This window comes from Leptidea sinapis, chromosome 1 (genome assembly GCF_905404315.1).
Source record: "Leptidea sinapis chromosome 1, ilLepSina1.1, whole genome shotgun sequence".
Taxonomy (NCBI): Eukaryota; Metazoa; Arthropoda; class Insecta; order Lepidoptera; family Pieridae; genus Leptidea; species Leptidea sinapis.
In genome coordinates, this window is record NC_066265.1 from 1,772,950 (window position 1) to 2,061,307 (window position 288,358).

A 288,358-nucleotide genomic window follows, 5' to 3' on the forward strand; every position below is an offset into this window, starting at 1 on the left:
TTGACATCGTCTGTGACAGATCAGTTTGCGTCGCAATAAAATATTTTAAAAATGCCGTCGTGCGATGTGAAAAAGTGTAAAAACAATAACATAAAAGTATTTGTGGATATATAATTATTTAAGGGAGAAAAAAATGTGTAACTGGTATACCTCGTAACCGCACACACACTAGCATAAAGGTGCTTCACTTGCTAATATCACGGCGCGGAGTCCTTCTTTTTTTACTAGTCCGTGTTTACGACAAATACATTTGCTATTTGTTTATATTTTCTAATGCCTCTACCAACTGAATCAACATAAAAGACCTATGTACCATCTTCCATCGTAGTAGTATTTGTATGTAACGGCAGCTTTGAATGTGATTTTCATCTACTTTAAAATGTCGGATTAATTTGAAACTCATCAAGGACCGATGACAATTCAATGATAAATAAACGATAAAAATAAAAGTATAAAATGTCGTTTAGAGATATAAATTATCTTTAGCATCATCATCTCAGTATAAAGGCGTCCACTGTTGGATATAGGCCTCCCCCAAAGATCTTCACGACGATCGGTCCTGCGCTGCCCTTATCGAATTTTACCAGTGGGAGGCTCCATTATCTAGCGATTATGTGTACCACAACGGCGCCTATCTCTGCCGTGGAGCAGTGATGTGTAAACATTACTGTGTTTCGGTCTGAAGGGCGCCGTAGTTAGTGAAATTACTGGGCAAATGAGATTTAACATCTTATGTTTCAAGGTGACGAGCGCAATTGTAGTGACGCTCAGAATTTTTGGTGTTTTTCAAGAATCTTGAGCGGCACTGAATTGTAATTGATAGGGCGTATCAATTACCATCAGTCCATATGTCCCATATTTTCATAAAAAAATCTATTCCAGCGATCTTCACCAGATCATCGGTCTATCTTGTAGGAGCCTTCCCAATGGACCAACCCACCAACACTGCGTCCTCGGGTACATGATCGCCATTCCCGGACTTTCCTGCAACTATGTGCCCTGCTCACTACCACTTCTGTTTTGCAATTATCCGGTAGGTGATTTTGGTTCTCCTACAGATCTCCTAATTTCTGATTCAAGCTCGCAAGGAAACTCCAAAAATAGCCTCTAATTTTGCCTGTTCAATTTGAGAAGTTCCCTCATTTTCTAATAATGTAATTCATTACTATTGTTATTTCAACGGGACCAAACTGTAAATTACCTTTCCAATATAAAAATACGGTAACAAATACACGATCTGCTAACCTCTTCCTCCGTGAGATCGGTTCAAAATAACACATACACTAATTCCTTTCCTACCTTTGCAAAGAGTGCCCTATCCAAAGTGCATATGTCCATGGCTGAATACTTAACAGTGTTCATTTCTATTACACAAGCCAATAATCTTAACTCATTGGTTACCATTTTGTCCTGTGGACACTTTTTCTTTAAGTCGCTTACCAATTCCTTAATTTCATCAAACTGGAATAATGAATATCAATTATTTAATAATGTATTCCAATATTAATTAAATAAATAATTTCAGATATTAAAGAAGTGGTATTTTATCAGCTTAGTTTAATTGATCTTCGAATTTTATTTTATTATATTATACGTATGAGTAAGGGCGTGCATTCCATATATGCCAATAGGCTTAGCCTACCTACCATATTTAGAGTCTAAGTAATATACATACACTAGATTCCAAGTTAATTCAGATAAATTTAGTTCTTTTATTCTATAATCGAACTTCTATTGAACACCCAACCAGTAAGTTTTTCGTTACGCGATATACTAAATACCTATAGTAGGCAATTCCGATAATGCCTACTCAAGGCTAGTAGAATACGTTCAATTTCTATAGCAAAATTTATTTTCAAGGTTATACGACCATAGCAAAAATATACAATGACTATGTATATCGTTCTTAAATATGACCATCGCAATTTGACATCTTTGGCACGTCTTGGGTAGGCTAGATAGTCAAGCTTATGACAGTTAGAACAGACAACTGCAGCTGTCACCAACCGTGCAGATTAAACCAACGAAAGAAATTATACCTACATTAAGATTTATGAGTAATTATTATGACGTATCTCGTTCGCTTAGTGTCCGAGTTTCAACCTAATTGCGCTCCCATAAGAGTTTTGACATCGCACATGACGTGATTCATGATTGTGACATATAAAATATGACATTTCCGGAAATAAAAATATATTGTTCAGTAATCAACAATGACAGCGCCATTTTTTAGCTGTTGTGTTTTCGTGTACGTTATCACGGACGTGAATTATTAATGTAATTACATTAGTTATTTGTTTTGTGTTAATTTATTTATTGTTAATTATATTAAGTGGTTGTATTGTAACAAAAAGAAGTTGCTGTGTGTTTTGTGTTTAAAATAGGTAACTAGTAAGGAATTAAAATAAAATGGAGAAATTCCAGTGTCGCGATTATGACAAAAATACGATATGTTTACAGAATTAGGAACGCATCCTTTTGCACAATTTTCTTTCGTAGATAAAATAAAAATTGTTTCTCTTAATGGACCAATACACAAATATTAGTTCAACTCAACAAAAAGGTAAAACTATGAGATATTTCAATACCCTTGTATTACGAAAAATACACTTGGCTAGCTGGATGCCGCCATTCCAATTTATTGTTCTGCTTTCCTTGCTGTTTATTTTCTAGAACGAATGCTGTGTGGAATGATATTGGTTTCGGTGACTTGAATAATTTGACAAATCTTGCTAAAAATCACAATCAATCTGACAGAACGGCAGAAAACTGTTGGTAAGTTAATTTATATTTATCCTTACAACAGGAACAAAATTTTTAAATATTAATTGCAACTACGACTAGTTAGGCGTCCAGTGCCTATCGCACTGGAATACCAATGCACGCCCCTGCGTTTGAGTGACTTCCAAAATGAATGGTGCTTTCTTCCACAGAGCAGTTAAACTGTTCTGAACTGCTCTGTGGTTTCTTCAGTATTAAAAGTCAGTATCGTGGATAATATAACTCAATAAAATACCGACATCAAATACATTTACAAAGAAACATTTTTAGCTACTTACCTTATTTTAATTAATTATAATGTGTTTGAAGTAGGATATATTTTATTGTAAACAGTTTATTTACACATAGATACAAAGGGTAATTGTGTAATTCAATAAAAGTTAACTATTTTAAAAACCACAACCTGAGAGTTGAATAAGACTACCTAGATTTACGGTCGCTACAGCGCTCGGACGCAACCCAAGAGATACGGGTTCGACTCCCGCGTCATCCGTAAAATGGTACAAATTAAATTTGTATATTTTATTCAAAAAAGCGCGAACTTAAAGGCCGGCTACACTCCTGTGATTCATCTGGTGTTGCAAGAGAATGTGGGCGGCGGTGATCACTTAACACCAGGTGACCCTTGCGCTCGTTTGTCCTCCTTTACCATAAAATAATATAATATATAATGTACAATTATCAAATTTTTATATTATACCTACTTTCTGATACGTGTAGCAACATGGTTCAATCAAAGATAATAGCATCACAATTAAATTCGCATGATATATAAATTGCGATATGACACTATATAAATTATTCTTCCAAACTGAAAGTTGAACAAAAGTTTTGTAACATTATGCACTTTTCATTTAGTAGAAATGCAGATATTTCATTGTTTACTTACTTTATTATTCAAACAAAACAAATCTTATAACTATATTTACAATACTAAGACTACATAAAACTAAAACTATCATTACGTGGAAGCGTACCAAGAATACTGGCACCATTACCGCAAGATAGCAAGGCTGATCCGTTGACCGAAATAGCTGCCAGCGCTTGGGTTTTATTTATTTCATTGTTTTAATCCTTAATTACTAGGTTATACTTTTGGCTGAAAGACGGCTTAAAGTAACTTGTGATGTGACTGAGTGCATCATTACAAAATCTTTAAGAAGTGTGCATTTACGTAGTTATACTCATAGGATCACACACATACTGTTAGGTTATATAAAATTAAATACAACTCTAAAGTAAGTAAAGATTTCGACCACCCATATAGCTGAATGGTTAGTGACCCTGACTACGAAGTAGAGGTCCCGGGTTCGAATCCCGGTAGGCGCAATCATTTTTATGATGAATATGGATATTTGTTTCCGATTCATGGATGTTTATATGTATTTGTGTATGTGTAAGTAAGTATATTATTATTTTGTTCATATTCACCTACACCTATCTAACTATAGCTATACACTGTTTTAAAAAACCCTGTAAGATAATTGACTCGGAAAAGAAGAAGAATGCGGAGACACCACTCAAACCACCATAATAATAAAAAATCAAAACCCTGTAAGATGAAGTACTACAGTAATAAGAACATGGTTTCAAAAATCTAAAAAGACCCCTGACTGATTTATTCTGCCAGTAAGCCCTGACCCCGGGGTCCAATAACTTAGATCTAGCGTCAGCTGAGCGGCCGTCTCAGACGAAAATGGAGGCGACTAAGGGCCTTTTAAAAGTGGGAGAGTCACACTGCCGTCTTATGACGTCAGCACAGTCGGGCTAAACTCGACCGGGTTACTTATCACACTCGCACAGAATACCGGCGTGAAATAGCGGCCTAGTGCCGCTATGTTTCGCATAGGTTAGTGTCGAGGATCGGACCGGCCATAATATATTTATATATATAACTGAAATGATTTGTGAGTGAGTGATTGTAACAATGAGTTTCTTGCCAGGTCTTCTTAACCCTCAACGGCGGTGGGAATATAAAAAGAAAAGTTATTTCCTTGACCTGCATGAATGGAGTGATTTTGATTTGATTACCCTAAAGGATTACTGTTAGTAAATATATAATATTAATTTATAATATTAATTACAAGTTTAAGCAGAATTGTGAAATTGTAAGTAGAGGTATTTGGTGAGTATTGCGTGATATGTAGATTAGGATTATTTTATTGTTGTTTGCTGAGTTCTCGTAACAGGTTGGGTCATGCTCGCTTAAATGTCACTGCTTGTGGCGGCGACATGGGACGGATCGTCCCCTTCCCTAAAATATGGTTGAGGGAAGCGATGGCTGGCTCATGCGTCATGCTCGTGAACGGGCGCTGCTTGTAGTGGCAGGATGATCCTGTTACCGGAGACTCGGTTTCAGATTCTTAAAAGTTATTATATATATAATCGCTTATAAGATGCTCACAGAATACCTTTATTTATTGACAGTGTGTGTGGATGATGCAGCTACTGTACTCAATAACTTTTGTATTAATTTACATTTACTTTCTTGACTTACTCGTGTAAGGCATTGACTATTTGACGTTTGAGTGTGTTTGTTGCATCATTTTAGATATTATATTGTAATTGAAATGATTTGTAAATCGATGGAAATGTAAATATTGATATAAAAGTGTGGCAATGAGTTTCTTGCTACTTCTTCTCATAAGCTCAAGAAAAATATTTTTTTGACATTCATAAGTGTCATTTCCGTGGCCTACAAAATCATGGAGGGCATAATTAACCACCAGCTCTTGGTATACCTAGAACGTCACCAGTTGCTCAACGACCGTCAGTACGGCTTTCGCCATGGTTGGTCGGCAGGCGATCTTCTGGTATACCTAACACATAGATGGGCGGCGGCTATTGAAAGCAAGGGGGAAAGCCTGGCAGTTAGCCTGGATATAGCGAAGGCCTTTGATCGTGTATGGCACAAGGCGCTCCTCTCAAATCTTCCATCATTTGGTCTTCCCGAGAGCTTATGCAAGTGGACCTCCCTCTTCCTCACTGCGCGCAGCATACAGGTCGTTGTCGACGGTTATTGCTCGAACTCGAAGCCCGTGAACGCTGGAGTGGACCAAGGCTGTGTGCTATATCCCACGCTGTTTCTTCTGCATATCAATGATATGTTGAACACCTCTAACATACATTTTTAATATATAATATTGAAAAAAAATTAATATATATAATTGAGTCTTGTTCAATTAAGTTTTGCGCGTTTGCGCGATCCGGCGAGGTGGTGTCGGCTGGCCGCCGCGGTCTTCCGACCTCAAGCCGCTCGACTTTTAATCTTTGGGAATAAGTGAAAGAATACGTGTTCCGAAAAATTTGTGACACTTAGGAGGAAATTAGAGCCCAGATCGCTACAATATTTGACTTATCGATTAAGACACGACGGTGTTACAACAATGTCATGAAACGTTGCATTTAATGCATGTATCGGAGTCAGTGACGGTCACGTCAAGCAGAACCTGCAATTGGGAGACGCTGAGCAAGGGGATATAATAAAAAATTAAGTATTTAATAATACAACATTTTCATTGCTTGTCGCCCCTCGTCCGCAACGCGCGTCCCCTTCGCAGGTAGCATGAATGAAATGGGTGTGTGGGTGTGAAAAATTAAAATGGCCGCAGGCAGAGGTGTCCATATTTTTATAATTGTGTACGTTGTTACCCTTTTTTTTAATTTGATTATTTCCTGAAAATGGATATTTATAACTTATTATTACAGTACAGGTTTTTTTGACAACTGTATAATTCGTTATTTCACCTAATAAACATGATATCGAATTGTTAAAATAATTGATTTTTACCAAATATAAGCATTTAAAGAGATTGTGGTACCATATTTGATATCATTAGAAACAATATATTACAAAAACATACAATCAAGATACAATTCCTGTTCGCCGCCGCCCCCATTCTCTAGCAATCACATTGCCAGTATTTGAGCCGCTTTTTATAGGTATAACTACTTCCCTATTTTGGTTATATGTCGAAGAAAGTTCCTTACAGTTGTTGAGGTTACACTGTTAAGGAATGCCAGATATCCAGATGATGCTAATGCTAGTTGTTGACGTGTCGCGTGAAGATGGAATTCTGCGGTAGTATCAAATACTGCTTCCGAACTTGCCGTATAATAATATTACAAATTTATCCTAGGTTCTATGCTTGAATCAAAATAGTTTACTAATGTCTGTACATTGTAATGTCATCCATGTAGAAGGTAATAAAATAACTTACTTTTTGCAAACTTCACTATCATGATCGAATAGTACATTAATTGGTTTGTAATTAAACATATTATTCCAAATAATATGGGCCCATCGCTCTTGTTGATTGTTCTTATCGAGTCACACACAGCTACGTACGACAAAGTTATACTGAGTATCTTGTGGGCCAATCCTGTTGCGTCAACTTGAGAATCATCTAGAAATGAGATTTTTTCTGTTTCACTTCCCTTCAAGTTCTATGATAGATGATGTGTCATCTTAGAGGAACTCGGTTCTAGAACTTTTTGTTGTTCAAGTAAAACTTCTTTAGGCGCGACTTGGGGGTTACTCAGAATTTTTTCTGACCGAAGTAACGCTCAGAACAAAAGTCAATTGAAAGAATTTTTTTAAGCCGTTATAATTTAATGATTTTAAAAAATATTTCAAATTTCTTAGTAATATTTTTTTTAAATCTCCAAGTGTTTTTATTGTTTATTTATTACTACTATTGCAATAAATAATATATAAGTTTTCAGAAATTTTCTGACATTCGTTAGTTTGTTCTTGGTTTTTGTTTTTCGTTTCTATTATTAGGATAGGCAAAGGGGTCAAGCCCATACAGCCATATATAATAATAAAATAGAATATATAATGAAAATAATAATCAGTCAAATATAATGGTGGAATCCCAGGAACATTTTACTCTTTCATCAATAAATAAGAATTAAAGAGAAAATCAAGAACCTGATAATGACCTGACCTATAAAAAGTGTTAGTGTTTATATTCTGATTAATAATAATATCAAAATATAACATTATATCATTCTTTGTAAAATATATAAAATCTCACTTGATAAAGTAATATTAATTATATTATATATTAAGGCATTTTTTTATTTTAGGTAGAGAAAATGCCAACTTATTATTACAAAATATGAAGTTATTAGAAAAAAAGTACAAAATCTAACAATGCTCCTAGCTCTTTAGTAATACGTGGGTGCTTAGTTGGTAACACGGCTTTATTTAATGGAAATTTAATGTAATATATTAATGCGTCTGTTAATTATTCCTAAAGTTAATTATTATTAAGTTTTACTTCAATCGCGTGTAAAAATTACACGCACATACTTTTTTTTGTTTATTTTTTTTAATACAGCATTTTGTTGGAATTTTATGAAAATTTCCAGGACATATACGTTCATAGTATGGTATATAATAAAGATTATTAATAACAAATGTATAGAACTATTTAATTTAATAATATGTCTAGCTTGTAACAAATTAATTTACTAAAATTTCTTATTAACAACTATTGTTATAATTTAATAAATTATCTAACGATTAATTATTGAATATAATAAAAGTTTAAAAGATCTTCTCAGACATCAATCGTATCATAAAATATTTTACCTGTGTATAAGTGCTCAATGTCTTTATATATAACATCAAGTGCTGAATATATACGCAGTGTTAGAAGTACATACTGGCATACAATTATGTCTATCATCATAATTCCATATAGCCCAACGCTAATATAAAAATAGAGGAAGCACCCTGAAAAAACTTTACAGTGAGTATATTGAAAAATAACTGGATTAAACTGGGTCACCTCTAAAAACGAAAGGGTTAATACAAGGTTAATATAATATAATAATAGCAGAGAATGTTACTACCATGCGTCACTTCATTACGTGAATATTTTTTACGCATCCCAACAGCTAACTGCTCTTGGGTTTCGCAAGCGTGCAATGCAAGAAATTTCTGGTACAGCGATTATGTTAATACTGATGACCCATAGATCTTGTATAGTATACGTTTTATAAAGGGAGAATTCTTTTAAATACCACATTTGATACACATACCTTATATAAATCCATCGCCACTAACGATTGTTTACGATGTGTTCTGATTTTTTCCTGACCAATCACGATTGATGTTTCGATCATTACTCAACCAATGATCATTCAGTCCCCCGAGCCCGCTAAATGATGCCTACATTATGTTTTCAAATACTTATAATATTAAGTCTATCAGATCCCACTGGCACGCAATGGCCTGCATTACTGCATTTTTTTGGATGGAAATAAGGGACGAGACGAGCAGGACGTTCAGCATATGGCAATTGATACGCCCTACCCATTACAATGTAGTGCCGCTCAGGATTCTTGAAAAACCCAAAAATGCTGAGCAACACCACAATTGCGCTCGTCACCGTCAGACATAAGGTGTCAAGTCTCATTTGCCCAGTAATTTCACTAGCTGTGGCGCCCTCCAGACCGAAACACAGTCATATTTACACATTACTGCTTCACGGCAGAAAAAGGCGCCGTTGTGGTACCCATGATCTATCCGGCTTCCTGTGCAAAGGTGCCTCCCACTGGTAAATTTATCGCGATCCTGTGCCACCTCCGACCAGGTCCATAAGCATCCAGATTGTCACGCCATCGGCCTATAAGTGACTGATCGATACAAAACACCCGTACAGTACACATTATTGTTATTGTATAGGCATGCTCTAAAATTAATTTAAAATTATTTAAAATCACTTACATATCGAACAGCAATATGGTTTCGTTAGATCACAGGAAGCAATATCTATTGTTAAAAATATTAATAGTATAAGAAGGTAGATTGAAATGATTGCTGTGTTCCTTTTTTGTTTGTTCGTATACTCTTTTTCTCTATCTTTAGTTACCTGAAACAAAGTATCATTTTGCCCATGGACAGATGTTGTACACACGTCCCTTTTACATCAAGATTTAATGAATAGCTCACCTTTGCCATATTATCGATGCATTTCAACCAACATCGCATACGTCGAGGTGCAGTAATAATGCATATGCAATTGAAGATATATGTTGGTACTGGAAATATCGGCCCCAGCAGAAAGAAAGAAATATAAATGCAACCTAAAATTTAACAAGAATGAGTTGTCGCCCTTGACGAAAACAAACGAACGAAATGTCGGAAGAAATGAATTAATAATTAAAACTTTCGTGAGGCATCATTAACTTTATTTATTTAAATCGGCTTTACTGTTCATTGGTGTTGAAACCGGGGACATGAAAAGAGCCTCCCCGCGTGGTGCTTAGTTTTATACCGATCACAAGCACCCGGCGTCCCTGTAAGCAGCACTACACAAACAAAATCAGTAAGCTGACTAATCTTTTCACCACGATGGCCACCTCGAAGCCCGTATTTGAGGTGACCTTCGACTCGATAAGAAGAAGGTGTTGAAACCGATTTATTTCGGATCATTCGAAGATCCTTCATCATGGTGAGTGTTGTGGGTTCGTGTTAACGTCTCATACTGCAGATTTGCGCTCAGTGTACCAATTACTTGGAAAACGGTATAGTTAAAGGCATCTCATAATAAGAACCAAAGTGCCAATAGTTACATACTGTGAGTACATTTTGTGCAAGAACCCTAGAGTCATACAAAAGTTCTAGTGATACCGTGCTCGTCATTATTGCCGGCGCACCCAGCCCTGTCAAGTTGCGCACTCCGAGCGCAAATCTGTAGTGTGAGATGGGACATTATCGCGAACTCACTACACTCACCCTGATCTGTCTGTAATAACATTTTCTTGTGAAATTTTGTGATAAATTTACGATACGTGATAAAATTTACGACTCACTGACACCAATTCTACAAATTTGAAATTTTAGTCTGTGTATGCTTAACGGTTCGAACGATCTTGATGAAAATTTGTATGCAAAAATATAATGGATTGGGTACATGTTGGGATGACTATAATATGGTTGCGACTTTGTTCACGTTTAATTCGTAATTGCCCATCTTCGGCTTTCCTTAAAAATTTGGGATTAAAGCATAACATAATAATTTCAGGATTTGCTGTGTAGTTGTGGTGTAAAACTGTAACGAGCTCACGTAAAGTGGCGTCTTGATCGTCTTCTCACTGATTCTCAAAAAAAACGTTAGAGAGTTCTGTTTTTCACAGAATCCTTTGTACGTTTATAACAACCAGGCAAGACTGAAATATAACTGTGCCCGCTATTTATCCTTATAGATATATGTTCCTTACAACATTATTTTATTTTGTATTTAAATTCTTATTCACTATCCATGAGCTTTGCCCACAATACATGGTGTTTTTTACTTATTGAGGTTTTAACTTATTTTCTATGAATAATTAAATTTAAGTCTAGCGATAGCGGAGTCGATGTTTACCGTGGCTTGCTGATGCCTTTCGCAATATTAAAAGGGGTCTAGGTTTGGGGGATAATCTGGGCTGGTTGGAAGAAGTAAATAGGAGACGAACGGACTCGCACAAAGGCCAAATCAAGAGGTTAAGAGCATAAACATCCCCGTCAAACTAACTTACCAACTAATAGTCATTTGTTTTCATCATTTTCTTTATCCCTTTTGTGTGGATTTGTGTGTTCTAATATTGTCGTAGTTTTCCCCGTTCCAGATGATTAAGCGTGAATTTTACCAACACATGTCTTTCTATCAACTAAATGCGAAAAAATGGGTTTTTGATACGAAAAATTCTAAATGTTTCTTAAAAGTGAAAAAAACTTTGAAATCTGCGAACTGTCTATTAAATAAAAGCTTAAAAATTTCGTTTATATAGAACGAACTTACTTTCAGTAGAGTTAGGATGGCCACAGTCAAAAGGAACAGAGATTTTTGACAGATTACACAGTGCATAGTGTTAACTCGAATTTATCTAATTCGTATCTCGTTCAGTTTTAGACGTGTAAAATTTTCCGTGAGTTTATCTTATGTAGTTACTGTAATATAAATGCACAAGGACAAAGTCTTTCCATAGCCGGTATAGATTTGAGTGCACAAAAACCTTCTACGTGCACATTACTGGAAATTTGACTCCTATTTTGATGTTCAGAGAGGTGTTATTGGATAAACGTACTTAGCGTAGGCTGCGGCTACCTACTATTACTACATTATTGAATCCAGTCGAAAAAATCCCAAATCACACAAAAAATGAGGTAAATTGTCATAGTATGGTGTAAAAGTAACGGGTTCAGCTATTATTGACACAAATGGAGGGATGGAGTCCTTTCTAGATTTTTTTATAACAATAAGGGACGAGACGAGCAGGTAATTAATACGCCCTGTCCATTACAATGCATTACCGCTCAGGATTCTTGAAAAACCCATAAGTTATGAGCGGCACTACAATTGCGCTCGTTAACTTGAGACATAAGATGTTGTCTCATTTGCCCAGAAATTTCACTAGCTACGGCACCCTTCAGACCGAAACACAATAATGCTTACATATTACTGCTTCACGGCAGGAAAAGAAGCTATTGTGGTCCCCATAATCTGGAATTTCGTTTCTAGAATGTCGGAGCTGCCTGTTGGCGCATGGCGAATGAATTAATGACGAAGCTGAGGGGGCGGGAGAAGCTAATTTAGGTTGGTTAGTAACAAAAATGGAAAATAACATTACATATCATAATAATCATGACAATTATGCCGTAATATGTGAGGATCCTTGACAATCGAACCGGCTGCCTTATGGTGACGGGATTGAAGCCAAAGATCGATCCAACAAACATGAACATCCTTAATCCGGTGAAACTTGCTTACTTAGTGTTGCTGTCGCTCATTGTTTATTCTAAAAAGATATATTGCAACATGTTATTATATTTCTCAAAGGCTTTGGTTTTGGTTTAAACCGAACAGATAGAACCTTAAAACAAGCCGCCTATGGACATCCACAGTGAGAGATACCTTACGACCATTGAAAGTAGCAGTATCGTCTAAGCTTAAAGTTTCCTTAGTCATATCGGTTTGGAAATACTACGGCAGATGTTTCCAAGTGGATGTGTGAGACAAATACTTTCTTGCAAAACGCGTGGGTGTATGTCAGGCATCGACGTAATTTGGATGAAATTTTGCATTTTTCCTTCTTGTTAGGTGGTGAAATTCATTTGGTATTGACTGACCAATTTCTTCGAACATGTCTCGTGACATATGCGGTACAAGATGCAAAAAGATTTAACATCTTTACGCAACCCCAAAGAAAGAAGATTAATCGTTGATGATTCGCGCCGAACTTCGTTGTAAGTGGACGATATTGAAAGATTCCTGGATTATAATAACTTAAAAAACAATGACGGTATATGAAAACGGAACACTCCAGAGTAGGTTACATCATCGTTTGTGTAACTGTCATTTTTTCTTACATTGTGGCATCGTTTTGGAAATTGTGTGGCGGCAGTCCATTGAATAACTCCAGAAAATATTTGCGTCATTATTTTTTATGATTTTCGCTGAGGATTTAGTCAACAAGAGACTTGCCAGATACTTTTGTCGGTATTTAGTGATAAAGCTCCATCTGGTGTCTCTTTGTGTTCCCGGCAGTGAATTCATACGTGAACGTGACTGTGACGATTTTCATGAAGGTCGTACAGTGACTGTTGAAACTAATATTGATACCATAAGACGACGGATTGAAACTGATAAAACAGGTATGCAAATTCGTACTGTATAAGAGTATTGGTATAAGCCAAGTGCAAAAGATTTTGAATGAACACCTGAAGGCTTAGAAGCTTTTTACTAGAACGATACCGCATGAGCTAACGTTGAATTTTCTGAAGAGCTATTCCTTCGGATTATAAGCCTGATTCCTGCCGCCGGGTTCGACTGTCGGACGGTATGCCACAAACTTGTATTTCATCCTAACCAAATGTATGTATGGCGCTCTATCACAGTGCCGATCAAGGATCTTTCTGCTACGTACAACCAAACTGTAGAACAAGCTTCCTTACACAATATTCCCAGGACAATATGACATGGGCACCTTCAAAGAAGCACATATACCTTCTTAATAGGCGGGAAACAAAGCTCCTGTGGATCCTTTGATCATTTAGCATCATATGCCCCACAGACTGGTTTGTCTCTTGTATAAAAAAATACCTTACGTGTTTTTACCTGTCCACTTCGATCGCCCTTTGATTCTTCACAATATTATGCGTGACCGCAGTAATAAAAACTTTATCCTAAGCTTAAGCTTGCCTTTATTTAGAAGGTCCTAGCAGTGAAACTTAAAGTGTAGCGGTTCCACACATTGAAGCGCATATTATTTTAACCACACAGTAAACCATTAAGTATCTTTTATCTACTCATGTAGCGGAGTTCCATTCGTAAAGCTTATAATTTGGGTTATCTACCTTATCGATGATTTATTACGACTGAGTACACGTGTTTGTGCTGTGGTTTTAATTATATTTCAACTATAATCTTGATAAATCTGTTTTCTTTAGTATTTTAGTAAAGCTTATGTTTGATTTGTGAATAACAACACTACAGTTAATAATATACTGTGAGACACAATTATTGATTTGTATCAGTCGAGTCCACAATAGTTATTAGTGTTTTAGGTCGGTATATTCGTCCATTAAATAACAACATACTTCAACATCTATATATATAAAAATGAATTGCTGTTCGTTAGTCTCGCTAAAACTTGAGAACGGCTGGACCGATTTGGCAAATTTTGGTCTTGAATTATTTGTGGAAGTCCAGAGAAGGTTTAAAAGGTTGAATAAATATGAAAATACTCGGAATTAAATAAAAACAACAATATCGATTTTCCTTTGATGTGTCCCCGTCGTTCAGATACCAAATAAAAATAAAAGTTTAAAATGAATAACTAATTAGAATTTTTAAATATTTCTAACTTTCTAAGGAGGTAAAAATAAACTGTCTAATAACACGGGTAACAACACTTAAAAAAATGATTCCTTTTGTTTGTTTTAAGTTTATTTTATACAAAAGTTTAGGTATTTTATTTATCGATTGAGGGAGTACGAAGTCTGCCGGGTCTGCTAGTAATATATAAAAATATTCTGTACATTTCAGCCGAAAGACGTTCACTGCTGGGCAAAGACCTCTCCCAAAGAATTACGATTTTTGACCCTTCTTATACAACTGTTGCAAATACTATTATAAATGCTTAATTGAATAGTAGAAGACAATGAAATTGTAAAAGACTACAAAACATCAGAGCTGTTCATGAGAATGAGAATTCATTTATGTACATAAGGAATTAAATTTTAAAGTGATAAGTGATAACCTTCACTTTTAGGTTTGATTACATAAATAAAACTGAAAACAAAACTTTCCAAGTCCCGCATCGTTCTTAAAATTTTGTTTTCAGTTTTATTTGTGTAATTAAAATTATTGCTTACTCCTTTTCTTGAATTTCTTTCATCAATGTTAAGGGAAATTCAAGAATCATCCTAGTATTCAATAAAACTTTCGAGAACATTATTAAATTAAAATTAAAACATCTTTCCATTTTTATGACTTTATTTTCATACAATTTGAGAGCGCTTTAAGACTGCACCGTAAGAAATATAACTTTAACAAAACTTGAAAGGCGATCAAGTGATCCTTTCCTTGCTCGTAGCTTGTACTTGATACAAATTGTGGTTTCATGTTATCAGTACTACTTCAACAACAGTGAATATAAACAAGGTATACATAAAAAGATCTGTTAAATATTTTAATCAAATTTTCATAACAAAATTCTGTTAAGTCAGTTCTATATGAACACACAAAGGCGTAAGAGTGTGAGACCAAAGACGTGTGAAAGAGAAAAAGAACTTCGCTGGATTAAGTTCGCCATTGCTTTCTTTTGTTGATAGGGCACGGCAAGCAGTCACAAAAAACTACAAGTAAAGAGTCATCTCGTCTATAATTGCTGATAGCTCTGAATTACCGCCGAAATTATTTATCTGAAATCAGTTAAGTTACTTTTTATAGGATTTAAAGATGAACAAATCTATTTTAAGCAAGTGCTGACCCGGCAAACAGCCGTGTTGATGTTTTGCCTTTCATAGCTTCTATGTAGAAATTACAATACACAATGTGATCGTTACAATTGTGTATCCCCAATAATATGTGAAATTACGGTTCTGGCACTCACTGCCGCGGCACGCTACGCTCGGCTAGTGCGTTGTGATTTGTTTTTGGGACCTACTAGTGAACAAGGGACGATTTGGTTCTATAATGACTAGTTTAATAAGACAGCTAATAATAATAATAATAATAAACTTTATTGGCAACATAATTACACTGCTAAAAATAGGTCATAAATTATAATTTAATAAATACCTAAATAAAACCTTTAAGAAACAAGTAATTTTAACATAATATATTAAACTAAAATTATAAGTTAAGCAAACTAAATTTAAGGTATAAAAACAACTAAAAATAATTAAAACAGACCTAGTAAAATTCAAATAAATAAAACAATTAGATTGAGGAGCAGTGCAATCACTTTAGTATTGACAATCGGAGGCCCACTCAGTATACGTCGAGCCTTAATAATAATAATAATAAGACTTTAAATCTTATATCTCAAAGTGATGCGTCATTATAATACCGTTCAGAATTTTCGGTTTTTCATTCTAGTTTCTTTAGTATTTTAGTAAAGCTAATTTTTTTGTTTGACTTGTAAATAACAACACTATAGTTAATATTATACTATGAGACACAAGCTTCTTCAGATTCTGCTCGGCGGCAAACTTAGGAATGAAAAAATAAAATGGGAATATTGTATCTATGTTTATTAACGAGTATTTAATACACTATATTGTGTAATTAAAACGTTTAATATACTCTACCTCGTTCCGTAGCCATTTTTCTAGCTCAATAATCTGATCTCTGGTGTACTTGATACTACCAAGGCTCTCTAGCACTGACACGCAAAACTTCTTTCGGTCCGGATCCCTTGTACGCTGCCTGAGAATATCTTAACCAAAAGTTAAGGAATAATTGAACTACAATTAATTTATGACCCTATTTTACGAGCAGTATGAGTTTTTAACGTGTTTTTCCCTGTGTCAATTACAGTTCATTCTTGTCAAAATCATTAAGGTGGTAAACGCGTGTTTTATCATCAACAGCCGAAAGACGTCCACTGCTGGACAAAGGCCGCCCCAAAAGATTTCCACTACGATCGGGCCTGCGCTGCCCTCATCCAACATATTCCGGCGATCTTGACCCGATCGTCGGTCCATCTTGTGGGGGGCCTACCAACACTGCGTCTTCCGGTACGTGGTCGCCATTCGAAGACTTTACAACCCCAACGGCCATTTGTATCACACGCCCAATTCTGGACAATCTTGTTGCTATGTTTTCTTCCCAACCGTATCTGAACTCTGATAATGAACTAAATGAAGCAACTCCGTAGATAATTCCCGGCTAATATTTATAACTAATCAATTATTGGATTTCACTTGTATAAAGGATACTCAGAACAACCTCGCCACCTTCCTGTTGAGCAGCGTGAATAATTGGCAAAGTGAATTTGCCCTCTGTCAGATCTTCACAGAAATATCGAGTCTCCGCTTTCTTAAAAAAGAATATAATAAGTTGCAGTTATATAAGCTCAAACGAACAAGGACACCACGAAACATGGCTGGTTTATTTTTGCAAGGCACAGCGCAAATGTGGCGAGTGCTCAGCTGCTGGGCCCCTTTGCTCATTTATAGGTACAATACTAGTTGACCCGTTGTTCTGTTCATAATAAAATAAAAACTCTTGCGGGTGGAATTCCGTAAATTCCGTTCTATGCTGACCTCTACTCGAATATTTCTACCAAATTTCAAGTGTTATGTGGTCCTTATGGTTCCAGAGATATCGTGATGAGTCGAGTCCCACGTAGGTGGAAATATCTTATATATAATATATAGATTTCAACTTTCTGAACGGGTTTGCATAGCACAATTTAATAAATATTTATAGCTTGTACTACTTTTTATGTTAGGTTAGACATATTGAAAAATTAGCCCTTGCAAAACATAATATTCAAATTTAACATAAAAAATTCTAAAATGGACACCTATCTGAAAGGCCGGCAACGCTCCTATGATTCCTCTGGTGTTGCAAGAGAATATAGGCGGCGGTAATCACTTAACATCAGGTGACCCGTACGATAATTGTCATGGAATGGGATAAAATGAACCTTGTTTAGTTTAACCCTCAAAGGATTCATGTTTGCGCGTTAACCACTAAACAATCTACAGTCATCTGGATGGTGAAGCCAAAAAAGTATCCAGTTGGAGAGGATGATATCCTCCGGTAGTGGCATACGTCACAAAAAAAAGCGCAAGTAAACGAAGTTTATAAACTGAGGTCCGGAACTATGGTATTCTAGAAGACGTCTCAATACGTTGATCAAGTGAGTGTGTTTTATCTCTGTCTACATAGTTGTGCATAAAAGAGACAAAATATAGTTTATCACGGATTTAGTATTGAGACACCTTATGGAATACATGCATAATCCTTTTTGATACATTTGCAAAAGCGTCCTTAATATAACTTACCGCACCATTTGTTTTCACAACATCCTTTGTGTTATTTTTGTAACTTTTATTGCGTATATTTGCATCGGGCAATTCTTCTAACGCCTGCAATTCAATAAATTGTTAATATAAATTAGTCTAAAAAATAAGTTCTGTATCCAGAAGAGGATAAATGGTACATTATATCCTGAGGTTTTTAAGCGTTCCCGGGCAAATGCTATCCAAATTTTAGACTAGGTCAACAAGAGAAACGAAGTAAAAAAATCATTTGTAAAATTCTCGAAATGGTGGAGAAAGAATTTATAAATTCCAAAATGGCCGTTAAACAGAACTACCATTGCAACAATTTGTATAAATATCTTTCATTCCAAGTTTCTCAGGTAATTGAGAACGAATTGACAAATAAGGCGGTGGTATTTATGATTAGATATATTATAAATACCAAATAAATCTAAGATGGTCGCCCCGTAAATTTATACTTACCCATTAAGGATATCGTTGCCGGGGTTCTAATAGCCAAAACACACGGTCGGATTTGTTACGGACGGACCATCGGACGGTCCGGTGGGCGCCTCGCACCAATTTACGGTAATAATAATAATTTTGTGCGATGGACAATGCGGCATACAATCGAATATGGTCCGTTACCAGATCGCGTCCGTACCAACACACACATTCCTATATTCTTATATGTGGTGGTTCTTATGTGTTCTTGTATGTGTGAGTGTGTAATTGATACACCCTGCACATTACAATGCACAGCCGCTCAGGATTCTTGAAAAACCCAAAAATTCTGAGAGGCACTACAATTGCGCTCGTCACCTTGAGATATTATAAAATGTTAAGTCTCATTTGCCCAGTAACTAGCTACGGTGCCCTTCAGACCAAAACGCAATAATGCCTTCACACACAGACATAGATCCAAATATATGACGCGAGTGTATGTACTTCGCGTGTCTAAAAGGGGACAAAAGAGGAGCAATGGTCTTCCTTTGACGCTTTTATTTTATTTTTTATTATGATTTATAATACATTGCCGAATTTAGTAATAAGCAATACAGGCTATTGATGTACTGAAAACGTCAACTAATGATGAGGTGGTTAGTTAAACGTTAGGCTCGAAGCACTTGCATTTTTAACGACGTCACAGTAAGTACAAAAAAAGGGCAGGCTTAGTTTTCATACAGATGGAGGGATTTGCGGTATCTACTTGGATCTATGTCTGTGCTTACACATTACTGCTACACGGCGGAATTAGGCTAGGGTTACTGTGGATGCGAGTTCTGATGAAAATTTGTTCTGACGAGTACGTCCGAAATCCTCGTCAGAACGAGGCGTTTACACTGTGCGCGTTTTCTGTTATTCTGATAATCAGTTCGTTTCTGCCGTCCAGCGAAGATGGACGAATTTGATAAATATGATTTGACATCGATAAAGAAGGTCTTACTTCTTCTTCGTTGATATTCCCGAGGTGGACTTTGAGTCCATACAGAATGTGCCAGTTTCACGCAGATATAATCACTACGGATGAAGCGCGAATGAGACTATAGAAATCTTGAAAAATTATTTTTTTAATCCAGCAGGTGAAATTCCGTTTCAATATAAACTACTGTAATAATATATAGCTCTACAAGTCATGTTCTTGATAGATAAAATGTAAAGATTAATTCTTATTGCTCATGTACCTAATTAATGTAAACCCCACATCAAAATAAAAAATTGTACTTACTGCTAGTGTTGAGTTCTGTAGCAACTTTCTCCCACTTTTACCGAGAAATATCTCTCTTGTGATAATTTTTGTCTCTCATATCCCACAAACACCTGTTCTCGTACACGAGACTGATGAATTTATCGTTATCCATGGTGGAAACCAAATCACTCGAAATTCGCAGACGCAGGTCGTGCGAAAAAATCAAACTCATTTGAACGCTCGAGTTGTTCTGACGACGTCGTGCATGTTCTGACGCGTTCGTCGGTGCCAGTGTAAACACTGTCATTGGATACCAGGCGTTTGTATCTTCTCACCAATCCGTCAGAACACGTCAGAACAAATTTTCGTCAGAACTCGCATCCATAGTAACCCTAGCCTAAGGCGCCGTTGTGGTACCCATAAGATTACGGCTAGATAGCCGGCATCCTGTGCAAAAAAGCCTCCCACTCGTATTATAGATATGCGTCTGTTTCTTTAAAATCTCAAAGGATTTGTTATAACAAAAATAAAATAAATTATATTTTTTCCTACCTCAATATTCACTAAGTTCCAGTAATCATCACATAGCTGAAAATATAATCCAAGATTTTTGACTAATTTCGTGAAGTCCCTTTTATCGTTGCTAAATAACTGCATGACTTTATAGGCAAGATTGAACATGTTGCCAGTCTCTGAAACAAACACTTTTTAGTATGTTCCGTGGAAAGAGTGTTAAGAACAATTGCTTTTATGGGTATGTTCCGATATGCACTGCGAGCACTGCACAGTGCTATCACTGTAGAAAAATTCATTCCGTTATGGACTGCCAGTATACTGCCGCAGTACCCTAGGGAAATATATGACGTCATAAATCGCCGCCATATTCTACTGTGAGCACTGGCGTTTTCGAGGTAAGGTACTCGCAGTACTTTGATCACGTGATCAGTCAAAACCACTCGAGTGCCTAAAATATTAATTAATATATTTTTAATTTGACAGTACTCTAACAAAAGTTTTTTTAATGAACTAGAAAACTTTAATACACTCATTTGAATGCTGCGTCAAAAAATGCGGCTGACAGTATACGGGATCGCATTCCGTTATAAATAGTAACCATTATAACTGGTTATAAAACAACGGCTTGACAGTATACTAAATTGTCGTCACACTGTACAGTGGTCGTATATAATACTTACTTTGCATACACATATATTTATACTGTTTTTCACTTGGACATTGGAAACGTTCTCTCCAATAAATTTCCTTTCCTTGTCCTCGAATATTTTCCAAGAAATTTTCACAATACAATTTTCCGATCTAAAAATGGAATGATGAAAATAATCATAGTCCATTACATTACTGGCAAAAATACAGATTTTGGAATTACATAACATTAAACAAATGTGTTACGACTTTAAAAAGGAATAGTTGAATACACGTTCTTGTAGTAAAGGTTATTAACACAAATACCTATAACATAAATGATTTTCTTAATGATGCCACAGACTAGGAATGGAGCGAACACCCTCAGGCTGAAAAATTTGCCCGTTGAGTTTCATGCGCCCGTTCTTCTCCGTTTTTTTCATGAATAGCATTTTAGTGCTTAAATCTATTGTGGGGTCCAAAGCGTTTTTAGAATCCTGCTCCCACACCTTGGAGATGTAGTATTAGAGTTATTAAGCTAATCAGTTCATTTATTTTACCTATTGCGCTGCCTCAAGGCGGAGCATGTGCTCTTGCAATGGCGTACCTGCGTGGCTAAACTACAGGTATACCTACCTGTGTTCTTTTGCCTTCGGGTACCGTGCGATTGAACCATATGCCAAATTCTCAAATGTGTCCCGAAAATGTTAAAAAAAGGAAGCAGCTACAATGGATGGAATTCAATTAGGTTTGGTAACTAATTGGTTTAATCTGTTATTTGCTTTCATCATTCATTGGAAGCGAACCTGTCACAAAATAGCAAAGATATTTCCGCAAAGACCACTAATACAAAGAAATAGACTGTCCATAGGTGGTTGTAAGTCTACAATCGTCAAAATCATTACTTGATTGATGAACGCTTCTAGTGACAAAGGGTTTCGATTCATATAGCTAATAAAATTAAGGACCAAGACTCCCTGTCTTTTGTTTTTTGATTGATAGCGTTGACACGAAATACACTCCCAGACCAAATGCCCTTTTAAAAAGCAACTGTTTAATATAGATGTCACCGGCAGTCCACGGTGCAGGGCCTGCTTGGAGGCAGAAGAGACGGTCGCGCAGAACAGTCTGGAGTTTGGCCACATACCGGGCCAAACACCTGGGGTCACCGAGGACTCTCCCCGAGGTCATAAACTACCTTGAGAAGTTGGGATTGCAGGATTAGCCACCCGTGATTACCTATTATCTATTACTCTCAGATCGCTGCTGTCAGTTCGGCCTCAGCTCCATCACCATAAAAGATGACAGACTTAGGTATATCTTTATTTATGGAAGGGGATGTCGATCGAGCGTACTTAATGTTAAGTGATCATAACCGCCCACATTCTCTTGCAACACCAGAGGATCACAGAATCACTTCCGGTACTTAAGAAAGCTGTACGCGCTTTCTTGAATACCTTCAAGAAAGTCACAAGTCGTATCGTCCTGGAAACACCGCATAAGGATGCGCATTCTACAGCTTGGTTGTACGTGGGGAAAATACCTGAAAACCGCACTGATCCAGGCATCCAGATGGTGGGGAATGATATCATAATTTGTGGCGTGTCGTTCGAATGTGGCATTCGGCGGCAGTAATCAGGCCATCATGCAAGCACTTTTAGTGAAATAGCTCATTTTTAATTGCCTATACTAATATACGCACCATTGGATGTCCAAGACTTAGAAGCTTCTCCAGGCAAAGTGTCATGACGTGCATTGACGCGTTGCTTGTAAGTGGCTCTCCATATATCAGGTGAGCTGCCGGGACAGACCGGCGAACTAGAGTATTATCCTGGATATCATCGATCCTTTCAATAAAAAAAATACTGTAATATTTATATTTTCTTTGAAATTATTTCTTTCTGCAATCTCTGAAGCCCGCTTAATCAGAGTGACCGGGTACTCCCAGATTTTTTTTATAAAATGGAAATAAGGGACGAGACGAGCAGGATGTTCAGCTGATGTTAATTGATACGCCCTGCCCATTACAATGCAGTGCCGCTCAGGATTCTTGAAACACCCCAAAAATACTGAGCACTACAACTGCGCTCGTCACTTTGAGACATAAGATGCCCACTAATTTCAAAAAAACTCACACATACGATTAAAGATAGAGGTCTTTGATTATTGAAGTACTTCTGATGCTTTTTTTTGATACTAACAATATAGTTATCAAAAATAATATATGATTGACAGGCAACAGATATCTTTAATTTTTTTTTGTTAATGATGCTCTAAAGTTAATTTGGAAATAGATTTTGTGCAGCCTTAAGATACTATTAATCTTAGATCATTTATACGTCTTGAAAACAGAAGTAAAGAAAAAGATAATATATCCTCTTTTGAATTAAGATAATATATTTGAATTTGAATATCAATTTTGCCATTTGGTTGATTTTCCACTCAACACGCAAGAGTTGTTTATTGGATTCGTTTTATTTAAAATAATTTTTTTAATTAACATTAAAAAAAAACTTATTAGTCCAAAGTACAGCTAAAAGAAGAAATATACATTTACTGCAATGATTATCCAAACACACACACGACCTTACATACACGCACACACACTCCGATAACCTTATTTTCTTAAGTTTATAAAGTCAAAGTCAAAAATATTTTATTGGCATAAAATCAAAAGATTGCTCGTCAACGTCAATCACAAAAAATACAATTCAGATACATACATATTAATTACACTAAAGATTAAATCATATTTTTTAAAATATTGCATATCCAGTAAAACAACACAAGGCTGAACCATAAAATCATAAAAATAACAACTATAATACTATTTAATTCCATATTGTAATATCGTTTACGTAATCTTCAATACTGTAAGCCTTCGACATAAGTCTGCGTTTAATAAAAGATTTAAATTAATTTATTCATAATTCAGATACACCTTTTGGTAATTCATTGTAAAATTTAATACTATCGCATGCAAAAGAATTGTTTATTTTACAGAGCCTAGTAGGGGGCACTATAAGTTTGTAGTTATTTCTAGTGTTCAAATTATGTTTGTCGCTTATTTTACTGTATAAATTATAATGTTTATGTACGTGCAGGATATTGCTTTAAATATATTCTAAGTAGCTTATTACAGTAATTGTAAATAAACTTACAGCAATGAACCTGTATGTAACGACTGAATCGTTTCAACAATGAATTGATATTTTTCCTTTGGCAAACCCAGCCAGTAGTTCAAGGACTTTGCAATTCTTAGACGTTTTTCTTTGGAAGGCAGTTTAAGTAAATATTCATGCGGAGCAAGCAGTTCCTGAAAATGTAATTATATTGATAAACTGGCTGACCCAGCAAACGTTGTTGAGTTTCTTGAACATTGCAAAATGTTTTCTAAAATAAGCGTAGCGTAATTGAAAGGTAAATTATTTGAGTATTCACTACCAAAATATTAAAAATGTATATTTCATAGTTCCATGTGTTTTGATAATTAAAACGAAACAAGGGATTTATGGCTAAGGTACAACATACCCTATGGACCTAGGCTTAGGACTATGTTGTACCTATGACACAATGAGTAATTGGGGGTAATTTATGGAAAATATAACTATTCTTAACTTAAACCGATTAATTCGTTTAAATAACATATTGAACAAAAAATAAAATTTATTGAAGTAGGCGTTACTTTGCGAAAATCCATAATTATACAAATGATTTAAGTTTTTTTTAGTGTTAATTCCGCCAATATTTGTTTTTAAACAATTCGACACGTGTCTCGCCTCTACACGAGGCATCCTCAGGACGCGTTATCTCGCCAAAATCCGCCACGAGACTCAAGCTCTTGAGTCTAATGCCGTATTGGCGGAATTAACACTAAAGAAAACTTAAATCATTTGTAGAACAAAAAATAACTCACAAATTCTGAACAAAATCAAAATAATATTCAAAGTTTCTTTTTTCTAATGAAACGAAATCTTTTATATTTTATTAGGAATATTATGTAACGTGAATGTGAAATATTTTAAGAAAATATTCTCCTGGCCAAAGTACAACTAAATGTACCTTGGCCACAGACCAATGTACAATTGATTGACAGTGACCGAGGTACAACACTACTCCAACTTCAACAAAACGGTGGATTTAAAATAAATTGGGGTTAATTATAACTTTATGATTGTTTTATTACTAGTTAAAGAAAAGAACCAATTGCATATAAAAGTTTAGTGACTATTATAACACGTTTAAAAATATCAGACTTCAAAGCATATTAAAAATACTTACTATTTTCCCCAAAAAACTTTTTAACGTCGATAACACCAAACGCCGGCTTAATGGCGATAAGTGACTATTTACAAGTTGAATAGTCAGTAGTGACGTACAGAATACACTAGACAATAGAATTTAAAATCGCGGGAATTTTTTAAACCAGCCTAATGGCCTAGGTACACATGCCAAGGTTCAACAGGTTCCCTTATATTGTCAAAGCCGTGATATATATTATAATAAAACGGTAGATTGTTAATCGACTTCATTTCTTACAATTTAAGTGCCTGGTTTAAGGCCGTTCCCAATATTCAGTATATCTCTTACTTGAGATAAAAATCGTAACTATCATTGACTTTGAGTAAGCATTGGAGCGCCGATTCAGTTCAGGCACTCGTTGGCCGATGCCCCGGCATGCTACGCTCGGCTCGTGCGTTGTGATTAACAGTATTAATTTGTTTTTGGGACCTACTAGTTAACAAAGGCCGATTTGCTTAGATTACAATTAGTTTATTACAGTGAGTCGTTCACAGAGCGCTGGGTCCTCGACAATTCAAGCAGCTTTGCATTGCACGCGGTTAGATGGATCAAGCTGATACTGGGGTGCGCCAGTCCAGAGATGACAGCAATTCTCCATATGTGGCCGGACCTGCACTTTGTATCTACAAAGTGTCGCTAGAACGTGGGCTGGCTTGAAGTATTGCCGTGCTCTATTTATGACGCCCAGCTTATTCGAAGCCAATTTGGCTTTGTCCTCCAAATGGCCACGGAATTGGCCATCGCTCGAGATTTCGAGACCCACTATTCCGATACTAGGCGAGGCTTTAAGGGAAGTGTTGTCGAAGAGTGGTGTTACAAGAAACACACCAATGAAATAATCACCAGTAAAATTGTCAAAACATCATTGCCTTACTATATCACAATAGTGTACCCGTGAAATTACAATGTCACGAAAACCCAGGCGGTTAAATTAAATATAATATCATTAGTGAAATTGTGATATCACGGCTTTGACCACAGAACAGTCTTTTACCTGTTCTTTGACTTTGACAATATACCTACCTGCGACATCCATACAATGATTGAATTTACTATAGTATAATTATGAACCAAGTTGGATGGGTGAATCTGAGGTATAATTTCTGGAAAATCGAATATGTAGGTATCGGCAGTATAAGTTGGTACACATAATCCAATCTTGGATAGAAGTAATGGCCACTCTAATTGATTGTTTAGTGGGTAATTTATATAACAATAAAAATAATATTATAATACGCGCCTCAATAGGGCTATTTCGGTCAACGGATCAACCTATCTATCTAACGCGGAAATGCTGCCAGTATTCTTGGTACACTTCCCCGTAATGTTAGTTTTAATTTAATGTTAAAATAATAAAAAAAATAAAGAAAAATTGTAATGTATTTCTTCGCAATTCTAAGGTTTTTATATTGAATAATTTTACGGCCGTTCACAATATACTATCTACAGATAGAGATCAATTACTACCTTCTACTGTCAGTAATTAGCTGTCAATAATCTGAAGCTGTCCCAATATACCCTTTAAGTCATTCTTATCGCCTTATATTGGGACGCGTGAATTGCAATATCCATACAAACTTCTATCGCTGGTAAGGTATACGTCGTCCCATTGACAGACAGTGTGTACGTATAAGGTGAGTTACCGTCGATAAGTTTATTGAGACAGGTAAGTCAACGATAGTTACGATTTTTATCTTTAGTAAGGGATAGACTGAATATTGGGAACGGCCGTTAATCTATCTTAGTAACTTATATTAGTGTAACTTATCACAGCTTACCTTTTCCAGATAAAGTTTACATTCCTCTTCGTCTTGTATCATTTTTAAATAAATTTAACTTATCTTTTAAGTAAATTGAATTAAATAAAAAATTAATTTTGTACAAATAATTATGCCTCATACATCCCACTTGCAAAAACCTTAATCAAACAACTGGCCGTATTCAAATTACTAGCTTTATATATCCTTTATTGTTGAAGGTTAAATGCATACAATGTACACACATCAAAAAAGTCTAAGCAACATGCATGATATTACAAATTTACCATTTATATTAATTAATTTCTAAGTCTTTATTCACTCAAAGTGTATAGGTATGTAAACTTTTTTGTTATTGATGACATACTGGCTGGATGTAAAAAAAAATTCGATTATGTTTTGTTTTTTCATAAAATTAAATGAAAGGGAATTTGTTTGAATTTAAGTGCGTTTTTATTGCTACGTTTAGTCTTGTTTTTATAATTTTACCAACCATTTAAATAAAATTAGCGAAAAAATTGAAATAGTAGATATTCTTTACGTCATGGAGCGACGTCATTTGACTGCAAGTGAAATGCAAATAGGTGTAGGGATGTTGCAAGCGGGAAGTAATCAATGTCAGGTATCTCGGCATTTTGGAATTCATAGAAGTCTTATTTGTCGTATTTGGCAACGCTACAATAATACAAGGGAACCCGCTGAACATCATTCAGGCCGTAAAAGGAGTCCAACCACTCGGCAAGACCGGTACATACAACGGACTGCAAGACGCCAGCCGATGTAAACCGCTCGAGAGATAAGTTTGAGGCTACAAAATTTAAGTGGTGATGATGTAAGTCCCTAAACTGCGAAATCCACTGCATGAGTACGGCCTACGAGCTCGACGCCCAATTAGGTGCCCACCGATACGTCACGGGAATCGCGCTCATCGAAATGTATGTAGTGTGTAGAGGACGCAGAACATGGACCCAGGAACAATGGGATAAAATTATGTTTTCCGATGAGTCGCGATTCGGGTTTAGGTCTGATACAAGAAGGGTGCGAGTGTAACGTCGGCACGGAAATACTGAAAGGCTCAGGTGCACTCAGGAAGTTCATCCATACAGCGGCTCAACAGTTATGGTATGGGCGGGTATTATGAAGAACAGGCGAACTGAGCTTGTTTTTGTAAATGGAAACATGAACGCTGAAAATTACGTTGAGGATATTCTCAGACCTTATGTCCATTTGCACAAACCTTTGGCTCCGATTTTACGTTAATGCATGACAATGCGCATTCAAATACAGCTCGGCGAACCAGTCAATACTTGGCAACGGAGAACGTCCACGTATTGCCCTGGCCTACACAATCGCCAGACCTCAACTCCATCGAGCACGCATGGGACATGCTCCAGAGACGTGTTTTGAAGGACTTGGCAACAACCCAACAGTTGAAGGATCTGCTACAATTCCATTGGGAGCGAATACCGCAAGATGACATAGACAGTCTCATTAATTCAATGAATAATCGTTGCCGACAAGTTCTGAATAGCAGAGGAGGCCATACTTTTTACTAAATTATCCTATTCTTTCACAATTAAATCATTTTCTTTAGAAATTTCATTTTGTTAAAAAATGTTTAGTTTCTTATGTACCTTAGTTTCTGCAGTATATTCTAATATTGTTAATTTCTGTTAATAAAAGAACCTATAAAGACAACAGCTGTTATTTTGACATCATAATATGAGAAACCATAATGTAATACACCATATAATGTGAAAAACCATCCTAAAATTTATATTAGTACATGTTGCTTAGACTTTTTTGATGTGTGTTAATTCCAATTACCAATACCTTCGAACGAGCTTAATTCGGTATTTTTAGGTAAATCATGTTTTTTTTTTAATTATATATAGATAAGCATTACATACTGATGAAATATGAATAAATACTTTTCATAATAATAAAAAAATATGAACTGGTTATTAAAAATAAAAAAACACGGGGGAACTTTTTATTAGATTCAAAGATAATTTATTGTAGGTACCCGTAGTACACCCGTGCCACCTGGTTAAGTCAATAACAAACAAAATCGAAACTTATATCTAATGAATTTATCTATTGCAGTCCATAGCAAAACTTTTTTTTTTTATGAAAATAAGTGACGAGACGAGCAGGGCGTTCAGCTGATGGTAATTGATACGCCCTGCCCATTACAATGCAGTGCCGCTCAGGATTCTTGAAAAACCCCAAAAATTCTGAGCAGCACTACAACTGCGCTCGTCACCTTTAGACATAAGATGTTAAGTCCCATTTTCCCAGTAATTTAAAAAGCTACGGCGACCTTCAGACCGAAACACAGTAATACTTACACATTACTGCTTCACGGCAGAAATAGGCGCCGTTGTGGTACCCATAGTATAATGGGAAAAGAACTGTAAAGAAAAACCAAACACAACATTATACAATTTTATTTTACAGGCTATCATTACAAGCATTACAATTTTTGTTGGGCTGAGCAGATTCCTTACATGCTAGTTCATCATTGACAAAGTCATGAATTTATCTTTATAGTCAACTTACACTTGTTCAAAGACAGTTCCTGAATAGCTACAGGTATCCTGTTGGAAAAGCGTAAACCTCGCCCCACAAACCACTGGGAGGCTCCTTTGCACAGGATGCCGGCTAGTGTACGTGTACGACAACGGCGCCTATTTCTGCCGCGAAGCAGTAATGTGTAAGCATTATATGTTTAGGTCTGAAGGGCGTCGTAGGTAGTGAAATTGCTGGGCAAATGAGACTTCACATCTTATGTCACAACGTGACGAGCCCAGTTGTAGTGCCATTCAGGATTTTTTTTTTTAAGAATTTTATTATGAGCGGCACTGCATTGTAAAGGGCAGGGCGTATCAATTACCATCAGCTGATGATCATCAGATCTAATGAAGAATCATTCGATTAAAACAATAATACCTAGTCAGATGGGATAATTAAAACAGATAAAACAAGGATTTATATACAATAGTTATGTTCGGTCTTTGCATTGTATATTATTTAGTAAGGTGCCAGTTAATTTCAACTGTGGACATCGAACTTGCTAAGGTGCCATCTATCGATACTGTAAATGAAATGAAATGAAATGATTTATTTGTATGAATGGTGGTAACATAGTTGTTAACAATTAATTGGCGTACAGCACAATTCGCCAATATATCGGCATACAAATATTTGATTGTCAATATTGGAATTTTTATATTTATACGTCACTAATTCGTTAACATTACATAGTTTTAATTATAATAAAATATTAAATAAACATTAGTTTGTAGGTACCTCTCAAAAAATTACATTTAATACTATTATTTTTGGCTAAAGAATTCATTTAAACTATAAAAGCATTTATCTATTAGCCATAATTTTAATTTTTTATGCATTAATGTTTTAGGCATCTCTCTAATATTCTTTGGAAGGTGGTTAAATACCCTAATACACATAACATTTGCGTTATTTTGATGAAGCGCTGTTCTACAGTATGGCATCAGAAGGCGAGTTGGATCCTTTAATCCTAATATGGAATAGTCCTTTGCTGGTTTAAAAAGTTCACCATGTTTTTAATGAACATACAAATTTCTAATATATATAGACCAGTAAGCGTTAACAGATGGTGCTTTTTGAATAATGGTCTACACGATTCTAGAGGCCTGACATTGCATAAAGCTCTTATAATTTTTTTTTGTGCCAGAAAAACATTTGAAATATTAGTGGAGTTTCCCCATAGTATTACCACGTACCGTAAAACTGACGCAATATAACCGTGGTATGCAGTAAGTGCAGCATTAAAGGATACAGTTTGTCTGAACCTTCTTAGAGCGAAGACGAACTTATTTATTTTGCCTGCCACTGTATCACATTGAGCTTTCCAGTTACAATTGCAATCTAATATAATGCCTAAAAATTTTATTGTATTTGTTTCTTTAATCGTTTGGTCACTGTGTGTTATATTTAGAGATTTATGTATTGTTTTATAATTAGAAAATTGTATATATTTAGTTTTTGTCATATTAGCGAATAAATTATTCTCATTGAACCATGTCAATATAGTTTCTAAATTTTTATTAATGGTCATATTATAATTATTTATCGCTTTATGCTCGTCAGGAATAATTATGGATATGTCATCTGCAAATAACAGTACCACATCGGGTAAATCATTCAAATAAATTAAAAATAGTAAGGGTCTCATAAGACTTCCTTGAGGAACTCCAAATTTACTAATTAAATAGGGTGACTTGTATGTAGTCATGTCCAGTTTCTCATTTATTTTAATTATTTCTACAATTTGTTTCTATCGGCTAAATAACTTTCAATCCATTTTAGAGCAGGGCCTCTTATACCATATTTTTCACATTTATATATTAAGATATGATGATCAACAAAATCGAATGCTTTTGACATATCAAAAAAGGTTGATATAACAGGTACTTTCTTGTTAATACATGTAGTTATTTCTTCTATTAAGTAATAAGCAGCCAAAGTAGTTGATTTATTGGCTTGAAATCCAGTTTGTTCTTTTTTTATAATATTATGTTTATTTAGAAAATGCATTATTCTTACATACATTGCTTTTTCCATTATCTTTGAGAAAATAGATATTAGAGTAATTGGGCGATAATTATTGATATCGGTTTTAGTACCCTTTTTGAGTAAAGGCTTAATAACAGATAACTTTAAGCTTTCTGGAAAGACCCTGTGAAAAGGATATATTAATTAAGTGAGTCAATATATGAGAGATATTGTGCTTGCAGTGTTTGAGTATATGTGTAGATATCGAATCATAACCTGTTGCCTTTGTATTTTTAAGAGAATTTATTATCTTTATTACTTCGTTTTCGGAACATGGAGAGAGAAATATACTATTATTGATTGAATTTAATATGTATTTATACTGATTATTCCAATTATGATTACAATTTTTAGTCAAATCAATAAAGGAATTATTAAATGTTTTTGCAATGTCTAATTGATTTGTTATATCAACGTCGTTATAATGAATTAGGTCAATACAATTTTTAGCTGTCATATTATTGTGACTACTTTTTTTTCTTTATTATATCCCATGTAGCTTTAATTTTATTTTTTTGAGTTTTGTATATATTGATTATTTAGGTGTCTCTTAGAGCAGTCAAGACCGTAATATTTTGCTATATTTTTTTAACTTTATCTTACTTTCACGAGACTTTGATTTATAGTGAGTAAATCTCAACTCTCTTTTCTTAATACAAGCTACCTTAATACCTCTTGTTATCCATTTATTATTGCCAACATAATTGGACATTTTCTTATTATATATGGGAAAGCAAAGATCGTATAACAGGCAGAAGAAATCATGAAAATTTTTGAAGGCTGTATTGGCATTTGACTCATTTATTACATCGATCCAATTTAGAGATTGTAAGTACATATTAAATTTATGTATATTCTCTTGACAATAATCCCTAATTTTTATAGACCAATTTTTCGGTTTATTTATAAATATTTTCGGTAAACTTACTAGTTGGCATGATTCATGATCCGATAAAAAAAGTTTAATTACTTTGCCTTCTGCTGTAGGAATATTTGTCGCTATTAAATCTAGGCATGCTTGTTGTCGAGTTGGTTCCGTTATATTTATATTTATATTGAAATTACTTAGTAGATTTTGAAATAATTCTGATATCTGATTTTCTTTTAATATATCAATGTTAAAGTCTCCGGCTAATATAATTATTTTTATTATTATTTATGGTTAATTTATGGAGAAGTAGTTCTAATTTTTCAAAAAATAAAGTAACATTTGAGTTTGGTGTCCTGTATATACAAACAATGTAGCAATTTATCGCTCTTACCTCAACACCACAACATTCAAATATTTTTTCTGCTGAGTATTCAGTACACTGATCTTGAATGTTATAGTCTAGAGATTTCTCCAATAAAATACAACTACCGCCTCGTCTTTCATTCAATCTACAAAACGTCGAAACGACTTTATAATTTTGCAGTATGAGATTAGATTCTTCTCCCCTTTTTATAAAAGTTTCAGTAAGACAAATGATACTTATATCTACTTCTATTTCAGACAACGCTAGCTCAATCCATTCTAGATTATTTAAAACACCAGCAATGTTTTGGTGTAAGAGAAACTTTTCCTTACATGGTTTATGGTCGAAAAAAATTAGCTTGTGTATTATTTTCTAGATTAATTGTTTGAGTCGCTTTATTACAATAGTTTTTAACTGACAATATCGTTTTATCAACTTGTGTAGACATTTCTTTTTGGTTTCTAACGCTTCTATTTTTGTATTTTAGTATATTTAACCAATCCTTGCATACCAGAAATTCCTTCATATAATTCGTTGCTGATTTTGTTGCAAACTTTATTAATATAATTATTTTTAGCATTATAATATGCAGTATTATTTACATTTGATTTCAAAAATTTACAATTTGGATATTGTTGACATATTTGTTTTAAATAGTTATTAATAAGAATTTTGTTAAGATGAGGATTTTTCACAATATTCAATATTATAATATCAGTACCTTTTAGGTAGCGTACGAGGGCAGCAGTCTCAGACATAAATACGAACGGATATCTATCGTGTTCGCCTAAACTAAGAATGAATTGGTCCGTTTGGCATGTTTTTATTTTGTAACACGATTCGATTATATTTTCTGTACTGGCAAAAGGTTTTGTTTCTGCTGATATTTCATATTTTGAAGTCAAATTAAATGTGGAGGCAGAGAGTCGAGAAGCCATGCCCACACATTGTTTACCTCGAAAGATAAATAAACGTTTTTTCTTTTTGGGTTTATTTTCCTCATGTTGCATGGATGTAGACACACTTTTTTTAGGCTTGAGATGATTATCATAGGGATTTACAATATCAAAATCAATCCTACGTTTAGCTTTTAAAGTTAAGTGATGAGGACTTTTTGAATTTCTTATTAGTGCTATTTTGGTTGGTGTTTATATTCAAAGTAGTTATTTTTCTTTCCGGTTCACTAATTGTCTTCTTTAAGGAATTGTTTTCTAAAATTAATTCTTCTATTTCTTTATTTGCCTTGTCTAATAACCATTACAATGTAAGAATTTTTTCTTTGAAATCATCTAATTCGCAATTAATTGTAGACAAGTCCGGTAAGCTTTTTATGTCTTCACTAGTGCTAGGTGATGTTTCTAAGTAAAGGTCATCCATACTCTGATTCTGTTTCCGTTTGCGTAAAGTGACGTATTGATTTTCCATAATTACTTAGTATTTAGCACATTCAATTTAGATAACAACAACCACCTTATTGTTTATAATACAATAGATTATTAAATAACAAATATTTGTTAAACCACGGAGCTATTCTTTATTTTGGAAACAGAATTTCATAATGTACGACTTTATCAGTATCTTGATGTGTTTACTGTTTATCCAATTTATAACTACCTTCATGAATTCAATTTATTTCTTATCACAAAACCAAAGCTAAATTTAGTTAATTATTAAACCTCGCGAGTGTTTGTTCCGTACTAAAGTGGCTTATGCAAAATACATATAACGTTTATTGTTGAAGCACGGAGTACTTTTAATAAATCAAGGTAATACAGATTTATTTCATTTAAAATTTTACAAACTTTTCTTATCTCGGAGATCGGAGACACCAACACGATAGGAGTGTTTATATGTTTATTCACTGATTTTAAAGCTTTGCCCACAATATATGTTGTTAGTCGCTTATGTATTATTTCACTGCACTTGTTTTTAATTGAGAAATTTATGTTATTTGATTTTTAGTATACAATAAATACGGAGCCAATGTTTACAGTGGCTCGCTGGCGCCATCTTCAACCCTAAGTTGAAACCGGTAGCAAACGGTGGCGCTAGTCGCGACAATCGCGTGACGTATGCGTGTGTGGGCGCAACTCATAAGCCTACACAAGCTCTCTTCCGCTTCGACCGCCGTACGAGAAGGTGCCGTCCGAGACGTTCTGGGCTGCTCCTCGAGTGTTGAACCACGTGGGTTCCTGTAGTGCCGTGCACCGGTGGATGCTGTGTGGCGAGGAGCAGTAAAGGTACCACCTGTACATGCATTGTTCCTTTTTTCACGGTTGCTTTATTGCGCCTACCAAATAATCTACAGTCCATTCTTAATATCGAACAAGTTATTAATGCAACTGTTGTGTAATAAGGGGTATGAAAACATGAATTTGGCTTATATCACATGAGTGTTTAATACCTAATTATCAACAGTTGCATACAAGACTTTATCTACACCCATATTAAGAATCCTCTAAAAGATTCTGAAACAGTAAGCTATAATAAGTATCAGTAATAACATTAAAACAGCCAGTCCTCGTAGTAACCTAATATCATCAATTACTGATTATAGAAAAATAAACTAAGTATTAATGAAAGAATTATTTATTTTAGTAGTAATTTACATTGCAGTGCTTAAAATATCTGGCAGTATGCTGTCAAAACTTGAAATCATTTTTCTAAGCAAAACAATAAAAATATCGAAGAAAAATGGCGGGGATTCTAGGAATGATCTATTTTAAAATATTGATTTAGTTACAAACAGGTTTGGTGTATAATTTTGCCTTTTTGTGGGATGAATCTGCGGTGGATTTTGTTTTCGGTGATATTTACTTTTTTTTTTTCTTCTTTCCTATATAAAAATTGTGTACTTGCGAGTCTTACTCATTTTACGTTATTTGTAATTTATATTTCCACAAGACAGGAGTAATAAAGATTTATGGATAAAAGTTGTTCAATTGGTTGTTGATTTTTATTCCTTTAAACCTCCATGAATTTTTTTTTTTTATTAATAAATAAATGAAAAAAATAGGTTTAAAGATCATATTTCATTCTTATTAAAAACATACAAATATAAATGAGAAAAATATTTATAAATAATAACGTATGAATCGTCCATATGTTGACCATAGGGATAAAACTAATAGAAGTGTGTGCACTAGACAAAGGAAGTGTCATCTTTTTTTTTATGGAATAGGAGGACAAACGAGAGTACGGGTCACCTGGTGTTAAGTGATAACCGCCGCCCACATTCTCTTGCAACACCAGAGGAATCACAAAGCGTTGCCGGCCTTTATGGAAGGTGTACTCGCTTTTTTTGAAGTTACCCACGTCGTTTCGTATCGGAAACACAAGGGAGCTCATTCTACAGCTTTGTAGTACGAGGAAGAAAGCTCCTTGAAAACCGCACTGTGGAGGACCGCCACACATCCAGATGGTAGGGATGATATCCTAACTTGTGGCGTGTCATGCGAAGGTGGAATTCGGCGGCCGGAATTAGGTTTAACACTCCCCGTGGAAATGCGGTAGAAGACACACAATGAAGCGACGTCTCTACGCAACGCCAAGTGATCCAGTCGTTCACAGAGCACTGGGTCAGCGACAATTCAAGCTGCTCTGCATTGCACGCGGTCAACTGGATCGAGCTGATTCTGGGGTGCGCCAGACCAGAGATGACAGCAATACTCCATGTGTGGCCAGACCTGCGCTTTGTAGAGCGCTAGAATGTGGGCCGGCTTGAAGTATTGCGGTGCTCTATTGATGACGCCCCTGCATGGCCCGTATATACGGCATCACCAGTGCTGTCGTCTGCATTGCAATGTATGTTGGAGGTGTCCAACATATCATTGATATGCAGAAAAAACAGCGTAGGAGATAGCACTCAGCCTTGGGGCACTCCAGCATTCACGGGCTTCGGGTTCGAGCAATATCCATCGGCAGCGACCTCTATGCTGCGCCCAGTGAGGAAGCTGGAGGTCCACTTGCACAAGCTCTCGGGAAGCGCAAATGATGGAAGTTTTGAGAGGAGCGGCTTGTGCTATACACGATCAAAGGCCTTCGCTATATCCAGGCTAACTGCCAGGCCTTCCCCTTTGCTTTCAATAGCCGCCGCCCATCTACGTGTTAGGTATACCAGAAGATCACCTGCTGACCGACCATGGCGAAAGCCGTACTGTCGGTCATTGATCAACTGATGAACCTCTAGGTATACCAAGAGCTGGCGGTTGTTTATGCTCTCCATGATTTTGGAGAGCAGGGAGGTAATAGCAATAGGCCTGTAGTTTGCCGAATCCGAACTGTCTCCTTTTTTTTGGATCGGATGGACAAGGGCTGACTTCCATGAGTCAGGGACTACGTCTTCAGAATAAGAGTGCCGGAATAAACGCGTTAGCACCGGCGTCAACTCAGGGGCACACGTTCTAAGCACGATTGTATAAATGCCTTCCGGCCCGCTCGACTACCTGACGACCAACGAAAACAGAGCTGGCCTAACAGTTTTCTCTCTGAACTGTACCACAGGCATAGAGCTCTGACACCGCGGGATGGTCGGCGGTGTTTTTCTGTTGTTATCAAGAGTCGAGTTAGAGGCAAGAAGAGCGCACAGGAGATCGGCTTTCTCTTTTGCCGCATGGGCCAGGGTGTCATTCCTCATGTTCAACGGCGGCAGGGACGGCTGGTTGAAGTTACCAAGAGCAGCTTTCGACAACGACCAGAACTTGCGTAAATCATCTGCAATACATTTGGCTAAATGGAGCCTGAATAAATTAAAAGTGCCTCCATCTTTGATATCTGAAGATAGTCCTTTAAGTTTAGCACCTTCGGCAAAATTGGTCCTTGGCTTTGGTAGTATGAAGTGGTCATTATCGCGTCTATTTTGTTTTTGTTTCTTTTTTGTAAATGCTAATTCTGAATGTCTGTTGGTCTATAATTTTCCTAACTAGTATGCAGGTTGTGCATTTGTATAACTGTTATATATTCATTAATTTAATTTCTTTATAAACTTTCTCAGTAGGTGTTAGAAACGGAAAATGGAAAAGTGTTTTAATAAGTTTGTTTTGTATTTATTTTAATTCTTTTAACTTAAATTTAGTGGCGCTGCCCCATACTTCTATTAAATATAATAAACGTGATTTTACTATTGCAACGAAGTGAACCAGATAGTGATTTCCAAATCGAGTTACTGTCTATTCTTAAGCCAATATATTTTCTTCTTGTTTCTGGTGCAGTTTTAAATCATTTATGGTAAGTGGAGAATGAGAAGGAACACTCTTGTTTCTGGCTTTAAACATAACATAATATTTTTTTGAGACGTTAATTGTTAGATGTTTGTATTGGAACCACTCACACAGTTGATCGAGATCCTCTTGCGCATGTGAGGTAATGTCTTGAATCGAGGATCCAAAACAAAATAGACATGTGTCGTCTGCGTATTGGGTGACCTGCGGGCCTACCAAGAACTCTTATTGCGATTCAATTGACAACCTAAAATGAACTGCTTTGCTATTTCGTACCACGGCGTGATTAGAGCTATCTAATTTATGTTGATGTCAAATCAACTGATTAAATCCCAATGATGTCAATTGAATGTCAAAAATGATATCAATTGAATAGTAAACTGATTTAGTTTGTTCATTCATTCGTACCATGAGGTAAAAAATCGTCTAAAGAACTATATTTATGTATATTACTACTATTTAATAAGTACAAAAAAGGGCTTAATGGTTTAATAATTTGACGCTATAAAGCGCAATTTCAAAATGTATTTTTAGTATTTTCTACGCAAAAAAAGGGCTCAAATGACATCATTTTAGGTTTCGAAACGCAACGCATATAGCTCGAATAAGAGAGACAAACTTATGCAACGACTGTAGAGCGTTATCTCTTTTTCACACCGCGGGCCATAGACAAATTTATTTCGCTCATTCTTCATAAGCGATCCAAACGCCATTCAGTAAAAGGCACTTTATGGTACGAATTTTAGTGATTCAGTTTAGGTACCTATAGTTTATTTTTACTAATTGAGATCTATTAATTAAGCAAGATATATTTAGTGCTGTACCAGTGACCCTAATACCCCAATTAGTGACAGGAAAATGATTGGATATCTGATGAGTAGTTCAAATCATTTTAAAAATGAAGATTTATCTGTTTCCCAAGAAGAAATTCACGATGCTTTTTAAAAGGCTGTACCAATTTATACCATGAGTATTTATTTGGCTCGAAGACAGTACGATTTTGGTCAATGACATACTCACATTGCTTTTTTCTTTAATGATCTAACGCTACTTAACAACTAAATACACTTACGATTTTTCGCGGAACATACATGATGCTCGTAATAAAGTGCGTCATATAAATATTTCCAACATAAAGTTATATTCAGTGTTGTAACAATAAGGTTCTCTACATTTTTCTTTTAAACCATATCGATTTTGTTTGTAAGTGTTATGTGAATTCTTTTTGTCATTTTTAATTATTAATATTCTGGTAAAAATCATTTATTATTTTAAAAAAATATAACAATTATTTTAACTTACAATTCATTATTTTCGTGTTTTATTCAGTAAGTACCCTTGGCTATCCAAGCACTTTTTGGAAGTGAAAAGTTCTTTAGCAGCGTTGAGCACTTTTCTTGGGATAGGTATAAAATGTCAGGACACGTGATCGAAAATTCGTAAGAAAATCAGTTAATATTCAAGTTTTCACCTCTGCCGGCACTCCCGGAGTGCAACCGTTATTTTTTTGAAGATACCCAAGGTATACACTAATCTAGCTAATATTAATTATAGTTTAAAAATCCATTGCTTTTATTATGACTGATTTCCTAATACTTAACGCATACATCATCCACGTATCTTACAACGATTCATAATATTATTGTGTCAAGCGCGCTATCCAATCACCGTAAACATGTCATGTTGAGAACCAATCACGTATATCGGGCGAGCTAGTATGACCGAAAGATCCCTCTGAGTTTGTAACCGAATTATTTACAAAACCGCGTAACTGTCACAGCTCATCCTTATATCGACATACCGCTAGTTGCAGAAAGCTTCCTTAAATTTAATGTTTTATGATAATAGGCCGTTTTGAATAGTTACTAGTTAGGCAATAGTTAGTTTTATTAGTTATTTCCCTAGTTACGGATAAATTGCTGTCACCGTTTAATGACAAGATCTTATCTGTCCATAGTTGTGTCCAATATAGTTATAGTCCAATGCTGTGAATGTCGATAGGTCATTGAAATGTAAGTAATCGTAAAAGGCTAGATTTGTCTACCTCTAGTTAGTTAAACTAAGGATAGATAGATTATTGAAAACGGCCGTATATTACACTGTCAAAATGAAAAACGAAGTGACGGTATTATATTGAATGAAACATTAAAGATGCTTTCTGTAATTAGCTGTTTATCACTTTTTTATGCATTAATTGTTTACTTTTTTTATGTTGTATATAATTAATTATATGTTTTTGTGTGACTTTTTGTTCTAATAATTAAAGGTAGAATAGAATTACAAGTCTGCTTCATATTTTACCATACCCTCACTGGCTATATGTAATTATTTAATTATAAAGCCGCGGTTCTTGACAGCTGTTAACTGCCACGGCTATACCATCGTGTTCGCAATAAAATTCTCTTTATTTCCATATTAGTGGTTGTACAGATGGGCGTAATTTACTATTTAGATTTACCTGTTTACATCAGCTAACCCTTGACATGAGAAAGTTATCCAAGCAAATGTTTGTATGTTCTTTAGGATTTATGCTCTCGATTTGTACCTATTTCATTTGGTTGGCAAGTAAGCAAAATAAATAAAAAAAATATTTCTCTAATTTTTACCCATTCGCAATGTTTTCTCTAACATAGTTTATTGCATACCAAAAAATAACTGTTAAAGGTGCCATACCTGGTATGGAGAATACATTGGAAACACTAAAAGTTTTGCACTTCTAGCTAATCTTAACTATTTGAATTTCGAATTTTGTTTGTATTTTTGAAACGTTGCAATCTTCTTAGTAATAAAAAAACAATTGGCGGGAAATGATTTGTCAATTGTTTTTTATCACACATCAAAGTTCTAGGTACGCAACGAAAATTTAATTAAGTCGAAAAGATTTTAGAGCGATGTTTTTTATGAGTTCTCTCTCTCCGCAAGACTGTGCCGCTCGTCTTCAAAATGCTTTTGGGAGAGAAGCACCTTGATTGAGTACCGTGAGGCGATGGTTTGCTGAATTTGAGAGAGGTCGGGTTTCTTTACATGACGAATTTCGTGACGGGCGGCCTTCAACTGCCGTCAACGTAAATAATGTGGCTACTGTTAAGCGGCTAATTGAAGAAAACCCGTGGTATACCTATGAGACAATTCGAGGACTATTGGGGATTGGTATGAGCCAAATTCAGAAATTTTTACACGAAGAATTGAAAGTTCGGAAACTTTGTTGTCGTTGGATCCCTCATGAACTGACAGCGGAGCCGAAGCGGGCTCGCGTTTAATGGTGCTCAGAGATGCTAATGAAGTAGGACCACGGACATTCTAATGCTGTTTATGACATTGTCACTGGAGACGAAACGTGGATTTATTGTTTTCAACCCGAAAAAAAACAGCAATTTTGTGAATGGGTGTTTGAAAATAAGAAGAGGCCAACAAATGTGAGGCAGGTGATAAACGTTGGTAAAAAAAACTATCGCATTTTTTTTCTCAGCTACGGGTCCTTACTGCACAATTCCACTTGAAGATCAAAAGAGTGTTAAGGCCGAGTGGTATTCTACCATTTGTTTACCCAGGGTGTTAAAAAAAAGTTCGCGAAAGACGACCAAAAAGCCGCGTTCTCCTACATCATGACAACGCTTCTTCACACACCAACAAAACAAAGTAATTTTTAGCTTCCGAAAAAGTACAACTCGTTACCCAGCCTGCACAAAGCCCCGACCTAGCACCCTGTGATTTCTGTATTTTCCCCAAAATCAAAGATTTGATGAGAGGCTTCACTTTTACCTATTCCGAAGAGGCAGTGATATTGTTCAATCAGCACGTAGAAAACATGCCTTCAGATCTGTGGTCCTCCTGTTTAAAAAAATGGTTCGATCGCATGAAACAATGTTGAAAATTTTACATTTTTTGAGAGAGAGAGTATATTGAAAAGCAATAAACATAATATTTTGGTTATAACAATTTTATTTAATTTTCGCAAAACTTTTAGTGTGACCTACGTAGGCGTGATTATAAGTCATTAGATTTAACACCGTTTAATTTATTCCTTTGTTTAATCATTAATATTAAAATTTTCAATTTATAACAATACCTCATTTACAAATACAATTAATACCAGTTTTAACACAGATAACATAAAATATAATATTTTTAGTAAGCATAATTATTATATTCAACAACTAATTATTATTAATGTACTTAGACTCTGCGTCATTTTCCTTATAATATTTATATTTTTTGTGTTACTAAGCAGTGTCATGATTTGGTTCGTTTGAAATTGTTCCTAAATTAAAGTACCCAGGTAACTAAGTATATTAAAGAAGGTGATGTAACAAGGAGTTCTTATTCGCACATAAGAACTCATTGTTATACGGTTGGCCGTTAAGATTAAAAATATAGGTAATTTAAAAAGAAATGAGTGAATGAGAAAACATTTGAGAAGAGATACAGATCCAAAGAGGATATAAATACTACGAAATAAGAGGCGGACTGCCTAAGTAAAAATTGAAACTTAGTTTAGTATGAAACATGCATACATGTGACATGACTTAAGTTTGAAGTAGTAATTACACTAATATGGCGACGAAGTATTGTCCGGCTAAAAGCGAACAGTTGCTTTGAACGTAGTGTGGATTACGGCTATCTACATTTTTCACAAGATTATAGCCGTCATCTCTCAATCTATTCAGAATTTCTTTTGATGTCATTTCTAATACACTAGATACTACTACCGCTTCAGAAACAAATGGCGCTTTGAGAGAGAAGAAGCGGCGCAAGAAACTCTCCCATCATTCTTTTTTTGCGCTCTTTTCAATTAAAATATACAATATTATGCAGTCATTTCTATCGCTATAAAATAACCATAATCTAGTCACAGTCTGTCCGATCACTTAGATATTCAGCTGGGGAGTAATAGGATTTACGACAGAGCCATTTTTTTATTAAACATTTAAATTTATTTATAGATAATGCCTGAACTGTGGCTGGGACTTTATTATAAAAGTGTATACATCTACCCTTAAAGCTATTATGTATCTTATGAAGCCTGCTAGAATTAGTTACAAGCAATCCCTTATGTGTGTTAAAATAATGAAAATCGTATATAATATTTTCATAAAAGTACTGACAATGAACAGTCATAATATTTATTTCTTTAAATTTTTCTTTGAGAGACTGTCTATTACCAAGCTGATATAGCTCTTTTGCAGAGCAAACACTAGGTATATCAATGTCAGCAGCATGACCCCACAGTAAAATACCGTACGTCATGACGCTGTAAAAATAACTGAAGTACACTACCTACTCTAGCGGTCGCAAAATTCGTGTACTCTCTCTAATCTTTCTAACGGCATATGCCGCAGAGCTCTGCTAGTTGGGCAATATGTGGACCCCACTGAAGTTTTTTATCTAACGTGATACCCAAGAAGATATATTCAAAATATAATTTGTTGCTTACTAGGAGTAGCCATATAAAGTATATATACGGTTTCAGATGGCCTTTTTCCCTCCTGTGTTGCGTACGATTTTAAACCACACCTGTAATAGAAAATTCTCGGTTTTCCGGAAGGAATGCATGCGTCATAACTATACGTCGACGAGGTGCGGTAAGAATGATGTTTTGCATCTTTGGAAATAGAATAATTATCTAATACTAAAGCTATAACAATAATTTACGACACAACGTATGCATTTGATCAGTTCCAATTTATTTTTTTTACGTTTAGCTTAGTGTAAGTACATAAGTTTAAAATAATAACCATTATTATACATTGCTGCCATCTAATAGGAAGGCCGTTTAGGCCTTTGTGATAGAACTGTGGTGATCTAGATTCAACAAACTGTGTGAAAGCATTTTGTATTGCAGAAACATGTGAGAAGAAAACTTTTTATCACGTAGAAAATTATCCAAATCACGAAAAAATTGTAGTCCGTTGGAGCAAGGTCTGGCGAATACGGAGGGTGACGAATGGTTTCTAATTGCAGTACCTGTAGAGTTAAAATGGTTTCTCGTGCTGTATCAGGTCTCGCGTTATCATAGAGCATATAGCAATAATGGTGAAAATCAATTCATGAGTCGGGGCTGTTACACTGCTAGTTTTGCTATCATTGTTCGGAGTTCGGCACAGTAGACATCTGCCGTTTTTGCTTGACCAGAAAGATATCTATATATATCTCGGAGATTTATTTGGATTTAAAATCGGGCGTCACGGTGTTGGTATCCACCATGTTGTTTTAAGTCGATCAGTGCGCACAACCGGCGCGGGCGCTAGCTTGAAGACGACTGCGACTTCAGAATGAGCGCTCTACTGATGGACAATAATAACTAACTTCAATCACGTCACCGACAGTGACGTACACAGTGACAACTTTAAACATACTTTGAAAGATGACGTTCACCATCAGTTCAGCCCAATACACAGAGTAGAATATAATCATACAGGCCATATTACTTTTATATTCTAATTCTCCGACACATATAAAAGAGAATGTATGTTTGAATGTTCCCTAATAACTCCTAAACTATTCGACCGATCTCAATGAAATCTTTTGTAATAGATTCGTTGAAGCTCAAGGACGCACTCACCCACGCATTTACCATATCTCTCGAACTGTTTATTGACAGAACAAGGTGCGTCGGGTCAGCTAGTAGTGAATATCACCATGCTGAGACCACCAAACAGTTACCATTACCTTTTTATTTTTTAGCTGCTACAATGTCCCGCTTTTAATATCAACTCGATTTGGGTTCCCGAGATGAAGGATCTTGACAGATAAACGAACGGACGGACAACAAAGTGGTCCAAAAGGGTTCCCTTTTTTTTGTTTTGAGGAACGGAACCCTAAAATTTGATTATATTCTCTATATTGTGATATACCTGTACTTACTACTACAATGTGTGGGCGCAGGGTATTTTCTCATAACCAGCCTAGCGTAACTCTCTAAGAAAAAAGCGATTCACTCGATTGTATGAAACGTGCAGTCATTGACAGATGACGGCTATAATCACTACGTTATATGCAACTGTTTGTTTTCAAACTTAGCCGGATTATACTACGTCGCCAATCGCGATACTGTAATTACTAATATTTCAAACTTATGTCAAATGACTGCACGTTTCATACTTAACTAAATTTCAATTTTTACTTGGCAGTCCCGTCTCTTATTACGTAGTATTTACATCCTCTTTTCTTATAATTTACATGTCAAAATAACGTTTGCCAGGTCAGCTAGTATTACTATATATTATAAGCTATTGCTTATATCTTTAAACGAGCAATTCTTGTAGGGGAGAGGCGTACAAAATGACACACTAGTTATAAAATCAGTCATAATCATATTTATTTATTTATAATATTCAACACTTTAAGTAATTATGTATTCTTTGGTTCATTACCTACTTATAAGTATGGAGATCAATCATCTGAGTTCAAAAACAATAATATTAAAAAATATTTTTAAAGAACTTAGAAAAAATCCGTTTTGTCCGCCCTCGGCGGATAAAATGACACACGTGCTGTGGACAAAATGACATACTAAATTAGGAACAAAAATCAGTCGATTGCATGCATCGACTCGACATGCAGAGTTCACACGTGTAACGCTTTGTCTTTTTCGGAACATCTGCACAAGATGCATGAGCCCATCTTTTACAGCTCAAGCACCGGAGCCAGACCTCTTTTGGCTTGGATCTTGAGAAGAGGTCATTACAATAAATACACGGACAACCTTCGTCATCGTCTATGGTTACTGTGTAAGCATTTAAAGAAGAAAAATCATTTTCGCTATCAGAACTAAAGTCTAAAACTTTTGTAACCTTTCTTATCTTTTTGTTTGGAGGAGGTAGAGGAGCGGATTTTGCTTTTGTTTCTTCTATATTTGGCATTGAAGTTAGTAACAATACTGAGGGTTTCTTGCGTGGTTTTCTTTTGCCTTGTACAGTCACATATATTCCTTTAGGTACTGGAGATAGCACGCTAACAGGAACATTGATATTCACGTCTTGGAGTATCCTAGATGACGTAGGTATCATAGGTCCTGCAGTAACTGAGCCTGTAGACTCGGCAACTGAGACTGGACTTGGGTTGTATGCAGCTGATGTACTTGCAATTACCAGGGACGTAGAACTGCCTGCTACTACCTGAGATGGACCTGCTTATGGTATGCATAGATTATCAGCTGCCATTGAATCTTCTTCGGGCTTCATTATTATTTATAGCCTGAATAGCCTTTTCCATGGAGATTGTATCCCAACGCTGTCTGTCTGTTTTTCTAGAATAGTTGCGAGGCATGATTCCTAGAAATATAAAAAGGTGGGTGCCCGAACAAGGTGTATGCCATTTTGTCCACTTCATAACCTCCAATTTTAGAAATCAACGAATAAAAATGTAACAAGAATTTTGAGATTTCAAAACATTCTGGAACTTATTAAGTAATATTAAAATATTTTAAAGCTACAAACAAATAAACGTCAAAAAATACTCACTTCTACGACTTGCAAAATCCAACAAAACAAAACTCGTGACTGCAAAAATCATAAAAACACGCGTGCGCACCACACGGTCTAACGGACGCTACTGGAGCTGCCACAGGTTACGACCTGTCACCAAGCAACCCTCTACAGGCCATTGCATGAACGAATATTTGTTTCATTTAAGAAATAAGTAGGTGTGCCATATTACCCGCCTATGCCATTTTGTACGCCTCTCCCCTATATATATATTCTGAATCTCGGAAGAATACGATCTAGCTAGGTTTCAATTTAAAAACAATGTAGTTTTATCCGTGTTTTAATGAGAAACAGCTATCAAACAATAACATTACAATACAAAGGTAAATTTCGCCACTATATATGAGACTATAATAGCTCAGATGCGACATTGGGTGATCCGGAAAGCAAAAGACCCCGAATCGAATCTAGATGTCCTATTAGTTTTTGTTCAAATTATGTACATTCTTAAAAATCCGAGCAAGGTTCGATAGTCCAGATATTATAAAATGTAAGCACAACATTTTTACTAACTTATTTAGATTTCTATGGTAAATTATCATTCGGTATTGAGATGTAAATGAAACAACAAAATGAATGTTTATGTACTTTATTTGTCACAAACTACATAACTGCAGACTCTACATATACAAGTGTTCGTTGGACTAAAATGCTCCCGAATAATGTTAATTATAAATAATACATTTAATCATAATTTTTGTTAAAAGATAAAATCATAATTCTATTACGTAAAAACTAATTCATTTAACCATAAAATACGCCGCTGTACACAACAATGAAAAATATATGAAAATTCATTTTTAACATACTTTATGTTGCGATTACATTAATAATTAAGTGCCTTACTCACGAACCGTCCGAACGCGTTGTTAATGTCGCAAAGACCCAAATTGTGTTATCCTAATTCTTTCAAAATTAAGGTGATATATAGGACATATCTCACATCACACAACTTGTTTGGCTGTCGCTAAGCCATAAAAATAAAACCGTTAATAAATAAATTTTGTGTTCAAAGGTCTCTAGTACGTTTGGCGAACTATTCATATGCAATATTATAACGAAATATGTTGGCAACAAATATATCAACCAATGGTTATACGACGCAAACATATCCCCCGTCTTGATTATTCATCAATAAAATTTTATAATAACTGTGAAATCGTCGCTATAATTAAAGTAAACGCAGGACAGAGCGTGAATAAGTACCTTTAAATTGTAGTCGCAACGTACATTCGAAGTATACATTGAAAGAATAGAAAAAAAGCAACATTAAATGAAAATCATTGACACATCATAACGACGGGGCACGATGTAGATTCACTAAATATACAAGTTATTAGCGAACTCGCATTGAAAGCAGGAGAGGTTATTAAGAAGCCGATAACGTTCAAAGCTTATCAAAAATACATCTGTACAAAATTCTAGACACGGTAATAAGCGATTATAAAATCTAGTGATTTTTTTGTAAGAATTAAAATTATTTTTCGTCAATAAACTAAACATAGTGTTTTTTAAAACAGGCGAATCAGTCGAAATTGATTCGTAACAACAAAGTAAACATTATTTACCATATTTTTACACAAAAATAGAATTTGTACCAAAGAGTTAAACCGCCGTGACACATATTTTTCTTAGATCTGTTTCGTGGAAGGCAAAGGCACAGCGCCATACAGCCTGGTCTATTGTAAATATTACTATTATTCTAAATCATTCTGAAGTTAAAACGTATTGCAATTGTATTGTATTTTAAAATCCGTTTGAATTCTAATAGGTTTGTACTGTGTTCATTCCAAGACGACATTGTGTCAAAGATTAGAAATAAATGATTTTTAACATCGTCATCATTAAATGTTTAATATCGTCAAATATTACCAAACTAACATTTACATTACAAATTTATATGATAATATTAATACGACTTCTAACACACTAATAGTAAAATATTAATAAACATGCACCATTCGTTCATAGACAAAAATTGTGACTTTTCGTTACCATAGATCATAAACTAGCGATGGACCGGCCATCAATTAGTACTTTTTTAAATCACAATTTTTGTTTGCACACAAATATCCTGTTCAAGCAAACATTTCAGTGTCAAACAATCTTTGTTCATGTGTAGTCAAAAATTAAACTTATATTTTAAAATCAAATTGTTAATGTAAAATAAATCCAAAAACATAAATTATATAAAATATTTATTTCATTTAAACACCTGATATAAGTTGGTTTTTGGTCGACATACATTTTATAGTCCACAAAAAGTTATACAATTACCAACCTTAGTGGTTGCCACACTCAGAAACGTATATCACGAAATTATCAACAATCGACGAATTTCTATTTCAATTTAGAAAGATGCTTCAAAACATTACACATGAAATATAGGCTGGGTTGCAGCACTACCTAACTTTAGCAATAAAAAACATGTTAAAGTACTGGTTAAGCAAATCTTTAGTTGCACCATTTGACAATTTTTAGGTGACGTCATAACTGTTAACCGTAACCGTCCAATCTTCTCCGGTTAATGCTATTGTTAATGTTAAATAACTAAATAGCGACCTGTCAAAAGTTGCAAATAAATATTCGATATTGACTTGTCATTTCACTTTTTAATTTTAACTATACAAAGGCATAGGATGATGCAACACATTCCGCAGTCTATGTTAAAGTCAGCGTTACTGTTAACGTTAAATTTGACTTAAGCCTTAACTATAACAGGTAATATGATGCCACCCAGCCTAATTCTGTTAAAATATTACACAGGGACTGAAAAAACGCCAACGTCATATGGGCAACTAACGGAAGTTATTTACAAACATTTGATATTATAAATATTTACTGTTGCATTGATTAACATTTAACTTATTACTTTCTAGATTATATGTAGCTTTATGCACTCTAGGCGAACAAATAAGCCATAGCTGTGACTCTGAGTGGCTACGTCGCTACATGTTTTTTTGTTTGCTAATAGCCTGTACACATGATCGGATTTGGTGCGGCCGAACCATAGGACGCGTCCGGACCGATTGATGCCAGGCGCCCACCGGACCCGCTATGTGTTTAGGCTATAAGAAACGCGGATCTATGAAATGCCCAATCAAATGATAATTGTTATAATGTACTTACAGAACTCACCCAAGCACTTGTTGCTATAATTTCCTGTTTTAACCTTGGTTTACTAAACAACGATTAAAAAATAAAAATGAATCGCTGAAAACGGGCAGTACTTATCACATTCAGTCATTGTTATCAACTACACAGTTACAAAGTGTTTGGACAGCGCGGCGGCAGCGAGCGCAGGACTGGTGGCTGTATGTCTGTGTGTGTGTGTGTCTACGGGAACCATCCCACGACGTAGCTACGGCTGCGTGTGAAACGAGACAAGCGGCGCAGCCTTCCAGCTGTCAACAATAATCAAAAATATTTTAAAAAAGACGAAATGGATAAAATCTGAAATGACACTTATGAATGTCAAATATTTTTTTTTCATTGTTGAATTTACAACTTAGTTATTTAGGGTTGAAAAGCTAATTCAAGCTAGTTCAAAGAAGAAGTGGAAAGAAACTCTTTGCCACTATTTTAAATCAACATTTACATTTTCATCGTTTCACAAATCATTTCAACTACCAATATATGTAAAATGACGCATCAAAAATGAAAGCCCTTTAGGCTAAGTTGTTATATATGATATAAAAGATGGGCTGGGAGTTTCTTATCGGCTCTTCTCCCCATGCGGAACACCACACATCCAGATGGTGAGGATGATATCCCAATATGTGGCGAATCAGGTGAAACAGCTCTCCCCGTGACATGCGGTAGAAGACACACTTTGAAGCGACGTCTCTACGCAACGCCAAGTGATCGAGCCGTTCGCAGAGCACTGGGTCCCCGACATTAAAACATAGAGGAACCTAAGGCAATTATTATAATCATACCGAAGCTATAAAAATTGCAGTTTGCAATTGGCCGACGACTATAAGCAAATACCATTATATATGTAAATATTCAAACACGACACATAAATTATTTTAATTGAGTTAATAATTTTAATATACATCTATTATTATTTTTACTTCACTAAAAGCAATTATGAAGAAGCAGTGTAAAAAATAGTTCTAAATAATATATATAATGATAGTCATCTAAAATAATTATTTAATCTTACTACTAGTTTTTGCACCTTGCGCAAAACCATAGGCGTAATAACTCTATAAAATTATAAATTATTTAAAACTTCTTTATTTTCCGAGTCATGGATGTTTATATGTATTTATGTATATTTAAGTAAGTATATTGTATTAAATATATCGTTGTATTGTACCCATAGTACAGGCATACTAGTTTGGGGTAAGATAATTTGTGTAAGAGTGTGTCAATATTATTATTTTAATAAGCCTGTTTGATACAGAAAAAAGAATAACAAGAAATTTAATACAGTAAAAGTCGACGACGGGCATTGGTCGTGTTAACTGAAATACCAAATGACGACCTGTATAGCCGAGTGGTTAGCGATCCTACCTACTAGGTGCAAGCATTTCATCATATGATGAATATGGATGTTTATATGTATTTATGTATGTTTAAGTATTAAATATATCGTTGTATTGCAACCCATAACACAGGCTATATGCCTTATTTGGGGCAAGTTAATTTGTGTAAAAGTATGTCAATATATAATAAAAATATTAAAAAATGATAGTGAATGAAGTCACGGCTAAGTAACCAGCATCGTGTACTTGTTATATTGACCGTTTAGTGAACGGCCACCCTGACACTTAGGGCTTTATTTCACCGGCGACACCATGGCGGCGCAACCAGTCGCGCCACCACGGTGAGCGCAAGCTACCAAACTAGACACCATACATACACCATCACGACACCACACTGAGACAGTATCAAAATGGACCAAGAGATAGCACTACTTCTGTTAGTAAGTAGGAAAAGAAAGTTAAAGAAAAAAAAAGCTGTGGCGGCTTCATCGCTATTTAGCTTAAGCATATCATATTTAATAGTAATAATCTGATGAGGAATTATCCTAAATTGATGGTCTACTTTGAATTTCGAAAATAAACCTTTCTGTATCGAAATTATCCATTGAATGCAAATAAAAATCAAAACAACCGTGCACGCGTGTTGCAAGAGGTGGGAGCATCACTGGCGGCCGGACTAGCGGCCGAGTGAGTGAGACACCATAAAACTCTATAGTTATTGTACGTAATTCCAGAAAAACGTTCCAAACCACAATCATGCCGGAATTGAGTTAAGAATACAAAACTGGGCACGTTATTCATATTAACGGACTGACAAAAAATGGCAGCCCTACTGTCACTCTTTAAATGACATCATGACTTAGCAGCCCAACCCACATATATGGAATACACTAATATTTAATTCAACTTTAAACACGAATTATCGAATTCTCTGAAATGTAATGCTTGTGGCTTGGAACGTTTTTCAGGAACTACGTCCAATTAGTGGTTACGCACAACCAGCGGATGGCCCGACCAGATCGGACGCGTGGACAGAATGTACGACCAATAAGCCAAATTGGTTACGCACCCAGACGGACACCAGGTGAGTAACTATATCTACAGAGTTGTATATATATATGTTGGTAGTAGGCTGGTTGCGCCGCCATGGTGTCGTTTTCGCACATAATTCAGTCGATTGATAAGAATACAATAATTTGTGTAATTTTATTGCTGAAAGGATTTTATCCTATCACTGAACAGGAAATACTTATTGTATACTTATCCGGATGCTATATTTTTTTCTGTGAAACTAAGGGACGAGACAAGCAGGACGTTCAGCTGATGGTAATTGATACACACTATCCATTAAAATGTAGTGCCACTCAAGATTCTTGAAATACCCAAAAATTCTGAGCGGCACTACAATTGCGTTCCGTCACCTTGAGACATAAGATCTTAAGTCTCGTTTGCCCAGTAATTTCAATAGCTACGGCACCCTTCACACATTAATGTTTACACAAATTTCTGCTTCACGGTAGAATATAAAGTTTGTATGGAAATTGCAATTCACGCGTCCCAATATAAGGCGATAAGAATGACTTATCGGGTATATTGGGACAGCTTCAGATTATTGACAGTAGAAGGTAGTTATTTATCTCTATCTGTAGATAGTATATTGGGAACGGCCGTTAGAATATGCTAGCATAGCACGAACTGACGAACGCCTGATAATGCATGAAAAATTTTGATTAGTCAATGTGTTAACGCACGCGTATATGGTGTGTGTTAATCAGCTCAATCTGTCTAAATATGTTGTCCGCCTCAAATAAAAAAACACCAAATAGTGCAATGGGATAGTTTTATTAAACACTTTGACGACTACTATAGCCCAGAGGTTAGTGACCCTGCCTACTCAGCTATAGGTCCCGGGTTCGAATATTAATGTTTGTTACCGAGACATGGATGTTTATTATGTATTTATGTAAGTTTATGCAAGTATATTGTATTAAATACTAGCTGACCCGGCAAACGTTGTTTTGCCATATAAAGTATAGCGGCCCGTCCCGGCTTCGCACGGGCATTAAACATTACATTTAGATTTGTTAATTTTAACACATTCATAATAATAATAATAATATGACACATATTCATCCCTTTTTGCATCGAGCTCCTAAAAAAGAGTAAATAAAAAAAAAATAAGAATAATTAAATTCAGATATTATTTAATGATTTTTTTGTATTTATGTGTTTTTTTTTTGTATATTTTTGGGGTTTTTTTTCTTTTTTTTGATATATTTTTTTAATTTTTTTGTTTTTTTTTCAATTATTGAGGTCATAACCCTAAAAGAAAATACATTTATTTTGTTAGAGCTTCTCTGTAAACAATATTTGATGTTGTTTTATTTTGTGGCAGCAAAATAAATTGATTTTCAGGGGCTCCGACTCGCGATAGACCAACATACAGTTGACCATGAGTAAAACATTTCTTTCGCAGATCGATCCCTACTAATTCGAAGGTTTGGCCTTGGGACTTGTTAATTGTTAATGCGAAAGATGTTTTTACCGGAAATTGAAGCCGTTTAAATGGGATTGGCAGATCAGTTGGGATCATCGGTATCCTCGGTATATGAGCTAGTTGACCACCTGCTGGGCCAGTGATAATAGTTGCTACTATTAAATTGTCCTTTAACTCCTTAATAAGCAGCCTCGTCCCATTACACATGCTCGGAGGGTTTAAATTTCTTAAAAGCATGATTGGGATTCCGATTTTTAACGTCAATTCATGGGGTGGCAGTCCAGAAGGGTTCAACGAATTTAAAAATTCCTGTGGATAATGGACTGCATCTTCAATATTCGTTACAGTGTAGATCGATTTGTATGTTTTTGTTTGGCCGGGGACTTTTTGAACAATCAGATTGTTTATTTCATTGACAGTATCATTCTTAGGTGATACTATAGCCCGAGAACACAGCCAATGGAAGTCTCTTTCGTGCAAATTCTCGATATCAGGGTATACAGAATCTATTAAATTTTCCAAATTATGGAGTATTTGGCCTAGAGACTCATCCAGAAGAATGTCACAATGACCGCTTAAATTTGGAGTTGGAAAAATTCCTTCCCCAAGTTTTAGCAGTTGCTGGGGGAAATCGCTATCAGTGATTCCATGAAGATGAGCTCTCATATTTGTCCTTAATTTTAATGTTTCAATCGTAGTCCATAAGGGAGACGATTTCAAGCATGCCTTGACGATATCTGCTCGCGTGCCTCTGTTAATAACGGGGAGAGTCTGTCGAAAATCTCCAGAAAATACAAAAGTAATCCCGCCCATGACTGCAGAGGAGTTCCTTAGATCCTGTAAGGTTCTGTTCACGGCCTCTATATGTGCTCTATGGCTCATCGTGCATTCGTCCCACATAATCAATGAGGCGTCTTGTAGTAATTTACCAATAGGTCCATTTTTGCGGATGGAACATGTAGATTGTTGTTCAAGATTGACGGATAGTGGAAGTTTAAAAGTAGAATGAGCAGTTTTGCCATCCTTCAAGAGAGTTGCAGCAATTCCTGAGGAAGCAACTGCTATTGCTATCTTCCCTGATTGTCTTATCTTAGCAAGTATCAAATTTGCAAGAAACGTCTTTCCCGTTCCACCAGGTGCATCCAAAAAGAAAACTTTTCTTTTGTCATGAATGACGCTATCGACTATATTTTCAAAAGCATGTCTTTGATCTGGGACTAACTTTGGCAGGTTTTCATTGACAAAAGCGGTCAAATTATTTGTATCATAGCGATGAGTCATAGTCTCTGCTGCATTGCTTTCTGTACGAACTGATGATGGTAATCCGAAATCACTTAGGCTTTTGTCATTTAATTGCAACAGTTTATTTTCTATTTGTATCAAACCTTCGTTATAAATGTCCTCATTGTATGGTAAGGTGATGTCTTGATTTTGCTGTCTGATTCTGTGTCTAATATCTTCACATAAATCGTCTTTGAAAATGTTCCATAATTTTAATGGTTCCGATGGCTGACAAAATAAAAGTATGACCACAAACAATTCTCTCAATTGTAATGGACATTGAGAAAGCCAAGCTTCTCTGAGAGTATTTTCCCAATGGTCATCGTTTTCTAGCAAACCTCTAGCACGGCAAGCAGCTTGATACGTTTCTTTCAGAACTCCGTCAACGGTTTTCAAGTACTGGAATGAAGTTGGACCGCGTACGTGGTGCAGCAACATCCTAAGATAGAAACACTCGGATTGAGAAGGATGGACACCGTAGACTCTACCTAAAGCGGAATCTTTTTTTATGCCTGGATAGCCAACTACATTCTCACCACGCTTCCTTCTGGTGAACTTATTATTAGCCCATGTGTAGTATTGCGGGACTTCGTGGTAAAGAAGTGTTTTTGCGAATTCATCTTCATTACAGAGCTCAAAAAAAGCCAGCAATGTTGTTTTACGTGGATTTTGGGCCACTTGTACAGCCGTTTCTGTGGTAAAATACACCCTTTGGCCATTTTCTAAGTGGACAGCTAACTGCAAAACTGTAGGATGCCGCTCATGGATCGGGAATTCGAATATTCGCCAAGCAGCTTCGGAAGTACTTATGTAACGGCCATTTACGTAGTTTTCCACTTCATCATTTGGGTTTCTGACGCCAAATGTAGCTTGGTCCGATCCTTTATTTATGTATTTACAAATGTATTTGATTGCTTGAACTGAGTGACAGTACTCTACATTTATGTGAGCATTAAACGTCCTGCACAAAAGTGGAGAATATGGGACAATCCAACTATTATCTATAGTGAAATTTCTGCCTCTGATATTTAGCGAAGCGCTCAGTCCTCCATTTGCGGCATCACGACGACGATAAACTGGATATCCGTCCTCTCCAGTCTGAGTTTCGTTGACTAAACGTCGTGGGTATTTTTTTGTGCAAATACCGTTTTTCATACATGGTGCTGATAAGTTATGTTCTCCGCATGGTCCGTGCACCATATTTTTTGTTACGATATCGTACAATATCGGATCGTTTTGTTGGTTGGGCAGTTCCGCAACTATGACGCTATCAATTTCGTCTGGTTGGATTTTTGTTTCTAGCCAAAACAGCAAATGACAGTGTGGTAAACCTCGCTTCTGCCATTCTACACTTGCCATGTAACATTTCACTTTGCCGAATATTTCATTTTTAACGAATAAATTTAAGAATTTCTTCATTTTCAAATGAAACACCCTTGAAATGATGTCATGACGATCGAAAGATCGCTGATCAGGTAGTAGTTCCGCTTTAATTTCAGGCCATTCGGGGTTGCACGTAAATGTGACAAATAAGTCTGGTCTCCCGTAATTTCGGACATAAGTCATCGCGTCTTGGGTTTTTTCATGCAGGTAACGCGGAGAACCTGTAAATGAAGATGGCAAGATTACGCGTTGACCGATATTTGATGGGTCAACATTTCCGTCTTGATTTAAAGCATCTCTGAGATGAATGTATTCTTCAGCCCTTAGTCTCTGTTGGTTACGACATATGTAATTCAATCGTTCCGATATCATTTTTGCCATCATATCGACAATATATTGACTAAATAAGTCCCTGTAATAATGTAATGCATTAAAACAGTTAGCTCTAACCATCAACCTAAATTCATAAAATTGCATGCACGTCACAGTTTTGTTACGCGCTGTACCTTCCTGCGGAATGGTTAAATAATAACCGTCTTCTCCTTTCACGAACATTAAGGGATACTGTAGTGGATCATACGATCGGTGTAACTCAGAGACCCTTTTAAGTTGGCCGTCTCTTCCGTGGAGCACTATATCTCTGGGGCCTTTTTCTTCGTCAACCAAGAGAACGGCTACCTCGTTTACAGCTGGAGCATTGTATCTACCCGGGTGTGCTGTCTGTGGTGGGCGGTCGGAATGAATAATTAATTTTAAATTATCCGAAGAATTGCGTTCTATGTTTTGTTTAAAGCTTCGTATATATACATTGTGGCTATTCAGTGCGGTCTGTAGTTCGTTAATTAAATCTATTTTCAGCGTTGGAGCTATGTTTGACCTCAATGATAGCTGATCTGCGTCTGAAATGAAATATACCTGCAAGTATTGTGGATTTTGGCCTGGTGGTGGTAAAAGGCTACCAATAAGATGATATACCTGTCCTCTATTTTAAAAGTTGGCATAAAATTACCCTCTCTTATTTCTTTGGCGCCAAACGAAGTCATTTGAAATAGGCTATTGTACTTACGGATGTTGGTTATGAAATGTCTAGATAGCGAATGATTATTTGTCAAAAGATTTTTTATTGGCTGTGGTGGTTCCTGAATACTGGGGAGACTAACTTTTCCAGAAGCACAGCACATGCCATTAGTTTCACCGACCCATTTTTTGGCTGAACACTTAGGGCAGATCTTATTCATGTCGCCGATTTGGACGGAAGACTGTTGAGCATAATCAATCTGTGGATCGTATCTAAAAGCCGATCTTTTACTGTGGGCTAAAATTTGATTGCGACTTCTCGCTCTTGACGTCTGTTGTCGTTCTCTCTGATCTTGAAGGCGTTGGAAACGCTCAGAGCTTGATTCCCTAGTGCGAGATTGAATATTTCTGATATTTTGCTCTTCAAGCCGCTGCAAACGCTGAGTACTTGACTCTCGCGCATGCACATGAGAGGTTCTTAGATTTTGTTCAGTAAGGCGCTGCGAACGCTCAAGACTGGACTCTCGCGCGCGTACCTGAGAGGTTCTCAAATTTTGTTGAGCTAGACGCTGTAAACGCTCAAGACTCGATTCTCGCGCGCGTGCTTGAGAGGTTCTCAAATTTTGATCAGCTAGTCGCTCTGAACGCTCAAGACTGGACTCTCGCGCGCGGACTCGAGAAGTCCTCACATTTTGTTCAGCGAGCCGTTGAGAACGCTGCAAACTGGATTCTCGCGCGCGTATTTGAGCGGTTCTCATATTTTGTTCAGCGAGCCGTTGCGAACGCTCGGTACTCGACTCTCTAGCACGCGATTGTGCCACATATTGTCTATGAATTGAAAGACGATTTTCAGTTTCTGATGAAGATTCTTCATTTCGACGTATTTTTGATGCCCTGGCCTGGGAACTATTTCTAGAAAGTTGAGATCTTGATCTTTTAGGCATTTCAAAATGACAAAAGAAAAAATGCCTTTGAACTAAATTAGCACAACTGTAAGCTATATATGCTACTATATTACAACGTACACAACTACCTACTATTTATTAAAATTAAATTGAAAATCATGAAAAATATTCAAGTAATTTATTAGGTTAATAACTAAGTGAACAATATTTTATATAAATGGGTTTAGTTCTGAAAAGAACTTTTTAAATCGGTTTAGTTACTTACTAAACGAATTATTATCAAGCGTAAATTCCGCACACGTCCATCACGTAGGGAGCCGACCGCGCGAGTAAGCCGCGCGGCAAGTTTATTTCGTGATCTTAACCCCCCTCCCGTACCCCTGCCCGAGTGACGCCTACAACGCATAGCTAGCCGAATACAGTTTATTTTTTAATTTTTTTTTAACTCGTGATATCTTTTGAATGGATTGTCAGAATCGAATAATTCAAAAAGTAATATAAAGATATTGAAGCAGTCTTAAATAATACATCATTTATTTTGATAAGGGTTAATACCAAGGTACAAATAAAGAGCTTTTTGTAGCGGTGGTATTTTAATTTCTTTTTTTCAATAAAAAAACGCTTATTGTGACATGACTGTAATAGTTAGAGATATGCTGCCGCTGATTTTTTGTAGATAATGGTGTGTTCTAAAAAAATGTAGTATATCATTTTGTTCTATCATCAATAGTTTTCGCAGCGCACGCGATGTAAGGTAGTTTTTTGATATTTTTTTCACACCTTGGATTACGTTATCGTAATTTTAGTAAGGATGCCTATTTTTTTTGAAAATGAAATATAGCCTATGTCACTCAGAAATGATGTAGCTTTCCAACAGTGAAAGAATTTTTCAAATCTGCCAAGTAGTTTCGGAGCCTATTCAATTCATACAAACAAACAAACAAACAAAAAATCAAACCTTTCCTCTTTATAATATTTGTATAGATATCGTTGTGTTGTACCCATAGTACAGGCTATGCCTAGTTTGGGACAAGATTTGTGTAAGAGTGTGTCAATATTATTATTATTATTTGAGTTTTGCTTGACTCTTCTGGGATAGAATCATGACTTAGATTATACTTTCGTGTAACCACCTGACAGCCTTAATGCATGACCAATATTTATAGATTTGTCAATGTGTTAGCTTGTGGTAATAATTAATTTATTAATATTCAAAATGCTAAGGAGCTAACGCCAAGCGTGGCTGTCTGTTTACGACTATCAATCAAAATCGATTTACAGTTACAATGTGAAAATAAACTTTATTCAATTAGTATTTCCTTTAAATAACTGGATTTACCCATATGTACGTAAAAAGTTGAGCTCGTGAGAGGAACATACAAGAAATTCAACGGCCACTCTTTCCAATCAATAGAGTATTTTACAATGCCTGTAATATATATAGCAAGTTAGTTTGTAAGGTCTTACTTTAATATAAATTATTTCATAAAAAGTAAGTAATAAAGAATTGACTGTATTAATATAAATTATCGTATAATGGATGCATCAACCTTTAGAACTTGAACTCATTGTTTGTGTGTTTCGTGAACATGATAAATATTACAATAGATTCGCTTTCCTTTTCGGCTGTATCTCGGCTAGAGATATTCTTCTCTCTCGCAGGCTTCGTTTGTCTATGCGCTAGTATTACGTATATCTTTCGTTTAGCTCGATCGTAATCTGTCAGCCCGAGACAAGATTTAATACCTCATGGGCCAGCTTGGGAAAAAATGTGGTCTTTTATACGTAAGAGGCGTGAATAGATACGTGGTTTGTGTAAAGTGTTATATTTTGTATCTAAATTGACTGTTATATTTAAGTGATATCCCTTATTTCTGGGATTAAATATACAAACTGTACCAAATGTACCAAAAATATTATCAGTTTTGGTTCAACTGATAAGATTTGGAAGAGCGACATCTCAAGACAATTTCCTAATATTGGGGTTGAGCGGGTTATCAACAGTTAAGTTGATGGAGCCACAAAAATTCTCATTCAATTTTTTTTTTAAATAGGATATCTCACTTATTGAAAGTCAAAAATTAGCACCCATTCGAAAAAAATATGCTTCAGACCTAAAAAGAACGGGCGCAAGATACTCGGCTTCTTTTTTTCTCTCAAGAATTATGGTTACAATGTAAAATTGTGCAATAAAACTTTTTATCTAATAGCCTGAGGGCGGTCGCTCCATTCACAATCTGTGGTATCATTAATAAAGTCTTTCATCTTATAGCAACCTGCAAGATGAACAAGACATACAAAGATTTACGGTCGATACGTCACTCGGACGGTTGGCTCAGTTAATTAGAGCGCTCGGACGGAACCGGAGAGTCACAGAACCCGTCCACAATTTTTGGTACAAAGTAAATTCGTATGTTATTTGTATGTGAATGTAAACTTACCACACAGCACGATTGGTCAGCCTCTAAGCGCTATTCTGGCTCCGACGCTGCTGGCGTACTGAAATACATACCACACACACATCGTAAGGGCCTTATATACAGGGCCTTCAGTTTCGTGCTCTCAATGATCGCTTCTCCGCGAAAAAATAGCCACAAACCACAGAATAGCGTGTATTATGACGTAATAAAGTGATCCATAGACAATAGTCGGGACTAGTAGTAAAAGAGTCTTTATTTAACTTATTACAAGCAGTTTCTATGATCATTGACAGCACAATTCAAAGGGTGATAAACAAAAACAAACAACACACGAGTCATATTGAAACTTTCAGTAGTAAAGTGGACATGCTTCATTCGTTACTTTGTTTAGTTCCAACATTTTATGCACACAATTAGTAAATCATGCGTTATGTTAGAACATAAAAATTTCAGAAATATTTCATGTTAAAACGCGATTCCATCGTTTAGAAGAGAAGTTCGAATCCTCCCACAAACATTTATTTTATTTATTTATTTCATTAAATCTACAGCACATTATATCTCTTATTAGCTAGGTTATAAAAAACAGATCAGTAATTTTATATTATATGAAAACAACATTTCATATTAATTAATGAATTATTAGGTATATTAAAGTATATTTACGCAATACCCCTATTACTATTGTGTAAGTAAATCATATTATCCGAATCCTCCCATTACTATGAATGCATCAATTCATATTTATGCATTATTGGGTATATTAAAGTATAGTTACGCAAAACCCCTATTACTATTGTGTAAGTAGATCATATTATCCGAATCCTCCCTATGAATGCATCATTTCATATTAATGCATTATTGGGTATATTAAAGTATAGTTACGCAAAACCCCTATTACTATTGTGTAAGTAGATCATATTATCCGAATCCTCCCTATGAATGCATCATTTCATATTACTGCATTATTGGGTATATTAAAATATAGTTACGCAAAACCCCTATTACTATTGTGTAAGTAGATCATATTATCCGAATCCTCCCACTACTATGAAAACAACATTTCATATTAATTAATTCATTATTGGGTATATTCAAGTATAGTTACGCAAAACCCCTATTACTATTGTGTAAGTAGATCATATTATCCGAATCCTCCCTATGAATGCATCATTTCATATTAATGCATTATTGGGTATATTAAAATATAGTTACGCAAAACCCCTATTACTATTGTGTAAGTAGATCATATTATCCGAATCCTCCCACAACTATGAAAACAACATTTCATATTAATTAATTCATTATTGGGTATATTCAAGTATAGTAACGCAATACCCCTATTACTATTGTGTAAGTAGATCATATTATCCGAATCCTCCCACTAATATGAAAACAACATTTCATATTAATTAATTCGTAAATAGGTATATTAAAATATAGTGACGCAATACCCCTATTACTATTGTGTAAGTAGATCATATTATCCGAATCCTCCCACAACTATGAAACCATTCAGTCATTCAGTCAGTTCATATTAATGCAATATTGGGTATACTTAAACGTATAACCCCTATTACTATTAAAATTATAGTTTATATTTACGCAAAATGTTTCTATCACTATCTAAATATCTCTTTTAGAACGACTGTTACAATTTAAGATATTCACAGCAATAACTTCATCACTACCAGACAGATGACCTATATTTTGCAATAGTATACCCACTAATGCAATGTCTAATAATATACACACTCGCTGCCCGCAGTTAGTTGAAGAAATCGATAAGTCATGCGTTTCATAACCTACGGCACCTGGGGGTTTGACATTAGTCTAATCTATTCTATTCCATAGATAAAAAATATATATTCCATAGACAAGAAATTATATTATTAAAAAATCCCAATCCACAGATAAAAAATCTACAAGAAACACTTTTTAGAAAGAAAAAAAAAGAGACGGAGAGATATCGTTGACCACAATAAAACGCCGCAGTTGTAATCTAATTAACCACGTTAGTTCTTGAAACATTTTATTATTTAATTAAATTAACTCACTTCACTACAACTCAATTAACATTAGATAAATATAATAACGATTATAATAATTATTATTTGTTAGACTGAAATACTAACACAATTAACATATAAATACGAAATTTTCAAAAGCATTAGAAGTATCTCAAGGCGTGTTAAAGAAAATATTACGCATTCGATTGTATGCGGCTTCACAATATGCGGCCATATTGTTGCGAAAAGATTTGAAAAGCTGAAAAACGAAGCAGAGAATGTTATACGCGCTCGTGCGAACATCGTGTGCCTTTTGGGCCTGACCTTACACAACTATTTGATACGCGCCCCCTTTTGCAGGTTGTTAAAGAACCTATACTGGAGTCGCAGCGTTAGGTCTTTTCTTACTGTAATGGAATAAAACACTGTAGTGCAACAATCAACGCAACCAGTCGCTCACAGACAGATAGTTTGAAATTGATCAATATACTACACGGCCACATTATCTTTAGACCTTGCTGGAACGTGAAACCCCCTTCCTTTCCCCTTTCCCCCCTCACGCTCGTCTTGTACAGTCAGTACGGTTTGCAGTTTCCGTTAGGTACATGTTGTGTTCCCTTAGTGCTATCACTGCTATGTCTTTCGAGTTTTCATTGTCACGTTACTTAACCCAGGTTCTTTCATTGATTTAACATCATAATAATAATCAGCATCACAACACAACACCTTTACATCAATCTATAACACTGACAAAATAAATCCTTTTTTATTTATTAATAATAATATCCTAGTGAAGCATGTTTTGCACACCGTACCAAAGCGACGATGTGACGTCATCGACGCGGACGTCGGGTCCAGAGATAATATAACCGGGTAGTACATACATGCCCGTGTCCATACAAACGTGTGCCTTAGACTACCTATGTCGTAGTTGGAGTATTGTCTGTGACGGAAAACAACATGGCGGACATCTAAAGACAGTAAAAAATATAAAATATAGCAAAATGAATTGCTTATTGCTTTGCAATTATATGATACAAAACAGACGTCTTATTTTGATATAAATATATGCGTACGCGCTAAAACTATTACTAGATTTAAAGTATGGTTTACATTTGAAAATTCTCCATCTAGACAATGCAGAATAATTCAACAGACAAAAACCTTCGCAGACAAACAAATGCATTCACTGACCGGTTTCACAAACAAACACATAATGATGTGGGGCATTCTCGATGTGTCCACTCGCGATGATTACTCACGAGTTCAGAATAGATTCGAGCGGCGTTTGCCGCTCCATTGATATAACACTTCCGTTCAGAATACGCGCGTCAGCATCCAAATTCTCACTCGCTGGTATTACGATCGATTTCTCAACACTCTCGGTTACGACCGAGTTTTCTGTTACCATCGCTTCGGTGGTCGGTGTTGGCGTCTCGGCACTCGGCGGAGTCAGGTTGAAGAGGCTAGTATTGATTCCAACAGCAGACGGACGTGCGCGCGGCAAACGCAACCGCAGTGAGACGTTAGTGCGTTTATGCACGCGGCAATCTGACAATATCGATATAAATTATCGATTCCAAAATCGATATAAATTATCGATTCCAATATCGATATAAATTATCGATTCCAATATCGATATAAATTATCGATTCCAATATCGATATAAATTATCGATTCCAATATCGATATAAATTATCGATTCCAACTCGATTGTCCGATACATGCATTGCAAATCGAATTGTTATTTACAATGTGTGATCTGTGTCGTATTGATGCCTCGATTATTGATTCTGTGTTCGACATGAGATGTAGGTGTTTCGGATTACGATTGAATTAGTAGGTTTGTCACCTATTGTGCTACAAGGGCAGGCAAAGGGTGGCGCTATGGGGGCAACAATCATATAATTACGTCCACTCTTGAAGTCCGCAATTAGGCCTCTTTGCTGCATCTGTATATATTATGATCATGTTTCATACAATGTGTTGTTATAATGAAGTCATCCATGTGATAATTATAATGTAAAATTGTGCAATTTTATATGTATTCGAAGTTGATAAAACGATATAAATGGCGAAGGATACAACATAAAAATGCTACAAAATATGTCTAATTAAGATGACATAATGCTTATATTGCAGATAGAAATAACCATTTAGTGAAGTATTAATTAATTCACAGTTTTCAAGTTATTTATAATGGTTACTCGTTTTGATTTTGATATATTATACTTCATGTGAAATGGATATAAGAAAATCTGATTTTCATAACAATGCAATGTAATGAATTAGGTCACTTCAGTTTATGTTCTAGTATATTACTTTAAGACTACAATATCGCGTAGTAGTCAAATAAATTTGTAAACTTAATTTGGTAAATCGTTTTTCTTTTCATTTTGTGAGGATTTGATGTTGAGGGGTGTCTGTCATCTGCCTATAACAGTGGTAATATCATCAGTTAATAATAATTATAAGGCATCACAAAATACCTAAGAAAAACCGTGGCTTATTAACTAAGACTTACAATTTTTTTTTATTGTAGAGCATTTACGTGATGAAAAGTGAGCACCACCGCAGATACTCTGTTGCAAAACCAGAAGAATCACAGGAACGGCTTTTGGGAAGAAGAACGCGCTTTTTGAAACCATTTGGTTTGGTTGAAACATTGTGCAAGAAAGCCAGTTCATCTCAAACTTTGGCAGTGTGTGGTAGAAGGTTCCTTAAAAACCGTACTGTGAACAATCGCCACATATCCAGATGGTGAGGACGATAAACCATTGGGAACAATCCCCGTGAAAAACGTAGTATAAGACGATGAAATGACGTCTCTATACAACGCAAAGTGATCTAGCCGTTCACAGAGCACGGGGAACTAGTGATCAGATGAACCAGATGACTACTCGAGCAGCTCTGCGGTGCACGCGGTGAAATGTTTTGAACTGATATGGGGTTTCCGGTCACCAGAACAAAAATAAGAACAATACTCCATATGTGGCCTATATTACTATTTTCTAATAGTAATTATTCGAAATTTTATATTAATCTTCCATTCTGTATATAATAATATGGAAATGACTACATGCCAACAGGAGATGCCTTTTCAAACGTCCCGGTTCTCGGTAAGTGGTGAATTCTGTCCGGCAGACTCCTGGCTTATGATGTACCAAACTGAGTCTTCGGTGCGACTCCGGCGATCGTTTGTTATGTAATTCATGATGGTACATGGATATGAAAATTAACGAATTGTTTCCGCCACGTAAAACCGCACTGGCTATGTATCTGTTTATAAATGATTTGCCAAAATAATTGCGTTATAGGGGGTGCGGAGGGCGGGCGCTGCATATGAGTAGAACTGTGGTAGTAATATTTTCCATCAAAACTTTCGTGGGTGTACATATGCACAGACCTCATTTCCTTCCGAAACATGTCAATAACTACACATCTCCGATCGTTCGTTTGTAAATGTTGAAGCAGAATCTCAACTGGTTTATTTAAGAAAACCTCTATAATTAACTGAAATAAAGCAAGCTTAATATTATAGTTAACCATTAACCGGTTAGAATTATTTGCTTAGCACTGTGCTATGAGAAACCGAGACATGTGAAAGGCACCTACACTATAGACCTGGAGAATAAAGATAGATGGAGAAAAAAGAGAAAAAATTAATAAAATAAATGCACGTTGTGAAAATGAAGAGGGCTATGCTCGGAGTTTCACTGCGAGATCGAATCAGAAATGAGGACATCACTAGGAGAACCAAAGTTACCGAGATAGCCCAGTTGGTTGCGAAACTGGAGTGGCAGTGGGCAGGGCACATAGCTCGACGGACAGATGGCCTTTGAGGCAGTAAAGTCCTCGAAAGGCGACCACGTACCGGAAGACGTAGTGTTGGTAGGCCTCCCACAATGGACTGACGATCTGGCCAAGATCGCCGGATAGGATGAAGGCAGCGCAGGACCGTTCGTCGTGGCAATTTTTGGGGGAGGCCTTTATCCAGCAGTAGACGTCTTCCGGCTGAAGTCATGATGATCATGAATCCGCGTTGTGCTGGCGACTCACTTCTGTCGATGTTCCGCTGCAGATGGCTGGCGACACGGTGGCGCGCGTCGCTGTACTCCAGGTGAAGTCCCAGCCGCAGGAGACTCGGGTTCTCCTCCACCAGCTTCGTTATCTCCATCTCTATCTTGTTGCCCAGCACTTGCGACCGCTGTATATAACACAATCAATAGAGATTATTATTTTCTATGCGACATATTTATATTAATAAAAATTTCATGTCATGGTGTTTCTCTGCAATGGACTCCTAAACTACTGAAATCCTAAAAAATAAACTTTTTTCAAATGTATATATTGGATATCAATTAGAATAATAAACAGATTTCCTCAAGCTCATACCAAGCACAACAACTTAAAAATTTAAAAAAATTTGCAGTTGTAGAGACTGCTGATAAAAAATTAACTCAACTCTTAGTATTAAAATTAGAAATTTCATAGTAATTAAAAACAATTAAATTATTAATTTCAATTTATTTTTTAAATTTATTTTCAATTATTTATTAATGAAACACAAAAAACTATATCAACAGTAGACATCTAAGATCTACACACCAGTACCAGTGGGAGGCTCCATTGCACAGGATGCCGGCTAGATTATGGGTACCACAAATGGATTTCGGTCTGAAGGGCGCCGTACCTAGTGAAATTACTGGGCAAATGAGACTTAACATCATGTCTCCATGTAACGAGCGCAGTTGTAGTGCCACTCATAATTTTTGGGGTTTTTCAAAAATCTTGGCACTGCATTGTAATGGGCAGGACGCATTAATTACCATCAGCTGAACGTCCTGACAGTTATGAGTATGTCGGTGACACGAACCCATAAGATTTTCCCCTACTAAAAAGCACCCAAAGCGGCTAAAGAAGTTTAACTTTATGATTGTGTGACCTGGTTGGAAGCTCTGAACTCCTCGACGCTGGTGGTAGTAAGCAGCGCTTTGACGAGCTGCACAACCCCAGGGGGGCTGATGAAGTTGGTCTCCACGTTGACGACCCGTAGTGTGGAGTTCTCTTGGAGCGCGTCTGCCAGGATTTGAGCCGTGCGATCGTTCAGTCCCACATTTACAAGAGACAGCACCTCCAAGTGTGTGTTGGTCTTCAACGCTTCGAATAGCTTCTCGAATTTCTCGTCGCTTATGTTCTGAAAATAATATCCATGTATAACATTGACATCCATATAGCCCAGTGGTTAATACGCCTTACTGGTCTAAAAAGGCATTTATTTTTTCTCAAAATTGAGTCCTTTATTTTTTTTTTATAGAATAGGAGGACAAACGAGCGTACGGGTCACCTGTTGTTAAGTGATCACCGCCGCCCACAATCTCTTGCAACACCAGAGGAATCACAGGAGTGTTGCCGGCCTTTAAGGAAGGTGTACGCGCTTTTTTTGAAGGTACCCATGTCGTATCGTCCCTGAAACGCCGCAGAAGGAAGCTCATTCCACAGCTTTGTAGTACGTGGAAGAAAGCTCCTTGAAAACCGCACTGTGGAGGACCCGCCACACATCCAGATGGTGAGGATGATATCCTAGCTTGTGGCGTGTCGTGCGAAGGTGGAATTCGGCGGCAGGAATCAGGTTAAACAGCTCTTCGGAACACTCCCCGTGATAAATGCGGTAGAAGACACACAATGAAGCGACGTCTCTACGCAACGCCAAGTGATCCAGCCGTTCACAGAGCACTGGGTCCCCGACAATTCGAGCTGCTCTGCGTTGCACGCGGTCAAATGGATCGAGCTGATACTGGGGTGCGCCAGACCAGAGATGACAGCAATACTCCATGTGTGGCCGGACCTGCGCTTTGTAGAGCGCTAGTATGTGGGCCGGCTTGAAGTATTGCCGTGCTCTATTAATGGCGCCCAGTTTCTTTGAAGCCAATTTGGCTTTGCCTTCCAGATGACCACGAAATTGGCAATCGCTCGAGATTTCGAGACCCAGTATTCCGATACTAGGCGAGGCTTTGAGGGAAGTGTTGTCGAAGAGCGGTGATACGACAAATGGGGTTTTTTTTAGTGGTAAACGCGCAAACTTGAGTCTTCTGCGAGTTAAATTTTCCCCATTCCGCGACCTTCTCAAGAGAGGACTCGATAGAAGACACAAGTTTCTCCCGGCACTGGTCGACGATTTCCCGAGAGAGACCTGCATGGCCCGTGTATATGGCATCACCAGTGCTGTCGTCTGCATAGCAATGAATGTTGGAGGTGTCCAACATATCATTGATATGCAGAAGAAACAGCGTGGGAGACAGCACACAGCCTTGGGGCACTCCAGCATTCACGGGCTTCGGGTTCAAGCAATGTCCGTCGACAACGACCTGTATGCTGCGCCCAGTGAGGAAGCTGGAGGTCCACTTGCACAAGCTCTCGGGAAGCCCAAATGAGGGAAGTTTGGAGAGGAGCGCCTTGTGCCATACACGATCAAAGGCCTTCGCTATATCCAGGCTAACTGCCAGGCCTTCCCCCTTGCTTTCAATAGCCGCAGCCCATCTATGTGTCAGGTATACCAGAAGATCACCTGCCGACCGACCATGGCGAAACCCGTATTGTCGGTCGTTGATCAACTGGTGACCCTCTAGGTATACCAAGAGCTGACGGCTAATTATGCTCTCCGTGATTTTGGAGAGCAGGGAGATAATAGCAATAGGCCTGTAGTTTGCCGGATCTGAACTGTCTCCTTTTTTTTGGATCGGATGGACAAGGGCAGACTTCCATGTGTCGGCGGTGTTTTTCCGTTGTCGTCAAGAGTCGAGTGTGAGGCGAAAAGAGTGCACAAGAGATCGGCTTTCTCTTTTGCCGTATGGGCCAGGGTGTCATTCCTCATGTGCAACGGCGGCATGGACGGCTGGCTGAAGTTACCAAGAGCAGCTTTCGACAACGACCAGAACTTGCGTGTTCCGGTCGGGTAACTGGAAAGCTGCTCGCCGATCTTGACGACGTGTTTTGACTTCGCACTTCCCAAGGGTAGGATGCAAAAAAGGAACGCATCCTATCCCAATCTGCTGACTTGTAATGCCAAACGCGGCGGGTCACTGGTGGTCTGCGACGTTGGCGTCGGATAGGCACTACACTCCTGACCAGGCAATGGTCGGACGTTCCGAGAGGGGCGTCGACAAAGACCTGGTAACCATCGGGATGTGTAGTCAGCAGAAGATCCAGTAAGGACGGCATGTGGCTATCCACATCCGGGAGCCGCGTTGGCGACTCAACCAATTGGGACAGACCATACGCCAATGCAAAATTATGCACAGATCGCCCTGCGTAGTCTGTGGTACGTGATCCAAGCCATTCGGCATTGTGCCCGTTGAAATCACCCAAGACTACGATTTCAGCGGAGGGGATCTGTGCAAGTACGTCGTCAATTGCCGCTTGAACGCAGCCCATGAGATGATCGGTTTCTGCGTTACCACTATGGGACCTGTAGACACACGCATAGATGCGGACGCGGTCCTCTAAATCTACGCGGAGCCAGAGAGTGGACAGGTCCCTACCCTCAAAATTGCCGAGACGGCGACACCAGATATCCTCCCTAACGTACACACATACCCCGGCATGAGGCAAAAAATTGTGCTCAATTTTGTACCCGGGGTACGTTAAATATGACGTATCGCTAGGTCGAGATATCTGCGTCTCAGTAAGGAAACACAAGGCCGGCTACGCCGTCTCAAGGTGGTGGTGGACGGCGTTTAAATTGGAGTGAATTCCCCTGATATTGCAAAAGTCCACGTTGAGTGTGGAGCGGGGTGCCGTGATACTGCCGCATTTGTCCTTGGTCATGCGCGGTTCTGATTCCTTTAGAATTCTTTTTGATGTCATTTCTAATATCTCTCGCTCTGAAACTCTCCCAGCATTCTTTTTTTTGCGCTCTTTTCAATAAAAATACACAATATTGTACGGTCATTTCTATCGCTATAAAACAATCATAATATCTGGGACTAGCCCAGGCCGTCCGATCATTTAGATATTATTCAGCTGTGGAGTAGTAGGATTTACGACAGCCATTTTTTAATAAAACCGGGTACCGGGTTCGAATACCGGTAGATGCAAACGATATGATAAATATGGATGTTTATTTCCGAGTAATGGATGTTCATATGTAAATTATGTATATTAAAGTTTGTATGTTTAATGTATTAAATGTATTGTTGTCTTATACCCATAATAGAGGTTATGCCTAGTTTGGGGCAATATAATGTGTAAAAGTGTGTCAATATTATAATAATTTTACTATTTTTACAAAGACAAAGTATATGAGGGTTTTGATTTATACGTTTTTTTATTCGTTAGGAAAAAATTATCAGAGTGTATTTTTACCATGCACACCGTCACGCAAATTCGACACCCTGACGATAATTAGTAAACTAGTCTAGAACATTTGTATCATACTTCAGACTAAATTATAATAATATTTTGAGAAATAACAAACAGGTGAAGTGTTATTTTGTTTGTGTAATGTTATTTTATTATTTACTATCAGAGCTCATAACAATCAACTATGATTGGATTATTTTTTATGGAAAAGGGGACAAACAAGCGTACGGGTCACCTGGTGTTAAGTGATCACCGCCGGCCACATCCTCTTGCAATACTAGAAGAATCACAGGAGTGTTGCCTGCCTTTAAGGTACACCTACGAAGGTTTTTGAAGGTACCTGTTTCGTATTGTCCCGGAAACACCACAAAAGGAAGCTCATTCCATAGCTTTGTAGTATGTGGAAGAATGTTCCTTGAAGACCGCACTGTGAGGGACCAGCACATATCCAGATGGTTTGCATCATCCATGTGACATATTTTAGCTTGGAAGGGTATGTTAAATAATAAGTTGAAGAGTCAACTTACCTTAATATTATTCCAGTTGAGATCTGTTAGATTCTGGTCATTCTCGTGCACCCTCTTAATTGTTTCATCGGGATCCGTGTCATTTGGTGGGTCCATAGGATATACCTGCAATATACAATTATTAAAGTAATAACTAAACAATATGATATGTTTTTAAAATGATAACCCTCACTTCTAGGATTAATACACAAATAAAATTTGAAATCAAAATTTTATGAACGATGCGGGTTTCGAACCCACGACACGACGTTATCAACTGTAAAGTAGATCCTGTAGATGAAGCCACAACCTGAGAGTTGAACAAAGCAAACGGAATTTTATAACGAGGCGGTACTCGAACGGTTAGCTCAGTTGGTTAGAGCACCGGCACGGAACGCTGGAGGTCGTGGGTTTGAATCCCGCATCGTTCATAAAATTTTATTTTTCAAATTTTATTTGTGAAAGTATTAACTATTTGCCCTGTGCATCCCCGGGGCATAAAAAAAATGGGGAAGTCCCATGCCCAAAGTTAGTTCTGGTAAGAGGCGACTATGGGGCATTTACCTGTGCAAGGTTCCTTTGCACAGGGTGCCAGCTAGATTATCACTAGGTGGGGTACCACTACGGCGTCTTTCTCTTCTGAAGCAGTTCTGTGTAAGCATGCATTATTGTGTTTCGGTATGAAGGGCGCCGGGCTAGAGAAATTACTGGGCAAATGAGTTGTAGTGTCGCTCAAAATTTTTGGGTATTAAAAGAATCCTGAGCGGCACTTCATTCTATTAGGCAGGGTGTATCAATTACCATCAGCGAACTTCCTGCTCGTCTTCGTCCCTTATTGTCGTAAAAAGAATATCCACAACACAGATCCATATAAAAAAGACAATATGGAACTGAGTAACATATTAACATGCAATTAATATAGCTGTAACATACGTGTTCATCACATTTGCTGACGATTTACAAAAACAAAATGACCGAATTCGGTGTATCAGTTATGTCAAAAGTACAATTGACCAGAGACACTGTATAAGTAGTACACATTATATGAGAGTAAATTGGAATTTGATTGGAAATATTGGAAAAGCGACGTTGCCACGCAGTGCAATCTGTCAGGACGGTGTTACGAAGGTACTCTAATTATTTGCCTATAATTCGCTTGCGTTCATCGTTGCCGCTCTTCCAGGGGCCGTAGGGGGCATACCCCCTACCCAGAGTTTGTTTGAAAATTTGAAAACATTAAATTTACGGTTTAAATTTAATAATAAATTTAACAGTACTCTGTATTTAAGTGAACTTACATTACACTAGAAATGTGGTGTTTGCGAGTAAAAACAGTTAATAATTAAAACATCGAAATCGACTTTCCGTATCTGGGGCTCTCTACCATTTTTATTTCTCATATTATTGCAAAAAAAAATCACTTGGCAATATCTAATTGTCTTTAGATTATAGTAAATTAATGGTTAAATATTAATAATTAAGTACTTAATAATAATTTAATTTATTTAAGGCTTATTAGTACTTTAGGGTTTAGACACTTATTAGATGTTTGGTACTTTAAGGTGAACATACTTACTTTAGGTTTGGTAGCTTTTGTGATGCCATCCCATCCGAGACCCACCGGCTGGCCCTTGTTGAGTAGAGACGCGTGGTATTGGTCCTGGTTCATCATTGAATGGAAACCAAGGATAGCTGGAATCATAATATACTTTTTTTTATATATAGGGAAAAAGTCACGAGACGTATTACACCCAGCCCATTTCCATGCGATGCCGCTCAGGATAGTAATTGATTGAACCCAAATTTCTGTGCGGCATGAGATTTAAGATGTTAATTCTCACTTGTTAAAGTTAAAACATAATTTCACTAGCTAAAGCACATATCAAACCGAAACAGAAATATTGATTACACATTACTGCTTCATAGTAGAAAAAGCCACCTAGTGGGCATACTGTGCAGGAAGCCTAACCAATTTAACTCCAGAATGTGTCTCTATATGAAATCAAGTGCGTTTTGTGACTATCATGATAAACAGTTTGATATTTTTTAAGTGATATCCCTCACAATTCGGATGGATGCGTTCGGGAAGCTCCATAGAATCTTCTCGTCCAAAATACCACAGTGTCTGAAGACGAAGGTTTTTAACCAGTGTGCGTTGCCAGTGATGACTTACGGTACGAAAACGTGGTCGCTAACTTTGGGCCTTATGAGACAGCTCATTGTCGCTCAGAGGGCAATAGAGAGGGCTATGGAGGGCTCGGAGTTTCCATACGAGATCGATCAGAAATGAGGAGATCCGTAGGAGAGCCAAAGTTACCGACATAGCGACATATATGGTTGCAAATTTGAAGTAGCAGCTTGGCTCGACGGACAAATGGCCGTTGAGGCCGTTAAGTTCTCGAATGTGACCGCGAATCGGATGACGTAGTGTTGGTAGAGCCCCCCACAAGATGGACCGACGATTTGATCATGATCGCCGGAGTAGGTTGGATGAGGCCAGCACAGGACCGAACGTCATGCCAATCTTTGGCTTGGTCAAGTCAAATACTTTTTGAAAGAGCGACATCTCAAGTCAATTTCCTAATATGCAATTATTGGGGTTGAGCAGGTTATCAAATGTAAAGTGAATCCTATAGATGGAGCCACCACCCGAGAGTTGAACAACCATACCAAGATTTACGGGTGATGCTGAATGCGGACGGGTGGCTTAGTTGGTAAGAGCGCTGGAATGTAACCCGAGAGGGAGATTCGAATTCCTCATCGCCCATAAATTTTGGTTACAAATTTAATTTATATCATTATAATTAATAACCATTACAAATCTTTTATGTTGTAATGTTTAGTTTCCACTTCAAAGTATCAATAACATATTGTGTTTAATTAATAGCACCTTACTTCAATTTAATTGATTTGAAGTAGGTATGTTAATTAATCTCTTATCACAAAACTAACTAGCCATTATCAACAGTGTTCTAATAAACAATGATGATTCATCTGACCTATATATAACTATTAAAACTTGTTGATTGTACTAAACAAAGACAATTTTGAAAGTAGCTCAATGAAGGATAGTTTAACTTATTTTAATCTTTTTTGCACGCTTTTTATTAGCTTCATCTGTATGTATGTTTGTTTGTAACCGACTCATTTGAGCGCGATTTCGACCCACTTTAAACGGCCTGATTTCGTTCTACTTCGAAGATATACATATCGAGGACCGATTACAATTCATTTTTCAATTTCCAAATTAGATTTTGGTTAATTTATATAATTGGCATAAAGCATATATTATAAATGTATGGTTTTATTGAACTCATCGTAAACAGCTAGATAGTTTTTGACGTTGTTTTTTTATATTTGAATGGTTTAGAATTACAATTGGTTAAGATTAGTAGGTATATAATATTAGTGTAGAAATAAACTTTTTATCTTTCTTAGCCTCATATTTAAACAAAATAAGTAATTTCCGCCGGGCTATATATATTCTATGCTACATTGATACTTTTATTGAAAATATGTCTTTTTTATTAACATTATCTGTTGTCGATCATCATCATCAACACTCGCAGACGTCCACTGGTAGACAAAAAATTCTCTCTATTGTCCTCTGAGTGAACATGAGCTTTCTCATCAGTCCCATAGTTAGCGACCACGTCTGCGTACCGTAAGTCAACACTGGCAACACACACTGGTTGAAAACCTTCATCTGCAGACACTGCGGTATTTATTATGACGAGAAAATTTTACGGAGCTCCCTGAACACTGCCCATCCGAGTCGGATTCGACAAGTGACGTCTTTCAACCTAGATACCCTCCAGCAATGGCTAAGGAGTTAAAAACATGTTTTTGTTCTCTATATACGTACAACTAAATGGATAGTAGTGACATAAATGTTCCGTAGTTTAAACATGCCCCAAAGAAAATAAATTTAGATGAAAGCTACATTAATCTCCAAAGTCATACTCAAACTCTACGTATAAGTTATATCATCGATATTAATCTGACTTCTCTTCATACAGTTAGGAAATAATTTGTATGTAAGTTTAGCGAATATAATGTAATAATAATTATATCTCTTAGTCTTATATAATAACAGCTTCATATAAAAAGTAATTAAGGCTTAAGCATATTTTGTTTTTTACTCATATAATTTAATTGTCTTTTTTTCGCTGAGGTACTAGCTAATATTTACTATGTGAAAATAATTGAAACATATTGTGTTAGATGCCTGTAATTGTTTGTTACATTTAGTATAAATATACAAAACTTGAACAAAAAAAAACTAATAGGACTTCTGGATTAGAAGCGGGGTCTTCTACGTTCCGGATAACCTTTGTCCCATCTGAGCTATAATAGTCTTGTATATAGTGGCGAAATTTACCTTTGTATTCTAATGTTATTGTAGCTGTTTCACATTAAAACACGGATAAAACTACATTTTATAAAAAATTTAAACATAGCTAGATCGATTACTCGCCCCCAAAACTACCTGTATAAAAAATTTCATTAAAATCGTTGGAGCCGTTTCCGAGATTCAGATTATATATATACTGTGTCGTAATATATAATGCATCAATGTAAATAAATGTTGGTATTTCTAAATACTAAATTAATTATTTGTAACCATGTAATGAGCATAATATTGTTGTTCCAAATTATATTACATATTTCCTTAATACTCATAATATTTCAAGGTCACTCACCAGCCAGGTCTATTATTTCCTCCTGGGACGCTGTGCCGAGGGCCTGCTCATATTCATCACCTAAATCTATTGTTATCTGTTCTTCAGCCTCACGCATTTTCTCTGGTGCTGGCGGCGGGATCCACTGGAAAATTAAAAGGTATCTTAATCAATATTAATAGTATACAATTATTCTATGTTGTGAGTTCCACTTGTTGGTTATTTTGGTTCCATATATGACATTGTACCTAATTACCTTCTAATATTGTAAAAAGGATCAGAGGGCCTACCATCAAGTTTTAATAAGCGATGCGATTCCGATGCAGTTCAGTTTAGGTACCTAAACGGAATCCCTAAAATTCGTACCATGAAATTCCTTTTACTGAATGGCGTTTGGATCGCTTATGGAGATTGAACGAAATAAATTTGTCTGTGGTCCGCGGTGTGAGAAAGAGATGCACTCTACTGTCGTTGCATAAGTTTTTCTCTCCTACTCGAACCATATGCGTTACGTTTCAAAACCTAAAATGACATGATTTTAGCGGTTTTTTTGCGTAGAAAATACTGCAAAATACATTTTAAAATTGCGCTTTATAGCGTCAAATTAGCCCTTTTTTGTACTTATTAAATAATAGTAATATAAATAAATAATGTTCATTGAATTATAAATTAAATGTTTGCTTTGGTGTTTTCGTAAAAATAACGAGTTATGAACGACCCTCCATTGATGTTTGATTTGACAGAAGTACAAAGTACATGTTTTTTAATTCGTTCTTGCGATCTTACTGCCTCTTCTTTAGTATTTTCATTTTCGGTATTTATTTTCAGTGTTTTGTAGGCTTGGTACACAAGAGGTCAATGCATCACATTTAAATAAAATAATTATTAGATTACTTAAATCTTTCGTAAATAGTATTACAGAATTATTAGTGCGAGACTAGGCGCAACTGCAAACACATCTCACTCGACATCGAAAGGCCCCAAACTAACTAGTGACCTACGGACATGAGTTAAACCGTTTTAATCTCTATCTTAATCTATACATATAAATAAAATTAGAGTGTCTGTTTGTAATATTGAAATAATCATTTTGTACTACATGTATATGAATATATATACGGTTCATACGCCACAATAACTTTTTTTACAATTTTTGTCTGTCTGTCTGTTTGTCCCGGCTAATCTCTGAAATGGCTGGACCGATTTTGACGGGACTTTTATTGGCAAGTAGCTGATGTAATAAGAAGTAACTTGGGCTATGTTTATTTTAGAAAAATTCTTTTATTTTAGAAAAATAAAGTAATATTGCAATGTCCAAGCAACGGTGTAACTCTAAAAATAATTTACATGGCAAAACAACGTTTGACGGGTCAACTAGTATAATATATAAATCCAGTGTCCTGATGTTTTCCAGTGAACTTCTTAACTAATGAACGGATTTTAATGGGGATTATTACTTCATGGAGTGCAGTTTAGTCCAACTTGAGATAGGATAATTTTTATTTCGATTTGGGACCCATAATTACTTTTATTTCCAATATTTGTTTTGTATAGACATATTTTCTATGAGTGAATTTATTGACACACCGTTTGACAGTTGTACTGTGAAACAATTTCATTATAACAATAGGCAGCATATTTTACAAAATTATTCTTGATGTAATGAAATATTATTGACAAATTCATAAAAACCATTTTTTTATTTATTTGTTTGTCCGCGATGAACTCACAAACTACTGATTCGATTGAAATCAAATTCTGCACACTATATGCAGTTTGTTCCAACCTGATAGATAGGATAGTTGTAATTTTGAATCGTGATTCTTAGTTTTTTAATTTCAATTTTTATTCCTATATGAATATTTCTATAATAATTATTGTAATTTTGAACTTCCACAAATTACGTAATAAACAAAAAATATTGTAAATTTAATATGAAATTTTGTATGTTTAAAGTGTATGCATTTCTTTGGATGAGATCACGAGCTAGTAATTATTAAGTAAACTACTTGAGTTATTAATTCTAACAAATTCAGAATAAATCTACAAAATCACAAAACAAAAAAAAGAAATTTGATGAAATTTAATAAATCACCATGACTTTAAGCAACTTCAAGTTTACATTAGATATTTTATTCATGGTGTCCTGAATTTGAACAGTAAACTCATAGAAAATATATATGTCTAGACAGAGCCTCTTCCTGTTGAAGGCAATGCATGACAAAAGGCCAGGTTTATTACTTTACTGTGCATGACAGCTACGTCTTACACTCGCGATATGTCATTTATTTTAGTGTGCGTGCAATGCTCAAAATACAGGTTAACTGTCAGCCTCAATCTTTTTGTACGTTTCCACAGCTGTCACAGTCAATCTAAGAAAAAAATATATACCGACTGTAGAATAATGAAGCCATTATGTACTTATTATAGTGGCCTTAAAAGATCATTAAATGAACATAGGTAATAAAAAGCTAGGTTCACATGACTCAGATTCACAAGTGAATTAAATGTCAGGGTCAAATTGATTTGAACTCGCTAACAATCATTTTTAGACCTTGTGTTACCAAACACAATCCCGAACATAGACTTTATATTAGATGGTTTTGATTTTTTTATGGCAATATGGGACGAGAAGAGCAGGGCGTTCAGCTGATGGTAATTGATACGCCCTACCAATTACGATGCAGTGCCGTTAAGTAAGGGTCTTATCCCTTAATATAAGGTTATGATAAGGGATAAGAGGGTTAAGCTCAGACTAAAATCGTGAGTATAAAGCTCAAAAATCAATTTACCAGTGGGAGGCTCCTTTGCACAGGATGCCGGCTAGATTATTGGTACCACAACGGCGCCTATTTCTGCCGTGAAGCAGTACTGTGTAAGCATACATTGTCGCGTTTAGTCCTGAAGGGCGCCGTAGCTAGAGATTTTACTGAGACTTGACATCTTATGTGTCAAGGTGACGAGCGCAATTGTAGTGCCGCTTAGAATTTTTGTGGTTTTCAAGAATCCTGAGTGGCACTTCATTTTAAAGAGCAGAGTGTATCAATTATCATCAGTTGAACGTCCTGCTCGTCTCGTCCCTTATTTTCAATTTTAATGACGAGACGTGAAGGACCTCGTCTTGTCATTTAAAAGATTGAGGGTTTCATTCTTGCCAATTTTCTCCTCCAAAAATTTATCAATCCCAAAAAAATTTTGGAAACTGGAAACTGAATGAGAAGGTAATATTCTGTGTCAGACTATTTTGATTTTTGACACAACCTGAGAGTTGAACATATGACGATACGTCACTCGAACGGTTAGCTCAGTTGGAAGAGCACTCGCACGGAACGCGACAGATCGTGCGTGGGTTCGAGTCCCACATCGTTCATAAAATATTGTTTTCAAATTTTATTTAATGGTTGGTCTCCGCTGCGCTCCAACTAGATACTGCACTACCTAAGAACAATAGCTTTATTATTACGGCAACTATTAGATGCTTGTGTGCGTGGCATCTTGATCTTGTAATCCCAAGTCTTTCTTATTTCTTTTAGTATTATTTTTACAAAGTTTTTTTCGTTTCGTTTCAATAATCAGCAAAGTTTAACAGAACATGTGGCACGTCAACGTCACACATTGTTCGAGACTGGCTCGAGTACGCCCACTTATTAGTTGATAGTTGCCGCACTTTGCGACTACGCCTGCGGTGTCTAGTTGGAGCGCAGCGGAGACCAATACAATCTTGGAGTCTCATATTCAACATTCGAATTACACAATACAAGACTCTTCAAATGTTATAATATTATATAATAAAGTAACATTATTATATAATTTTAAGTAATACAAACATAACTTGAGTGTAATTAAATTATTTGCAAACCAAATCATAAAAGTTATAATAATTAGTATCAGCCATAACAACATAATAATATAATGCTTTCTAATTATTGCGTAATGTTAAAAAATTGGTGTAAGAAATAAGTAAACTCTAAACAAAGATTTTTATGTTTTTTAACCGACTTCAAAAAAAAGAGGTTCTCAATTCGTCGTAATTTTTTATGTTTGTTGCCTCAAAACTTTCGACTGGGTGAACAGATTTTGATAATTCTTTTTTTATTTGAAAGTCGGTGTCATCCAAGATAGGTTTGTAACTACATACATAGTTTATAGGTGAGATGTGCTTGAGTCGTGTGGAGGCGAGAGAGAGGACACTGATTCCAAAAATACTAGTTACTAGAAATAGATTAATTAATTAGAATGTATAAAAATACGCAATTATTTTTATACTTTTTAGTGCATAATATTATATCTATTGTTCTGAAATAGTGTTTTTGAAGTCGGTTGTTTTTTTGTCAAAAATTTTTTAAAGTGGGTATGTTGTGATGCAATTTTTATTATAAATATAGTACCTACTTAGCATAAATCTAAACAAGGGTCAGTTAAAAACCTTCACAGCCTTCTCTCTGGGCACTGAAACTTAAAGGTCACTTGGCAAAAATAGGCCTCAGTGATTCGGGATGTGTAAATTTTGCCAAGATTTTGGTAAAGATCCTAAACACATTCTGAAATGTGAGGCCATTGCCACAATGAGGGTAGGATGCCTCAAAGGCCTCAACATATAGCCAGAGGACCTTTTTTAAAGATCATCATAGGCCTGGGGGATGTGCTTTAGATATATATTATAAGAAATTCTATTTTTTAAGGGAAATGATTTCTCTAAATATTACCAAACTCTATTTTAAATATAAGTGATTAACATTTAAGCGCTTCTTTCACATCTACTGTGTGCCTAATTTGCCTAAAAAAACCCATGGGTTCAATCCCACTGACTTACCTTGCCCATAATTTGTTCAAAAGTTTCCGCTAACAATACATACATATTTTTTTTTTCATTTATAAGCTTACTTTCGGTATAATTATTTATAATATGTGGCCCCAGTATAACACACAACCTGTAAATTTCACTATCTGATGCTTTTCGCTTTATTAGGATGTACATAATACAAAATATTACATTTAAATAAAATACTTTTTAAAGGATTAGAATGTGTGTAATGGTAACTGTGTTTATACATTCGTTTTTCCATAAAAGTTACATTTTTATTTTTATTTTAGCTAACACGGCATTTCGTGACCTCTCCACATCATATTTCATTTATTTATTACAAAACAGACTAAATTTATTGTACTATATATAAATATATGTACTATGAATATAAATATGACTACATTTTATTTGATAAATGCTTCACTTTGTATGTAACAAATAATTTACGAACTGTATGGAGAGAAGATGTGAGATTAATATTTTTTTCAATGGAACTGTAGTTGACAGGAGTGGAAATCCTTTAATAAATGTTTTATTTAAATGTGTAAGACTCACGTTAATAAAAGAAAATATTATCAAATATTACTGTATAGCCGAGTGGTTAGTGATCCTTGCTACTAAGCTAGAGGTCCCGGGTTCGAATCCCGGTAGGTGCAAGCATTTATATGATGTATATAGATGTTTGTTTCCGAGTCATGGATGTTTAAATGTATTTATGTATGTTTATATGAATATATGTATGTTTAAGTAAGTATATTGTATTAAATATATCATTGTCTTGTAAACCATAACACAGGCTATATATGCTTAACTTGGGGCAAGATAATTTGTGTAAAAAAGTGTGTCAATATTATTACCTTTTTCCCTCTTATTACACCAGCAACATATGGCTTAACTTCAGGCCGATCAGGTGTCTCGAGTGCCTGCTTGTTAATGTGTTCAATCAATTTCTTCCGGTTCAGTGGGCCTGTGGGATCCTTTTCACATGCATAGTTTGTTCTTTGTGAGGGTGGGAGAAAGTTGTCCTGAAAATATACTTATATTAACAACAATTACTTCACACAGTTACACACAAAAAGTCCTAAATTAAAAGGTTTGCGGAAATGGCTGGTTGGTTAAAAAATTCAATAAATTAACATTTTATGCCTTGATTAATAAGTCACAGTACTAGAAGTAACAGTTATGTGGCACTATGCTCAATATAATTTCAATTCTGTTCATCCTACTGTGGCATTCTGTGGAAGGTATACAACAAGTCAGCCAATATCAAATTAAAATTGACCACAGATAATTTATATGTCTAGATAGACTGTGACAGCTATGCAAAAAAATAGAAAAAAATTGTGATGACAGACACCTCTATTTTGAGTAACACAAAGTGACATACAAATCGCAAGTGTAAAACATAGCTTGTCACACACACTAAAGTAATAAGCCTGGCTTGTTTCAACGGTTGTCTAGCACAATAGGCTCTATCTAGTTGTATAAACTACCTATCTAGGTAGTTGAAAACAAAACACCATAAAAAGCAGCATCTGCCATAACTCATAAAACATTATACAACAGAATGACCAAATGCTTTTAAGGCAAGATGGAGTGTTTTGAATGTAACTAAACTGTCACTGAACACAATAGTGTAAAGGCAATTTTGCAGGTGCTGTGTTTGTCTGGGGCAGCCACTTTGGCTGTTAATAATAGATTAGTTGTTTATGTAGTATTTAACAACACAATAAATATTATAGTTGTTGTAATAAACAAATGCAAGGTCTCACAAACAAACATGGTCACACAGGAGTATTTAAACCAAACAGCTATTTGCCATTTTCTCATTTAATCTGACAAAGTCAAATATATGCGACTGAAGTCAGAATAGCATGAAGGGCTACAGAATTGTTAACTTTAAAATCAAAAAACACTGTTCTTTTCTCTTGTAAAGGTTATTTGAAACAATTAAACTCCAAAGCACAAAAACAAATTTTGCTTTAACAAAACAACTTCGTTTCACTCTATCAAAACTTAAAAGTGACGGTGTTATATTTCAGGTAAGTGCTCTTTTTAATTAACAAAATTGTGTAACAAACATGACAATTCTAATCATCTTGTTAAATAATCACATTTCAATTGCTAAAATTTAATATTCTTGGCTTGTTATCTATTAATTACTCAGGAAAGTTTTAATAATTTAATTCTTTTCTTGTGTTCGCTTCTGATGACTGTATACAATACTTTGAACATTACTTCCACGAAATAAGGTGCTAATTGGAATAAATGTTATCTGTATAAGTTAATGTATATACAACATTGCTTGGACATTTTTGACGATCATTGAACAGGCGAATAAATGTTTATTGTAGGGCCATTCTGGTAAAGGTTAAGTTTGATCTTTATCTAATTTTGAGTTACAGAGGTACAATAGGTAAATAAAATATAATAAATATAACTAATGAAAAGTGAATGACACTAATTGTTAAGTATCCCTGAGTGTTTCATTATCTGAATGGCACACCTAGATATTAAACACAAGATAATTGTTTTTGGCTTTGGTTATCTAAATTACAATAGATATAACATTTACATTTTTAGCTTGAACTGTATTTAATAAAAAATAGAGCAGTATTAAGGTCAATGATTCAGGTAACAGAATTATATGACATCATTTATAATTGTATTTGTTTAGCTAATATTTATTATATAATATTGAACATGCATGCATCTATGTACAACGTTAAATAATAACTATTATTTCAGTCTATTAAAATGAGGAATATTTTTATTCATTTCAATTAGAAACATCCAGTCGCCGTAATTTTATCTTTTGTTGATTTTATGCTAATTTGAAATAAGGTTCGTATGCTCTGTTAGTAATTATGAAGTTACCTATAAAAATGTTAAAGTGAAATATTATATTAAGTATCTATGCTGTCGAAACTTACGTCAGGATCAACTTCTTTGGCAAGCATTGTGAGTTCTTCTTGAGACAACTTAGCCAGTAGTTCGTCGACGTCGATGTCGTCGTACGTCGACAACTCTCTTCCATACAGTTTGGCTGGAGTCGTCATTGTCGTCGTCTTCGTAGTTGACGACTTCTGCAATCACAATCACTTAACTTAATACGCAACCCTTTCAAGTTTTATGAGAATTAACATGTAAGTGGAAACAGTTGTAAAACTTCACCACACCCAAAAAATCGATTATTTATCTTGATACCAAGGTAATAAATATTACAATTCAGCTTTTTGAATATACATTTATAACTCACGACTCACTTTAACTTGTAGAATATATGTTGTAAATGCAAAGTTTATTTCTAATAAGCAGTAGAGGCACACTTCCTAGTACTACTTTTGAGTTACAGTTGTGACAACAACGCCGAACAAGTGGCGGCTTATCACTGAACTTAGAGCTATTCTTTTCTTTGTCACTGAGCCTCGGAGTAACAAACTAGTGTCAAGTCACGTCAATATGACAAATGACACAGCAGTGATGCCATATCGTAAGAGAACTAATCCGCCTACTAGTCCTACAATCAGTTTTTGCTGAACTGGTAAGAGGGAATAATTATAGTTAGGGTCCGTATTCCAGAATAAGTCTCAATATGAAATCTGAGATTCATTAATGTGGATATCATGACCCTTTCAACAGTAATCTCCTTAAAAAACTTATTTGATTACTTTCTCTATTTTATATTATTTGTTTGCTCGCGGATAAATTCGACAACAACTCGATAGAATCGTCTTTGGAGATCCCTAATTAATTAATTGTTATTTGAACACTTTATAATTGTTATTTATTTTGTAATAGTGTTCTATGCTTCTTCTTATGTGTAATCTAAAGCTTCAGTGAGGTTTATAGTATGTATCCTACAACTTAATTTTGAATTGATCTTCTAAACTTATTAAAATACCCTTGAAATTGACTCAAAGATAGCACGCGTTTTTGACCCTATTTTCATAACCCTATACATACGAAAAGATACGAAAAGATGATTTTGTATCAAGGCTTATATTTTTATACTGAACGATAGAAGTATGGAGTATTGCTGTCATCTCTGGTCTGGTGCACCCCAGTATCTGCTCGATCCATTTGACCGCGTGCAACGTAGAGCAGCTCGAATTGTCGGGGACTACGTGCTCTGTGAACGGCTGGATCACTTGGCGTTGCGTAGAGACGTCGCTTCATTGTGTGTCTTCTACCGCATTTATCACGGGGAGTGTTCCGAAGAGCTGTTTAACCTGATTCCTGCCGCCGAATTTCACCTTCGCACGACATGCCACAAGTTAGGATATCATCCCCACCATCTGGATGTGTGGCGGTCCTCCACAGTGCGGTTTTCAAGAAGCTTTCTCCCTCGTACTACAAAGCTGTGGAATGAGCTTCCTTGTGCGGTGTTTCTGGGACGATACGACATGGGTTCCTTCAAAAAAGCGCGTACACCTTTCTTAAAGGCTGGCAATGCTCTTGTGATTCCTCTGGTGTTGCAAGAGAAAGTGGGCGGCGGTGATCACTTAACACCAGGTGACCCGTACGCTCGTTTGTCCTCCTATTCCATAAAAAAAAAGAAAAGTAATCTTGTTCTTATTAAATAATAATACTTTAGATTTATAAAAACAAGTACAAAATTAGGCTTGAAATCGAAAGAGGATCTAGTGTGTGTGTATGTAAAACAATCAAGGTAAGTATTTATTATACCTTGTATTTATTGTGGCCATAGAAAAAACTGTATCATTGATCTCATATATCTTTGAAAAAACTCTTGTAAAAGTTAATTGCTTTTAAGTTTATTTAGAGGATAATGTTATGTTCCTTAATAATTTAGACTGATTCTGCATGTTTGTTCTAAGAATATTGATGATTATTGTTATTTTTGTGCATAATGCCAAAAAAATAATTAAATTGTTGAATCTCAGTTTAAAAGAATTTGATTGTTTTTTTTAACATACCTAAATAAAAATAAAGACATATAATAAAACGTTGTTTTGATTCCTTTTTTGTTTAATATCATAAAAAAAGCTACGTATTCATTGAATTCATATTTAAACTTACGGGTCTTTTTGACCCATGTTTGTTCGAAAATGAGGTGCGAGTCCTCGCGGGTTAAATTTATGATCCTAAAAGCCGTAAATATTTATAATCATTTAAGATTCAATCGGCTTGATATAAAATATTACATAAATAATTTATATCAAACCGACATTTTCCATGTCAGCCCTAAATTTAAACTATATCTAACAAACAACATATAATCGTACATTTCCATTTTTACTGCGATGATTAAAATACCGACTTTTTTACGTTACTCGTACCTGCCATAAAAGACACAAACTAGCTACACGGTTACAGAATTTATGTATCTAAATAACAGTGCCTGTACTTTGTAATGTAGAGAGTAAAGACAGACGCACCAACCATAGACTTACAACGTACGTAGCGTAGACAAATAAAGCGTGCGAGAGAGAAGATATCTCTAACAAAGATATAGCAAGATAGAAAAGTAAAGAGAATATAATAATAAATAATTAATTTCGTTTATTTCAAAGATTACATATACATTTTTAGTGGTTGAGACTTCCCCGTAAGTTGTCTTAGGACACTTGTATTGGGAATATCTCGCAATTCCTTAGCAGATACATTTTATTTAATAAACAATATAGAAATAAACAGAAATGGTTAAAAACCAAATTTTACAATTATCGCACAATGAAAACAAGTCTGAAGACTGTGTGTGTGTATATGTGTGTGTGTGTGAGTGAGTGAGTGTGTGCATGTGGGTTTGAATTATGACCTTTAATTGGGTCCATCTATAGAATGCGTGTGTTTGTCATGTCAGTGTGATCATAAGATTTTCCTCTTCATCATAAGCAAGGCAAGTTAGCCAATAATTTAAAGCTTTTCAGCATAGATGTAATGTCATACGATATATATTTAGATCACGATTTATTTTATTATATAAGTACACTGATTGACAGCTATACTGTCGTTCAGAAAAATTAGAGCGAACAGTAATGGTGGGAGCTACTTTATCATTTCTTCTACTGATCAATTTCGCGTGATCTAGCTGAAGTGACTTGAATAATATTGTTATTGTAAAAGATTTTTGTTGACAGGTCGTAAAGAATCAGCCACGATTGACAATAAGCTCCATAATATTTTGAATACAAAACCACTAGCTAATGTACACAGTGATAAATAAAGTTGGTCACGCAGATTCAGGCTCACTTCAGTCAAGTTCCTCTGGAGTGTCAAGGAAGGGTTATACCACAGAGAAGAGATGAATACTGACGTATTAAATTATACCAAAGTTGACAGTCCACAGACACAAGAACCCATCTAAGAATATTATTTGTTACTTTGCTGTTTAGCCTTGTCTAATCAGAAATCACATTGTTTTCTCGGTAGAGTTTCACTACGTAGTACCTTATGCTGGACACATCATCTAGGTATGGTAAGTTGTAACTATAATTTTAAAAGCCCGCTCTCATAGCCACGTAGATTTTGGTCTATTATTTTAGCTTTCGAAGTGACAAATTCTTGCGCGAAACATTGAATGAGATTGTCATGTTTAGTCGACTCGGGAGCCAAAAATAATTTTACAACGTAATCTTAGCTAAATTAATACGTCTAGATAATGTCTAGATAGACTATGACAGCTGTCATAAAAAAACATCATTAAAAATCTTTATTTTGAGCAATTCACGAACACAAATCGCGAGTGTATGACGTAGCTTCTCACACACACTAAAGTATTATTCGTGGCCTTTTTTCATCGGTTGCCTAACAGCAAGAGGCTCTATCTAGATTTTATACGTATAAATGATCTAAGAACGTAATTAACTTTGATTATATGCATCTAGAATCTACTTAGATTGACTATGTCAGCTATATAAACACGCCAAAAAAGTCTTAACCTCTATTTTCAGCAACGCTACTTGCGTTACACTAAAACCAGTGACTAACGTATTGCGATCGTAAGACGTAGCTTGTCATACATACAGAACTAATAAACATGGCCTGTTGTCATGCATTGCCTAACAGCAAGAGGCTCTATATTGAAATAAACTTTAAATAAAAAAGTTTTAACAAAAAAACAAATGACTTATAAAACACTATTCCAAAACAATAGATATAATGTGCACTAAAAAGTATAAAAATAATTGCGTATTTTTATACAATCTAATTAATTAATCTATTTCTAGTTACGATTATTGTTATTTTTGGAATCGGTGTCCTCCCGCCGCAACCCGCTCTCGCCTCTCGCCTCCTCACAACTCAAGCACATCTCACCTATAAACTATGTATGTAGTTACAAACCTATCTCGGATGACACCGACTTTCAAATAAAAAAGAATAATCAAAATCAGTTGACCCAGTCGAAATTTTCCTTAAATCGTCTTCTCAACTAGCTATTTCAAAACAAATTAGTTGAATATACCCACCGTCAACAAAGCAGTGCGTAGTTGCTGTTAAATTTTCATATTAATTATTTAAATATAATTAAAAAAAAAACGATAATAGGTAGCATCAAATATAAGCTTTCAAATGGTGTTTAAGTCATTTTTGATGAAGAATTATTATGCAAGCTCTGGCGCTGCCACAAAAAAAAAAGACCTTTGAGAAATACAATACATACATTGAGATTAGGTAGGTACTTATGATCGACGCGACGAGCCAAACAATAGGTGTGAAAAATGTTATTGCATAAGTACCGCATCACAATTTGAATAATGTTTCGTGATTTAAACCGAAAGTTGTGAATGTAAAGAACCCTTAAACATAATCTTTATATATATATAAATTACGTGACACGTTGTTTGTCCGCGATGGACTCCTAAACGAATGAACGGATTTTAATGGCTTCATGGAGTGCAGTTTAGTCCAACTTGAGAGATAGGATACTTTTTATTTCGATCTGGGATCATTATTTATTTTGTATGGACATATTTTCTATGAGATAATTTATTGACGCACGGTTTGACAGTTCCGCTGTGAAACAATTTCATTATAACAACAGGGAGCATTTTTTACGAAATAATTCTTGATGTTTTGAAATATTATTGGCGAATTCCTATAAAACAGTATTTTTTTGGTTAATATCTACACAATAACGTCTGTTGAGTCAGCTAGTGTTATATATATATTTATGAATCTCTGGACAAGTTGTTGTGGGATACTTAAGGGGATAATAATTATATACAGTATAACCTATGCAAGACAACCTTCAAGGGAGACATAACAACATTCGAGTTAAAGACTTTTGTAGGAAATTATTGGACTTGTAGATCAAATAATCAATAACAAAAATGCGTACCAAAAATTTATTACAAGGAAATATAACAAACACCAGTGGGAGGCTCCTTTGCACAGGATGCCGGCTTGATTATGGGTACCACAACGGTGCCTATTTCTGCCGTGAAGCAGTAATGTGTAAGCATTACTGTGTTTCGGTCAGAAGGGCGCCGTAGCTAGTGATTACTGGGCAAATGAGACTTAATATCTTGTCTCAAGGTGACAGGCGCAGTTGTAATGCCGCTCAGAATTTTTGGGGGTTTCAAGAATCCTGAGCGGCACTGCATTGTAATGGGCAGGGCGTATCAATTACCATCAGCTGAACGTCCTGCTCGTCTTGTCTCTTATTTTCATTAAAAAAAAAAACACATCACAAGAACTGAACAATATAGGCAGAGATACAAAATATCTAACACATAATTCACAGATACAAAGAAAAAAACCGTGTGGTGTCGTGGGACACCGGATAGGAACGAAGTTCCTTATTATAAAAATTACCTAAAAAAATGGGCAGTTTCCACTGAATTCCACTGTCCAAAAAAAAGTGTTTGTATGCTTATGTATGCACGCAAGAAGTTATACTTCTTTGGCGTAACGAAACAAAAATTATTTATTCGTCGTGATATTCTACGTTTAATAATTAACAACATACTCTGTGTAATGGCGCGAGAAACCCTATGTTTTGTTCTTTGGGATATTAACGTTTAAAAGTATATATAGTTTTCTATCTTGCTGTATATATTCTCCGTTAAAATTTTGATAAAATAAATAATCATAATATTAACTCCAGCTTGTTATGCCTACTACTCCGTTAAGTCGAATAAGTACCTAAGTCTTTTGTTGGGCGATGTATACCTATGCATCTACAATATGATCCCAGAAAATATACAAAGAAATGTGTTATGAAATTCCAAAGAATAATAATGGTTACCACATAAGGTAAAACGTTATTATAACGTAAATGACTTTCTTAATGATAGCACAGATTGGGAAAGGAGCGAACACCCTCAGACAATTTAAATTTTATTTGATATTATATTGTTACTAAATTTTAATAAATAAACAGAATAATCTCGCTGAGTTTCTTCCATTTTATCCATTCTTCTCAGGTCTGAGGCATGAGTAGTAGTTTTTATTTACGTTTAAATAGTCTGGCTAATGAAAGCTGAATCCAGCCATTTATAGCAATAACAAATAAAATATCATTATTGCAATGTCATTCAATCTGATGTGTCTTACTGTCACGTCGGAGTTTGTTTACATTGAGTTTCTTGAATATTTCTTAGCGAACATGGGTAAAACAGGGTAAAACGATAAAAAGTGGCGTGCGGCAAGTGTTATTATAATTAATATGTTAGGTAAATTTAAGCAAGAACCAGAAGGGAAGGTAGCGATGTTTAGACGTCTTGACTGAATTCGCAGGTTAGTACGGTGTAATGAAATTGATACTTGATTGAAGATAGTAATTCAAAATTTTATGTTTCTTGTGTTTCACATAGTTCACGTACTATTTGCACAGTATTGTTTCTGTGTAACGATCATTAGTTTTGTTGGGTTGGATAAAAGAACCAAACGAAGAACCCAAAATCATTTTATGACAGTTTCTAGCCTCCCGCCGCGATGTCAGGCTGTATGCCGGATGTAGTGTTTATTTACGTGATTTATCTGTTTTAGGTTAGAATTTTTTTCGTTATTTTCTCGAAAACGGTGCATTACCTTGTAATAAGAGTGGTATCATTGTAATCGTGGACTAAAGCTCTATCAACTACAATTTTTTTACATCCAAATTCGTGCTAAGGGATACTAAGTTTTAACCGTTTTGTTCACTAGAAAGTATTGAATATTATATTGGATTTGACCAAGAAAACAAATAATAAACCTAGACGAAACATACATTTCAGCAGCTCAAATGGTAACAGAGATATTATGATACAGTCATATTTTGATTAAAATGAATAAAGTCTGTTGATCTTCCTTTATGGCTTTTATTTCTATGCTCACCTCAGGTGTGTAGTGTTTTCATTAAATATTGTTCTTGCAATGTAGGTATTTATTACCCCTTGAATACTGTAAGTTAATTTGATCCCTTGATGTTGAAGTAACAATTTTAAATAATACATTTTACTGCAAAGATAGCATGTCTCAATAATGTGTGTACAATAATTATGTAATAAATGACTGTATAAAATTGAAAAACCAAAACCATTATCTACATAAGAACCGGTAAGGAATTATCAAAATTATTTATTCCTACTTTAGTTGGTAATACCATATGAAGTTTTTTCAATTTGCCGCCTTTTGCTAGGTTTAGCTTTCCTTAGTCAGCCTATATCATTCGCAGTCTGATAGCGGAACGGCAAAAGTCTCCTTAGTCGTGTATCATCTGTGTGTGTCTCTGTACTAATCAAATCTGAACTGAATGAATGTTTTACATTACTGCTTATTGACCAAGAATATTTTAACAATCTGGTAAACATAAGTTTATAGATGAATCAGTAGCAGCTTACGACCTGATATGTAGTAAACGTCGTCCTACTTTGAATAAAAATATTCAAATAAAAAACTTTTAAAGCATTAAAACGCGTGTAATTGTAACGGTTTTACATTCGATTTTTGCGTAAAAGTTACATTTTTATTTTAGTTAACCATCTACATTCTCCCTGAAAACGAGATCTTGAAAGGTCTTGAAACGTCGGGTTATATAAAATAAAAATATAACTTTTACGCAAAATCTAATGTTAAAACAGTTACAATTACACCCGTTTTAATCCTTTAAAAGTGTTTTATTTAAATGTGTAACACTCGCGTTAATCAAAGAAAATACTTAAAAAATATTTAGTTAATGGTATTAACAACTTATTACCAGTAGGTAAAAACTGTGTATTGTCAAGTAGTTAGTTCTTATTTTAATTATTATTGTTCAATATTGTCTTGGTGCTATCATGTAAAAAGTAATTAAAAAAAAAACGAAAAAAATACGTGTTTCATTTCCGCCTGAATCAACATTATCAAGATAACACCTATTGATATACAACAATACATTTTCTTAGTGAGCTGTAAGCTTATATACATGTATTAAATACATGTAAATAAAGAATAAATATGGTCCTGGAAGCGAACCTTGGGAACCCCCATGTTAATAATTTGGACGACTTCTTATAACCCCACCATCATTGGACTCCTTAAATATTACAATGGTGCATAGCATAGTAATTATTATGACGGGTTCTCACGATATATATTTTAATAATTTGATGCCGATATTCCGACCCAACAGCATGATCGTGGTCGTGCCGGAACTGCGGAGGCGGCGAAGAAACTCTTGACACATTGACACTTGACACTTATAGTACATCAATCTGCCCACGAGGAGTGTAATTCATTTTGTTCTTTGATTCCCTAATGCTCGAAACACCCTACTAATGAAGTCCATACTTTCGGGTCTTTTTGTTGCATTAGTACTGCAGAGTGACACCACGGGATTACATTTTTGCGCTAGTTTAAAACCATACTCGCTATTAAAATTCGGGTGAAATGGGTGTAAATGGTGTATAGCGCATTTAAAAATTAAGAATTAAAAAATCTTCCCAACTGGTAAAAAACAATCGACTTCTAAGATCATAAACATAAAAGTACCCCAGAATGGGTGAAGGCCTCCTCCAGTGATGCCCATTTGACTCTGTCTTCAGCTCCTTTTCTCCAGTTTGGACCAGCTATTGCTTTAATATCATCTTCCCATCTTTTAATGGGTCTACCTCTTGTTCTTCTGCCTAGTGGGCCTGTGATCCTTGGTGTTGCAAGAGAATGTGAGCGGCGGTGATCACAATTTTGACATGTAACAATTACGGCGTTCACATAACATAAAATGTTTTTATAATAAGAATACATGGTAGTATACTAGAGGACCCGACAGACGTTGTCCTGTACACACGTCTTAGATTTGAAAAATCGGTCCAGCCGTTAGGAAGAGCTCAGTAACATACATACACACGGGCAGGATATTTATATACGGACATAATTGAAGATCTAAACCTTTCTCATATTCACTGGTACACACAAAAATCTCATCAAAATCGGTCCAGCTGTTTTGGAGGTAGTTCAATTGTGACTCTAAACCATCCTCGAATCCACTTGAACACACACAAAAAATTCATTCAAATCGGTCCAGCCGTTTATGAGGAGTTCACTGTCAACACACGTACAGAAGAATTATATATATAAAGATAAGGGATTTCCATCTATGTATTGACTCATCACGGTATCTTTGGCGTAGAGACTTGAAATTTGGTAAGAATATTCCTTTCACCAAGCAGAGGTTAGCTACATTCCGTACCATCGCACAAAGTTTAAAAATATGCCTTAAGGCCTAATAGCCTTAGTCCTTACTTCTTGTTATAAGTTTTTTTAATTGCTTGGTTTTTTGGCTTAAATAGTATAATGGCTTTTTCCCGAGACTTTGTCCGCGTAAAATTCGTATCGCGTTCTCTGGAATTATTCCAAATAAAAAAAAATTAAGTCGGAGTTGTAATATAAACCATAGTAAACCAGTAGAAATTAGGAGCATAGTTATAAAAATAATATTAAGGCATAAGAGTAAGGCATTGGCCTTACTCTTTGCTATGAGCCTTGATCAAATCAAAATCACTTTATTCATGTAGGTCACGAAAATGACACATTTGAATGTCAAAAGTCTGACGCATTCGTTTTGGAATGGGTGGTAGTTTTTGACTTTCAATAAGTTATGTCACATCCTATTGTGAATGAAAATATTTGAATTTGTGTTTTTCCTTTATAGTCTAACAGCATGTATATTGGTTTCAGGTATAATAAAAACCTTAGACAATTTATACGTCTAGATAGAGTAGCTGTTAGACAATCTATAAAAACAGGCCAGTAATGTTAGTTTAGAATTCGTGACTCGCTACGTCTTACACTTTGTAAGGTCGATTTTTTTGACGTTTTCCTAGCTGTCTTTCTAGACGTATAAATGATCTAACGTTTGATGAACATAAAACTTTGTTCAATATTAGCACCGATAAACCATTAAAAGTAGAAAATACATACTATAAGTTTACTATACGTTAAACCATATCCACAGTAGGAAGAATAGATTAGAGTAGGTACGGATTAACTTTACAATAAAACATAATATGACGAGTCTAGTATAGATTATATGGATGATAATGGTGCGTGGTTCTTGTCTGGTTCTGCGCAGGCCACCTTGTATAATACTATCATAAATAGGTTAAGTTGTAATATGATTAAAAAGATGGGCTGGGAGTTTCTTATCAGTTCTTTCTCCCTGTTTCATAGCCCCTTTACGAACTGATGTAGCTGTAGTGTTTTTGCAATATATCGTGTTATTATCACTCCCTATGGTAAATAAATATATTACTTTTTCTACAATAGTCAATTAAAAATCAATTTCATATCCCTATAATTATCATCGCAACCGACCGTTAAAATGTTTGTTCCTGTTGAGTACTCTGTTACGCCAAGCCAGTGTTAGCTGGCGATTCGCCAGTCCTCTAAAATTGGTGGTCGCTAGTCGCTACACGCTAAACCAGAGACACGGTATTCTTAGCTGCACTCGGCCACTGGCCTTCCGAAAAACATAAACGATTCCGGTACAGAAAAATCTTGCTAATTCTCGTACTTGACCTAGTAAATAGTTGAACCCATGCTGAACCTCGTGTAAATACTCAATTCATCTATAAGTAGTTCAATGAACCATAAACAAGCTCGTGAAAAAAATTCAAATGATGACAATGACGTGTCAACAATTATTTGTCAAACTATAGCACTGTAGAATAAGTTTTAAAGTATCCAAATCTTGCGACAACTCAACAGTTATCTATAATCAAAATTTGTGTTTTAAAACCAATAATTAGCAGTCAAAGCAGTATTGGTCAGCTGCTATGTCGTTTCCGTACGGGCCACCACAAAACGTATCGCCTTTAATAAGGGGCGCTCGCTTCGCATTTTTAGTAGCTGGAATATTTTACGGCTTAGGAAAGCAAACACTCTACAGTGCATTGGAAGCAAACTGGCGTGAAGAAGAGGCGGCGAGAAAAGTAATTCGTGATAAAGAGATGGCCAGGTTGAGAGCAAAAATTGCAGCAGAAGAACGCGAAGTTGTTAGGCAGATGGAGACTGGAGAACTTTTTAAGCCGGGCAGAATTTAATGAAATTTAATACTCGTACTATGGAATTATTGTAAAAATATTTAGATAAAATAATAAACTTCGAACATCCTAGCGTATAGACAACGTGATGACCTCAGCTCGATAATTTGCGACCAATTATATTAATCAATTCACCAAGCTAACGCACAGCTATTTTTTTTTAATGAAAAAAAGGGACAAGACGAGCAGAACGTTCAGCTGATGGTAATTGATACACCCTGCCCATTACAATGCAATGCTGCTCAGCATTCTTGAAAAACCCTAAAAATTCTGAGCGGTACTACAATTGCGCTCGTCACTTTAAGACACAGGATGTAATGTAAATATGTAAGTCTGATTTGCCGAGTAATTACACTAGCTACGGCGCCCTTCAGACCGAAACACAATAATGTTTACATATTACTGTTTCACGGCAGAAATAGGCGCCGTTGTGGTACCCATAATTTAGCTGGCATTCTGTGCAAAGGAGCCTCCTGGTAGTGGTCCAACATTCAAAATACTAAGCTAATGTAAATGTGTATGTAACAGTCACTTTATGGCTTGTCGATCAAAATCATATTATTATGTATTCGCCTAACTTTTCTTGCCTGCTATCGAGATTCGTTAGAGATGCGCTTCTCTTTTGCACCCTTTGTTTGTCTTTACGCTATTACATTGAAATAATAAATACTTCTGATTGTGTGTTATTAATATTATAGTCTTATGTAGTCTAAACAATACATCTACCGTTTGAAGGTAATAATCCTTCTCAATATCTACCCGGTTAAATTTAGGTTACAGAATAAGTTAACTAAAAGTTAATAACCATTTCGCTACAACCAGTGAAATTTTCTCGTTGTAATATTTGTCAAATTGTTGTTCATTCATAATACAAAGTTTTATCGAAATAAGATTATTCGCGTAAAAACAAAGCCGCATGAAATCTTGTTTAAAATGGGATAAAATATTGTATAATAGAACCGAAAATGTTATTGTATCTGCCCTGTGCTTCCCCGCGGCTTAAAAAGAATGCCGAAGTCCTAGAACCAAGACTGTCGACTAAGGGCATTTAACAGTGGGAGGCTCCTTTGCACAGGATGCCGGCTATATTATGGCTACCACAACGGCGCCTTTTTCTGGCGTGAAGGAGTAATGTGTTGGCGCCGTAGCTGGTGAAATTACTGGGCAAATGAGATTTAATATCTTTTATCTCAAGGTGACTAAGGCAACTTTAGTGCCGCTCAGAATTCTGGGTTTTTCAAAGAGTCTTATTGTCATAAAAAAGCAACATTAAATGAAACACTTTTTAAAGAATTAAAACGCGTGTAATTGTTACTGTGAGTTTACATTAGATCAACCGCAGGTCCCCTGAAAACGTGCTCTGGAAAGGTGACGAAATGTCGGATTAACTAAAATAGTAATAAAATTTTACTTTTATGCAAAACATAATTACAATTACACGCGTTTTAATCCTTTAAAAAGGTTTTTATTTAAATGTGTAACACTCGCGTTAATCAAGAATTAGTTCAGGAATTTCACTAGTTACGGCGCTCTTCAAACCATAAAACAACAGTGCTTGCGCCATAGATGTGCCCATCAGCATTCTCACAGTAAAAATCATTCAGATTAATATTTTCTAAGTTCAATTAGATATAACGGCACATCGTTCATGCTTAGGTCCCATTAAGAATTCCTCGTACCTCTTTCATGGATTACATAAAAATGTTTATCATTTAAGTAAGAGTTTCTAAGAGAGCTTTGCGTGAATAGAATACTATTACCACTACATTACCTATACTTTCCATGAACGGGAAAGTTGTCGAAGTCGCAACTTTTTCCTGCGTGTGTGTTTCGCATGTAATTGTTGTGAGAATATCCCACACGCTTGTACCTTTGTCGACCCAACGACACGTCGATCGCGTATAGATTCCCATCTCGTAACTTTCTCTCGTTCTCGCCGTTGTCAATGTTTATAACAATATTTCTTGTGCGGTAAAAGTCATTAATCTCCAAATAATCGCAAAAACAATTTAAGAATTGTGCTTGACGACTTTCTTTTATATTCGATAAACATTTTTGGGGTCGTGGTATCTGGGGCACAAATTAAAAGGCAATATTAGCAAGACTTACTTAACTTAAATTCAGTTTTAGGACAAAAAATACTGGTCCACTTAATGCTGGAAACCCAACTTTATGGAGTGTTAGGTACTTCTAAATCTCACAGGTACCCAGAGGATTTATATTTTGTGTGTTATTATGTGGATTAGTAAATTCATGAACCCAAGTTCATTCTACAGTTTGGTGTAAAGTTATACATGAATTTCGGATGATATTTTGATGTTAAATAGTTGTTGATATTGAATTGTGTACGAGATCTTGAAAAGGCTAGATTGTTAATTGAACAAGTGATTAACTTTGTTATTCTGATAAATACCTTTTTTATTTTTACCGCCTTTATTTGCGAGAAATTTCGTGCTACTAACCAAGCGGAAAATTGTGAGATATAAATTAAAAAACTGACACATTAGGGTAAATATATGCGCATTTTATAATTGAAATAAGAATCATATAATTATACCATAAAACTCCTTACTATAGAATTATATCAACTACATATAGTCAGCGGTGGATTTACAATAGGGGCGGGGAAGTTGGGGCAAGTGCCCAGAGTGGCAAATTTTTTAGGGCGGCAAAATTTTTAAAGTGAAATATTTTTTTTTAGTCTTATCAAGATTGCTCAATATACCTAATTAATTCTTGAGTTAATTAATAATTTTTGGTTAAATTGATAATTCAAGAAATTCAATTTATCCATTATTTATAAATTCATGTTTATAGAATATATAGGTAACATATAATAAAGTTTCTGCAATAAATTAGTTATTTTAGTTTTCAAAAATATAATATATAAACTATAAGTAAAATTCCAGTATTGGGGCGGACTTTTTTCCGGTACCCAGGGGTGCCATTAAGTTTAAATCCGGCCCCGACTATAGTTTTGATAATAATTCTATTATGGGTATTAATTACTTGGAAATTAGCTTCTGATAAATTTCCTAGTAGTAATTAGCCATTGTTCAGAGCGCATGTGAAGTAACAGAATGGTGATAAATGATAGTTTTCAACCGATTCCCTCATCTAGTTGTTTTTATGGACTATGACGTCATTGTTCTTGATCACCAAGCGCGCCAAAATGAAGTGTCCGGGTCGGTTGTGTAAAAATTTGTTTTGAAATACTTTGAACTACTTTTAATATTATTTTTATAAATGAATGTATAGCTATGTAAACTATTATTTCAGCATGTGATAAAATAACTTCTATTTTTGTCAATATAATTTGTGTTTCGCGCGAAAAGGCTCGTTAGGTGAGCGATTATATTGTAGAAATCAATGACAATGCGTAAGTAATAAAACGAAAATTTCAAACGTCATTCATGTTATATATTGAATATTTTGATGTGCTATGAATACCTTTTGTCATCTCAATATTTATATCCTAATTGGGTTATTATTATTTTTTATGAAAATACGGGACGAGACGAGCAGGACGTTCAGCTTATGGTAATTGATAAGCCCTGCCCATTACAATGCAATGCCGTTCCGGATTCTGGAAAAGCCCTAAAATTCCGAGCGGCACTACAACTGCGCTCGTCACCTTGAGACATAAGATATCAAGTCTCCATTACCTAGTAATTTCACTAGCTACGGCGCCGTTCAGACCGAAACACAGTAATGATTACACATTACTGCTTCACGGCAGAAATAGGCGCCGTTAAGGTACCCATAATCTAGACGGTATCCTGTGTAAAGGAGCCTCCCACTAATTATTTAGAAACTTTTTATCACATTGTTTTTCTTAAAACCTTTGATGGTTTAATATTCTCATAACGAAGTAAATGCAGTAGACGTAGTACTAACGGAAATTATAACACTTTGTGAAGTGACGCAATGAAATGCTGATGTATAACTAACACTCTACACACTAACATCCAATCAAAAGAATGAAGAACGGTTCAACATTGGTGTATAATCGAAATATTTTATATATAAAACTAGCTGAGCCGGCAAACGTTGTTTCGCCATATTAAATTATTTTTAGTGTTCCACCGTTTTTCTCAGACTTTTTAAAGCCGACAACCACGACCACGAAAACGTCTTTTCATTTTTCGGGTTAATATAATGCAGCATAAGGCACTCATAAAAAATGTGGCTTTCTATACGTAAGAAAAAATTTAAAAAGCGTTTCAGAAGATTCAGAGATTATTTATAGCTTGCAGATTGTAGATTTCTTTTCTACTTACTTCACAATTCTTTTATATGTTGGATAATTCACGTGACGGTCGGGCGGCGCCTATAGTTCGCAGCAGCTGACCGTGTAGTGTATAGACTATTACTTATCATTTGTGCCAGTGCTCCACGCTATTTTGTTTGTTTTTGTCAGTGTTTAATGTAATCATTTTCAATCAATATTTTAAACCAGGGCTAAGACACATTCAATAAAAATATTAGTTGGAGGCTTAGTCTACTTTTATTATTTCCCATTATCATTCCAATTTCCCAAGTATAAGATTAAGATTGATAAAGCGATTTTTACACCCTTAATGGAATATTATTCCAGAAATATTTAATTAAATGTCTATAATATGAAAAAAAAAATCACTTTTACCGTGGTTTCATAGAACCACACAACCCATTTTTTAATATATACCATACGTTGATATTAATATGAAATCTGCTAATTCAAGTAAATCGTTTTCGGAACCAGTTTCCAAATCGCTTACCTAAATAGCAGTGCATGCAGAACTGACCTAGTATGGGACGAGTTTTTTTTACGTAAGAGTGCTAAATAACACTCCGTTAATAATTCATAGATTTTAGATGAAAAATTTATTCGTATGTAATAATATGATAATATCTTTACATAATTCGCATAATAATACGCATTTATCAATGCAATGATATATAATTTATATAGCTAGTGAAATTACATAACATCTTATGTCTCAAGTTGACGAGTGCAATTGTAGTGACGCTCAGAATTTTGGGTTTCTCAAGAATCAAATACTTTGCGGAAATCCATAATTATACAAATGATTTAAGTTTTTCTTTAGTGTTAATTTCAGTGTTAATCCTCAGGACGTGTTGTCTCGCCAAAATCTGGCACGAGACTCTCATGCCTCGTGTAGAGCAGAAACACGTGTCGAATTGTTTAAAAACAAACATTGGCGGAATTAACACTAAAGAAAAACTTCAATCATTTGTACCTTATTTTCATGAAAAAAAATTGTAAGTTTACGAATATAGTCTGTGAAATACCCGATAACCATATATTGTATCGAATGATACGATTTGATCCGAATAATGTGGAACTAACCAATTCGTAATGTTCGCTAGATTGTATAAGAATCTAGTTATCAACAAGCGGTGTAACCAATTTATTTCGAAACGCTCAATGATTGATTCCCAACTTAGTATAGTGCCCCCTACTAGGCTCTGTAAAATAAACAATTATTTTGCATGCGATGGTATTAAATTTTACAATAAATTACCAAAAAGCAGACTTATGTCGAAGGCTTATTACAGTATCGAAGATAACGTAAGCGATATTACAATATGGATTTAAATAGTATTATAGTTGTTTTTGTTTTGATTTTATTTCAATAAAATATTTTTGAGTTTTGACTTTTTTTTGGTAAGTATCCATATAATATACACTTTAAATATATTGACCTATCTATCAATGTAGCAGAAAATTTCAAGGTAAGTAATTTTCGTCAACTTACCAGTGGTAGGCTCCTTTGCACAGGATGCCGGCTAGATTGCTAAAAATTTTTCATCAGTGTTTAGTAACGTAGTATTACCTGATAGTCTAGAGTCCGCAGCGCATGGTCTGCCATTTTTGAATGTAATAAAATTCAGTGAACGTGAAATTAAACGTGCCATTAAAAATCTAGACAGTTTCAAAGGTGCCGGCCCAGATGAGATCTCTCCCGTATTTGTAAAGCGCTGCGGCCCTACTCTTGCTCTGCCACTGTCACTCCTTTTCAACAAGTCTTTACATGACTGGGTATTTCCTGAATTGTGGAAAAAAGCTAAGATCGTTCCAGTCTACAAAAAAGGTGACAATAAAGACGTCAAAAACTACCGTCCTATATCCATACTTTCCTGTATACCTAAACTGTTTGAATTCCTTGTTTGCCCAATTGTCACGCGCCACTTGGAAAGCCTGAAATCAGATTGTCAACATGGGTTTCGAAAAGGACGTTCTGTCACAACGAACTTGGTGTCATTTATGTCCCATCTCAGTAATGAAATAGATAGTCGTCAGCAAGTAGACTGTGTGTACATGGATTTTTCGAACGCTTTCGATAAGGTGTGTCACTCGCTTCTTGTAGATAAATTGAGAGGGTCTGGTATGGGCGGGACCTTGCTAAAATGGTTTAAGTCATACCTAGCAAAAAGACTTCAGTTTGTGGTGCTAAACGGTCACATATCACATGAGTATGTTGCGTGTTCAGGAGTACCACAAGGATCCCACCTGGGCACTGTTCTCTTCTCGATGTTTATAAATGATATAACCTCTTCTATACATCACTGTAAATACTCACTTTTTGCCAATGACTTAAAAATATTTAAAACTGTTAGTTCGAATAGTGATGTGGAGCTCATCCAAGCTGATCTTGATGCAATAAATATGTGGTGTAAATTAAATGGTATGGTTATTAACACAAAGAAATCTTATCACATTAAGTACAAAGAAAAAAATACAATTTCCATCATCGTATAATTAACAGTCCGATAAGTTACAAGAGGTAACTGAGATTCGAGATTTGGGCGTGACAATGGACTCACAATTGTAATTCAAAGTACACATGGACACGACAGTAAAACAAGCAGCCAGGATGTTAGGTTTCCTTAAAAGAAACACAAAAGGATTTGTTTCTCCTCAAACCAAAATAATTCTTTATAACTCACTGGCTCGCAGCAAATTAGAATTTGCATCAGTAGTGTGGAGTCCCCAATACGCAGCACCTTCTCAACGTTTAGAGAGACTACAAAGATCCTTTACTAGATACTTGGCATATCATAGTTCCGGCATCTTTCATAAGGCCACCTACGACCAGCGGCTGAAACACTTTAAAATGTTGTCACTCTACAATCGCCGCATAATACTAGATCTAACATTCCTCAAAAAGCTGTTATCAGGACAGACAGCGTGCAGTGAATTGCTGGATAAAATAAATTTCAAAATCCCGCACAGATATCCACGAAATCCGATTACTAACATACTTGTGGAACCAGTAAGTAGGACAAATGCCCTTAAACATTCTCCATTATCAAGGATGTGTTCTGAGTACAATCGATTTTCCGCGTCCATAAAAGATTTTGATATTTTTCATGACACAGTGACAAGTCTGAAAAAAAAACTAACCGCACATTTCTATTTGTAAATAATAATAATATGTTAGTTGATATTCATACAAACTATTTCTTCGTTATATTGTATCTATTATTGTTAGTAATCTGCTTAAAATCCTTGTTAAATTTGTAGGTCGAAGTGTATTTTGTATTTAAATTAATGTCTTGCAATGAGAGTGGTGTATGCACCAGTAACTGGCATTCATATCAGATTATAAACCTATAAGACCATAATTATTTTTAATGTTTTGTATGTAATGCTGTTGGTGTGTCAATAAATAAATAGATTATCGGTACCACAACGGCGACTATTTCTGCCGCGAAGCATTGCTCTAAACTGGGGCATTTTTTATGCCAATAAGGGACAAGACGAGCAGGACGTTCAACTGATGGTAATTGATACACCCTGCTCATTACAATGCTGTGCCGCTCAAGATTCTAGCAAAACCCAAAAGCTTTGAGCGGCACTACAATTGCGCTCGTCATCTGGAAATATAAGGTGTTAAGTCTCATTTGCCCAATAATCTCACTAGCTACGGCGCCCTTCAGTTCCAAACACAGTAATGCTTACACATTACTGCTTCACGGCAGAAATAGGCGCCGTTGTGGTAGCCATAATCTAGCCGGCATCCTGTGCAAAGGAGTCTCCCACTAGTAAAATGGGAAGATGGGATTCAGATTATATTCATACGATTGCTCACACTAATTGCGTTACAAGTTATGGTCGAAGGAATAACCTCTATTTAGGTTGCTCGGTTTATCGCTATACAAGCCGAGCGTGCAGGAGAATCATGGTGACGATTTAACTATGACATAAATCAGTAATGGCGATACACTTAAGACCACTAATTTATTATCTGTATGAAAAAGTTATAAATAAATTTTAATGTTAGTCATCACTCATCTATTTTATTTATTTATTAGCCACTTCGAAATAATACATTTACAATCATAAAGGTAATATTATTTACAGCTCTAATAAACTATATAAAAGGCATAAAAGGCATTTATTTTCTCAAAATTGATTCCTTTACAATTCTTTTTGATGTCATTTCTAATATACTTGATACTACTACCGCTTCGGGAACAAATGGCGCTATGAGAGAGAAGAAGCGGCGCAAGAAACTCTCCCAGCATTCTTTTTTTCCGCTCTTTTCAATAAAATTATATATATTGTACAGTCATTTCTATCGCTATAAAATAATCACAATCTAGTTCCAGGCTGTCCGATCATTTAGATATTCAGCTGTGGTATCACATCAGTTACCACATATTATTAAGGGAATATCCGGACGACCGCTCGCCTTGCTCGGATTTTTAAGAATGTACAAAACTTGAACAAAAAAAACTAATATGACACCTCGAACCGTTTTCTGCTTTCCGGGTCACCCAATGTCTGAGCTATTAGTCTTGTATATAGTGGCGAAATTCACCTTTGTATTCTAATGTTATTGTAACTGTTTGTCATTACAACACGGATAAAACTACATTCTTTTTAATTGAAACCTATCTTGATCGATTTATCGTCCCCGGAATCCCCTGTATACTAAATTTTATGAAAATCTTTGGAGCCGTTTCCGAGATTAGAATATATACAGATAAGTATATACAGTGGCGTGCATTGGTTTACTAGCAAGGTAGGCACTTTAGATCGAAATAGTCGTAGTTGAGCTTTGGAATATGAAATCTTGAGATTGCTTACCGTAGGTTTATTACCCCCTTATTCATAAAGGTCCACTAACAGCCGCTAAGGAGTGTTTTTTCTCATTCTGACTTAGGTCAATAGAAAAAGACAGAATGAGAATTAGCAATCCTTTAAGTTAGCAGACTATTATGAATAAGGTGTTAGTATCTAGTGTAAGGAAACATTTTATAAGTAGGTGTTCAAAAGAACTTTGGATATAAAATAACGGAACCAAATTAAACTAAATTAACTTTAACACTATAATCATTTAGCTTCATAAATAGGTAGGCACTGCCTAATTGCCTATATGATATGCATGCCCCTGTATATATATATACTTATATATACAAGGATTGCTCGTTTAAAGATATAAGATACATTAAAAATAGATTGAAACTGTATAATGTAAGTCAATAGGAAGTGTGAAGAATTTTCGAGGAAAAGCCTATGATTTAAATCAAATCAAAATATTTCCTCGATCTAGAGAGATACCTGGAACTAAAGGAACGCTGACTGGATCAACAATTGTCCTTCTTAGGGATTAATTCCTCCCTCTATGAATCAGGTAAGTATTTATGCCAAGAACTCCTCTTCTCTGCTCCTCTGGTATTACGAAAAAGCGTTCACAGACCATAGGCCCAAAGGTAAAATTTGTCGTATCTTATAAGAATTGGTTCTAGGTAATATTAAAGAAATTGTTAATTGTTATCCCCGTAGCTAAAATAGTTTTTGGCACATTTGCAATGAATCAAAAATATGAAATCTTGAAAACTAAAGTTGAACTAAAAGCTTGAATATAACGAGTACCAATTGGATTTTAATGTCAACAGGTAGGTAATTTAGATGTTGTATAAACAGACGAAATAATTTAATTTTACTTCATGAAATATTGATATGAATAAGGAAGACTCGTGGAGACATTCCGCGATTCGCCGCAAGGTCGCGACCGTCCGCCCACAGACAATAAAATATCTGACTCATTCGCTACAATTCAAACCTCGGCGAATTTCTTTTTATTATTATTATTATACTATAGATTCTGTTATGAGGCAAATTCAAAGAAGTATTTGTATGTATTTTATATGATTTTTTACATACCATATTCTTGATTGTTTAATTTCTGTACAATCAGTACTAAGACTATAGCAAATTGGTAAAATATAGCAACGCTACTCTAGTGACTTAATTATTGATACATGGTACGTGGGTAACACTGAAAATGTTTAGAACTGGCCAGTTAGAAACATTGCTTATGAAAACTTTTTTGAATTTCAATTTTAGAACACTTTGGTAGCCTAATGTAGTGTATTGCATTCATTTGTCATTTGTTTTTGTGAATTCGCGGCAAATCTAAAACTCTCGTTACACGTGAAAATGAACCTAATCCGAGAAAATTTTCGGTCAATGATTTATTATGACTTCGTTGTGGGTTTACTCAACAACAAAGCTATGATAGGCTGTGATTAGCATTTCTTAATGAAGCCCCATCTCGTGCCACTATTTACAATTGGTTTGACAAGTTTAAGCGTGGACGTAGCAATGATGATCCGCGTGAGGAACGTCCTTTAACAGCGACTACTGAAGATAACATCAGTGCTGTGTGACGCATGATAGAGGAAGATAAGAGAGACCTATCAGCAGATACGGGCAAGCCTAGGCATTGGTATGAGTCAAGTTCAAAAAATATTACACGAACATTTAGGCGTCAGGAAGCTTTGTACCAGATGGATTCCCCATACTTTAACCGACGACCAGAAACACCTTCGCATGGACTAGTGTCGCAAAATGTTAGATAAGTTCAACGGCGGTGACTCAAATGCTGTATTTGACATCGTCACAGGTGATGAAAGCTGGATATATTGCTACGAACTCCAAAACCAAAAGATAATCAGCTCAGTGGGTGTTTCCTTTCGAGGATAGGCCAACTAAGGTAAAGAAAGGAAGAAGTCAAGGAAAAAAGATGATTGCCTCATTCTTTGGTCGGAAAGGTCATTTCGCGACAGTTGTGCTAGAAGATGGAAGGACAGTTACTGTAGACTGGTATGTCAATCGCTGTTTGCCTGTTGTCTTGGAAAAAATTCGACAGCAGCGCCCTCGAAGCAGGATCCTCATTCACCACGACAATGCACACTCCGCAAAACGGACTGTTGAATATTTGACTATGTCGAGACAATAAGTCATCCGCCATACAGTCCTGACCTGGTACCCTGCGACTTTTATTTATTCCCAAGAACTAAAGATAAAATTCGAGGTATTCGCTTTACGAGCCCTGAAGATGCGGTGAAAGCGTACGAAAATGCCATAGAAGGGACCCCTGAGGAAGAATGAGCCAACTGCTTTTCTCAGTGGCTCCACCGAATGCGACGATGTGTAGAGAGGAATGGAGATTACTTCGAAAAACAATAAAAGTATTTACAACTTTCTACATTAAGCCGTTTTTCATTTTCTAAACATTTTCAGTGTTACCTAGGTATGGTATTAATAAGTCTTTTGTGGGGCGATGTATATGCTTTTACAACAATATCAGAAAATGTTCAAAACAAATGTATTACCAAATTCAAAGAATTGTTAAAAAAACGTTTATGTGGTAAAGGTAACTATAACATAAATGACTTTTCGCCTGAGGCTATGAAATAATTAGTTTGAAATATATTATTAATGAAAAAAAAGAAGCCCGATGAGTTTCTACCGCCCGTTCTTCTCAGGTCTAAGGCATATATTATATTACTCGAATGGGTGGTAGTTTTTGACTTTCAATAAGTGATATCCTATTTTGATAAAAAATATATGAATACTAGCTGACCCAGCAAACGTTGTATTGCCGATGTTAAAACCGTGATACAAAAGTAACTGTTGATCGTAGATGGGTGAAAATTTGAAGTTGTATGTATTTTTAATGCTGACTCATAATCAAACAAATTTAAAAAAAAATGTCAAAAAAATTAAAAATAATAATTTCGTGTTTAACATTTAGGGGGATGAAAAATAGATGTTGTCCGATTCTCAGACCCACCCAATATGCACTCAAAATTTCATGAGAATCGGTCCAGCCGTTTCGGAGGAGTTCAACGTTTAACACCATGACACGAGAATTTTATATATTAGAAGATGGTATATGAACTACTGTTTCAGCAATTGTTTGTGTGTGTGGCCCAGTTACTGTGTTATTATTGACACATCTTCAAATACAATTAATTGTGAGTTATTTAAAAATTCGTATCTAAAACGTAGTTTTCTTTTCGGGCTTCTATATATATATATACTATTTGTAATATAATAATAAGTATCCAGTTTACTGTCAAAGTCAAAGTCAAATAAACGTTATATCTATATGTCATTATAAATATTTCTTTTAACTTAGTAGGTTAGTAGTAACTTTGGAACTTAACGGAAAAAGTAGAGCTCGTGAGAAGAACATACAAGAAACTCAACGGCCCATCTTTTAAATCAATAGAGTATAGTAGTATATATATATATATTATAGTATCAATCAATATATTTTAAATATATTATCAATGGCTGTAATATACACAACAAATTAGTTTGTAAAGTGCTGCATCCAATGTATGAATCGCGTTCAAAATTAATAGCGTTATAAACATCGAATATTTCATAAAAAGTAATAAAGAATAAACTGTATAAATATAAACTATCATATATTGGATTCATCAACTTTTATTTATTTTTTATTTGTAACCTATTAACTGTCAGAAAGTTATATATTGTACAATATGTTCTAAAATTGCATAAAACAATAACATACGATCCTAATATTGAACACAAACGAAGGAAAGACAAAGTTGCCTTTGTTACACCATTTAGGACGGTTCTATAGCATGCAGTATAAATGTCGTGCGGCATTTCTTTATAATAAAATAAACAAACAGTTACATATACATATATAATACAGTTACAGTTACATATAATAATGTAAAATTGCACTGATCGCCTGGATACTACCACAAAATTATGATGATACTGAGTTGCTCTTACGACACATACGCTAAAACACACATACACACATACATACACACACAAACACACACTAACACACACATACACGCACATTTAAAATATCATTAAGTTCTCTAAACATGTTATTTTAAGGCTAAGTAAGAGCGGAGCCTCCTGGCACAAGCATTCTTTGTATGCTTAACAGGAGGTTCTTGCCACTATTTATTATGGAGAATTTGTTAAAACTAATAAAGAATTTTATTATTTACTAGCTGATCCGGCAAACGTCGTTTTGCCATATAAAATATAATTCACGCGACAGTTTTATAAGTAATAAAATATTGCCTATATTATAGCCTGTACATCATTTTGTTCTATTGTCAATAGTTTTTGCAGCGCACGCAAAAATAGATTTTCGATTTTACACCTTGTGTTACAAAATAGAAATTTTATTACGGATCCCTAATTTTGAAAAAAAACATAGCTTATAGCCTTCCTCGATAAATGGACTACCCAACACTGAAAGAATCATTCAAATCGGACCAGTAGTACCAGAGATTAGCGCGTTCAAACAAACAAACAAACACTGCAGCTTTATAATATTGTTATATATATTATATAGTATAGATTATTATTTTATTTATTATTATTTATATGTAAGGATGCTTCGTGAACATGATGGTCGTGATTACTGTCATAATTAGTAGATATGTGCATCAAATAAATACAGTGATTTATTTACTATAACAGGTCGACCACCACAAGTAGTCGTAAGGAGAGCAATTTGTTTGTTTAAATGTAGTTGCTAATGTTAACAAATTTTCATAATCGGTTTTAGGTCAAAGCCGGCCAATTCGTCTTGCAAATGTAAGAGAATTCTTTTTTAATTTCATTGGGTCAAAGGGCAATCGTAACAACTTCTAATCCATTTGTATTCTCCTTTCTGTTATTGATATATTTAGATGTTACAACAAGTCACCAGTGGGAGGCTCCTTTGCACACAGCCGGCTAGATTATGGGTACCACAACTGAGCCTATTTCTGCCGTGAAGCAGTAATGTGTAAACATTACTGTTTTTCGGTCAGAGAGGGCGTCGTAGCTAGTGAAATTACTGGGCAAATGAAACTTAACATGTTATGTCTCAAGGTGACGAGCGCAATTGTAGTGCCGCTCAGTATTTTTGGGTTTTTCAAGAATCCTGAGCGGCACTGCATTGTAATGGGTAGGGCGTACTATTGAACGCCCTGTTAATCTCGTCCCTTATTTTCATTAAAAAAAAGTTGAGATCGGAGTAATACAAAATAATCTTATAAGTACTTTATTAGCTGGTGACGTCACCGTCCAACGTCTCGCGAAAACATAAACATGACCTTTAGCTGCGTCGCGGTCAGAATGACTCAGTGAGATTTCAACATTAATTTCTATTTGTCTAACCTTGTGTATTTTTAGCTCAATCTTTTTATTTGACTTCCAAAAATGTACCTAACCGGCGCGGGGCGATGCGGTCCGATGTTCTATTTTCGAATCAATTTTATACAGCTCAATAATGTTGTATGTCACTTGCATTGTTTAGCGATTTTCAACTTTATCTGGTACGTTAAAAGTTCTATTTAGTTTAACACGCGATTTATGAAATATGCTTCCTATTGTTTTTGAGCAGTCTCCGTCTATAAGATACAAAATGTACAATGTGTGAGGTGATTTATTATGAGCTACGTTTCAACGTAGATACAAATTTTTATCTACCGTTTTTGGGTGAATATGTATGTGCGTTAATAACGCTTCGAATTTTAAATGAAATAGTTTAAGAGTGAACTAAAAATGTATAACCTGTCATAATAATTGCTAGCATAATGTGTTTTTATTTAATTTTTATAATTTAAGTTTTTTTCAGTGAACGTGTTGTCATTTTTATTTTGTAAATGCTCTACATAATATAGGTACTTATATTAGATCTAACACTTAGAATTTATATGTGTCGACTCCAGATATCCTATCGTCGACTGGAATAAAATTTAATTTTATTATTATATCGAGCCATACACCTAAACCTATCAAACAATTACTCTAATATTACTCCATCTACCTACTCTGTCAATCATACTTCATCCTTCATCTATCTGTCAAATACAACATTATTCATTCACTCTTCTACTTCAGCTACTTGCACACGACACCTCAACTACACAAGAACTATTTTATCTAATCCTGTTAAGACAGACGAAATATAAATCTTTAAAAAGATATCAATCTTTCTTTTGTTCATCGCGAACAATATGTATGTTTAAGTAAGAATTGTATTAAGTACTTAAATACACAATGTGGTCTTGTACCCATAGTACCTACAAACTATGTCTCGTTTGGGGCAAGATAGCATCTTATTATTATAGTTAAAGTATATTTTGTATTTTATATTTAAAAAAATGGCTAAGTGCCTGTTGTTGCATTTGTTTTCGAAAGTCATAATGAAGTCTGTAATAAATGAGTTAGAAATTGATTGAAACAGAGCTGTTAATAGGTTAACTCACAAAACGAAGTTACAAAATAAAGTTTTTCGCTTTGCAGATAAATGTTAAATAGATAATCCATAAAAGTGATGTTGGGGTTTGCCAGTTTGGCTTATAAATGTATTTGTTGTAGTTGTTTGTCGAGCAATTAGCACATTCGCGAGCTGTCAACGCGCTCGTCCAATATTTACGAACGAAAATTTGGGAGTACACTGAACTATAAATTGCAACAACATAATATGCCGTATACGTGAAGAAATAAGATTCATAATCTACATATGGTACTAGGTATGCGTAGAACAGGTGTGATAATAGATAATATTTTGACAGATGACGGCTACAATCTTGCAAAAAACGAAGATAGCCGAAATCATTGACATGTATAAACACCACTGGACAGGCTGTTCCATATGTTTGACAGCAAATTTTTGTGCCTATTTGAAGCGCCACTCGTGAGTGTCCAGAGAACTAATTTTGACGTATAATACAAATAGCTGCGAAGGAACGTAAAATACTCTGAACTATTTTGCATTTTAAATTAATTTCGTTCGTTTCCCGTCTTATTTATACTTCGAGAATCAACGTTATAAAGGACACATTTTTTTTGTAAATAGTTTCCAACCATCTGTCAATGTTTGCTGAGGTTGCCATCACTAGTTTTAGTACCGCAGACTCTCGCTACATGGCCAACAGCGCGCCAACATGGCGAATATCAAACAGGCACAAAAGTACTTTGACAGCCGCCAATCCAGTGGTATAGTATAGTAAGGTGAGTGGCCGAAATCCACTAACTACGTGTTGCCTACAATTACCTACCAATTGTTCGCTTTTAAATTTAGGACGAATATTTAAAGGTATATTGTGTATACAAGGTTGGAAAGTTTTGGTGATTAATATAATAAACAACCATTGAAGATATTACATTAAGATTAAATGCCATATTTAACAACTGTTTTAAAAAAAATTCAATATTATAATATTTAAATACGTTTTAAATTTAATTGATATCACCTCAACATATTTTGTCAAAAATCGAATAGGCTGAATAGATAGGTATATACGCGTACGGTGCCGTTGCCTAATTTCGTTGTAAAAATAATCCAGTTGCAAAAAAGTTAAGTAGCAAGGAGTTTTTATACATAGAATAATTTCGTATAGATTTTATACGAGAAAGTTGAATGAATGCCTTCGTATTAGCATTGAATTCTCAAAGTTCTTGGTTGTTTATGGTTATGGTTGTTTATTATTATTAAATACCAGTTTTAATTTAATTATTTTCACATGAAAAATAGAATAGTATACGCGTACGATCCCGTGGACTAGTTTCGTTGTAAACTTGTCACATTGAAAACCCTCACTTTCGGCTCGGGCTTGTTATTGTCAACTCACTTGCAATGTCGTACTTGCCACCCTTGTCTCACAATGTACTGCATGAGATGAAGTTTTTCGTAACTTGCAACTTGTCAAAATAGTAGGACGCGAAGTAGTAGTAAACGCTATAATCTACATTCAAATTATAATACATATTAAGACATTGACAAGACGTCAAATGCTCAAGATATAGGTACTTTTTTTTTCAAGATGTAGAGGTAATAGCTGGTTAAAATATTGCTTTACTAAGGAACTCATACCTTTTTTTACAGTGAAATCTGTAGAAATACTAAACGATGGGAACTCTACTGCCCGAAACACGTAATTTTAGCACATTAACAAATTTAAACGTTAAAAAAAATCACTGCACCAGCACGTGGTTTAGAGTACTAAATGATAAAAATGAAGGTAAAGGCGACATTAAATACAATTTGTCTATATAACATGTTATAAAGCTGGCACTCTGAATATGAAAGAATTACAATATGTAAAGCATTGAACTTTGAACTGAATCCCTTTTTTTTCTAGGTTAAGCAAATGACATTTTTAATAGTGAAAGTAATCTTAATTCGTAATTACATTCAAAATTAAAACGTGAACGCCTACTTAAGACATTACAGTGAAAAAGACAATGCAAAACCACTGACGAGTAAAAAAACAAGGACCGCGCGCCGTGATATTAGCAAGCGTGTGCGGTTACGGGGGATACTAGTTACACAATTTTTTCTCCCTTAAATAATCATATATGGCCACAAATACTTATATAGTATCGTTTTTACACTTTTTCACAACGCACGACGGCATTTTTTAAATATTTTATTGAGACGCAGACTGATCTGTCACAGACGATGACAATTCTCATAATGGCCGCCTATCGGCCTGTAGTATTGTAAGTGTGTGCGTGGGGCTATGTATTTACACGTTAATCGGCTTGTTTATGTGCTACACTGTTATGTAAGGTGACATGGAGTCCTTATTTTTTACTAGTCCATGTCAAAACCAATAAATAGCACCGAACTCTACACTCTAACTTTTGAATAAACCGAGAGGTTGTTATTACAACAAAATTGTTTTGAAAACTGTTATATTTTTAAATATACTAGGGAATACTATTTAAGAATTATTAAGACGGCTTCCCGCATCGTTCATAAGTTTTTGGTTACAAATTAATTCAATTATGCGCTGTTTTGGCGATTTCTAGGTATAGCGGCCATAATCATATTATATCATTTCCTTGCACACATACCAAGTATGGTGCAAAATAATTTGTATAACAATGGTATTAATGTTTATAAAAATAAAATACAATTAGAACAGTATCCGATGAAATGGTTTGTTTGCCACGTAAATGAAAAATATGCAGGCAAAGTAAGATCCATATTCTTTAATGCCCGTGGCATCAAAGAATATGGATCTTATTTTTATCGCTATTGTACTTATAGATTAAAAGAATTCTGAAGTGCCAACTGCTATTATGTCACACAAAAAAAACAAATAACAAAAGTCGAAATCTAAGCTAACTACTATATCAAATAGAACATAAAACATCACTAATTTTATAAGCTGGCATTTCTTCAGATTCTTTATTACAAAGATCGAAAGATTTACTTTGTACACAATATATCGTTTGCATTTTTACGATATTGTATAAATGTCAAATTAACGATAGCATAAGTTTCTGTACGAGTATTTTCTTATAGAAGCTTTGTATGACCTTGCCCGTGTTCAATTTGAATCACCATTAATAAAAAGAAGATGAAGCTGCTGTAATAGATGCTCTACTATCTACTAGTGACTTACTCTGGCTTTGTCCGTGTTCTACGTGGGCAACACTGAAAATGTTTAGAACTGGCCAGTTAGAAACATTGCTAATGAATACTTTTTTGTATTTTAATTTTAGAACTCTTTGGTAACCTAATGTAGTATATTGCATTCATTTGTCATTTGTTTTTGTGAATTGGCGGCAAATCTAAAACTCTTGTTACACGTTAAAATGAACCTAACGTGAGAAAATTTTCGGTCAATGACTTATTATGACTTTCGTTGTGGGCTTACTCAACAATGATAGACTGCGATTAGCATTTCTTAATGAAGCCCCATCTCGTCCCACTATTTACAATTGGTTTAACGAGTTTAGGCTTGGACGTAGCAATCTCAATGATGATCTGCGTGAGGGACGTCCTTTAACAGCGACTACTGAAGATAACATCAGTGCTGTGCGACGAATGACAGAAGAAGATAAGAGAGTGACCTATCAGCAGATACGGGCAAGCCTAGGCATTGGTCAAGAGTCAAGTTCAAAAAATATTACACGAACATTTAGGCGTCAGGAAGCTTTGTACCAGATGGAATTCCCTATACTTTACCTTAACCGACGACCAGAAATACCTTCGCATGGACAATGGCAATGTTAGATAAGTTCAACGGCGGTGACTCAAATGCTACTGTTTGCTACGAACACGAGAACAAAAGACAATCAGCTCAGTGGGTGTTTCCTTTCGAGGATCGGCCAACTAAGGTAAAGAAAGGAAGAAGTCAAGGAAAAAGATGATTGCCTCATTCTTTCGTCGGAAAGGTCATTTCACGACAGTTGTGCTAGAAGATGGAAGGACAGTTACTGCAGACTGGTATGTCAATCGCTGTTTGCCTGTTGTCTTGGAAAAAATCCGTCAGCAGCGCCCTCGAAGCAGGATCCTCCTTCACCACAACAATGCTTCAGCGCACTCCGCAAAACGGACAGTTGAATATTTGACTATGGAAGGTGTCGAGATAATGAGTCATCCGTCATACAGTCCTGACCTGTTGCCCTGCGACTTTTATTTATTCCCAAGAACTAAAGATAAAATTCGAGGTATTCGCTGTACGAGCCCTGAAGATGCGGTGAAAGCGTACGAAAATGCCATAGAAGAGACCCCTAAGGAAGAATGGGCCCACTGCTTTTCTCAGTGGTTCCATCGAATGCGATTAGAGAGGAACGGAGATTACTTCGAAAAACAATAAAAGTATTGGCAAGTTTCTACATTAAGCCGTTTTTCATTTTGTAAACATTTTCAGTGTTACCTAAGTATTTAAGAGTCTTACGGTGAGCTCTACTCAGAACTTTTTTTTAATGAAAATAAGGGACGAGACAAGAAGGCCATTCAGCTGATGGTAATTGTTGCCCTGCCCACTGCCCGAATAAAATGTAAAATATTAATTAAGTAATTACTTAAAAACGTATTAACAAAAATAATTCAAGCAAATTTTGACAACGCAGAGAATGCCGTTTTCGACCTAAATGAATAAATAAATTTGTTTCTCTGTTTTCATTTAATTCGTGTGGATTACCACCACAACTAAACTCTATATGATGATCGATAGTAACAACAATATATAGTTTGTTGCAAGCTTCAAGGCGCGGCTGTTACTACAGCGCTTTTAGAATGTGGGACGAGAGCACTCTATAAATCAATCCACTGTTTTCGCTGGTATTTCTAGGAAAAACCGTTGTTTTGTACCGAAATTAACATCGAGATTGCGCTAATAAATGCACTAAAGGTATTCACAGTATAATTCTTCAGCGTTGTCAAGATTTTAACAGTATATTTATACTCCATAAGACCTTTAAATAAAACACTTTTAAAGGATTAAAACGCGTGTAATTGTAACGGTTTTACATTAGATGTTTGCGTAAAAAGTTACATTTTTATTTTAGTTAACCCGACGTTTCAAGACCTTTCCAGATCTCGTTTTCAGGGGGACTGCAGGTGAAGTGAGTCAAAGTTAGTATTTGTCATAGTTGTCATTATGAAGTTTAGCGCCATTTATTTCAAACGTCGGGTTAACTAAAATAAAAATGTAACTTTTTCCGCAAACATCTAATTAAAAACCGTTACAATTACACGCGTTTTAATCCTTTAAAAGTGTTTTATTTAAATGTGTAACACTCGCGTTAATCAAAGAACATACTATCCATAAGACCTTGTAAATAAGATAAAAATTTTAAACGTTCGAATTGGACATTACATATCAGCCCCTAACATATATATTTTTTAATACTCCAAGCAACTCTTTGCAGAGCATTAGGCCCTCAAATATGACAATTTCACGAGGGTTTTCATCATATTATTTGCAATTTTAAAAAGAACTTTATAAAGTACATTCGAATTTATTTAACAATTCATCTATTTTGTATGCCACTTTATAAAAACGAAGTTTTTTCAATTAATGACGTCATTCTTTAGTCATCAAAGATAAGTGTTAATTATAGGAAAGTAAGTTGTCGTTGTTTAATAGGATATAACATCACTACATATTATAAAACAAGGTCCTCAAATTCAAATTCAAAATCACTTTATTCATGTAGGTCACGGAAATGACACTTATGAATGTCAAAAAAAAAAATTGTTTCTTATTGAATTTACTGCTACTTCGTAAAGGGTTGAGCTAATGAGAAGAAGTAGCAAGAAACTCATCGCCTCTCTTTTAAGTCAAGATTTACATTTTAATTGTTTTACAAATCCTTTCAATTACACTGTATGAAAAGTGACGCGACAAAAATACTCCTCCGCCGCGGCTGTCTGTCTATCTGTTCGCGATAAACTCAAAAACTACTGCAGCGATCTTGTAAAAATAATCATTTTTGAATATCTTTTATGTCGAATATAAACGAAATAATGTCTGTATTATTTGGTTTGTTGCTTTTTTTAATAAGTATCTATTGTCAAATTAATATTAAATGATTATTGTATTGTATTGTACACACAAGCCCCAGGAGTTTATGGATTGCTATTTTCTTTCAAAGGCAATTTAATGAAGGATTGGCGAATAGGCTTAGTTCTGCAGCATATGCGGTTAAGAAAATTAGACGCTTAACTGACATAGATACGGCGAGATTAGTATACTTTAGTTATTTTCATAGTATTATGTCCTATGGTATATTGTTATGGGGCAGTGCGGCCGATATTAATACTATATTTGTGCTGCAGAAGAGGGCTATTCGCGCGATTTATAACCTAGGTCCTAAAGAATCATTAAGAGAAAAATTTAAAGAAATAAACATTTTGACTGTTGCTTCTCAATACATTTTTGATAATGTTTTGTATGTTCATAAGCACATTGAGGAATTTTCTAGAAACTGTGACATTCATAATGTTAACACGAGGAACAAACATAAACTTGTTGTGCCTACTACTCGGTTGGGTCGAGTTAGTAAGTCTTTTGTTGGGCGATGTATATGCTTCTACAATATGATCCCAGAAAATGTACAAAACAAATGTGTTACGAAATTTAAAAGAATTGTTAAAAAACGTTTGTGTGGGAAAGGTTATTATAGCATAAACGATTTTCTAAATGACACCACGGACTGGGAATAAAGCGAACACCCTCAGGCTCTTTAATTATAAATGTTTATTGTACGATATTACATTGTAATCCATATTTTATATTTAAAAAAAAAGCCCGCTGAGTTTCTTGCGCCCATTCTTCTCAGGCTGCCTCAAAGGCAGTCTCTTTTGAATGGGTGGTAGATTTTGACGTTCAATAAGTGATTTTAAATCCTATTTTGAATAAAAATATTTGAATTTGAATTTGAATGGAGTTTTAAAGAAATAAATAAAAGTTATCTAGAAATAAGAATATGATAAACGTTTTTTATAATAATATAATTTAAATGCTCGTTTAAACTTATAAGTATATTCTTAATTTTATCTTAATATTCATTGCCTTAATAATAAATATAACTTTATAACAATAATTGTAATTGTTATTATACATTAAGCATTTAAATTATTATCTATCCATTATTTAATTAGACAAAATATGTTTCATAAGGATGCTAAATTAAGAAGTTGTTTTTTAATTTTTACTCTGCCACAAATCTAAACTTAGAATACTAGTACCCACGGACTAGTAAAAAAATAAGGACTCCGTGTCACCTGACATAACAGTGTAGCACCAAAACAAGCCGATTAACGTGTAAATACACAGACCCACGCAAACACTTAAACTACTACAGGCCGATAGTTGGCCATTATGAGAATTGTCATCGTCTGTGACACATCAGTTTGCGTCTCAATAAAATATTTTAAAAATGCCGTTGTGCGTTGTGAAAAAGTGTAAAAACGATACTTTATAAGTATCTGTAAGGAGAAAAAATTGTGTTATCAGTATCCCCCGTAACCGCACACACACTAGCACAACGGAGCTTCACTTGCTAATATCTCGGCGCGGAGTCCTTCTTTTTTTACTTTACACAATACAGTTTCTAAAACTAGTGAGGAGTGTAGATTGAAATCATTTTGGTCTATGTATTATTACTTCTTTTGTACCTAATTGGATTAGTAACTTTTTTTTTAGGTTAAAAAGTTTAAGCTTAGATTATTTAAACGTCTAGATAGAGCCTTGCTACTAGACAATGGGCCAGGTTTATTACTCTTGTGTGCGTGACAAGCTACGTCTTGCACTTGTGATTTGTATATCACTGTTTGCGTGCATTGCTCAAAATAGAGCGCAGCCTCAATTTTTTTCGACGTTTTCTCAGCTATCGCAGTCTATTGACATAAATAAAGAATCAACAATCAGCAAAAAGTGGTAAAAAAAAATATATTGCTTTCCCACAAATAAACGTTTTTTAATATATAATTTACAGAGAATTAAACATTAATGAACTTTTATGCCTTACGAATTTGAATACGCCTGTGAGCACAAATAACGTATATAGAATGTATTATTTTTATGGAATAGGAGGACAAACGAGCGTACGGGTGATCTGGTGTTAAGTGATCACCGCCGCCCACATTCTCTTGCAACACCAGAGGAATCACAAGAGCGTTGCCGGCCTTGAAGGAAGGTGTACGCGCTTTTTTTGAAGGTACCCTTGTCGTATCGTCCCGAAAACACCGCACAAGTATATATAATATATACTTAGGTACTAACAAAATTATTATTTAATCCTTTTTCTCAGATAAACAATAGAAGTTACAAACATTGTGTGAGCGTTGTTTTACACAATGCAACGACTCAAGCGAAATTTTGAATGACTCTTTTGTGTGGACTCAAACAATGTGCCTCGTTGTCGGAGTTATGTTCTGAAAATGATAGATAATCTATTGTTTGAGCATTGAAAGAAGCAGTCATGCAACTAGATGGAAATAGTACATTGTTCAACATCGGGAGAAAGCAAATGATTCCTAACGCAGTTTGTAGGTACGAGAGAAAGTAAAGAAAAAATACAAAAAAAAACATATGGTGTCGTGGGACACCGGATATTATAAAAATATTAATTTTATTGATTTATTTAAAAAAAAAGAAATGGGCAGTTTCCACTAAATTCCGCCGTTTAAAATAAAAAAGAAGTGTGGGTATACTTATGTATGACGCAAGAACCTATACTTCTTTGGCGTAACAAAACAAATCCTTAAAATTATTTATTCGTCGTGTTATTCTACGTTTGTAGAAAGAACAATATTGTAAAAATCCATCGAATACGGCTGTATTGGCTTGAAACCTTTGCCTGTCCTAATAATGGACACAGAAACCAAAAAAAATAATTAATGTCGCAAACGTCCAATATGTCAGTGTAATTTTGTAGTTATAAACCTATTTAAATATGATTTAAATATTCGTTTATTGTATTTTGGTTTGGTTTGGCCTTGTTTCCAATGCTCTAAATAAATAAAATAAACAATCAATGTAATTTAGAAATGTGTCAAATGTCAATAATTGTTACTTGTCAATTATTTATATAAAAATATAAAGTGTCGTTTAAACTTTTGGTCTAATTTTTTTCCGTCTAGCCCTCTTTCGCAACGCCCGATAAGGAGCTTCGTTCCAAGAATTATGAAAATATATTTAAAGATTTAAAAATTCTATCAGTAACTAACAAAGTAGACTATTTAATAGCAAAAGAAAATTATTATTCTGATAGATTTAAAAATCCTATTACACTGAGGAATAACTTGGGAAACAATATTAGGAAAAGATATGTAATACCAAAAGTCACGGACTAGTTAAAAAAAAAAGGACTCCGTGTCACCTTACATAACAGTGTAGCACCAAAACAAGCCGATTAACGTGTAAATACATAGCCCCACGCACACACTTACACTACTACAGGCCGATAAGCGGCCATTATGAGAATTGTCATCGTCTGTGACAGATCAGTTTGCGTCTCAATAAAATATTTTAAAAATGCCGTCGTGCGTTGTTAAAAAGTGTGAAAACGATACTATATAAGTATTTGTGGCCATATATGATTATTTAAGGGAGAAAAAATTGTGTAACTAGTATCCCCCGTAACCGCACACACACTAGCATAACGGTGCTTCAGTTGCTAATATCACGGCACGGAGTCCTTCTTTTTTTACTGGTCCGTGACCAAAAGTATGTAATTATTACTGAGAAAGATTGAGGGAATATGAAGTGCCTAAACTTTATAACAGTATAGAATGGTTTAAGAGAGGTTAGAAGACTGTAAAGGATTAATTAAGAATAAATTAAAAAAGCCTTTTATTACCGTCTCCATTTAAGACTTAATATTTAAGTAGTATAGTTTTAGATATACTATGTTTACAGGTTAGATTATAACTATGTTATGAATTAATAACTAAGTCATATGTGTGTGTATTAGTAATATTGTAGTGTTACGTACAAATTATAATTTGCACGTAATGCACATAAGTATAGTACCTATAGTATAACGGCCGTTCCCAATATTCAGTATATCTCTTACTTGAGATAAAAATCGTAACTAACGTTGACCTTATCCGTTACACGCTGTCTGTCAATGAGACGACGTATAGTTTACCAGCGATAGAAATCTGTATGGAAATTGCATTTCACGCGTCTCAATATAAGGCGATAAAGGAATGACTTATCGGGTACATTGGGACACCTTCAGATTATTGGCAGCTAATTACTGACAGTAGAAGGTAGGAATGTATCTCTATCAGTAGTTAGTATATTGGGAACGGCCGTAAGAGCGTAAACTCGCCAACAAATTGTTGCAAAAGCTTGGCAAGACGTAAAAATTAAGAACCAATTGTGCATACTTTCATCATTAAATAAATTGGAAAAAAAATTATAGTATACACCCGAGTAGTAATCCCACTGAGACTCACTAATAATCTTTACTACTATTATTAAGTTTGTGAGGTTGTAGGGGGTAAATTCAGGATTTACTGGGCCAAGTTCAAAAATTCTGTTACCAATAGAAAGCCACGTTATTTGTGAGTCATAGGCTATATACAGGGTGGACCAAAAGTCCGTTTACATTTGAATCGGTTGCCGCGTCTAGCAGCGGCGGTGGAGGGGAGTGGAAGGGTTACGCATTGCAAGAGCGGCCAATGGGAATTTAGTAACATGGCGTCGTTAAGCGGTAGTCAACGTGCATTTTGTGTACGCGAGTACTATCGAAATAACGATTCTGCGACCTTAGCTTAACGAAAGTTTTGCAACATTACAAGATACGACACAAAAATCAAGCTCCATCAGGTGTGTTAATTAAAAAATGGGTGCTCAAGTTTGAGAAGACGGGTTCAACAATGGATTTACGTCGATCTGGCCGGCCTAGAACGTCGAGGGACCCCGAAAACGTGGAGCGAGTATAATCGTCTGTTCGTGACCAACCTGGACTATCAACTCGAAAGCGGTCTGCTGTCCTTAACGTGCCAAGATAATGATGTATTAAACCGCATTTTCAAGAAAGATTTAAGTCTACATTCCTATAAAATCCAAATGGTGCAGGAATTAAGGCCTCAGGACCATGCCACTAGGTTGCAGTTTGCGAACGAAATGGTAGAGCGATTCACCAGTTTTACAAACATTTTTTTCTCAACAAGGCACACTTCCACCTAAATGGGCATGTTAATAGACAAAATTGTCGTTATTGGAGTGACACTATGTCATGGTGATCAAAAACCCCTGCATTCCAGCCAACCAACCCAGTAACTCTTGACGAATTAAAGGATCGTATTCGCACAGAAATCCAAAACATCTCAACAGAAACATGTAAATCTGTCATCGAAAATTTCCGCTCTAGATTGCAGCAATGCCAGAATAATGAAGGATTGCATATGGATGATGTGATTTTTAAGAAATAAATTCCCCTTTTGTTTACTATCGAAAACAATAAACAATTTTGATCTACTGTAATTAGTTTTTTTTTAATCATCATTCCAATTATAAACGGACTTTTGGTCCACCCTGTATTAATCCGAGAAATTAAAATACTTTTCGTGGTAGTCGGATTTGCAAAGTAAGTCGGAGGAAAAACGGTACACATAAGTTTTTATGTAAGTAAAGTCCGAGAAAAATCTAAGGCCACGATCTATAGAGCGCACTAAGACTTTGGTGAGACTTTACTAGGAAAACTAAGCTGAGTGTAAGCTTAGCATAATCTTTGATTTCGTTTTATAGTCATTTGACAGCTGAAATATTACTAAGCTTGAGGCGAAGAGTAAGCAGAAAACACACAAACAAGGTGTTTTTAGACAAGTTTTGTGGTGAAAATATAGTATTTGGAGCTATGAACACTACTTTATCCTGTTAAACATACCCTTAAGTCTTACTTGTAGGTTGCTAATGCTTGCTGTTAGTTAAACTTAACACTCCAGGGCTATTATGAACTACCAGTTTTGTTTGCAGTTAAACAAGTTTTTTCTCGGTATGATGCATTTGTTTAGTATACTGTTCTCATAAAAGTTGCTCTTATAGCTTTTACTTTTTTGTGTTGGTACATTGATTAACAGTAATAATCAATAATGAGGATTGTTAGCATTAAAACTGTTTGCACCTGCTAAAATGTTTAATTTTCGACGCAAGAATTTTGAAAATATTGGCTTTGTTACATAGGAGCCGTGAACTCATATCGCTCAAGGTCGCCGGCATTTAGTGTCGCCTTAAGGCTAAGACAGCCCAATGCAAAAGTCAAGTTCGCATTTTATAACACTCAGCTAAATTGTGCGTAAGTAAAGTCTGAGCAAAGTCTTAGTACACTCTATATATCTCAGCCTCTGAGTCCCACTGTCAAACAGTATCTTTAAAAATAAAATATACAATTATCTTATATAAATAAACATCTAACAGTTATTTTTATTTACTACATAATTACAAGAATTATAACTAACAGGTGTACGGAGCATCTATTTGTACTCCCTACCCATTATATTATGATTGTTTCGCGAATGCCAACAGAATAGATTCGAATAAATTACAAGGAAACATATTCATGTGTATTTTTGAATCTGCTAATATTTTGACTTTAGAAAACAATTGCGCATGTATATCGAACACAGGTGAAAGATGAAATAGAAAGTTATGGTTTACAAGAGGAGAATCGTCGACAGATATTTAAAAAAAATAAACATTGTTGTATCTCAATATATTCTTGATAATTTTATGTATGTAATAGCCTACGAAGATTTGATAGTAATCATAATGGTAACACCAGAAAGAAACATAAACATAGAATGCCTACTAATCGGTTAGATCGAGTTAGTAAGTCTTTTGGACATGATCCCACAAAATAAACAAAGAAATGTGTCACGACTTTCAAAAGAATTGTTTAAAAATGTTTATGTGGTTAAAGGTTACTATAACATAAGTGACCACAGATTGTGAATTAAACGACTGCCCTTAGTGTATATAATAAATAAAATTTATACAGAAAAAAATATTACTAAAGAAAAGGAGCGCGCTGTGATTCTTGCAAATTTTATCTATTGACATTCATTAAGTGATTAAAAATGACATCTCGAATAAAAATATTTCAATACCATGTCTAACAGGAAACTGGATAGAACGATATGTATATATGCATATATTAAATAAAATTTAAGGACTGTTAATAACAATTTTGATCGCAGTTCTTTGTTTTGGAAGGAAAGATTATGGCAAGTGTGGCTAGACATAATGCTTTGAGTGAGTGTGTCAAAAGGCTTAGTAAAAACAAAATCATAGGTCGGTGTAATAAATGACCTTAATGCTTTGAGTGAGTATGTCAAAAGGCTTAGTAAAAACAAAATCATATGCCGGCGTAAATTAAGACCATAGTTTTACGTTACTTTCTATGTAAACTACAGTATTTTAGGACAGCACGGGCATATTATGTTATGTATAAACCTACACAACATGATAAAATACTTCTGCAAGAAACACTTTTCTGTGTGATGTGTAAGCATGACATTATTATTTCATATTGCTTTCGTAAATAACTACAAAGCAGTTGGAGAGCTAAAATAAAATGAATATTGTATACTAGCATTCAGAATCCATCTAAATTCTTATTTTTAGAGGTGGAAACCGTTGCGTCACGGGATTTATAAAAGATTTTGTGACACGTTGCCTTCACCTTGCTGTATTCTGGTTTATATAAGACGTTCTCTCAAGCGCAGAGTGACTTACACTTTAAATAAACGTTTTAACAATGACATTAGGCACTAAATTACGAGGCACGGTCGAAGAGAATGCAGGATACGCAGATCAAAGGCAGGTGAAGTGAAAATTATCGCTGAATACCGGAGCGGTGCTAAATAAGCTTCGCTGGCGAAAATACTCCTGATGCAGTCATGATCAAGGACGCTTATACCTCTAAAGCAATGCCAGCGCTTATATAGCGCATTTTATATGAGTCTGAATTGAATATAGAAATAGACACATCATCGAAGTAATTTGTAGACAGCGATTATAAACCCACAAAACTTACTGAAGGCATACTCGTTCGTGTGGTTCTCGTTGTGGTGATGGTTTCCACAGTCTCCACCGACTCGACATCGCCGTCGTGCTGGTCGCTCCAAGAACCAAAGAATTCCGTCATTGTCGAACAAATACACTACACTATATTAGAGACATCAATATCACTGCATTTCCACTTTCAGATTTCGCTTTCGATATGTCCCTTTTTAAGCTCAGCCATTTCTAGACCACTTTTTGCTACATTCACTTTGTATCGTTATAATTGTGCACCGGAGAGACGAGTTCGGCTAATCTTGCTCAGAATCCTACTGGAAAACTGAAATAACCGCCGCCAACAAAAAGCACCAGCCAAAACATTTCACATGCGTGATTATTATTAGTTTAGTTGGACGATCTAGCCGAAAGAGCTAAGTGTTTCGACGGCCTTTACGCATATTAAATCAGTTTAATTTAATTTGCTACAAATACGCGTCTCGGACGGTTTGTTCCACGTCGATTTGATGTATGCGTAGGCGTTGAAATCCATATTGACAATCGTCTGATTGAAACTATTTTGTTTTCCGAATAATGTTACGGGAGCCCTAAAGGCTAAATAGGGATTGGGTCGATCATGTTGGACACATATTGTGAAGGTCAGATGCTAAATAGAAAAATAGTTTATGTGATGTATAATATCCTATGACTGGTGGATCAAGCGTGTACAGGTTTTCAAAAATGTAATAAAATAGTCACAACTAAATAAGTACTCATCGTATTTTTGTGCCGAATTTTATGAACATAACAGTGGATTCCTGTAGCAGTCAATACAGATTTACAAGCCCGAAAAAAAAATAAGTAACTTTATGGACAAAAATAATTTTGCATTTCTTTTAAATATCACAGATAGAGCTCCGTTATTATTCAATAACAGAACGGCTTAGTATCGGAATCTTCATGAACTTTGTGACACTTGTCAATATTTATGCAAATGGTCGTCAGAGACATTTGGAACTTAATATCCTCTCGTTCCTAGTAAGGCCAACAAGCTTCATTTTCTAAGAGAATAATTTTAACCTTCACTTTCTGATTAATATTAAGTATCTCCTCGTTATCAAAACACTACCCTGGCCTGCTATAGCCTCTATCGGCATATTTAGCGTCGGTATATGTAGCGACGTTCAGTTTCGTTGTCGGTTGGAAGACATTGTCACAAAAATCTTGATATGCTAAGTCTGGTGAGACAGTACTTTACTTCAAGCCACAACCAGCAACTACTACTCTTCGGCAACACTCTTCTTAGTACCTCAGCTAGTTTATGCCGAGACTGGGTTTCAAACTAAGTCTTTTCCAAACTTACAAGTGATTATAGCCACAATTCCGCGATCGTAAGGAAGAAAAAATAATTCTTCAGAGAAACTGGTCATCTGTTATATAATATAATAAATACATAAAAATCTCTTTGGGCTGGTTGTGATAGTGGAACCTATGTGAAAAAATTGATGGCTTGGTGTCAAGTCGGGACGTAGCTTCAAAATTCCATTATTCAAAAGGATCAATGAAATCACCGAACCCTCAGGCATTCTCCGCCAGGCCTCGTTATGCGCCATAAACTTTAATGTCATTCTCACCAAATTGATATGAAGCGTTCCTCGACGGTAAGGTTGTAAAAGAAAATTCTTATGCGTACAACCGAACTGTGGAATAAAATTACTTGCGCGATTTTTCCATACGACATATTAAGTACCTTCAATAAAAGTCCGGCAGCACTCCTTTTTCTCTTTTGGTTTTGAAAGAGAGTACAAGCGTTGGTGATCACGGATTGTCAGGTGAACCTTCAAAAATACCTACATAATTACTTGTTTTTTCAATCTTAATGAAGTTATGCTTCTTTTGGCGCGTACGGGTAAAATTATCGGAGTGAACTTTTACGATGTGCGCGCACGCCGACACACAATTTTGACACTCTGACTTTTGTTGATCAACTAGACCATTTGTATCTGTAGTATCTTGCAGCTGATAGATCATTACAAGCAATTTAATAATTTATATTAGTATTAATATTGGTAAGTATAATTTTGAATAGGCTCTGTTATCAAAGTTAGAATTAAACTCAAATGATGACCGTGATTGGCGTTCATCCCTTAATGATTATGTATTTAAGCCTCTTGTAACTCATAATATGTCTAATGAACCGTAATCAATGGACTAGTATTAAATAAACTTCAATTAATTGCAAAATAAAAATTAAAAGTAAATTTTTTTCTAATTCTTTCCTTCTATTTAACGACATTTGAGTTCGTTGACAAAGTATTACAAAAATACGCGAAAGCTCATCGACATACCCCCTTATTCATGGTCCGCTAAGTTTAAACAGCCGCTTAAGAGTGTTTTTTCTCATTCTGACTTAGGTCAATAGAAGAAGACAGAGTGACAATTAGCAATGCTTTAAGTTAGAAGACTATTATGAATAAGGGGGATAGACTTCACCATTACGTGAATGTCGAGGCAATTTAGCTCTTTGGTAACACTGATACATAGTAAGAAGACTTAAACAAACAAAACCTTTTGAGTTAGTGTAGTGCTAGTGAATTGGTGTAATACAATATAAAAATAATGATATTATAAAAGACACATAAACAAAGTGAATTTCCCTTAATAGAGACCTTAAGAAATGTGTTAATCGACAAATTCTTAGTTTAATCTATCTAGCAGTTTAGGTTAGAGTAGAATAACTTATTAGTCTAAGCTAAGGCTAGATTGTAATGCAAGTGGGGCAACTTTATAATGCTTATTAGTTATTATGTTCCTTATGAGGAAAAAAATTCTTTCTAACTGTATAAAAATAATTTAATAATATTTATATAAACGTTATTTAACTGTGGTATAATAATATTTTCATTGGTTGTATTTAATACCTTCTTTACTATAATATTGTTCTTTGTACAAACGTAAAATAGCACGAGGAATATAGTTTTATAAGGATATTTGTTTTTTTTTACGCCAAAGAATTGCTTCTCATCTTGCTTGCATCAGCCGGAAGACGTCCACTGTTAGACAAAGGCCTCCCCCAAAGATTTCCACCACGATCGGTCCTGCGCTGCCCTCGTCCAACGTATTCCGGCGATCTTGACCAGATCATCGGCTGGTCTTGTGGGGGGGCCTACCAACACTGTGTCTTCCGGTACGTGGTTGCCATTCGAGGACTTTTCTGTCCCAACGGCCATCTTTCCGTCGAACTATGTGCCCTGGCTCACTGCCGCTTCAGTATCGCAATCATTTAAATCTAATTAATTATTTAGATTATTAATTATTTATTTAATTATTTCAAATCTTAAACATAATTTAATTTAATTGGTAGATAGATAGATTATTGCATCAAGCCATCCTATGACTGTATCGCGTAGGCGCCGACAGCTTTCCACTTAATATAGGTACTCTGATATAACATTGTATACGTGGCTTTCCCGACACTCATGTTTAACAAGCTCATTAGAAATTCAATTATATGCGCCTGCAAATAAAGTATATTTTGCGGTGTCGTTATTGTGTTACAAGAGATTATTTGAAACAAAATGTAGAGCAGAATGATCAAATTAGCCTCTGGATTCACGAAACATTATCAATTTTAATACTTACGTGATTAGGTATAAATTTAAACAAAATACTTTTTGAAGGATTAATACGCGTGTAATTGTAACAGTTTTCTTACATTAGGTACCTATTTGCGTAAAAGTTCATATTTATTGTTTTACTAGGTGACCCGACGGACGTTGTTCTGTATATAATAAACAAAATAATGTTTTTCATGAATTTGTCAATAATAGAAAATATGTCCATACAAACAAATATTGGAAATAAGAATAATTGCTTTAGATTGTAAATTTTCTCCCACAATGACAACAGCCACTTCGTCAATGGTGGGTGAATTAAACCTTCTTGTGTGTTCACCGGCAGGTGTTTTGTCAGCTCCAATGACAATATTGTGGCTTTTGATTTGCACGAACTCATGAACTCATGTTGCATTCTCAGCCTATGTACTTCATTGTCACTCTCAAACTTATGACTTATCAGTCTAAATAAAAATATTCTGGTAGATAGTTAACAACTGTTGTTAATTTACCAACCATAGTTAGCTAAAATTAAGTTTATTTTTTACCTCCTGAGAAAATTAAAAAGATAATATAAAGATTAGTTATTCATTTTAAACTATTCTTTCAATTTGATTTCTGAACGATGGGGGACACATTAAAGGAAAAAAAAATTGTTGTTTTTATTTAATTCTGAGTATTTTCCTTTTAAACCTTCCCTGGATTTCCACAAATAATTCAAGATCAAAATTAGCCAAATCGGACCAGCCGTTCTCGAGTTTTAGCGAGACTAACGAACAGCAATTCATTTATATATATACAGATTTAACCCGTCTTTTCATTACCTACCTTTGTAGATAGGCATTTCAGGCCCTATAGAAATGTATTTTATTTAAATGTATAACACTCGCGTTAATTAAAGAAGATTATAAAGGTATAAATTAATGTGATCGTTGTTTAAGTTTCATCACAATAGGTATTCAGAATCTTAGGCACCAATCGATTCAAAGGCTTCAAAGAATTCTCATGTTCTTTCAAATAATATTAAAATAACAAAAAAATTATAGTAGTAAAAATTAGTAAACTTCAATAAATACGTAACACGTAAGTATTTAGAAACATAAATCCGAAACAAACATTTATAATAGCGAAGTAGTCAGTAAGCAAGAATTCTTTAAAATATTCAATGTTACTTAAATTTTTACTTTGTTACAATTCATTTCATTCATTCATTTATTTATTTATTATTAATTATAATTAAATACATTGTTCTTCATGCCTAATACAAATTTACAGTCTCAGTCTCAAAAACAGAAACAAAGAGACAACTTTAAATTTAATTCCTCTGGATGGCTCGCTAGGGAACCCTGTGCAGAGCAGACCAGTGAATACCGCCTGCTATGTAATTTTATTTAATGAAATAGAACTACGACTGACACTTAAACAATATTTATCTATCTTAAAGGATACCTATCTTATAATAAGAACTGTATAAAATTAAATAATAATATACAAATGATTTAAGTTTTCTTTAGTGCTAATTCCGCCAATATTTGTTTTTAAACAATTCGCCACGTGTTTCGCCTCTGCACGAGGCATCCTCAGGACATTTTGTCTCGCCAAAATCTGGCACGAGACTCAAGTCAGACAAATATTGGCGGAATTAACACTAAAGAAAACTTAAATCATTTGTATAATTATGGATTTCCGCAAGTAACGCCTAATTCAATAAATTTTCTTAAATAATAATAGATAAAGCAAATAGTTATAAACAAATATTCATAATTAAGTATATAAAGTTATATTAATTTTGAGTTAGTAATTTTCCATCATAGCTGAATTGTAAAAGCAAATTGTTTGTACCTACATAGGTACAAGCTGTGCTCGAAAATTAATTAATTAGTATCTAACTTTAATAATTGAAATCATTTGATTCTGTTGGTAAATATTGATGAAATATACGCTAACGGCCTTACAAATAAACTTGGTATAAATTTATAGCTGATAATAAACCAAGAATATGCAAAATGTTGTCTACATCGCTGACAACACTGTCAATACAATGACAATTTTGAAGTTTTCCGAATGTCAAGCAGCCTTGCAAATAAGCGCGGGAAACGTTATACGTCCGAATAAACCAATCATAAGTTAAATGTCTATTTGTAAACATTTTTCATATTCTTCGATTCGACAATTTAAATTATGTGAAATTAGCTTTAAAAGCTTAGCTTAAGGATTGGTCTCCGCTGCGCTCCAACTAGATACGGCATAGATAGTCGCAAAGTGCGGCAACAAATACTACGCCTTTTTTTTTATGATAATATGGGACGAGACGAGCAAGACGTTCAGCTGATGGTAATTGATACGCCATGCCCATTAGTGCAATGCAGTGCCGCTCAGGATTATCAAAAAACCCAAAAATTCTGAGCGGCACTACAATTGCGCTGGTCACCTTGAGACATAAGATGTTAAGCCTCATTTGCCCAGTAATTTCACTAGCTACGGCGCCCTTCAGACCGAAACACAGTAATGCTTACACATTACTGCTTCCCGGCAGAAATAGGCGCCGTTGTGGTACCCATAATCTAGCCAGCTTCCTGTGCAAAGGAGCCTCCCACTGGTTGGGGTTTAAATGGGCGTACTCGAGGCATTCTCGAACAATGTGTGACGTCGACGTGCCACATGTTCTGTTAAACTTTGATAATAATTGAAACTATAATGCACCCGGCATTTTACGTACGTTTACGTAGTGAAACTTTGTTAAAATAATACTACAATAAATAAGAAAGACACTGGGATAACATATTATCAGTAAGTATTTTGTATTTTATTAATTTCAATGTAAAATAACACGAAGTTCAAGTTACAAAATTCGAAAGATGCCATTGAGTGTCAAGATGCCACGCACACAAGCATCTAAAGGTTGTCGTAATAAAAAAGCGATTGTTCTAAGGTAGTGTAGTATTTTGGTGGAACGCAGCGGAGACCAATCCTTAATCTAATGTTAAAAATTCCGTTACACAGATACTAATAAAAGCATTTCAACAAAAATGTTTGTTCATTTCAACAATACGCCGATATTTGCGAGCATAGTCGCGGGCACCCCAGTCGTATAAAATATATCCATGTCAATTCTTAAAACGTCGTAAATTTGCGTGGTTCACTCACGTGTGCGTGATGTGATTTCCGCGACGACCATCTTCAGCTAACGTCATCACCACCAAGGTGACTTACCTGCAAAACAAAATAAATTAGAGCATCCATTTTATTGAAGTAAATTTTCTTTATAGACTAGTGTCGATAATTTGGAAATGGAAGAGAATACAACAAAAATGAAAGGAAAAATAAATAAGGGGCGATCTGAGGTAGGGAAGTGGAAAAGGGGGGGTTAATAAGGGTAAAAACGGTTTATCTCGATTTCCGGCAAAACTGCAAGTCCTATGGAAATAAGTCAAATGGTAAAGTTGTAGGTAATAAAAAATCGACAACTTTTGTTTTTACAATATTTTGACATAACCACAATTTATGTGAAAAATTCATAAAACCAAGTTCTTTTGGTTTATTATTTTATTCTTTCTCGAAACTAATTTTTTTCACGAAATTTGGTGAAAATTTGCCTTTTTATGTCCCAAAAACACTGTAATTTATTAGAATTGAAGTCCAAATGTTTTAAGTTTAAGTGTTAATTCCGCTAATATTTTACATGCTAGGCAAACTTGAGTCTCTCAGGTTTTGGCGAGTCAACATGTCCTGAGGATGCCCCGTGTAGAGGTAAAACACGTGTCGTTAAACGGTCATTTGTATTCTGTAAGTAAATAAATTGTTTTGGAGCTCTGAGAATTGCTTAAAGATAAAAATATTGGCGGTTGAAGTAACACTCAAGAAAACTTAAAACATTTGGATAATAATTATGGATTTCCGCAAAGTAACGTCTACTTCAATAAATATTCTTAGAATTGAAATATTTATTTTTTCACCTTATTTTGATTCAAATAGCGAAAAAGAACCCTTATTTTCAATCGAAAATTAACCCGTCCAAATATCAGCTTGTTTCAAAATATTGGTCTGTTTTCTGTTCGTGAAAATCTCTACTTTCCGATAGTGTAAAAAAAATATAAATTGCAATGGTAAATGTTCGAAAAATTTAAGCCTATCAAAGGGCGTTTCATAGAGAATTTAATTTAATTTTTTTTTATTTATACTATTAATCATTTACAGAAAGAATCTTATAAGCTAACATAGTCCCGCAAAACTGTTTGGACAGTTTGTCTGCAGGATCAAGTCTCTTATAATACATTAATGCTTATTAGAACATTGATTTTATACAGGCGTAATTAACAAATATAGATAAATTAATTTCTTAAGTATAGTTTTAAATTTTCTTTTACTGGTTTCTAGTCGGATGTCCTCAGGCAAGCTGTTTAATAGATAAGGTGATATTAATGTTAATTGTGATCGGGCGAGTAGTTCGTTTGTGAGATTTCTAGCGTGAGGCTAGCGGTGATTTATAGATTTTTTGAACTAAGAATACTTATTTACGCGTTTGGCTTGGATAGTAAGCTGGAGAATGCGTGACGAGAGACTTCACACATATTTTCTACCTAAAATAAATAGCTCTAGAATTTCGCGGTAAACATATATTATCTCTACAACAATCTAAATCAAGATAGATATATTTTGTTATATTTTTAGTTCTCAATGTCACAGTGAATTTTATGAGCGGATTTATCTTAGGAAGACTATTTCCTACCTTCATAATTACGTAAAGTGTCTGTCCGATTTGAAATACCGTAAAGTATTTTAATTTCGTAATTTTAATCGCGTCCCACACTCAGCTAAGTTTTTTAGGGGTGGATACTTAGGTAGTTTTACTTAAGTAAAGTCTGAGCAAAGTCAAAATTGTACGCTCAATAGATATCAACGTAAGTATACAACCTATACCCAGTATTGCCATAAAAACTGAAAAAAAGAAAAAACAAAATTTCCTATAAAACAAATAACACTTATTACTTTTACAGTGTGTTAGGTTAGGTTAAATACATAAATATAAAACAATTAAAAATATAAAAAGCTTATTCGAAGTGGTCTCCATTGGCTGCAATACAGTCCTTTAAACGTTCAGGCCTGTTATTAATAGAAGCACGCACTTTGTCCATGGGAAAATTCTTAAGGATTGTTTAAGGGAAACCAAATTATCAAGACGTTTAGAGCAAACCGTACTCTCTAGAAATGACCATAAATCATAATCCGGGATTAAGATCGGGACTAGACTACGGCCAGTCTTCAGATCTGATGATGTCCGAAACGTTCATATCCAACCAAGACTGCGTAGACCGAGCTTTATAACCCGGTGCCGAGTCTTGCTGGAAGGGCAATTCTTGGTTATTGAGCATGGTGTTTGTTGTTCAGAGGCTTCTCTACCCTCTCAAGAATGATATCTTGATACACTTGTGCCGATGTTTTGATACCCTTTTTCAACTTTTGATTTCTTTTTACAAAAATATGGCTCAGTCACATCTTCATAGTTAATATCCCACCAAACCATCACTGAAGTCGGATAGTGCCCACGATGCACTCTGTCGACTCTCTTCCTTAGAGATTTGAGCATAATTACGGTCATTTTGATTGTTAAAATGTTGCTCAAATGTAAAAAATTCTCATCCGTAAACAAAAAATTTCTATGACATTCCTTTGCGAACCGCTTCAGTAGTTGTTTCGATTTTACCACCGTATTTTTTTTTTAGATTATCAGTTAAGACATGATGAGTACTTCTCTTATAGGTTGCAAGTCCTAAGTCATCTTTTAAAAACTACACCCAAGTGGCCGTACTCAAGCCAGTCTCGAACAATGTGTCACGTTGACGTGCCACATGTTCTGTTAAACTTTGCCAGTCATTGAAAATTTAAAATGCCGGGATGTGTAGTAAAACTTAGTAAAAATAATACAAGAAATAAGTAAGACACTGGGATCACATATCATCAGTAAGTATTTTGAATATTATTAATTCCAAGGTAAAATAAACGAAGCGTATGTTAATAAATTTGAAAGATGCCATTGGGTGTCAAGATGCCACGCACACAAGCATCTAATAGTAGCCGTAATAAAAAAGCTCTTATTCTCAGGTAGTGTGGAATCTAGTTGGAGCACAGCGGACACCAATCCTTAATCTAAGGTCTGAATATTTTATTTTTTTACTTAATAATTACTTTAATGTAAAATTCGAATAGTGCCTACCAGACTCATTTGTCAAATTTAAAAGTGAACGAAACGTTAATTATTTATGCCCTACTTAACTCAAGTAAAAAAACAAAAAGCAGCCAAGTGCGAGTCGGACTCGCCCATGAAGGGTTCCGTAGCACCAAGACGATTTATGACGAATTAAAAAAAACTACTTACTAGATCTCGTTCAAACCAATTTTCGGTAGAAGTTTGCATGGTTAATGTACAATGTACAATTTGTACATCATATATTTTTTTCACCACTTTGGAAGTGTCTCTCGCGCAAACTATTCAGTTTAGAAAAAAATTATATTAGAAACCTTAATATCATTTCTTAGACCTACCCCACGTATGGATTTAATGAAGAAAAATATTTTTTTGAGTTTCAGTTCTAAGTAAGGGGAACCCCCAAAACTTTTTGCTCATATAAAAACACTAGGTATAAGGGATTGCTTGTTACTAATTCTGGTTGGCTTCACAACATACATAATAGCTTTAAGGGTAAATGTTATACAATTTTATAATAAAGTCCCAGCCACAGTTCAGGCATTATCTATAAAAAAAAATAATGTTTTATCAAGTAATGGCTCTGTCATAAATCCTACTACTCCACAGCTGAATATCTAAGTGACCGGACAGCCTGGGACTAGATTATGCTAATTTCATAGCAACAGCAATGACAGTACAATATTGTATATTTTATTAAAAAGAGCGCAATAAAAGAATGCTGGGAGAGTTTCTTGCACCGCTTATTCTCTCTTAGAGCGCCATTTGTTTCCGAAGCGGTATTAGTATCTAGTATATTAGAAATACATCAAAAAGAATTCTAAAGGAATCAATGTTGAGAAAATAAATGTCTTTTATGCCATTTAACCCACATCGCTATGCAACGCCAAAGGTGAAATGAAATTAAAACAATGTTTAATTACAATCATATTGAAACAGGAATTGTTTCTTCCGAGTGCGGTATTATAGCCACATATTATAATGATGTTATTCATCTGTTTGTACGTGGGAAGTTCGCGTCATAAAGCCTACCGTTATGACTGACGCATGCGCAATGCGCTGTGCAGTGTTCGCGTATCGCGTTAATGATAAAATTTGCGCTTACTAGCGCCATCTAGTTGTTACATGAGAAACTATAATGTTTGAATTTTTTTGTCAGCTAGTGCGTAGTAAGTGGTCATAGTTATTAACAATTCAGTCCGTTATAGGAATACTTTAGATAATTATACGTCTAGATAGAGCCTCTTGCTACTAAACAACCGATGAAAACAGGCCAGGTGTATTACTTCAGTGTGCGTGACAAGCTACGTCTTACACTCGCGATTTGTATGTCACTTTGTGTTAGTGTGCGTGCATTGCTAAAAATAAATTGCATTGCAATTTTTTTCGACGTTTTCACAGCTGTCACAGTCTATCTAGACTTATAAATGATCTTAGAGGAATATAAAAGTACTGGAATTTTACTTTTGTATGTTTCAGGTACTTATAGTAATTGTAGTACAAGTGTTTTTTGTGAGAAAAAGTGACAAAAACGAACTAGAGTCTAGACGTTCACCTTACAATGATATAATGATAACTATCGAACTTGGGCTGTTAGGTAGTTGGTCTATACCCTATTATATTCCAAGTATATGGTACTATCGACAAAATAGAAACGAGGCCTGTTTTATGATTAAATTTTTTTTGTGATAATACGGAAAGAGACGAGCAGGACGTTCAGCTGATGGTAATTGATACGCCCTGCCCATTACAATGCAGTGCCGCTCAGGATTCTTGAAAAGCTCAAAAATTCTGAGCGGCACCATGAGACATTAGATGTTAAGGCTCATTTGCCCAGTAATTTAAGTAGCTACGGCGCTCTTCAGACCGAAATACAGCAAAGTTTACACATTACTGCTTCACGGCAGAAATAGGCGCCGTTGTCCAACCCAAAATCTAGCAGGCATCCTGTGTAAAGGAGCCTCCCACTGGTTACATAACGATCAGCAATGTAGGTCATGAATCAACTTTGTCGATTGTACCTACATGCTAATGAAACTATCACAAAATTATCATAAATCTTGATTGTCATGTCAATGTTCAGACAAAAGGGCGAATCAATAGATGCGATGGTTGGCAGATGCCAACAACCTTTGTCGGCACATCAATCACATATTATGTCACGCCCTCACACTTTCTAACGGTGTGACGAGTTTCCACAATTATTATTCTCGTTCATGGCTGTTACATTATTGACTAATGACGAAGCTACCTCGACATTCAGACAATTCTATTTCTTTCAGACGCGGAACACTATTTTCATATTGCGGCCCTTTTAAAAGTAAGCAGGCGCCATCTATGTTTTTGAAATGAAAACTTCTTTAGCCGCGTTGAGCAGTTTTTGGTAAGGGAAAATCTTATGGTTAAGCGTCACCGACATGTTCATGACTGGCGGGCGCGATAAATAAATAATTAAAAAAATAAAAATTTATATAGTTGGACACTTTTTGAACGGGTGGTATAATTCGATGAAATGCTTATAGTAGTATACCTGTAGCTATACAGCTGATATATTGTGCAACAGTTTTACCAGTGGGAGGCCGCTTTTGCACAGGATGCCGGCTAGGTTATGGGTACCACACCGGCGTCTATTTTTGCCGTGAAACAGTAATGTGTAAGCATTACTGTGTCTCGGTCTGAAGGGCGCCGTAGCTAGTGAAGTTACTGGGCAAATGAGACTTAACATCTTATCTCACATCTAGCAGTTGCGCTCGTCGCCTTGAGACGGGTTTGGGTTTGGAATTGGGTTTTTTGCAATTTTTGGGTTTTGTCAAGCATCCTAAGCGGCACTAAATTGTAATGGGCAGGGCGTATCAATTTCCATCAGCTGAACGTCCTGTTCGTCTCGTCTCGTCATAAAAAAGTGCTGTGTATATCTTATACTGTGCATTGTTAAATTAGTGTTTTGGTTTGATTAATATATTATTGAGAATAAGTTTTAAAAATAAATTGAAATAAATAATTTAATTGTTTTTCAATAAAATGAAATTTCAAATTTTAATACTAAAAGTTCTAAGTATTCACTTCTATCGGCAGTCTCTACATCTGCTATCTTTTTTCTCTTAAAGTTTGAGAGAACTGACTGACAAAATTACAATTAATAAAACATACTCTTCCACAGTCTATATAGCTTTAGTATTTTTTTTATTTATTGGAAAGAATACAGATAATTTGCAAGTAATATACAATCGTAAGTTTTAAGGTCATAACAATTATGTCACGATGAACAAAATAGAGAAATTCAAATATATATTAATTTAAAATTTAAAATTAACGAGATATAGATGGTCACAAATATTTGGAATAATAAAGATATGTGTTACAACTAACACAAAATTTGCAATAATGTAACTAATACTTAACTTCTACACAAATAAAAATTTGAAAAAAAAAAATATGAACGATGCGGGATTCGAACCCACTACGGTACTCTAACCAACTGAGCCGACGTTGAAGTACCAAGTAAGTATAAAATTTTGTTTTTCATATTTTATTTGTGTATTAATCCTTAAAGTGAAAACCCTCACTTCTGGTGAGGGTTTTCACTTTAAAAACATAACATATTTTTAGATTTACAAGAGCGACATCTCAAGTCAATTTCCTGATATGCAAATATTGAGGTTGAGCAGGTTATCAACTGTAAAGTAGATCCTGTAGATGAAGCCACAACACACTGTACACTCTTTGTACTATCCGACTATGTTACTTTTCGCTGCATAGTTTCATTTTTCGTCCGTTATATTTTTAGATTTTTACTAAAAACTACTCTAAAGCCCAACAACTTTCTGTCATGTGACCCAATTGTTACTTATAAAGCAGTAACTCCGATACAGAGAAATCGGATTCTGATTACTTGAATTTTTTATTTATTTCTGTCTAATGCATAATTTTAATTCAATTTTTATTACTGTTTTTATAATAAAATGTGAATAAAGAATTCATATCATAACAGTAATTCATTTAATAATTTAGTATATTAAATTTTTGCTCCTTCAAACATGTCATATTAACCGCACTTAACACAAAAATATTTGTGACCTCTGTTAGTAGGCAAAGAGGTCATTGTACGAAATTCTCCCTGCTCCGCGACTATACCTTACACCAAATTATTAAATAGAAAAAGATATCAAAGCTGGAACATTGTCACAACTGACTTTATAAGAAAAACCAAGCACGAACAAGCCAATTTTTATGTCTGGCTACTCTCTTTTAAAGTTATTTATAAGTTAACAGTAAAAGTGACAATTAAAAAGCCTGTATCGAGGTATTAAAGTGTTATTATGGTAATAATGAAAGTACCGGTTTGTATCAAGTACTTGCAGTTTTTATCACGCTCGAAGTAGAACACTCAGGTTCTGCACGAGTTACTGCATTGATAACTAAGGTAAGTTGTAACTTCAATTGTAAGGCCGAGTTCACGTTGTAACATTGATTGAAATTAATTTCATTAAAATATTTGCGATAACTTTGCAACTTGTTAAAACTGAAGTGAAATGATATTATCATGTGATAAATAAATGGTTATTAATTAGTCTACCTCAAAAAAGATTGAGATTATCAATTTATGTGTTTGCTTATTATCTTTGGTAGTCGTTTTTTATGAAAATACGGGACGAGACGAGCAGGACGTTCAGCTGATGGTAATTGATTCGCCCTGCCCATTACAATGCAGTGTCGCTCCGGATTCTTGAAAAGCACAAAAATTCTGAGCGGTACTACAATTGCGCTCGACACAGTAAGACATAAGACGTTAAGTTTCATTTGTCCAGTAATTTCACTAGCTACGGCGCCCTTCAGACCGAAACACAGTAATGTTTAAACTTAACTGCTTTACGGCAGAAAAAGGCGCCGTTGTGGTACCCATAATCTAGTCGGCATCCTGTGCAAAGGAGCCTCCCACTGGCAAGTGTAAGTAGTCTACGTTTATTGCCATTATAATATTATGCAATTATAATTAGTATTAGTAATTAGTATACCAAAAACTACAAATTTTTGTAGAGGAAAATATTGATTTTTACGTTTACAGTAACTTTGATTTGAAGTATACCTATATGTAGCTTCAAAAACAGTTTTCGTCGGAACAGTGTAATTAATCAGATTTCTAAAAATAACTAAAGACCATATTGACATAAAAACCTAGAATAAGCACAGGTAATAGATGATAGAGAACCTCAATAGAGAATGATTCCACGAACTCGAAGCAAAAGACGATTATGCATCGAAATTAGAAAATATTATTGAATTTTCTGTTATTTTAGTCACACTCATTACCGACATAGCCCAAATGATTGCAAAACTAAAGTGGCTGTGGGCAGGGCACATAGTTCGACGGACAGATAGTCGTTGGGGCAGTAAAGTCCTCAAAAGGCGACCACGTACCAGAAGACGCAGTGTTGGTAGGCCCCCCACAAGATGGACCGACGATCTGGTCAAGATCGCCGGAATACGTTGGATGAGGGCAGCGCAGGACCGATCGTCGTGGAAATCTTTGGGGGGGCATTTGTCCAGCAGTGGACGTCATCCGGCTGATGGTGAGTCACACTCTTCTGATATATTAAAGTTATATTGTCTAGCTAAGGAAAGTTTAATTAAACTGATGCAAATAGATTTGACTTGCAAAAAAGATTGACATTGTTTGACGAGAGTATAACATTTTATATCCATCCCAAGAAAAGTGCTCATCGCCGCTAAAGAAGTTTTTACCTCAAAAATGAAATTATATTTAAAACGAAAGTAATTACTTAAACTTTTATATGATAAGTGCTTATAAATACTAAATTAAACTTATTTATATCATTTAAATCGTTAATTGCATAAAACTAAGCCGGGCCTGTATTTTAAATACTAGTTACTTCCAGATATATAATTTTTTAGTGTTACTTGAAAACTAAAAAAATTAAAGCACGGGTCATCGTTTACGCTAATGTCGGATTTATCGTATAATCTGATATTTTTTGACTATGACAGTGTATGCCAAATTAACTACCAATCGATTTCACCCCTGTGTAGAACGAGCTTTACAATTCTTAAACCAAACACGTAACAAATTGCGAAAATAAATAAAAAATTGCAGCATTGTAATAATAGGCCTTATAGTTATACTACAGGTTTTACTGTAGATGTACACTGTATAGAATATACAGTGTATAGAATAATATAAAAATCTAATTTAGTCCTATTAAATTACCAATCGTAGCGAAATATTATAAAATTAATGGGAAGGAAATATTCTCTGTCGGAATGTTTTGATTTTAGCGCCAATAATTCTTGGATTTCTAGATTAACCCTCTGTTAGCGAAAATTCAAAACGCAATAATCATATTGAAGCTATTTGAAATTAATTTGATCTAGGATACTCACTTCTGACCCGAATAACTATCGCCCTGTTTCAGTGTTGCCGACCCTTAGTAAAATTTTTGAAAAAATTATTGCCAAATGCTTACTCACTTTAACACTTATAAGTTACTTTATATAAAACAATTTAGCTTTACTAGGGGACGCTCGACTACGGATGCAGGTGTTGAACTCATCAGGAATATTTTTGAGGCCTGGAAGGAATCACAGAATGCACTTGGTATCTTCTGTGATTTATCTAAGGCTTTTGATTGTGTTCAACATTCAACGCTGGTCAGGAAGCTATGTCACTATGGTATAAGAGGATCTGCACTCGATCTTCTGATCTCATATTTAAATAATAGGATTCAGAGGGTCGAGGTGAATGGCAGCAGATCTCCTGGGACTCCTCTCGGTAGGGGGGTAGCACAAGGGTCTATTCTTGGACTCTTCTTCATTCTAATTTATATAAATGATCTAACTAACCTTGTAGAAAAAAAACACAAGGTGGTATTGATTGCGGATGACACTTCACTTATATTCAAAGTAAAACGAAGCCAAGTTTTATATGACGAAGTAAACAATGCTCTATCTGACATCGTGTACTGGTTTAGGGCCAATAACTTATTGTTAAATAGTCATAAAACCAAACCGCGCCAAATGTCAAAAATTTGTTGCGAATATTTTATTAAATGGAGAGGTGGTAAAACCGGTGTAATCTGCTGTATTTCTTGGCATTACTCTTGATTCCAAATTGCAGTAGGGGATATTGAAGGATTGGCGCATAGGCTTAGTTCTGCAGCATATGCGGTTAAGAAAATTAGACAGTTAACTGACATAGATACGGCGAGATTAGTATACTTTAGTTATTTTCATAGTATTATCTCCTATGGTATATTGTTATGGGGCAGTGCGGCCGATATTAATACTATCTTTGTGCTGCAGAAGAGGGCTATTCGCGCGATTTATAACCTAGGTCCTAAAGAATCATTAAGAGGGTGAAATTTAAAGAAATAAACATTTTGACTGTTGCTTCTCAATACATTTTTGATAATGTTCTGTGTGTTCATAAGCACATTGAGGAATTTTCTAGAAACTGTGACATTCATAATGTTAACACGAGGAACAAACATAAACTTGTTATGCCTACTACTCGGTTGGGTCGAGTTAGTCTTTTGTTGGGCGATGTATATGCTTCTACAATATGATCCCAGAAAATGTACAAAACAAATGTGTTACGAAATTTAAAAGAATTGTTAAAAAACGTTTGTGTGGGAAAGGTTATTATAGCATAAACGATTTTCTTAATAACACCACGGACTGGGATTAAAGCGAACACCCTCAGGCTCTTTAATTATAAATGTTTATCGTACGATATATTTAAAAAAAAGCCCGCTGAGTTTCTTGCGCCCATTCTTCTCAGGTCTAAGGCAGTCTCTTTTGAATGGGTGGTAGCCAAGGAGAAAAGAGTGGACAACATTTGTATGAAAAAATTACCAGTGATGTCTCATGCTTATGAGATTTGCCAAAGAATCCCACTCACACAAACAGAAAACCATAGATGATGCAAAGAGAAATAATGGACTATTAGTAGGCATTTGTAATATTAGAGAGCAAACGAGCTGTTATATAAAATATATTGCTAACTCAACTAAAATCCTTACTTCTTATTTACTGATATCTTTTCCTTAGTACAACATACTGTTTTTTTCATAAAAACAGTTCATTGCCTTCATTCAGGGCATTTTCTCTTAATCGCTTTCAACGACCTAACCGTAATTCTAGCCTCTAGCTGACCTGCCGATTTGCTTGAGAAAATGAAATAGAAAACTCAGGAATATGAAAAGAATTAGGTATACAGGCTTAAAGCATAGGCCCCATATAATAGGAGACCTTAGTTTTTTGAAATCAAAACAAGTTTCGAGCTATGTACAACAAAAAGAGTTTCTTGTGCTGTTTTTTCTCTCTCAGAGCGCCATTTGTTTCCGAAGCGGTAGTAGTGTCTAGTATATTAGAAATGACATCAAAAACAATTCTAAAGGAATCAATTTTGAAAATATAAATGTTTTTTTATAACTCGATAAGGATAGATACACCCAGCATTGGTTTTCTAGCAAGGTAGGCACTGTAGATTTAACTAGTCGTAGTTGCGCTTTCCTCCAGCAGCACTTGGTTTTGAGGTGTAAATATTGAAGTTGTATATCGAATATGCAATCTGGAGACTGCCTACCGTGGGTATTTAGGATCTAGCGTGAGGAAAAAATTTATGATGGCGTGTTCAATAGTTTGGTAATAAATTACGGAACCAAATTAAACTAAATCAACTTGAACACTATATTTATTTAGGTTTTTAACGAGGTAGGCACTTGTTTGCCCTAAAACTACTAACATTTGTAGGCCTAATTGCCTATATGATATACACGCCCCTGGATACACCATAGACACTGGATCTTTTTTAATATTATGAAGAAATTTAAAAGTGATATTCTCGATGATACGATAAACTGTTGTAATTGATACAGATCTTTCGCAACAGTCACAAAATAAGCAGGTGTGTGGGTGCGAGCGCAATCGTGTAATGATTAGCTAATTGGTCCCACTGTTGTCGTGTTATGCAATATATTTAGAAATAGACTGAGATTATAAATAGGCCTTTGATAGTTCCAACACATCATGTATAAATCTTTCATCAAGATGATTGCGTTCAAATAAAACAGCGGAAGGGAATGTTGCTTTTGTCGTGTATCAGCTATTATCTAATAGTTAAAAATCATGATCTTGTTGGCACGATGGTTAGAGTGTCAATAGCGTTACGGCCTATATTATTATTATACGGCGATACTATCTACAGATACAGATAAATTACTACCTTCTACTGTCAATAATCAGCTGTCCCAATATACGCAATAAGTCATTCTTATCGCCTTATATTGGGACGCGTGAATTACAATTTCCATACAAACTTTTGTCCCTGGTATATACGTCGTCCCATTGACAGACAGCGTGTACGGATAAGGTGAGTAACCGTCGATAAGTTTATTGATAGATAAGTGGACAGAAAAGTCAACAATAGTTACGATTTTTATCTCAAGTAAGAGATAGACTGAATATTGGGAACAGCCTTTATAATGCTTCATTAATAAAAGTATATCGTGTAACAATTTTTGAAGTGAAACTTCTTTTGAATCGTTGTGATTTCAAACCGGATGCAACGGAAAAAACGACAGGTAAGAAACACAAATACAAAAATGTTTAGGATGAAGCCGGCAAAGAATGAGACAGAAATATGCATACTATTGAACTGAAAACTTTTTAATCTTATTATATTTAAAGTCGATGAAACGAAAAAGCGACAGTAAAAAGAGCAGTCACATCAATTCATAATATTTAACATGGGATAATGAGATAGGAAGCATAATACAATGTTTTGGTACCAGGCGATCATAGTTAAAGAAGAGATTGTCTTAAGTATGGTGCGAGTATACCTTAATATATTCTAACTCCAAGCGCACGACGTATTACTAATTAGACACCAGGAGAACATATTATTATATATATTAGTGGTGGTAGGAATGTCATTCATAGCGGTTGAAATCATGTGTCATCCTAGCAATACGTACCAGGAATTCATATGCAGTTTAGAGGTTTCACAACCTGCATGAAGTGATTCTGACATGTGTACTTTGTACGCACGCAATGTTTTTTTTAATTGAACGCGCTTTTTTGAAGTTACCCATGTCGTATCGTCCCGGAAACACCGCACAAGGAAGCTCATTCCACAGCTTTGTAGTACGTGGAAGACAGTTCCTTGAAAACCGCACTGTGGAGGAACGCCACACATCCAGATGCAGGGGATGATATCCTAATTTGTGGAATTCAGTGGCAGGAATCAGGTGGTACAGCTCTTCGGAATACTCCCGTGATAAATGCGGTAGAAGACACACAATGAAGCGACGACGTCCATACGCAACTTAGGATTTCAGGCGAGGGTAAAGTTGCCTTCCTCAACGAAGCAAAGGCTGGTAATTGGAATAATCCGAATGTGCTTGTTTGAATACCTGGAGTCAATCGGAACTAGATAATTTTAGACTAAGAGCGCTTTCGCACACCGTCCGATCCAAATCGGATGACGGAAGCGGAATCTAGTACGTAAACTACCATAGGAATAGTTCTACGACTACCTCGGACCATGTTTTCATGGATACGGTTCGGATTACGAGATTCGGATCGGACGTAGTGCGAATGCGCTCTAATGGCGAAAAAATATGTCAGTTCAGTTGAAAGTTAAAATGACAATTGTTAAGTTTTGAAAGAAACAAGAGATACTTTGACAGTATTTAAAACGGGGCTGCAACTTCATTCCGCATAGACAATAGTCGCATTGGTCTGAAATTGACTAGTTAGGTCAACATGTATTATGTTAAATAGTCATAAAACTATATATATTTAATTTACCGCGCCAAATGTCAAAAATGTAGATCCGAATATTTTATTAAACGGAGAGGTGGTAAAACCAGTGGAATCTGCTATATTTATTGGCATTAACTCTTGATTCCAAATTACAATGAGGGATATTGAAGGATTGGCGAATAGGCTTAGTTCTGCAGCATATGCGGTAAAAAATTAGACTTAACATAAATAGTATAATTTATATATTTGTCATAGTATTATGTCCTATGGTATATTGTTATGGGGCAGTGCAGCCGATATTAAGAGATACCATCTACATATAACTTAGCTCCTAAAGAATCATTAAGAGAAAAATTTATACATTCTGACTGTTGCTTCTCAATACATTCTGATATGATATGATAATGTTCTATATGTTCATAAGAACATTAAGGAATTTGCTAGAAACTGTGACAATCATAATGCTAACACGAGGAACAAACGTAAACTTGTTATGCATACTGCTCGGTTAAGTCGAGTTAATAAGTCTTTTGTTGGGCGATGTATATGCTTTTACAATATGACCCAAGAAAATGTACAAAATAAATGTGTTACGAATAAAAAAAAATGTTAAAAAACGTTTGTGTGGGAAAGGTTATTATAACATAAACGATTTTCTTAATAATACCACTGACCGGGAATGAAGCAAACACCCTCAGGCTCTTTAATTATTAATGTTTATTGTACGATATTACATTGTTATAATTTTATTAAAAAAGGCCCGCTGAGTTTCTTGCGCCCGTTCTTCTCTGGTCTGAGGCAGTCTATTTTGAATGGGTGAAGATTAGAGACGGCGCTAAAGCGTTTTATTAATATGAAAGACGAAAAATTGTCTGACAGAGTTAGATTGACCACACTTAAGAGACTAAACTAAACAAAAGATGCAGGAAGGGGAAGGTTTTTGTCCAGCAGTGGACGTCTTCCACGTTTTTTCATGAATATAATACCTATATTATCATAAAAGTTTTTTTTTTCGGGACGAGACGAGCAGGACGTTCAGCTGATGGTAATTGATACGTCATGCCCATTACAATGCAGTGCCGTTCAGGATTCTCAAAAATTCCCAAAAATTCTGAGCGGCACTACGATTGCGCTCGTCACCTTGAGACATAAGATGTTAAGCCTCATTTGCCCAGTAATTTCACTAGCTACGGCGCCCTTCAGACCGAAACACAGTAATGATTACACATCACTGCTTCACGGCAGAAATAGGCGCCGTTGTGGTACCCATAATCTAGCCGGCTTCCTGTGCAAAGGAGCCTCCCACTGGTAATAGAGAAGTTGATAGAGAATAATAAAATAAGCACATTGTGGTATTCTGAATTAGAAAGCCGGTCGTCCCAAATATTTATGATTTCATTCACATTAAAGCATTCATATTAAGTCTAATTATATTACATTTGCGTAACATAAAGAAATTATACTCAGAACTCGGCAATGTTTTAGTGTGTCCACGGAACAGAATCTTTAGAAGTTTATGATCATTTTTTAAAACCACCAGCTGTTGACACAAATGTCCGCTGTAAGTAGAATTATATGTTTGCGGTTTGTGTTCCCGCAGAATCGTACATTGACACTAAAGCTGACCGAGTAAAGGCCGGCTAACAATTAATAACTTGTCAACGATTTTTCTATTTTTTACTTGATTATTATTCTTTGAACAACAATGTAGAATTTTTTCACGAAAGGAGCTCACGTGATACAACAAAAAATTGAGTGTGCAGAGCCGATTCTTGAAATTGCCCTATTTAATCTTACCTTAGTATAAACTTTATAACAGTGGGAGGCTTCGAGCACAGGATGCCGGCTAGATTATGGGTACCACAAGGGCGCCTATTTCTGCCGTGAAGCAGTAATGTGTAAGCATTACAGTGATTCGGTCTAAAGGGCGCCGTAGCTAGTCAAGTTACTGGGCATATGAAACGACATCTCAAGGTGACGAGCGCAATTGTAGTGCCACTCAGAATTTTTTGGTTTCTCAAGAATCCTGAGCGGCACTGCATTGTAATGGGCAGGGCGTATCAGTTACCATCAGCTGAACGTCCTGCTCGTCTCGTCCCTTACTGTCATAAAAAAAAACTTACCCTACCTTAATCAAAATCACTTTATATAGGTCACGTAAATGACACTTATGAATATCAAAAAAATATTTTTCATTGTTGAATTTACTGCGACTTCGTAAACGGTTGAGCAAATGAGAAGAAGTGGGAAGGAACTCATTGCCACTCTTTTAAAACAACATTTACATTTTCATAGTTATACAAATCATTTCAATTACAATATGCCTTAATAAAGAAATAAATAAATATAATATGTAATGTGATGCAAAAAAATACTCAAAAGTCAAATAGTCAATGCCTTACACGAATGCATCAAAAAAGTAAATATAAATGAATACGTAAAAACAAAAGTTATTGAGTACAGTAGCAGTCCTCGCACCGTAAATATATTAATGTATTTTGCAAGCATTTGATAAGCTATACCTTTCCCGTATACCTTTCTTAAAGGCCGGCAACGCTCCTGTAATTCCTCTGGTGAGGCAAGAGATTGTGGGCGGCGGTGATCACATTACATCAAGCGTACGGGTACGCTCGTTTGTCCACCTCTTATATAAAAAAAAATGTGAATAGCATCGCAAATGCGCAATATTCTGTTAATACTGGTTAGGATGCAAAGTAAATAAAATATTGTATTTGTTAATTTTATATTATCATAAATCCTCTCTTGTGTTCAACTAAATCGTATCTTAGAGTGACTGAAATTACATGCTATGTGCCGAAACTCTACATAATATCGTCATAATCAGCCGAAAGAAGTCCACTGCTGGACAAAGTCCTCCCTCAAAGATCTTCACGACGATCGGTATTGAGCTGCCCTCATCCAACGTATTCCGGCGATCTTGACCAGATCGTCGGTCCATCTTGTGGGGGGCCTACCAACACTGCGACTTCCGGTACGTGGTCGACATTCGAGGTTTTTACTGACTTTATTCTACATATAAGTGAAGCTAATACAAATTAATTGTTACAAAGAAAGTTAAGCGAACAAAAGTACAAATATATTCCCAAATGCAAAATCAATTTTGTAATAATTGTGGAATTTGCCATAACTTCAGCTGTCAAATGATCATACTAAGCTAACACACAGTCAGTTCTCAGTATTATTTAAGTTGAATTCGTGTCTTTTTAAATATTGACGACCCATATAAACTAATTAGTAACACTGCCCTGAGCCAGACATGCCGGGTCGAATCCCGGTAAATGCATATACTTACTTATATGAAAATTAAATTAATGTGCAAATACATACATATATGAAAACTAGCTGACCCGACAGAAGTTGTTCTGAACATATTAAATAAAATATTGTTTTTATGAATTTGTCAATAATAATTTCATAACATCAAGAATTATTTCGTACAATATGCTCCCTGTTCTTGTAATGGAATTGTTTCACAGCAGAACTGTCACGTCGTGCGTCAATAATTATCTCTCATAGAAAATATTATTTCTCTAGAAAACTAATATAAATTTAATTATGAGTCTCAGATCGAAATAAAAATCTATCCTATCTCTCAAGTTGGACTAAACTGCACTCCATGAAGTGATCCTCCATATTAAAATCCGTTCATTAGTTTAGGAGTTCACTGGAAATAAACATCAGGACACTGGGTTTATATATATAACTAGTGGACCCGACAAACGTTGTCCTGTACACACGTCTTAAATTTGAAAAATCGGTCCAGTCGTTAGGATGAGCTCACTAAAAAATACATGAGCAGGAGAATTATATAATATGGATGGAATTGAGAATCTAAAACAATCTCAAATTCACTGGAACATAAAAAAAAATTATCAAAATCGGCCCAGCCGTTTAGGAGGTAGTTCAATTGTGAATCTAAACCATTCTCGAATCCACAAAAGACACACGGAAGGTTTCATTAAAATCGGTCCAGCCGTTTAGGAGGAGTTCAGTTACAACAAACGCACGAAAGAAATATATATATTACTAGCTGACCCAGCAAACGTTGTATTGCCAAACAAATTAATAAAAAAAAAATTAAAAAACATTTGGGCTATAAATAATAGATGTTGGCCGATTCTCAGACCCACCCGATATGCACAAAAAATTTCATACAAATCGGTTCAGCCGTTTCGGAGGAGTTTGGTAACAAACACTGTGACACGAGAATTTTAAATATTAGAAAGATGAATATGGATGTTTGTTTCCGAGTTATGGTTTATATGCATCTATGTATGTTTAAAGTAGTATTATCTAATTAAATATATTAGTATCGTTAAACCCATATACGTACATACATAGTACATCGATAGTTGCTATGCCTAGTTTGGGGAAAGATAATTTGTATAGCGCAAAAAAAGAATGCTGGGAGAGTTTCTTGCGCCGCTTCTTCTCTCTCAGAGCGCCATTTGTTTCCTAAGTGGTAGTAGGACCTAGTATATTAGAAATGACATCAAAAAGAATTCTAAAGGAATCAATTTTGAGACAATAAATGCCTTTTAATAAAAGTAAGTCAATATTATTATCATATTTAAAATTCTATGCAGTAGGTTAAAACGTAGTACTTTGGCCTTTGTCAAAGTAAAAAAAAAAGAAAAAAACTGAATTCAATTTCTAATTATTTTTATTCAAAAATACCCATTCGACATAGTATGCCTCAGATCTGAGAAGAAAGTGCGCAACAAAACTCAACTTTTTTTCTTAATTGAGTTACAAAATATTATTAATATCGTACAGTAAAATTTATAATTAAGTAGCCGTTTACTATAATAATATAAGGTACCTCACAAACGTTTTTTAACCGACTTCAAAAAAGGAGGAGGTTCTCAATTTTTTATCTTTGTTACCTCAAAACTTTCGACTGGGTGAACCGATTTTGATAATTCTTTTTTTATTTGAAAGCTGGTACTTCCCGAGTGGTCCCATTGTAATTTAGTCCAGATCTGACAGTGGAATCCATGGGAAAACCATAAAAGTCTTAAATTTTGCTATACATACGTATAGCAAAGTGGATGCTAAATTTACGAATAACTCAATGTCGCGAGAAGCGATTTCGATGTTTCTTTTTTTTTGGAAAGCATAGACTTTAAAGACAGTTTGGTTAGGTTCTGATTACGGAATCCATGACAAAGTAGCGGAACACTGTCTGTAATCAAATTGCAAAGTACTTACGTTCATTGCTGCATTGAAAAATTTAGTATATTTACACATATTTAGACAAATTGCTACTTAGTGTACTTCAAATTCACAAAAAAATGATAAAATATTTTTTTTTAACAAAAAAACAACCGCCTTCAAAAACACTATTCAAAAAATATATATATAATGTGCACTAAAAAGTATATATTGTTTTGGAATAGTGTCTTTTAAGGCGGTTGTTTTTTTGTTAAAAAAATTTTTAGCAATTCTTTTCAATTTTATAATACATTTTATACATGAACATGTGTTAACATTATGATTGTCTTACCCGTGGGAGACTCATTTGCATAGGATGCCGGCTAGATAGGTACATCAACAGCGCCTATTTTTGCCGTGAAGCAGTAATGTGTAAACATTATTGTGTTTCAGTCTGAAGGGCGCCGTAGCTAGTGAAATTACTGGGCAAATGAGACTTAACATCTTATTTCTCACGGTGACGAGCGCAATTGTAGTGTTGTTAATCATTTTTGGGTTTCCCAAGAATCCTGTGCGGCACTGCATTGTTATGGGAAGGGCGTATAAATTACCATCAGCTGAAAGTCCTGCTCATCGTCTTTCACATAAAAAAAGAACATTATCAAGAATATATTTAGATGTAACAGTTAAATGACTTTCTTTAAATTTTTCACCTAATGATTCTCTAGGTTATAAATAGCCCAATAAAGTGGGACATACTATAATTGTTGTATGAACAAAAAGCAATCGCTGTACTGAAAACATGACTGAAAGTGTAGTATGATTCAAGACTGGCTTGACAAGGCAAGATATTTGTGGCGATTTGTCATTCAGTCAATGTTTTATTATGAAAAAAGTCCGTTGGCCGCGCTAGCCGAGTCACGCGCCTTGTAATTGGGTCGAACGGTTTATAGTCTTTGGACAATCATGATTATTTATCGTGGCTATATCTATAAATAATAATAATAATGATAAATTTTGTTTATTTCAAAAAAAGCATATACATTTTAGTGTGTAAGACTTCCCAGTAAGTTGTCTTAGGATACTAGTATTGGGAATATCTCGCAATTTCCTTAGCGGATACATAATATATGGTAATCAATACAGAATAATTAAATAGTACACTTTTAAAGGATCAAAACGCGTATAATTGTAACTGTTTTTGCGTAAAACTAAATACAATACTGTCTTTGACTCATTTTATCTCCAGTCTCCCTGAAAACGAGATCTGGAAAGGTCGTAAACGTCGGGTTAACTAAAATAATAATAAAAAAGTAACTTTTACGCAAACATCTTATGTAAAAACAGTTACAACTACACGCGTTTTAATCCTTTAAAAGTGTGTTATTTAAATGTGTAACACTCGCGGTAATCAAAGAAAATATTAAATACAGAATTAAACAAAAATGATTTTAAAGTAACATTTTTCAATTAAAACATGTCTGAAAACTGTGTGTGTGTGTATGTGTATAGTATGTGAGTGCGTAAGAGAGTGTGTGTGTATGCATCTGGGTTTGAGTTTGGACCTTAAGGCCACTATCCCAAGAAATCGCCAAAATAGCGCATAATTGCAACCATTTCATGACAGTGGACAGACGATCTTGTCAAGATCGCCGGAATACGTAAGATGAGGGCAGTGCAGGACCGATCGTCGTGGAAATCTTTGGGGGAGGACATTTTCCAGCAGTGGACGTCTTCCGGCTGATGATAATGATAAAAAAAGCTAGTGTGAGAGATACTCCCTTTCTTTGGACATGTATCGAGACGAAGCAGCCAGTCCATAGAACGCCTTATCGTCCAGGGTAAAGTATAAGGTCTAGACCGCGTGTAGGGTCACCTACGCCATGGACTAATCAGATCAAGTCTGCTGTGAGCAGACAGAGACATCTGAACAGAGAGAGATGACGAGATACTGTGAGGCACATTACGTCTGCTCTTTTAAACTTGTTGACAACCACAACCGCTCTATCAAGAGTGTATCGACTAAAAAAGATAGAAAAAGGTAAATATCGGTTAAGGCCACTATCCCAAGAAATCGCCAAAATAGCGCATAATTGCAACCATTTCATGACGGTTTATAAAAAGCTTATATTTTTACAAAAAATAATTATTTATCTACTCAATCTGTGTCGAAAATAGATTTGTTTTACATTTTTATATTTTTATAGACAGTGCAAAAATATCACCAAACTACCCCTAACTTTTACAGTTGGAGCCATGCTAATCATTCAATCTAGATAGAAATTGTACGAAAATTTATTAATTGTACACCAAAACTATTTAACATGACATGGTTTTTTAAACAAAATTGTATTATGCTTGTAATAAAGTAAAAATGCTTCTAATTCTGAATTAAAACTATGGCGAATTGTACGAGAGAGGTACCCTAACTCCGCTCGTTTCCTCAAGGCCGTTGGCTCAGTCTCTAGCCTTAAATTGGGTTCTATTTAGACTGCGTGTGCTTGTCATGTCAGTGTCATCAGAAGATGTTCCACTTCATCATAAGCAAGACAAGTTTGTACATTATTTAAAGCTTTTTTGCAAAGATGTAATATCATAGGATATATTTTAAGTCACGATATATTTATCTATAATAATATAGTAATAACTAAATATAGATGTAATACAAACATACAGATAGAACTATCAAAACTGTACATTTATACTAGCGATAGGATGACAATTTGTAACAAAGAAAAATTTTATGTTTGAGTTATGATTTTCAAATTCAAATATTTTTATTTAAAATAGGAAATGAAATCAATTATTGAGAGTCAAAAACTATCATCCATTCGAAAATGAGAAGAACGGTCGAAAGAAACACAAAATTTCATCACAGTAAAATTAATAGGATAGCTTGAGCCGGAGGTCACTCCATTCCCAATAGAGTTAAAATATATTTATTTAACACATGGAGTGAAAATAACACATCTTAATATTAAATCTTAATATATATAAATTACGTGACACGTTGTTTGTCTGCGATGGACTCCTAAACTAATGAACGGATTTAAATGGGGATTACTTCGTGCAGTTTAGTCCAACTTGAGAGATAGTTTTTATGTCGATTTGGGACACATAATTTTTTTTTTATTTTCAATATTTGTTTTGTATGGAAATATTTTCTATGAGAGAATTTAGTGACGCACGGTTTGACAGTTCCACTGTGAAACAATTTCATTATAACAACAGGGAGCATTTTTAACGAAATTATTCTTAATGTTTTGAAATATTATTGGCAAATTCCTATAAAACAGTATTTAATTTATTATGTTTAGAACAACGTCTGTCGGGTCAGCTAGTAATATATATATAATGCAACAACATTCACGTAAAAAAACTCAAGTAAACTTTATTCAATTAAACTTTAACTAAGCCCTTTTGAATCGTCGTTAAAAATATTTAAGTAATTTTAAAAAAGTACTTAAGAGTAAACAGTATTAATATAAATGATCATATAATAGATGCATCAACCTTTAGAGCTTGAACTCATTGTATATGTAAGGATGCGTCGTGAACACGATGGTCGTGATTACTGTCATAATTAGTAATCGCATCCAACAAATACAATGATTTATTACCTATAACAGGTCGACCAGACAACACAAGCTGCACCCGTTCACTAGTTGACGCATGGACATTTTTTGCGCATTTTTGAGGGATGGAGACGACTCGGCACAGGTCACCGCCGCAAGCAAAGTAAGCAAAGCAAGATCGAAATGGGGCTTTGACATGGGGAGAAGAACTGATAAGAAACTCCCAATTTCATGGTATAACTTAGGAAAGTCATTTATGGTTAGTAACCTTTACCACTCAAATGTTTTTTAACAATTCTTTTGTAAATTTTTTCCTCTTACAGCGGAGTCTTGGTAATATGGATCCCGTTTACTATTATTAGTAACTAACTGTTACCCGCGGCTGGATGAGGGCGCACAGGATGGATTGTCGTGGGGATCTTTGGGGGAAGCCTTTGTCCAGCAGTGGACTTCATCCGGCTGATGATGATATCCTCGACTTCTTTCGCATTTATCAGTGTAATCGTATGAGTTTGTGTTCAGATGCTGTCAAATACATATATACCAAACAGTCATATATCTCATATAGACCAGAGTCGAGAAATTGTGAAACCAAAAAAAAATATTAGGATGACCCATTGGAAGAGAATACTTATAACAAAAATGAAAGGATAAATAGATTAGGGGCGATCTGAGGTCGGGAAGTGGAATGGGGATCCCCCCCTTTGAGGGTAAAAAACGGTTAATATCGATTTCCGACGAAATTACAAAATGTTAAATAGTTAAGTTGTAGGTGTCTATGACACTTACCTAAATAACTATTGGGGCGCCGCAGCTATTGGAATTACTGGGCAAATGTGACTTAACATGTTATGTCTCAAGGTGACGAGCGCAATTGTAGTGCTGTCAGAATTTTTGGGTGTTTCAAGAATCCAGAGAGGGGCACTGCATTGTAATTGGAAGGGCGTATCAATTTCCATCACCTGAACGTCGTACTCGTCTTGTCCCTCAATGTCATAAAAAAAACTCAATACACTTTTGTTTATTCCCAATAAACATGAATCTTATGAAATCTAAACTAGCCGTAAGTTAACTCGCGAATATTTTTATAAATTACATAAATAACTTTCCTGCCGTTGTCCCACTTTTTTGAAGAAATTAAACATGTCATTTATAACAAATTTAAAGATGGTTGTCATGTTCTTGGAACTTTGCAGTTTTTTGTCGGTTACGACCAAGGTATAAGTAATATTCAAAGGCATTTTACTCGGCTAATTAACATTTTTCATGTTAAGCATTCGTGGCCTTACAAATAAAGTTGGCATAAAGTTATACCTGAGAATAAAATGGAAGATGCGTGTTTCGGAGGTTTTTGTATATGTTGGTGATTACTTTTCTCTTATCTTTCTTTTATCTTTTTGCAATTGTATATGTTACTAGCTGACCGAGCAAACGTTGTATTGCCGATATTAAAATCGCGATACAAAAGTAACTGTTGATCGTAGATGGGTGAAAATTTGAAGTTGTATGTATTTTTTAATGCATACAACTTCATAATCTAACAAATTTAAAAAAAAATGTAAAAAAAATTAAAAAAAAATTCGTGTGGACCACCCTTAACATTTAGGGTGATGAAAAATAGATGTTGTCCGATTCCCAGACCTACCCAATATGCACTCAAAATTTCATGACAATCGGTCAAGCCGTTTCGAAGGAGTTCAATGTTTAACACCATGACACGAGAATTTTATATATTAGATATTACATTATATTTTGTAAGAGATTTCCACCTATGGGCTCAACACGATATCACTGCAAAAGTATGGCACTATTTATTACAGGAATATTTCTTTCGTCCAGCAAAGCTCAGCTACTTAAAGGGTTTTTACGAAATTTCGCCCACAAATGGGGTACGGGGGCGTTAATACATCGTATATGGATCATTCAGAAATACCTTTTCAGAAAACTCGTTATTAGCAATGGAGCGACCGCAATTCGTAGTAACTTTTATTCTACGATATTATACTGTGATGAAATTTTATATAAAAAAATAACCCGCTGAGTTTCTTGCACCAGTACTTCTCAGGTTTGAGGCATACCATTTTGACGTTCAATAAGTGATTTTAAATACGATTTAAAAAAAAAACGGGGAAGCGCGCTGATGTGGATTGCGACTTGCGTCACTCTGGCTCCTTCTCATGTCAAAGTTACGTTAGTTGGTGCTGGGACTCCTGCTTCGACTGCCGAAGACGGCAAGCGTCGCAAATATGTCGGTCTCGAGACACTTGGGCCGTGGGGCCCAGAGGCTCGGAGATCGTACAAAGTTAGCTTTAAACGCAACAATGTTGTCAGTATTCTTGGTACGCTTCCCCATAATGATAGTTTTAATTTTATGTAATCATTGTAATGTAAATATTGTTATAAGAATTGTTTTATTTTTAATAAAATATTTGAATGAATTGAATATGAATATTAACGTAAAGAATCTCTTGCACAGAACTTGATTGCATATTATTGCGTTATAAAAAACCTATATATGCCACTCTGTAGAACGCTTAGTAACTATTTAGATTGACTCGTACATATCCAGTTTATAGTACGCTCTTGAATGCAGTATTAGTTTCCAGAAACGATTATTGTAAGTTCTGGAAACATGACTGTACTGGCGTGGATCGACCCCTTACGGTCAATGACACGTGACTAATGAAGCCACATGGCTTCTAACACGAGCTAAAATTACTTTCAAATAAGTAACAATCGTTCAGACTGAAACCTTTTAAAGTGTGTCGTTCGAGGTTCAAGGAAAGGTAAAGACAACGTAAGCTAATATAATATGAGTATTGGGTTTATTCTCACACATTTTATCAGACCGCGGTAAGATTAATATATTTAGTTTTATGACTATTTAACAATAAGTTATTGGCTAAACTAGTACACGATGTCAGATAGAGCATTGTTTACGTCGTCATCAATGATATTATAGTTTTAAAAGAGGTACTTTTAAATATCATTGTTCGTCATATAAAACTTGGGTTCTTCTTTTCACTTTGAATATGAGTGAAGTGTCATCTGCAAACAATTGTGTTTTTTGGAACGAAGTACCTTATGGGACGATGCGGAGTGGAATTATTGAAATTTGACACGTTTCTGGCAAATTACGTCATTGATTGTTTATTTTATTTATTAAGAGCATTGGTAACAAGGCCATACCAAACCAAAATACAATAAACGAATATTTAATAGGTTTATAACTGCAAAATAACATTGATATAAAAGCAAAACATGTACATTATATATACCTTTTAAATGTTATTGAAGATAAATTTCTTTGACTATTATTTTGCGCGCGCACAATGACATCAAAATAAAAAAAACAGAAATTTTCTGACGTTTGCGACATAAATAAATATTTTTGGCTTCTTCGTCCATTATTAGGGCAGGCAAAGAGTTCAAGCCAATACAGCCGTATTCGTTAATATTCAATAATTTATTTCACGATTTTTACAATATTGTTCTTTCTGCAAACGTGGAATAACACGACGAATAAGTAATGTTCAGGATTTGTTTTGTTACGCCAAAGAAGTATAACTTCATGCGTGCATGCTTAAGTATACACACACTTTTTTTTATTTTAGACAGTGGAATTCAATGGAAACTGCCCATTTTTTTTTGTAAATCAGTAAAATTAATATTTATATGATATTAAATAAAATTAATACTTTTATAATATCCAGTGTCTCACGAGACCACACGGTTTTTTTTCTACAAGGTTAGGTAGAACATTTATGTAAATTAGGAAGAGAAACGGTCCAAGAATAGACCCTTGTGGTAACCCCCATACCGAGAGGTGTCCCAGGAGATCTCCTGCCATTCACATCGATCTACTGAATTCTATAATTTAAATATGAGATCAGAAGATCGAGCGTAGATCATTTAATAATATATATGTAAAATAAGATAGTAGTGTTTTCTTTATTGTTATAGAACAAACATTCCATATTTATTATTAAATAATAATTTATATTTATGATAGTCTAGTTTCAAAATAGTATAAAAGTTAACCTACTTCTAATAAATTATTATTTCCCCTTAAATCGTATGTGTATCGATATTTTTATAACGTCCAGCTATATGAGACCAAAGCTTCAATAATTTTTACTTTAGAAATTTTGAAAATGGGATAGAAATGTTTGAAACCAGTAGATATAATATTTATGTAACGTAGACAATAACCGTTAATGAATGTAACAACACAAAGTGATCACCCCGACATTGAGCGGCGCTGGTGTCGCGACAATCTATCTATTTCTGTCGCCGCGTTCCTCGTTTTCCAACTATTCTTGCTCTACGGTAAACTTTAATAAACAAAAGAGTTACGTTTGTTGCATCACAGAGCGTTCATAATCGATAGTTTTACGTTGAACATGCGAGGGAAACTATAAATATAAATATGTTAGTGGCAGTAGAACTAACTGTAGATAAGTCAGTCAATAACGAAGTGAATATGCAACCATGTTAGCTTCAATAGACATGTCGGGATAAGACGAGAAAATGCGTAGAGATAATTATTTAATCGTGGTGCGCATGCTAGCCCGGCTGGTTAATAATGATAATAAAATAATAATAATAAAAAAAGGTAATAAAAAAAAACTGCGTTTCTGTGTAATTTGGAAATGAAAAAACCATAAACAAGAAAGTCGTCATACCCGATCGCACATAACTTTGTAGCCGTCGGGACCCATTCTATAAAGGGGGCTTAGTGAATTGCGAGCACATACCTATATTACATGTAAATTGCAAATTACTCCAATCTGCTAACTTAAGCGCTGTCTTTATAGAATGGGTCTCGACTGCTCTTTGTGTTTGAGTTTTACCCAGTCAAACTGTTACGCCTTCACCGCGTGGAGGCAATCCAATATAACGCACAATATTTTTTTCCAATTCAGTTTCGTAACAATTGGTTGTGTTTTGGAGAAGGAAATTGTCGGTAAGCAAACCCTCATTTTTGAGTTTTTTTCTCTTGATTTTTCGTCGGAGCTGCAGTTGTACTTATCGCACAAATTTTTGTCTCCTCCGAATTAGCGTGATAGAATTAAATATTTAACAATTTTTTAGTCTGAGAAAGGCTACTGTTACCTTCTCTAAGGGTCTAATTACAGGCTCAATTAAAATAATAAATATTGATTTGTTAGTGATTAAGAAACTAGAGGTAAGACACAATAATTCTAACACATTACTGCTTGACGGTAAAAGGCGCCAATGTGGTACCCAAAATCTAGCCAGCATCCTGTGCAAAGAAACCTCCCACTGGTATGTGTGTATGTGTAACCTAACCTAACTCGCTTCTTACGACACCCAAGGGTGTTTCTGGGATTTCCCTATTCTTTTTATGGCCGTAGGAAGCACCGAGCAGACAGATAGGAAATAGTCATCAAATAAAATTAAAAAAAAAAATCTCATCATTCTATGTATAATTCAAAGAAAATTTTCTCCCAACCTATGAGTTATAAACATATCAATTTCAATGTTAATATTTCAAACAAATTATTGATCGCACAATAGACGTATCAAATTGAGAGTAAGCTTTTAAAAGCTCTTGATATTGCTATAATGTGTGTCATCGATCTCAGCTTTAATCGGAGTCAAAAAACCTGTTAACACGTTTTTAAATGTTTACAAAATGTTAAACATTTTTAGGGATTGTGCATGTTTTCATTATAATGTAAAAATAACTGCAGATGAATATTTGGTATTTGATATAGAAAAAGTATAACATAACAATTTAATAGATTTTATATTATTAATAACAATTGGGACCTGTACTCTCGAAATTGTCGACGAGTACCTCTACCTCGGACAAACAATCCGGTTAGGCACGTCTAATTCGCGAAAAAGGTCACTCGTCGAATCCAACTCGGATGGGCAGTGTTCGGGAAGCTCCCTAAAATCGTTCGAAATGCCACAGTGTCGGAAGATGAAGGTTTTCAACCAGTGTATGCTGCCAGTGATGACTTACGGTACGCAGACGTGGTTGCTAACTATGGGCCTTATGAGAAAGCTCATGGTCGCTCAGAGGGCAATGGAGTTCCGTAGGAGAACCAAAGTCACCGACATAGCACAAATGATTGCGAATCTGAAGTGGCAGTAGGCAGGGTACATAGTTCGACGGAGAGGTGGCCGTTGGGGCAGTAAAGTACTCGAATGGCGATCACGTACCGGAAGACGCAGTGTTGGTAGGCCCCCCAAAAGATAGACAGACGATCTGGTCAAGATCGCCGGAATACGTTGGATGAGGGCAGTGCAGGACCGATCGTCGTGGTAATCTTTGGGGGTGGCCTTTGTCTAGTAGTGGACGTCTTCCGGCTGATGATGATGATAGAAAAAGCTAGTGTGAGAGCTAGATAGTGCAATCCCGCATACTTTTTTTTCTTTGGACACGTATCGAGACGAAGCAGCCAGTCCATAGAACGCCTAATCGTCCAGGGTAAAGTAGAAGGTCTAGATCGCGTGGAGGGTCACCTATGCGATGGACTAATCAGATCAAGTCTGCTGTGAGCAGCCCCGTGCATGAGTGTACTCGAATGATCTGAATAGACAGCGATGACGAGAAACTGTGAGGCACATAACGTCTGCTCTTTTAAACTTGTTGACAACCACAACTGCTCTATCAAGAGTGTATCGACTGAGACGAAAAAAGATAGAAAAAAGTAAACATCGGTTAAGGCCGCAATCTCAAGAAATCGCCAAAATAGCGCATAATACTTGACGGTTTATATAAAGCTTATAATATTTTTACAAAAAATTATTGTATATGTACAGACTATGAGAAAAAAATATATTTTTTCTTTTCATTTCTATTTTTTACAGACAGTGCGGAAAAATCACCAAAATACCCCTAACTTTCACAGTTGGAGTCATGCTAAGCATTCATCTTGATAAAAATTGTACGAAAATTTATTGATTGTACACCAATACTATTTACATTAAATAGTTTTGTTAGTTTTGTAAACAAAGAGGTAACCTATCTCAGCTCGATTCCTCAAGGCCGTTGGCTCGGTCCCCAGCCTTAATTTAGATTTAGGAAGATCCTGTTTAATTTTTTATGACAACAGGGCAATAACACTATATGTTAGTAACGGAAATATGCTCATTCAGCGTAACCCGCGCAGCTACCGACCTTGTCCCTATCTTTCAGATCTGGGAACATACCAGGAATGTTAGTTGGCAAATAATATCTCATTGAACACTATTTAACTATGTATTATATTAAGAGCGTGGCAGATTGTTACGGCCATCGCTTCTCATCCGGCAGGCACCGGTTCGATGCCGTTGCAATGTGTTTTCTATTTTCGAATTCATTATGACCTTAAAACATCATGAGGAAACCTACTCCACAGTACAGTAATAGAACAGTATTGAACTTTGTACTAGAGCGCCCGAATACACGCACGGACACATACACACGATTTACACAGCCGCTAAGCAATCTTGGGATCAATGTTCTTACTTCAATCAATCATATCAACTATAGCAATATTCTTATTTCTTGAATTGAATGTAATCAAATCACATTTTTCTTAAATTCAGTAATGCTTTTTCTTACACACAATATTATGTGTATGAATAATAAATAGGATGTTACAAAACTACCCGTAAAGCCGAAAGGAGGTTAAATGGGGCCTTTTGGGTACGGTTACGCGGGTTACGGTTATACGGTTCTTAAGTATTGTGAATGGACTCATTAGTCCATTAACTTGACACATGTTCTGTTAAACTTTGCTAATAATTGAAACTAAAATGCCGGGTTGCGAATTAAAACTTTGTAAAAATAGTACTAGAAGAAATAAGAACGATACTGGGATCACATATCATCAGTAAGTATTTTGTATTTTATACATTTGAATGTAAAATAACACGAAGCGTATATAAGTTACAAACTTTGAAAGATGTCATTGAGTGTCAAGATGCCACGCACACAAGCTTCTTTACAAATAGCCAATACACAGTACAATATAAAGTTGCCGTAATAAAAAAGCTAACGTTCTCAGATAGTACGGTATACAGTTGAAACGCAGCGGAGTCCAATCCTCAAACCATACACTCTCATTATACATTTATGCATACTTGCAGGCAAAAGTCAGAAATCCATCAAATTGTAATAGTAACGCTGGTAGCTGTGAATAACTGTCGTAAACTAATGCTTTCATAATATGATATACGGCGAGCGATATAATTAGAAATGTGTCAATACCAAACATTTCGTTGAAATAAACTTTAATTTATTTCTACGTACGGTTGGAATCCGTTCGTTCTTGTATTTATAATTTACACTTGTTGTTTATATTATGTGGTTACGTTCTTCATATAGACCAGTGGGAGGCTCCTTTGCACTGGCTAGATTATGGGTACCACAACGGCGCCTATTTCTGCCGTGAAGCAGTAATGTGTAAGCATTGCTGTTGCGGTCTGAAGGGCGCCGTAGCTAGTGAAGTTACTGAGCAAATGAGACTTGACATCTTTTGTCTCATGGTGACAAGCGCAATTGTAGTGCCGCTCAGAATTTTTGTGTTTTTCAATAATCCTGAATTTATACGCCCTGCACTTCACAATGTAGTGCATTGTGAAGTGCAGGGCGTATAAATTACAATCAGCTGATCTTCCTGCTCGTCTCGTGCCTTATTTTTGTAAAAAAAAAACATATATAAGATGGAGCAAACGGGCAAGAGGCTTTCGTGATGATGGCTTTGACTCAACCGCCTATGGACATCCGCAACACCAGGGGTAAAGAAATGCGTGGCCTTTAAATCTTTTGTTGAAGATCCCTAAGTCATATCGTGCGGGAAAACAGTAGCCGGTAATTAATTCCAAAACAAAGCCGCGAGGTTGCGGAATGCCAAACGGCAACGTGATGCAGGTGGTATTTAGAACTTTTACGTAATGTCCGGTGGTGGAAGTCGGCCGCTGGTATCAACCCGAACTAGCGTATAGAGGCGTGGTAATCGAGAGAGATTACTGACTTAAAACGTAAGTCCAACGGGCTTTCGATCTATCTAGGTTTCATATATGTAAGTAAATTGGTGTCGAGACACTTGGCCCGTGTGGCCCAGAGGGTCGGAGAATGTACAAAGTACTATCTTCGCGCCTCAATAAGGCTACTGGAAACCCAAGCGCTAGCAGCTTTTTCGGTCAACGGAACAGCCTGGCTATCCAACGCGGAAATGCTGCCAGTATTCTTGGTACGCTTACACGTAATGATAGTTTCATTTTAAAGTAATCATAGTATTGTAAATATAGTTATAAAATTTGTTTTGTTTGAATAAATAACTACGCAAAAGAGCAGTATTTAATTGACATAACAATAACCTTTTTATTTGTACTCACAAATTTCTTATCAAAATAGCAGTAAATCTCATGCATCATTAGTTTGAACAAATGAACAAAATCAATTTTACTAGTCACATAGCGCTGTACTTCAACTTTTAGATAGTAATTATAATATAAGACTCATAAATACACAACTATAAATACAGTATCTTGCCTTACTGCTTTTACGAGTATAACACCGTACCTATAGCATAATATTATCTTAAAGTTTTGCTAATCAGAAGATCAGTAAGCAGCTGCTAATGCGATATAACTAAGTACATATTAATGATCAAAATATCAAGCAAGCAATCGCTAGATTCTAAACCCACTATTCCGATACTAGGCGAGGGCATTAAGGCAAGTGTCTGGAAGAGAGGTGATACGCCATATCGGGTATTTAGTGGTAAGCGCGCATACTTGTCTTCTGGGGGTTAAATTGGACAAGTTTAATTTTACCCAATTCCACGACCTTTTCAAGAGAGGACTCGATAGAAGACACTAGCTTTTTCGGCACTGGTGGAGGAGGATGTAGATGAAACAGTGTAGGAGACAGCACACAGCCATGAGGAACTCCAGCGTTCACGGGATTCGGGTTCGAGGAATAACCGTTGATAACAAACCTGTATCAGCGAGGAAGCTGGAGGAAGATTGCATAAGCACTCGTGAAGCCCTAATGATTGAAGTTTTGAGAGAAGCGCCTTGTGCCATTCACGATCAAAGTTCTTCGCTATATCCAGGCTAACTGCCAGGCCATGCTTTCGATAGCCGCCGCCCATGGGTTAGGTATACTTAGTACTTAGTTCGTTTAAAAATAATGTCTTTTGTCTACTAGATTCACAGCCATCATAATTAATACTTGCTAATTTCAATGGATTTATACATTTACTGCAGATACTTATTGATTGTAAGTTTAATTTCTTACGTGTGTACACTAACTATTACACACACCATTTTTGAAGTGAAAACTTATTTAGCATCGTTGTGATTTAAAAAGTCGATGAAACGAGACAGGACACATATATTCATAAAGTTCAAACGTGGGAGAAAATAATTTTAAACATTATTCAGTGTATTGGTACCAGGCGATCATAGTCGAAGAACAGATTGTCTTATGTATGACGCGAGTATACCTTAATATATTCTGACGTCATTCACACGACGTATTACTACATAGACACCAGAAGAGCATAAATATGGTAGCGGTGATAATAATGTCTTTCATAGCGTTTGAAATCGTGTATCATCCTAAAAACATGTACCAGGACTACATATGCAGTTAAGAGGTTTAATGTAAATTTTGCATCGGATACAGCGATTCCGTTGATTGAGTTTTTGGACGCCAAATTGTATTTGAAAATGTGCAGTCGCACTGTATCAATAACAAGATCAAAAACAGTAGATAACGCAGTATTCCAAAGATATATTGACCATATTAAAACGAAGTATATTTCATAATTTAGTTACCATAAGCCTCTTGTATCATTTATTGAAAAATATGTAAGTTGAGTCTAAATAAATCTATGTAATATATACGAATAAAATGTAAAATTATCATCAAACTTTGTATCACTATGATCATAACTAAAACCTACAATTATTCTCTTCCCGAAATTCTACATTCGTCTCATTATCATGAAGCCACGTGTGTTTGGGCGCGTTATGAAAAAATGATAGGAGTTAAATTTTAAGATGCGCGCGCGTCACTATAACACTAAAGTAACAGGTTATAGTTTGTTCCTAGAATTTTCTGACATTTGCGTCATTCGTTATTTTTGTTTTTTGTATTTTCGTACAATATTAGGACAGGCAAAAGGTTCAAGCCCATACAGCCGTATTCATTATTTAATAATTAATTACCAAAGCCGTCTTTGCAAGATTTTTACAAAATTGTTCTTTCTAAAACGTAGAATAGCACGAGGAGTAAATCTTCTTATCTGATTTTTGCTTCGTTAGGCCGAAGAAGTAGGTATACCTTCTTGCGTGCATACATAAGTGCACACACACTTTTTTTTTTAAAGCACACACAACTTTTTAACCAAAGCAACATAATATAATATATCGGGAACATTCAAATCGCAAGTAACATTAGGTATTCATCAATAATAATTTGTCACAACGCTATTGGTTCGCGATCAATCGAATCGTGTTTGGTCGCGGAAGACGCAACGGTCGGTTGCATGGCGCGCGCGAAAATGGAACGCTGCGGATATAATTAAAACTGAACGGACAAATCGTTGGCGGGACTTAACATGCGAAATCGGTGGACTCGTTAAATTAATCGATTACTATCGATATCGAGATCGAACATTACATATTTTAATGTGTTAGTAACTTAAAAAGTAATATTAATAATAAGTAGTGACGTCATAAATCGCCGCCATATTCTACTGTGACCACTGGCGTTTTCGAGGTAGGTACTTTGATCACGTGATCAGTCAAAACCACTCTAACGCCTAACGTTTTATATACAATATCAACGGTTTAATATCAAATATTTTTAATTTGACAGTACTCCAACAACAGTTTTTTTTAATGAACCAGAAAACTTCAATACACTCATTTGAATGCTGCGTCAAAAAATGCGCCTGACAGTATACGGGATTGCGTTCCCTTTTAAATAGTAACCAATATAACTTTAATAGAACGGCTTTACAGTATTTATTTATTGACGTCACACTGTACAGTGGTCACAGTGCATATCGGAACATACCCTGAGGCACTTATTGCCAATCCATGTGCCTTTGGCCTTCCTGTCTAATTGTTTAAAGACATTTTCCAATACTGTGATGAACAATTCCGGTGAAAAAGGATTTCTTCTCCTCTAGTTTCGAGGCGTAGTGTACTCGTATGTAGAAGCTAGGATAATATGACTTATACATAAACATAGACAAAAGCAGGAATAACTAAACTTGCGGCCTTACAAATAAACTTGGTATAAAGTTATACCTGAGATTGACTATAAACCAAGAATATGCAATCTTTACTAATAGATATTTTTCTTATGATTGGTTTATTCGGACGTATATAACGATTCCCGCTTTTATTTGCAAGACTTCCTGACATTCGGAAAACTTTCAGAATTATCATTTTTTTTAATTTATTTAGTGGCACGGGATGCAAGTCCATAGGCAGAATTATCATTGTATTGACAGTGTTGTCAGCTGTATAGTCAACATTTTGCATAAATAGCAGGTAGGGATGCCAACTTTTATTAGAAGAAATAGAGTAGGTATATCTGATCTTAAAAAAAAAGAGTATCATTTATTTTATATTTTTAAAACGGTATTTTTTTGTTTGTATTGTTTTGTTTGTTAACCCTATACAGGCGATTATTCCATAACTATTACAGATATCAAAAAACTTTTAAAGTACTTTACCTAATCAGTAAAATAACATCAATAACTTTTTAAAAGTCATTCGAGAAGTATCCAAAATTTAGATATTAAACACTCCCATACATATGATACTAGCTGACCTGGCAAACGTTGTTTTGCCATATTAATTAAAATTATATATGTAAACCTTCCTTGAGCTTCAACGAATCTACTACAAAAGATTTCATTGAGATCGGTCGAATAGTTTAGGAGTTAATAGGGAACATACATACATACATTTTCTTTTAAATATATAGATTAGTAGAATTCAGTACCCCGTGATATTCAGTATCCCGTATAAAAAACCAAAAAGAAATAATGAGGTAATGTAATATATTAAGGACCAATACAATTTTGATTTAAATAGGCCGTTATATACTCTAAATCTTAGATTAAGGATTGGTTTCCGCTGCGCTCTAACTAGATAACGCAGGCATAGTCGCAAAGCGCGGCAACGCGACTTTTCTAATATTAATTAAAAAAACTTTGCTAATAATTGAAACTAAAATGCCTGGTTGCATAGTAAAACTTTGTAAAAATAATACTACAAGAAATAAGAAAGACACTGGGATCACATATCATCAGTAGGTATTTTGAATTTTATTAATTTCAATGTAAAAGAACACGAAGCGTATATAAGTTACATAATATGAAAATGCACACAAGCATGTTGACAAATACCTAATACAAACACGGACTAGTAAAAAAAGGAAGGACTCCGCGCCGTGATATTAGCAAGTGAAGCACCGTTATGTTAGTGTGTGTACGGGGTATACCAGTTACACAATTTTTTCTCACTTAAATAATCATATATCCACAAATACTTTTATAGCATTGTTTTTACACTTTTTCACAACGCACGACGGTATTTTTAAAATATTTTATTGCGACGCAAACTGATCTGTCACAGACGATGGCAAATCTCATAATGGCGGCTAATCGGCTTGTAGGTATTAGTGTATGTATGTGTATGCGTGGGGCTATGTATCTACACGTTTGTCGGCTTGTTTTGGTGCCTCACTGTTATGTAAGGTGACACGGAGTCCTTATAGTGAATACAAACTACAATATAAAGTTGACTTAATAAAAAAAGCTATTGTTCTTAGGTAGTGCGGTATCTAGTTGGAGATCAATCCTTAATCTAAGCTCTAAATACTCCACAATCTTTCCAAACACACTTCAATATTGATAAATCACTTATTGTTGAAAGCACATTCTCAATTTTAACTGATACTGAGGTTACTGCATGACGTCACATGCAATCCAACATGGCGGGTTATTGCGGGCATTAAGCGTTAATGGTTACTCTGTTTATCTCAAGATACTGATGGAAAAATATAAATAAGTACGTTTTTATTTAATCAAACTATGTTTAACTCTACATATATGTTGGTTGGGGATATATGTTACATTTTATATAACTACGTAATTATAGTCGACCATATAGGTATGTTGGTTGGAGATATATTATGTTACATTTTATATACCTACCTAATTATAGTTATTTAACCGACTTCAAAAAGGAGGAGGTTATCAATTCGTTCGGTATTTTTGTTTTATGTATGTACACCTATTACTTTTAGATTTATGAACCGAATTACGTCTCATAACAATTTTACATAGTTTGGCCCAGTAGTTTTAATTTTATGAAAATTTTTGTGTACCTTGATGATATTACTGTTTTTTGTGTACGGCTTTTTTTCATTCAGGTTGATTATATATTATAATTATTAACTGACACTAAAATGTAAAAAATAAAAAAACTACGTTTAAAAAAACAGACTTCAAAAACTGAAAAGTACCTATCAAATAACCTTCAATATTCATAAAATACTATTATTTGTATGTGCTACATATTGATAGCTTTGAAGTCGGTGCACAGCCAAATGTAATAGTAAGTACCTACACTCGCCACGCGTGACTTTGAGCGGGATAGCTTCGTCAAGAACAAAACAACCCAAGCGGACAGACACGCGTGGCCAGAGAACCTTAATAATAACAGTAAGTACGCTGTTTATAATATTAAGTTTAATTTTCTTTAGGGCCTGGCATCAACTTAAAACCTATCAATACGCCATGTGATGGAGTATTGAGGCAACCGCCTACAGACATCCGAAAGACCAGGGGTAAAGAGATGCGTTGCCGGCCTTTAAAGTGGGAGTATGCTCTTATCTTTTCCCAAAATCGTATCTGTTCTGGAAAACAGGAGCCGATCAGCGATACAAGAAATTTCATGCAAAATGCGCGTAGACTTAATACCCACTATTAGATTTTCCAATTCACTACATTCGCAATGCTTCAAAAAAAGTAAGAACATCATATCTATCAAGTATCAATAAAATAAAATTCTTCTTCACTTCTCAGTCGTTTCGCTCACTGCTGAGGATCGTGACTCCCTCTGATCATGTCCACTAGCTGTCGACATTGGTTGCGTTCCGTTGCCTGATGTATTGCAACATTCATTGGCACCTCCAGCTCTTTGTAAATTTGGTCAGACCACCGTATGGGACTCCGGCCTCTCTGTCTCTTTCCTTCTACCTTCCCTGTCACTATAAGACGCTCCAAATTATTGGCATTTCTGCGAGCAATGTGGCCAAAGTATCGCACTATTAACAAAAAAAAATAAAAACTAATATAATGTACTGTTTTGTTAAAGCACGCATTTACAGGCCATAACTGTGTAATATCGTTGGAATATGATCAAACGTATGGGATGTTCTGTAAGTCAATTAGGTAAAATAATAATTTGGCAGTGTTCCCGAACAGTTGGTCATGTTGTGGTTTTTGCGCGTTCAGTTCCAGGAACAAGTACCGCCACATGTTCTTTCATGTCTTTATTTGGATACTAATATGCTGTTTATTTACGGATGCATTTATTTACATCGTATATTTGTTTATAAAGATATATTATGTATACTTTTTATCGTGAGAACTCTCCGTATATATTCAATTTATTCCAAGACTTTGTTATCAAGCTGAAAAGTTTTATGCTTTCGAAATAAATTAATTTATATGATATATTTGATATTTGAGACAGTAACTTACAAACTAATTTTTTATGAATATTACAGCTATTGTAAAATAGATAGATATGTACGTAGAGTACTATTAGTAGTTACTGATTTAAAAGAGTGGACGCTGAGTCTTGTATGTACTTCTCACGCGCTCTGTTTCTGATAATACGGTTTTTTTGAGACGAGCAGGAGGTTTAGCTGATGGTTATTGATATGCTCCGTCCATTACAATGCTGTGCCGCTCAGGGTTCAAACCCCAAAAATTCTGAGCGGCACTACAATTGTTTTCGTCACCTTGAGACATAAGATGTTAAGACTAATTTTCCCAATAATTTCACTAGCTACAGCCCCCTTCAGACCGAAACACAGTAATGCTTAGACATTACTGTTTCAGGGCAGAAACAGGCGCCGTTATGGTACCCATAATCTAGCCGGCATCCTGTGCACAGGAGCCCCCTCTGGTAAAACCTCGCTTTATTCTTTTGTACCTAAACAATTTTTTGTTCGTAAACAAGAAACTTTATATTTTTAAAAGTCTGTTTGAAGTGTACATACCTATAGATATACCTAATTGGCAAGTCGTCAATGTGACCCGCTATCGTTTACGATAATGGCCACAAACACAAAAAGTAAATCAGTTCGTGTCCTCGTCGCAAAATGCTTTTGTTGCCCTCAATTGAGTCATTGGGTAGGGCGTTTGAAATATTAGTTTTACTTCGGTAAATATTAACGAAACATGGCAATATCGTACGTATATGTCGTATAATAATAATAATATTGACACACTTTTATAAAAATTACCTTGCCCCAAACTAAGCATAGCCTGTACTATGGGTACATGACAACGATTTATTTAATGGTGTATTACTTAAACACCCATGACTCGGAAATAAACGTTTATAATCATCACATAAATCTTAGTACCTACCGGGATTCGAAATATCTTATCTTTAAACGAGCAATTCTTGTGATATACAGGGCGTTTCGGGGCCGGTAAATCAATCTAGCTAGGTTTCAGTTTTAAAACAATGTAGTTTTATCCGTGTTTTAATGAGAAACAGCTACAATAACATAAGAATACAAAGGTTAATTTCTCCACTATATACAAAACTGTAATAGCTCAGATGAGACATTGGGTGATCCGGAAAGCAGAGGACCCCGGTTCGAATCGAGATGTCCCATTAGTTTTTTTTTGGTCAAGTTTTGTACATTCTCAAAAATCCGAGTAATGCTCGGTCAATCAATCAAAATAATCGTTATTTTTTAATTCATATCTAAAATTTATATAAATACAAGACCGCCAAAACAAGATTAATAAAAAGATGGAGTTTGGCTGTTTGGTATAGTTGCCTTTTATGCCTATTTTGTATGTAGGTACTAAAAAGCTTACTAACTAGACTAAGAGCACTTTCGCACTACGATCCGATCCGAATCCGATAAGTACCAGTGAAAAACGGTCAGGTGTAGTCGTAGAACTATTTCTAAGTGTTGACGGAAAAAAATCGTATGACGGAAGCCGGATCTAGTGCATAAACTACCATAGAAATAGTTCTACGACTAATTCGGACCATTTTTTCACGGATACGGATCGGATTCGGATCGGACGATGCGAAAGCGCTCTTAGAATATCTCTTATAATAGCGTAATTGACTTGATAATTCTATAATACGTGACCAATTTATATTTATCAATGAGTGCGTTAGTTAGTGGTCAAATATTGAAAATACTAAGGAGCTAATTCCAAGTGGCTGACTGTTTACGACTTGTCAATCAAAATCTGTTAGAGATATTTTTCTCTCTTGTACGCTTTGTTCGTCAACACGCTGTAAAGGACTGATCTCTACTATTTACCACTAGACTGGCGGCTGTCAAAGTGCTTTTGTGCCTGTTTGATATTCGCCATTTTGGCGCTGTTGGCCATATAGCGAGGGTCTGCGGTACTAAAACTAGTGATGACAACCTCAGCTAAACAAACATCGATAGGAAACCTATTTACAAAAAAAATTGTGTACTTGATTACGCTGATTCCTGAAGTATAAATAACACGGAAAACGAACGAAATTAATTCAAAATGCAATAATACTTCAGAGTACTATACGCTTCTCTCGTGGCCATTTGTATTATACGTCAAAATTAGTTCTCTGGACGCTCGCGAGGAGCGCTTCAAACAGGTAAAAAAAATTGCTGTCAAACAGCCTGTACAGGGGTATAAAAATATACATTTGTTTAAAAATACTCTTTATAAAAGTGGCTAGTTTACGTTAAATAATCTCATATTTAACTTAAATTTCTTTATTTTGTCATTTCTGTTGTGTCCACTTATTTTTTACAGTATTTGAGGTATGCTGTGTACAATTTTAATTAGATCACGTAAGGTATCCTGTACTTGTTATTAGATGTTAGGTTTTATCCTGTTATTTTTATTGTCCCTAATTGTAAATAAAAAAATACATTGAACAGGTAGAGACTGTCGAGGCTGTGAGACCATAAAACGAATGCTTACCCTATAACACCTAAGTTTGTAATAAAGATGTGATGTGTTTAATAAATATTATGTTAATTCCTCAATATCTTATTTATTTTATATTATACTAGCTTTTACTCGCGACTTCGTCCCGGTGGAATAGTTACTTTGGGCTGCATTTTTATTTTTTTAAGGTTCTTTGCAACTTATACACATACAAACTGCTCTTTCCGCTACTGATGGCGCTCTTCTATGATACAGCGGATATCCCTTGTCACAATGACAGTCTCTTTAATAGTATTTCTTCCAACTTAAATATCCTATTTGATCCCCATGTAGATCAAAGATTCAAACATGCTTGAACAAATGTTTATAAATTACTACTTATCAAGTTCCTATATACAAAGTTTCATGGTTTTATCTCCTTCTATTTCAAACCCTCTATTTCTTTTTTCGCCATTAAGGGTAGCCTATGTCATTTTCCAAGCTCGTCAGAAGAAAGAAAATAATGGAGGTAAAAGAAGAACTGAAGAAATTATCGATAGCGTGTGTTAGTGAGTACAATGGAGAAATTAGATATAAGAAGCCACAACATGCCGCTCAAGTGTGTCTTCTACCGCATTGGGGGAGTGTTCCGAAGAGCTGTTTAACCTGATTCCTGCCGCCGAATTCCAGCTTCGAATTCGCAGCTTCTTGACACGCCACAAGTTAGGATATCATCCTCACCTCCTTGTGCGGTGTTTTCGGGACGATGCGACATGGGTACCGTCAAAAAAAGCGCGTACACCTTCCTTAAAATTCGGCAACGCTCTGGTGATTCCTCTGGTGTTGCAAGAGAATGTGTGTGGCGGTGATCACTTAACACCAGGTGACCCGTACGCTCGTTTGTGGAGGACAATTACGGACAGGACAAGTTAAGGACAATATTCCATAAAAAAAAGTGGAAGGATTGGACAAATAGACTCAAAATATATTTAAGAGCTAATAAGCTAGTGATAGAACCAGACCACTTATATAACACACTCTAGTATATTGTATGTATTTAATATTATTCTATTCCATCCAACAGATACGCAATAGAATTGCAAGATGGCAATCGAATATAATAATTACTGTAGTACGATATATTTGGTAGTTGTGAGAATCAGTTGCATCTATTTTTGTAGCCCAAAAATTTTAATTATTGAATTTTTTTTAATTACTTTATATGGGAATTCAACGTTTCCTGGGTCAGCTAGTCTAATATATAAATTTCTCGATTCGCGGTGTTTGTTAACAAATTCTTCCGAAACGCCTGAATCGATTTGTATGAAATTTTGTGTGCACATGGTCATGGAATCGACCAACGTCTATTTTTATAGACAATTTTTTTTTAATAAATTTGTATGGCAAATCAACGTTTGCTGGGTCAACTAGTAAAGGTATAAAAATCTCATAAGTCTTGTATCTCCGTTAGAGATGTACTTTCTCTTTTTTCCGAATTAATATTACGCACGGTATTAATTATTACTCGACAGACACAAATATATTTTAGGTGTATTTAATAGTGCAGACTTGTAAGACGCATTTGATATATTAAATTTGATGGAGTAGAGCCGGTATAATTATATTTGAGCAACTATCCGTTGGATGTGGGTCGTTGAATTAGAAATAACATGTCTAATAGCAACCGAATGCTAAATATTACACAGGATGTTCCGACCTTGTTGTTGATTAAAACATCCTATGATCCCTACTTTTTTGTATAGAAAATTTATGCAGGGTATTGCAACTTGTCATAAAGTTTATTCGCAAAAAATGTTTTTGGGTGATTCGCTAACTTATTTACCTATTTGAGAGCGTTCTTGCTCTTGTTCTTTTAGTTAAAACTTTTTAATGTGCTCTATAGATTTTTTTTAATTTTTTTAGAATTTACATCTACTACCCGGTAGTTTTATCTTTGGACCTAACGTAGATGACGTCACATAGTCGCTTTGCTACGATGTGCAAAAAAAGCATTACTAGGATATTAGATAAAGGTATCTAGATACCGCAGGCGTAGTCTCAAAGTGCGGCAACTAATACTACGCCCAAGTGGGCGTACTCGAGCCAATCTAGAACAGTGTGTGAAGTTGACGTGCTACATGTTCTGATAAATTTTGTTAATAATTGAAACCAAAATGCCGTGTTGCGTATGTAGTAAGTAAGTAAAAATAATAATACTACAAGAAAAAAGAAAGACACTGGGATCACATATCATCATCAGTTAGTTCTAGGTAGTGCGGTATAGATACCGCAAACTACTAGATACATATATTGGTAGCGCAGCGGAGACCAATACTTAATCTATGACTAGGATATTATTATGAATAAAATATAAATCAACAACGATTTATTTATCTGTATTATTCATTGATGTAAAGGTGTTGTGATCTTAATTATTATTATAATTATGAATAATCCACGAAACAATCTGGGTTAAGTACAAAAAGTAAGTATTTATATTTCTGACAGAACTATTATAGCGTCACAGAACAACGGCAATTACAGAACTATTAACGACTAAAATCAAAACTATACAATGAAGTTTTCAAACTGAAAGCAGCGATAATACAAATTTATCACACATAACAGTAGGTCTACTCTTGTTCAACGAAAAACGAAGTTTCGATCGTAGTTTCGGGAGTTTCCTACTACGGTTCCATTCGTTCCGAAGTATCGTCCCGAACGCCATTGTTTGACATTTCGAATTTCTAAACCTACTCTAATTCATTACGTTGAGAACGAAAATTTGAATATCTGTTTAGCTGTTTGTTTGGAATGGTGAAAGGGGAACGGGAGGGGCTTAACGTTCCAGTGAAGTCCAGAGCTGATAATGTGGTCGTGTGGTACATCCACGTTTAGTGTTTACATCCACAATTATCACCCTTCCATTGTTATGTTAAATTTCTAAGTAGATATCACCGGGTTAGAGGCAAAAATGGAAATTAAAAACAAATAATTCGAAATGTGTCGTGCCTTAATATGATTCGAGATATAACAAAATAAATATTTAAAAAGTATCAATAATTTTTTGGATTTTATTCCTGCAGTGTCAAAAATTAATACATTGTATGTAGAAATGTAGAGAAAAGAAAACATTTCCGTGTCAGATTCGGATTCAGCTCGAAATATTATGTGTTGCATCGAATTCGACTTGGGGCTTTTATGTTTGGAAAAATACTAGACTTTTGTTTACCAAGTGTAATGCTAATTGATAGACACTGAAGAGAAAACTAAAACTGAATAGGAGTATAATCTCCCATTCGTAGAAAAGATGCATGCAAATTGGTATAGCGAGATACAAGGGTTAAAGAAGAAAATCCTTATTTCATATTTCGATTTGCAAGCAATTTTACAATTCCCTAGTGGTGTTGTAGGTTTTTTTTTATTATTGCAGGTTACTTATATCTCCTGTGTCCTGCCCACCGCCACTTCAGTTTCGGAATCATATGGGCTATGTCAGTGATTTTGGTTCTCCTACGGATCTCCTTATATCTGTGGGCCTACTCCTTAAATCGATATTCGATATATCGTGGTATTAGTCGTGTCGAATCCTACTCTTAGTTACATCGTATTCAATGTCGAAACGATGATTGAACATACTTAATAAATAAAATTTAAATAATTATATCTGATTTACTATTCAACAGGATTTATTTACTACCAAGTAATTTAAGTTTATGCGTAGAAAGTAATGCAAATGGCCGCCTGAGAAATAGGAAGTCGACGAGAAGGGTTTAGTTACTTTAAATGCTCATATTATATTCATTACATAATTTTTGAATATTTACATTTTGTGTAAATGATGCAAATTGGTGTTGCAGAGACTGGCATGGTACTAAGCACCTGAGCTATGTTTTGACTTTTGACACTTAGCAGCGACATAGCACAGATTATACATATTTTGCGCATAATTCATAAATCAAAATATTAGTCTATGGTTACGATGTTGTTACGATAAACGATATTGAATACGAACATTTGTTAGAGTAGGGTAGGTGCGATATATTCGTGTAATTATCGTATCGTTCCGAATATATCGATGTCGATTTTGCGAGTAGACCTACTGATTCGATCTCGCAAGGAAACTGTCCATTACCCTCTGGGCGACCATGAGCTTTCTAATCAGGCCCATAGTCAGCGACCACGTCTGTGTACTGTAAGCACGTAAATACTTGATGATTTACGCATATGATGCATTCTGTCAACTTGTTTTTTGTTGGATCGATAATTTTATAGTTTTAGTTTTTTATAATATATGCTTCATAGAACTAAGTTTTTATTTGAAGTTGTAAGAAATATAAAAAAATCGTTAAATGTCGTATTAAGTTCTCTTAAAACATCCAATGCAATATTTGTAGACATTATAATATTCAGTATCTACTTAAACTTATGAAACCTTTTCAGTCGCCATTCCTCAATAAATATTTTAAACAGAAAACATTAATCATCCTTTATCCTATCTATTAACATATTTATAAATTATAAATATATATTTATAAATAATATATGTTTATATAGTTGCAAGGGATATTTCTGAGTAGTGCTAATATTCATTCTCGATGCATTGTTCAATAGATTTTTGAATTCAAAATCAAAAAAGGGAAAGGCATGTTATTTAGTGAGGATAGACTGCACAATTCATAATTTTGACATAGACTAAACTTGTATGAAGCATTTAACTGGTCTTTGTACTAATAAGAAAATAAATTAACGTAAAAGAAACTATTTTTCCACCTATTAATTGATTGGTATTAACATTTGTTCTTTTAACACTTGCAACACTAAACAAAAGTAGACGAATTGATAAGAGTTTTGACAAATAACCTATTTTGTGGATGTTACAGTTCAACAAAGATATTTAACAATGTTGACTTTGTAAAAAATAAGATGCCATTTTTGCTCTTCAAACAACTAAAATTAAAAAATGTTATTTGTCCCTAGATTTATTTTAGCTATCGTGGAAGTATGCTCACTAGTGCAATGGGGTTTGCTGCAGCTGTGGTACCTGTTTTATTGTCTATTCATTTCCATTTTTCTTTTAAATTACTGACACAGTGCACACATTGAAGTAAAGTTACTACATATTAGATATCGTTACTTCATTTTTAAGGGATATGTTTCGATCTACCATTAAATAAATTCTGATTGATTGGCCGAATATTACTAGACTTTAGATTACTAAAAGTAAATAATGCATTGCAACCCAAACCACCAGCGTACATTAAGTTTTATGACTTTATTTACAGCTGGAGACTATGTCTTGTTTCATTTTTACCAGAGGACCTGTTTTATTGTCTATTCATTTCCATTTTTATTTTAAATAACGGACACAGTTCACATATTGAAGTAAAATAACTACATAGTAGATATCGTTACTTCATTTTTAAGGGTATGTTTCGATCTACCATTAATTACCTACTGATTGATTGGCCGAATATTACCAGACTTTCGAATACTAAAAGCAATTAATGCATTGCAATACCCCCCGCGTACATTAAGTTTTATGACTTTATTTACAGCTGGAGACTATGTCTCGTTTCATTTTTACCAGAGGAAAATCTGCCAAGTGTACATATAGCTTGTATAACAGTTTGGCAAAGAATTCGACAGCAGAGATTTTATCAAACTCACTCACTAACATAATTGCAACAAATTATGTGTTATTGAGCGTGTAATTTTTACATTTCTACGATTCATATCTAGGATTATTGTATTCTGAGAAGCGCAGAATTTCTTCGGAACTTACTTTTTGATCACAGATTGCAGTGTTCGAACGTGGAGCATAATCTGTTGAAGCGCGCACTAATGTACGCATTTGTATTGTGAATAAACATCGTAATGAAGCAGATAAACTAGGATGGGAGCCAAGACGAAAATATGCTGCGGCGCGTTTTTCCATTGGATTTTGCGCTTTGGAAACGAGCAATAGTTCCTACTGATATTTATTGTTTTGCCAATGGAATATGATAACGCGCACGATTAACCATTCCAACAACTTTTACTGTATCTTATTGATTTGGTTAATCAACAGTTTCTTATACACAAAGTCATCGTGGAATTGCGTGACTGCACAATACAGAATAATGGGGATAATGCACTGTATAAATGTAAGCATAATGTACCTAGTTGTGCTGCAGTAATCATATGATGGTTGTGTGTTGTCTTTGAAGGTCAGTGCCCGTGTCATGAGCTAGGTCGCACACGCGTCAAGGTGGGTTCTGGAGCCATTCAAACTGGATTCTATTTATGACAATATTCACTGAATATTCACTTATTTTAATCCGGGAATAGGCAAAGCGGAAACCCGTGCTGACGCAATGGCAACCCGTGTGTAACGGGGTGGTGTTTCGTGCGGCAGCGATTGTGTTTACGTCCGAGTCGGCCGGTTGTGTTATCGGTTATGTGACTGGCGAGTGGCGTGTGTCTGTGGCGGGTATTCGCGTCGCGGTAACTTAAAGCGGGCCTCACCTCCTCTATCTTAATGCTCTTGCGGATCACCTTCCGGGTGACCGCCGTCTCGTAAGTTTCCTCAATGGTCTCCGCCATGGTTGTGTTCGCGTGATGCGCGAGCGTCGCGCGCGGGTTAACAGGCGGTACTGATCAATGCGCGGTTATTTTTAGTTTTCAGACGCCGCCGGTCCCTGTGCTTTGTGGGCTGGTTTCGGGATTTGGGGTGAAAGAAACACGGGACAGTTAGTGCGTTACCCCTGTTTTAATCTGTGTTACAGATAATACGTTCGCAGTTCGTGGTAGAGTTGGAAAAAGAATAAACCAAACACAGCATGATTCAGTTCTAGCTCAATTCACCCGGTATCTTTATGAAAGTCATTAAATATCGAAGTAAACAATGTATTATTAATATTATTATTGTAGTAATACTTCGTTGCTGTAGGTATATAGAAGTATTTGTCGAGCAAAAGCAGACGAGACATATAAAGTTGAATATCGTTACCAAGAGGAATATACAGTCATATTTACATGACTTTAAGGTTCAAAATAAGAAACTGCTTTAATTTAAATCACTAACACGTCATAAAGAAATGAACAAGCCATGCACGCAAATGTTCAATCGATTAGCGCCGTAATGAACGCAAGTCGGCGACTTGATGACTTGTCAACAAGACGTGCCGAAATATATTCGTATTATCTCGCCCCAACTGAAGGACATCTTAACCTCCGTTTGGAACAAAGAGTTAATGGATACAGACAATCTTATGCTATACACGCCTTCAAGGTTGAAAGCTTTAAAAGGTCTATTTTAGATATTTGTACGTCAAGAATGGATTACAAGATGCAACGTCATTTGAATGAGCGGATTAATTTTATGAGCGTGGATCTCGCTTGTGGTAAATCTATACTAATATTATAAAGTGGCAAAGTTTCTGAGGTTGTAGGGGGTAATCTCTGGATCTACTGAAACAATTTTGAAAGTTCTGTAACCAAAAGAAGCGCCATAGTTTGTGGATATATATTAATAGGACAAAAGTAAAGACTCTTTCGTATTTGTAAAAGCAACTCAGAGAAAAAGCGGTCGAACTACGTTCTACGTTTCTGACCAATACTGCCTTAACGAAGAGAGATATATGATTGTTTGGTTAATATAATATATGCATGTGGAATTATTGGAACACCAACTTAATCTAATTATCTCATCGATTCGGTTATCTCATGTCTTATTCCAGTTCCGGTTCGCGTTTTCGCTCCCGTTTCAACTTCTATGAATCTTATTTCGAGGAAGATTGCTATGGCAAATTAAACTTACTATTGGTATATATTGTTATAGCTCATCGACGTGAATTTCAATTTTTTCACAAATCCCGCGGGATCCATGGATTTTTCCGTGATTATGTTCCCAAGCTCTAGTCTAACGCTGTACCAAAGGAGACGGGGATTTCTGGGCCAAAATGTAATAAGTTAAGATATGGTTTAAAAAAATTGTCATATTTTTCTATTTCAAGATATAGAAAATTACCCTAATTCACAATCTAGAAAACGAGAAATCTTAAAATTAAGATTTCTTTATTTTAAAATTCACGATTAAAATGGGATATCGATTACTATAATCGATTAATGTGAATGAGTTAATACAATTCAACCCAAAACCACTTGCACCAGATGATTGATTCAATAAAAGTACTTAAAAAAATACATTATAATTAACATAACATAATGTCTTAAGTTAAAAATATTTAAATATCAACTTAATCTTACAAAGAAATCGATCGAAGAAAAAATCGATTCTGAATTACGTTCTGTGCTGACAGTGACACGCACAGAATTGTCTAGAATGTCAATTGTCAATCACTCGTTTCATAGTATCGTTTGTGCGTACGTACGCGATTTGTCATTCGAGTGTTTCCCGTTGTTTTATTGATATTTTCCTTCTTTCTATATTTTGACTACTGATATTGCTAAACTTGTACGATCATTATCGTACAACAAAACAACAATCGCATTTCAAAAATCAGTTGTTTTAATATAGATTGTTGCCCATAACCTCAATTTTACAAAACCTCCTTTAACTCTGCTCTTTCAGATTGCCAAAAATCCTTAAATTCTCAGTGATGTTTTTTTAATTTATAAGCTATTTATTAACACCAATATGAATGGGTATCCGTCTCCTTTCATCAAAAGCAGTAGCTCCGGTGTAAAAGCGTAACAAACGAACTTACATTCACATTTGTAATATTATTAAATAGGGATTATTGAATTATAGCTTTGTAGTGTGTATTCTTCTTCTTCGGCGTTACACTCTTGTCAGAGTGGTCGTGGTAGTCACGTCGAGGTTAGTGGCCTGTTTCACAATGCGACGCCACTCGTCGCGAACTGCCGCTCTTCTCGTGCATTCATGCAGAGTACCGTCGACAGCTTGCCTCACTTGGTCCGTCCACCTCATCGGGGACCTGCCTCTTGGTCTAGTGCCCTCGACTTTACCCTGCACTATTAAGCGTCCTATGGAGTCGCTTCCACGTTGCGATACATGCCCGAAGAAAGTGAGAATGCGAGCTTGTACGGTAGTGGACAGTCTCTGTTCGATGCCGAGCTCCCGAAGAATGGACTCATTGGTTCGGAATTCGGTCCACGATATACCGAGCATTCTTCTCCAGCACCACATCTCAAGAGCATTGATCTTTTTCTTCTCACTTTCTCGTAGGGTCCATGTCTCAGCAGCGTAGAGGAATATGGGGAATATGAGAGCCCTTACAAGTCGTATTTTTGTGGTTTTAGTGATATTGCGATCCTTCCATATTTTCCTCAATTTATCCATAGCCGATCTGGAGATTGCCATGCGTCGTTTGATTTCGTCTATGCAGCCGCCATTATTTGAAATCAGTGCCCCCAGGTATATGTAAGTAGGCACTACCTCGCAATTTGCTACTTTCTTAACCTCTGGCGAGTTGTTCTTAGCACGGTCGACAATCATCACTTTGGTCTTGCTGCGATTAATTCTGAGGCCAAAATCAAGACTAACGTTTTCCAGCCTGTGTAGTAGCTCTTCCATATGAGGGATGCTACTTGCGAAGAGGGTGGTATCATCCGCGTAGCGTAAGTTCGATATGTTTTGTCCTCCAATAGTGATACCGTCTGTCCAACCATCCAAAGCAATTCTCATAATCAGTTCTGTGTAGATGTTAAACAGTAATGGAGAAATTATACATCCTTGTCGGACTCCTGCACTGGGGTGGAAACTGTTAGATAGAACCTCATCGGTTCGTACTGAGGCCGTACCATCTTCGTAAAGGTGCCTAAGAAGTGATACCAAATGTTTTGGGGTACCCATTTCTAGGAGAGTATTCCAGAGTTTCGGCCACTTGACAGAGCCAAACGCCTTGGAGAAATCAACAAAACAGATGTATGTAGGTTTATTGAATTCTGGGGATTTTTCGATTATCTGGCGGATGGACAGTATCTGCTCCCGTGTACCCTTTCCTTTTACGAACCCAGCCTGCTCTGGCGATATTTCTCTAGATAAATAGGATTTCAGACGCTCATTCAAGATGTGAAGAAGGATTTTGCTAGCATGGGGTATCAGAGCAATCAGGCGGTAGTTGCTGCAGGATTTGGTGGAGCCTTTCTTGTGTAGAGGGATTAACACGGTGTGCGCCCAATAGCGAGGCCAAGCGCAGGTCCTCCATATGTTGTTGCACAGCGCGTGGAAGATTTGAACACCATACTCTCCTGACGCCTTGATTGTCTCTATAGGGATAGAATCTCTTCCTATTGCCTTGCCATTTTTGAGATGTTTAATGGCTGCTCTTACTTCATCTTCCAGTATGTCAGGCTCCAGTTCATCGATATTAGGCTCAGTTGAAGGAAAAGAATGCGACTGCGGATCACTAAACAGAAACTGACAGTAGGCCCTCCAGGTCTCGGAAATAACGCCCAGTTCTGTTACCGTTTCTCCCCGGGCATTCTCTATAGCCCACGTTTTGGAAGAGAGGGTTTCCGTGATGGACTTGATCTTGTGGTGGAGGTCTCTGGATGGAGGCTTATCAGCATGAGCTTCTACTTCGGTACATATTTTTTGAAGATGAGTGTTCTTATCTCTCCTGCATGCCTCCTGAATACGTGCTGACTTTGCGTTAAGGTCCCTCACGTTAGCTCCTTAAGCCTTCATCAACCTTCTTTCCTCAACAAGGGTTAAAGTACTGTCACTCATCCAGTGCTGTCGTTTACGTATCCCCGCAGGTGTTTTTGATTCCTTGACAGCTTTGGATATGAGAGCTTTCGCCTGATCCCAAAGTATGTCTGAGCTCTCTGTATGGGGATTCAACTCCGTCCATTGACTCCAGTTTTGCTCTAATACAGCTGAAAATTTTGAGACATTGTCTGCTGTTAATCGCCTTTGATTGGATGTTTTTCGAGCTGCTCTTAGTTTCAGCTTTATTTTGGAGATCAAAAGTTGGTGGTCAGATCCACAGTCGGCTCCAGGAAGCGTGTGGGCGTTCCTGATTGAGGTTTTCCATCGTGACCTGATTAAGATATAATCTATTTGATTGCGATAATTCCCGTCTGGTGAAGTCCAAGTATACAGTCTCCTAGGGTGGTTTTTAAAGAAACTGTTCGCTATAATCAGGTCGTTTTCTGCCGGGAATTGCATCAGGCGTTCTCCTCTCGCATTGCGCTGACCCAGTCCATACTTTCCGGCACAAACGCTTAGTTGATGGGCATTCATACCTAGAGGTAGCCGATTCCAGCTTTGTATAAAAGTTCTCCAGATCTTCTTCAATCGCAGTGCTAGTAGGAGCATAAGCCTGTATTATGTTTAAGTTCACAGGTGAAGCTTTTAGCTTTATGGTTAGGATTCTGTCACAAATGGGTTCATATCCCACTACACAGTCTTTTCGGTCTTTTGGCAGGACAACAGCGACTCCATTCCTGCTGTGCGTGTCGTTACCGGAGAAATAAACGACATGGGTGTCCGTTGTGAAATGGCCATTTCCTTTCCAGTGGGTTTCACTCAGACCACAGATACTGAGTTTGCAGCGAGTAATTTCTCTTTCAAGAATGTCAAGCTTTCCAGGTTGGAGTAATCCGCGCACGTTCCAAGTACCTATCGTTTGGGTGTGGCACATCTTTACTGAGTTTCCAGTAGTCCATTTTCCATGTGTTGCCTGGTTTCCTACATCCACATGGCCAGTAGCCCATTTCCCACCGACTGCCCCGGACGCAGCACGGCGCCGGTTGCTAAGCGGGTCGCATGGCCACTTATTATTCGTTACTTGTACTGACATGACGACTTTCATGGGAAAATAATGCAGTGGTTTCCCGTTGCCTTCCGCATCAGGCATTTCAGGAGTTATTTAAACTCCTAGGCCGCGTCACCTCTTCTGACCGGTTGGCCGATCAGGCCCGTTGTGGTTTAAAATCAGAGTTTTCCTTCTCCTAGACGAGCTGCCTACCATGGCTGACGAGGCCCATCTCCCCGAGCAGTGGTGCTTATATTAAAGGGGCGGCTCCAACTCGCCACTGTCATCTACCTGTCCTGCAATGAATATGAAGGCAAGAAATTGAAGTGACAAGGACTACCACAAGAACATCAACACAAGAGGCAGGACTGCCTAAGTAAAAATTGAAATTTAGTTTAGTAATAAACATGCAGTGATTTACCATAACTTTGAAATAGTAATAATAACAGCATCGCGATTGGCGTTGAATGCGATCCGGGTAAGTTTGAAGGCTAACAGTTTTCATAAAACGTAGTGGATTTCGGCTATATCCATTTTTTACAAGGTTGTGGCCGTCATCTGTCAATCTGTCAATGACTGGACGTTTCATACAATCGAGTGAATCGTATTTTTCTTAGAGTTTCGCTAGGCTGATACGATTGTTGATGCTAGGTCAGCTAGGACTAGTTGGTCTATACTTTTCAGTCAGACGAATTTATTTCCCCTGACAAGATCTTAGCACCGTCATTGTGTGATAACAGAGACATACATTGTAGCCGTAGGTCAAATACAATGTAGTAACCTCTTACAGAATATTAAGCTTGCCGTTCCTAATTCATTGTCAAGGTTCAAAATCAAGAGAATCTTTCCAATTTCTTCTGTGAAAACCAACCTGGGAGTTGAGGCGCCTCTCGCTCAAATTCTTCGTGAATACAATAAGTTGAACAATACTAATTCAATGCTTAGTAATTCGGTAGTGGGCTGGTCAGGTTTAAAGAAAGCGTTGAGTCAAATTAGTATTTTTTTGTTTGTTGCCATAGATTTAGTTTTATTTTTCAAAAGCAATTAGGGAGTATTTTTCTAATTTTTATGTTTTCCATAATTGTCATATATTTTAGAACAATAAAATTTTAACATAAGATATCGTAAATTGTATTGGATATGTTATGTCGTGTATTTTTATAAATAAACTAGTGGACCCAACAGACGTTGTCCTGTCGGAAATTTTGGACACACGTCTTAAATATGAAAAATCGGTCCAGCCGTTAGGAGGAGTTTAACTCCGCCTCCATATCCTTCCCTATATCAAAGGGTTGGTATGGTGCCGGTCCCAAGCCCGGAAAAAGGAGGAGGGAATCCAAGCCAAGTTGTGAGACGTACCGTGACGAGGGCTGCGTGTCTGGGGGAGAGCTCAGACTTTAACGGTGTACCTCCGATACCTGGGCACCTCGGAGTGTTATTTTATGCCCTTCGGCCAGTAAGCGGGGCTCTGCTGGTTCGTGACCTTTATTTCCCTAGCTTCTCGTGGGAACAAAGTGGAGGAAAATAACATTTTAAGTTCTATTTTGTCTAGCATAGGTGCAAACCTATCTATCTCGGAACCCGAGGGTGAGCGGCTAGACGCCCCCAAGGGAACCGAAAACTTACCTCAGGCCGAGAGACTAATCCCAGGCGAGCTGGCAACCGTCAAGGAAACCACAACGCCTACGGAAACAGACTCGAAACTGAGAAATATAAAGACGAAGCCAAAGAAGCTGTCCGGTGCAGCCCGGAAAAGATTCAGAAAGCTTCTCCAAACGGATATGCCTGTAGAGGAAGCTAAGGCGTTAGCCAAAATGCCTTGGAATAACCTACAGAAAGCAGGTCACAACCCTCCACCACCTGAAGCGAAAGCTGAAAAACGTGGCAGGTCAGAGGAGATTTCTCCGAAAACCCAGCCGAAGAAGGTACCCAGGCTAGATGACACTCAGTCAACCTCGGGAAGACCTAGCTTCAAGGAGGTAACCGGGTCCTCACGTGTGGGCATTCGACATACCCATACTATGAGCGAGGACGAAATGCGGAAAGTGCGCCGCGCACTTCTTGCTTTGATCACCGGGGCTGAACAAGGTACCGGGCCGACATTTCTGGGCTTTGCCCACAAGCCTGGCTGGATTCTGGTGACTTGCGAAAATGATTTCAGCCGAGAGTGGCTTGTGGACAAAGTCAAGGATCTGAAGCCGTGGCCGGAGGCAAAGCTCTCATGCATGTCGTAGGAACAACTGCCCAAACCCTCCATAGCCACGACTTTTCTGCCGAATACTGAGGCTGACACAGTCGAAGAGGCACTGAAGCTGATCCGAGCGCAAAATGCGGGACTGAACACCGAACACTGGAAGGTGCTCCACGCGAGGGAGGACAAGGGAGGCCAAGTGGTCACTTTTTCCTTGGACGATCCCTCCGCGGAGACTCTGAAAGAGTCCGAGTGCAGAGCTGCCCTTGGTTTTAGAAAGATCAATTTTAAGATCAAGGGCGTCTCTGAGGGTTCCGCAGCAGCGAGTGGACAGCAACCCACCCAGACCAGCGGGCCTGTGCGACCGGGAACATCCGGGATCTCAAAGACCCCGCTACGGCCGGCTGCCCCCACAACTACGTTCCGGGGCAAAGGGCCGATGTCGAGGAACGTCTCAGGTCCCCTCAGGGGAGGGAAGGATCAGAGTCGGGCTAATTCTGGCCGCGGGCGGAAACACCCATACCAGAAGACAGACCGACCTAAGCCTTCCACCTCCGGTGGGATCCAATGACGCTCCGCAGAAATAGGGCGAGGATACTCCAGGCAAACCTCCACCACGCCAAAGCTGCTACTGCAGTAATGGAGAAATGCCTTGCGAGTGGTGAAATCCTCTTTGCCCTACTACAAGAGCCGTGGGTCAATACCGGCAAAATACTGGGACTGAACACCGCTGGTAAGTTAATCTACAATACCAGCGGATCAAAACCCAGAGCTTGCATAGTCTTCAACAAGAACACTAATTTCTTACCTATTACAGAGGTCTGCACCGACGACCTTGTTGCGGCGTATTTCTGTTTCGAAGGTTGGGAAGGCACCAAAGTGATCGTTTGCTCGGCGTACCTTCCATACGAAGAAAGAGACCCGACAACAGAATTGGCGAGAGTGGTCGAGTATGCACGACGCAACAACGCCGAACTGATTGTCGGGGCCGACGTCAATGCGCACCACACAACTTGGGGAAGCAGCGACGTCAACCACAGAGGTGAGCAACTTCTTAATTTCTTAGACACTAACGGCCTACAGGTACTAAACAGAGGTAATAAGCCAACCTTCGTTACCTCAAACAGGCAGGAAGTTCTAGATATTACTTTCGCTACCGACAACATTGCCAGGCGAATATCAAACTGGCGAGTCAGTGATGAAATTTCGCTATCGGATCACCGACACATAGCATACGACATCTTGACTTGCCTCGAAAAACAACTATATACGTTTAGGGATCCAAAGAAAACAAACTGGACTGTCTATAAAGAGAAACTCAGGAGTAATTTGGAGAATATCCCTAAGCGCATCAGAACCCTGGATGAGCTAGAGTTGGCAGTGAAAGTAACCACGGATGGCATCACTGACGCCTACGAGGCTAGCTGCCCTCTCTCCTTACAACACTCAAACAGGAAAGTGCCTTGGTGGAATTCAAACTTGAACAAACTAAGGCAGAAATCCAGAAGGCTGTTTAACAGGGCTAAAAAAACCCAAGAATGGGAACCCTACAAAGAAGCCCTAACAGATTACAACAGAGAAGTTAGGAAGGCCAAACGAGCATCTTGGAAGAGGTTCTGCGAGGATTTATCTAAAATTCCCCAAGGATCCCGAGTACACAAACTGCTCGCCAAGGACAAACCTAGCCAAATCGGCCTGCTTAAGAGACCAGATGGATCTTTTACAGCCGACGACGTAGAAAACGTAAGAGTACTGATGGCCCACCACTTTCCGGGGGCTACCTATCAACCAACTGTAGCAACGCCTACACAACGGCCTCTTGACGAGGACTGGCGTAGAGCGGCAAAGATAATCAGACCCCGGGATATAAGGTGCGCCATCAAGACTCTGAAACCCTACAAGTCAAGCGGTCTAGACAACATTTTTCCAGCGCTTCTTCAAAAAGGCCTGGATATCCTAGTACCGCTACTAGTCAAGATATACCGGGTAAGCTTTGCCTGGGGCTATCTTCCAGAGCAATGGACTAGGGCTAAAGTACTATTTATACCTAAGGCAGGCAGAAAGGACTACTCCCTGCCAAGCTCCTTCAGACCCATTAGCCTAACCTCCTTTCTCCTAAAGGTTATTGAGAAAGTCTTGGACAGACACATAAGAGAGCATGCTCTAAGCCTAAAGCCCATTCATAGTTCTCAACACGCCTACTGTAGAGGCAGGTCTACAGAAACGGCCCTTCTACAACTTGTGGATAGAGTCGAGAAGGCGTTACAAGACAAACAGATTGCACTTTGTGCGTTTCTAGACATTGAGGGCGCCTTTGACAATACCCCGACAGACACGCTAGTGAAGGGACTAATTAACAAAACTGTAGACTCCACCACTGTCAAATGGGTAAGGTCAATGCTCTCAAATCGCAAAGCTCTAATCTCCCTCCATGGGACATCACTGGAGCTATACACTACGCGAGGTTGCCCACAAGGTGGCGTTCTTTCGCCACTTCTATGGACACTAGCAGTAGACGAACTACTTAGTAAGCTGGCAGAACTCAGAATTGATGCACTAGGGTACGCAGACGACCTAGTTATTATCGTCAGAGGTTTCTGCCAAAGCTTACTAAGCTCTATACTGCAAAAGGCGCTAAACACCATCTCACAGTGGTGTACAGCCAACAAGCTGTCAGTCAACGCAGGAAAGACTGTTATTGTGCCATTCACGAGGAAACGGACACTTAACAAACTGAAGTCTCCCACCTTGAACGGCTCTACTTTGGAATTCTCAGCTGAGGTTAAGTATCTGGGAGTCACATTCGACCAGAAACTCACATGGAATTCTCACATCGACAAAGCCGTGAAAAAGGCTAAAACCACCTTGGGTGTATGTCGACGTCTGGTAGGGAGACATTGGGGAATGCGCCCCAAGATCCTCCTATAGCTATTCAAAGTGAGACCAACAATTACATACGCCTCCATTGTGTGGTGGAACAAAGCCAACCAGAAAACAACTGCAGACAGACTAAATAGCCTGCAGAGACTTGCCTGTATGTTGGTAACCGGAGCCATGACGTCTTCTCCTGTTGCGGCCATTGAAGCAATGCTAAACCTACCGCCTCTTCCACTGTTCATACAGCAAGAGGCAAGCATGCTGAGGGCAATCGCCCAGGGGGTTCATGTAACTGGATGTCGCAAACGCTTAGGACCTTAGAGGACTCAGTTCTGCGAGACCACATATTAGGCATGTTACCTGATCAGATGATTCCACAATTAATCTCTGTTAAACACTATATCGTGGAACTACCTTCCAGGGACGACTGGATGAACAACAAAGTCACGTGGAAGGACGGGAGCCTCATGTGGTTCACCGATGGGTCCAAAATGGAAAATGAAGTCGGCTGTGGGGTCTATGGAGAACGCCCCAGGTTTAAATCCAGCACAAACCTGGGAAGCTTTACCTCCATATTTCAAGCAGAGGTGTACGCCATCCTGGAATGTGCGGAAACCAATATCGAAAAAGGCTACTTCAATCATAACATATACATTCACTCTGATAGTCAGGCAGCATTGTTGGCTTTAGACGCTGACTTGACGTCGTCTAAGTTAGTCAATAATTGCGTCGAATGCCTGAATTCATTAGGCATGAAAAACAGAGTGATTCTCAGATGGGTCCCAGGGCACGCCGGAATCATAGGCAATGAAATGGCCGATGAGCTCGCAAGAGCTGGGGCTAAAGCAGTCCGATATGGTCCGGAACCCATTTGTGGACTGCCAAAGAGCGCCATCCGACACACCCTGAGTAACCAATGTAAACAAGAAGCACTTAAACGCTGGAACAACTCTTCAGGTTTAAACCACTCTAAAGCACTGATAAGGGCATTCAACAGTAGCTACGCGAATGAAGCCCTATCATTGAACAGGAAAAATCTATGCATACTCACTAGGATGCTAACCGGGCACTGTCGCCTAAACAAGCACCTCAGTGTGGTCGGCATCAGAAGCGACAAGGCTTGCAGGTTCTGCCTTGAGGATGATGAAACACCTATTCATCTACTCTGCGACTGCGGCCCACTAATGCATAAGCGTAACACAATCTTTGGCAACTACTTCGTACCACCAGATAGTGTTTGCAACACTCGCGTCAAGGAACTACTGCGGTTCGTAAAGGCGGTAGGGCTTGACGATGAGCTTTAGTATGAGTGGCGAACACAATAGTCCAATTCTGGACGCGGTGTTACTAGGAACCTTTTAGGACCAGGAAATAGCCACCCTCTTCAAATAATAATAATAAGAATAATAGGAGGAGTCCACTAAAATACACTATATGGACGGAATTGAGAATCTAAACCGATCTCAAATACACTGGAACACACAAAAATATCATCAAAATCGGTCTAGCCCTTTTGGAGGTAGTTCAATTGTGAATGTAAACCATTCTTGAATCCATCCGAAGACACACATCAATCTCAAATTCACTGGAACACACAAAAATCTCATCAAAATCGGTCCATCCGTTCAGGAGGTAGTTCAATTGTGAATCTAAACCATCCTCGAATCCACCTGAAGACACACAGAAAGTTTCAATAAAATCGGTCCAGCCGTCTAGGAGGAGTTCAGTGACATACACACGCACACAAGAATTATATATATAAAGATAAACATACAATATACTAGCGTACCGACAAATTTGCAAGAGAGAAGAACATCTCTAACTGAGATACAGCAAAATAGAAAAGGTAAGCGAATCTAAAATATTGCTGTAATCGATTTTGATTGACAAGTCTAACTTTAAAGTCTACCTTTTTTATGAGAAAAAGTGACGAGATGAGCAGGATGATGGCAGCTTGTCTAGATTTACTGAATGCGTTTGATCGTGTATGGCATAAGGCGCTTCTCTCAAAACTTTTATCATTTGGGCTTCTTGAGATTTCATACGAATAGACCAATAGCTTCCTCACTGGGCGCAGCATACACGATCAAGCCCGTGAACGCCGGAGTTCCCCAAGGCTGTCTGCTAACTCCTACACTATTTCTTCTGCGTATTAATGAAATTTTGGATACCTCCAATATACATGGTTATGCAGCTGACAAGTACTGACCGATACTGGAGATACCGTATATATGAGCCATGCAATACCGGAAGAAACATCGAGAAGTATCGAGATTCTTAAAAGGTCGTTATGGAGTAAAATAACCTCGTCCAACCCCCAGAAGACTCAAGTTTGCTCATTTACCACTAAAACAGACTATTAGTCACATCGCCTCTTCGAGAACACTCCCCTGCCTCACCTAGTATCGGAATACCGGGTCTTGAAATCTCAAGCGATTTCCAATTCCGCGGTCATCTGAAATACAAAGCCAAAATGGATTCGAAGAAGCTGGGACTCATAAATAGAGTACGGCAATACTACAAGCTGGCCCACATTTTAGCGCTCTACAAAGCGCAAGTCCGGGAACTTTTTGCGCACCCCTGTATCAGCTCAAACCATTTGACTGCATGCAACGCCTTGATATGTGAACGGCTAAATCACTTGGCGTTGCGTACAGACGTCACTTCATTGTGTGTCTTCTACCGCACATTAACACGGGGAGTGTTTGGTAGAGCTATTTGACCCGATTTCTTCCGCCGAATTCCACCTTAGCACGACTCGCCACAAATTACGATATCATCACCACCTAGATAATAGTATAGCGGGTACTTACGATATACATATATTTTATTTATTTGAATCCAATATTTCTATCCAATTGCATGAATCGTGGTCACGGCAGAACAGAACAGTTCTGTTGCTTTAGAAAGGCCAACATCTATAAAAGCCATTTGAAGGCGATCAAATTACTCGCCTGGTTTAAGGCTGCATTTGAAATAATAAAAAATCTTAGCACGAAAATTTTCCCGATACAGATCTATTTTTCAATGAGACACGATTATTCAATTTAACTCTAAAAAAATATGGAGGAAAATTCGAACGATGGTATTTTACTCGTAAATAATCACATATTTTTAAATAATTACAAATAGCCAAGGCTCCATACATAAAAACCTTTTTTTCGCAAAACTTTATGAGTGGCCTGGTAAGATAGATGTGGAGTTAAAGAAGATGAAGTTGTACTATTATAATATATTCTTTGATGAAGTGTCAATTATTGATAAAAAAGAAAAGGTCATACTGTCAAACAGAGCGGATGAGTGAATGTAAATTGACAGCACGAATTTAAATAGAATGTGGATGAATGTGTTGGGAAATGTCCTTTTGAAGTAATTAACTAATTATATTACAATATGTTCACTCTTTATAGTTTTCCTTCTTACTACTTCTATATAATATGAGGGTGAAATTGTACATTGCGCGCGCACACCGACATCTAAAAATAACAAAGGTTTCTAAACATCTCTTGATATGAGTCAGGGACTACACCTTTTGAGTATGGGTGCCGGAATAAACGCATTAGAACCGACATCAACTCAGGGGCACACGTTCTAAGCACGATTGGAGAAATGCCTTCCAGCCCGCTCGGCTTCCTTACGTCCAACGAAAACAGAGATCTTCGAACAGTTTTCTGTCTGAATTGTACTTCAGCCATAGAGCACTGACACCGGATGGTAGGCGGTGTTTTTTCCGTCAAGAGTCGAGTTGGAGGCAAAAAGAGTGATCGAAGAAGCACAGAAGGTCGGCATTTTCTTTTTTTTCCGTATTATTCCAGGGTGTCATTCCTTATGTGCAGCGGTGGCAGGGATGGCTGGTTGAAGTTACCAAGAGCAGCTTTTCGACCTGTATGTCATATTCGTGGACTTTTCCTCTTATATGCTGTAAAAAAAAAGAATAAACACCACAACGCAACACCATCGATTCGAAGTGCTCGAATTCAGAATTATCAAGAATAATTATTGTCAAACGCAATAATTCTTCGCGGTTATTTATTTTTGTGTTAGCAACAGATACAATGCGCGCCATCTATTGAGCATCAAGGGTTCTCTGTTGAATTGGAATATTTTAGTTGAGCTTGATTCTGATGTTGACGTAAGAGGGCGTTATATCAAATTTTATTATGTTTTGCTCCCGCCCGTGTTTATAGCGCGCGTTGTTTTTGGCGTTTTATTTCAAATATCCAGGGGTGGGACAGACGACTTAAAGTGACGTTTTCATAAGACTGTAGTGCCATCTGCTAGTTGGCCCGAAAATGAAAGCTTTGTCAGCTGTGTCCCTTTGAAACCTTTCAACTTTTCTTTATTTGTTTCACTCTCACTACCCACTGGTCATAAAATGGCGGCCACTTCTAGTAGTAGTAGTTTATGTAGGTAGCTCTCGTGTTCCATTTTGCATTTTTACACTACTAAATCTATCCCTTATGTTCTATGTTGTCACAAAATTAAATAACTAACTCTACGCGCAACTTCAACATGGTAAAAAATTGCAATACCCACATTAAAAAGTAGAGTTAGTTATTTAATTGCGTCACAACATTAAAAATTAATTTTATAATTTCGAGATTATACGAGTATATAGTTATTTTCGGGGCCAATCTCCAGATGGCGCTAGTTTTCAAATAGACAGCTCATAATGCGTAGAGAGGGATCTCTTTTCCCTATATATTATTATACTCTTTGCAAATATCTTTAGTTTTATTACTTGTACTATTTCATTTCTTTTCTGTTTAAGAACCGATTGAAATGAAATAAATTATTAATATAACAGGGAGCTTCTACAATTCAGCAGTGAAATTGTTTAACGATTTATAAGATAAAGTTGCTTAACTAAATAGACAATCAATATTCTGAAAGCTATGTTTATAGTACAACATGTGGATATTTTTTATGACAATAAAGGGCTAGACGAGCAGAACGTTCAGTATTCTTAAAAAACCCAAAAATTCTGAGCGGCACTACAATAATAATTGCACTCGTCAACATGAAACTTACGATATTAAGTCACATATGCCCAGTGAATTCACTAGCTATAGCGCCCTTCAGACCGAAACATAATACTGCTTACATAGTACTGCTTCACGGCAGAAAAAAGCTCCGTTGGGGTAACATAACCTAGCCGGCATCCAGTGCAAAGTAGCCTCTCCCACTGGTACCTAAATACCCTTAGTGGCCTCATAAACATCTTGGGCCTGGGACTTCCCTATTCTTTTTCTGGCCCAGGGAAGCACAGGGCCGTTATAAAATGTTGTTTAAAAAAAAGTTTATTTACAGATCGGCACGATTACGACTTCATAATAAGTAGGCATGTTTAGAAGGATAATATTCTAGTTTACTCACAGCTGATACCAAACACAATTGATTATTAGTTATTGTTCTGATACTATAGGTTTTATTTATAGTACCTACCCATCTAAATAATCTTAAGTCTTGAACTAAAGTAGAAATAAATAGTTTACTCAAATGATAATATCAGTGAAAATTAGAATAGTAGGTATATAAATATTAATTACTATAGGTATTATACCTACTGATTGATTCTCATGTCCATCACCTACCTCACATGAGTAACTAAACCTATAGGTAATTAAATAGGTAGGTAGGTACCATTATGTTCATTAGGTATACATTGGGAGTGGTCGCGCGTGACGTCACGACACACGACAAATACAAGGTAAGGTTCAATCGTGCGCTCTGTTTGAAACAGATGTTTGAGACTATTTAACAATACGGTTATGAAGTGAATGTGAAAAATGTGCGTGTGTGCAATTTATCTTTACACACTACTCGTTGGAGTTATATGGATATCAATAAAAATTAAAACTATCAACAACATCTAACTGCGACTGGGGATGTTACTGACTAGACTGCTATGTTGACCCCCAGGGTCCCTAATATCCAAAAAAGGGTAATATAGAAGAGATCGCCTTGATCAACGTCACTGAGAGGAAAGGCCGAAACTTTTCCTATTTGCGCTCTTCCAAGGTGCAGCATCCCCGCAAGAAGTATAAGAAAAAAAAGACAGCAAATACTAAAAGAACTAAACTGGGGCGTACGCGTCACCTGATGTAAGGTAATCACCGCCATCCACGTTCTTCTGCAACACAAGAGGATTCACAAGAATGCTGCTAGCCTTTTAGAAGCTCTTGCAAGACTCCAGTCTCCAACATGTAGCGGTGTCTAAATATACGCAACTGAAAAAGGAGGTGACAAGCAGACATAATATTATGTCTGCTCGCGGGGGGAGTGCAGAGATATTTTTTGTTAAATATACACAGAGTAAGACAAGCTACACGATATACCACAAGAAAGGTAACTTAACAGACTATAAAATATTTTTTTTTAATTTTAAAACTTTATCTGTGTAAAATACGACAAGTCGTCAAAATGAGGTCAGCCGTAAAAATAATCTGTAGCAGTCGATTTAAAAATTCTTTTTTGTATTATCTATGATGTTTTAGTAACTATTCTATTACTAATTAGAATCTTTGAAGTATGTTTTAGTTATAAAAAATTACTACATTCATTAGTAGTAACCGAAATGTAATCTGTAGGTAAATCTAAAACAATCATAAAAAATGCATGACAGTATTTATTTATTTATCTATTTATTTATTTATTTATTTACTAATAATCCAACAGCTTTATATACCATTACAATAGACTTACAAATATGCCAATTTAGGATTAAGAATAATAGTTACAAAACTTTAATAGGTATATATCTGTTATTTTATGCTAATATTATTACATACGTTAATAATAATATTATGAGGTGTGTGTGTGTGTGTGTATAGTATAGGTGAGTGAGGGTGTAGGTGATTGAGCGTTTTCGTGTTTATGTTATACAATTTTATTTTCGTGTGTTTTAAGTATTGAGATTTCGTGTAAAAAGCGTTGCTTAGACGTCGCAAAAATGTCAGTGCCTGCGTACTCGGTATTATATAAGTATGTTATACGTTTTAAAATATTGTTCTGGGCATAATTTGTAGTTACTTGGGGGACGTGAAACAAGGCAGTGTGACGGGTTCTGTAGTCCGGTACGCTTAGATATATAGATTCTAATAATTCCGAACAGTCTATAAGGTTATTCCATAACATATGGAGTAACAGTAAATTGCTTTTTTTCCGCCGTATAAACAGAGGTTCCATTCTAAAGCGTACACCGGCATCGTCATAGGTGTCGAGATGAGAGTAATCCTTGAAGCACAAGAATCTAACAAACTTCTTCTATATAGACTCAATTTTGTTTATATGTACTGCATAGAGAGGTGACCAAATACATGATGCATAATCAAGGATACTCCTTACGTATGTTGAGTACAGAGTTTTCATGCATGTTATATTTGTAAAAGATCTACATGTACGTTTGATAAATCCGAGTCGTTTAAGAGCTCCATTAGTTATAATTTCAATGTGTTCAGACATCGTTAATTTAGAGTCCAGTGTAACACCAAGATCCCGAACTGACTTTACTTCTTTTATTTAGGAGTCACCTATCTTGTACGTAAATTTAATCGGACATTTTTGCCTCGTGAATGTTTTTTTTGGCATTTGCTGCCATTTATACATATGCGATTCTTGGTGTAATATACTACCAGATTATTCAAATCCTTTTGTATGAGATGACAGTCTGCAGTTGAATCAATGGCATAGTAATTTTTTTATCATCTGCATACATCAAGAAACGTGCGTGTTTAAAACAGGTAAATATGTCAAATATGTATGCGTTATACAGCAGTCCTAACATAGATCCCTGTGGAACTCCAGATAACGCAAATATAAAATCACTTTTGGCACCACCCAGAACTACAGCCTGTCTTCTGTTTATTATGTAGGAGTAAAGCCATCTATGTAAATCACCTCTTATAGCTAAGTGCATATATTTTTTTTTTGCAGAATAATGTGATCCACGCGGTCAAAAGCCTTTTCAAAATCCGTATAAATAACATGCACCTGTTTTCCTTTACTCATTTTATCGACAGTGTAATTAACAAGCACAGACAAGTTTGTAACAGTAGAGCGCCTCTTCATAAAACCATGTTGTTCTGGTGGTATAAATTTATGTACGAGAGGTGTAATACGCTTCTGTATTACAATCTCGAAAATTTTTGCCATCGAGTTGAGGATTGATATAGGTCTGTAGTTGACGATCTGGTTTCGTTGTCCAGTTTTGTATATTGGCACAATGAGGGCCTCTTTCCATTTTGCAGGGAACTCTCCGTAACGAATAACAGACAAGGTGAATATAATTGATAAGGGTAAAGCTAAAGTATCGGCACAATTTTTAAGAAGCACTGGATGTATTCCATCACTGCCCGCGCCCTTATTTATTTTGAGTGATTTCAGAATGCGTTTTATTTCATGTGCATCTACTGATATTTTCGATATAAGTTCGTTGTTTAGGCAACCCGATGGAAGTTCATAATCATCATAGGAATCTGCGGGATTTTCAAAAACACTTTTGAAGTGTTGACTTAAAGCAGAGCATATCTCGGTCTCATTATTGAAATCTTTTCCGTTGTATGACATAGTGTTAGGATGACCTATATTGCCTGTTCTTAGGGATGTAACGTATGACCATAAACGGGTAGGATCTTTATTGATATATTCTTGCATACGATCGATATAAAATTTATAACATTTTTTTGTAAAAGTTTGGGTATTGAAGGAAGTAAGCAAAATTCATCGAAATCTAGCGGATTTTTATATTTTTTCCATTTTTTGTGAAGTTTTAATTTATCTTTTACCACGTGTATAAGTACTCTACTATACCAGCATGGAAATTTTTTTGATGATTTATTTGTAATTCTAGGTGTAAACAGAGCTATCAGATCATTAATCTGCTTATAGAATATATCAAATATGTCGTTGATGTTGTCTCCTAGTAGAGTGTTATGCCAGTTTTTTTTGGAAAGGCCTTCATTTATTTCAATAAAGTTTGATCTATGAAAATTAAAGCGAGAGATAGATTTATTTCTCAAAAATTTAATATTAAGATCAGTTGTATCTATTTCTAAGGACGGGTGATAATTATCTTCTGGAACGAGTGACTGCTTAGCTCTCAGTATATCAATTTGGAAATTGCAAAATATTAAGTCAAGAGTATTATGTGCTGTATTAGTCAGAAAGTTGTATTGCTCCAGCCCAGCTATGCTGCACATATCCAAAAATTCTATGGCAGTATTTTGAAGACCTATTGAACCTTTTTTTAAGTGACTTACCCCCTGTTGAGACCATTTCACGTGAGATAGATTGAAGACCCACATAAAAGTACATTATCGTTTTGATTGTTACATAAATAATTAGAGAGTGCTGCTGTGGATGTCACAAGATTTGTGGCCTGATTTTTATCAGGTGGCATATAAACAACACCGACATGAAGCTGACGGTGATTACGGGATCCCAGTTTACTACTCGGTATGGTATGGTATGGTAGTTTATTGTTATTAAGTATCTATTGTTTATGTTATCTAACAAAGCGCTAGCTTGTTTAAGAACAAAAGTGTCGACGTTCGTTTTTATAAACAAGCCCAAACACTTCAAAAGCAATAAATTATTTAGTAATCCGAGCCCGTTGCGTCATGCGGTGACCTTGGCGTCGGTAGACACGAATGGCTCGTGCGCCACGTGCGGTGTGGCAGCTTGGCACCCCAGCTGGGGGTACCCCGTATCAGGGACAGAAAACTAAGTTGTTCACCAACGAAGACTGATTGTTGTTAGACTTCGTTGCAAAGGAAGAAAGCTTTTAATTTGTATAAAATCCCCTATTCCTCTGTGCCAATTACACATCGGTATAATAATTAAAGCCATAGGCGCACTTAACCCAGAGAAGCTTGATTAGCCCATTACCTGTATCGATAGTTGAACATAGGGTATGTTGTAATGTAAAGCCAAACTGTTTTGATATAAAGTTGACTAATGAGAGTTAAAGTAATTAAAAAAAATTAGATTAAAATTATTTTTTCGAGGACGATAGTATTTTTAAGAAGATTACAGGAACAGAAGAAGGACGTCGCACTGTGATATTGGAAGAATCTGCTATTGAGACTTCTAAGGCACAGGCGGGATCCACAGAAGTCGCAAAGTCCACCAACAGCCATTAACACCATGCTTACCTTATGATATCAGTGGCACTTACAATATATTCGTCCACAACGGCCTTAGCTGGGGCATACAGACCTAGCAGCATTACGCATACATATAAATTCAATAAACCTTATACATACAAATAGTAAAAAAAAATACAAGAGGTGAATATTAAAGAGCCTGGCAAACAAATTAAACTTTAAAAAAAGTATTAACCAGTTTTTAATTTATCTAAAACTATCTATATATTGATCAACAATGTGCGTACTCAAAGTGAACTGTAAAAAATGATCAACGGTTCCATATCTTAGCAAATAAATATAATTTTAGCTGCCGTCTCCTTTTGGTTTAGTGATTTAAGTAGTGTTTATTTAAATAATCGTGATTAGAAGTTAGACGTTATTATTAGTAATCTAGTGTTGGCCTAAGCTTTGTATAAGTTAAATCGTGCAACACGTTACATTATACGTACAAGAAACATATTATACTTTGCATAATATATGCATGGCCAAGAGGGAGTCAAACTTCCAACAGTGTTCCGTACGTACCTACCAGGACACTAACGGGGCACTGCAGACCTCAGAGATTGCAGAGACTTCCACCTTCGCACGACACGCCTCAAATAAGGATGTGGATGTGTGGCGTTCCTCCACACTGCGAGTTTCAAGGAACTTTCTTCCACATAAAACATAGCTGTGGATTAAGCTTCCTTGTGCGGTACACCTTCCTTAAAGTGGTGATCACTTAAAACCAGGTGGCTCGTTTGTAGTAGCGTGGCCAGTAGCGGTGGAGTATAACACGTAATAATTAAAATTCAAATATTATTATTAATAGAAAATGGATTTTAATTCTTCTCTAATATCTTTTACTCTATCGACAGATTGCATTGGACTGTAACTAATAATATAACTATAATGGACATAACTATGGATAGATAAGATCTTGTCATAAAAAGGTGATAGCAATATCCCTAACTAGAGTAAGTCACTTATTGAACGACAAAAAATACTACCCTTTTTAACATTTTTGCCTTAGAACTGAGAAGATGGGGCGCATGAACTCAGCGGGCTTTCTTTTAATAAAAATTTGTTTCAGTAAAATTTATTATTGAATAGCCCGAGGGCAGTTGCTCCATTCCCCAATCTGTGGTATCATTAAGAAAGTAGATAGTTGATGTTATAGTAAAAAACAACATTTTCCAATATTTTCGTACCTTTATTATGAATATTTATAGGCTAACACACCACCAATAATGAATGTAGGGGTTGTAGAGTTGTATTCACAGAACACTTTTACTCTAAAGAGGTTGTATTTTTCGAGCTCAGTTTGCGGGTCTTCCCTACGCTCAAAGATAAAGTGAAAATAAATGTGGCAGCACAGAACATGGACCCAATATTGAGTCATCGTTTGAAGTTTATTTATAGCAAAACTCTTATCCAATTACTTTTTAAATGATCACATTATACGCAGAAGATACTTTAAAAGTATTTTAAGCATTTGAAAGTTCACATAATTTTAAACGCCGACAATGCGCATGATGTGCAAAGAATATATTATAATAGTACAATGATGAGTAAGAATAGTTTCTATACAAATAAAAATTCTTAAATAATTCCTAAAAAAAATAAAATAAATATTGAAACTAGAAAGATATTTGTATTAAATATCTTATCTCTTAAATATCATGAAAACACGTCGATCAATAATAATCACCGCGTCGTTTGACGGTTTGATTGATTTCCGAGGCGTGACGTCATAATCGTCCACCATGATACGTGCATTTTGGCGCGAAATTCAAAGTTGATTTATAAAACATCAAGTAATAATGGGTATTACAGCTTATTTTATTGCTGCAATAAAGTTTTTTAATAGTATACCGACATTGAGATTTTAGATTAAGAGGAATACAAAATCTTTCGCCATGCATGGTGACGACATGATAATATAAGTTTAAGTAGGTACAATTCGCTTGTAAGAGTAGGCTGTGTATGTTTCTAGATCGAGTGGAGGTTTAAAGTTTAAATCTGTAACAGAAATTTGGTCTGTAGGACGTGAAAACCTCGTAAAGGCCAAATGTATTGGTACTGCCATTTATACCTCACTTAAATAGAAACCAATACGGTAGGTATACCAATTTTGGGTTGACCTAGAATAATTATGAAATTTGGCTGTAGTCTCTTGCTCGTTAGACCACTCTTAGATAAAAAATAAATAAAAAGCAGGATAGCCATTTTTGTTTTTATTATTTCTTGTTATAGTGGATACAGCGGCAAGAGTTGAGTCCATCTTTTGATAGAAGTCCCGCGGCGTTAAATGGATCTAATTAAGTATTATTTTACTATGTTTATCAGTTTATTAAAACAAATGTTAAAATTATTATTACATATTATAAGGGAGTCAAAGTCTGCAGAGACCAAAGAATTAATCACGAGGCTAGCAACATTTCTTCGCATGACTATAACGTTGTGTCTAAGAAAATTCTTTTGTGAAATGGACTGCACATTATAATACACACTCTGTCATAATATCATCATCATCATATCACTAGTAGACGTCTACTATTGGACAAGGATCTTCCCCAAAGAATGCGGGTGGTTTTTTAACCGGAATAGCACCACCTCATCTCCTCCCGTGGGTGTCCTAAGTGGCGACTAAAGCTGGGTACTGACCAACGCTAGGAGGTGTAATGTAACAAGTAACACAGCGAGCATTCGTGGAGTTAGTACTCAGTACGTAGTGTTAAGTGTAAACCAGCGGCTCGTTGCTCGCTGTGATTGCTCCACCCGGTTATCGGTTATATGGCGAATACTTTGTGTGATATGTGGTTCAGTCAATATGCTGTACGCTGTAACAAGTCACGAGCGCACGCGTATACGTCGTTTTTCTGTTATTATTTCTGAGAGACAAAAACCATCGGAGATATGCGTACAAAGTTTTCATACCGTCCAGTAATTATTTGTTTTTTTTAGTTTTGCTATCAATGACAAACCACCAGATAAGTCTCTGTTTTTAATAAGTTTGAGGTCCAATACCGTTTTTTCTACTTCTTAATATTATTACTAATATCAATCATTCCAATCAACGATTCACGAATCAAAGATTCCAACACAACCTCGCTGTCGAACATCTTTACTGAGAGTGGCTGGCGAATATGGAGCAGAGTTCAAACGACATGTTACGCCAATTTTAAGAATGATAAATTCCAATTTTACTTTACGTACGGTGGTCAGTAGGATCCAACTTTAGGGAAACAAAAAACAGAGTATGGGCAGCACCATACTTCCGAGAGAGCATCTACATCTACTGCGATCGCCAACCCTTGGCAGGCATGCGTGGTGATTATGGAAAAATCCCCCCCCAAAATGTCAACTATTGTCCCACGTTGCAATATGACTTCCGCTGGTTTACACCGCGGGTACGGAATCATAGATTTACAGTTAATTTGATATCATTTAAATGATGAGTGCACAGTATGATGCTCCTTATGCAACAACTTTAGTATGGATCACCATACGCATACCATCCTTTTATGATTTGGCTTGTTTGGCGCACGGCGCTGATTTCTGCCGTGAAGCAGTAATGTGCAAGCATTACTGTTTCGGTCTGAAGGGCGCCGTAGCTAGTGAAATTACTGGGCAAATGAGACTTAACATCTTATGCCTAAAGGTGACGAACGCAGTTGTAGTGCCGCTCAGAATTTTTTGGGTTTTTAAGAATCCTGAGCGGCACTGCATTGTAATGGGCAGAGCGTATCAATTACCATCAGCTGAACGTTCGGCTCGTCTCGTCCCTTATTTTCATAAAAAAATTGATTTACCCTTTCGGAACTAAAATTTTCGTAAAGGAACTACTCTGTAAAAGTATATTTATATTTCCGACTAGCTGACCCGGCAAACATTGTTTTGCCATATAAATTGTATTGATCTTTTCCTTGCTAGTTGATAAGAGATGGCGCTAGTTGTATTTATTAGTAACAATCACACTTCTTCTATATTTTGTATAATTCACTCTATAGTTTTATAAATTATAGCCTCTTTGTTATTCAGCTATATTATTGTAAAGTTTCATCAAAATCTATTCAGTAGATTTTGCGTTAAAGAACTTCAAACATACATCGAGACATACAAACTTTCACATTTATAATATTAGTAGGATTAGTTCTAATTTATACCTCACATTTCAAACTGAAATTAGCTTCTCAATATTGAAGTTGAAAATTATCGGCTTATTAAAAATATTTATGGCACTGCCAAATAATATAATGAATGGCATTTAGTTAATAATTTTCTACGACCATGAAACAAAATAATATAACATTAATTTAGTTGCGCATACAAGTAAAAAACCCGCGAAGTTAGTTACCCAATGACATTGTCTTGCGGACATATTACGATGAAATTAAGTCATAATAATTATTATCCACCGGATTTTTTGTAGCCAATGCCATAAAAAAGTTTTCGTTGTAGTACAGCTTAGTTCGTTTGGAAATGATTGTAGGAATGAATAGTTGTGTTATGGTTTGAGGTCTTGTATTGAGTAAATTACGAAATGGGAGTAGAAGAAAGATTTTTGAATATAAGTTTCCCTGGTAGTTTTTGGAAAGTAAAAGCGCGGGAAAGGTAGGAAAGGTTGTCTGCCGCGCATGCGCAAAGTTAGCCATTACTGTTGCGCAAATCCGTGCGCTTTTGAATGTGAAGTTTACGGCTTGGAATCTTCCGCATAATACGACAAAATTAAATCACAAATGTTCACAGATTATTTTAATCAATGCCATTTAAGTCGTTTGGAAATGATTGTAGAAACTAATAGTTTTGTTATGGTTTGAGGTTTTGCATAAATATATAATATTAGATTAATAAGAAAGATTTATTAATATAAGTGTACCTGGTAGGTTTTGTCGCTAGCAAAATAATTATATTTAAAATGTCAATCACAAATAAAAATCAAGACATTTTCAAACATTTATTACAGCATTACAATGCACGCACGTTTTTCTACGATTAGATAAATAAATAGAACATATCCTACACTAGATGAAATCCAATTTACAATAAAACACAGCTTAATTTATTTTAATATCACGTAACGTGACCTAGATCTTTTATCACACTCGGTTGTTCTAATACTTCATCATCATCAGCGCCATTCTTACACTCCTCGTATATATATATTCTTCGTCTTTGCCGGATTTATTCAATTTGACTGAAACATATAAAAATAAAGTTGAAATTTTTTGCAAATGGACTGGTAAGTCAATGTAAATTTTGATGTATCAAATTAGTTGATGTGTTTTTGTCGAACAGTTAATCATTGTATTCAATTTTACAATAAAATACCAGACAGTATACTAGGGCTCACAGAGCACAAATTTAATAAAATATATATAAAAAACAATATGTTATGTTTTTAAAGTGATAACCCTCACTTCTAGGATTAATACACAAATAAAATTTGAAAAATAAAATTTTATGAACGATGCGGGATTCGAACCCACGACCTCCGGCGTGCCGTGCCGGTGCTCTAACCAACTGAGCTAACCGTTCCAGTACCGCCTCGTTATAAAATTCTGTTTGCTTTGTTCAACTCTCAGGTTGAGGCTTGTGAGCAGGTTATAAACTGTAAAGTGGATTCTGTAGATCCTGTAGGGTACGAATCCCGCATCGTTCATAAAATTTTGGTTTTCAAATTTTATTTGTATATATATAAAAGCTTCTTTGACATAGAAGGCTTACTATAGTATAGTAAATTATATATAGGATGGGATGTTTCTTATCAGTTCTTCTCGCCATGTTAAACCCCCTATATGCATTGATGTACCTTAATAATGACTGCCAAGTGTTGTTGCAATATGTTAAGTTATTGTCACCCTATACTAAATAAATATATTTCTATTATATTACTAGAGCGTGTTAGAGAAATTTGCTCAAGGAGTGTGTTTGTGTGTAATTAGCCTGTCAGGTAATTTTGAATTGCCTAGATGTACAAACTTTGCCTTGTGCTTCCCCGGGGCATAAAAAGAATATGAAAGTCCCAGGCCCAAGGGTGTCGTAAGAGACGACTTAGATAATTTACTAGTGGCTTCTTTGCACAGGATGCCGGCTAAATTATGGGTACCACGACGGTGCCTTTTTTTGCCGTGAAGCAGTAATGTGTAAGCATTATTGTGTTTCGGTCTGAAGGGCGCCGTAGCTAGCGAAATTCTGGGCAAATGAGACTTAACATCTTTTGTCTGAAGGTGACGAGCACAATTGTAGTGCCGCTCAGAATTTTTGGTTTTTCTTGGCTTGGCTCAGAATCTTTAGCGGCACTGTATTGTAATGAGCAGGGCGTTACCATCAGTTGAACATCCTGTTCGTTTCTTCCCTTATTGTCATAAAAAAACGATGACTCACATGATGGCCATGGTGTTGGTATGGCCGGAGCCCTTCCTCCATCCCGTGACGATGACCACGTTGTCTCCGGTACGCAGGAAGCCGCGAGCGCGACCAAACTTCAGCCCGTACTGCACACGGTTGTCCACATCCTTCATCCAGTCACTGGCAATGGCCTCTGCAAGTATTACAACATATTATTACCTATATTTATTTTTGAAGTGAAAACTTATTTAGCCGCGTTGGTCACTTTTTGGTAGGGTAAAATGGGTTCGTGTCACCGACATGCTTATGACAGGCGCACACGATTAAATAAATAATTAAAAAAATAAATATATATACTTATACACTTTTTGGATGGGTGAGATCTCGTGAGTTCTCGTCACCGACATGACTGGCTCACGCGATTAAATAAATATTTAAAATAAAGTATATAAATAGCTAGACACTTTTTGGATGGGTGAAATCTAGTGAGTTCTTCTCGTCACAGAAATGCTTATATCTGTAGCTATACAGCTGACGTTAGTATACTGTGCAGGGTTGAAATTGTGTTTTTGTTTAATTAATAAATTATTGAAAACAAGTTTAAAAAAAATTGTTTTCAATCATTATGAAATTTCAAATTGACTAATACTAGTTTCCATATTTTTATATTTGGTTGTGAGATCTGGACACTTTCGCTAAAAAAGCAGACCAAACTACTTGTAGGAGAGCCAAAAATCCTACGTAAGATCCGGAGCCCCACTCTGTCTGCCAATGGGGCATGAAGAGTCCGCAAGAATACCTCGTGGCTGATCCCGATATTATTGTAGAAGTTAAGGCCCACTGTCATCGCTGGCTCGGCCACGTAGAACGCATGGGAGAGGAGAGTAGAGAGTGGGAAACGCATACTTTTGTATTTTGTAAGACCAAGACATACCCTGGTAGAGGATGGGCAGCACGCCGCGGTAGAGATGCGCTTGCCTGGCCGTCTGCGCGTTCCTGGTGACCGCAATGATGGGGCACCGCGGCCGGTACTTGCTGAACAGGTGCGCCGAGCGGCCGCTGGTCGTGATCACGATGATCGCAGACGCCATGCACTTGGTGGCAGACTTCACCGCCCCGATCGCGACGGCGTGGGTTGGGTCGATTGGTTCCGACACCTGAATCCACAGAGATCACATTCAAATATTGAAGATAATGAGATAGAAATTTTATACACTGTTTTGGTACCAGGCGATCATAGTTGAAGTAGAGATTGTATTATGTATGACGCGAGTATACCTAAATACATTCTGACGTCATGCGCACGACGTATTACTACATAGACACCAGGAGAACAAAAATATGGTAGCGGTGATGGTAATGTCTTTCATAGCGGTTGAAATCATTTCATCCTAGCAACATGTACCAGGACCTCATATGCAGTTAAGAGGTTACTGGACAGAGCACATCTTAAAATTATTAATTCGTGGTTCTCTGCGCTCTGCTTCGTACCCCCTCCACTCATGTTTACCAAGGTTTTGCTTGGGCTTCAGAGATGTACGTATGTTAGTACGTGTTTGTCCACGCATGCGTAGTCGCATGCTTCAGTCGCACAACAAGCTTGAGAAAAGGCATCACAACAACCGTGGTGTTTTGTATACGTGTACGTATTATACGTTCGTAGAGATTTTTCATCATTTCTATTAGAAATTCTTCATAATATTTGAGGGTTTCACTTCTACCACGTTTGAATTTCACACATGAATGTTTTATTTTTATTCGTCTTCTAGAAGTACTACCGCCAAAGCGTCCGTGTAAATATTAACTAGCGTAAAAAATTATTATTCTTAGTCTAGTGGTTGGTAAAATGCAAAATTTGCTTTAATCTTATTATAGCAGTAGTTACTCGCGAATAAAAACTTACTCCAGTTCCATTGTTGCCATATATTGGCACCACAAACCTGAGATTCCAAGTCGTTGAAGAGCTGCTTGTGCCAGATAGCAGCCTCGGCTTCCTTGCAGATGTTCGCCATGGTGAGCACGCACTCCAGAGGGTAGTCTCCCTTGGCGGTCTCTCCAGACAGCATCACGCAGTCCGCACCGTCCAGGATAGCGTTGGCCACATCTGATGTTTCAGCGCGCGTGGGCCGGGGCTTCTTCACCATCGACTCCAGCATTTGAGTCGCACAGATTACTGGCTTACCAACCTGGCGTTACACACATGATTATAAGTCTTTTAAAAAGTCTTTTAAAGGAGGACAAACGAGCGTCGGGTCACCAGGTTTAAAGTTAACACCTGAGGAATTACAGGAGCTTTGCTGGCCTTTTTTGAAGGTGCCCGTGTCGGATCGTCCCGGAAAATCACACAAGGAAACTCATTTCACAGCTTTTTTGTATGTGGAAGAAAGTTCCTTGAAGACCGCACTGTGGATGAACTCCACTTATTCAGATAATGGGGATGATATTTGAATATGAATAAGTGGCGTGTTGTGCGAAGATGGAATACGGCGGCAGGAATCAAGTCAAACAGTTCTTCGGAGCACTCCCCGTGATAGATGCGGTAGAAGACAAACAATGACGTCTCTATGTAACGCCAGGTGACCGAGCCGAGCACAGAAAATATTAAACTACACTAGTAAATGGAGAGCCGGTTTTTCCTTCGGTTATACTTCGACTTGTGATTTATTTTCAGTAACGAGTTAATACGTTTTTTAAATTATGTATAAGTACCTACTGCATTTGATTATAACATGTAAATATTTGTAAGCTAATAATTGCATGCCTTAAAAGATAATGCATTTAGAATTAACTTTAGATTAAAATATATTGTATTGTTGCTTGAATTAATGTAATTATCACGGGTGGATTGAATAAATAAATAAAAAAAAACACTGAACCGATCGGAATAATACTTGTACCATAAGATGCAGCATGTCTCGGATAAAGTTTTAGTATCTGATATGTTGGTGATTATTTATCAGGAACCTACATCTTCTTACTAAGAAATAACTATACTTTTGCAATACAAATAACTCAGTTAGTGACGTTCCATTACATATGACAATTCTTTTTAAATTATATTTTATTAAAGAATATAATTTAAGCGTTCGATAAGTGCAGAACTTAATCTAACAAAATAGGATGAATTATTTATGACATCAAAAAAGAACTTATCATAAATTTTCCAAACTACGCCATCAATTTGCCACCATGTCATATCTCGAGAGGAACCTCAGAGTACAAGTTGTATAAAAGTTATCGCAAAGGAACAATATTAAAAAAAAACAATTGGCAGGTATAGAGACTGCTTATAGAAGTGAAAACTTAGAAAATTTAGTACTAAAATTTGAAATTTCATAATGTTTAAAAAAGTATTAAGTTCAATTTATTTTTAAAACTTATTGTAAATAGTATATTAATCATACAAAAACACTATTTCAACAATGCACAGTGACAAACACATTGAACTTTTCACTAAATCCATTCAATTTCACTTATAAGATATACACAGCACTAATGTTGCAGAATACGTCAGCTGTATAGCTACAGATACACTGCAATAAGCATTTCTGAGACGCGAACTCAAGAGATTTCACCCGTCCAAAAAGTGTTTAAGTACATTTCTATATTAATATTTCTTTTAATTATCTATTTATCGTGTGCGACCGTCGAACCCATAAGACGTTATCCTAACAAAAAGTGCCCAACGCGGCTAATATGTGCAAAAAACAAACCTTGTTGCATCTTGTGATCATCGTCTTCTGTGCAAGGAACACCTTTTCCGGGGGGATCTCGATACCCAGATCACCACGCGCCACCATAATTCCATCAGATTCCTGAAATATAAAAAAATCAAGCATGATTTAAGGAGACTTAATGCCACACTCAAAGACGTGTAATGGTTACTTAAGCAAATAATTAGTTAAGATTTAAAAATTTCGTCTCGCAGAGTCAGTTAATGAATGATTAGAATTTATGTAGTAAGTATTTACAAGAAATTCCTCTTTTAATACTTATGGTTAACAGTGTTGAAACAAAACATTCTAAACACTTCTTATACTCTGTGTCATTTGTAGATGTCAGCTGTCAAACTTGACGTTAATATAAGCTTATGTCATCGGCTCTCTCTTGTACAACTCTCGGTCATGTATGTATTGTAAACGTGTATTATCTTAATAAATCCGCGTTTATATAAGTTTTTTTCATAATCCAACAAACAGATGAATATAGAGAGTGAAATGAGTATAGCACGTTTCTGTTCACAGTGAACTAATATTCAAATTGATCCATCATGATTATACTTGTGATTTTTTTATGATAATAAGGGTAAAGACGAGCAGATCGTTCAGCTGATGGTAATTGATACGCCCTGCCCATTACAATGCAATGCCACCCAGGATTATTGAAAAACTCTAAAATTCTGAGGGGCACTACAACTGCGCTCTTGCGATGTCAATACTTGATACTCAATATTATAAAGCAGGACATAAGTTCGACTTGTGATACATGATTTATATCATGTATTCTGAAGAATTCTGAAGAATACATGATATAAATCATGTATTCTTCAGAAAATCGTAATAAAATACTTTATGTGATCTAATTTACAAGTATAACCTTATTAAGACTAATTTTTTCACGGGGTACCCTGAGGAAAATAATTATTTCAAAAAAAAAGGGAATCATTTTGAGGTTATGTTTAGTATGAAACAATGCTTCGATTACATTATACGTAGGTACTTTTATAAAAGACGTCAAAGCTGCCTTTCAATGTACCCAATGCGTGATTCCACGGAGACAAATTCGGGGTCGTAAGCTGTCTAGACAATGAAGTCTCAACATTGCGGGTACATATAAAATTACATATATCCGCTTGCGAGGTTTGTGAAATTGGAACTCGCGAAAACCGGTTACAATCGGGTCAAAGGTTAAAGCAATTGTGGACACATTTATCTGGCCTTACAAATGTTCATGCTATTATATTGTTACACCCATTTAACCAATTAATGACAGTTCTGGTCTCCATAATGAATGAAAAATCAATCAAAGCAGTACTAAATTTTTATTATTAAAATTAGAGACGAGACGAGCAGGACGTTCAGCTGATGGTTATTAATACGCGTGCCCATTACAATGCAGTGCCGCTTAGAATTCTGAAAAACCCAAAAGTTCTGAGCGGCACTACAATTATGGAAGAGGAGGTCAAAAGAGTAAACGCGTCACATGATGGTATGTAATCACCGCAGCCCCTACTCTCTTATGACACCAGAGGAATTTAAAGATTTGAGTGCCTCGATTGGCAAAGTAAAAGATTTTTCAACGTACATGATGAAATACTGGCACAAATATGAAAGTTTCATTGTAGGCACTCCCCACCAAACAATATAATTAACAAAAATTAAGTGGTAGTTATTAAATTATTAACTGTCTTAAAAGCGGACGTGGACATTGACATTGAAAAAAGCCTAAGGAAAAATAGAGAAAATTTAAAAAGATAAATTTATTATTAATACGCAAACGAAACTTATTAATAATTATATATATTTAGGCCATTTTACGGAAATAATAACTTGATTACGGTGCAGTAAAACCCGTGGTGTGAAGACAAGGAAAAAACATTTTCCGTCCATAGTCATTCGTTATCTAAACTATCGAGAATGTCGAGATCATGAGAATAGAAATTGACATATCACTTATAACATCAATAACCAACAGGTTGTAATAAAACCCTTGGTGTGACGACGAGGAAAAAAAATTACTCGTAGTCACACTGGTGTGACCACGAGTCGGGAATGGACTTAAGTGGTCACTGCCGCTCATAGTCTCTTTCAACACTAAAATAATCACATAGCGTTGCCGACCATTAAAGTGCGTGTGCGCTTTTTATAGAACCCGTGTGATATCGTCCTGGAAACACCACATAAGGAAGCTGGTTGTACGTGGAAGACAGCTCCTTGAAAACTGTAGAGGATCGCCACATATCCAGATGATGACCCGTACGCTTTATTGGCCTTCTGTTCCATACATAAATTTTAACAAAAAAACAACCGACTTTAACCTAGTATCGTTAATCCGCTCCTAAGAATTGAAGAGTTCCGTTACTTTGTCATGGTTCCCATAATCAGAACCTAACCAAACTCTCAAAAAACTTCCTTTGATATATATGCTTTCCAATAAAAGAGAATTATGGAAATCGGTTGGCTTGATATTGACTTATTCGTTAATTTGTCGCGCACATATTTATAGCAAATTAAAGACTCTTATGGTTTTCTCATGGTTGCCACTTTCAGATCTGGACCAAATTACAATGGGACCACACGGGAATCACCATCATTCAAATTAAGACAAGAATTATAAAAAATCTGTTCATACAGTCCAATGTTTCTAGGTAACAAACATATAAAAAACATACCGATGAATTAAGAACCTCCTCCTTTTTTGAAGTCGGTTAAAAATGTGAAATAACTGGGCTAATAATGAGACTTAACATCTTCGAGTACTCAGCCTAAATGGGTTAATGAAACAATGGGCTGGTCTCTCTTTTTATTACTTGATGAGCCAACAAAAGGTGCCAATTATCCTGGCCAATCAGGAGGGAAGGTCTCCCAGTCCCATATGCGTTCTTCTGCTCGAGGTCTCCCTAGTCCCAAAGTGATGAGTTGCGATACCGCTCATATTTTTGGATTTTTCAAGAATCCTGAGCGACACTGCATAGTAATGGGCAGGGCGTATCACTAACCCTTAATGTTACTCGTCACGTCATTTTTCTTATCTTGAAACCGTGGAGCGGACAAGTCCGGCTAGGGCAAATATTATTTTAATTTGTGTTTTATTTCAGCAGTACGGAACCCTCGCAGCTTGACTCACTCTTGTCCGTTGAAAGAATGAAAATGCAAGTGCTTACAGCAATGATCTCGTCCAGGTTGATCATTCCCTGGTGGTTTTCAATCTTGGAGATGATCTTAATGTTCTTCCCCTTCTCGCCCAGGATGCCGCGGATCTCGTGCAGCGCTTCACCGTTCCTGATGAAAGACGCGAATATCATGTCCACCTGGGAACAAGCAAATTGAATTAAGGCATAACTTTAGAGAATAATCATCATTTCAACAAAAAAAAAATACAAATTGAAAGAGCGACATCTCAAGTCAATTTCCTAGCATGCAAATATGAGCAGGTTATTATCAACTGTAAATTGCAGTTGGGCCCCCATATTGAAGGATTGGCGAATAGGCTTAGTTCTGCAGCATATGCGGTTCAGAAAATCAGACGGTTAACTGACATAGATACGGCGAGATTAGTATACTTTAGTTATTTTCATAGTAATATGTCCTATGGTATATTGTTATGGGGCAGTGCGGCCGATATTAATACTATCTTTGTGCTGCAGAAGAGGGCTATTCGCGCGATTTATAACCTAGGTCCTAAAGAATCATTAAGAGAAAAATTTAAAGAAATAAACATTTTGACTGTTGCTTCTCAATACATTTTTGATAATGTTTTGTATGTTCATAAGCACATTGAGGAATTTTCTAGAAACTGTGACATTCATAATGTTAACACGAGGAACAAACATAAACTTGTTATGCCTACTACTCGGTTGGGTCGAGTTAGTAAGTCTTTTGTTTGGCGATGTATATGTTTCTACAATATGATCCCAGAAAATGTACAAAACAAATGTGTTACGAAATTTAAAAGAATTGTTAAAAAACGTTTGTGTGGGAGAGGTTATTATAGCATAAACGATTTTCTTAATGACACCACGGACTGGGATTAAAGCGAACACCCTCAGGCTCTTTAATTATTAATGTTTATTGTACGATATTACATTGTAATCCATATTTTATATAAAAAAAAAGCCCGCTGAGTTTCTTGCGCCCATTCTTCTCAGGTCTGAGGCAGTCTCTTTTGAATGGGTGGTAGATTTTGACGTTCAATAAGTGATTATAAATCCTATTTTGAATAAAAATATTTGAATTTGAATTTATATAATATATCCTTTAGATGAAGCCATAGCCTAAGAGTTTAACAAGACATCAAGATTTATTAACGATACGTCACTCGAACGGTTGATTCAATTGGAAGAGCCCTCGCACAGAACGCCGCGGGTTCGAGTCCCACATCGTTCTAAAATTTTGTTTTCAAATTTTATTTGTGCAATTAATCCTAGAAATAAAAATAACAAAATCATCATCATGTACATCATCATCAGACGGTAGACAGATGATTGGTCCTGCGCTACCCTCATCCAACGTATTCCGGCGATCTTGGCCAGATCATCTGTCCATCTTGTCTAAGGGGGCCTAGCAATATTCCGTCTTCCGGTACGTAGTCGAAAAATAATATTTTTTAGATAAATAGTAAATTGTTTGGATCTGAAACAGCGATATCACAAAGTCATATTGGGGTTGAGCTGGTTATCAATTGTAAAGTAAATCCTGTAGATGGAGCCATAGCCCGAGAGTTGAACCAACATACCAAGACTTGAACCGTGCATCCTCCACAAGGTTGGCTCAGTGGTTAGAGCGCTCAGGGCTATACCCGCACCGATCATGAGTGACTGTATTATAGAATCTTAATTTGCATTTTTTATTTTTATTTTTTAGTCAAAATTGATTACTTTAGAATTCTTTTTGATGTCATTTATAATATACTAGATACTACTACCGCTTCGGAAACAAATGGCGCTCTGAGAGAGAAGAAACGACGCAAGAAACTCTCTCAGCATTATTTATTTGAGATCTTTTTAATAAAATATACAATATTGTACTGTCATTGCTATTGCTATAAAATAATCATAATGTCTGTCCGATAGTGATCGGAATCATTCATAGATAATGTTGATATAATGTACCTTGGGGATACCCCCCGTACCTATCACTAGACCACGTTATGTAATATGTGTCGTATACGATAAGGTGACGAACGAGTCGTGATACATTTACGATAGTCATTGTTAGCGCGTGTACCGCGTATGATATTTGTTTTATTTGAATATTGTTACTTTTATCTGTATACTAGCTGATGGCCGCGATGTCGTCAGCTTGTAGGCAATAAAAAAGCTGTTCGTGGTATATATCAGCTGGGTTATAGACAGTCTCTCAAAGAATAATTTAATGAAATAAATATTATGACTGTTCATTGTCAGTACATTTATGAAAATTTATTATATGTTCACAAAAATTGTTTATGCTCTTAACGGTGATTTTCATTATTACAACACTAGAAATGAGGGTATACTTGTAACTAATTTTAGTAGGCTTCATAAGATACATAATAGCTTTAAGGATAGATGTATACACTTTTATAAAAGTCCCAGCCACTGTTCAGGCATTATCTACAAATAAATTTAAATGTTTTATTAAAAATGGCTCTGTCGTAAATCCTACTACTCCACAGCTGAATATCTTACTTTAAGATTCATTTATACACACACATTATACCTACACATTATACCATTATATGTCCTAATAACCATTACATCATCCAAACGAGTGTTGTAATGTTGTACTGGATTTCATAATAACACTGCTTTGTTTTGTTTTTCGATCCCTTCATGCACAAAGACTTTCAACAGAGAGCCACATTCTTATTGCTCGATGCGTGGTATTTGTATGAATTTCAAAAAAAGAACTTTTTCGTTTACGCACGTTCCACACTACTAGAATTCGTAAAAAAAGTAGGTTATTTGAATCCCCGCCATTTTTCATAGATACTTTTATTGTTTTCTTTACAAAAAAATAGCAATTCAAGTTTTGACAGCACACCGCCATTTATTTTAAACGGGGCAAAAGAGCATAATATTCGAGTGAATTTTAATAATTGCAAAATAAATAATTATTTCATTAATACTTAGTTTATTTGAATATATAATCTACTAGGACTGGCTGTTTTAATGTTAGCAGTAAGCCAACTGTTTCAGAATCTTTTAGAGGATTCATATTCTGCGTGTAGATAAAGTCTTGTATGCAACTGTTGATAATAATTAGGTATTAAAATACTCATGTGATACTATTATCACACCACAACCCACATTTGTGTTTTAATATCCCTTATTATACAACTATTTATATATATTCGTCATGCTCGTGAACTTGTGTTGGCAAGATCATCCAGTTATCAGAAAGCCTATTTTTTATTTTATTAAAGCTTTTTAATATAGTTCTATATATAATAGACCAGCTATAGCCTCCCTCAACCATATTTCAGGGAAAGGAACGACCCGCCGCACGATACCGCCACAAGCAATGGCATTTAAGCGAGCATGACGAAACCTGCCACAATAATGTTTATCTACAAATTATGACATACTTCCTACAGCCGTAGCTACATGCTGATACATTATGGTAGACATACCTCTTGTTCAACACCGAACAGCAGGTCAGACTTGTCTTTTTCTGAGACCGCGGGCAAGTCTACTGGCAATCCAGGAAGATTCACTCCCTTCCTTGACCCGAGCATACCTTCAAAGAACAATTCAAGGCTTAGAACTTTTTCAAAGTGGTATCGGTTTAAGTATAAGCGATTCTGATCTCATTTTGTCGATCGTGTGTGTCTAAAAAACGGCCCCTATTTATAAGCACAAGTTCTATCTTGAATCTTTCAAAATACTCAAAAAGTTAAAAATAGTTACAAAATTTAGAAGTGACATAATATCACTTTAATAATAACAAATTGTTTAGATATGAAAGAGCGACATCTCAAGTCCATTTAATAATATGCAATTATTGGGGTAGAGCAGGTTATCAACTGTAAAGTAGATCCTGTAGATGAAGCCACAACCTGATACTTGTACAAGACACACCAAGATTTACGAATTATGTGCCACTCGAACGGTTGGCTCAGATGGTAAGAGCGCTCTGGTAGACCCGAGATATCTCGGGTTCGAATCCCACGTCGTTCATAAATGTTGGTTACAAAATTTAATCGTATAATTAATCCCACAAGTGAGAGATATCACTTTGAAAATAACAAATTGTTTACTGTATAAGCTCTGTTACTCACTTCTGGGATTAAGTAGGCTTAAGTGGGTTTAGTCGGTAAAAGCGCTGCAACATAATATAACTTCCATATCCCGCATCATCCATATATTTCGGTACAAGTAAAATTCGTAAAGGAAATATCATTTTTTTAAATCCCAACAAGTCGAAAATCGTGCACAACTTAGATAAAGGATTGGTCTACGCTGCGCTCAGGCATAGTCGCAAAGTGCGGCAACTAATACTACGCCCAAGTGGGCTTACTTGGGCCAGTCTCGAACAATGTGTGACGTTGACGTGCTACGTGTTCTGTTAGACTTTGCTAATAATTGAAACTAAAATGCCGAGTTGCGTAGTAAAACTTTGTAAAAATAATTCTACATGAAATAAGAAAGACACTGGGATCACATATCATCAGTAAATATTTTGTACTTTATTAATTTGAATGTAAAATCACACGAAGCGTATGTTACAATTTGAAAGATGCACTTGAGTGTCAAGATACCACGCACACAAACATCTAATAGTTGCCGTAGGTGATAAAAAAGCTAATTTTCTTAGGTAGTGGGGTACCTAGTTGTAGCCCAACGGAGACCAATCCTTAGTTTAAGGCATAAAAGGCATTTATTTTCTCAAAATTGATTTTTTTAGAATTCTTTTTGATGTCATTTCTAATAAACTAATACGCTACCAGCTAAGGTAAGAACAGAAATCAGAGTAAAAACTCCAATTTTAAATTTCAGACCGAAACACAATAATGGCTACTCATTGCTGCATCACGGCAGAAAAAGGCGCCGTTGCGATACCCATAATTAGCTGGCAACCTGAGCAAAAAAGCCTCTCACTGGTAAATGTCCTTAGTCGCCTCTTATGACACACTTGGGTCTGGGTCTTCCCTATTCTTTTCGTGCCCCGGGGAAGCACGATACTAAATCCAACTCCAATTAAGCATACCTCCATTCTCAATTGTGCACACCAATGTGTCTGTGGTGGAAGACTGACAGATGACAGAGATCAGCCCGTCGTCTATGAAGATCCTGTTGCCGGGCTTGACCACATTGGTGATGTTCTTGTAGTCTACAAACACAACTGTGGATGTACCACGTTCCTGGTACGCGGGGTCCGTCGTCAGCTTGATGGTTTCGCCCTTCTTCAGCTCAACTTCAGCTGAACCACCCTGTTTAATATATTACTTTATTTTGATTGAAAATTTGGAACCAAATTTAGGATTGGTAATTTTTATACACAATATCAAGCCGAAACCTCTGCAGAAATTTGTGGTACCAATAATGCAAGATAAGAAACGTTTAACGTTTTGTCCAAAAAATGAGCATGAGTTCCCAGTGATTTATTTTATATCATACTTACGCCTTCCAGGAGGCCTGTTCTGATTTCTGGTCCCTTAGTGTCTAACGCAATAGCCAAAGAGAAGGGCATGCCCAGTTTCGCGCTGTAGTTCTTCTCAGCTTCCCGGCAGTTTTTGATCGTCTCAGCATGATACTCGTGTGAGCCATGAGAGAAGTTCATGCGTGCAATGTTCATTCCTGTCTCCATCATCTTCTCTAGCATTTCGACGCTGCGAGAGGCAGGGCCTGTTTAAAAGAACAAAATATATAAATACTGTTATCACCAGCACGAATTGCAGTCTTAGTATTGTCTAGGCAAGTGCTTTTCAAATCTGTGGGTCTGCAAAGTGTGAAGACTTACTTGGGAGCCCGCGGGCAGAAGTAAAAAGACAAGGTAGACTACAATTGTAAAGTTAATTTGGTAGTAATAGATAGTTAATAAGTGATCACCGCCGCCTCTTGCAACACCAGAGGAATCACAAGAGCGTTGCCGGCCTATAAGGAAAGTGTACGTGCTTTTTTTGAAGGTACCCATGTCGTATCGTCCCGGAAACACCGCACAAGGAAGCTCATTCCACAGCTTAGTAGTACGAGGAAGAAAGCTCCTTGAAAACCGCACTGTGGAGGACCGCCACATCCAGATGGTGGGGATGATATCCTAATTTGTGGCGTGTCGTGCGAAGGTGGAATTTGGCGGCAGGAATCAGGTTAAAAAATAAAGAATAGTTACCCGGACTTCATTGTATTTTATAAAAAAAAAACTACAATATGAATCACATAGTTATTTTATAATTCTTCTAGTACCTCTTTCTCTTTTCTTTTTCTTTTTTTCTCTTATCAGAGGTTGGCTATCATTAAGGCTAACTGGATTTTGTTCACCGTGCCTAAAAAATTCCTGCGATAATGATTTTATTTTGGAAATTTTCAGTGCCAATACATTTACAATCATTGCCCACCACATTGCAACCCCACACTTATAGAGGATGTAGTTGTATTGTACACCCTGTATACATTTATAATTGTGCAGGTACAAATTATTCTGGAAAATTTTGCTTTGACTCACCCTCTCTATCGGCTGCTCAGCCACATTCAGTACCCACAAAATTCTACCCAGTTGATCTGAAACTGCGCAGTTTCACTTCAAAAGCTTACCAATAGTGCAAATAATTCCTGAGAGACGCACGTATGAAGCCTTCGAGTCAATGTCAAGGCTGCACATATGCTCAAGTTGAGTAACAGCATCAGCCGCTCCCAGCTGCATGCTGGGCTTTTCGCTCGAGCCCATCTGTAACAGAATGGACTATTTAAAACAGATATACGGCGCCTTTTTCTGCCGTGAAGCAGTAATGTGTTAAAATTACTGTGTTTCGGTCTGAAATGAAATTACAAATGAGACTTAACATCTTTATGTCTCCAGCTGACGAGCGCTATTACAGTGCCGCTCAGAATTTTTGGACTTTTCAAGAATCCTGAGCGGCACTGCATTGTAATTGTCAGGGCGAATCAATTAACATCAGCTGAACGTCCTGCTCATCTAGAGTGTAAAACGAGCCACCGAACACTCCATACATAGATTTTTGAAACGCCGAAAGTATGAAATTTATTAAAATAATATCCGATCGGTATTTCACAATAACGATCGTACAACTATGATCCAACGATTTTACTTAAACCTATTGTCTAACGTCCGTTTTTAACAACGTATCTCTAGTTACGGATACATTGCTGTCGCTGTTTAATGACATCGTTGTTTTGTTGCATCATTTTTCATTTTACATATTATATTGTAATTGAAATGATTTGTTAATCGATGTAAATGTAAATCTTGATATAAAAGAGTGGCAATGAGTTTCTTGCTACTTCTTTTCATTAGCTCAACCCTTTACGAAGAAGCGGTAGATTCGATAAGAAAAATACCTATATTTTTTTGACATTCATAAGTGTCATTTGTGACCTACGTGAATAAACTGATTTTGATTTGATTTAATGACAAGACCTTATCTATATAATATAGTGATGTCCAATATAGTTATATTCCGATGCTTTATGTCGATAAGTTATTGAAATGTAAGTAAGCGTACAAGGATAGATTTGCCGACCTCTAGTGAGTCAAACTAAGGATAGATAGGTTATTGAAAACGGCTGTAAAGAGCGCTTTCGCACTACTTCCGGTAGTTATGGTAGTTAACGTACTAGATCTGTTCTGTCAACCGTTACGGTAGCACTTTACATGGCTATTTGTGTTCGCTTTTGGGTGTTTGTTGTATTTGGCAAAATATATGACGTTCAGGCAAACATGCAAATAAAGGCAAATACAACCATCCACACATGGCAGTCAAATAACAAACACACAGACACTCTCTCACTCACAACACAGACACAAAAGCACGTCCGGACAAGTTCACGGCGCGTGCGCTTCTAAATATGGCCATTGTGTGGACGGTTTATTTCTTTATTTGCCTATTTGACCCCTTTGATGTGCCTTGAAAAACCGACAAGCGCACGGTAACGCGTATTTGGTATTGACCTTATTTGTCAAATAGGCAAATAAGGCCAACACTTTGCCAAATAAACTGTCCACACATGGCAATTATTTGCCAAATATAACAAATACACAAATACAAATAGCCATGTGAAGTGCCACCTTTAGAAATAGTTCTACGATTACACCGGACCGTTTTTCACGGGTACGGATCGGATTCGGATCGTGCGGAGTACGAAAGCGCTCTAATTGTGTTAGTAATTATATTTGCGAAGTGACATAATAAAATTTATTTTTATTGAATGGCCAACATACGTATAATAAATAAACATAGTAGTATAATAAATGACATCAAAAAGAATTCTAAAGGAATCAATTTTGAGAAAATAAATGCGTTTTATGCCTTCCTTCCTTCCCTTTTATGCCTCCCAACTGTCGGCCATCGCCCGAATTTTAAAAATTACTAATTACCACCACTCCGTAATAGTTTATCTTTCTTTAATCAGAAGTCGTAAGAAACTCACTTCCACTTCACCAATAACCAGATCAGTTCGAGCATTTTGAAGTGATCTTCAGCGGCCTTGAGCACTTTTCTTGGGATGGGTATAAAATGTTAAACTCGCGTCAGGTCACGTCACCTGATCGAAAATTAGTAAGACAATGACAGTTGATTCTGAGAGATAAACTTTTTAATGTAAAATAATTGTAATAGATCTGAAGTGTTAAATTTTTTATGTAACATAAATTGCCATTTTTGTGTACGATAGCGCAATAAACCAATATTGTATTAAACCACATAAAAGCTAGTATTTTTATACTGATAAATAAAGCAATTCGTGCGAAATTATTTCCTAACTATTCCAAAATGCACAATGTTAATGTTCAAGTTTTCACTTCTGCCGGCACTCCCGGAGTACAACCCGTGTTTTTTTTTATATAACAGCAGCTAAACAGTGGACCAGGAATTTCACCTGGTACTAGTCTGCCCCACCCCTAGAGGGGTGTTATTTTTATAACACCCAGCTTTTGCCGTGGGCGCGGAGGGTGGGCAGCCTAGTTACGCAAGGGCGGATGGGTTGCCCTTCCCGCAGCACCGGAGACGGTCAACCCCGAATTAGTCTCAAAAACTTGTTGTGATCCCTCACTTTGACCCTCGTAATAGTTATTTATGCAAATGTTGTGTAATAAGGAGTATTAAAACACGAAAGTGGATTTATCACACGAGGCGAAGCCGAGTGTGATAATAGTATCACATGAGTGTTTTAATACCTAATTATCAACAGTTGCATACAAGACTTTATCTACACCCAGAATATGAATCCTATAAAAGATTCTGAAACAGTAAGCTTACTGTCAACACTAAAACACAAGTCCTAGTAGTAACCTAATATCATTCATTACTGATTATATACATATAATCAAAGTATTGAATCAATTATTTATTTTAGTAGTAATTTACATTTTGTATAGTGCAATAATTAAAATTCACTCAAATATAATGTCCTTTTGCAGCGTTTAAAATGAATCGCTCATTCTTTGTAAACAAAACAATAAAAATATCGAAGCAAAATGGCGGGGATTCGAATAACCTACTTTTTTTTACGGCGCGCGACGTTCGGTAGTGTGGAACACGCGAAAACGAAAATGTTCTTTTTTTGAAATTCATACAGATACCACGCATCGAGCAATAAGAATGTGGCTGTCTGTTGAAACTCTTTGCGCATGAAGAGATCGAAAAAAAAACATAGGAGTGTTGTTATGAAATTCAGTACAACATTACATCACTCGTTTGGATGACGTAATGGTTATTAGAACATGGGTGTTTTAGTGTTGGCAATAAGCTAACTGTTTCAGAATCTTTAATAGAGGATTTAAAGCATGGGTGTAGATAAAAGCCCTTAAACACGGAAGTAATGGTAACACAGGTTAATGACCTAATGATTAAGATTTAAAGGGTCTGAGGTGAATGCCAGTCTGGTTTAAAAAAACTTAAAATAGAGATTGATTATTAAAAAAGCGGCTGATAATAACGTTTTCTATGTCGATCTGTTTTTCAATCCAACAATGTGAGAATGGATTGGTATTTTAGATAGGTGTTTTATAAATGTGGCAATATTTAGAGTCAAAATAATCATCAATATTTATCAAATATTGAAAATAACCATTAGGCATATTTTTTTTGAGGGAAGAGGAGGACAAACAAGCATTTGGGTCACGTGATGGTAAGTGATCACCGCAGCCCATACTATCTAGTAACACCAGAGGAATCATAAGTGTTGCCAACCGATGTTGCACACAGATCATAAATATACCTACAGCAATATTATTTCTACAAACTACTATGTTTTAATCTTACATAATCATCAGGATAAATTAAGCCAGGTGGGTCTAAAAGTGAGATTAATTGCATATTTTTAAGCAATGGGTTCTAGGAACTTCTTCTACGGACGATGTTGAAAGCAATATCCCACCACAGAAATTTGCAAATTGAATAATTGTTAGATTACAAAATTATAAATAGGTTGGTTTATAGGAATATAATAAAAAATAAATAGTAAAATAGTGGTATTGAGGAGTGAGTGTTGAGTAGTATCAGTTAGTGTGCTCATGCCAAAATCTGTATGTTTGAAATTTTATGTCTAAGTATTATGTTAAGTAGGAAAAGTCCAAATTATTACCTACCTATATTCATTATTACATTTTGATAGGAACACAAAAATACTTGACAAAAAATTCATACTTCAGGTACAATATACCTACCAAATAACTAAACTAAATTTAGACCCCCTTATTCATAATGGTCCTCTAACTTAAACAGCCGCTAAGGAGTGTTTTTTCTCATTCTGACTTAGGTCAGAGAAGACAGAGTGAGAATTAGCAATGATTTAAGTTAGTGGACTATTATGAATAAGAGGGAGAGTATTATAAGATGGTACTGACATTATCACTTCCATGGAAAATAATTGCAATACCCACCTATAGTGTAAAACTTATCAGTTCAATAATTGTTGAGCACTTCAATTCATATTTGACCTTGCCATTATACTGTTATTGTAACAATAAACAAACTGTAGCCAATAAGATATGGCATTGAAACTGGATTGGAAAATCTTTATTTTAAATGGAGGTTCCTTAAACAAAATTTAAATACAATATGTGTAAGTATATAATAAATAACTAGGTAAAAAATGCCTAGACAGTTTTAATTAGGTACCTACTTGTTTTTATTATTAATAGCCCAGTAGGTTAAATGTGTATTATTATAATTATCAAGTTCTAATTTAACCCCATTTGCAGACATATTATTATGTAACTATATAGCTGGTGTGCAACTGAGTACTAAGGTCCTGAAATATTTCATACACATATAGTGTCTTATCAATATTATTTACAAACATCATTAAGAGCTCACAGTACCTAGGTACCTATCTAAATTAGAATCTTCAATACCTAAAAATTAACTTTGTTTTGAAACCTAAATGTAGGTATGTCTATAGACCTACTGCTGACTCCGAAAGGTCAACGGATAGGTACCTGCAGTTTGAAGGAAGATTTTACAAAATTAATTAAAATAAGTAATAGTAATAGGTAATATTATTTATGTACCTCAGTTTTTCCATCGTAGACTGTACACCAAACCATTTTTATACTCTGAGAAGCAATACCAGCTCTCTGAAAACTTATTCGTGAAAACCGAGTTAAATATGATCTTGAACTGCCCTTTGAAGTAGGAAACTTCTCTCGGCAGCAACGAAAAACGGACTTGCGTATTAAGCATCGAGTCGTCACAGACGGCGCGCGCATCAAAATAGTAGGTAAGGTAAATATATTACCTATAGTTTCAACCTAGATTTTTATAACCTCGAAAACATAATATTTTTTACACCGTATACTTCGCGTTCAGTTTGTCGTTGGATGTCAACAAACTTATCAACAACGATTTTGTTTTATAAATTCTTAAAAACGAGCAAGCTACGAGTCTGAAGAAACGTGACATCCAATTTTAAACTTTGATAATGTGCCAACAGCAAAAGCAGTGACATAAAATTTACTAAATTGGAACGTCAATATTCAATAGGTATTTATCGATCAAACAATTATTATTTTGTACCTAATAAAAATATTTCTTTTTTAATATAATTTGACATAAATAACTAATTTTCGGTCTTAGTACCTATCTAAGCAGGTACTTAGTATTTAGCCCATTGACCATTCAAATCGAAACGTTTTCTATTTTCAGTGAGATGTCTATGAATATTTGTATTCTAATCTATTAATCCTTTTAAAATTTTCCTTATCCTGTTAAAAATTTACGGAAATAGGAACCAATTTCCTATTTTCATTTCCAGTTCCAATAAGAATCTTTAGTCTGTCTATGTGAAGATATAGATCGGAAGGTTCATTTTGTCCCACAATTTAAATATTAAAAATAGGTAAGTATAATATATGAATATTTAACTTTTTTGTAGGAGTTGATTATACCGGTACCTATATTTATAATAAATATAGGTACATAATACGCAATTTCTTCTGATCTAGCTAAAAAGTAAAGTTGAATTTATCGGAAATGACCTCAATTATTTTATTGTTATTCTTGTAGAAGATAGAATTAATTAATTAATATTTTAAGGCAACACTTGTGATTTCTCTGGTGCTACAAAAGTATGGGCTGCGGTGATCACATCACCATTAAGTGGCTCCTCTCTTCCATGGAAATAAGACATTTCATATTAGATTTATGTAGGTATTCAATACTTAAAAGTCATAACCATAAAGGTAGGTGTGAAAATGATGTTAGGTAAGTCAAATATTGGTAGTTAGATACGTAGGCATTATAGTTTTTATAATACCTACGGTTTTTCTAGCCTAAAATGATACGTACTTATATTATAGACTTTTACTGTAAAGAAACCGAACAAGCAACAGCTTATATTATTGGAAAGGATGCAGCCACATAATATATGACATACTAATACAGATAACTACATAATACCTACTTGAAGCAATTAATGACACAGGTACCTGGACTAGGTTATTTTCTTTACCAAAAAATATAATTTCTATTAGATATATATTAATTTGTGTTATGTAGTTGTCCAAACATGTATGTTACTGTAGCCTACCTACCTATTTGGCTAGTTTAGTCATTACTTACTCCCTATTTGTGTAATAGGTATAAATATAAACTACCAATATATTAAGTATGTGCTTACCTATAAGACCTACCTTGATACTAGTTAATTAAACATTAAAATAAAAAGATTCCACCGGTGTCTTTCCACGTTTAGTAGTTCCCCTCCTTGGATTTCATAGTTGGGGAATCCATTTATATACAATCTACTTATTTAGTAATATAATAAATAATTAAAAACAACTTACAGTTCTCGACATTGTATGTAGAAACAGTTAAAAAAACAATTTAATTTAAAACTGAAGTAAGGACACGCAGTGATTTCTTTGTGAACTTGTTAACTTGACGTTAAACAACTGTTGGCTGTTCCTATAGTTTGACATGACGGCAACTGTGTGAAATGTGATTAGTCCGCGATCCGCACAGTAGAGGTCATTGTAAAGTCATGCAGATACGAGATATTGTAGGTACCTACGTGATACGTCAAGAGTTTTTACGACCTACATGCACAATTCCATGAAAGTAATGATTAAAAAAAAATAAAGTTTTAAGTTTACGGTACAAAAGATATGAGTCGTAGCTATATGAATCCGTTTTTATTTTACGGTGATATGCTTAATTATTGTTATTATTTTAAATAAGCTTATCCATTCATTCTTCGAAATATGTATGTTAATCGATAAGCGGAGAGTAGATACATTGTTATTAAATAAATATCATTAACATAAATCGCACCTATTTAAGACAGAAAATAGCTATTTAGGTTATGATTTAATTGATAAGTAGGTAATTTAATTTTTATGACACACAAAATGACACTGTTCATTATTAAACATAGGTAACTTACTGTAAATTGTTTGCGTTCGATCGCTTTCATGGCTAAACCTTCGTAAGATAGGTTACTGGTATCACAACACACAAGCAACTCTGAGAACGACTATACCTACTCTAATCTATGACCGGGCACAGCGGGACGACGTAGGTATGTGCCTATGTGGGAGATAAGACCAGTTCCAGTTATCGTAAGCTTGTCAATAAATGTGTTAAAAGGTATGCGTCGTCAGTCTTATCGATTGGAAAGCAGATTTCAACTGATTATTACTAACATCAGCTGATTTTACATCAGATTTCATGTACCTAACCATCGCAAAATGTTAGCTTCTATATTGTTATTGAACCTATCTGCTTAAATCTTTGCTTTAGTAGGGATATTAACCAGTTTGAAGATATTAGCGGCAACTAGTAGGTACCTATATACCTACCTACCAATAGTTTTTCAACTCTGCTATACTTTAACCGACTAATTGCCACTCTGTGTCGTCGCATAGATCGCCTTATCTTATATATCTATACTAATAAATAGAGCCGGCTTTTTCCTTCGATTATACTGCGAAAACTACTGAACCGATCGGAATAGGTAGGTAGGTAATACTTATAGTACCATAAGATACAGCTCTTTTCGGAGAAGGTTTTAGTATATGTTGATAACTCAGTCAGTGACATTTTATTACATATTATGAAAGTAATTTATAGTTCATACAAAGAGCGGGAACCGGATATTTATTATTTATATGGTAACACAACGTTTGCTGGTTCAGCACTTGTAAATATTATATATTCCTTTATTTCTTAGACCGTAAAATATTTCCATCGAATGCAATCTGTTAGAGTATCGCACCGAATAGAATTATCATTAAATTTTTTTCTCAAAATTGATTCCTTTAGAATTCTTTTAGATGTGACTATTAACACTATCACCGCTTCGCAAACAAATGGCGCTCTGAGAGACAAGAAACTCTCCCAGCATTCTTTTCGCTCTATTTTAAAAAAATATACAATATTGTACTGTCATTGTTATTGCTATATATATATATATATATATAGCAATAACATATATATACATATATAATACAGATAAATAATTCAGAATTAAAAATAAAACAACACAAAGTTAAAATAATTTTTATTCCAATTCAGTTTTGAAATAACATCGCATAGTAAATAAAACTACTGACAAGAATAAGTAACCTTTTAAAGGTTGTGGAATGGCGACGTAGCGAATATACACACGCATTTAATATTAACTATAATACATACAGTAAACAAAACTAACATAGCAAGGATAATTAATATGTTCCAAAAATTTATTTTATTTACACATTTACGACCAGCTGCAACGCTAAGACGATTTCTCATAGATTTAAGGTCACATTTATAATTAATTAAATTTTACATCTGTAATTATAACCTATTCAACCAAAGGGCAACGGATATGGGTATGTTCAGAGTCTTGTCGGATTGAATTAGCAAATTCAAATATTTTTATGCATAATAGGATTTAAAATCACTTATTGAAAGTCACAAAATTACAACCCATTCAAAATAGTATGCCTCAGACCTGAGAAGAATGGGTGCAAGAAACTCAGAAGGCTTAGTAAGGTCAATGTAACCGACATAGCCAGAAGAATTTCAATATATATGGGCATGGTACAAAGCTTGTTTAATGAATGGAGCTCAAACAGTTTTTAAGTTGCATTGGTGACAGACCACACATATGGACTCATTTAGTCATCATCTGTTGGTACCAATCGTCTGTTATCACAAAATTTTATATTATTGAGGAAGTAAATCCTTGCATCACAGTCAATAACTAAATACTTTTATAAGTGTTTGATACTTCACCATATCCTAGTTAAGAAAGCAGCCTACTATCACATCAATATTATTTATTTTTAGTCCTAAGTTATAACCAAGAACAGTTTACGGTTTATTTTTAATATTATTTATAAATAGGACCTTAATTCTATTACAATAAAGCATAAAAATGTTCAAAATATTAGCTAATAATATCACCTTTCTTATGTACAAAACTCACTTGGACAATAGTTATTTGCATCTATCTTATAAGTACACTAAGTTTGCTGTAACAGATTTTAGTTGAAATGAATTTCTTTACCTGTACTGCGAAGTGATTTAAAACTAAATATAACTCACAATATAACCAAAAGAATACACTTAAAACCACTGCACTTATGCACATATATGTTAAAATAATACAATTGTAACGGATTAAATCAAAGTTTCTATCTGTTGGAGTTATTCGGACACACAATGACAAATATAAACTTTGTTTAAACCAAATGGGTAACTAATTTATCATGGCCATATAATTAAAATTATCATTATGTCAAATATACTACAATAGGGTTGTGATAATGTATCGATGTGTAACTCAATAGTATTAATATGTACATAATTCGCCTGACTATATTTATTTTATGAATAGGCCACAACCAAGTTCATCATACAGTTTTAAACAAATAAAGTGCAAATTAGAAAAAGCCTAAATAGAGTGCCACGGCCGTTCCCAATATACTATCTACAGATAGAGATAAATTATTACCTTCTACTGTCAGTAATTGGCTGTCAATAATATGAAGCTGTCCCAATATACCCGATAAGTCATTCTTATCGCCTTATATTGGGACGGGTGAATAGCAATTTCCATACAAACTTCTATCGCTGGTCAGCTATACGTCGTCCCATTGACGGACAGCGTGTACGGATAAGGTGAGCTACCATCGATAAGTTTATTGGGACAAAAAAAGTCAACGATAGTTACGATTTTTATCTCAAGTAAGAAATAGACTGAATATTCGAAACGGCCGTTAGTGAAATGTTCAAATTCAACTTATTTATTGTTTAAAAAATTGCTGAAAATAAATCTTGTAATGGTTAATAAAACTTGAGCCATTATAGGACACCTCTTTCTCTAAACTCTGAATAATTGATAGTATTATAGCTTTGTTTACTGTTAAAACCAGAATATATTAGCGTATAGACAATGCAATACAATAGAACAGTCGTTCATTTCAAACTAGAGCGCCCAATTCGACGCACGCACACATACACACAATTTACACGGCCGCTAAGCAATCTTGGGGAGACAAAACTGAGGAGTGTCACGCCGTCTGTTAACATCTTATTTTTAGCGTGACATGCGTTTGGCCAGTGTATGTAGCTGTCATGCACACAAAACTAATAAACTTCGCCTGTTGTTATGCATTGACTAACAGCTTGACATATGTAAATTATCTAAGCCTTTGTACCTTAGACTTAGACCTCTGCGAACGTTTAAAGATCAAATCAGGGACGTCTTGAAAAAGGCCAGGTCAAGAGTACCCTAAGCCGGAGAGCATGTATGAAAGGAATTATGAAAGTGGACGAAGCGAAACAAGTATGTAAGGATCGTAGCAAGTGGAAAGTGGTCTCTGCCTACCCCTACGGGAAACAGGCGTGATTTTATGTATGTTTGTACCTTAATATGGATCCTTACTGTATCCACACAAGAACTTACAAATGTTCAATGCCAAGTGCAAAATAATCTAATTAAATAATTATTTATGTCAAGCAGGATAATTTGATATAAATAATTAATAATTTACAGTATAAATATAGTAAGTGCAGTACGAATTATAAATGAAACATTTAATCTGACAAGATTGGTCGAGAATCTTAACAGTAAATTATTATAAAAAATGAAAACAATTGGGACAAACTATGTAAAATTTTTATGTGATAGCAACTATACCACATCAAACCAAAGAAGAATCACGCAAATCGGATCATAAATCTCAGCATAATTGGTGTACATACATAATTAAAATATATACCAATCGAATTGATACCCTTGTTGAAGTCGGTTAAAAAGAGGAGGTCATTGACCTCATTATTTTACATTGTTCTGTTTATGATAATTCTTCCACAATACTCTTTAAAGCTTTTTGATATATTGATACTATAGTTCAAATATGAAATGCAGAGAAAAAATAAGCTGACCCAAATGTTAAAAACATACAACTTAGTATACTAGCGTAAAAGACGAACCATGTGTGAAAGTGAGATAACTATCCTTACATAAAAACCTAGATGAGAAAGAGACGGAATAGATGAAGACCATCAAACTGTTTTGAAACATTTTAGTGTCCATTAGTCTCCTGTCAAATTGGACCGCATTTTAATTTTAGAGTTTTTATCGTTATTGTTCTGTGTTTTAACGGATATTAATTTAAAATATAATGGTTTCGTGTTCTGTATTAGGTTGTGCTGTTACATATAGCAACAATTCAACTAAAGAAACATTTAACTGAATCTAAATCTTCAATACTACTATTAAATTTTATATACACAGTAAACACTCTGTTTTCTAAATATTATATTAATTAAAAAAATATATGTGTTAGAAAATGAGATAATGGTATACGTGAATTTACGCCGTTTATCAATATTTGTCATAGGATTGACCCAGCAAAATACTACACACTTCACTATCACATCTATAAAACTAGCACACATGAACATTTTAAATTTAGTCTCGTCGTAATGAGCAGAGTCTTTGTCTATTTTTTATTATTATTATTAAGCCCTTTTTATTCTGAGTTTGAGTATGTCTCTTAACTCAGTGTGCCGCTTGGAAAAGGCCTCCTCTAGCCATTGGAGTCTGTAATGGGTCACTCTTCTCCAGTTCGGGCCCGCTGTGAGTTTGAGTTCATCCTCCCATCTTGTTTTGTCTATTACGCTAGTTAACACTAAGGTTATGGTTAAAACTATCTAAAACAGACACTGGAAGGTTGGTCAAAGTAAATGGAGTTAGCATGGCACATATTCATGTTTCAACACTAATTCAAAGCAATTTAATACTATAATGTGGTAGTGCTACCTATATCCGTCTCTTATTTCTTGTATTAAGTTTTGCTAAGCAAACTAGAATTTAAGTTTGGATTATACCTAAAATTTAATAAAGCACACACATCCTGCACATTACTTGCAAGAAGACTGGGTCGGTAGGCTGACTTCGGCTTAGTATAGTTGTCTCATTTTACAAGAATGCAAATGTCATCGAGTGATATCAGTAATCTAAAATTATCATATATCTATAAGAACATTATAACAGTGTCATATCTCACACATACTATAAAATTATATTTGCAACATTGCAATAAGATATTATAAAAATGTTGCTACTTAAGTCTTGAAACCAGCGATTCATAAGATAATTTTTATACAACAAAATGTTTAATTAAATTATTCAAACTTTCGAGAGCTACTTTCCTTTATATTTGGCTTTACTTATGATTCACACGACTGGTCGTAATAAACGTCGTAAGCCAACACACTGATGAATGCAAAGTAAAGCCGATTTAAATAAATAAAATGTTAAGTCTTAGATTAAGGATTGGTCTCCGCTGCGCTCCAACTAGTTACCGAAGGCGTAGTCGCAAAGTGCGGCAACTTATACTACGTCCAAGTGGGCGTAGTCGAGACAGTATCGAACAATGTGTGACGTTGATGTGCCACAATATGTTCTATTAAACTTTGCTAATAATTGAAACTAAAATGCCTGGTTGCGTAGTAAAACTTTGTAAAAATAATACTACAAGAAATAAGAAAGGCACTGGGATCACATATCATCAGTAAGTATTTTGAATTTTATTAATTTCAATGTAAAAGAACACGAAGCGTATAGTTACATAATTTGAAAATGCACACAAGCATGTTTACAAATACACAATACAAACACGGACTAGTAAAAAAAGAAGGACTCCGCGCCGTGATATTAGCAAGTGAAGCACCGTTATGCTAGTGTGTGTGAGGTAACGGGGTATACCAGTTACACAATTTTTTCTCACTTAAATAATCATATATGCACAAATACTTTTATAGTATTGTTATTACACTTTTTCACAACGCACGACGGCATTTTTAAAATATTTTATTTCGACGCAAACTGATCTGTCACAGACGATGGCAAATCTCATAATGGCGGCTAATCGGCTTGTATTAGTGTATGTGTATGCGTGGGGCTACGTATCTACACGTTTACCGGCTTGTTTTGGTGCCTCACTGATATTTATTTTTTATTTTTGCTAAGAATTGCCACTAAAATACCGGGTTACATAGTTAAATTATAATACAAGAAATAAGAAAGACACTGGGATCAAATATCATCAGTAATAAGTATTTTGCATATGAAATATAACACGACGCGTATATTGTTACAAAATTTGAAAAATGCCACGCACACAAGCATCTAATAGTCGCCCTAATAATAAAGCTATTGTTCTTAAGTAGTGCAGTATCTAGTTGGATCGCAGCGGAGACCAATCCTTAATCTAACCGCCATACTCATAGTCTTAATATAAATAAAAATGTTCACTCCTATAGTTACCTAAGGATTCCTAAACAGGCCTAAGGAATACTTAATTCTAAGTATTGACAATACTTTAATGCTTGAGGTTTTGATGTGTAAATATTGAGATTAACGTGTCTATTTCTGTAATAATAATGCAATATTATGTTTTAATATAATTTGAACTATATATTTAATCAGTGATTAGTTACAATAAATTCATTTCAGTTTCAAAAGTTATTGATAGGGTACAAATTTTCTATAATATGATGAGGCTGTATGGTAGATACATCCAATAAAGTGAGAAGGCTTCCATTGCTATCTGTGGTGGTACAGAAGAAAGTCCATCTCCTGTTTTAAACAGTGTGCCACATTAAATCATTTGTTCGAGCTTTATAAGCCTAATTTATCTTTTGTAATGAATTTCACGAAAAACTTATTCCCACAACAAAAATCACAACAGTTGAAGACACTGACATATTTTTTTTATTTTTTTAATCAAAAATAAGTGTTTTTGTTGCTAAGAAATTTATTTATCCTATTATTTATTATACTGGTATCATAAATAATTTATCGATATCCTGTCGATAATGAAAGTTCAGCTATATGCTTACATAAATGTTTCCTTAGCTAAGAAAAGCATAAGTGACCTCTCTGGGATACAACTCTCCTTAGTATCTACTAAGGAGAGTTGTATCCCAGTTGTAGTATACATTAATCTTAATGTATACTTAGCAAAGTATTCTTTAGCACTAAGATAAGGAATCACTATGAGTTTGGCGGTTAGTGTTAAAATATAGGGTATTTTCCGATATGCACTGCGAGCACTGCACAGTGCTATCACTGTAGAAAAATTCGTTCCGTTATGGACTGCCTGTATAGTACCCTAGGGAAGTAAATGACGTCATAAATCGCCGCCATATTCTACTGTGAGCACTGGCGTTTTCGAGGTGAGGTACTCGCAGAACTTTGATCACGTGATCCAGTCAAAACCACTCGAGTGCCTAACGTTTTATATGACAGTACTCCAACAACAGTTTTGTGGCTGACAGTATACGAGATTTCGTTCCGTTTTAAATAGTAACCAGTATAACTGGCTTCACAGCATACTAAATTGTCGTCACACTGTACAGTGGTCGTAGTGCATATCGGAACATACCCATAGTTCAGTGGTTGCAGTATTCATAAAAAATAAACTTTTTCTACTATAACTTTATATAGGTAGTGCACTCATCGCCAGTGGTAATACTGCATTTACTCTTTATATGTTTTACATTCTCGCATTTGAACATTTATTATATATTAAAAATATCATTCATTTGACAACAGCAAACTTTGACAGTACATAACTAATAACATTGATAATATAATTGTGATTTTTTATGAGTATTATATGATTCATCTTTAGGCCATTGTTACAATTAGAAATTTTGCATAATTTCTCTCATATACAAGAACATATATTATCAACAGCTTAAACATTTATATTATGATTTCTTTTAAAAATTTATGTATTGTCAGTGGAACCGTGATATATATTTTACAGTATTGAACATTACAAATATATGATTTTATTATTATATTTATAAATGGTGAGCATAACTTGCAAGAGGATAAATTGTCTATTAAAATGAAATAATTAAACAGAATATAATTAAAGATCACTACAATGTACTCTTTACTTTTGATTATCAAATGTTTTATCAGCTTTTGTAACTTGAGGTTTATAAAAGATCGTGACAAATGGAGGTTTATATCTATGCTATTCTTCTGTAACACAATTATAATCTAGAACATAGAAATCCATATAAGAAAGTAATAAAAATGTTATAAATTACACCTGAACGGCCTTACACATAGTCTTGGTACAATGAGATTGAATTACCTGAGAATAAATCAAGAATAATATGCAAATATTGTCTACATCGCTGACAAAATTGTCAATACAATGATAATTTTGAAGTTTTCCAATGTCTGCCAGCCTTGCAAATAATATAATAATAATATTTAAACACTTTTTACACAAATTATCTCCCCAAGTTAAGCATATATAGCCTGTGTTATGGGTTACAAGACAATGATATATATAATACAATAACTTAAAGATACATAAATTCATATAAACGTACATAAATATATTTAAGCAAATATATGCGGGAAACGTTATACATCAGTATAAACCAATCATAAGTAATATGTACATTGATAAACATTTTGCATATTCTTGGTTTATTTAAAAAAAAATTAACTTTAGTTATCTTTATACAAGTTTATTTAATACTATGTTTACTTGCAACACTCTGGATATTGAGGGTTTGCAAATGGTTGCTTAATGGTTTGCAAAATGACTTCAAAGAAATTAAGAATGTAATAATGAAAAATAACAGTTTAGTAACAAAAATACCCAAGAAATATAATATGTATTGGTATAGTTAATGGTTGCGGAAATGTACACCTTAAGATATATATTAAATACTGAAATACACCATAATTACGAGTTCTTTCAAGTATGCCGTTCCGATTAATACTAAATCACTACTTAGTCGCTTATGGTCTACTAGCGGACCCGACAGACGTTGTTCTGTCATAAAAAATTATCCTGCGGATGGAATTTCTTTAAATCCGTTCTTAGCTGATCTCTACTCGGCGAAAGGAATATTTCTACCAAATTTCAAGTCTCTACGCATTTTGGTTCCAGAGATATATTGATGACTGACTATATACGTGGAAATCTCATATATATATATATATATATATATAAGTCACCTGTGAGGCAAAATTTTTAAAGTGGCTATGTCACTTTTAGTACTTTCTTATTAAGATTCCTATGCTTTAAGTTTCCCATTGACATTTGATTCTACAGTGATAGTAAAAGTAAAGAGCACTATATATATATATAAAACTAACACAAACTTGAATAAAATACACTAAGACTTAAGAAAATACTTACTTTTTATTTAATATTGCTAGTCTCTTGATTGAAACACTTGGGTTTGAAATTCACCTGGGGGGTTTGTATCTTTCACTTCAAACAATATTTAAACAAATCTGTGACTTATTCTGATAACACCACATCAATCACTAAACACAGAAACTAGTTCACTTCACTTTTAACATAAAATAAGAGGTATGGTGTTGCCGCTGACCTCATTTTTGGCTCAGCTGATAGCAAGTCTTCAAATTCTTCATTCGATATAGGCTTAACAAGGTCATCATCACAGGCCAGCCAGCCAGATTCTGGCCTCTGCCGAGGTACACAGCATTCTTTAGCTGTACAACCGGTGGGTTGAGGCCTGGGCCTATTGAATAAAGTCCTCATGAAGCTCGAGCTGGAGTTAGATGTGAGGTCGGTAGTGCTCTCTCTGTCACACTTGAGGTCCTGCGTGTCCCGGACATAGGCAACATAGTGACCACCTGTTAGTGTTTGTCCAAGGTGCATTATTACTGCCCATAGAATATACCTGGAATTAATTTAATTCCTGTTATTAAACATGAAAAACTTTTGAAAATAATTGTTCAATATAATACACACTATACTATAACATGTAATGTATAAATATCTTGGCATTTGTGGTACTCTTCTTTAGTATTGTACATATTATACTCTAATCTCGGATTTAATTCCCCACTGAATAGGCTGTTGTGTCAATACAACACTATAATTTCAAACAAGCGATCTATAGATGGTTTTGGAGATACAGTAGCACAATTTAAGAGGAACCTGACACTCTGATTAGTAAAATGTAATGAACTAATTTATAATAAAAAACGCATTGACAAAATATATTGTACCTATATTGTATTTTAGTGATTATATTGAAGTGACTGTATTGGAGCTTGTAATGATTAGTGGAATTAATTTATCTTTTTATATTGTTTTGTCATGTTAGCGTTATAGGACTTCAATTTACTTTTATATAATTAAGAACTAAATTATTTGTATGTTAATGTGCATGATGTGTTCACCTGTAATTGCAGGAACACGATTTGAAATTGAAGTTTTGAAATCTATGTTACAATCTTATGAATTGTCTTGTGTATTCTGTGTTGGTGGACCTTGAATAAATGAATAAATAAATATTTCTTTATATAGGAAACGACATTCTCTTGCAACACCAGACACAACACAGGAGTGTTGCTGGCCCTTTAGAAAATATTTGATGGTTATGAACATAGGTCAAAGTATTTTTCAACCATATCATAATTACGTGACACGTTGTTTGTCCGCGATGGACTCCTAAACTAATGAATGGATTTTAATGGGGATTAACTTCATGGAGTGCAGTTTAATCCAACTTGAGAGATAGATTGTTATGATTCCTCTGGTGTTGCAAGAGAATGTGGGCGGCGGTGATCACTTAACACCAAATGACCCGTACGCTCGTTTGTCCTCCTATTCCATAATAAAAAGAATAGTTTTTATTTCGATTTGGGACCCATAATTATTTTATTTTAAATATTTGTTTTGTATAGACATATTTTTTGTGAGAGAATTTAGTGACGCACGGTTTGACAGTTCTGCTGTGAAATAATTTCATTATAACAACAAGGAGCATATGTTACGAAATAATTTTTGATGTTTTGAATATTATTGGCAGATATCCAGATCCTATAAATTTTTTTTACTTTTATTTTCTACAGAACGCCTGTCGGGTCAGCTAGTTTATAATAAAGATTACATACTTTTCAAATCAGATCTCTGCAAATACCTAGAAATGCCTCAATATTGTAGTGTCTACATTAACTTTTAAGCAATAATAGATTGTCTTTAGCTTTTATCACAAATTGGTTTTGCATGTGGCCGCTATCTATTTTCGGCTTAGTACTTTCCCCCCATGCACATTCAATTCCACCACAATAATTATGGCTTAAACTTTTCCCTAAAGCTAATGTTGCAAAAGTATAATAGTACTAGCTGACCCAGCAAACGTTGTATTGCCATATAAAGTAATAAAAAAAACCAATAATTATTATTTTTGGGGTATAAAAAATAGATGACGACCGATTTTCAGATCTACCAAATATATCGTACATAAAAATTTATTGTACTACAATAATTATTATATTCGATTGCCATCTTGCAACTCTATGGCGTATCTGTGGATGGAATAGAATAATATGAAAATCGCGATAAAAAAATAGGTGTTGATCGTAGACGGGTGAAAATTTGAAGTTGTATATATTTTTAATGCTGAATCAAAATAATATAAAATTAAAAAAAAATATTTTGTGATGGGTGACCCATATCATTAAGGGGTATGAAAAATAGATGTTCGCCGATTCTCAGACCTACGCGATATGCACACAAAATTTCATACAAATCGCTTCAGTCGTTTCGCAGGAGTTTGGTAACAAACACCGGGACACGAGAATTTCATATATATTAAAATATTTTCATATAGATGAAAACATTGACATCTTTTTTCAAATTATCTTAATTTAAAAAAATATATTGCTCTCCAAAAATTGTACATTTTTGATTTAAAAATATCACATGTATAATATCGTAATGTTGTGCCTACCTATAATTACAGTACATCTAAACTATTTTATAATATTTGTTAAATTCTAAGTACATAAATAAAAAAATTGTATTAAGTTAGGTAAGCCTTATTGAACGAATCTTATATATATATACATACTAGCTGACCCAGCAAACGTTGTATTGCCGTCATAGTTAACAACTGAAGTTAATATACCAACTATAGGTAGCTAAAATTATGTTTGCTTTTTACCTCCTGAGAAAATTAAGACAGATACAAAGATTCTAATTAGTTATTCATTTTAAACTATTCTTTCAATTTGATTTTTGACACATCAAAGGAAAAACAAAATGTTTTTTTAATTCTGAACATTTTCATATTTATTCACCTTTTAAACCTTCTCTGGACTTCCACAAATAATTCAAGATCAAAATTAGCCAAATCGGTCCAGCCGTTCTCGAGTTTTAGCGAGACTAACGAACAGCAATTCATTTTTATATATATAGATAATGAAAATGGTGTTTGTTTGGGCTCAATCACGCCTAAACGCCACTGATCGTACCGACATGACTAATACCTACCATAACCATAACTACCACCATTCGATGCGAAATTTATCCTAGACGGTTTATGGCTACATATTTTTTATTGTATTTGTAATAAGATGAATAAAGTTTAATTTAATTCCTTTTACAATTCGCCCAGCGAAGGGGCTAGTACATAAATAAGTAGTGTGTCTGTGATAGCTGTAGTTACCTGTGTGTGGGTGGTTGATCTGCTGGTCTTTTAGCGCAGGGTTCACAGAAACACGGCATCAGCAGTGGCGTGGGAGCGTGACGAGTTATCTTCTCCATCCCGCCACTGAATCTCTTCAGCTGCAGCACCAACAGTCGCGGAAGTCGCGAATATCCGACGCTGCGACGAGCTTCGTTATAACGCAAACACTTCTCGCACCAATACTGTGAATATAGTTATTCTGTGATTAGGATTAAAAGGCGTGTTAGTATAACTGTGTTTTACATTAGAATTTGCGTAAAAATACATTTTTATAATTACTTTAGTTAACTCAAGGTTTTGTGACCTTTCCAAATAGCGAATGTGTACGATAATAATAAAATGTAACTTTTACGCAAAATCTTATGTAAAACAATTTAATTATTAGAGTTTTAGTTTAACTATTTTATGCTTAGCTCTTAGCTACTCTTTGGATGATAATACTAACTACTAATCATATCATTATTGTTTTTTTAAAGTGAAACTTTTATAATATGGCCTCTAATGTTATCGCCTATCTTTCGCAGGTCGCAATATATAATTCGATTGTAGTAAAGGTGAATTTGTATCATAATTTCAATTACTGCTTTCAAGTCCATTTGGCCGCGCGGTCTTAGGTGCCAGATTTGCACTCTGGTTTCCGAGAAGGAGAGTAGTTTCGAACACAACATCTGACAAAGGTTTTCTTATTACAATATATTTTTATTTTATGAATATATCTTTACATATATCTTATATATGAAAATGTTTACTTCCAACCACACATTTGTTTTTTTTTAATATGACTATGAATAGTGTGTTTGACCTCGATTTTTATTAACGGCAAGGGTGTTGTGGTGGCTGATTGGTTGGTTTATTTAACTAAGCCTAAGGCGAATAAGGGCATTTAGGCTTCTTTGCACAGGATGCCGGCTGGATTATATGGGTACCACAATAGCGCCTTTTTATGCCGTGAAGCAGTAACGTGAAGCACTATTCTGTTTCGGCCTAAAGGGTGCCGGAGCTAGTGATATTACTGGGCGAATGAGACACAACATCTGATGTCTCAAGGCGACTAGCGCAAATGTAGTGCCGCTCAGAATTTTTGGGTGTTTCAAGAATTCTAATGTGGCAATGCATTTTAATGGGCGGGGCTCAAACAATTACCAAAAACTACCAAATGGGGGAAATAATTAGTACTCTATAAGCAATAATATTTTTGACATAGTTGTAGGGATTGTTTCCTGAAACAATATACTTAAAGTAATGATGGATGAGAGTGTAGCTAATGGGTAAGGAGCGGGTGCTGTAAACGTCCCTTTTTTAAAGTTTCCCCATCCATTAGTACTTTGAATATGTTGTTTTAGGCATCAATCCCTACAATTATGCCAAAAATCGCTTATACACGAATTATTTCCATTATTTTTTCCTTCGTTGAGTGGGCTGAGTTTGAATCTATGTTGCACGACCCCATATGTTGTATTAAATCCACAGTTGTCGTGTTTCAGTTGGTGTAGTTTCACCAGTGGGAGGCTCCTTTGCACTGGATGCCGGCTAGATTATGGGTACCACAACGGCGCCTATTTCTGCCGTGAAGAAGTAATGTGTAAGCGTTACTGTGTTTCGGTCTGAAGGGCGCCGTAAATAGTAGAGTTACTCGGCAAATGAGACTTGACATCTTTAGTCTCAAGGTGACGAGCGCAGTTGTAGTGCTTCTTAGAATTTATGGGTTTTTCAATAATCCTCAGCGGCACTGCATTGTAATGGGCAGGCCGTATCAATTACCATCAGCTGAACGTCCTGCTCGTCTCGTCCCTGATTTTCATTAAAAGAAAAGTTGTAGCAGACAGGACGGTGTACCTTGTTCTGGTCCCGCAGGTACTCTGTGGAGAGGCAGGCGGCACGGAAGGGTTCGTCTCCCGGCTCGTCGTCTCCCACGGGCACGCACAGCTCGCACACCGCCTGCCACTTCTCCGTCACTGTCTCGCACTCCACGCACATGGTTCGCACTATCATCGTGCCTGAAAACATTGAGAATTCCTTACAATATGTTATTTTTTTAAAGTGATAACCCTCACTTCTAGGAATAATACACAAAATAAAATTTGAAAATCAAAATTTTATAATCGACATGAAGCCGCAACCTGAGAGTTGAACAAAGCATACAAAATTTTATGACGATACGTCATTCGAACGGTTACCTAAGTTGATTTGGAGCACCGGCACGGAACGCCGGAAGTCGTGGATTCGAGTCCCGCATCGTTCATAATATTATGTTTTTCAAATTTTATTTTGTGTATTGAGAGTTCTTTTTGATGTCAATTATGTCACGGAGCAAGAAACTCTCTTGATGTTATTGTTTCAAAATAAATATATTACGAAATTCAAAAAATTGCTTGAAAATCATTTGTGTGGTAAAGGTTAATATAACATAAATGACTTTCTAAAAAATACCACAGATTGGGAATGGAGCGACTGCCCTCGGACTTTTAAATAATAAGTTTTATTATACGATATTAAATTGTAATCATATTTTTATAAAGAAAAAAAAGAAGCCCGCTGAGTTTATTGCGCCCGTCCTTCTCAGGTCTGAGGCACACTTTCTCGAATGGGTGGTAGTTTTTACCTTACAATTAGTAATATCATTTCCTATTTTAAATCAATATATATTTGAATATGAAAACCGTACGCTAACATCATGATTTAAGCCGGAAGACGTCCACTGCTAGACAATGGTCTTCCCCAAAGATCATCATGACGATCGGTCCTGCGCTGCCCTCATCAAACCTAGATCTTGACCAGATCATCGGACCATTTTGTGGCCTTCCAACAAGTCTTCCAGAACGTGGTCGCCGTGGTATCCGTCGAGCTATGTGCCCTGACCACTGCCATTTCAGTTTCGCAACCAACCCTACGTCATACTGCTACGAAAATTTCAACCTAATTCCTGCCGCCGAATTCCACCTTCGCACGACACGCCACAAGTTAGAATATCATCCCCACCATCTGGATGTGTGGCGGTCCTCCACAGTGCGGTTCACAAGGAGCTTTCTTCTACGTACTACAAAGCTGTGGAATGAACATCCTTGTGCGGTGTTTCCGGGACGATACGACTTAGGTACCTTCAAAAAAAGCGCGTACACCTTCCTTAAAGGCCGGCAACGCTCCTGTGATTGCTCTGGTGTTGCAAGAGATTGTGGGCGGCGGTGATCACTTAACAACAGGTGACCCGTAGGCTCGTTTGTCCTCCTATTCCATAAAAAAAATAGGTGAAATATTACAAATACCTTCAAAGTCCTCCGCAACAAAATCCCATCCGGGACGGGCCCTCTCATCGCACTGCGCGTCCCCAGTCGTAGGCGCACGCTCGTCGGTGGGTGACGCCCGCTTGTCGTTCACCTTATACTCCTTCCGTTTCTTCCATGACTTGCGAATGTTTCCCAGGGTCTTTGTGTCTTCGATGTTCGACCGACCTAGGCCGTTGCTGCTTTGAAAACAATAGGCGTTTTATTGAAATGAAATTTAATTTGCAGAAATCATTGTACTTAAGATGTTAGCATAATATTATTGACAATCCAATATGTTTCGTCAAATGACAAAATTGTCTAAACACTACTGTTATACCGAAACATGTCGGATTCCACAATGCTATCATTAACATTTATAAAATTAAAATTTTAAGATATTATAATATGAGACGTAAATAACTTAATAATTCACTTAGTACCGTATAGTAGTATATTAATTTACATATATTATTATCAAATAGACTAATTCATTATGTATTGAAAAATTCATTTAAACTATAGAAGCACTTATTTATTAACCACTGATGCAGTCTTCTTTTAAAAACTTTGAATGGTCAATCGTTTAATTCATTGGGCAATTTATTATATATTTTCACAGACATACTGTAACAATTTCTACTAAAAGATGCAGTTCTACAGAAGGGCATTATAAATTTATTTGGATACCTCGTATTTATAGGTGTTTTTTAAGTTGATATTTCTTTTGGTGCGTTAGGGACAAATTATCCGAGTGAATTTTTACGATGAGTGCGCACACCGTCACGCAAATTTTTTAACTAACGGCCGTTCCCAATATTCAGATTATCTTCGGTTGTGGCCTACTTGAGATAAAAATTGTAACCATCCGTACACGCTCTCTGTCAATGGGAGGACGTATAGCTTACCAGCGATACAAGTTTGTATGGAAATTGCAATTCACTCGTCCCAAAGGCGATAAGAATGACTTATCGGGTACATTGGGACAGCTTCAGATTATTGACAATAGAAGGTAATAATTTATCTCTATCTGTAGATAGTATACTGGGAACGGCCGTAAATCATATGTCTACTGAACCACAATCACTGGACGAGACTTAAATAAATTTCAATATAATATATATAATTACTAGTTTAAAAAAAACTCTCTAACTGAAACATCGAGAATGGTGGTAGATATATAAAATATCTTATAATCCCTTGCAATCAAAATAAATTACGACTTAAGGTTTTATTTATTGATGAGCAGGACTACTTCGCTTACCTAAATGCGGCTCAAAATCTCTTATAATATAAGAGTTGAATAAACGTACCTACATAATAAAATGAATTAGAAATCCGAAAACATATACATGGCGAACGAAGACAGAACCGGGAGTGGTGACAGTCAGCAGATGAGTCTATTGAGCCGCCGGCCGACACCAAAGAGGATGTAAATACTACGTTATGAGAGGCGGGATTGCCTGAGTAAAAATTGAAATTTAGTTTAGTATGAAACGTGCAGTGAGATTTGACATAAGTTTTAAATAGGATTTCCAATCCGGCTAAGTTTGAAAGCGAAGAGTTGCATAAAACGGAGTGGATTTCGGCTATATCCGAATTATTGGCAATTTAATTGGCAAAAGACGACCTGTATAGCCGAGTGGTTAGCGATCCTATCTACTAAGCTATAGGTAGGTCCCGGGTTCGAATCCCGGTAGGTGCAAGCATTTATATGATGAATATGGATGTTTGTTTCCGAGTCATGGATGTTTAAATGTATTTATGTATGTTTATAATATGTATTTATGTATGTTTAAGTAAGTATATTGTATTAAATATATCATTATCTTGCAACCCATAACACAGGCTATATATGCTTAATTTGGGGCAAGATAATTTGTGTAAAAGGTGTGTCAATATTATTATAAAAAAAAACACTCGAGATTTCGAGACTTAGTATTCCGATTCTAGACGAGATTTTAATGGAGGTGTTGTCGAAGAGCGGTGATACGACAAATCAGTGTGAAAAGCGCAATAGCCACTCAGAATTTTGGGCTATTCGGGAATCCTGAGCGGCACTACATTGTAACGGGCAGGGCGTTGTGCCGGTTAGGAAACATATTTATTGTACAAACAATATGTATGTATAAAGTGTTGCAGTACTAAATTAAAGCCTCATTCCCCTTTTTAAAAAATATTACTGAATCCTTAGTATTGTTGTTTATACTATTGATCGGTCTCGAGTTACAACGACTTAGGCGAACAGGTGGCCGATTTTAGCGGAATTAGAGGGTGTCGGGTTTCAGAAAGGTGGAATTAACGTGAACATGGACAAAGCACGCACTTTATTTCATCATGTGGTTAAGATACTTTTGGATGGTAATTCAAATAAATTCGAAATTATTCAATGCCGGATATTTATAATTACAATAAAATTATATTTATAATTAAAAAATAACGCGTGAATATTATAAGAAAATGTGACGAGATAAGAACGACGTTCCTGGTCTGATAGTAGATGATACGTTAAAATAATATAATATTGACACACTTTTCACACAAATTATCTTGACCCAAGTTAAGCATATAGCCTGTGTTATGGGTTACAAGACAATGATATATTTAATACAATATACTTACTTAAACATACATAAATACATTTAAACATGGATGTTTAAATGTATTTATGACTCGGAAACAAACATATAAATGCTTGCACCTACCGGGATTCGAACCCGGGACCTCTAGCTTAGTAGGTAGGATCGCTAACCACTCGTCAAACTACGTTATGCTCATTACAATGTAGTGGCCCTTAGGATTCTTGGTTGAACCTAAAAAAAATACTGGCGTCGCAACTGCGCTTGTCACTATGTGACATAAAATGCTAAATCTTATCAACCCAGTAATAAACTAGCCAATTCACTAGCCACGGCGCTCTTCAAACCGAATTATTAATGAGTATTATTAAAAAAAAAGAAGCCTGTCTGAGTTTCTTGCGCATGTCCTTCTCAGGTCTCAAGCATACATTTCCGAAACAATGGTAGTTTTTGACGTCATATGTCATTACTTTACCGGTAGGAGGCTCCTTTGCATAGGATGCCGGCTAGATTATGGGTACCACAACGGCGCCTATTTCTGCCGTGAAGCAGTAATGTGTGAGCATTACTGTGTTTCGGTCTGAAGGTCGCCGTAGCTAGTAAAATTACTGGGCAAATGAGACCTAACATCTTATGTCTCAAGGTCACGAGCGCAGTTGTAGTGCCGCTCAGAATTTTTGGGGTTTTTCAAGAATCCTGAGCGCCACTGCATTGTAATGGGCAGGGCGTATCCATTACCATCAGCTGTACGACCTGCTCGTCTCGTCCCTTATTTTCATAAACAAAATTGAAAATTTTATATAATCCTAAAACATTCAGTCCGCAATGTCATTCTTTGTCACCTTTAATCCAATGGATAATAAAGGAATCAAGAGGTTATTGGGAAAAATAGGATATCATTCCCAATATCTGGATATGAGGCGTATCTCCACAGTGCGGCCACAACGAAGGTGTGTGGCATTTTCCCGGAATAGATATGGGTACCTTCAAAAAAAAGCGCGTACACTTTTTCTAAAGGGCCGGCAACGTTCTTGTGGATCCTCTAGTATTGCAGGAGAATGTGGGCGATAGTGATCACTTAACATCAAGTGGCTTGTACGGTCACTTGTCGCTTTATTCCATAAAAAAAAACGCTCGTCCATCCACTCCGCAGTATAGTTTACTTTCCTTCTGGATTCTATAACTTTCTAATCACTCTTATTTAGAATTGCTAAAACCTTCTTTTTTTCCCTTTCAAACAAACAATGTCATAGCTCTCTATAATTCGATTCTTGATAATGTATTGTATGTTCATAGGCACTTAAGTGAATTGTACTAGAAACTGTCATAACCATAATGTTAACACCAGGAACAGACATAAAATTATAATGCCTACTTATCGGCTAAGTCGAGTAAGTAAGTCTTTTGTGGGGCGATGAGGATATTAATATATTAATTATTAACATATTACGATATTCAAAAGAATTGTTTGAAAACGTTTGTGTGGTAAAGGTTACTATAACATCTACAACATAAATGACTTTCTTAATGATACCACAGATTGGGAATGGAGCGATCACCCTCAGACTATTAATTATCTATTAACTATTATGTTTAATTGTACAATATTACTTTGTAAACATGTTTTTTCGATAAAAAAAAGCACGCTGAGTTTGTTGCGCCCATTCTTCTCAGGTCTGAGGCATTCGTTTTGAAATTTGTGGTATTTTTTGACTTTCAATAAGTCACAGATGTCACATCCTATTTTGAATAAAAATATTTAAATTTGAATTTCTTTTGAAAGTAGACACTTTTCCAAAGAGCCGGCAACACTCTTGTGATTCGTACCGTGTTGCAACATATACTGGGCCATCGGTGATCACTACTATACGAAAAGGTACTATATATGACTACGTTCGTTTCTCCTGTCTTCTATCAAAAAGTGCAAGGTACTCACCTGTCACCATTGTCGTGAACTTGCAACCGAGCTGCTCTCGCACTCAAGGCCCGGCACGTTTCCCGTATGCTGTCCAAAATACACACAAGCAACTCATGTGCGTCTTGCTGTCTGTTACCTGATGATGAACAGTAATTAAAGATTGTTTTAAGAAATAATAAAGTTTTGATGTATTTATTTATTTGGAAACAAATACAGATACATCCTTAAACATAAATTAGATAAAGTACAAATAGAAATATGGACACAAGGACGTCTCCTTAAACAGTTTGACTAAGTACTAAGTAAATTTACACTTAAATTACACTTAGTTGCAGACAACCAGTTAATAAATAAATCTAGCATAATGCAGTTGTAGACATTGTTACAATTTAGATGAAATTACGTGATTTCTAACTTACTCTGTTTGTGCCAGGATTTGTTTTATTCTGAGTTTGTTTTAGAGGAACACGAAAACATATCTACCTCATTAAATCTAGAGTTATGGAGAGCAAACATTCTGTGCAGTGGCGTACGTATACCAGCATTTGTCCTGGTGTTTGAGAGATGAAATAAATTATTAGAGCGTGTAGCACGGGCTGGTATATGAAAATCGATTAAATGAAGCAATTCTGAATAAGAAGTATATTTAGAATAGAAATATATTAATTATTTATCTACACCCATCCTTTATAAAAGATTCTAAAACAGTTAGCTTATTGCCAACATTAAAACACCCAATGTCCTAATAACCATTATTACATCATCCAAACGAGTGAGTTTTCATAATAACATTCCTTTGAACGATATTGTGGTTACTAGGACTGGCTTTTTTAATGTTAGCAGTAAAAGCTGTTTCAGAATCTTTTATAGAGGATTCATATTATGGGTGTAGATAAAGTCTTGTATGCAACTGTTGATAATTAGGTATTAAAACACTCATGTGATACTATTATCTCAATTCGTGTGTGTGTATGATGAATCCACATTCGTGTTTTAATACCCCTTATTACACAACAGTTGTATAAATAACTATTATAATAGGGAGTGACTATAACATAATATGGCAACAACTCTTACTGTCATGAAGATTTATCAGTTCGTAAAGGGGCTTAGACATGGAGAGAAGAACTGACAAGAAACTCCCAGCCCATCTTTTAAAACTACAATATGTATTATTCTTAACAACTTACTTTAAGGGAGTTAACATGTATGTTTTTCAGAATGTATTCTAGACCTTAGGTCACATTATCTGATCAAAGAGGCACTTCATGTGGGTATCATTTTTATACCAGATGGAACACAAATCAACAAATAAAAAAACAAATCACATGTTCGGCTGCCTTGGTTTGCCAATGACAGACCCATTTTAAACCCAGACAACTATATAGCCGAGTGGTTAGCGATCCTACCTACTAAGCTAGAGGTCCCGGGTTCGAATCCCAGTAGGTGCAAGCATTTATATGATGAATATGGATGTTTGTTTCCGAGTCATGGATATTTAAATGTATTTATGTATCTTTATATGTATTTATCTATGTTTAAGTAAGTATATTGTATTAAATATATTGTTGTCTTGCAACCCATAACACAGGCTATATATGCCTAATTTGGGGCAAGATAATTTGTGTAAAAAGTGTGTCAATATTATTATTATTTTGCCAGTTGTTGTGAAGAACAAAAGATCTATATCTCAGTATGATCCTCTCATTACGAGGGACCATTCAGGAAAAAAAAGATCCACAATACTTATAGGCACACTCGTAGACTAGGATATACTAGTGTAGAGAGGACTGAATAGCCTGATTGTATTAAATATTATATTGTTGTCTTGCAACCCATAACACAATCTATGCCTAATTTGGGGCAAGATAATTTGTGTAATTGTGTCATTATTATTATCTTTACAAAAAAAACATACTTTCAGAGAGTTTTTACTAAATTTTCAAAAATTAACAATCTTCGATTTTCACATAACTACATAATATATGCTGGGAAAAAGAAAAAAGTAAAGAATAGTGACTATCTGTATCGAATGCACACCTCGTTTTATTTAAATTAGGAACACACCATTTAAAAACCGACCCATACATTTGCATAGAATACAATAACAATATTTTATACCTTCAAATGTTGAGTTAACCTCTCTGAGAGCAGCTAGGAATGTGTCAGGTGCAAAAGGTTCTGGAGTAGAATCGGAAGAGCCATTGTGAAGACATTTGCTTTCGGCTGCTCGTAGACTTAAGTAAGTTTCATGCAGTTTCTCCGTTGCAATCTGTAATTAATTCATCATACTTACATTGACAGATAAAAAATATAAACAATTTGTTATTTTCAAGTGATATTCCTCACTTCCGTGAAGCATTTGTATAGATTTTTCAAGAGCGACATCTCAAGTCAATTTCCTAATATGCAATTATTGGGGTTGAACAGGTTATCAACTTTAAAGTAGATCCTGTAGAGTGGCCCCATCTACCATCATCTGAAAGTTGAATAAGACATGCCAAGATGACGCATCGATCGTTAATCCATGCGTCAGTCGAACGGTTGGCTCAGTTGTTAAGAGCGTTCGGACGTTCGGTTCGCGCGGGTTTGAGACCCGCATTGTTTTAAAACTTTTGGTTACAAATGTAATTAGCAGAATTAATGAATTATTCCCTTTTTTATGAATTATAGAAAACCTGAGAGCAAGACATGCACTGGATGGTAAATGATGAGGTAACCCTCCACACTATAATGCAGTGCCATTCAAGATTATTGATTGAACCCGAAATTCTAAAAGTTCTGGTCACAAGGTATTAATTTTAATAACATTTCAAAGTGATTTTTTAATCACGTAGAAATAGGTTATGTATAATTGGTGAGCTTAAAAGATTGAATATAAGCAAGCAAACCCCAATTACATTGCACTTTACACATTAATATATTATAAACTAGACTAGACTCCCAATTTTTGCGGTCTACAATTGAAATACGATGTCATTAAGTCTAACTAGATCTAAGTAGATCTAACTAGTCTTACTTGCGCTTTAGTGTGACAGTACAACATAAGTTGTATGAAACGCTACTTGCTTAGTATATGGCAGTGCCGTACTGCCAACCGTAGGTAGTAAATTAACTTTAACACCGGTGCTATATTTATTTAGGTTCATAACGAGATTGGCATTGATAAATGGCCTATATGATATTCACGCCCCTGTTCACAAGGTACATGAAGGTTCATAAGGGCCAACAATGCTCTTGTGGTGTTGCAAGATAATTTGTGGCGGTGGTGATGACTTAACATCAGGTTACCCATATGCTTGTTTGTCCTCTCTTCCAAAAAAAAATATATATATATTTTGATGAAGTAAGGGATTAGACTAGCAGGACATTTAGCTGATGGCAATTAATTCACCTTGTCAATTACAATGCAGTCCCTCTCAGGATTCTTGAAAAACCCAAAAATACTGAACTGCACTACAATTGCGCTTCATAACCTTGAGACATAAGATGTTAAGTATCAATTGCCCAGTAATTCTTCCCTTCAGACTAAGCACTGCTTCACGGCAGAAATAGGCCGATGAGGGACCCATAAACTAGCCTGCATCCTGTGCAAAAGGAGCCTCCCACTGATACATAGTATATCTCTCTCGTTTTTGTTTCTTTGTGAATTAATCTAATAATATCTTTTACTAAAAACTGGCTATTTGTATAAAGTGAAACTTTAAATGAGATTGAAAGAGCAATTCTGAGGTAAAGATTATAAGGAGAATATATGAGACAACACATAAAAATAAGATCAAAGGTTTACCTGTATCTTACTCTTAGCAGTATTATAATCAGACTGTCCAAGTGATAACAAATCTTTACTGCTCCACGACCTGGTCCCGGATGATGCAATGCCAGCTGCACTTCGGCCTAGCGAGGAGCTCTTTAACCTGATACTACCAAGTTTCTGCTCTACTCGGCTCAAATCTGATACTAAGTGATGCAGATTGTGAACAAATTGTGGAGCATAACTGGAATAAAAATAAATAACTATATGTTTATTTCTTTGCATTTATATATTTATTGGTATCTGTTCATCTACATTAGCAGACTAAAAATAATATACAGCATGACTGGTTGTTGTGAAGAACAAAATATCTATTTCTCAGTATGATCCTCTCATAACAAAGGACCATTCAGGAAAAAACTATATACTAGTGTAGAGAGGACAGAACAGCCCAAGAATGCACAACCAATTTTGATTTGTTGATGTGTGTGTTAGTGGTTTTATATTCAATATACTAAGGAGCTAATTCCAAGTGTGGCTGACTGTTTACGACTTTTCAATCAAAATGGGTTACAGTAACAATAGACTCCCTTTCCTTTTTATGTTCTTCTCTCTTCCTTGCCTATTTTGTCTATACGCTGGCACACTTTGAGGTGTCATCCAGTATATATCATACTTGACCAAATCAATCACAGCTTAATATAGACAATATCAAGAGTATCTGTCCCAAAGAACCTCTGAATACCAACTGACAAGCATTAGAGATGTTAAATAGTCACAAGAACTGGTCATCATTTTGTTATTATTAATGAAAGAATTATAGAAATTAGTTTTTTTAGTTGCTGGAAGGTATTAACAATCATAAAAATATTGTCTTGTAATTTAAAAAATTTTGGCCAATAATCACATATATTGATACTTAAGGTGTGATATTGGCGACATATGAACAAATACATCATTAAAAAATTAAACATTACTTGGTAAACTCAACCAAAAGTTAAGTGATTAGTTACACAACACATGGACGAATATATAATACGAAGGAGATGATGAACACATGCACATGTCTGCAATTTGTAGTCCTCAATAGTGTTACTGTTATAGCATAATATATGTTATTGGATTACTTGTTTGACTTAAATAAATGTAAGTGTACATTTTTAGCGTCCAAATTATACTCTACCAATTGGACGTAAATCCAGATAAACATTCCAAACCACAATCATGTTGAAATTGAGTTAAGAACACAAAATTGTTCACATTATTCATATTAACGGACTGACAAAAATAGCAGCCCTACTGTCACTCTTTAAATGACACCATGACTTATTAGCCCAATCCACATGTATGGAATACACTAATACTTATTAAACTGATGAATTTCTCCAAATGTTGTTTGTGGCTTGAATCGTTTTTCAGGAACTACATCCAATTACATATTGGATCCACTTATACCTAAAATTGTTCGTATTTATTTGCAATATTAAAATCATGCAGAGAATAGCTATAAAAATGGAAAACTAAAGACAAAAACGAAGCTTACCGCAAAGTATAAAGGACACTGTTGAGAAAGCATGTGTTTCCAAGGTTTGCTAGGGTGGCAATTGGAGTCTTAGACTGTGAACTGCCCCCATACTGATTATCCGAGGGATGGTGGCCATTCAACATGGCAGAATTGACTCCCTTAATTTCTAGTACTATAAGTTGTTGCCGCAAGGTGGAACCTTAAAACATTATAAATCATGTTATGTATTATTTAAAGGCATATTAAACATATATAATCTCTATAACAAAACACTTTTTACTCTGTATTCATATAAGTCAAAATGTAGCAATAATAGTACCACCTCAAAATGTCAAGACTACCAAGACACTTGAAACCTTTTCCAAAATATTCTTCAAAATCTAATGTATGTACACTGTACTTGCCTGTATATTTCAACTTGGATAAAAGGCATTTATTTTCTCACAATTGATTCCTTTAGAATTCTTTTTTGATGTCATTTCTAATAACTACTGGATACTGCTACCACTTCGGAAACAAATGGCGCTCTGAGAGAGAAGAAGCGCCACAAGAAACTCTCCCAGCATTCTTTTTTTTGCGCTCTTTTCAATAAAAATATACAATATTGTATAGTCATTTCTATCACTATAAAATAATCACAATCTAGTCCCAGGCTGTCCTGATAAGTTGACTTTATCTGTTGTTGTGTGATAATTATGCTATTACAACATGATCCCAGAAAAAACGCAAACAAATGTGGTACAAAATCCAAAAGAATTGTTTAAAAAATTATGTGCGGTAAAGTTTAGCAAACATAGACTCTAGTAATAAAACCACAACTTGGTAATGGAGTGACTTTCAATAAATAGAAATTATATTTATTTATCATAGGAAGTGACAAACATATTGCAACAACACGTAGTAGATATTATGAAGCTACATCAGTTCATAAAGGGGTTATATCTTTAATATAATATTACACAATTTTAGGTGGCCTGCACAGAACCAGACAAGAACCATGCATCATTATCTTCTATAAATCTACTACACTATACTAAGCCTTTCTTGTCAAAGAAGCTTTAATATATTTCTTGAATTTATGCTCAGTGAGTCCTAGTTATATCCTAAACTATTGAATGAATTAATTTTATTTAAAAACAAGAGGCCATCCGAGGCATATCTATTGAAAGTACATTTTAAAACAAAAAATTAAAATTGTATTTTGAATTGAATTGCATATTAATGTTAATCAAAATGCTTATGAACATTAATATTATGTTATTGCATAAGATACAGCAATATTTAGTATTATCATTGCCTGCCTGGACTTTAAACTGGTGTAATTTGCAGTTTTGAAATTTTTATGGTAAAAAAACCTTGATACCATTTGACCCAATACAGTCATGTAATGAGTACTGAATATTCTTGTTAAAACTTCTTTAAACACCATGATATGAATGATAAATCAGATATAAACTATTATATTATACCATTAATCTAGATTCATAAAATATTTGCTATTGGACAGTTATATATATAATATATAATACAACTCCATATAAAATTAAACATTCTTACAAGTGATTAATAACAAAATATAATACAGTTAACATGGTTCAGCCGCGTAGACGTCTCATACATCTAAATTATTTAATAAATTACATCATAGCACTCCAATAAAACTGACTGGTGTGTTTATATCAATATTGTTTACCTGGTTGTTTGGTTGTTTCTCCCAAGGGCTTTAACTTCTTAGCAGCATTCAATGTATTCGTATAAGTACCTTGCAATGGTCTCTTTACTGGTTTATTTTCTTTATTATGGCTAATGGTCTTTTTAGTAGGGGTTTCGTTAAAAAATCCCGGTTTGGATTCCCTGTTCAGATGTGCGACATTATTTTTATTAAGAGATAGTGAAAATTTCGTTCTATCCACTCCTTTTTTTGTTTCAGACATATAATTTACTGGCATTTTCAGAATACCTGCGGAACATTAGAATTAAAAATAATATTCATGCATAACATCGGTCAAGGCTTTCGGCGAATTTTTTTTATATGACAGCTTTAAGCATACTTACTGAAGCCCTTAATATTATATTTGACTTACATCATATATTTAATAGAAATTAGTCGGTAACAATAAGAAATATTTAGAAAACACTATTTCAAAATATAACCATGAATTAAGATTCCATTCGTAACAAGCCGCCATATTGGACATAGATAAGTTTTTTTTTCTTTTATGACAATGGATGCTAGTTTTTCGGTTGAGATAATAAAATGGAAGACATAGATAAGTCTTTTTTAAATTTATTTCACGACCATGGATGCTAGTCTTTCAGTCAGACATTTGCAAAAGCACCATACAGTCGACTTAAATGGGATTTATTTATAAGGAAAATGAGGACAAACGTTTCTATGGGTCACAATAATATTTTGATAAGTGCTCAAAGCTGCGCACGTCCTCTTGCAACATCAGAGGAACTACAGGAGTGTTGCTGCCTGCTGGCTGTCTAGGAGGGTGAACATGTTTTTAGTTGTGCGTGACAGAAAGTTCCTTGAAAACCGCACTGTAGAGTAACGCTAGTATACAGATGAAAGACCGCTGGACCATTTGGACCATTACCAAACAAGTCTGTGGTATGTTGAAGGCGAAAGGGCGGGTTCAGGAATCTTTTAATATTTTAATTTTAAAATTATGATGGTAAAGTTCTTATATTTCCATCTCATGAGTTTCTGGAAGTTTGAATGCGCGAAAACCTGGGTGTCGGTGATCACTTAACATCAGATGACCCGTATGCTCCTCTTGCATAAAAAAAATTACCAATTTTTCAAGTTTAACTAATTTGACTATAGTAAAAAGAAGATAATAATTAAGAGTACCTTAGCGAAGTAGTTATGTGCAAACACGATTTGTGTTTCAATTCGAAGGGTTCCATAGCTCGTGTAAGTACATGTTCTAATGAGACTTATCATCAGACATCTTACGTCGGTGACGAGCATTTGTGGGATGCTGTTTAGAATTTTCAGTTTTTCAACAACCCTGAGCGGTTCTACATGGGCAGGACGTATCGCTTATAAACACGTGAAAGCCGTGGTCATTGTTTGTCACAAAACAAAAATTTACATCTCTAGACAACTAGGAGGAGCTAATATATGTTGGTTAAATATGTAACATCCCGGTTCTGAGCGAACTGACTGGAAATAGGAATAGGATGTTGTACGTCATACAACTAGAGCTGATTTGACGGGTAGAAAAACCAACATTTCGCCAGGTATGCGAAAAGTTTCACCATGAAATACTTCTACTGCGGTAGACTTAATATCCAGGAGAACTAGAGGAAGGCATGTAAGCCACTTCTCTGTGAATCATTATCGTTGTTATTAGTTGCCGGTGGATTGGCCACATACCATTGGTACCGTTGTACCAATGGTAACTACTAGTCAAGTAGAGCAATTCTGCTAAATAACTGCATCTGCACTGCTACGCTTATAATTTTAGTCGTGCAGTTGCAATGCAGTGCTAGTTGACCTATTCTACAAATTTTCATTGCATTGCACCTGTACTGCAATTGCACTGCTACTGCACCGTAACTGCACGAATCCTGCAATAAAACTGCTACAATTAGTAATGATGCCATAAAGTAAAAATGAATTCACACCAATAAATGAATGCATGAAAGATGAATTAATTAATGTAATTGGTTACTCACCGTTGAAAAATTTTAAGAGAGTTAATTGTAAAAATTGCCAAGCTAGTAATGTTAAAATAAAAGATAATAGGTAAATAAAATAAGAAGTAATAATTAAGTGTTAGCCATTAAATACGATAAATACTTAATAAATTTGGTTTGTGTTGATGGACCCAAGTCGCATAGTTGATATTATGTAAAACTTTAGCAAAGTAGTCCAAATGAACGTCGGTGGGTGGTTAACACAAATTTTTAATGCTAACATCCATAATATAACCTATATTGGTGTATTGGTTTTCTAACAAGGTATGCACTGTAGATCCAATGGTAGGTATGCGCATTAGTCCGACAGTAAGACATAAATTATATTATGCAATCTGTAGACTGACTACCTTAGGTAGTAAATTAACTTTAACACTAGTACTATATTTATTTAGGTTCATAACGAGGTAGACACTGCCTAATTGCCTATATGATAAACACGCTCCTGTAGGTATATAGTTATTTGATAACAAATATGGGAGGTGAGTCTTAAACTCTAATTTCCATTAGAATTTTAAACCTGACAAACCAAAGATACAAAGTTGCGCGTCTCTGATTCACCCCCTCTAAATCGGCAAGTCGGCGATATAACCGCGACGAGGAATTTTCCTTTCATGTACTCTTATTCTGTTCTGAAATTGACGACAACAACTTATTCAATACGTGACTTTTCACAAGTTTTCGATAACTCCAAATCAGTGTTATTGTTCTGTGCTCCAAATTATTCTTTATCTTGTCATATTATGCAACTAAGCAATATTATATAATAATCTTATAATAACTTGTCGAATATTAAAATTGTTTATAATAAGAATATGATTTAAATATTACTATATTATCCCAGTTTAGAAGAGTTTTGAGATATTTTCAATCACCTTACATTAATAAAGTAGCTTTCCATGTCATGTGTATAAAATGCGTTTATTTTTTAAAACACTATGTAATTATTGTATGGTCTACTAATCTATGGATTTCCGCAGTGTTTCCATGTGGAATCGAAAAATTATATTATGTGAAATGGAAGGTAATTATTGAATTTCGTAACAATAAGCGTTTCTATGGCCAGTATATTTATCGGAATATTAAACGTGATTTTTGGGTTTCGTAGTCAAATGGCAAAAAACGGAACTCTTATAGATTCGTCATATCTGTCTGTCTGTCCGTGAATGTCACAGCCACTTTTTTCTAAAACTATAAGAACTATATTGTTGAAACTTGGTAAGTCGATATATTCTATCAACCGCATTAATATTTTCACACAAAAATAGAAAAAAAACAATAAATTTTGGGGGTTAATTTATCAAACCCATACGTTTGAGGTATCTATGGATAGTTCTTCAAAAATGATATTAAGGTTTCTAATATCATTTTTTTCTAAACTATATAGTTTGCAGGAGAGAAAATTCCAAAGTTGTAAAAAATGTTTCCCCCCCTGTAACTTCTAAAATAAGAGAATGATAAAACTAAACAAATATATGATGTAGGTACATTACCATGCAAACTTCCACTGGCTTGAACGCGATCTAGTAAGTAGGGTTTTAGTTGAGAGCTCATTTACACTGTATTTATTTGTGCAAAGATTTTTATAGAAATAATTTAATATCATATTCCTATATAACGTTTACATTAGGTTTCTTGTTGCTACGGAACCCTTCATGGGCGAGTCCGACTCGCACTAGGCCGCTTTTTACCGTTATAATGTCGCAGTGACGTGAACTTCGCACACTTATCAAGGACCGATGATAATAAAATAATTTATGTATGTAGACTGTCTCATTATCTTTACCATGATCTTCAGTATAAAAGTTTTTCTTAATATCAAATACGCGGTATTGTCTTTGTGCCGCACACCAAAAAGTCATTTGTTCGTTGCAAGGAAAAAATAAAAGTTTGAATGTTATAAAACCAAATTAAAAAACTATAAAATAATTTTCAATAATTCTAATATTATTAATGTTAGGAATAAACAAATAAAAATATTTTATTGTAAAAAAGGGCACTTTATCACAATGGTTACAAATATTTTACTGACTGAAATAACGTATAAGAAAGAGGTCTACACTCGTCACATTGTGAACATATTGATATCACTCTAGAATATTTTTCTGCTCACCAGAATTATTTCACACTGGGACCTTTTTTATGGTAACAATAAAACAGGAAAAACATTTTAATCTAAGAGCTCGTGAACCCCAGACCTACGTTATCTTAAAGCTGAAAGTTTGTCAGCGCATGCTCTCAACATAGGTAAGAACGATGGACCATTATGGAGTTTGGGTTACAGTGGCTTTGGCAGGTAAACGGTACCAATGGTGTGTAAAATAACGATCTAAATACATCAAATAATAAAGTGCGATTTTTCGGTATTACCTTCAGAATATTATTAAAAATCACGTTATTCATTGCCACTTAAAACTTAACATTGTGGCAACCCCTTGCCAAACACCCTTAATGTTCATGAAATTATAATTTTACTTACGTCATAGTATGAAAGCTGATTTTTATATATAACTAGCTGATCCGACAGACGTTGTTCTGTACATAATAATTAATATACTGTTTTTTATGTATTTGTTAACAATATTTCATAACATCAAGAATGATTTCGTAACATATGCTCCTTGTTGTTATAATGAAATTGTTTCACAGCAGAACTGTCAAACCGTGCGTCAATAAATTTTCTCACTTAAAATATGTCCATATAAAACAAATATTGAAAATAGAAACAATTATGGGTCCCAAATCGAAATAAAAACTATCCTATCTCTCAAGTTGGACTAAACTGCACTCCATGAAGTAATCCCCATTAAAATCCGTTCATTAGTTTAAGAGTCCATCGCGGACAAACAACGTGTCACGTAATTTATATATATTAAGATTGGCGCTTGCTCTATTCTGTCTTATGGTGGCTGCTACGAATATTTTTTATGACGGATGAAGGCTCCTTTGCACAGAATGCTGGCTAGATTTTGGGTATCGCATCGGCGCCTATTTCTGCCGTGAAGCAGTGATGTGTAAGAATTATTGTTTCGGTCTGAAGGGCACCGTATCTGGTGAAATTACTGGGCAAATTAGACTTATCATCTTATGACTCAAGTTGACGAGTGCAATTGTATTGCCAGTTTTTGGGTTTTTCAAAAATCCCGAGCGGCACTGCATTGTAATGGACAGGGCACATGAATTACCATCAGCTGAACGTTTTGCTCGTCTGGTTCCTTATTGTCATAAAACATATTTTAATACTGAAAAGATTCATAGTTATATCTTCTTCCCACCTAAAGCGCTGACACAGCTCTACGTGGAGGTCCTGTAATAAAAATGTATTTTAATTTATTGTTAATTTTAAATCAGACACTCAGTCATGTATAAAATCTACATGAACTCACTAGTATTTAATTGTCTTGGTTTAATTCGATAAAATCTAATGGTAGCAAATAGCCAGTTTTTCCCAGTTTCCTGGATTTTCCCCCACAAACCTAATGTATTCGTTTTTTTAAGCATAATAAAGTTTTATCCCCTCAACACGTAGATAGGGTTGTAGAAATAAGTTTTCTGATACCTACATATACAAGGCTTAATTGTAAATTGCTGATAAGTAGATTATAAGTAATTTTGTATATATCTTATTAACAAATATAGAAATTTGAATTTTCTTTTTTCGATAAAATCTTGAATAAACCAATTTCAATTTTGCGTTTTTGAAAACACTATTGCATACTCTCGAAAGCTCCCTAAGGAGTGCTTTATTACTAAGATGCAAAACAAACAATTTAATGCAATTGTTTATTTCGTCGTTACTATGATTAATCAGATAGCGAACCAAATTGATACAATCTCGTGCTATTTAAGTGTATTCACAAATTTATCGTTATTTATTCAATCTTAATATAATGTAATATTAATCTATATATATAAAAATGAATTGCTGTTCGTTAGTCTCGCTAAAACTCGAGAACGGCTGGACCGATTTGGATAATTTTGGTCTTGAATTATTTGTGGAAGGGAAGGTTTAAAAGGTTTGAATAAACATGAAAATGCTAGGATTTAAATAAAAACTCTGATTTGTAAGTAAGCAGCATCATGTAATTATATCGTGTAGGTATATAATAGAAAATAATATTAAAATTTCATTCATACCGAGCATTTCATTTTATTTCTTTAAAAAAAAAGGATGCTTTTCGTTTGTTTTAATTTTATTTTATACATAAGTTTAGGTCTTTTATTTATCCATTGAGGCAGTACGAAGTCTGCCGGGTCAGCTAGTTTGTTATGTTTTTAAAGTGATAGCCCTTACTTCTGGGATTAATACACAAATAAAATTTGAAAACAAAATTTTATGAACGATTCGGGAAGCTGTAGATGAAGCCACAACCTGAGAGTTGAATTTATTCAACATAAAATCTTGTATGCTTTAGCATACAAGATTTTATGACGATATGTCACTCGAACGGTTAGCTCAGTTGGCAGAACACTCGCACGGAACGTGAGAGGTCTTGGGTTCGAGTCCCGCATCGTTCATAAAATTTTGTTTTCAAATTTATGTTGTGTATGTTATATTACCCAAAAAACTATTGGATTAGGATGTCTGCAAAATACATGTAAGTGTGGTTAAATAAAGGTAAACGAAATGGTGAAAATAGGACTAAGATAAAGAAACACACTCACTTTAACTTGACACTATTTATTCACTGATATTCTAGAACTAACCAACCAAACGTGATGTCCATGAACCATCTCACGCGCGCCCGAGGGGCGCGTGGGGGATGATGATCGAGGCGATAGCCTCCTGCATCAGGTATCAATCGCTGGACATTAATATGTCCAGGTCGTCGGGGTGGGGTTCTTGCGTCCCCCATGACGTTTTTCCTTCCGTTTTTTTACATTATCATCTTCTTCATTAGGCTTCTTGATTGGCGCCCCTGCTTGTTCCGAGCGATCGAGCCCCGTAGGAAGGATACACGGGGCGATCAGCTGGTTGGCGAGGACTTTTGGCTTCAAGTTTTCCGGGACTAAGTGTTGGAATGCGTTTATGAGGTTGTTCCACATTCCAATTGCCTCATCACTTAGATCCTCAATAATTCACAATGGTGGTTCTTACATTATGCGGGTACTCTTGGATTTCTTTTTTCCTTTGGCCTCTCGAGGCAGGGCTTGATTTGCCGAGGCCATGGGTATGGAGTCTTCTGCCCCCACGTCTTCTGATCGTGGGGGTGGCTCTGGATGGCTGCTTTCTGGGCGCAAGAACTCTTCATGGTTATTGCGGGTATCTTCAAAAAACTCTCTACGGGTAGTTTCAAATCCCTCAACTTTTTCCTCGACTTGTGGGAGGGGCGGCGTGGGGGAGTCAACAGGTTTATTTGGAGTCGGTGCGCGTTACCGTGCTTGCCCGTCTGTTGCGATGATATTAAAATAAATACCTATATAAAAAATTTAATGTATCGTAAAAAATAAATCAAGTTGAAATAAAGATAGTTGGAATTAATGTTTCTAAATTTTGTTAATGAATATTGTTATACTCATTTGAATATTGTATTAACTTTTTGTACTTCATTCTAACTTGCACTAAATAACTTATCAAGTTGTACAGTGAATAAAGATTTTTGAATTTGAATACAATATACTTAAACATATTATGTATGTTTTACATATAAACATCCATGACTCGGAAACAAATATCCATATTCATCATATAAATGATTGCACCTACCGGGATCCGAACCCGGGACCTCTAGCTTAGTAGTCAGGGTCACTAACCATTCGGCTATATGGGTCGTCGCATTACCTTTAACTATCTACAGAGAAGTATTTCAAGCAGCTTTCTACTATCTTGGTATGATAGTACTTAAGGCGACACTAAATGCCAGCGACCTTGAGCGATATGAGTTCACGGCTGCCGGCCCGCCATCTATGTAACCAAGCCAATATTTTCAAAATTCTTGCGTGGAAAACAGTTTATATGCTTACAATCCTCGTTATTCACTACTAATCTGACTAAATGAACCTACACAAAAAAGTACAAGCTATAAGAATAACTTTCTGAAAGAAGTACCAAAAAATGCATCACGCCATGCCAAAAAACTTGTTTAACTTCAAAAAAAAGTGGTAGTTCAATAAGGCTCGGCAGAATTAACTATAACCAACAGCAAGCATTAGCAACCTACAAATAAGACTTAAGGATATGTGTAACAGGATTAAGTAGTGTTCATAGCTCGAAATGCTATACTTTCACCACAAAACTTGTTTAAAAACATCATGTTTGCGTGTTTTCTGCTTACTCTTCGCCTTAAGCATGTCGTTGAAATGATGTATTATATATATATATGTAAACGGTACTGAAAATTCGAGTCTCTCGAAGGGAACAATTTACATCATTCCCTTCCGCCTCACAAACTTTACGCCGGTATGTAAATACGAAATTATTTCCTGCTTCTATTATGTCATTTTCTTGTTTATTGTCGTAACTAATTTCATTTCTCTTTGCATTCTCTCTCGCTTTTCATATTACATTCAAAAGTTTTCGGCGAAATATATCAAGAAAAATATCTCTACTTATTTTTTCGGCTTGAAAAAAAACAATTCAAATTGAAATATTTTTATTCAAAATAGGATGTGACATCACTTATTGAAAGTCAAAAAACTACCACCCATTCCAAAATGAATGCCTCAGACCTGAGAAGAATGGGCGCAACAAACTCAGCGAGCTTTTTTTTTCATCGAATAAATATGTTTACAAAGTAATATTGTACAATTAAACTTATTATTTAATAGCCTGAGGGTCACTCCATTCCCAATCTGTGGTATCATTAAGAAAGTCATTTATGTTATAGTAACTTTTACCACACAAACGTTTTTTAACAATTCTTTCTAAAAATTCTAAATTAATGAGGCAACGTATTTTATACATCAGGGAATATGAAGTAACATATTTGTATTGTGACAATAATAATGTTATCATAATAACTTAATTTGGATATAATATACAAGGATAGTGAGATAATAATAATTACGTTTATTTCTCAAATAATACAATATTAATAATGTACAAGTTTAAAATATGTTTCACAATTATATTATTTATATAGTAGTAGGTAGCAGACAGCTAAACTAGTATGAACTGTGTTTCAGCTGTCAGTGACATCTTCTACCAGACCTACTCAAATAAAATTCTCAAAATGAAATAAAACAAAAATACTGTCCAAATGGGTCAATAAATTTTTATGTCATTCTAGGAATAATAATAATGTATTACAATAAAGATAATTTATTCAATTTTAAGTTTCGCTATTAGCAGTGCACTTTTTGTTATTTAAAACAGGTTTTTAATCAAAAATACTACATAAAGTCACGGACGAGTAAAAAAGTGAAGGACTCCGCGCCGTGACATTAGCAAGTGAAACACCGATATTCTAGTGAGTGTGCGGTTACGGGGATTACTAGTTACACAATTTTTTCTCCCTTAAATTTATATTTATATATGGCCACAAATACTTATATAGTATCATTTTTACACTTTTTCACAACGCACGACGGCATTTTTAAAATATTTTATTGAGACGCAAACTGATCTGTCACAGACGATGACAATTCTCATAATGGCCGCCTATCGGCCTGTAGTAGTGTAAGTGTGTGCGTGGGGCTAAATATTTACACGTTAATCGGCTTGTTTTGGTGCCACACTGTTGTAAGGTGACACGGAGTCCTTATTTTTTTCCTAGTCCGTGCCAAAAGTATTATTTTTTAACGACTGGAATGTTTGTATAAAGTAGAAACCGACTAGTAGTTGTGTTTCAAACTTAATACATTTATATCAACTTAATGCCATCAGTCTCCCCATTAGAATGGTTGAATTATTTTTGATTATAATGTCTCTTTGACAACTGTTCACCTCTGAGTAGCATAAAATGAGTAAAAAAAACACAAAGTTTTTCATAAATATTGGAATCCGTTATTAAGTTTGAGTATTTAAGTATTATTACATACGTTAATAATAATAGTATTTAAGAGGTGTGTGTGAGTGTGTATGTATACCTAAGTGTAGGCGAGTGAGGGTGTGGGTGATTGAGTGTTTTCGTGTGTTATACAATTTTACTTTCGTGTGTTTTAAGTAGAGATTTCGTGTAAAAAACGTTGCTTAGATATCGCAAAAATGTCAGTACCGCGTACTAACTATTATATTATGAGTATGATATACGTTTTAAAATACTTTTCTGGGCATAATTTGTAGATATATATATATAACATATTTATAGATTCCAATAATTCCGAATAGTCTGTTCCACATATGGAGTAACAGTAATTCGCTTTTTTTCCGCCGTATAAACAGAGGTTCCATTCTAAAGCGTACGCAGACATCGTCATAGGTGTCGATATGAGAGTAATGCTTGAAGCACAAGAATCTTACAAACTTCTTCTGTATAGACTCAATTCTGTTTATATGTACTGCATAGTGAGGTGACCAAATACATGATGCATAATCAATCTTACGTATGTTGTGTACAGAGTTATCATACATGTTATATTTGTAAAATATCTACATTAAGTTTGATAAATCCAAGTCGTTGAGCTCCATTAGTTATAATTTCAATGTGTTCAGACATAGTTAATTTAGAGTGCAGTGCAACACCCAGGTCCCGAACTGAATTTACTTCTTTTATTTCAAATTCTCAGTCTCACGGAAATACAGCCCATGGAGCCAGTTTTTCGTTGTTTTCTTGCATTGTGATGAAGTCTGTGGTTATATATATTTTAGTCGTGCATTCGAGCACTTGGTTTACAGAATTGTCGTCTAGCCAGATGATGTATAAATAAAGGGTTTAGTATTAGGTAGGTTTTAATATTTCCCAATTTTGTAAGAGCGTATAGCGTCCCAATTTGCAAATGTCAAATATAAACTAACTTCCTGTCAAAAAGTGAATGTCATTCTAATTTTTTTTTTAATTTCACTCCTTTTTGGAGACTTTGGCTCGCACATTCCATGCATCCGCCAGCTTCAAGTTTTCTTTCATCGATTCACATTGCAAATTTTCTTGTAGGTTCTACTTCAAAGTGTTTATTTATTTTAAGGTAGGGAAACGAATCACGTTACAAAAATGTACAACACGAGAATTTTGATATTTGATATGGTTAAGATAAATGTTAAGGTAAATAAATACATCCAAAAAAAATAGATGAATACATTATTTACAATTTAATATTATTAATATAAATATATCCATTCTACCTTTCAAAGTCAAAGTAATCGGTACTTCAAATTTAAAACACTAGATGGCCCATCCTATATAACCATAGACCAAGTATAGTAACTAGACTAATTAATAGCTTCCGTCTCACTCACACGAGACAAGAAAAACTTATGCGAGTCTTATGTAAAGAAATAAGATAGAGTGATTAGATTTTTTTTTTTCGCCATGTGTGCCGGTTTTTCAAGGTCAGCACAACCGGTGTGCTAAACAAACTTGACAGCGCTGCGCAGATATTTTGTTTACTTTTATTTGCGTCTATAAAAAATCTATTATAGTTGTGAATCGTGTGAAATATCCACTATTTATTAAACATCAGTGAGAATTTTATGTAGAATCAAAGGAAATATGGTGCGATGTTGTGTTTTACGATGCAAAAGTGATATTGAAAGAACAATTTTGTTATATAGGATATTATCTGTCTCATATTGGCCACGCCAAACCGATGTCTAGTAACTATAATTGGTCTTTGTATATAACACTGTATGGTTCGCAGTTCGAGAATCGAGGGAGTAATCTATTTAACCCTAACCGCACTTACGACTCTTTTATGATTCGAAACTATATAAAGAGACCTTGCCACAATAAAATAATGTCCGAATTACTATCCTTTCCTTCTACGAGCCGACGGCTATAATAAAATGAGAATTATCCTTTTGTGTTTGAACTAACCGCATCTAACCGGTACAAGTTAATGCCTGACGATGACGTATTTATAATGAGAAGTGAAATAATAAATGTTGTGTTAGATTAAACTTCTTTTGTTCTGCGGGTTATATATTTCTGTTCAACGAGACAGTAAGGGATAATTTATTATAATAAAAGTGCTGACCCGGCAAATTTTGTTTTGCCATATTAATAAGGTACCCCGCGCCAGTCATTGTATATGAACTGTCGTAATGAAATGACATTGACTGAATTATTTCTATTTTATTCTCAATGTGTGCGTTAGCAGGTGGTTTAATATTAAAAATACTAAGGAGTTACTCTGCAGCTTTCAGGGGAAGTTTCCGATATAATGGCACCAAGTGTTGGAATAATTTTCCCCCACCAATACGGAAATTTAAAAAAATTAATAAACTTTAGATTTAAAATATATAAGAAAATTATTTTAGATACTTTATATAATTCACTGTGTATTGTATCCCTGAAACATAACTACGTATTTTCATAACATTTATATCTTATTATTTTATTTTCTATGTATTTTTTTATTTTGTAGTTACATATTATGTGTTTGTTTTGTTAGTTACATAATATATACAGTATCCATTCCCGTTTATAATCATTTAAGTATTCATTCTTAATAAGATTAAGTATAAACATATTTTAGAACACTATACCTACCTATATAAATACATACATATTATATATATTGTATACAAATTTATTACAATGGGAAGACTACAATAACTACTGTCAACTCCAAAAGCCACGAGGGGCTGCTGAAAACTAGTAGTGTGTTGGTGTCTCAAGCACTCAACAGAACATAGTACTGAGTCAGCTCCTTTTTTCCAGTTTCTTTACCTGAATCATATGAATATTCATATTTTAAATATTATATTGCTATTTTTTATCTCTCCTTAATTAATGATATATTTTCTTTTTCTTCTCTATTGTGATTTAGTATTGTAAGATGTAATTTATAGATAAGATAAGTGTGTGGCGTTATTTATATTTCTTTTTCTAACATTAGATTCGCTTACCTTTTCTATCTTGCTGTACCTCCGTTAGAGATGTCTGCTCTCTTGCACGCTTTGTTTATTTATACACTAGTATATTGTAAGCGTATTATAACCACCTAACTGGCATACTGTGCAAAGAATCCTCCAACAGGTAAAATACACCGTAAAAAGTTTTCGTCAAATATCTTTCACGTATCGATATCAATAATTTATAGACTACAGTTCAGTAGTGTGTCCAGACAAGTCATGTATTATTGTGTTACCGGCCAAACCCGAGTTTAGGACAAACTAGTTTATCCTAAGCCAAATCAGTTTATCCCTGAGGCAATAGGATAAACCGGTACATACTAAATTTATTTAACTTATTTCCCCTAGAATATATAAACATTTATTATTCAAACAAAACAAATCTTATAACTATATTTGTAATACTACGACTACATAAAATTAAAACTATCATTACGTGGAAGCGTACCAAGAATACTGACAGCATTACCGCGTTGGATAGCAAGGCTGATCCGTTGACCAAAATAGCTGCCAGCGCTTGGGTTTCCAGTAGCCTTATTGAGGCGCGAAGATAGTATTTTGATTTTTCTCCGCCCCACTGGGCCCCACGGGCCAAGTATCTCGACACCAAACGGCACAAAGATGTATGACTCACTGAGACCAACAAATTTGCGACGTTTGCTGTCTTCGGCAGTCGAAGCAGCAGCCCCAGCACCAACTGACGTAACTTGGAAATGAGAAGGAGCCAGAGTGTCGATGCAATAGCGTCCCACACCGGCGCCCTTCCCCGTGCCCAAGCCACCAGCGTCATTCCATCAGGAAGCTTGCCATCACGGCGGGTAATACAATGTGGCTCTAAAACAGCTGGTATATTAAGAGCGACAAATGCCCTGCAGATGACTTCATTAATGCTCGCGTGACGACTGATACGGCCTGCCGATCAGAACTAGTATTTTAATGTAACTTTCTCATAGAACTAGTATAGTCACTAACTAGGTCAAACTATCGACACCAGATTTCATATCGTCGACTGTATTATATTTAAATTATATTATTATATCAAAGCATACACCTCGACCATTGAAATAACTCAAATATTACTTCGTCACCTACTCTGTCAATCATACTTCATCCTTCATCTAACTGTCAAATACAACATTCAAATTCAACTACTTCCACATGACACCTGAACTACAAAAAAAAAATATTTGTAATCCTCTTAAGGCAGACATAATGGACATCTTCGAGAAGATATTCAATATTTCCTTTGTTCATCGCGAACATAAAGTGGCGACCGTGACAGGATCCGTCAAACCAATTGGTCGTGAGGAGTTTTCTGAGTCCTGAGGAATTCATGTTAGGCTCAACTAGTTCAAGCCTAAAGGATGAACTGATTTGGCCTAGGAAAAACGAGTTTGTCCTAAAATTGGGTTTAGCCGGTAACATAAACAATCGAGAAACTGCGTTGAGTTCATCGCGTAATAGCCGACCCCAAGCCTTTAAAGGGTCAAATAATCAATTAAGGATCCTACGTTCAGGATTTTATCGCTTCGTGCCCATAACCGCGTCGGAGACTGTCAGGAATTCAATGCCTTCTATCTTTCAAGGCATTCGTAGAATGTCGCTCTGAAATATATTATGTTGTATTGCGAAGTCTTCATGCTCATTGAAATGGAACTGAACTAAACAATTCAATGAATTATCAGCTGTCTTAGCAAGTCCAAATGATAATTCAAATTAACTAACATTACTTTCAACTCGTGAAATTTTTTATTCATAAAGAGAATTGAGAAATTTTTTGACCAGAAAAAATATATATAATTTATTGTGCTTCTTCTTGTGAAAGTTAATACTAATTATCAATTAGTGAATGAATGAATGTCGCGGTGTTTGTAGTTAAACTCCTTCGAAACGGCTTGACCGATTCTCATGAAATTATGAGTGCATACTAGGTATGGGTGCATATTAAGGGTGGTCCACACGATTTTTTTTTTATTTTTTTTACATTTTTTTTTAAATTTGTTTGATTATGAGTCAGAATTAAAAAAATACATACAACTTCAAATTTGCACCCATCTACGATCAACAGTTACATTTGTATCGCGATTTTAATGTCGGCAATACAACGTTTGCTGGGTCAGCTAGTAACATATAAATTATATACACTTCATCAAAAAGTTCATCATTCGGTTCTTTGTAGCGTTCGTTTAATGTAGATTTGTAAGATATTTTTCAAATTGATAATGGTCGAGGGTAGCGATGGCTGTTTGTCCTCATCCACGGGCGCTACTTTTATTGGCTGGATATTCTGTCATCAGGGACTCTGCTTCTTCGTGTTGTTAATTGAAGAAATTATTATAAATTATTTATTTAATGTTATGGCATCGAATTGTCGGGAAGCTGCAGTCACTTCAATGTAGAAATTCTGCAACACTCACAAAATGCCATACTTAAAACCAACCTTCAAGGCTCGTGGTCCATAACCAATAACGAAGACCACCAGTTCTCTGTCTACAGTCAGAGAAGAGATTGCAAATATTAAATCGAAATACAAATCCAGAATACGGACCCACCCGAATGTGTTAGCTAATAGAGTACTCTATAGCAATCCACCAAAACGTCTGAAAAGGGCACATAATATCCTGGGCATAGATACAAAATACAATCCCAGCTTGCCCTAGCACTGAAGTCATAAGGACCGAATTAAGAAAGGCACTCGCACACTCGCTAGCCATATATCAACACATTCGCCTATAGCAGATAACTGATTGTGGATAAAGATAAAAAAACAAAAACTTTATAGCTATAATAGTATATAACTGAAAATTTATTGAATTAGGCGTTACTTTGCGGAAATCCATAATTATACAAATGATTTAAGTTTTCTTTACTGTTAATTCCGCCAATATTTGTTTTTAAACAATTCGACACGTGTTTCGCCTCTACACGAGGCATCCTCAGGACGTGTTTTCTCGCCAAAATCTGGCACGAGACTGGAGGCAGACGACAGTCACGGTATGAATAATATGATTTGATTATTTTCGGCATTTTTATCAACTTCTGAAATATAAAAAAGTAGTTATGGTGGCAACTGGCATAACTACAGTAGTTGGACATGTGGTATCCCCGACTTTTTTGTAGATAGTGATACGTTCTACAATATTGTGGAACATTTTTTTGTTCTATCATCAATAGTTACCGCAGAGCACGCGACAAATTTTTTCACACCTTGGGTTATATTATTGTATATTTACTAGGGATGTTTATTTTTTAAATTATATAATATATCATATGTCCCGCAATGAAAATGCAGTTTTCTAATGGTGAAATAATTTTATAAATCGGTCCAGTAGTTTTTGTTTGAAAACATTACAAACATACATAGAAAAACACAAAACTTTCCTCTTTAAACTATAAGCTTAAATATACAAATTCTGTGTACCCACATATTGTTATCTTGTGCATTTAAGTATAACTCAGCTATTGGTTTTTTTAATTATTTTATTTAGTATCTCTGTTTTACTCTCAGAGTATTTTTGTAGCATTAATTAAAATAATTTGTAAAATCATAAAGCTGTAAATATTGATGTAAAAGGAAAACGTAAAAATTGATCTATTACTTATAATAATTTTAGTAGTAATTCTATCCGGTTATTATCTTTCGATTTACGAAAGTTTATCGGTCTCGTTTAAGCCTACAAAATTACGAATTTCCTTTTAATACACCCCCGGGTACTGCGCGGAATTGGAATGAAAATATTCAACATCAGTATGGTTGTAAAAGAAATTGTACAAAGGGATTTTATTCGTTTAATTTTTTTTATCACAATAAGGCACGAGACGAGCAGGACTTTCAGCTGATGACAATTGATACGCCCTACCCCTTTTTTCAGCTCAGAATTCTTGAAAATTTCAAAGTATTCTAAGCCGCACTACAATTATTGCGCTCGTCATCTGGAGACATAAAATGTTAAGTCTCAGTCGCCCAATAATTTCACTAGCTACGGCGCCCTTGAGAGCGAAACACAATAATGTTTACACATTACTGCTTCACGGTATAAAAAGGCGCCGTTGTAGCCTGATAATCTAGCCGACATCCTGTGCAAAGGAGTCTACCACTGGTAAATGCCACATGTACTTTAACAGAGTACTTATTCGAAATTAATACGTCAAACCCTAGTTAAACAGTGATCGAGGAGGATAAGCATTACCTATTAATCTGTATGTTATTTAACTAATATCTAGTGCTACAGGTATCTATATATATAAAAATGAATTACTGTTCGTTAGTCTCGCTAAAACTCGAGAACGGCTTGACCGATTTGGCAAATTTAGGTCTTGAATTATTTGTGGAAGTCCAGAGAAGATTTAAAAGGTGAATAAATAGGAAAATGCTGCAAAATTAAATAAAAATAACAAATTTGTTTTTTCTTTGATGTGTCCATACATAATTTCTATGAGAGAATTTATTGACGCACGGTTTGACAGTTCTGCTGTGAAACAATTTCATTACGACAGCAGGGTGCATATTTTACGAAGTAATTTTTGATGTTATGATATATTACTGACAAATTCATATAAAAACATTATTTTATTTATTATATACAGAACAACGTCTGTCGGGTCAGCTAGTTTATTCATAAATATTTTTTGTTTCTTTCAAACCTCTTCCTTCAAGCAAAGGAGTAATGAAGTCGATTGTCAATCTATCGGTTAATTATAATATCACCATTGAAATTGTAATATCACGGCTTTGACAATATACCTACGACATATACAAAAATGAAACATCAATAATTGTTAGATTTCGTAATGACAGTATATTTTGCATAGTTACGAATGATTCGCAACCACGCCGTCGAACAATAAGAACTGAAGTCGTCATTAAATTTCGAACAAAGAACTTCAGAAACATTATCCAACCGTCTTTTAATTACTGTGGCAACGTTTTCTCGTATTCACCAAATGATCAATAAATTGTTCCTCGTATTTCTTTCCTCATAATTTTGAAAAAGTGGAATTAAAAGTTATATATTTTAATATGTAAGTAACTTTATATCGGCTTCATATATTTTTAGCTAAAATTGGCATAATTTTGTTTTAGCTTTGTATCTAATTGATGATTCGTGTCTATATATTTGGGAAGTTTGCCTTATGGTATGGTATAGGGGCTCCTGTTTCCGCAATTAAACCACTGGCATGGGTCCATTTTGCGTGCAGTAATGGCCAGTTACTCCAACCAGCCCAGCTCCTTCCCGAAGTTCAGAACATTCCTGAGGTGTTCGCAGACTTCCTGGAGCGACCTCGTATTGGTTAAGGTTTTTGCGCGTTGGTTGGCCACCCCAAGTTTGCCTAATTCTTTTGGCGCAATAGGGAAAAATTATTAGAGTGAATTTTTACGACGTGCTCGCACACCGTCACGCAAATCCGACATCCTGACGTTAGCTGTTAAACTAGACCTAGATTTGTATCATACTTTACTACCAAGTCTCTTGTAATTTTATATTATGGTTCAACCATAACCATCGGATGAGAATTAAATAAATTTCAATATATAATTTCAATTAATATACAAGTTTTAAAATAAAATAAATAAAATGTACTCTAGTTGTATAAAAATAATTTAATGATATTTAATTACACGTTATTTAACTAAATTATTCGGTTATTTAACTAAATAATATTTTCATTGGTTGTATTTAATACCTTCTTTATCACAATATTGTTTTTTCTACAAACGCAAAATAGCACTAGGTATTGTTTTTTGGTGGTGGATAGGTGGATACTAGGTGGATTTTTGATTTATGGCGCCAAAGAAGAATTACCTTCTTCTTGCGTGCGTACATACACACTTATTTTTATCTTATTATCACTTTTTATTGATTGAACGAAAATTGTCTGTCTGTAAAAAATAACTTGACATTACATAATATATTCCCTCCCAATAGTTTCTCAACTACAATTGAGTGTGACGACCACACGGTTGATCCATTTGTCTGGTGACTTTTTTTATGAAAATAAGGGACGAGACGAGCAGGACGTTCAGCTGATGGTAATTGATACGCCCTGCCCATTACAATGCAGTGCCGCTCAGTATTACTGAAAAACCCAAAAGTTCTGAGCGGCACTACAACTGCGCTCGTCACCTTGAGACATAAGATCTAAAGTCTGATTTGTCCAGTAATTAAACTAGCTACGGCGCCCTTCAGACGGGAACACAGTACCTAATGCTTACACATTACTGCTTCACGGCAGAAATAGGCGACATTGTGGTACCTCTAATCTAACCAGCATCCGGTGCAAAGGAGCCAAAATCTGGCACGAGTCTCGTGAAACACGTGTCGAATTGTTTAAAGACAAATATTGGCGGAATTAACACTAAAGAAAACTCTAATCATTTATATAACCATAATATTATTTAATTTTAAAGAAACTTTTATACAGTCTCTCCCTTTACTTTCGGGGTTAAATTTGTATCTGATCAGACGTTTAGTTCAGCGATTAAAGCGTTGATACGTCTCCGGAGACAGAAGCTCAAATACGCATCTACATAAACTTGGTACTAATTCATTGAATGTTTAATGAAACATATTTAAAAGTTACTAATTACCAATATAATCTTCTATCTTGAAACGAGCAATTCTTGTGAATAAATACAAATATAATCTGAATCTCGGAAACGGCTCCAATGATTTTAATGAAAATTAGTATGCAGTTGTTTCGGGGGCGAGAAATCGATCTAGCTAGGTTTCAATTTAAAAAAAAATGTTGTTTTATACGTGTTTTAATGAGAAAGTGCTACAATAACATTAGAATACAAAGGTGAATTTCGCCATTATATACAAGACTATAATAGCTCAGATGGGACATTTGGTGATCCGGAAAGCAGAAAACCCCGGTTCGAATCCAGATGTCCTATTGATTTGGTTCAAGTTTTGTACCTTTTTAAAAATCCGAGCAAGTTTCGGTCGTCCAGGTACTAGTTACTAAAACACCATAGATAATACGAAAATATTGTTTTAATCGACTGCTGCAGACTCTTTATATGAGCTCATGTATTTTGAAGGCTTGTCGTATGTTATTATGATAAAGTTTTTAAGCTATTGCATAGCTTCTATCGCGGGCCTTGAGCGTGGAGACCGAATCCAGAAATTCCGTAACGAAAATAACCTAACAATTACTTACTAGATGTATATATAGTTATTTAGCAACAGTCATTACAGTTGCCGTGGAACAGCGGTTATCACGTATGCTTTTTGTGCAGTAGGTTCCAGGTTCGAGCCTGGGGTACCTCTTGATTTTTTTAATTTCTTGATTTTTTTTATCACATTTTTTTAATTTTTATTATTATGATAAGCATTTTTATTTAGTGGAACAGCGGTTATCACGTATGCTTTTTGTGCAGTAGGTTCCAGGTTCGAGCCTGGGGTACCTCTTGATTTTTTTAATTTCTTGATTTTTTTTATCACATTTTTTTAATTTTTATTATTATGATAAGCATTTTTATTTAGTTTCACCTTCCCGTTGTCTGTCTGTAATCAAATCTTGCAAGTTAAATTTTACTCACTACCCGTTTTCTTCTTTTTTTAAATTAATTTTATCAAAAAAAGTACTGCATAAATAAATAATTATAATTGCATAAGTTGATAAAAAATGCTATGCAATAGCTTTACCGCGGCAGTCCCCGAGTGCCACACGTCTTTTTTTATAATAATATTTTTACTTTTGTAGTCTGTAAAATGAACATTCGTTTAATTCTTTTTGTATTTTGTGTATTTCTAACTAAAAATATATAATAGTATCAAATGAAACTCAAAGAAAAAAAGATGTAAACCTTTAATTTCAACATAATATCAAAAAGTAGAATTTTATTGAGGCACTTCGCATAGTATTTCGTAGCGTTTGTACGCGATTTCCGAACCACCGAATGATATGTAGCAACAGCCATGACTCGGATGAACCTGTAAAGTTAAATACAATCAATGTCATAATTTTTCGACTGCCGAAGACAGCAAACGTCATACATATGTCGTTCTCATTGAGTTTTACATATGGTGGGTAGAGGTAAAGAGAATCATCTGTACATATGGAAAAGTGTCCGTCAAAATGCATTAAATTGGGGTGTCGCTATAGTAGCATCAGGGTAAATCATTTAAGCTTCTTTTAAATATAAAATAATACTAATCACTCTAGATGCACGTTTCCCTATAATAATTATTTAAGGTTATATTTACTACATTATTTAGAACAACGAAAGTTGTTGAAATTTTCAATAATGAACTACTTTAGTCGACAATAATATTACTTTTTTTTAACTCGGCATACTTCAAGTCGTTTACAATTGCAACATTCACCGCACTTCATACCATACCCTGTGCCTACACCAGAGCCATTGTGGACGCTTTTTGAAATGTTATTTACAGCATAAGCTGGACACTTGTTCAACTTTTCTCCTATATGAGATGATTCTCATTGTCTCCCTCCATAGTCTTACATCTTTGGCGTCGTTTGGTGTCGAGACACTTGGCCCGTAGGGTAGAGGCACGGAAAATGTACAATGTACTTACTATCTACGCGCCTCAATAGGGCTACTGGTAACCCAAGCGCAATCAGTTATTCCTGTCAACATATAAGCCTAACTATCCAACGCGGAAATGCTGCCAGTGTTTATTTATTTATTAGAAAAGGCTTACCAACTAGACATACAATTAATATTATGACTACTTATAATGTAACAATTCTTATATTTAACACTTATATATCTAACTTATAGGTATGTACAGCGTTGCCTTCATTTATTATTTTAAGTTAAGTTTGTGTTCTGAGTACTTCCCCGTAATGATAGTCTTAATTGAATGTAATAATTGTATTGTGAACATGATTTGTTTTAATTTGAATAAATTAATTTCGGTATATCATGAATATTAAATTTTCAAAAGTTTTAGTTTATTCGGCGCTCGCTAACATCGGTACGCTTTTACTGAATTATTTGAAAATTGATTATTATACCAATGAGTTTGTTAAAAAAAGATCAAAAAAATTATATGAGAAAATATTAACGAATAAGTGGAGGCTAACAGGCACAATTTGGTATAATATCAGCTGTCTTCAAGCTCTTTTTAGAAATATGGCTCACTCAATGACTAAATTACGGCATGTCCCAGCCGAAAAAAAAATTATAACAAAACAAAACAAAATTATGCTGCCATTTACATTCTATGGCATTCCACATAATTACATAATAATAAAAGATTGAGTAAAAAATTTATATTTTCAGAAGCTATTTGTTTAGCCCGCAATGCGAACTCACAACTCTATATCATATGCCACAAAAACAAATTTTTATGTAAAAATAAAAATAGGAATTAATCGGTTCTTTTTCAATAATCAAATAAGTTTAACAATCATTATGTTTCTGACGAAGTGCTTTTTATATCCTACATGGTTTGTAGAATATAATTGTTAGTATAAGATTTTATGCGACAAAAAGTTGTAATTATGTTTTTTAGGCCCTAGTAGAGCGGAAGGATACAAAACTTGTAGAAATTGGAAACTAAAACTTACTTTCAAGTGATGTTTGGAATGCTCTTGTTAAGATAAATAAGTCTACCTTGTGCTTCCCCGGGGCATGAAAAGAATAGGAAAGTGCTTGGCCCAAGGGTGTCGTAGGAGGCGACTTAGGGCATTTTCCAGTAGGAGGCTCCTTTGCACAGGATGCCGGTTACATTAAAGATACCAAAACGGCGCTTTTATCTGCCGTGAAGCAGTAAATGTGTAAGCATTATTGTGTTTCAGTCTAAAGGATCCCGTAGCCTAATGAAATTACTGGTCAAATGAGACTTAAAAGTGTGTCAGTATTATTATTAAGTATCAAGGTGACGAGCGCAATTGTAGTGCCACTCAGAATTTTTGAGTTTTTCAAGAATCCTGAGCAGACACAGCATTGTAATGGACAGGGTGTATTAATTACCATCAGCCGAACGTCCTGCTAATTTTAATAAAAATTAAGGAATAGGTTACCTTGCCAGGCGTAAGAGATCCCCTGTGTTTAACTCTACCAACGTACAGAGGTTCTCCTATATGGGTGTTACCAGCTGGGAGAGCATGCTCGGGAATCTGATCGTTGCTTGTGGAGACCCATTCTAAGACATCGCTCGCTGCGCACAAAACCTGCAAAAAAGCAATCCGTCAGTATTATCTGTCGCAAAATGTAGCGAAATGAATCTTAGCACGTTATAAGCTGATTCTGCCACGGGGGCCACTGAAGATCCTAAGCTAAATTTTACTTCGTGTAAGTCACTTCCTAGCATGAGATTAGGATTGGAGGCGGCTATTTGTCTTGTCTTGATGAGTCCTAGTAACACCGCGTCTAGAATTGGACTATTCTATTCTGAGAATTGGACGCCTAAAAGTAATTAAGTCGGGGAGGGAGACATTCCCCCTATTGACAGACCAGAGGCTCTGAGGAATCGTTATTTAGATGCAGTTAAACTCCATCTGAACAAGGGAAAAATGTATTTTTATAATGCAGCCTTGTTTGCCACATCTTCTAACAAAATTCATAGCGTTTCAGCACATAATGTAAGAGGTGCAATATACCCATGACGTTTAGGTGACGGAGTAAGAGGGTCGTATGATCCTCTTACGCTATAGAAAAACATTCCGGGAAAACCTACACCCACCTGCGAAGAAATTCAAAAGCTGTGGTGACAAAGTCATACTTGGCACAGCCTAAGGGCTTGACGCCAGGGCGTTTTAATCTGATATTCATATGTTAGTTGAAGAACCGAAACACGATGACCAAAAATTTTATTCGGCACTTACGTCCACGTCGATTACGTCGATTGGAACGACTTTGCGCACTTCCTATCCTATTTACCCTTAATCAGATATACCACGCATATACCGTTTCAATCTATTTAAATGTATGATGTTGGTTGAGAGAAGACTTTTGCCACAATACAATAATAGAACAATACTTCAACTTCATTCTACAGCGCCCGTATCGACACACGCACACATACACACTATTTACACAGCCGCTAAGCAATCTTGGGAAGACAAAACTATTGAGCGCCACGCCGTACGCCACCGACAGTGGTCGCTGTACGAGTTAAATAAACTGCGCCGCGTCTTTCACTCCGTAATTAATTTTTGTATGTACCAACCCTAGAGCTATATTATCTATTATTTGTTTATTACTTATTGATCTGAATTAGATATAATTTAAATACCTCGAACTCTTGTACTGATACTTCTTTGCCGTTGAAGGGGATGTATGCTGTACCGTGTGATATGGCCAGTTTTCCTGGTATCAGGTTCTCATCCCGGTGTACACGGATAGTCCACAATGGGCTCTTATCCCAGCCTTCTCTGCCAGTTATGAAGGCGCGGCTCGCCAAGGTGTATGCAGTACTGGGTGTTGCCGGAACCCAGTCGATGGGTGGAGCTAAAAAAACATATGCACCATTCATAAAAAGCTCTGATTTCTAAACCTAAATTATCAAAATGAAAACTAATCGAACCCAGAAAATGTGGAACCGAAGTGGCCAGACCCTGCTCTATAAGTTAGATTTCTGTGAATTAAGTTAATATTGATAAAACGCTCACTTGTAAACAAAAGCCCAGTATTATGTGACTTAAAAATATCTAGATAATTCAGGATCAATAATTATTACTGTTTTTGACCAATTTGTATGTGTATTATTATTATTAAGGCATCATGATTGTTTAAGTTACCGCATCACGTTGATGTCTGGTATTCCACAACCGCACCTTTTGCAAGAAATTTCTTGCCTCGCACAGCCACTTTATGGAATCAATTACCGGCTGCCTAAATGACGGCAACGCATCTCTTGACACCTGTTGTTGCGGATGTCTATGGGCGGTTGCCTCTCCTCTTCCCATCCCGAAAGCCTCTTACCCGTTTGCCCCCTCTTATATAAAAAAAAGGTAAGCGGAAGATTGGAATCAGTAAGAACATCACCGCCTTAATCACATCTGTTTACTAGCAGTTATTGAAGAAACAAAGACAGAAGAAAACCGGGAATCAAGCATATAATGTAACTCACAACTATCCGGAATATGATATCCTATATTCAATTTCAAATTCAAATATTTTTATTCAAAATAGGATTCAAAATCACTTAGTCAACGTCAAAAACTACCACCCATTCAAAAGAGACTGCCTCAGACCTGAGAAGAATGGGCGCAAGAAACTCAGCGGGCTTTTTTTTAGATTACATTTATATTTATATTTAAATTTATATTTAAAGAGCCTGAGGGTGTTCGCTTTATTCAGTCCTTGGTGTCATTAAGAAAATCGTTAATGGTATAGCAACCTTTTCTACACAAACGTTTTTTAACGTCGCCCAACAAAAAGACTTACTTACCCGACCCAACCGAGTAGTAGGCATACTATACTAATGATGCGTTTCCACGTTAAGTTTTAATGATTCGTTATCAACAAGGCTTGTTATCTGGTCGAAATTTCTTGAAAGTAATCCGAGGATACCAAAAGTGTACCGTGTTTTCTATGGAAATGGTTATCATAATATTATCATATAATTAATCTTTGCCAATTCTCCAGCGTTGGTTCCATGTTAAACTCGTATTGTAAAGAAAACGATGTAATTAATCCCTTTAATTTTAAAATAATACGTTTGCGTTTCGGGACGCCCGACAGAATACACACACTTAAACTAATCTAAGTTGAACTATTGAATTTTTATAAAAGGCACTTATTTTCTCAAAATTGATTCCTTTAGAATTCTTTTTAATGTCATTTCTAATTTACTAGATACTAGTACCGGTTCGGAAACAAATGGCGCTCTGAGAGAGAAGATGCGGCGCAAGATACTCTCCCAGCATTCTTTTTTTTGCGCTCTTTTCAATAAAAATATACTGTACAGTCATTTCTATCGCTATAAAATAATCATAATCTAGTCCCAGGCTGTCCGATCACTTAGATATTCAGCTGTGGAGTAATAGGATTTACGACAGAGCCAATTTTTTATGAAACATTTAAATTTATTTATAGATAATGCCTTAAAGCTATTATGTATATTATGAAGCCTACTAGAATTAGTTACAAGCAATCCCTTATTTCTAGTATTATAATAATGAAAAGCACCATTAAGAGCAAAAAGGTGACGATTTTTGTGAACGTATATTAAATTTTCATAAATGTTATGTGGTATTTTTTATCTTCAGAAAAGCTAAGGTTATTACTTAAATTATATGTGTATTAATATAATAATGCAAGGAAAGATTATTAATTAAATCTTTTATTTATGTAACATTCAATAATAATATTTTATTCTAAGTTACAATTCTTGAATATGTACTTATGAAGTTTGTGTATGTACATTATTAGTTATATTATGTTATTATTATATGCTATAAAAGTAACAATTGGTTAGAGTGAGAGAGGAGAATCCTGCCTACCTCCATGAGTATGAGGGAGAGAAAGGGAAACCAGACAGACTGGCGCCGTAACGCGTTACGTTACAAAGCTGCTTACCCTCGCGTAAGAATTTATCATTTCAATAATAGAAATTTTAAATTAGCGTAAACGTATCGTAACACATACTGTTTTATCTGCTAATTTTTGTTATAAAGTTGCTATTAAAGAGTTTGATAGAATAGATACTTACGATCCAAAACTTCAACGAAGTCCGCTGATGGTGCATCTAGTCCCGGATGGGGATATGGTGGAAGTACTGGCACTGGAGCGAAGTATATGTCCGGCATCGGTGGTGGAGGGAAACCAAAGTATGGTCTATTGTCTAGTTCTGTAAATTCAATTTTTTTTATTCAAAATAGGATATGACATCACTTATTGAAAGTCAAAAACTACCACCCATTCCTAAATGAATGCCTCAGACCTGAGAAGAACGGGGGCAACAAACTCAGCGGGCCTTTTTTTTTCATCCAAAAAATATATTTACAAAGTAATATTGTACAATTAAACTTATTATTTAATAGACTGAGGTCACTCCATTCCCAATCTGTGGTATCATTAAGAAGGTCATTTATGTTATAGTAACCTTTAAACGGTTTTCAACAATTCTTTTGAATAACGTAATACTTGTGTTTTGAACTTTTTCTGTGATGTTGTTGTAAAAGCATATACATCGCCCCACAAAAGACTTACTAACTCGACTTAGCCGAGTAGTAGGCACTATGCGTTTACGTCTGTTCCTGGTGTTAACATTATGGTTATGACAATTTCTAGCAAATTCACTTATGTGCCTATGAACATACATAAATAATGTAATTAGCAGAAGTGTGTTGCTGAATGGAAAGAACAATAGACTAACAGTTATGGTTTGTAAAGTGGCCTTTAGTACAGTTCAGTGCAGCCCTGCTTCATTGCGACCAATGTGATATGATATTACTATTATGATAGCCACTGTTAAATATAGCTCACTTCTAAGACTGATTCTTTTCATGAATCAAAGTGATAGTAAATAGTCTGCTTGTTGTGTTTTTTTTTAAATTATTATTTCCTTTATTAAGTTATCATAAATTTAAAGTTATTATATATTTTATTTTATGAAATGCTCACATACTGCCTCTATTTATTTACGGTATGTGTGGATGGATGCATCTACTGTACTCAATAACTCTTGTCTTTATAAGTATTAATTTACTTCTTTTTTGACTTACTCGTGTAAGCCTTTCAGTTTTTGACATTTGAATATTTATGTTGCGTCACTTTGCATAAGTATATTGTAATTGAAATGATTTGTAAAATAATTGAAATGCAAATCTTGATTTAAAAGAGTGGCAATGAGTTTCTTGCTACTTCTTCTCATTAGCTCAACTCTTTACGAAGTAGCGGTAAATTCAATAAGAAAAAATATTTTTATTTTTTGACATTCATAAGTGTCATTTGTGACCGTGACCTACATGAATAAAGTGATATTGAATTTGAATTTGTTTTTTTTTTGTTTTTATGATAATAAGGGACGAGACGAGCAAGACGTTCAGCTGATGGTAATTGATACGCCCTGCCCATTACAATGCAGTGCCGCTCAGGATTCTTGAAAAACTCAAAAATTTTGAGCGGCACTGCAATTGCGCTCGTCACCTTGAGACATAAGATGCTAAGTCTCATTTGCCCAGTAATTTCACTAGCTACGACGCCCTTCAGACCGAAACGCAGTAATGCTTACACATTACTGCTTCACGGCAGAAATAGGCGCCGTTGTGGTACCCATAATCTAGCCGGCATCCTGTACAAAGGAGCCTCCCACTGGTATACCTTTTGCAGTGAGTCGACGTATCTCAAGAGGTTGAAGAATTTGACTACCCAAAGAGATGCTACGTTTACGCATTAGTCAATAGTCTTACAATATACTAGCATTATATAGACAAACAAAGTGTGCAAGAGAGAAGAATATCTGTAACGGAGATACTGCAAGATAGAAAAGGAAAGCGAATCTATTGTACCATAACGGATTTTTATTGACACGTCGTAAACACGCTAGGAATTCGTTCCTTAATATTTCGAATATTAGACTAACTAGCCTAACTTAACTTATATACTTAATATAATACGATTCACACACTTTGATAGAAGCCCGACGAGATAGTCCTCGTCTTGTAATCGTTAAACACCACTCACACTCACATCACAAATCACACACCACACACGAATAGTCACACACTTACATACACTCACACTCACACATATTTACAAACACATACATATATCACCGCACTCGCCGGCGAGTGCGAAGTCTCTTCAAACCTAGAGTCCATTGGACTAACAGATATATTGGATCGTTAGTAATCTTCTCTCCATCCAGCCTAGTGAGCAAGCGGTCCGAGGTTCGAGCCTCCTTCCGAGACGCCCCGCGCCTGTGAGCTAAATTTTTGGCCTCCAAGGCCCTCGCCCGGCTTCGCTGTAAAAACCTTTAGGGCTATCAGCACAGAGGAGGTTTTTAGTCGGTAGGGGGTGTTTACACCCGACATATGGGCCTCATTTCGGGGCCTTCAATACGTAAATGTATTTTCCTCATCTCGAAAAAAAAAGCGTATTTATGATTATATTCAATTGCTATCTTGTAACCATGTTGCTTATTATCTGTGGATGGAACAGAATAATATAGAATCGCGATACAAAAATAGGTGTTGATCGTAGACGGGTGAAAATTTGAAGTTGTATGCATTTTTTTATGCTGAATCATAATACAAATAATAATAAAAATAAGAAAAAAATTTCAAAAACATATTTAGGGGTGGATCACCCTTATCATTTAGGAAGATGCAAAATAGATGTTGGCCGATTCTCAGACCTACCCGATATGCACATAAAATTTCATTTTTAAAAGCCTTAAATGAAAACTGATACATTTTTAAAATAATGCTATTTCTTTTAATATAATATCAAATATTTTAAAACAGTAAGATAACGAGAAAAGCCTAATTTTAATAATTGGTACTTGTTTTATCTGGTAATTTAGATATTTCATAAAGATAATATCTGTTGTTTCAGGATCATAAGGGACGAGAGGAGTAGGACGTTCAGCTGATGGTAAATTATACGCCTTGTCCATTAAAAAGCAATGCCGCACAGGATTTTTGAAAAACCCAATAATTTTGAGCGGCACTACAATTGCGCTTGTCACCTTGAGACATAATATGTTAAGTGTCATTTGCCTAGTAATTTCACTAGCTACGGCGCCCTTCAGACCGAAACACAATAAAGCTTACACATTTCTGCTTCACGGCAGGAAAAGGCAGCATTGTGGTACCCATAATGTAGCCGGCATCCTGTGCATCGGAGCCTCCCACTTGTAAAATCTATATAAAAATTATATAAATAAATAAATACTTAGGTAAAATCCTTTGAGAAATCCAAATAAATTTTAAAAATGGTAAAATAAAGCGTAAACTCTACTTACTTGGATCCATTATTTGTAATTCCTTTCTTTACGTGTGTTACTCTACGATAATATACCAACTTCAGTCCTATATTTGTGTTATCGGACAGTCTTGACTCATTTACTATCTCGAAAATTTCTTCGTAAAGATAAGATTATATGGATATAATATCGCTTCGACAACAAATTAGGTTTCTGAAAAATCAATGTTTATCTTAAGTTTTAATAATTTGTTGTTGAAATACAAAATATCGCTTCACCTTGACTTCCTCTGAAATTAAATGATATTTTTTATATTGTTAATTGGGACAAACACCTATCCCATATTCTCTTAATTCTGTCACTCTCAGTTTTAAAGTGTAACATTTATTACATCACCTCAAAACTTTTCGTCTATCTATCGCATATCGCATTACAGCCCGCCGCTGAGTAGCGGTCAATTTATTAATTTCAATTCCTGTAATCAAGACAGGTTGGCTGAGTGGTGTGAGGCTCCAGATTTGTAGAGGGGAGTGTGGGTTCGAACCCAACCATACAAAGGTCCTTTGTAAATCTAATATATAACATTTTGGTGTCCTGATGTTTGTTACCAAACTCCTCCGAAACGACTAAATCGATTTGTGTGAAATTTTGTGTGGTAGGTCTCAGAATCGGTTGCTCTATTTTTTATGCCTCAAAAATTTTAATTAATGGATTTCTTTAACGTTTGCTGGGTCAGCTAGTTATATTATATTTTTATTTTATGTAAGTAAAGCATAATATTAATAAATTTGTTTTTTTTTATTTAGATTTTTAATGTCTATATTTATGTCAGTTTGTGAAAAAAAGGTTTCACTTTTATCGTGGATTCATAAAAGCACACCATTACTTTATTATTATAAGGAGGACTTATTATAATATGGAACAGCTGTTAATTCTAATACGACTTATCCCAACCCATCATCTCAAAAGTACTTTAGGAGTTCAAGATCGTATTTTACACATTTTTCTCAAAGATACCCAAATGATATTTTAGTGCATTCAGACACTAAAAATTGTATTTAAATTAACTGTACTGAGCGATAATGCTGGAAATCATACGCATGTAACTGAGGATGTGCAATTAAGCTGCTTACGTCCAGCCACATACAGATTCATAGTAATTCTATCAGCTCTAACGTAACACTTTCCAAACCTGACCTGCGCTTGATTGGATTTTTACATTATCATCATCCGGAAAACGTCCACTGCAGACAAAGACCTCCCCCAAAGATCTCCACGACGATCGGTCCTGCGCTGCCCCCATCCAACGTATTCCGGCGAACTTGACCAGATCATCGGTCAACAAAGCCCCGGGACGTGGTCGTCGTTCGAGGGCTTTTCTGCTTATTAAACGCTGATCGCCTGAAAATTTAACCAGCTCTACGCTGTGCGCAGTGTCATAAAAACACTGGTGTGTTAGTTGGCACTAGAAGTTAATAATTCCTGTTTTGACCTACGCCTTCTAGAGAACAAGTCTGTCCACTTTTAAGGGCTCCCTAAAAGGCTGTCCATCCAGACTAAGACAATAACAGTAAATAATAATAATATAACAAAGACCCTCAACCATTATCTCAAGATGCTTTCGCTAAATAACTAGATTAAGGGTCAGATACAGAAGGTGGGCTGTATATGTAGGATACATAATCGTGAGCTGTATAATCTCAGGGAATATTTCCTACGTAAAGAATGGGCAATGCATCGAGACATTGTGGCAGTAGACAATAGACTTACTCCGCTCTCTTTATCCAAAGAGAATTGGCGAAAACCGGTTATACTCATTACTCAAGATCGCTTGAATGTATGTAGGGGAAAAGAGCTTCATGGACGGTTTTACCGGGCTCTCTACTAGTATTTGCACAGACACAACCAACAAGCCAGGATTATCCATCAGCAACTTGCACTTCGATACAATCTTTTGCATTTTGAAGTCTCATATTATAAGTATACTCCGGAGCCAGTTCTGGAAAACAGCCGTGCCAAGCTCTACTGGGACCGATCTATCATCACGGATAGACCTATCATTGCTAATAAGCCTGATATTTTGTTGGTATATCGGTTAGAGCGTCGCGCATTTATTGTTGATATCACTGTTCCGTGTGATGATAACCTTGTGAAAGCTGAAATAGACAAATTGTCGAAGTACCTAGGCCTGGCACACGAGTTTAATGACATGTGCGATGTTGATTCAACAATAATTGCCCCAATAGTCGTTTCCGTAAACGGTCTTATAGCACAGAGCCTCGACCTCGAATTGGATTAAGGGTTAGTTACAGAAAGCAGCTATTTTGGGAACGGCACGCATCGTGCGGAAGTTCCTCAGTCTGTCGCTCTAACTACCGGCGGAATTGTCGTGAACCAACACCGGCGGGACTCTATTTTTTATATTTATATTTGTAATATATTTTTTTTTATAAATAATATGTTATGTATATAAATGTACAAATAAGATGAAATTATAATAAGAATAATAATATATTTGCACAAACACAACCAAAAATACCCAGGATTATCCATCAGCAAAATTCTCTTCGATACTTCTTGTGCATTTTGAAGTCCCGTAAAACAAGTATACTGCTAAGCCAGTTCTAAACAACAGCCGTGCTCTACTGGGACCGATCTATCATCACGAACAGAACTATCATTGCTAATAATATATATTGTGTTGGTAGATCGGTTAGATTATCTGGCATTAATTGTTGATATCATTGTTCCGTTTCATGATAACCTCGTGAAAGCTGAGATAGACAAATTGTCGAAGTAGCTAGACCTAGCACACGAGGCTACTGACATGTCCCGATAGTCGATTTCGTAAACGGTCTTATTGCAATAAGCCTCTACCATTATATGAAGAGGCTCTTTCTAAATAACTGGATTAAAGGTCAAAACACAGAAGGTAGCTATTTTGGGAACGCCACGCATCGTGCGGAAGTTCGTCAGTCTGTCGCCGTAACCACCGGCGGAATTGTAGTGAACCTACGCTGTTCGGACTCTATAGTATATTCATAATATTGTTTTTTATAAATATGTTATTTAACTCTATAAAATGTAGGAAATAATACGACAATTGTAATAAAGAGTGGAATAAAAATAATGAGACTATATTTTCTCTACAGTATTACACAATGGTATAATATTACAATAAGAATATTACTCTTATGAAGTACACAGGTAATTACGAGAGACTGGAGCCTTAACTAATCCAGAGCCTTCATTAGATATGTCAAGACTCATCGAAGATAAGCTTGGAGGTATCCGGTTGAGATTAACAGGATGTACTAATGTCTGCGGTACTTTAAAGCTACCAGATACCATTATAGCGTAATTTATCACACTTTGCAGATAAACGTAAAACGAAAAATCATGAAATTTGGCCAATAACAAGAGCTGTGAGCCACAAATATTCGAAAATAAATTTTTATGGAAGAGAAAAATATACAGGCACATCCCTATTATTACAAATGTGAATGTTAAGGTAAATTTACTTATACAAATGATTTAAGTTTTCTTTAGTGTTAATTCCGCCAATATCTGTTTTTAAACAATTCGACACGTGTTTCGCCTCTACACGAGGCATCCCTAGGACGCGCCGGCTCGCCAAAATCTGGCACGAGTCTCGTGCCAAAATCTCTCGAATTGTTTAAAAACGGATATTGGCGGAATTAACACTAAAGAAAACTTAAATCATTTGTATAATTATGGATTTCCACAAAGTACTTCAATAAATTTTCGTAAATTTACTTATTTGTAGTTAGAGATAGACAATTTCATAACAAAATTAAAAATATTTAACGTTAACTACAGTATTTGTTTTCTAGTACTTCGCTCAAAGTCTCAAATGTAGATGGGCTGGCCATGTTGGGAGATACGATGACAATCGATGGACAATTTACACCACAAAATGGAAAGGACCGGAAGGCGTGAGAAGTAGAGGTCGCCTGGACGCCGGTGGCAAGACTAGATTGTATCCAACGCAGGGAGAGACTGGATGACAATTGCTCAAGATAGAAAAAAATTGAATTCTTTGGAGGAGGCTCTTACCCTGAGGGTGTCCACATTAGAGATTCAATTACTAGCATTTAAATAAAGTTAAATAGTAAGATAATTACAATATATCAAACTAAGTAATTTTGTGTAACTTTTTATGTAATTCTATTATGGAATTAAATAAAGCTATTATATTATTACTAGCTGACCCGGCAAACGTTGTTTTACCATATAAAGTATAATTCACGATAGTTTTATAAGTAATAAAATATTGCCTATATTATAGCCTGTACATCATTTTGTTCTATTGTCAATAGTTTTTGCAGCGCACGCAAAAATAGGTTTTCGATTTTACACCTTGTGTTACAAAATTGCAATTTTATTAAACATAGCCTATAAGCCTTCCTCGATAAATGGACTACCCAACACTGAAAGAATCATTCAAATAGGACCAGTAGTACCAGAGATTAGCGCGTTCAAACAAACAAACAAACAAACAAACGAACACTGC

General features: G+C 35.6%; 5 protein-coding genes and 1 non-coding gene across 18 annotated transcripts; all 6 read right to left on the bottom strand.

Moving 5' to 3' along the window:
- Nucleotides 1-15,257: 15,257 nt before the first annotated feature.
- LOC126979976 (terpene synthase-like) lies at nt 15,258-27,334 on the bottom strand. The gene is made up of 9 exons (XM_050829589.1): nt 27,191-27,334; nt 24,272-24,426; nt 22,813-22,957; nt 21,164-21,284; nt 20,520-20,659; nt 18,299-18,382; nt 17,225-17,324; nt 16,595-16,722; nt 15,258-15,703 (listed from the first exon to the last, which is right to left on the bottom strand). The coding sequence occupies exons 1-9, from the start codon at nt 27,230-27,232 to the stop codon at nt 15,638-15,640; spliced, it is 981 nt and encodes a 326-aa protein (XP_050685546.1). The 5' UTR covers nt 27,233-27,334; the 3' UTR covers nt 15,258-15,637.
- Nucleotides 27,335-47,284: 19,950 nt separating this feature from the next.
- LOC126979839 (tropomodulin-1) lies at nt 47,285-179,300 on the bottom strand. Of its 8 annotated transcripts, none has more exons than XM_050829419.1 (11): nt 125,137-125,444; nt 84,006-84,158; nt 81,930-82,097; nt 76,287-76,410; nt 73,160-73,275; nt 71,605-71,709; nt 67,662-67,913; nt 66,776-66,923; nt 63,046-63,123; nt 60,729-60,786; nt 47,285-50,115 (listed from the first exon to the last, which is right to left on the bottom strand). In XM_050829419.1, the coding sequence occupies exons 1-9, from the start codon at nt 125,245-125,247 to the stop codon at nt 63,050-63,052; spliced, it is 1,251 nt and encodes a 416-aa protein (XP_050685376.1). In that variant the 5' UTR covers nt 125,248-125,444; the 3' UTR covers nt 47,285-50,115; nt 60,729-60,786; nt 63,046-63,049. The 8 variants fall into 8 exon arrangements, with proteins under 8 accessions (XP_050685376.1, XP_050685368.1, XP_050685395.1 ...); XM_050829411.1 differs by having other exon boundaries at nt 63,041-63,123; XM_050829410.1 differs by lacking the exons at nt 47,285-50,115; nt 125,137-125,444 and adding exons at nt 64,125-64,267; nt 179,140-179,300 and having other exon boundaries at nt 63,041-63,123.
- A 25,202-nt stretch (nt 179,301-204,502) lies between these two features.
- On the bottom strand, nt 204,503-226,823 carry LOC126979708 (pyruvate kinase-like). 4 transcript variants are annotated; one of them, XM_050829200.1, is made up of 11 exons: nt 226,672-226,823; nt 219,364-219,496; nt 218,234-218,457; nt 217,820-218,042; nt 216,243-216,349; nt 212,794-212,940; nt 209,624-209,725; nt 207,851-208,096; nt 206,845-207,067; nt 205,947-206,103; nt 204,503-204,756 (listed from the first exon to the last, which is right to left on the bottom strand). In XM_050829200.1, the coding sequence occupies exons 1-11, from the start codon at nt 226,699-226,701 to the stop codon at nt 204,744-204,746; spliced, it is 1,605 nt and encodes a 534-aa protein (XP_050685157.1). In that variant the 5' UTR covers nt 226,702-226,823; the 3' UTR covers nt 204,503-204,743. The 4 variants fall into 4 exon arrangements, with proteins under 4 accessions (XP_050685157.1, XP_050685166.1, XP_050685137.1 ...); XM_050829209.1 differs by lacking the exon at nt 226,672-226,823 and adding an exon at nt 226,073-226,240; XM_050829180.1 differs by lacking the exon at nt 226,672-226,823 and adding an exon at nt 224,300-224,571.
- Trnaa-ggc (transfer RNA alanine (anticodon GGC)) lies at nt 205,024-205,097 on the bottom strand. The gene has a single exon. It is a non-coding gene; the product is annotated as a tRNA-Ala (tRNA).
- A 951-nt stretch (nt 226,824-227,774) lies between the features above and the next one.
- Nucleotides 227,775-254,495, bottom strand: LOC126979693 (ubiquitin carboxyl-terminal hydrolase 1). 3 transcript variants are annotated; one of them, XM_050829167.1, is made up of 10 exons: nt 254,394-254,495; nt 254,003-254,269; nt 252,328-252,508; nt 250,821-251,028; nt 249,152-249,302; nt 247,049-247,166; nt 242,537-242,733; nt 241,110-241,270; nt 239,253-239,455; nt 227,775-236,474 (listed from the first exon to the last, which is right to left on the bottom strand). In XM_050829167.1, the coding sequence occupies exons 2-10, from the start codon at nt 254,256-254,258 to the stop codon at nt 236,108-236,110; spliced, it is 1,842 nt and encodes a 613-aa protein (XP_050685124.1). In that variant the 5' UTR covers nt 254,259-254,269; nt 254,394-254,495; the 3' UTR covers nt 227,775-236,107. The 3 variants fall into 3 exon arrangements, with proteins under 3 accessions (XP_050685124.1, XP_050685107.1, XP_050685115.1); XM_050829150.1 differs by having other exon boundaries at nt 242,537-242,736; XM_050829158.1 differs by having other exon boundaries at nt 242,537-242,736; nt 254,365-254,485.
- Nucleotides 254,496-274,769: 20,274 nt separating this feature from the next.
- On the bottom strand, nt 274,770-284,008 carry LOC126980036 (uncharacterized). Its single transcript, XM_050829668.1, has 5 exons — nt 283,864-284,008; nt 280,606-280,743; nt 278,185-278,399; nt 276,971-277,120; nt 274,770-274,911 (listed from the first exon to the last, which is right to left on the bottom strand). Exons 1-5 carry the CDS (start codon nt 283,871-283,873, stop codon nt 274,819-274,821), a joined length of 606 nt encoding a protein of 201 aa, XP_050685625.1. The 5' UTR covers nt 283,874-284,008; the 3' UTR covers nt 274,770-274,818.
- Nucleotides 284,009-288,358: the final 4,350 nt, after the last annotated feature.

Excerpts from the sequence above, each read along its gene's own strand:
- LOC126979976 (XM_050829589.1), bottom strand. The coding sequence starts at position 27,232 with ATGATACAAGACGAAGAGGAATGTAAACTTTATCTGGAAAAG. Across the intron at positions 21,285-22,812 it reads TAAGTCTTGGACATCCAATG|ATCGGAAAATTGTATTGTGA; the intron begins GTGCGTATATTA and ends TTCCATTTTTAG. Across the intron at positions 15,704-16,594 it reads AAAAATGGCTACGGAACGAG|ATAAATAATTTCGGCGGTAA; the intron begins GTAGAGTATATT and ends AACTGATTTCAG.
- LOC126979839 (XM_050829405.1), bottom strand. The coding sequence starts at position 125,247 with ATGACGGAATTCTTTGGTTCTTGGAGCGACCAGCACGACGGCGATGTC. Across the intron at positions 76,411-81,929 it reads GTGTAATAAGAGGGAAAAAG|TGGATCCCGCCGCCAGCACC; the intron begins GTAATAATATTG and ends TTAATTTTCCAG. Across the intron at positions 71,710-73,159 it reads CAAAAGCTACCAAACCTAAA|GTATATCCTATGGACCCACC; the intron begins GTAAGTATGTTC and ends TGTATATTGCAG.
- LOC126979708 (XM_050829180.1), bottom strand. The coding sequence starts at position 224,497 with ATGCGCGCGCCGTCTGTGACGACTCGATGCTTAATACGCAAGTCCGTT. Across the intron at positions 216,350-217,819 it reads GTGCACAATTGAGAATGGAG|GTATGCTCGGGTCAAGGAAG; the intron begins GTATGCTTAATT and ends TGTTCTTTGAAG. Across the intron at positions 207,068-207,850 it reads TCAACGACTTGGAATCTCAG|GTGTCGGAACCAATCGACCC; the intron begins GTTTGTGGTGCC and ends CTGTGGATTCAG.
- LOC126979693 (XM_050829150.1), bottom strand. The coding sequence starts at position 254,258 with ATGCCAGTAAATTATATGTCTGAAACAAAAAAAGGAGTGGATAGAACG. Across the intron at positions 249,303-250,820 it reads CTGCTAAGAGTAAGATACAG|ATTGCAACGGAGAAACTGCA; the intron begins GTAAACCTTTGA and ends AATTAATTACAG. Across the intron at positions 247,167-249,151 it reads GGTTAACTCAACATTTGAAG|GTAACAGACAGCAAGACGCA; the intron begins GTATAAAATATT and ends GTTCATCATCAG.
- LOC126980036 (XM_050829668.1), bottom strand. Across the intron at positions 278,400-280,605 it reads CTTCGTTGAAGTTTTGGATC|CTCCACCCATCGACTGGGTT; the intron begins GTAAGTATCTAT and ends ATGTTTTTTTAG. Across the intron at positions 277,121-278,184 it reads TATCAGTACAAGAGTTCGAG|GTTTTGTGCGCAGCGAGCGA; the intron begins GTATTTAAATTA and ends GCTTTTTTGCAG.